General features: G+C 45.4%; 5 protein-coding genes across 9 annotated transcripts; 1 reads left to right on the top strand and 4 right to left on the bottom strand.

Annotated features, from left to right (window-relative positions):
* Positions 1–70,655: 70,655 nt before the first annotated feature.
* LOC120913312 (rho-related GTP-binding protein RhoU-like) lies at positions 70,656–76,034 on the bottom strand. The gene is made up of 3 exons (XM_040323177.1): positions 75,584–76,034; positions 73,906–73,964; positions 70,656–71,880 (listed from the first exon to the last, which is right to left on the bottom strand). The coding sequence occupies exons 1-3, from the start codon at positions 75,801–75,803 to the stop codon at positions 71,428–71,430; spliced, it is 732 nt and encodes a 243-aa protein (XP_040179111.1). The 5' UTR covers positions 75,804–76,034; the 3' UTR covers positions 70,656–71,427.
* Positions 76,035–114,428: 38,394 nt separating this feature from the next.
* MIA (MIA SH3 domain containing) lies at positions 114,429–126,384 on the bottom strand. The gene is made up of 4 exons (XM_040323176.1): positions 126,199–126,384; positions 122,691–122,824; positions 121,125–121,235; positions 114,429–114,596 (listed from the first exon to the last, which is right to left on the bottom strand). Exons 1-4 carry the CDS (start codon positions 126,311–126,313, stop codon positions 114,573–114,575), a joined length of 384 nt encoding a protein of 127 aa, XP_040179110.1. The 5' UTR covers positions 126,314–126,384; the 3' UTR covers positions 114,429–114,572.
* A 12,255-nt stretch (positions 126,385–138,639) lies between these two features.
* Positions 138,640–147,626, bottom strand: SNRPA (small nuclear ribonucleoprotein polypeptide A). Its single transcript, XM_040323175.1, has 7 exons — positions 147,519–147,626; positions 145,042–145,147; positions 142,854–143,026; positions 141,368–141,538; positions 141,105–141,284; positions 140,557–140,645; positions 138,640–139,062 (listed from the first exon to the last, which is right to left on the bottom strand). The coding sequence occupies exons 2-7, from the start codon at positions 145,112–145,114 to the stop codon at positions 138,903–138,905; spliced, it is 846 nt and encodes a 281-aa protein (XP_040179109.1). The 5' UTR covers positions 145,115–145,147; positions 147,519–147,626; the 3' UTR covers positions 138,640–138,902.
* Positions 147,627–147,704: 78 nt separating this feature from the next.
* Positions 147,705–175,973, top strand: C9H19orf54 (chromosome 9 C19orf54 homolog). 3 transcript variants are annotated; one of them, XM_040323172.1, is made up of 7 exons: positions 147,705–147,809; positions 152,080–152,293; positions 155,833–155,901; positions 156,042–156,166; positions 159,832–159,961; positions 167,230–167,300; positions 175,558–175,973. In XM_040323172.1, the coding sequence occupies exons 2-7, from the start codon at positions 152,085–152,087 to the stop codon at positions 175,863–175,865; spliced, it is 912 nt and encodes a 303-aa protein (XP_040179106.1). In that variant the 5' UTR covers positions 147,705–147,809; positions 152,080–152,084; the 3' UTR covers positions 175,866–175,973. The 3 variants fall into 3 exon arrangements, with proteins under 3 accessions (XP_040179106.1, XP_040179107.1, XP_040179108.1); XM_040323173.1 differs by having other exon boundaries at positions 147,706–147,802; XM_040323174.1 differs by having other exon boundaries at positions 147,725–147,836.
* A 13,323-nt stretch (positions 175,974–189,296) lies between these two features.
* Positions 189,297–259,020, bottom strand: ITPKC (inositol-trisphosphate 3-kinase C). Of its 3 annotated transcripts, none has more exons than XM_040323171.1 (8): positions 258,215–259,020; positions 256,674–258,136; positions 200,255–200,354; positions 197,879–198,092; positions 196,803–197,007; positions 195,598–195,699; positions 195,424–195,495; positions 189,297–189,876 (listed from the first exon to the last, which is right to left on the bottom strand). In XM_040323171.1, the coding sequence occupies exons 1-8, from the start codon at positions 258,762–258,764 to the stop codon at positions 189,673–189,675; spliced, it is 2,910 nt and encodes a 969-aa protein (XP_040179105.1). In that variant the 5' UTR covers positions 258,765–259,020; the 3' UTR covers positions 189,297–189,672. The 3 variants fall into 3 exon arrangements, with proteins under 3 accessions (XP_040179105.1, XP_040179103.1, XP_040179102.1); XM_040323169.1 differs by having other exon boundaries at positions 256,674–258,326; positions 258,357–258,825; XM_040323168.1 differs by having other exon boundaries at positions 256,674–258,825.
* Positions 259,021–288,358: the final 29,338 nt, after the last annotated feature.

Here is a 288,358-nt window from a genome sequence, read left to right as displayed (position 1 = left end):
CTTACGCCGGCCAATTTACATTACGCCGGCGCAAGTTTGGGAGCGAGTGCTTTGTGAATACTGCACTTGCCTCTCACAGATCTACGTGAATCTGGGCCAAGGTCAGGAACAAGCAGAGACTGGCAATTCACAAGCAGCAAGTTACATAGTTGATAAGCAAAATCTTGGTGAGAAATTCAGGCCAACGTCGATAACCGGGATGAGCAGCAAACATAGGATTGGATAAGCCAGTCCGATGAAAGCCATGACAATAACAAGGTCAAACATAAGGTTCAGGATCAGGAATTGCAGGAACTCAGACCTTCAGCAATGATCCTAAGCAGAACTCAGGTCCTGCAAGGCACCATTATTTGTGGTGAACTTGCTGTACATTCATGCACACGTTGTGATGAGCACATTCCATGCACACATGTGTGTGTGCAAGGCACATGAGCCTTATGGCTGGCACAGTCTTCCTCATGGCTGGCATGATGTTCCTAACACAGTTGCCGAATAATCAGATAGATACTATTCTGTCACTTTGTGCCCTTTCTTCATTCCAAGCCTACTAACACTTTTCTTTTCTTAATAGGAACCTTCAATTCAGTATTTAGTCTCTATTAATTTGGACCTGCTGGTGCTACGGTTAGTTACTTACCCTTTAGTTGGCTTTCACTTCTATCCCTGCCTTCCTTTAATTGTACTGTATACTGCTGCTGCTATCACCTCTTCTATCTGCTAATCACTTCTCTCCCTGCTTTTCCTAATATCTACTATTCAACAGTGGTAAACGGACATGAGCAGGGAGCGTGCACACCCTAATCTGGGGTCGGCAACCCATCAATCGCTATCTACCCATCGATCATGGGCAGGTAATAGGTAGACCGTGATCCTTCCTTGCCGACCCCAGGAACCTGGACAGAAAAGGCTACAGGGGCTGCAGTTACTGTAACCAATCTGTATTTTCCTCCTGCAGCAGCTGAAAGTTGGCTTCTCCTTTCCTTCCAGGCCACATTCAGCTGATCGGTACCAATTGTATCTCTGTCCTCAGTTCCTGTCTCAAAAGTGAGACATCAAGGGTCTGTTTAGACCCATGATATTTCACTAAAGACCCCCAACAGTGCTCCTAAAAAAAGCTGTAGAAAACAATAAAATTATTGGTAAAAAAAAATTGGAAAAAAAATATGACACCAATCTCTGCCCTCCTGATACCGTCCACTGCTCTACTGACTGACACTGTCCACTGTCCTACTGACACCAACCTCTGCCCTACTCACACGTCCACTGCTCCACTGACTGACACCATCCATCCACTGTCCTACTGACACCGTACACTGCCCTACTGCAAGGGTGTCAAACTCAATTTCATCGCGGGACGCATCAGCATTATGATTGTTCTCAAAAGGGCCGGTTGTATCTGTAAGATTAGATGTCCAGCGCATTCCCTCCCCTTACGTTAAATATCAAGAGCCACCCCACCATCAGACGTTAAGTCCCCACTCTCCCTTACATCACAGTGCACCCCCTTTCCTTATGCTGCTGCTGGGAAGAAGCTGGATGCATTGCTTGAAAGCAGAAAGTAAGGGTCTGGAGTAGGAATAGAGGAGGTCTGGCCGCAGGTGCAGGAGAGGTGCGAGGGCCACATGAAGTTTCCTGGTGGGCCGGATTCAGCCCGCGGGCCTCGTGTTTGACACCTGTGCCCTACTGGAACCGTCCATGTTTTAATACATTTTAAAATGTTTGTTTACAATTATTTATAAGAGTGTATATATATATATATAGTGAGCTTTGGGTGCACACTCTATGACCTATGACGACTACATTTGTTATTGGGCCAGCGCAAGCAAACTGAGAGTCTCCATGTTACAATCTGACTATACAATCTTTTTACAATCAACCATAGATTTACCATTGGTTGCAGGAAAGAAGTCTCACAATTCCCTGATAAACACAGTCAGTGCCGACAGGGGGATCCCTCCTGCTGAGCAATTGTCTGCTCCTGGCAGGAATGGCCAAGCCCCAACAGGGCCTGCCACCCATCCCCGACCCCCACCGAAGAAGACAGTAATTATTGTTATTGGCTATAGCAGCCGCTAGCGATATTTGCAAATTGTTCTGGTAGGTTGGTTGTACCCAAGTTGATCGATTAATCAACTTGGTAGATTCAGCCGGCCCTCACACGGTTCAAATCTCGGCCAATTCAGATTCGAACAGTCTATAGCCAGCCTTATCGTAACTATCCAATCAATCTGCATCCAATCAGGCAGACTTTGCATTACATAGTTGTTGGTAGATCTAAGGAGATTAGTCTGACTTTGAGGCCTCATACACACGATAGGATAGCCAGAGGACAGCAGTCTGAAGGACCGTTTTCATCAGTCCAAACCGATCGTGTGTAGGCCCCATAGGTTATTTAACCTTAGGTTAAAAAAAATGAGAACTTGCTTTAAAATTTAACCTATGGACTGGTAAAAAAACGATTGTTAGTATGCAAAAGCATCGGTTAAAAACCTGTGCATGCTCAGAATCAAGTCGACGCATGCTTGGAAGCATTGAACTTTGTTTTTTTTCAGCACGTCGTTGTGTTTTATGTCACCGCGTTCTGACACTGACGTTTTTTAAACTAATGGTGTGTACGCACGACGGACCATCAGACAGCTTCATAGGTTAACCTAAGACAACGGTCCTTCAGACCGTTGTCCTCTGGCTATCCTATCGTGTGTACGAGGCCTAACATGTGTGGTAAGGCATTTTTACCATTGACCCCCAAAACATTAGTTTTAGTAAAGGTTTTCCCCCGAGACCTATAAATAATTGTAGGGGGTCCACTGTGGTAAAAAGATTGAGAAAGGCAGCTAAACAGCAAAAAGAAGCTCCGTCCATTTAGTGGCTAGGGAGCCTAGTCACAAAGTTGTATGACCAGCCTCTCTTGCATTCATGGAGTGTTGTGAAGAAAAAAGAGAATCTCGCGCCAAAATATTTTAAACTAAATACTTAGGGCCAAATCCACAAAAGAGATACGCAGGCGTAACTGCTGTTCAGCCTGCGTATCTCTGTGCCTAGCTTTGGAAACGATCCTCAAAAGGATTTTTCCAAAGTTAGGCAGAAGATCTGACATCTGTTAGGCCCCGTACACACCATAGGCCCCATACACACCATAGAATCTATCCGCAGATAAATCCCATCAAATGGGTTTCTGCGGATAGATCCTATGGTGTGTACACGCCAACGGATATTTATCCGCAGAGAAATCTCCCCTGGGATGGATTTCCAGCAGATGGATATTTGCTGACATGCACAACAAATCCATCTGCTGGAATCCATTCCAACGGATGGATCCGCTCGTCTGTACAGACTTACCGGATCCATCCGTCTAAAGGGATTCCCCGCACGCGTCGTAATGATTTGACGCATGCGTGGAATTCCTTATATGACAGCGTCGCGCCCGTCGCCGCGTCATAATAGCGGCGACGGCGCGACACGTCATCGGCAGAGGATTTCAGCGCGGATTTCAATGCGATGGTGTGTACACGCCATCGCATAGAAATCCTCTGAAATCCTCGAGAGGATTTATCCGCGGATACGGTCCGCTGGACCGTATCTGCGGATAAATCCTCTCGTGTGTATGGGGCCATAGAATCTATCCGCAGATAAATCCCATCGAATGGGTTTCAGCGGATAGATTCTATGGTGTGTACACTCCAGCAGATAAATATTTGTCGACATGCACAGAATATCTATCCGCTGGAATCGGATCCCACGGATGGATCCGCTCGTCTGTACAGACTCACCGGATCCATCCGTCCAAAGGGATTCCCCGCACGCGTCGTAATGATTTGACGCATGCGTGGAATTCCTTATATGACAGCGTCGCGCCCATCGCCGCGTCATAATCGCGGCGACGGCGCGACGCGTCATCGCCAGAGGATTTCGGCGCGGATTTCAATGCGATGGTGTGTACACGCCATCGCATAGAAATCTGCTGAAATCCTCGAGAGGATTTATCCGCGGATACGGTCCGCTGGGCCGTATCCGCGGATAAATCCTCTCGTGTGTATGGGGCCTAAGACACTTACACTGTCAGATCTTAAGATGCAGTACCGCATCCGCCGCTGGGGGCATTTCGAGTCGAAATGCCGCCTAGCGTATGCAAATGAGTACTTAAGCAGATCCACAAAGCTTTTAAGCTTTGTGTTTTCTGCGTAAGTTACGATTTGCACGCGTAAAATTAGGGCTGGTTTTACAATGTGTAAAGTTAGTACACCATGTAAAACCAGACCTTTTTTTTGATCGCCGCGATTTTTTTTTAAATTTGAATTTTTTTTCCCGGCGCGTAAATTTTTTTTCACCCGTCGCAACTTTATTGTCCCGTCGCAATCCACAAAGCCCGGCGTAAATTATGTTCGCGCGCTGCACGTCGGGAAAAATGACGTCACACGCATGCGCAGTACGTCCGGCGCGGGAGCGCGCCTAATTTAAATGGGAATCGCCCATTTAAACTAGGAACGCCTTACGATGGACGGAGTTAAGTTGCGCTGCCGCAATTTTCCGGGTAAGTGCTTTAAGGATCGGTACTTAACTTCGGAAAATTGCGGCAGTGTAACTTAACTCTGAAAAGTTAAGTTAGGCTGCATGTCTGTGGATTTGGCCCCCAATTCCTTAAGTGGATTACTAAGTGAAGCTGCTCCCTAAAAAAATGCAGAGATCTTAGGGCCAAATCCACAGACATGCAGCCTAACTTAACTTTTCAGAGTTAAGTTACACTGCCGCAATTTTCCGAAGTTAAGTACCGATCCTCAAAGCACTTACCCGGAAAATTGCGGCAGTGCAACTTAACTCCGTCCATCGTAAGGCGTTCCTAGTTTAAATGGGCGATTCCCATTTAAATTAGGCGCGCTCCCGCGCCGGACGTACTGCGCATGCGTGTGACGTAATTTTTCCCGACGTGCAGCGCGCAAACGTAATTTACGCCGGGCTTTGTGGATTGCGACGGGACAATAAAGTTGCGACGGGTGAAAAAAAATTTACGCGCCGGGAAAAAAAATTCAAATTTAAAAAAAAATCGCGGCGATCGAAAAAAAGGTCTGGTTTTACATGGTGTACTAACTTTACACATTGTAAAACCAGCCCTAATTTTTACGCGTGCAAATCGTAACTTACGCAGAAAACACAAAGCTTAAAAGCTTTGTGGATCTGCTTAAGTACTCATTTGCATACGCTAGGCGGCATTTCGACTCAAAATGCCCCCATCGGCGGATGCGGTACTGCATCTTAAGATCTGACAGTGTAAGTGTCTTACAGATGTCAGATCTTCTGCCTAACTTTGGAAAAATCCTTTTGAGGATCGTTTCCAAAGTTAGGCACAGAGATACGCAGGCTGAACAGCAGTTCCACCTGCGTATCTCTTTTGTGGATTTGGCCCTGAATTTTCATAGTATGTGGTAGTGGGTAAGGGGCGCAAAATGGTGAATAAACTATATAATAAAATACACAATAAAAAATTGCAGTGAAATCCAACTTGACTGCATGCGTAGAAACTTGTGATAGTATCCTAGTGTAACAGTCGGATGACCAAATGTTGTCCATGTGTACAGTTGAACCAATAACAAAAAATGAACAATAACAAAATATTATAATACACAGTCAAATGACTGAAAAGAGTCCATGTGCAAATTATTGCAGATAATACAGTCCCAAAGATGGGTAAAGTGCAACGTGCAACGTGCTCATATGTCTTCCAAATCCAAAGTGCAAAAGGGAAGTGATCCACCTTCACCAATAAGTCACCAAAGATAAAGATAGATGGCTCCTTACCAAAAGATGTTGACCTAATTAATTAAAATAAGGTCAATAGTAGCTTAGTGTTAATATGGGTCGGCTGGATGTCATACAGGTTCCGGTGTCAGCAACAGATAGCGGAACGAATGCCAAAAATAATAAAAAAGGCCACCATAGTGTAAAACGTTTATTTTAAAACATAGAGGTAAAAACACAGTGCCGAGTGGCCCCTTACTTTTTCTGGTGCCCGTGTCCCGGCGCTGAGGCTGTATGCTTATAGGAAGTTTTGGAGAGAGATGGTCGTGTCCTGGGAAGCTGGCGTGCGCTCCACCGCTAGCAGCTCGTTGACCAGTGAGACTGGAAGTGCGTGGCTTGTGCGTGCCCAGGTACCGCCTCGACGTACGTTTAGTTTAAAACGTCATCAGGAAGCGTTTTAGACGAAACTTACGTTTTAGACGAAACGTACGTCGAGGCGGTACCTGGGATCGATTGATGGACTATTAACCACTTATCCCACACGGGCATTTACATTTACATTTTTCACCTGTTCACTTGGAATTTTATTTTGCATTTTGCATTTATTCATGTTTTTGTCACCGGAATATTATTTATTTTAGTTTATCTATCAATTAATTATTAATTTATATATTTATTTATTTTTCACATGTTGGATGTTAGTTATAGTGATTTTGTTTTTTAATTTTTCTTATTATAGGCTTACCTGTAGGTAAAAGTCAAAAATGTGACTATACAACCGCTTTAATATATGGCCCATTCACAGTAGGCTTATAGTAGCCGTGAATACCCTTATGGCCATGCTGGGTGGAAATACCAGGCATCATGTATGGAAATGAGATGTATAAATCAAGGTCTGGTTTACTGCTTTGCATCAGAAAACCATTAACCAAACATACCCAATAATACATTCTGGTGTCATGAAAGGTATGCGATCATTTTTCAAACGTCAGTCGTTTTAACACGCAGCTGAAGTGTACAAAGTTTCCATTTGCCTGCTGCTTGTAAAATTCATGAAAGCTCACTGCAAAGCGTAAAGGTGTAATTGTGACCCTGCAGATTATGGGTTATTGTAGGGCTCTGATGTATTTTACCTACTTCTCAGGCCGGGTACACACGGACAAACATGTATGGTGAAAGCGGTCCGTCGGACCGTTTCCACCATACATGTCTGCCAGAGGGCTTCTGTACGATGGTTGTACACACCATCGTACAGAAGTCCGCGCGTAAACAATACGCGGGGCGTGTCCGCGGTGTCGCCGCGTCGATGACGCGGTGTCGCCGCGACAATGACGCGGCGACGTGGGCGGCCCGCCTTTAAAATGCTTCCACGCATGCGTCGAAGTCATTCGACGCATGCGAGGGACGGCGGGCGCCTGGACATGTACGGTAGGTCTGTACTGACGACCGTACATGTCCGAGCGGGCTGAATTCCAGCGGACTGTTTTAAAACAAGTCCAGGAATATTTGTCTGCTGGGAAAAGGCCCGGCGGGCAAATGTTTGCTGGAATTCGGCCCGCTCGCGCCCACACACGACCAAACATGTCTGCTGAAACTGGCCTGCGGGCCAGTTTCAGCAGACATGTTTGCTCGTGAGTATGGGGCCTCACATTTCCATACATATAAAAATGAATCTGTAGAACGTGAAATGTTGCAGAGAATCCCAGAAGTGACCATAGATGAAGAAAGTATGTTGACCTCGCTAGGCTGTGCCATGTGACTGACATTCTGTGGCATCGGCTGACCCCGCCAAGCACTTTACCTAATCACCGGCCTCAGGCTTTGTACTTGAAAGACATCCTACCTGTCTTCCAGATGTGGAAAATTCTGACCTCATCTCATGGGAATTCCTCTCTTTTCTACATTTTCCACATTATTTTTTCCACGACGTGCTATAATTTCCCACCTGTCAAGAAGACAGCAGAACTTTTTATCTCGCTATTATTTCATTAACACTTAATTAAAAGTCTTTGAGGATGTATCTGTATACCAGAGATGCACTTGTCTGCCCTGTGCATTTATGATGCTCACTGGGTATGTGTTTTACACATACACATACACTTCTTCCATGTTTTACACATACACATATGCAATCATACCTGGGAAATCGGGGCTTACTTTCCAAACCTCAGTGCCATCAGATTAAAGTGTAAGTTCACCTTTTCACAATTTTTTTTTAAAGTGAACCAACAACACCGTATACCATCCCCACACACCCGGTCTATGCTGTACTTACCTCCATGGGGGATTAGCATTTACTGCCCATGTCGCTGGTGCAAGGGTCTGGAGATTTAAAAGCTCTTCTTCTCCATCTTTCCTTAGGGCTCCCGGCAGGGATGGACTGGCCATTGGGACTACAGGGAGTTTCCCGGTGGGCCGTCTTCAGTGACAGCAGACCGCCGCCCCCCTCCGCTCTTCTGTCTCTCCCTTCCCGCAGCGCTCACCTCCTCTCCCTCCCCGCAGCCCTCACCGGGGGGGAACAGAGAAGCAGGGGGAGGACCAGAGGAGCAGGGACGACGACAGAGGAGCATGGGGAAGGGGACAGACAGCTGACTCAATAGCTATGGCCTGGGAGTTTCTCACTTCTGCCTAATCTTGTCCCATAAGGGGGGGGCACCAAACTGATTATTTTCCCCGGGTGAAATAATGTCTAGCTTCCCCACTGGTACTGCCTATAAAAGTACCAGTACCAGCCGTTCTACTCTAAAAAAGTAGAACGGCTAGTGGCTAGTGAAGGGGGAGAGAAGGCTTGGGTGGCCGGGGGGGTGCGGGAGTTGTCCGGCCGCCATGGGAGAGACCTGTCAATGTGGGCCAGTCTGGATGAAGTCCAGGGCCAAATTTTTGTTCCAGTCCAGCCCTGGCTCCCGGGATAGATCAAAGTGATTCCTATTGGTCAAAGTGGTACACATGCCAGCATGTGACCAATCAGAATGACTCTGATCATTCCCATTAGCCCTAAGGAACAACAAGGAAGAAGAGCAGGGCTTTTAAATCCCTGGACAGTTGCACCGGCTGCATCGGCAGCAAAAACGAATCACCCATGGAGATAAAAAGAGCAGGGTCTGGGGGTGTGGGGAGGGTGAACGGCAGGGGTAGGCAACCTCGGCCCTCTAGCTGTTTTGAAACTCCACGTCCCATGAGACATTGTAAGACCCTGACAATCACAGGCATGACTCTTATGCCGCGTACACACGGTCGACCCAAATCGATGAGAATGGTCCGACGGACCGTTTTCATCGGTTCACCGCTGAAGTGGTCTGATGTGCGTACACACCATCAGTTCAAAAACCGATCGGGTCAGAACGCGGTGATGTAAAACACACGACGTGCTGAAAAAAACGAAGTTCAATGCTCCCAAGCATGCGTCGACTTGATTCTGAGCATGCGCGGGTTTTGAACTGATGCTTTTGTGTACTAACCATCGGTTCGGACCTATCGGGCAGCGGTCCATCGGTTCGATTTTAACGCAAGTTCTAAATTTTTGGACCGAAGGACAATGGACCGATGGGCCGTACACACGGTCGGTTTGGACCGATGAAACTGGACTTCAGGCTGTTTTCATCGGTTTGGACCGACCGTGTGTATGCCTTAGAGGCAGAGGCATGATGGGATTTGTAGTTTCACTACATCAGGGGGGTAGAGGATGCCTAACCCTGGTGTACGGTGCTGGTTCGCTTTTTCTTTTTTTGGGAAAAGATGAACTTACACTTGAACCTCCTTCTGTAACCTCCATATTTATGTTTTAAATTCGTTAGTTAGGGGCCAGTCCATACCAGAATGTGGAGCGGGAAAGGTGTGTTTCGTGCTGCATTTGCGATTTGCTGCAGATGTCAATGTAATGTTAATGGCACCCAAGCTGCAGATTGCAAAACGCAGTGCGTTTGCGGGCACCATTTTAAAATTTGGGATTTGTAGCTCGCTTAAGTGAATAGACGAGAATGTGCAGGAATCGAACTAGGAACACGCCACGCATTCCTGTGCATATCAGGTGTGAACCAGTCCTGAAAGAAGACACATTTGTCAAATTCAACCAATAAAGCAGTCTTATACCTCAAGAACTCTCTACTCACTGTTGGTCTGAAGGAAGGCTAAAAACCCTTAAAGTAAAGCTGGGGACACACAGCGAATTTTCAACCAGTTTCTGATGAACCGTCTGAAATTTGAGTCATAATTTGCCCTGTTGGCATCTCCTGCCTGACAGTCTTCAATGTGAAAATAGAAGGAGCTGGATGGAAGATAGTTGGCCAAACAATAGTTGCCTCCAACCGCACTGTGTGGGTATTCTGTTAGAACACAATAGCCAGCAGTAGGAGATTTGTCCATCCATGCTGTTTAGCATGTATGGGGAATTGATAGATGCCTCCCGTTCAGCCCATGGAACTGTGTATGACCAGTTAAGGCCAGCTAAAGGTTACATTTTCCCCAAAAGTGAACAAATTTCTTCCTGACTTTCAAAGGCGCAATCAGATAAAAATATGTATCATTGTAGAATGTTAATCTATTTCGTTTTTTTTTTTATTCTAGACCGAATACAACTTTGGAAGTGATGTAATGTGTTGCATGGTATTGTTATGTATTATTTTGTTTCTGAGCATGTCTTGGACTTACGATTTTTTTGGATAAATACCATACTGATAAAACAAAAATTGTACGTTCTGGTATTGTACGAGAAAACTTTTTGTGTCTGTCCTTTCGCATAATTTTGCATGAACTGTCGTGATCGTCTCTTAAAAGCTGTGTACTAACAATCAGATTATCGTACGATCGCTTTGAAAGTAGTATTGTTCTTCCAATTTTGGCATCGCGTGGACTAGGCATTAGAGAGAGCATTGCTCTTTGCTCTTTGCCTGGAAACTTAAAGTGGAGTTCCACCCAGGAAAACAACATTTGCCCAAAAAACTTAAATTTTTTTAAAAAAAAAATGTGAAAAAAACATTTTTTATACTCACCCGAAATACCTGTTGCTATGCGGAAGTTCGTAATCTGCCTCTTCCGTAGCCGCGGTCCGTCTTCTTCTTCATCTTCTCCTAGTGAATGGGGCGCGCTGCTTTCTAGGAACTGTGTGTGTTCTCAGAGAGCAGCCGCCCATTCACAAGTCAGGGCGAGACTTGCGCATGCGCAGTAGGAAATGGGCAGTGAAGCCGTAAGGCTTTACTGCATGTTTCCCCTAGTGTGAATGGCGGCGCGGAACCTGCATCGATCGTGGGATCAGCATTGGGGGGGCCATCAGCGCGGGCAAGTAGGACAGGTAAGTGTCCTTATTAAAAGTCAGCAGCTACACTGTTAGTAGCTGCTGACTTTTAAAAAAAAAAAATTGGCGGGTGGAATCCCGCTTTAAAGCGGATGTCCGCTGAAAAAAAAAATATTAAAAGTCAGCAGCTACAAATACTGCAGCTGCTGACTTTTAATATCGGCACACTTACCTGTCCTGGAGTCCAGCGCTGTCCGCAGCAGAGGACGAGCGAACGCTCGTCACTCTGCTGCCCCCCCGCCATCCTCGGTGAGGGAACCAGGAAGTGAAGCGCTCCGGCTTCACTGCCCGGTTCCCTACGGCGCATGCGCGAGTTGCACTGCACCTGCTGATTGTCTCCCCCTGTGCTCTGGGAGCCGAGTGTTCCCAGAGCACAACGAGGGACGGGGGGGGGGGAGGTGATGTCCTGCCCGCAGTCTGCCTGAGACTGTGGCCGGAAGTGGGTGCAAATACCTGTCTTTAGATAGGTATCTGCACCCCCCTCCCCCTGAAAGGTGTCAAATGTGACACCGGAGGGGGGGAGGGATCTGATCAGCGTGAGTTCCACTTTAGGGTGGAGTTCCGCTTTAAAGTGGTTGTAAACCCTTAACCACTTTAGCCCCGGGCCTGTTTTTCAGAGTCGGTGTTTACGAGACAAAACCATTTTTTTTGCTAGAAAATTACTTAAAACCCCAAAACATTATATATTTTTTTTTTCTAACACCCTAGAGAATAAAATGGAAGTCATTGCAATACTTTTTGTCACACCGTATTTGCGCAGCGGTCTTACAAGCGCACCTTTTTTGGAAAAAATTCACTTTTTTAAATGAAAAAATAAGACAACAATAAATTTGGCCCAATTGTTTTATATATTGTGAAAGATAATGTTACGCCGAGTAAAATGATACCCAACATGTCACGCTTAAAAATTGCGCCCGCTCGTGGCATGGCGTCAAACTTTTACCCTTAAAAATCTTGATAGGCGACGTTTAAAAAATTCTACAGGTTGCATTTTTTGAGTTACAGAGTAGGCCTAGGGCTAAAATTAATGCTCTCGCTCTAACGATCGCGGCGATACCTCACTTGTGTGGTTTGAATACCGTTTTCATATGTCGGCGCTACTCGCGTATACGTTCGCTTCTACGCGCGAGCTCGTCGGGACGGGGCGCTTTAAAAAAAATTTTTTTTGCTTTTCACATTTATTTTTATTTATTTTAGAATTTTTAACACTGAAAAAAAAAAAATGATCACTTTTATTCCTATTACAAGGAATGTAAACATCCCTTGTAATAGAAAAAAGCATGACAGGTCCTCTTAAATATGAGATCTGGGGTCAAAAAGAAATGACAAAAAAAAAAATGTTTCTTTAAGAGGCTGGGCGGGACTGACGTTTTGACGTCACTTCCACCCAGCGGAGCTATGGGGACGGGCGAAGGAGATTTTTCCTTCAGTCTCATCCCCGCTCAGCTGCCGGATGGTCGCGATCTCCTCCGCCGCTACCGACGGCTACGGTAAGCGGCGGAGGGCGCGGAACAGCGGCGGGAGGGGGGGGGGCCCCTCTCCCGCCACCGATAACGGCGATCTCGGAGACCGCCATTATCGTTAACACGGCCGCCCACAGAAGAGATGAATATCTCGATTGTGGCAGCAGCTGCTACCGTTACCGAGATATTCATCTCTAAAGTGATGACGTATAACGACGGTTAAACACCACTTTTACCTACAGGTAATTCTACAATGATGCCGCGTACACACGGTCGTTTTTTGTCTTGTAAAAAAATGTTGTTTTTTCTCATGAAAAAAAACGACGTTTTTCAAACTTAATTTTAAAAAACGACGTTGCCTACACACCATCGTTTTTTCAAAATGCTCTAGCAAAGCGCGGTTGCGTTCAGCACGTACGGCGGCACTCTGTTCCATTCAAGCTCGCGTCATAACTTGCTTCTGAGCATGCGCGGGTTTAAAAACGTTGTTTTAAACGTCGTTTTACCCACACACAATCATTTTAAATGACACAAAAAACGACATTTTGAAAAACGACAATTGAAGCATGTTCGAATTTTTTTTTGGTCGTTTTTCAGAAGACAAAAAACAACGTTTTGCCCACACGCGACCATTTTAAATTACGTTTTTTAAAACGTCGTTTTATTTCATCACCAAAAAAAACGACCGTGTGTACGCGGCATAAGGCTTACCTGTAGGTACTGGAAATATCTCCTAAACCTGCGCAATCACTATACGCTTATTGCGATTTTTTTTTTTATTCTTTTTTTTTACCAAAAATATGTAGAAGAATACGTATTGGCATAAACTGAGAAAAAAAAATTATTAAAGAAAAAAAAAAATGGGATATTTATTATAGCAAAAAGTAAAAAATATTTTTTTCAAAATTGTCACTCTTTTTTTTGTTTATAGCGCAAAAAATAAAAACCGCAGAGATGATCAAATACCACCAAAAGAAAGCTCTATTTGTGGGGAAAAAAGCACGTCAATTTTGTTTGGGAGCCACGTCGCACGACCACGTAATTGTCAGTTAAAGCGACGCACTGCCGAAAGCTTAAATTTCGCCTGGGCAGGAAGGGGGTATATGTGCCCAGTAAGCAAGGGGTTAAACAGTATTATAATATTATATTTCTCAGTTCAAGATAAAAGAGAGAGAAGAATCTGATTGGTTGTTCTAGGCAGCACTTTTCATACCAGAGGGACAGAGTGAGTGAGTCATTAGTCTTCCAAAAGATGACATCACCACTATCTGTTACAATAGACATGAGATGAATTTGGTCGGGTTGATCAGACACTGATGGTCTAATAGAGTTTCAGGGGGAAAATAGAGACCAGACAGATTAGTAGACAGGTCTGCTCCCTCCTCTCTGTATGAGCCTGGGCCATCGTTTATGGTGATTCCTGAACCTGGATTCCAAGACATCTTCAGACAGATGTGTCATGCCTGCTTGTCTGACCGTCGTCTATCTCCCATGGCTGTCAATATGTCTTATAAACTCTAACTGGTGGGGAACACGTACCTTGTGCTTCTATTTTTGTATTGTCATTAAAGTATATGTAAACCCGAATTATAAACTTCTCTTATTTGTTTTCTTTTGTCTGTTAAAGTGGAGTTCCACCCAAAAATTGAACTTTCACTTTTTGAAATTACACCCCCCCCCCCTTTCCGGTGTCACATTTGGCACTTTTCAGGGGGGGGAGGGAGCAGATACCTGTCTAATACAGGTATTTTCTCCCACTTCTGGGCATGGGTCACCTTGGCGATCGAGGTGACCTACGCCACTTCCGCAGCCTATTCTGTCTTCCCTTCACTGTCTTCTGGGAGACACACAGGTCACAGAAGACAGCAGGGACCAGTGAGGACGTGCAGCACGACTCGCACATGCGCAGTAGGGAACCAGGAAGTGAAGCCGCAAGGCTTCCTGATGACCCATGCCCAGAAGTGGGAGAAAATAACTGTATTAGACAGGTATCTGCTCCCTCATCCCCCCTGAAAAGTGCCAAATGTGACACCAGAAGGGGGGGGGGGTGTAATTTCAAAAAGTGGAAGTTCCATTTTTGGGTGGAACTCCACTTTAACAGACAAAAGAAAACAAATAAGAGAAGTTCATAATTCGGGTTTACATATACTTTAATAACAATACACAAATAGAAACACAAGGTACGTGTTCCCCACCAGTAAGGCCCCCTACACACGTCCGAGAAACTCGACGGGCAAAACACATCGTTTTGCTCGTCGAGTGACTTGTGAAGCCGCCGAGGAGCTCGACGAGCCAACTTTTCCCATTGAACAACGAGGAAATAGAGAACATGTTCTCTTTTTGGCCCGACGAGACCCTCGTCAGTTTCCTCGGTGAAAAGTGTACACAGCTCCCATCGAGTTTCTGGCTGAATTCTGCCGAGAAACTCGGTCGTGTGTATGGGGCCTTATTCCGCGTACACACCATCACTTTATGTGATGAAAAAAAATGACGTTTTTAAAAACGTCACTTTAATTGACTGTGTGTGGGGGAAAACGCCGTTTTATGTCTTGTAAAAAAACGACCAAAAAAAATTGAAGCATGCTTCAATTTTATGTGTCGTTTTTCAAAAGTGCACTTTTTACTTCACAGAAATTGACCGTGTGTAGCAAAAAACGTCGTTTTCTAAGACGTTTTTTCATCCACGCATGCCCAGAAGCTAGTTATGAAGCGAGCTTCAATGGTAAAACGTGGTGGAACGTAACCTCACTTTGCAAGAACATTGTGAGAAAAACGATGGTGTGTAGGCAACTTCGTCTTTGAAAATTGAAGTTTTAAAAACGTCATTTTTTACTTCACAGAAAGTGTCGTTTTTTTTCATCACATAAAGTGATGGTGTGTATGCGGCATTAGAGTTTACAAAACATATTGACAGCCATGGGAGATAGACGACGGTCAAACAAGCAGGCATGACACATCTACAAACGCATTAAAAACCATAAAGTTGAGTGACCCCAAGGACTCTCATAACACCTCTAATACATATATATATGCCACATATAACGAGCGCAAAGATTTATATTTATGGTTTTTAATGCGTTTGTATACAATGGTTTTAACTTTATCCATTTTTTTTAAACTTTATTTTTTTTACAAAATATATGCAAGTGCCTACAAAGTCCATGGGCCAGATCCACAGACAGAGTATGCCGGCGTATCTACTGATACGCCGGCGTACTTTCAAATTACCCGCGTCATATCTTTGGTTTGAATCCTCAAACCAAGATACAACGGCATCTGGGTAAGATCCGACAGGTGTACGTCCTCGTACGCCTTTCGGATCTAAGATGCAATACTTCGGCGTCCGCTGGGTGGCGTTCACGTAGTTTTCCGCGTCGGGTATGCAAATTAGCTATTTCCGTCGATCCACGAACGTACGAGCGGCCGGCACATTTTTTTCCGGCGTCGCTAGTCGGCTTTTTCCGGCGTATAGCTAAAGCTGGTATTTTGCGGCGTATAGTTAGACTTGCCATGTTAAGTATGGCCGTCGTTCCCGCGTCGAAATTTGATTTTTTTTTATTTTTGCGTAAGTCTTCCGTGAATCGGGATGGACGTAATTCACGTCTAAGTTAAAAAAATGACGTTGTTGCGACGTCATTTTGCGCAATGCACGGCGGGAAATTTAGAAACCGAGCATGCGCATTCGGCGCGGGGACGCGCTTCATTTAAATGAAACACGCCCCCTAATCGCCGATTTGAATTCCGCCGCCAGAGATACGCTACGCCGCCGTAACTTACGGCGCAAAATCTTCCAGGATTCGAACCGGCCAAAGGTAAGTTACAGCGGCGTAGTGTATCTCTGATACGCTGTGCCGATCTATTTGTATGTGAATCTGCCCCCCTATCTTTATTCCATCTTCTTGTAAACAATGCCGAGAAGTTGGCACACTGTTACTTGTGTATCCACATCATCACCCTGTGATGATACACGTAGTTCACGCTTTATGGTTTATGTTTGATATCCGGTGGGTTGATATCCATTATTTATTTTTACTCTGTATTCCAACGTTTGTTTTTTTCTTTTGTTTTTTAACATATGACCGGCAGGATTAGAAGCTCCTCCTGCTTCTGTTTCCCTGCAGACAGGCTGGGAAAGGTCTGGGTCATGTGAAATCTATATATCGATTAGGAAAAAGGTACTGATTTTTTTTTTTTTATTAAAATAATTAAAGTGCCATCATCCACATACAGAAATAGAAGGTGCAATGTAAATTAACCGGTTCCGACCGGCTCACGCAGATATACTGCGGCAAAATGGCTCTCCTGGACGAAATCCCATACATATACGTCTTTGCCCAAGAGAGCCACCAGGGAACCCGATGCACATGGCCGGCAGGCGCGATCGCAGCCGGCCACATGCGGTTGCGTGCACGAGCGGGATCACGGGGGTTTGTGTGTCTAAACACACATATCCCTGTGCTGTCTGAGGAGACAAGACAGATCGTATCTTTCTACAAAGTAGAAAACACGATCTGTCACATCTCCTAGTTAGTCCCATCCACCCACAGTTAGAACACACAATAGGGTACACATTTAGCCCCTTAATCGCTCCCTAGTGTAAACCCCTTCCCTGCCAGTGACATTTACCTAGTAATCAGTGCATTTTTATAGCACTGATTGCTCTGTAAGTGTCAATAGTCCCGAAAATGTGTCAAAAGTGTCCGACCTGTCCGCCACAACGTCGCAATACCGCAAAAAATCGCAGATCACCACCATTACTAGTAAAAAAAAAAAAAATCCACAAATCTTTCCCATAGTTTGTTGACGCTATAACTTTTGCGCTTTTATACGCTTATTGCGATTTTTTTTTTTTACCAAAAATATGTAGAAGAATACATATCGGGCTAAACTGAGGAAAAAATGTGTTTCGTTTTTTAAAAAATTGTGATATTTATTATAGCAAAAAGTAAAAAATATTGTGTGTTGTTTTTTTTTTTTTCAAACTTATCACTCTTCTTTTGTTTATAGCGCAAAAAAAATAAGAACCTCTGCGGTTCTTATTTTTTTTTTTCGCTATAAACAAAAGAAGAGTGATAAGTTTAAAAAAAAAAAAAAACAACACACAATATTTTTTACTTGATCAAATACCAACAAAAGAAAGCTCTATTTGTGGGAAAAAAAGGACGGATATTTTGTTTGGGTACAGCGTCGCACGACCACGCAATTGTCAGTTAAAGGAAGCAGTGTCAAATTGTAAAAAGTGCTCTGGTCAGGAAGGGGGTAAATTCTTCTGGGGCTTAAGCAGTTAAGAATAAATGTATTTTGCTGCAATTTTAGCGCAATTTGGTATCGCAGGCAGAGCCGCACTGCTTCTGCCCCCGAATCCAAATCGCCAAGTGTGAACAGGGTCTTATGTACATAATAATTGACGTGTGTGTGTTCTTCCTGACCCTGAACTGTGTATAATAAATACACATGCATGCTCCTTTTGTGTACATTACATCCACATACATTATGTGATTTGTTTATATGTACCTACGTTTCTTGTGTATGGATCACCTCCTATTGAAAACTCGCCGCTACCTAAATGGCCCGTCTGTATACACATTGCACTGCGTTCACACAAACAGTGGCACACTCACGATCCCAAAGCTCCCACCGCTCCCCTCCCCGTTCCCAGTCACCTTTCACCTTCCCATAATAACATAAGTAATCAAATCTCTTTTTGGAAGCATTTAGAGGCTTCCTGTATCCTGAGTGTACCTTCGCCAGACCACCCAGTAGTGTGTGTGTGTGTGTCGTCCCCCGTACCCCTCGGGCCACTCTATATACAGCTCAATGCCTTTTACCACCTAACTGCACCCAGCAGGAGTGCTGCACTGACGTCTGCGCCAACGTACGGACGACAAGTCCCTGTGCCAACGTACAAAAGACAAGCCCCCTGCGTCAACGTACGGACGACAAGCCCCTGTGCCAACGTACGGACGTCAAGCCTCTGCGCCAACGTACGGACGACAAGCCCCTGAACCAACATACGGACGACAAGCCCCTGCGCCAACGTACAGACGACAAGCCCCTGAGCCAAAGTACGGACGACAAGCCCCTGCGCCAACGTACGAACGACAAGCCCCTGCGCCAACATACGGACGACAAGCCCCTGCGCCAACGTACGGACGACAAGCCCCTGCGCCAACGTACGGACGACAAGCCCCTGCGCCAACGTACGGACGACAAGCCCATGCGCCAACGTACGGACGACAAGCCCCTGTGCCAACGTATGGACGACAAGCCCCTGTGCCAACGTACGGACGACAAGCCCATGCGCCAACGTACGGACGACAAGCCCCTGTGCCAACGTATGGACGACAAGGCCCTGCGCCAACGTACGGACGACAAGCCCCTGCGCCAACGTACGGTTGACAAGCCCCCTGCACATGACTGGGGTGTCCCCCCGAGCCAACCGCCCACTCCATTCTACAGTATTACATAAACCGAAACCAGTTTCTCCTTGCTGGCCTCCGTCCAATATAAACATAATAAATCTGCAGCCGATCGCTGACCTCCTCGCCCCAGTGCCGAGAAAATCTCAGGACAATCACGTTACAAAATCACCCGCTTCCAGTAAACGACAGTGCGATATTCTATATTCGGCCCTTGTCAGATACTGGAAATTCAAAGGAACACTACTTGCCCTGAAGACAATATTGCTAGAAATGCTATTTAAAACATTTCAATCATATTTCCATTTTCGGGAATTCCTTGAAGCTAAAAATTTAAAACTCAACTCCAGGAATTGCACAAAAAAAAAGACCCTTGAAGTGTAAGCCCCCCCCATACAAGGGTTAAATGCTCGTTCACTCTCGGGGATGAGGAATAAGGTGTAAATTGACCTTACGCCTCACATTAGTAGGCCCCCTCCATCTGCGTAATCAGCCCCCCCTAAGCCGCTTCTATAAGGCATGACATCATCAAGTACAATGTCAATAGTCAGACCACCCACAAGCAGGAGTGGAGGAGAGTGCCGGAGCAAGGAGTATGGTAAATATTACACCTTACATATTCCTGATCCCCAGAGTTAGTGCGCATTTAAATCTTGATGCGGATGGGGCGCTGCTAGGGGCTTTTTTTCTAATTGCTGGTGTTGGGCTTCAAGATGATTATATTTTGCCTTCCCTGGTTCCTACTTTGCCCCCTCATCAACATACTAATAACTTCTTCTTTTTTTTTTTTTTTTAATAAAACCTTTCCGTTTTCATTACATAATTTTAGACCAATATTGTCATCACTGGATCTCTGTGCTTCTATATACAATGCAGGCAGATTGTGGCTGGTGGGAGAGGTCAGCAGGGTGCTTTACATACAGTGCCTTGTAAAAGTATTAATACCCAGGGGCGTCGGGAGGGGGTGGCTAGGGGGGGTTGAAGCCCCGAATGTGACCCCGAAAAGCCCCGAGTCTCATAACGGCAGGGCGCTGGGACCGATCTGATCCCGAGTGCGGCCGAGTCCTGCCGAGTGCCATAGCAGGTCCCGCCTTCTGGAGCCTGCTCAACGCCTAGGATGCACATCCCACTGGTCCAATGCCGCGACCGCGGGACGTGTGACGTCCGTCATATGCGCTGCAGGCTCCAGAAGGCGGGAATTACAATGCGGCCGCCGCGCCACATCCCCACTCGCCTCTTGGGTGGGCGGCTCTCCTCCAGGTCAGCTCCTCGGCTCTCCTCCCCTCCAGGCTCCTCAGCTCTCCTTTCCTCCTCCTCTGATGGAATGACTGACTGCCTGGCCTGCCTGTGCCTGCTGTGACAACGCTGAGCTGAGGTAGTTCAGACAGTGTAATGTGTATGTAAATGTCAGTGTAGGTAAGTCAGTGTATATAGGTCACTACTGTCCATGTATGTAGGTCAGTGTAGGTAGGTCAGTTTAGGTAGAGCACTACCGTCAGTGTATGTAGGTCAGTGTGTGTAGGTCAGGTAGGTGAGTATGTGTAGGTCAGTGTGTGTAGGTCAGGTAGGTGAGTATGTGTAGGTCAGTGTGTGTAGGTCAGGTAGGTGAGTATGTGTAGGTCAGTGTATGTAGGTCAGTGTGTGTAGGTCAGGTAGGTGAGTATGTTTAGGTCAGTGTATGTAGGTCAGGTAGGGCAGTATGTGTAGGTCAGGTAGGTGAGTATGTTTAGGTCAGTGTATGTAGGTCAGTGTGTGTAGGTCAGGTAGGTCAGTGTAGGTAGGTCACTACCGTCAGTGTATGTAGGTTAGGTAGGTGAGTATGTTTAGGTCAGTGTATGTAGGTCAGTGTGTGTAGGTCAGGTAGGTCAGTGTAGGTAGGTCACTACCGTCAGTGTATGTAGGTTAGGTAGGTGAGTATGTTTAGGTCAGTGTATGTAGGTCAGGTAGGGCAGTATGTGTAGGTCAGGTAGGTGAGTATGTTTAGGTCAGTGTATGTAGGTCAGGTAGGGCAGTATGTGTAGGTCAGGTAGGTGAGTATGTTTAGGTCAGTGTATATAGGTCAGGTAGGTGAGTATGTGTAGGTCAGTGTATGTAGGTCAGTGTGTGTAGGTCAGGTAGGTCAGTATGTGTAGGTCAGTGTATGTAGGTCAGTGTGTGTTGGTCAGGTAGGTCAGTGTAGGTAGGTCACTACCGTCAGTGTATGTAGGTTAGGTAGGTCACCGGCCAGCCAAAAAAAAGCCTGAGTCACAAAATGGCACATAATTGTGAAGAGGAAGGAAAATGATAGGTGAATAGTGTGGCTGGCATTTGGATTCATGTCTGAGGTTTTCCACTACTTGAAAGGAAACCAGTGCTGATTTTTCATTGTAAAAATGCTAGTTGCCTGGCTGTCTTGCTGGTTTGCCTCCTTCAGTAATCTGAGTTATTAACTCCGGAAAAGTTTGCAGATTAGGATTTATACATTTTTATACAATGCAGAATAGTTGAGGGTTAGTGACAAAGAGAGTATTGAAGTCAATGAGTCCAAGTTACAATCCTAAAACTCGCATTTTCTGAAGGGAGGTAAGCTATGGCATCCTCCATACTGCTCTTAGGCAAGGTTTGCTTTAAAGTGGTTGTAAGCCCTGTCTGATCACTTGCACCTACAGGTAAGCCTAGATTAAGGATTACCTGTAGGTGGAAGAAATATCTCCTAAACCTACACGGCGCAGGCGCACTGAGAATGGCGGTTTTTAGAATGGATAATGCCAGCTTTGACGGCTCCCGCACGCATGTGCGGAGTGACGTCATCGCCGCTCCGGGCCAATCACATCACCGGAGCGGTGATACCCGGATGTAACCTCTAGGAGAGATGTCTGTGGCCGGAGGGGGACATGAGGACGGCTTCGAGGGCTTCGATCTTAGTCATAGTCATAGTCATACTAGCTCATTATGTCTTGCAGGTTTTTTTTTTTGGGGGGGGGGTTTACAACCACTTTAAAGTGTAACTTTAAGTTAGGATGCTATGCAAATGTAGTTTTTGTCTCCTTCTGGAGTCAAGGGAGCAGTGATTGTTTTTGTCTGTTCAAGGTTTCACAGGCTGGGAGTTTAGTTACTTACCCCTTCCTCTGGAAGAAGTTTCCAGAACATATGGAGGAAGTTTCAAATGACCAGCCGGAATATTTATTATGGCCTGGCCAGTCCCTGGATAGGAGTGTCCAGAAGGTGGCTGGGGAGGTTATAAATAGCTATCTGAAACCCTAGAGAGATTGTTCCTTCTCCCTAGGAGGCAAACAGAAAGGGGAGAACTGCCGCTCCAGGTGAGTGTACTGAGCAATCAGTGTCCTCTCAGAACCAGATGGGTGCCGGCAATGCACGGAGCAAAAACTTGGAAAGAAGATATGGACAGCTGCACACCAAAAAACCCTTAAAAAGGTAGCCTATTAATAGTAAAAGAAAGAAGGCACTACAAAAAACAGCAAGCAGTGGGGTAAATACCTGACGTGTTTCGCACTGGGGTTCAGTGCTGAGTCATAGCTAGAACTAAGCACTGAACCCCAGTGCGAAACGCGTTAGAATATACCCCACTGCTTGCTGTTTTTTGTAGTGCCTTCTTTCTTTTACCATTTTTTCAAGGTTTTTTTGGTGTGCGGCTGTCCATATCTTCTTTCCAAGTTTTTTCTCCCTAGGAGGGTTCCAAAGACTTAAAGGCTGCTGCCTTGAGGCAACCCGTGGACTGTGTAGCTATTTTTGAGGGCCTCAGAAGTGTCAGGAATAAGGGTCTGGATTGATCTCCTGAGGAGCTGTAGAACTTCACCACAAGGAATCTGGTCTGAAGAAGGATTTTTGAAGGACCCAGCCAGAGTTCAGACCTGAATCCAATTGAAAATCTGTGGAGTCATCTGAAGAGGGCTGTGCACAGGAGATGCCCTCACAATCTGACAGATTTGGAGTGTTTTTGCAAAGAAGAGTGAGCAAATATTGCCAAGTCAAGATGTGCCATGCTGATAGACTCATACCCAAAAAGACTTAGGCCTTGTACACACGATAGGATAGCCAGAGGACAACGGTCTGAAGGACCGTTGTCTTAGGCTAACCTATAAAGCTGACTGATGGTTCGTCGTGCGTACACACCATCAGTTAAAAAAACGATTGTGTCAGAACGCGGTGACGTAAAACACAACGACGTGCTAAAAAAAACGAAGTTCAATGCTTCCAAGCATGCGTCGACTTGATTCTGAGCATGCGCGGGTTTTTAACCGATGCTTTTGCATACCAACGATCGGTTTTGACCTATCGGTTAGGCGTCTATCGGTTCAATTTTAAAGCAAGTTCTCATTTGTTTGACCGAAGGTTAAAGAACCTATGGGGCCCACACACGATCGGTTTGGACTGATGAAAACGGTCCTTCAGACCGTTGTCCTCTGGCAAACCTATCGTGTGTACGAGGCCTTAGTGCTGTAATAAAATCAAAAGGTGCTTCAACAAACGTCAGAAATGAAATATGAAGAGCGCATATCCCTCTATAGTATGAATGTGAGAGCACTGAGTGCCACTTTTTTCTTCTGCTTCGTTCTTCTGTTATCAGCACAAATCACTTCTGACATGTTTTCCTGACATCAAGAGATATAAGGTGACAGGGGAGGGACCTCCAGCTGATTGACAGCCTGAGCTCTGTTGCTGTGTATTGTGCGATGGGGGTGTGTCTCTTCCCTCCAATCAGTTCTCAGAGCTCCCGTAACTTAGCTCCGCAGAGTGTAACTTCAGCTCTCTGCCCCCTTTTTTCTGAGCCCTCAGACAAGCTTTAAAATTCAGCTCTTTGAACAGATGTAGAGAAGAAAGCGCTGCAGATAGACGGGTACGACTTACATAGGAGGATTTGTTTCACCTTCGTGGATCACCTGAGGCCAGTCACTTCACTGGGTATATGGAAGGGTTTACAACCACTTTAAGGAAATTTCTTTAAAGCAAGAGACACTCTCCTCTTATGCCGGAATGTTGGCTCAAACTTGTGTTGCATACACACGGTCACACAAATCTTGTCGGAAATTCCGACCGTGAAGAACGCGGTGACGTACAAGACGTGCGACGAGCCGAGATCAATGAAGTTCAATAGGCAGTTCGGCTCTTCTGCTTGATTCTGAGCATGTGTGTTTTTTTGCGCGTCGGAATTGCAAACGAGTGGATTTTCCGATAGGAACTTTTTCCGTCTGAAAAATAGAGAACCTGTTCTTAATCTTTTGTTGGCGGAAAATCTGACAGGTCCAATGGAGCATACACACGGTCAGAATTTCTGACCAAAAGCTCACATTGGACTTTTCTTGTCGGAATTTCCGATCGTGTGTACGCGGGATTAAACAGTTGTCACCAAACAAGGTGTCACCATTGGGGCATTTTTTCCTCCTCTTCTGTTTCAACAAAAAAAATTGAATCCCCATTACTTTCTGTACTAGAGACAACGAGAACGTTCCCAGCAGTGACAGAAACCTGGCAGGAGGTTCGATGTTTCTTCAGTCTATCCTAAACAAAAAACAAAATTGGTTTTGGCTTTTCATACTTTTATTTATTTATTTTATTAAAAGCTAATTGAACACTTACCATGTTTCTGTTATTTTATTTCATATTTACAAAATCTGGGTAATGCCTTTAAACAGATTTATGACTTGTCTTCTGTAATCCATAATTGCGTAGTCATTCAATGCTGTACCCAAACAACATTTATATAATTTTTTCACACAAATAAAAATTTATTTTGGTGGTATTTGATCACCGCTGCGTTTTTTATTTTTTATTACATAAATGAAAAAAAAAAAATATATATATATATATATATATATATAATTTTCTACATTCTGATATAAAATATATCCAATAAAAAGAAAAAAAATGTCTTCGTAGATTTAGGCCAAAACATATTCTGCTACATGTCTTTGGTAAAAAATCTCAATAAGTGTATATTGATTGGTTTATGTAAAAGTTATAGCATCTACAAACTATGAAATATTGTATATACTGGAATTGTTATGTATTTTTATACTAGTAATGACAGTGGTCAGCGACTTATAATGGGACTGTGATAGTGCAGCGGGAAATCTGACACTAACTGAGGCTGGGTGGGAACTGATAAACTGACACTGATCAGTGACACTAATACAGGGATCAGTGCTAATACACTGTACGAATGATACAGGCTTGGAAGGGGTTAACATCTAGGGGCGATCAAAGGGTTAACTGTGTCCTTAACAAGTAGTAAAGGCATTCAAAAAACAAACAAACCCTGCAAGTTAGAGGCATAATGTGCTGGTATGCATCGCATACTAGCACATTATGAAAGACTTACCTTAGAATAAAGCCCACCAGTGGCGCACTGTCACTGCTGCATAGAATTCCATCTTCACCCGGTCTTCCCTCCGGGTTTGGGGACTCCGGCTGCCTGACTGGACAAGCCGCGATGACGTCACTCCCGCACATGCGTGCAGAAGGCTCCGCCACGGCACACAGCTCTGAAGGAACGGCATGGGTAAGCTGTTCCTTCAGAGCACATGCGCCAGTGACATCACCTGCTGCTGCTCCCTAGAATATCTCCTAAACAGTGCACGTTTAGGAGATTCATTTTACCTACAGGTAGGCTTTATTATAATATTTTTTTTTTTACTAACTTTTTAATGTGTGTAATGTGTGTGCTTTGCAGGGATAAGAAACATAGAGATCATTCCCTCTATACAGAGCACTGTGTTGTTTGTCAGCTCTGGGCTGTGATTGGGCACAGCCGATCACAGCAAGTCCCTGCCATGAATGATTGGCTGGGACCTGCTGACATAATCCCACTGTGTCTTTTCACAGCAGGTGTCAGCATGGGGGGGTGTGCGTGTGCTCGCTGTAAACTCAGAAGAGACCAGTGACGTACAGATATGTTGCTATGCCATATGGTACCGCCCTAGGGTTGCCACCTGTCCATCTGAAACCCGGACACAATATTCAGACAGGAATGTGGCTCAGAACAGGGCCTGACAGGAGGGTGAGAGGGCACCATGCGCGCCGCATTACTATTCTTCTTGGAGCGCCCAAAGGTGTCCCAGGTCTGTTAAGCCTCGTACACACGATCGGATATCTGATTGAATCTAATCCGATGGATTTTTTCGTCGGATAACCGATAAAGCTGACTTTCATCAGTCTTGCCTACACACCATCAGTCAAAAATCCGACTGTGCCAAAACGCGGTGACGTAAAACACTACGACGAGCCGAAAAAAAATGAAGTTCAATGCTTCCGAGCATGCGTCGACTTGATTCTGAGCATGCATGGATTTTTATCTGATGGAGTTCCACACAGACGATCGGATTTTTATCCATAGGAAAATTTTAAAACATGTTCTATTTTTTAACACCGATGGAAAAAAGACCGATGGGGCCCACACACGATCGGTTTGTCCGATGAAAACAGTCCATCGGTCTGTTTTCATCAGACAAACTGATCGTGTGTACACGGCTTAACAAACCTATAGGGGCAGATCCACATACATACACTGCGCCCGGCGCGCAGATGTAAGATACGCTACGCAGCTGTAACTTACCTGGCTTTGGTTTGAATCCTCAACGAATTCGCGCCGTAAGTTACGGCAGCGTAGTGTATCTCTCACGGCGGAATTCAAATTGGGCGGGTAGGGGGCAGTTTCATTTAAATGAAGCGCGTCCCCGCGCTGAACGAACTGCGCATTGCGCCGTCCGTTAAAACTTCCAGGGTGCATTGCTCCAAATGACGTCGCAAGGACGTCATTGTTTTCAACGTGAACGTAAATGGCGTCCAGCCCCATTCACGGACGACTTACGCAGACAACGTAAATTTTTTAAAATTAGATGCGGGAACGACGGCCATACTTAACATTGAGCACGCCACCATATAGCAGCTTTAATTATACGCCGGAAAAAGCCGAACGGAAATGACGTAAAAAAATGCGACGGCCGGTCGTACGTTCGTGCATCGTCGGAAATGGCTAATTTGCATACTCAACGTGGATTACGACGTGAACGGCACCTGGCGGACGCCGAAAAATTGCATCTAAGATCCGACGCAGTACGAAGACGTACGCCTGTCGGATCTAACACAGATGCCATCGTATCTTGTTTTGTGGACACCAAAACAAAGATACGACGCGCAAAATTCGAAATTACGCGGCGTATCAAGAGATACGCCACGTAATTTCTTTGAGGATCTGCCCCATAGTGTTTACTAAAAATAAAAAAATAATTACTGGGTGCCGCTAAAGTGTTCGGGTTTGGCTTGAAGAAAAAGTGGCAACCCTATACCGCCCGTCTGCAGTACATTGCGGCTGGGCGGTCTGGAAGAGGTTAAACAGGTTTCTTTTAAGCCAAGAACAATGAATACAAATTTTCCTGGCCAAAAAAAATCAACAAAATATTTCCACCCTGCTCCTTCCAATTTTCTTATTACTACAGTATTATTATTATTATTATACAGGATTTATATAGCGCAGACAGTTTGCGCAGCACTTTACAACATGAGTGCAGACAGTACAGTTACAATACAACTCAATACAGGGGGGATCAGAGGGCGCTGTTCCGTAGAGCTTACAATCTAGTAGCTGGATTCAGGTAGGGCGCGCATCTTTAAGGCGGCATAGCGTATCGTATTTACGCTACGCCGCCTTAAGTCAGAGAGGCAAGTGCTGTATTTACAAAGCACTTGTCTCCTAACTTAGACGTAGAGTAAATGGGGCCGGCGTAAGCGCGCCTAATTCAAATGAGGATGGGGGGGCGTGTTTTATGGAAATGATTGGTGACCCGACGTGATTGACGTATTTTACGAACGGCGCATGCGCCGTCCGTGTACATATCCCAGTGTGCATTGCTCCAAAGTACGCCGCAAGGACGTATTGGTTTTCGACGTGAACGTAAATTACGTCCAGCCCCGTTCACGGACGACTTACGCAAACGACGTAAAATTTTCAAATTTCAACACGGGAACGACGTCCATACTTAACATTGGCTACGCCACCTAGGGGGCAGCTTTATCTTTACGCGGCGTATCTCTTACGGAAACGGCGTATCTTTACTGCAACGGGCGCACGTACGTTTCGTGAATCGGCGTATCTAGTCATTTGCATATTCTACGCCGAACTCAACGGAAGCGCCACCTATCGGCCAGCGTAAATATTGCACCCTAAGATACGACGGCGTAGGAGACTTACGCCGCTCGTATCTTAGCCTAATTTAAGCGTATCTAGTTTCCAGAATACGCTTAACCGCTTAACGACCGCCGCATGTATATGTACGTCCACAGAATGGCACGTACAGGTACGTCCCTGCCTTTCCGCGGGTCGGGGGTCCGATCGGGACCCCCCCCCCCCGCGACATGCGGCGGTCGGATTCCCGCAGGGAGTGATCTGGGACGACGGCGCGGCTATTCGTTTATAGCCGCTCCGTCGCGATCGCTCCCCGGAGCTGAAGAACGGGGAGAGCCGTATGTAAACACGGCTTCCCACGTGCTTCACTGTGGCGGCTGCATCGATCAAGTGATCCCTTTTATAGGGAGACTCGATCGATGACGTCAGTCCTACAGCCACACCCCCCTACAGTTGTAAACACACACTAGGTGAACCCTAACTCCTACAGCGCCCCCTGTGGTTAACTCCCAAACTGCAACTGTCATTTTCACAATAAACAATGCAATTTAAATGCATTTTTTGCTGTGAAAATGACAATGGTCTCCAAAATGTGTCAAAATTGTCCGAAGGGTCCGCCATAATGTCGCAGTCACGAAAAAAATCGCTGATCGCCGCCATTAGTAGTAAAAAAAAAAAAAAATGCAATAAAACTATCCCCTATTTTGTAAACGCTATAAATTTTGCGCAAACCAATCGATAAACGCTTATTGTGATTTTTTTTACCAAAAATATGTAGAAGAATACGTATCGGCCTAAACTGAGGACATTTTTTTTTTTATATATATATATATATGTTTTTGGGGGATATTTATTACAGCAAAAAGTAAAAAATATTGCATTTTTTTCCAAAATTGTCGCTCTATTTTTATTTATAGCGCAAAAAATAAAAACCGCAGAGGTGATCAAATACCAGCAAAAGAAAGCTCTATTTGTGGGGAAAAAAAGGACGCCAATTTTGTTTGGGAGCCACGTCGCACGACCGCGCAATTGTCTGTTAAAGCGACACAGTCCCGAATCGCAAAACCAGGCCTGGGCATTTAGCAACAAAATGGTCCGGGGCTTAAGTGGTTAAATTTACGACGGCGCAGATTCAGAGTTACGTCAGCGTATCTCTCTCTGAATCCAGCTATAGGAGTAGAAAACAAACATCGATTTGACCCCGCTAATCATTACAAAATGTTGCTTTCTAAAAACGTAAATTTTCAAACAAAACTCTACTGTTGTATGGCCAGCTTGTGTCCATTTTGTAGCCACCCAGCAGGGAAGATCTAACATACTATTTATAGACCTGTAGGTTAATTAGGTCATTAAATAGTGATAGCTTCCTGCTGACCCCAAGGCACACATTGATGGTTCCCAAAAATTCTCCGTGCACTCCGGTCTGGAGGAAGTGAATGGCAAGAGGGCACGACCAAGGAAGTCTTCAGAAAACCAACATCCCCTTAGCAAGGCTCACCTTACAATACCCCCTTTTATGATGATGTGATGTGCTCTGAGGACCTGAGCACCTCCGTCCTGTGCCTTCTCCGGGGTCACATCATGGACTGTGACCGTGTTAGAGGATGAGGTCACTCAAGAGTTCCAGTAAAAGTAGATAATACTTTACTTACGTGGAACTTCCAACAATACAAAATGCTCATTACAGTAAACAGATCTGAATGATGTCAGTTGGGATTTTGGCATGCAGCTTTACATTTCACAATCTTCTATCCTCTAATAGTCACATGAGCCGTGTAATGGTCTGTATTTAAAAAAATAAATATGCAGTGGAAACGATTACACTTTAGGGTTATCAGCAGGAACCAACGGCAAACCTTTCACCCAGAGACATTATCTATTCACTAAAATACTGCAGACAATGGAAATGTCCTACAACCCGCTCAGATCCCAGAAGTCGTAATTTTTGTAAAGAATGAACGCAAACAGCTAAAAGTTGGCAACTGTATCTTGTTTTCCTTAAAATTTGACTTTACTCACTCTTGCTTCTAAAGAGACCCTGTCACCAACAAAGTACAGAAAAATCAAGCAAATTTAGTGAAATAGTGTATTTCCTTGCAGCGGTTTTTTTCCCCCATAATGCCCCTTTCACACTGGGGCGGGAGGTGCGGTGGCAGTAAAGCGCCGCTACTTTTAGTGGCGCGTTACTGCAATTTGGCGCCGATATTCGGCCGCTAGCGGGTCAATTTTACCCCCAGCTAGCGGCTGAAAAAGGGTTAAACCCGCCCATAATGCGCCTCTGCAGATATTGCCGGTGGTATAGCCACGGTGTCCCATTAATTTCAATGGGCAGGAGCGATGAAGGAGCAATATACACACCGCTCCAAAGATGCAGCTAGCAGGACTTTTTTTTCCGTCCTACCAGTGCACCACTCCAGTGTGACAGCAGCCACTGTTTCAGGTCGCCTGCAAGCCGCCCCAGTGTGAAAGGGGTCTAAATTATTTTGATTTACTTGCAATGAGCGAGTGAACTTGCCCCGGAGAGCCACAGTCCCTCCCTCCTTGAATGGCATAGCCCTCTCCACTTTTAGAAAATTCTAATTACTCTTTTTGCTGGCCTAGCTCCTCTGTCCCTCCCCTCACATCTCTACGTAACCTTTTATTTAGATGTGGAGGGATTAAAGGGAAGTACCTTAAGCCCATAGATTTACTAAAACTGGAGCAATCAATCGGCGTCTAACTTCAGCTTGTTCAATCAAAGGAAAAGTACAGCCAAAGCTTGTTTGGTTGTACTTCTCCCGTGGATCACAGCAGTGCAGTTTGTTCTCCACTCCTGTGACCCATTTTCAGCAGACAGCAGGCTGAAGCTCGGTATCGGCTGACGTCACAGAGCTGGTGGATGCCGACCATGTGGTTGGGATCCACCCACATGCCTGAACCATCACCTGGCTCAGCCTCTCAGCAAGCCGCTAAGAGCCTGAGTCGGATGCTCCCGCCCCCTCCACAGCCCAGCCCTCCAGTGGCAGAGCAGAGAGCCATTGACTGACAGTCAGGTCTCTAAGAACAGAGCGATCAGCGGTGTTAGGCCTCGTACACACGGCCGCTTTCCTCGACAAAATCCATCAAGAAACTTGGTGGCAGAGCTTTTATGCCGAGGAAAATGGCCGTGTGTATGTTTTTCGTTTAGAAAACTGTCTCTTTTTTCTCGTCGGGAGTCTCAATTTCCTCATCGTGTTTCTCGTCGGGCTGGTTTACAACGAGAAACACGTTTGTGTGTATGCTTAGAAACCCGCGCATGCTCAGAATAAAGTATGAGACGGGAGCGCACCTTCGGTAAAAGTAGCGTTCGTAATAGAGATAGCGTCACGCTGTAACAGACTGAAAAGTGCGAATCGTCTCTTACCAAACTTTTACTTAACACGCAGTAACATGAGATTAGCAAAAGCAGCCCCAAGGGTGGCGCCAATGGAATAGAACTTCCCCTTTATAGTGCCGTCGTATGTGTTGTACGTCACCGCGTTTGAGAACGACGAGATTTTGTCTTGACAGTGTGTACGCAAAGAAAGCTTGACAAGATTCTCGACAAGCCTGACAAGAAACTCGTCGAGGAAAACGATGTTTCATTTACGATGAGATTCTCGGTCGTGTGTACGAGGCCTCAGGCCCCGTACACACGACCGGATCGATCCGCTGAAAACGGTCCGCCGGACCGTTTTCAGCGGATAGATCCGCTGCCGGATTTCTGTCTGATGGTTGTACACACCATCAGACAGAAATCCGCGCGTAAACAATACGCGGGGCGTGGCCGCGCCGTCGCTGCGACGTGGGCGGCCCTGGATGTTCAAAGCTTCCACGCATGCGTCGAGTCAGTACGACGCATGCGTGGCATGGCGGTCGGTCGGACGTGTCCGGTGAGTCTGTACAGACGACCGAATACGTCCGACGGACAGGTTTCCAGCGGACATATTTCTTAGCATGCTAAGAAATTTTTATCCGCTGGAAACTGTCCGATCCGCGGGACAATTGTCTGCTCGGGCCTACACACGACCGGAGGACCAGTTTCAGCGGATCGATCCGGTCGTGTGTACGGGGCCTTAGGCCCCATACACACGATAGAATCCATCCGCTGAAAAATCCCAGCGAATGGGTTTCAGCGGATAGATCCTATGGTGTGTACACTCCAGCGGATCTGTTTCCGCGGATATTTATCCCCTGGGATGGATTTCCAGCGGATAAATATTTGATGACATGCTATCAAATCTATCCGCTGGAATCCATCCCAACGGATGGATCCGCTGGTCTGTACAGACTCACCGGATCCATCCGTCCGAAGGGATCCCCCGCATGCGTCGTAATGATTGGACGCATGCGTGGAATTCCTTATATGACAGCGTCGCGCACGTCGCCGCGTCATAATTGCGGCGACGGCGCGACACGTCATTGCCAGAGGATTTCGGCGCGGATTTCCATGCGATGGTGAGTACACTCCATCGCATGGAAATCCGTGGAAATCCTCGAGAGGATTTATCCGTGGAAACGGTCCGCTGGACCGTATCCGCGGATAAATCCTCCCGTGTGTATGGGGCCTTAGAGTCGGCAGAGGATAGATGCAGCATCCAAAAAGTATGATTAAAAAAAAAAACATAATTCTCTCATTAAAATAACCGTGTGTGGGGAAAACTTTGTTTTATGTCTTCTGAAAAACGACCAAAAAAAAATAATTTTCAAAACGTTGTTTTTTGTGTCACAAAAAATGACCGTGTGTAGCTAAAATGACGTTTTTAAACCCGCGCATGCTCAGAAGCAAGTTAGGACGCGAGTTTGAAAGGAACAGAGTGCCGTCGTACGTGCTGAACGTAACAGCGCTTTGCTAGAGCTTTTGGAAAAAAACATGGTGTGTATGCTACGTCGTTTTTGAAAATGAAGTTTGAAAAACGTCGTTTTTTTTCATCACAAAAAACGACCGTCTGTACGCGGCATAAAACCTAGAAGCTGATTGGTTACTATGCACAGCTGCACCAGATTCTGTGTACACCAGTCTATGTGTCCAAAGTTGCATGTTAGGGTTACGGGTTAAAAGTCAGGGTTAGCGGTAATCATTAGTGTTAGGACTAACCCTTAACCCTAAACTTAACCCCAACATTTAACCCTAGCCCTTAACCCTAACATACAGCTTTGGACACATTCCTGCACTACTTTGATGCTACTTTAGTGCCAGAGAGCGTAAAGTCTCTTCAAAGTCACACTCCATGAACAGAACTGTCAGGCCTCGTACACACGACAGAGAAACTCGACGTGCTTGGCACGTCGAGTTCCTCGTCTCGTTTTGGGATGAAGCCGCCGAAGAGCTCGGCGGGCCGCCTTCTCCTATAGAACAACGCGGCCAACGAGAAAATAGAGAACATGTTCTCTATTTTCTCGTCGAGCTCCTCGGCGGCTCCATCGAGCCAAAACTGTACAGACGACAGAGATTCTCGGCAGAATCCGGGTTTTGACCGAGTTTCTCGGCGAATTCTGCCGAGAATCTCTGTCGTGTGTACGAGGCCTCATACTTTCCTACTAGCCAAACCCTCCCCCCGCAAAACGCATCCATACATGCAACACTTGCGTTTTGGATGTAATAGACTTCAATGGACCCGCACCAAAAATGCGACCTGCTGCGGGGAAAAAAAAGTCTCTGACCCTTTCCAAAATATTCTAAACTACAAAAAACGCATAGGTGTGAATCTAGCCTTTGAGATGCCTTTTCTAATCGGGGTTCAGTGGAGCCCTTTCTCAACCTTTTTGCCCAAGAAGATCCCTTGAAGTACGTTTCTGGTTCGCTAAAATCAACTCAGTGGGGAAAATGCCCTTACTTCGGTGGCAAATGAGTAGCCCCATACAGTGGAGGTCAGACTGTCACCCTAACAGACTGCTAAAATGACCATTGTTGTAATGACGTTGGTTCAATCAAGTGGTGTTGGCCCCAGAAATATATAGGCACCATCAGGTGGGAAGGTAATCAGCCACAGGGCAAGGAATCCCTAACAACCTCTGGAGGAACCCTGGTAAGGATGGCTGAACTAGAGATCCTACTACCACCTTCAAACATTACTTCAGAAGAATTCATTGTCTTGTTCCTGCAGTATTTCGCTTTACAGAGGGTTGCTAAACAGTAGCTTCCAGACGTGCAGGAAATTATCCTGAATGCCTGTGTTTTTTTTTTCTTTTCTTTTTTCGCTGAGCGGCAATTTGCAATAGAACTAGCGTGGCGCAAACTCAAGCAAAGCATTTGTCTTGCAGTTACGGCATGACCCCCCTTGATTTGATTTGGCCAGTTTCACAAGCAATGCTGCCTGTTAAAGCGGATCTTCACTGTACCCCCCCAACTCCTTTTTTTACCCCTGCTATGGGGGGGGGGGGGGGTAGGTTCTGCACATTTCCCATATTTACCCACCCAATGGATCCAGCGTTGTCCTGCTGACATCCTCTTGTCTTCTACTATTCCTCCATCCTGCACCGCCATGCTGATTGTGATGTCATTGAGAGGCCCATGGGCTCTTCCGGGTTCAGCGGGTGTGCCTCCCAATGATGCACTGCTAGGCCCGCCCCCTCCTTCTCTGTGAATTGAACACTAATTCCACTACGCTAAACATATGAATTATTAATATTAAACATATTATTTAAGTTTAGTTTATATTACTAATTTTGTTTCGTTATGGAATTTGTTCCGTTTGGTTTCGGAATTTGTTTTTTTTTTGTTAAAATGAGTTTCATTTATAAATTTTCTAATGAATTCCAACTTTTCAGAAATATTAGAATTCAAAAAAAGATCAACTGATCCAAATTCTGTGTGAAGAAATTGCTGGTTGTTAAGCAGCGGGCCGGCAAGAAGTTTAAAAAAACAACGTAGGGTCCCCCCCCCCCCCCCCAATTCATACCAGGCCCTTCGGGTCTGCATGCTCATATAAGGGCCTGGTATGGACTGGGGGAGAGACACTACACCTTTTTTTAAACATTTTTCTATTGCCGGCATTCTTTTCTTTACATTCATCTGTCAGTGGAGAAGCCCGCTGACAGATGAAGACTCACTGGTTGTTAGGGACGCGGGTGGCCGTCTTCCCGGCCCGTTGCTTAACAACCAGCTATTTCTTCACACAGAATTCAAATTCTATTTGTTCTGAAAAGTTGAAATTCATTAGAAAACAAATGAACAAAACAAATTTTGATGGATTTGAATGAAATTCATTCTCCATTCGGAGATTCATATACATCCGGATCTCCGAACAACCAAAAATGTGTCCGAATTTCTATTCAGACCGAAACTGATTGCACATGTCAAGTGCATATCCCAGGAAGCACATCATTCCCAGAGCACTGTGCACATCATTCGCCTGGCGTAGTGGGATGGACAGCTTGGTTTACAAAAAAAGGTAGATAAAAGGTAAAAAAAACAACGCTATTCACGTACAGGAAGGGAGGAGGGTGGAGAAGAGGGAACTTTATTATGAGGGTGAACATCTACTTTAACTTGATTAGCTATGTTAAATTTGTGACAGCATGTGTACAGCCCCCTCCGACTGTATGTTTAGGTTTTAGGTGGCCAATCGGGTGGCAATAAAACGTGACTCTAGTGCCTGTTTTTACAGCCCCCTGGCTGGCCATGTGACAGAGGACTTACAGCCATGACTTATATAGGCACTTTGTGCTGGGTTACCTCAGGAACTGTAATCCTAGCTAGATGCTTTCTATAAAGTGTTAATATCTGTGATCTGTCTTAAAATGTAACCACTGCTTCAGGCTTTGCTGGGATTCTGTAGCTCCAGCATGCCAGTAAAATGTAGAGCTTTCGGGAACATTCAGAATTGCTAAATTATTTTTACATCTGCTCAGTCTGCACTTGCATATCTCTTCAACAGTACTGTCTTAAGGTGGTAGTAACCCTTCCTGGCTTTTTTCAGGTTTGAAAGTAGTTTTTCATGTTTGTATTGGTTTTATTTTTTCATTATCAGTTTGCTTTTTTGTACATTAATTCATTTTGCGTTTATTCATACACTTAAAGGGGTTGTAAGGTTTTTTTTTTTAAATAAAAATAATAAACATGTCTATACTTACCTGCTATGTGCAATCGTTTTGCACAGAGAAGCCCCGACCCTATTCTTATGGGGTCCCCCTGCCGGCGCTCCAAGTCTCTTCTTTTCATCAGGTGCCCCCACGGAAAGCTGCCTTCCCTGGGGGCACCTGTGTGGGTTCGCTGCTGCATCCATTGACACAGACAGCGGGACTTGGCCCCGCTCTCGCTCCCATGTCACAGGATTTGATTGACAGCAGCGGGAGCCAATGGCTCCAGCTGCTATAAATCTGTCCAATGAGGAGAGAAACAGCGGCTGGAGCCGCTGTGCTCGTGCACATCACTGTATTGGATCGGGCTCTGGTAAAAAAAAAAAATTGGGGTTGGGGTTTCACCTCAATGCATAGGCGTTAGAATCACTTTAAAGCAACACTAAAAAAATATCCTTATTCTCACAAATATGATTCATACACATCCACTACTTAATGGCCTTGTAATCTATTTTGCATAGATTTCTTACCGTGTACAGTAAAACCTTGGTTTGAGAGTAACTTGGTTTATGAGCATTTTGCAAGACAAGCAAAATGTTTTAATACAAGCGATGTCTTGATATAAGAGTAGCGTCATGTCACAACTGAGTATAAAAGAGAAGAGAGGCGCCTCTAAGTGTAGCAATATGGTTACATTTAATGGTACAACATGTAGCAACTTAGAGGTGCCTTTCTTCTCTTTTATACCCTGTAAAAAAATGCTTTGACATACAAGTGCTTTGGATTACAAGCATGTTTCTGGAACGAATTATGTTAGCAAACCAAGGTTTTACTGTATTTCTTCTTCCTTGTAATATCCTTCATGAACCTCTCCCTTTCCCTCGCGCTTACATTTGTTTGGAATGAGCAGTGCATTTAAGGGCGGCCATAGATATTACGATTTTCTTTCCTACAACCGCGACTTGCATACCTCACAACTTTTTGAGATGGGAACGAGGGACAGCTATTAGCAAAAGTATGTAGACGTAGGACACACCCCCTGCCAAGCAAAGGAGAATTATACAAAAAAAAATATGCTTTTTTTTTTACCACTTTGGCTATTGGCTTTTGAAATTTACAAATGCAGCAATTGAGAAATTGGAGGAAAGGTTTAGAGCTGGAAAACACTTTTTGAAAGATAAATAATTCATTTTTTCTACAACAATATAAATCGGACCAAAACTGAGGGACAAATGAGGGACACTTGGGAGCTATGGAGTTGCAGGAAAGATAATGTCTAAATCCCTCCTGCGGAGCTGTCCCTTCCGGGCGAACACACAGTGATTATTGCTTGCGCCTAAAGCCTCTGGCAATAATCATATCCTAAAAATCTGACATGTTGGTTGAACCCAAGTCGATCAATTGATTTTGGTACAATCAGCCTGCCTATACATGGCTTGAATCTCTTCTGGGCCCTGCTGAACCGGCCGAGATTTCAACTGTCTATGGTCGGCTTCAGTTGCAGTCATATGCACTGCTCTGTGCACACTACAAATTCCATAGTCTATAGTCCATTTTGGGAGAAAGCAAAAGAGAGTGACTATGTTCCTACATAAAGTGGGGCCGTGGAAAATAACCGTAGCCAGCAGCAAGAAAAAAAAGAAAGACGGAATTTAGAGATTTGGAGACAGCTGAGAGCAATTGAAGGTACTTTTTTGCAGTTAAAGCGGAGTTCCAGGCTTTTTATGTTTACTTAAAGTCAGCAGCTACAAAAAGTGTAGCTTCTGACTTACCTGTTCCACAGTCCAGCGATGCGGCCGCCCAGAGCGTCGCTCCTCTTCTCCTCCTCTCTGCCGGCACCTCCATTGCCACTCTGGGCTCCCGGCCGTGACAGCTCTCGGCTTCACGGCTGGGCACGCACTGCACATGCGCGAGTCGCGCTATGCTCTAGGAGTGGACAGGCGATCTTCTGGGACCTGTCACGTGATCGCCTAGAGGGAGGGGCTGCCTAGGGCGAGAGGAGGAGTCGATTAGACGGCCTGTAGGCGGAAGGAGGAAGTGCAACAGAAAATCCCACTCCTAACAAACCCCCACTCCCCCCCAACAAAAATTACATGCCAAATGTAATGTAAGGGGGCAAGGAGTGCTTAAAGGGGAGTTCCAGCCAATATTTATGTTTATTAAAAGCCAGCAGCTACAAAAAGTGTAGCTGCTGGCTTTTAATAAACAGACACTTACCTGCTCCAGCGTTCCAGCGACGCCCCGGCCGGGGCTCCGCTCCTCTCCCCCCCTCCCCGGCCGGTGTCTTCATTGTCACTGTGGGCACCCGGCCGTGACAGCTTTCGGCTTCACGGCTGGGCACCCACTGCGCATGCGCGAGCGGCACTGCGCATGCGCGAGCGGCCCGGCGCTGTTTGATTGGACAGGCGATCGCCTAGGACCTGTCACGTGTCCTAGGCGATCGCCTACAGGGAGGGGCTGCCAAAAGGCGATTAAGCTTAATCGCCTTTGCAGCCCCTCGGCGGAAGGAGGAAGTGGGACAGGAAGTGCCCTTCTCCTGAAGCCCCCACTCCCCCCCCCAAAAAAAATTACATGCCAAATGTGGCATGTAAGGGGGTGAGGAGTGGGATAAGCGGAAATTCCATTTTTGGGTGGAACTCCGCTTTAAAGCGGAAGTTCCACTTTTGGGTGGAACTCCTCTTTAAGAATACTGCATATATTTGTATAGAATACATTTTACCACTTCTGGACTGCCCACTGTATATATACGTCGTTACTTTGACATTACCGGTATATACCGTGATTATGGCAGCAGCTAGCTGCCATAACCCTGGTATTTTTTTAAAACAGTTGGCGATCCTCTTTCACATAAAATTGGACCCAGCGGAGAATTTGCCACCTTCATCCGCTTCCCGGTCGTTTCCCCCGCTTACCGGAGCCGTCGGTAGCGGCGGAAACTATGTAATCTTGTGGAGCAATGGGCAGGAAGTCGAGTGAGAGCAAGATGGCCCCCACTCGAATCTATGCCATTGGAGGACCGGAGTGACGTCTGATGTCACTGTCACCTAACGGTCTTAAAGGGCCAATTTGCTTTTATTAGTAAATGTAAAATTACATCTTTGATTTTTTTTTGGTTTTAATTGGAAATGTCAGATCTAAGTTCTTCTTGACCCCAGATCTTGCAATAAAGAGGACCTGTCATGCTTATTTCTATTACAAGGGATGTTTACATTACTTTTAATAGGAATAAAAATGATCACAATTTTTTTTTTTAAAGGGACAGCTTTTAAAATAAAAAGTTAAATAAATAAGAAAAAACACACACATGTGAGGTATCACCATGATTGTTAGAGCGAGAGCAATAATTCTAGCACAATATCTCCTCTGTAACTCTAAACAGGTAACCTGTAAAAAAATGTAAAGCCTTGCCTATGGAGATTTTTAAGTACCATAGTTTGTCACCATTGCATTAGCAAATGCGCAATTTTTAAGCATGACATATTAGGGGTATCTATTTATTCAGCCTAACATCATCTTTCACATTATACAATAAAATTGGGCTAACTTTACTGTTTACTCTTTTTCATCTGCACAAATACAGTGTGACAAAAAAGTATTGCAACGACCATCATTTTATTCTCTAGGGTCTCTGCTAAAAATATCTTTATAATGTTTGGGGGTTCTTAATAATTGTCTAGCAATAAATACTAATTTAAACTTGTCAACAACAAAAAGGCCTGGTTCTTACCAGTATAGTGTCACTTTCATAGAATACGTTAAAAGATTAACTATCACTCTACACTCTCCCCATCCCCCCAGTCCCCTCTGTACTTAAAGAGGAAGTAAACCCTCTAAAACATTTCTTTAAAAAAAAAAAAAACCCTGCAAGAGAAAGGCATAATGAGCTAGTATGCATGCGCGCGGGAGACGTCAGTGACGGTATGATCGCCTTCACTAACGGCACGCTCAGTGCGCCTGCGCCATAGACATCGGTGCAGGCTTTTCTGCAAATATCTCCTAAACCATGTAGGTTTAGGAGATATGTGTTGCACCTACAGGTAAGCCTGATGCCGCGTACACACAACCGTTTTTCCTGTCATGCAAAAAAACTACATTCTTCTCGAACGTGATTCGTCGTAAATTCCTCTCAAGCCTGCCTTGCATACACACTTTCAAAAACACTCGAGCAAAGCGCGGTGACGTACAACGCGTACAACGGCACTATAAAGGGGAAGTTCCATTCGAATGGCGCCACCCTTTGGGACGCTTTTGCTAATTTCTGAGCATGCACGTTTTTTCCCCTCGGAAAAGCATACACGTGATCGGTTTTCGCGACGAGAAAAAGAACGACGGGAAAAACAACGAGAAAAAATAGAGCAGGTTCTAATTATTTTGCGTCATGAAAAACGGTCGTGTGTACGCGGTATAAATCTATCTATCATAAGTGATGAGCTGTCAGTGCCTACACAGCTAGTGCAGTGGTCCAAGGATTTGAAATTCTCGCTCTTCTCTGTGCAGCGATTCCAGGACAGATCAGAGTGATGCTCGGTGCCGGCACTGAGAATTGTTCTGATCCATCCCCTAATCCAACAGCTGGGATTTAAATTCCCTGGATTGCTGCACTGGCTGCATGGGAACTGACAGCTCATCACTCATGGAGGGATAGGTGTGTGCCGGATGTGCCTGGGCACCAGGGCCGCCATCAGGGGGGTACAGGTAGTACACCTGTAAGGGGCCCGGAGGTTCACAGGGCCCCAGATGGCACCCCTCCTTTTTTTTTTATTTTTTTTTTATAAAGAAAAAATATATTTTTTTTTTAATATGTTTTTATTATTAAAAGGCCAATTTTCTTTCTTTTTTTTTCTTTTTTTCTTTTTTTTTAGAGGTCCGGAGGTCCCCAGGGGCCGAATGCCCCCAGGGCCCCGGATGGCAACCCCCCCCCCCTTTTTTTTTTTTAATAAAAAATATATATATATTTTCTAATATATTTTTATTTTTATTTTTTTTTAGGGGTCCGGGGTCCCGGAGATCCCCAGGGCCCCGGATGACAACCCCCCTTTTTTTATATAAAAAAAATATTTTTGCTATATATTTTTTTATTTAATTTATTTATATATATATATATATCTATATATATATATATATATATATATATATATATATATATATATATATATATATATATATATATATATATATATATATTTATTTATTATTATTATTATTATTACTACAGGGCCCCGGATGGCAACCCCCCTTTTTTTATTAAAAAATTTAAAATGTTTATATCGATTTTTTTTATATATATATATATATATATATATATATATATATATATATATATATATATTTATTTTTTATTAAAGGGCTTTTTTTTATTTTTGTTTATATATCATTTTTTTTTTTTCTTAAAGGGCCCACCCTTTAACACACAGCTCCTAAATAAGGACATTTAAAAGCAAAATGGAAGGATGAGGTAAGTGAAGGACTGCACTAAGGTAAAGGAAGCTATTTAGGGGAAAAAAATGTACCTTTACAACCCCTTTCAAGCTGACCATACACTGTACAAATGTCATCCAATTCCTAAGGAACTGGTAGAAATCTGCTCAGTGGGTGGCACTCCTTGTTGCCACCCGCTGGCATCCCTCACTGAAAAATCGGAGGAGACGGATAGAAACTTCTAAGCCAAAACGTGGCTGCATCCAATTAGTTACAACTGGTGGGGCCACCTGTCAAAATACAGTAGGCACGGCAGGAGATTCGTCCATCCGCACTGTATAGCGTGGATGGAGCACTCGTAGCTTTTTTTATTATTAAGCCTGCAAGCCGTCAGTGTACAGCCAGCTTCACAAAGAATATAAATGATCTACAGATACACGTCTACGGAATGTAGTTGCAGAGGGTGGGATTTCATTTTAGGTCTGCTTTAAGAAAAAGAACAAAAAATGGTGAAAGTTGAAGATGCCTTCCTAAAGTCAACACTTGAGGAGCAGATTAGTGATAGTGTCTATTGTTCCCTGGTGTGTTTGCAGCTCTGGTGACAGGCCGTATTGTGGTACAGACAAACAGCTGGCGAGGAGTGATCTCACCCCTGGAGTGGTCAGTGACTGGCGGAGAGAGCCAGGGCCTCATCTGCATTGTATCTCCTGACACTCATCACCCAGCCCCCTCGGCAGCGATGAGCTGGCATATGGGTGCTCGGGAGTATTAGGGATGGTCCAGGACATGCGTCAGAATAATAGATTTTCCAGGTACATTTTGTCAGAATGCCAATCTCAACATACCTTCCATAGAATGCCGGGATGACACGTGATCGATCTTCGCAAACAGCTGCTTGATTTCATTTACGGGGAATAAAACGGAGTATTTCAAATGCCGATTTAACCAGACGTTTTCTATGGATTTTTTTTTTTTTTAACGGCTTGATTCCAATGCAGTTAAAATTATGTACAGTGTTCCCGTGTTTGGAAAAATTATTATATTATAAATGTATATTTCTTGCCTAAACGTTTTTTGCCTTAATGCAAGGAATGCATTCAAGTCACTGTAAAGGCAGAAAGTTTTTTTATCTTAAAGGGGTTGTAAGGCCCCATGCATACGAGAAGCAAATGCAAACACATGTAAACTCAAGTTTTCAAAGGCAAAAACCGGCATTTAAAACGCCCGATTTTGCCACGAATTTCACTGCGTTTTGCCGCGTTTGCGGCTATCAGCGTTCATAACAAAGACATTGTAGACCCTCCCAAAGCTTTGAAACGCAAAAACGTTTGCGTCTGAACCCAAAATTTTGCGTCTGAAAAAACGAGCCTAAACCCAACTGCTTTAAAACCCAAAAAAACGTGAATGTGTGCATGGACACATAGGATAACATTAAATGAGTTCAGGGGCAGTTGAAAAAAATGCCCAAATGCCTCTGAACTCGAGTTTACCAGCGTCTTGTGTGCATGGGGCCTAAAGGTTTGTTTTTTATTTTCTAAATTGGTTCCTTTAAGCTAGTGCATTGTTGGTTCACTTACCTTTTCCTTTGATTTCCCTTCTAAATGTTTTTTATTTTCTTTGTCTTAATTTCTCACTTCCTGTTCCTCCTCAGTAAGCTGTTTTGCCTGACTAACCCCCAGCCAGAACCGCTCGGATGATGGGGGCAAGCTTACTGAGGAGAAACAGGAAGTGAGAAATTCAGACAAAGAAAAAAAACATTTAGAAGGGAAATCGAAGGAAAAGGGGTCCGGAGGTCCCCAGTGACCCGGAAGCCCATAGGGCCCCATATGGCAACTCCCCTTTTTTTTATTTATTTTTTATAAAAAAAAATATTTTTCTTTTATTATATTTTTCTTTTATTTATTATTAAAGGGCCAATTATTATTTTTTTATAGAGGTCAGGAGGTCCCCGGGGGCCCGAAGGCCCCCAGGGCCTCGGATGGAAACCCCCCCTTTTTTTTATAATTTTTTTTTTCTAATATATCTTTATTTTATTTTTTATTAAAGGGCCAATTTTTTTTTTAGGGGTACGGGGGGGCCCGGAGATCCCCAGGGCCCCGGATGACAACCCCCCTTTTTTAATATTTTTTTTATATATATATATATACACACACATATATATGTATATATATTTATTATTATTATCATTATTAAAGGGCCCAGAGGTCCCCAGGGCCCCGGATGGCAAACCATCTTTTTTTATTTGTTATAAATGTTTATTTTTTTATTTTTGTTTATATATATGTTTATTTTTTATGTTTTTATTAAAGGGCACAGAGGTCCCCAGGGCCCCCCCTTTTTATTTTTTTTTATAAATGTTTATTTTTATATATATATATATATATATATATATATATATATATATATATATATATATATATATATATATATATTTTTTTTATTAAAGGGCCCAGAGGTTTCTTTTTTTAATTATTATTATTAAAGGGCCCAGAGGTCCCGGATGGCAACCCCCCTTTTTTGTATTTTTTTTTCCTGATGGCTGCCCTGTGCAGGAGGCATCTATATCCTTATAGATCAGGACTACGGCAGTAGTTTAGAAAGGATGAGAGTGGGTTTACATCCACTTTAATGCATTTTATGCATTAAGATAAAAAAAACTTTTCTAGCATGCCTGTTCAACAGAAGCCGGACATTAGGTCGGCCTTCTGTGGGACAGGCTGCTGTACACACTGGCCAAATGTCAGATGGTTTCTGTTGAACTGGCCGATATTTGACCAATGTGTGCCAGACTATAAAAATAGTTCCATTTTAATACCCTGAACTTTAACCACTTAAGGACCCCTTCACGCCCATATACGTCGGCAGAATGGCACGACTGGGCACAATCATGTACCTGTACGTGTCTCTTTAAGCCCAGCCGTGGGGTCGTGAGCACACCGGCGGCGTAGCGCTCGCGACCCGGTCCTAAGCTCCGTTACCTCGCCTGCGGCACCCGAGGACCCGATCGCCGCCGGTGTCCTGCGATTGGTCACCGGAGCTGAAGAATGGGAAGAGGTGTGTGTAAACACACCTTCCCTGTTCTTCTGTGTGGCATTGTCATTGATCATCTGTTCCCTGATATAGGGAAAGACGTTCAATTACGTCAAACGTCCAGCCCCGCCCCCCTACAGTTAGAAACACATATGAGGTCACACCAAACCCCTACAATGCCCCCTAGTGGTTAACTCCTAAACTGCAATTGTCATTTTCACAGTAATCAGTGCATTTTTATAGCACTTTTTGCTGTGAAAATGACAATGGTCCCAAAAATGTGTCAAAATTGTCCGATGTGTCCGTCATAATGTCGCAGTCACGAAAAAAATCGCTGATCGCCGTCATTAGTAGTAAAAAAAAAAAAATTAATAAAAATGCAATAAAACTATCCCCTATTTTGTAAACGCTATAAATTTTGCGCAAACCAACCGATAAACGCTTATTGCGATTTTTTTTACCAAAAATATGTAGAAGAATACGTATCGGCCTAAACTAAGGAAAACATTTTATTTTATATATATTTTTGGGGGATATTTATTATAGCAAAAAGTAAAAAATATTGCATTTTTTTCAAAATTGTCGCTATATTTTTGTTTATAGCGCAAAAAATGAAAACCGCAGAGTTGATCAAATACCACCAAAAGAAAGCTCTATTTGTGGGGGGAAAAAGGACGCCAATTTTGTTTGGGAGTTAAAGCGACGCAGTGCCGAATCGCAAAAAGGGGCAAGGTCGTTAACCTGCATAATGGTCCGGGTCGTGGTTAATGTCTTAATTAGCATTTTAATTGGTTACTTTGCAAATGTTGAACAGGGTAGGGCTGGTCTTTCTGTGCTGATATCATTTGCTCCCTGGAAATGTTGTGTACAGTAGATTGCAATAGTGAATGTGTTATATCCTCCAGCCAATGCTCAGCAACAAAAAGTTAATGAACTTGCTGGAAACAGCTGAGTGACCTTCGCCCATTCAGTTCTTGGGAAGTACCTGGCTCTGTGTTTTCTCTTATCAAGGCGGTTCTTTATTCATTTTCCTGGTAAAGCTGGAGAAGGGTCAAGTTTCTGTTGTCAAACATCCTCAACTTCGTCATTCTTTTATCTCTCAGGATTATTATATAAAGGGTTGTGTTATCTGCCGAGTACTTTACATTACCTGAGGGTGAAGGCTCAGGAGATAGGAAAAGATCGCGGTCAATAAAATACACAGACATAGGCGATAACTATACTTAGTACCAACACTCGCATGCATTATGAAAATAAATCAAGACTTCTGCCTATCTTTTATTGCACCTTGTTGCTTTCTGTATGCTTGACCAGTGTCATAGTGATGTCGCTAGGTAATGATAATGAGTGTTCTCTGAAGTAACATAATGGCCCCTCAGCTAAAACAGTAGATTCCAGCGCAGAGACCCAGGGTGATAAGCAGGCCCGGTTTCCCACAAGGCCACCGAGGCCAGGCCTCGGGGCGGCAAGGCACCAAGGGGCAGCAGTTGCATGGCGTACCCAGATGCCCGGAACATATAGTTAAGGGCGGTAAGTTGCTTTCTAGCAGGACTAAATGTAGTGTGGGGGAATTTGCTTGCTCGTTAACAAGTGATTGCTGCGATGTCGCCAAAATCACTTTGTGCTGCCATCCATCCCCCCCCACACACACACACACACACACACCTCTATCTGCTGGCTCTGTCTTCGGGAATCCGTCCTCCCCCCCGGCTGCAGAGTCTGTCTTCTGTCCCTGCCGCCCATGTACACAGTAAGAGGGGTGAGCTGCGCTCTTCCCATCTCAGCCGTGACAGCAGTTCTAGCACAGTGCTAGGACTCCTGTTTTGGAGGTAACAGGGTCAATAAAGAGAACATATCACCTCCAATTGCTATCACACAATTGGAGGTGACAGAGCAATAAAGTTAAGTGAAAAAAAAAAAAATTATAAAAAAAAAAGATAAAAAATAAATAATTAAATAAAAAAGTACCGTATTTTCCGGCGTATAAGGCGACCGGGCGTATAAGACGACCCCCTAATTTTACAGTTGTTTTTTAAGATTTTTTGCCTGTACTCATCGTATAAGACAACCCCCCTTCCGAGGCTTCCGACGCTTCATATTTCTTCCTTCTGGAGCCATTTTCTTCTTCCTTCTTGCTGGAGCTGGAGCCAATCACGGCGAGCGATGTATTCTATTAATGAATACAAAGCCTGCTTGGATTGGCAGAGGCTGTAACATCATCAGCCCATGCCTCTCTGACTCTCAAAGCCAATCCAAGCAGGCTACTGTATGTAGCCTGCTCGGATTGGCAGAGGTTGTTACTCCAATCTGAGCAGGCTCTGTATTAATTTGAATACATCGCTCACCGGGATTGGCTAAGAGGAATATACTGTATGTAGCCAAAGCTACATACAGTATTACCGCACATCCAGCAGGCATCCGAGCAGTTGACCCGGCGTATAAGACGACCCCTGCTTTTTGGCCAGTTTTTTTAAGTGTAAAAGGTAGTCTTATACGCCAGAAAATACAGTAATTAAAAAAGTAAAGAATAAGAAAAATAATGTTAAAAATAAGAAAATTATACCAAAAAAAAAAGGAAAACGAGAAGCTATAAATAAAAAAAAAGTGATAAAAAAGTAAAAGATTTTTTTTTAATAATATTTGAACTAACTGTGCCGCCCCTGCCATCCAGTTGCCATTCTCCGTTGATTAGGGGGGGGGGGGGCTGGTTCGGTTGGCGGGGAGGGGGTGCATTGTGGAACCTGGCCTTGGGGCGGCAGGGAGGGCAAATCCGGCCCTGGTGATAAGTCATCGGAGTGGAGGATTGTGTCGAAGGAAAGCCAGCCCCACCAGGAGACCACAGTGATTATTGCTAGCGTCTATATTAGCCTCTTTCGATAATTGGAAGTGAATATGGAAGGCTGGTTGTACCCAAGTTGATCGATTGATCAACCCGGTACATTCAGCCTGCTCATGATTGGTTTGAATCTTGCCGATTCCTACTGATCTGGTCGAGTTTCGAGCCGTGCATGGCCGGCCTATGTCGTTCTATGACAATAGCTACAAGCACCAGAATCTCAGAACTGAAGGAGGAGAACTTTAAACCTAACTTATTGTTAATGGAACAAATTGTCCTATCGAGGCGATTCTTTATTCATTTTCCTATTTAAACTGGAGAAGGGTCAAGTTTCTGCTGTCAAACAACCTCAACTTCGTCATTCTTTTATCTCTCATGATTATTGCATAAAGGGTTGTGTTATCTGCCGAGTGCTATACCTTACCTGAGGGGGAAGGCTCAGAAGATAGGAAAAGATCACGGTCAATAAAACACACAGACATAGGTAATAACTATACTTATCAACAACACTTGCATGCATTATAAAAAAAACATAAGGCAAGATTTCTGCCTATCTTTTATTGCACCTCGTGACTCTTCTAAAGGATCCATTTTATATGCTTGACCAGGTGTTTTTTGTATGCTTGACTAGTGCTACAGTGATGTCATTAGTTTACGCTCGGGAAAAATATTGGCACCTCAACTGAAACAGTAGATTCCATTTCAGGGACCCTGTCACAGAAAGATTGATTATCAGATCGCAAGATTAAGGGAAGGAGAGGTGGGTATGCAAACAAGGACTTAAAGCGGGGGTTCACCCAAAAAATTTTTTTTTAACATTACATCAAGCATACTAAGGACATTTACTTTCGGCAGGTCGTTTTTTTTTTTTCTCCGTACATACCTTTATATTCTGATTTTGTCCAGGGCTTCCGGGTTCCGATGACTGCGGGACTGGGCTGTCAGGGCACTAACTCTTACCTGCCTTCCAGAACGGTGCAATCGCGGCTGTTTGCGCCGCGCGCGTGGTGTTGGCGCGCGCGTGCGTGGTGTTGGCGCGCGCGGGTGCGTGCAGGTGCGCGCGCACGGGCGCGCAAGATCTGTAGCTCCGTCCAGCCAATCAGAGCCCTGAGCGGGCTATTTAAACCTCTCCCTTTCCTGTGGCTAGTTGCTGGTTTGTCACAGCGCTTGTTTGGAGTGTTTCCTGGATCCTGGAAAAACCTTATCTGATCTTGTTCCTGTTTACCTGACCTTGGCTATACTCTACCGGATTGCTGCCTTCTCCTACCTTGACCTCGGCTTGCCTATTGGACTATTCTGATCTCACCTGCCCTTGACCTTTTGGCTTGAACTTTGGACTACCCTGTTTATCTGAACTTCTACCTGATAGTACCTGATATGGGCGTTCCTATCCTTCGGTTAGATGATTGGCGGCTTGTGAAACAGGTCCCCTGTCGCACAACGCGCGTCACCAGATTTCCGGAAATTGCCGAGCTGCGAGTCGGCACTATACGGCGCCTGCAAAGTCAGCTCTACACGGCGGGCGCAGGCGTCGTATAGTGCCGAGTCGCAGCTCGGCTATTTCCAGAAATCTGGTGACACGCGTTGTACGACAGGGGACATGTCGCAAGTTTACAGGTAAGAGCTTTGTGAATCAGGCACTTACGCTGTAAACCTGCGGCAGTGTAACGTAAATGGGATACGTTACGCCGCTGCGGAGTAACGTAATTCTACCTGAATCTGGCCCCAAGTTCCCAGAACTAATAGAAGAATAGAACTCTAAAGCGCCACATACACGAAAATGCCTTATCAGCATCGTTCTTTTTTCATTTACCTGGAGAAGAGTCAAGTTTCTGTTGTCAAACATCTTTAGCGTCGTCATGTGTTTATCTCTCAGGATTATTATATAAAGGGTTGTGTTATCTGCCGAGTACTTTACATTACCTGGGGTTGAAGGCTCAAGAGATAGGAAAAATTGTGGTCAATAAACACAGACATATGTAATCATTTTAATTGCCAACACTTGCATACATTCTAAAAATACAGCAAAGACGAGACATATCTTTCATTGCACCTTGTCACAGGATCCATTTTGTATCTTTTACCAGTGCTACAGTGATTGTATTCGTTATTGATAATGAGTATTCGCTGGGGAAACATATTGGCTCCTCGGCCGAAACGGTATATTCCATTACAATAAGGTGACCAGATTTTTAAAATGAAATCCGGGGACATATTTTTTCTTTACTAGTAATGGCAACAATCAGCGACTCTCTTCCCATGGCTGCCCGCCTCACAGCCTCTCAAGTCTTACTCTTTGGGCCCCCGGCTACTACTGGATGGGGAGCGGAGGAAGATCACTCCACCAGGGAAGGCAAGGAGATAGGCAGGTGGCTGACCAGGATTTGAGCCAATGCAGAAGAACATGCAAGCGAAGCTGAATGGGCATGCACCCGAAACTGAAGAAATATTCCCTTCGCTCCGACCAGCACATGATCATCAGAAAGGGGCACAGATCATGAAAAAAAATAAACCCCCCTTATGCTAGTAGGCACGGCGGAGCGGGGGTGTATAATTTTTTTATTTTAATTCTGCACTGGCTGTCTTTGAAATTGCCCCTGCCCCCTATTAAATCCAATCTGGGGACAAAACCAGGGACAGACTTGGTCCAGGGACAGTGTCCTCAATCAGGGGACTGTCCCCTGAAACTGGGAATTTCTGGTCACCCTACATTACAGGGACCTTGAGCCCCAAATGGTTAGTCATTGGAGCAGAGGATCCTGCTGAAGGTGAGGCGAGTATACAAACAAGGAAGTACATTTACATTAGTAAGGGCTAGGGTGGTAGGGTAGAGTGAGTAGGGCAGTGATGGTGAACCTTGGCACCCCAGATGTTTTGGAACTACATTTCCCATGAGCACAGCTACACTGCAGAGTGCATGAGAACCATGGGAAATGTAGTTCTGGGGTGCCAAGGTTCGCCATCACTGGATTAGGGATTAGGGTATATTGCCCTCAGTGTTGGGAGCTCTGCAGAAAAAGCTACCAGCACTAAGCTTTCAGCACTGAAAGAAGCAAATTCCAAACCCAACTCATAAGCAGGGGCGGACTGACAACTCATGTGGCCCCCGGGCCATAAGAGATTATGGGGCCCCCAGGCAATAGATTATGGAGCCATACAGTATACACACACAGACACACAATATACACACACAGTATACATACACACAGAATACACATACACACACACAGCTATAATCTTGGGATTTTTTTTAAAAAACACAGATTTTTACATACTGTCCCTGGTTTTAATGAGGCTGGCCTACCCTGATGTGGCCCCCTAGTGGCATGGGGCCCTCGGGCAGTGCCCGAATGGTCAGTCCGTCCCTGCTCATAAGTTGCCTGCTGTATGAAAATACCACATAGCAATACAAGTGATTTTTTTTTCCTCAAAAAGCAATAGATGGACCTACTACAGCAGGGAAATTCAAATTAGCCATCTCTTCCCCTAAGTCAGTAAAGTTCCAGGTCCTACTCAGTTTAGTAACGATCAGTGATCCCATTCCTGAAACTTTTTTTTTTAAATTTGAGCCAACAGATTCCTTCCTACCCTACCTCCATTTAAATTGATCATACTGATCAAGTTGGCTTTGTCTCATTACGGGAAGCCAGAAACAACATCAATCTCATTCAGTCCACCCAGTCAAGGACTACCTTATTATTTGCTCATGTCTACGAATGCAAACAAGGCCATTGACAAAGTGAACTGGCAGTTTCTGAAATCCTTTGATATGGGTTCTCACATTTCACATGATTTTGGCCTCTTTGCTTTACTCCCTAGGTAGCAGTCAGGTCAGACTAGTTCACCTTCTCAAATCACATCAGGGATTCCCCCTGTCCCCACTGATTCTTAAAGGGGTTGTAAAGGTTTGTTTTTTACTTTCTAAATAGGTTCCTTTAAGCTAGTGCATTGTTGGTTCACATACCCTTTCCTTCGATTTCCGTTCTAAATGTTTTTTTTCTTTGTCTGAATTTCTCACTTCCTGTTCCGCCTCAGTAAGCTTGCCCCCATCATCCGAGCTGTTCTGGCTGGGGGTTAGTCAGCGTGCTCGCCCCCTCCCTTGGGACTTTATCCCTGCGGGGAGACTAGCGTCTCCCCGCAGGGATGTAGTCTCATGGGAGGGGGCGGGCACGCTGACTAAGCTTACTGAGAAGGAACAGGAAGTGAGAAATTCAGACAAAGAAAAAAAACATTTAGAAGGGAAATCGAAGGAAAGGGTAAGTGAACCAACAATGCACTAGCTTAAGAGCCCATTCACACAGGGGCAACACGACTTTCAGCGTGACTTTGGGAGGCAACTTGGACACGACTTCAGTATGAATCACAGCACGACTTGGGCCGACTTCAGCGCGACTTACAACGCGACTTGAAGTCGCCTCCAGAAGGGGAACTTCATGCCAAATTTTAAATAAAAAACTGGCATGGGGTCCCCCAAAATCCATACCAGACCCTTATCCGAGCACGCAGCACGGCCGGTCAGGAAAGGGGGTGGGGACAAGCGAGCAGCCCCGCCTCCTGAACCGTACCCTGCCCCCTTATGTCGTCACCACCCGGAGCATGCTGGGACTGTGACGTCATAAGAGGCCAATATAAATCGTTGTGCACCGCACATCCGGCATTACAGCGGGAGGGAGCGTCGAGTCAACATCGAAGAAGAGAAGAGGGAAGAAGGCGACGCAGAAGACCGGGCCCCCGCTGGTAAAAGAGCTGGAAGAAGACAGCGGTGGTGCCCGGCAGAAGGGAGAAAGAACTGGAGAGCCGGAGAAGAGAGCGTAGAAATTGGAAGACCCCCCGAACTCTGAAGAAGACCCCCAAAGTCGGAAGAAGACCCCCCCGAAGTCGGAAGGAGGTAGAAGACCGGGCCCCCGCTAGGAAAAGAGCTGGAAGAAGATAGCGGAGGTGCCTGGCAGAAGGGAGAAGTCGGAAGAAAACCCCAGGAGCTGCCTAATAAATTACTTTAAAAAACGTTGTGTTGTGTTTTTATTAACATTTTACTTCCACCAGGTGAATGGGTAGGGGTACGATGTACCCCATACCCATTCACATAGGGTGGGGGGCCGGGATCTGGGGGCCCCCTTATTAAAGGGGGCTCCCAGATTCAGATAAGCCCTCCGCCCGCAGATCCCGACAACCAACGACCAGGGTTTTCGGGAAGAGGCCCTTGACCCCATCAACATAGGGACAGGATGCTTTGGGGTGGGGGGGCCGCAGGGCATGGTTTAGGAGGGGGCGCTCGCCCGTCCCCAACCCCTTTCCTGACCGGCCGGGCCGCGTGCTCGAATAAGGGTCTGGTATGGATTTTGGGGGGACCCAAGGGCCTGGTATGATCCTGGAGGGGAACCCATGCTGTTTTTTTATTTAAAATTTGGTGTGCAGTTCCCCTGTGGGAGGGAGGGGTTTACCTTAGAACAGGTTCACACTGGGGCGACTTCCTGTAAAGTTGCCTCACTGTGAACGGAAATCTGACTTGGAGGCGACTTCCATTGAAATCAATGGGTACAAGTCGGATTGAAGTAGTACAGGAACCTTTTTTCAACTCGGAGCGACTGCAGTAGTGTGCATTAAGACGCTCCATTCACTTACATTGATTTCTTCATGCAGCACGACTTGGGGCGAGCTGAAGTCGGATCCCATGTTCCCATGTCGCCCCTATGTGAACCGGCTCTAAAGGAACCTATTTAGAAAATAAAAAACAAACCTTTACAACCCCTTTAATCTAACTTTCAAACCACTATCATGTAGTATTAGGACAAAACAATGGCCCAGATTCAAGTAGAATCGCGCAATATTTGCGTGGGCAAAGAGCAAATTTTTTTCTCTGCGCCCACGCAAATATTGCGCTTTGCCCGCGATTCACGGAGCAGTTGCTCCGTAAATTGCGCGGGCAATATGCTAAGCAGCCGGGCGCAAGGCTGCCTAATGTAAATGATCCCGCCGGGGGCGGGAATCATTTAAATTAGGCGCGCTCCCGTGCCGAGCGAACAGCGCATGCTCCGTCGGGAAACTTTCCCGACGTGCATTGCGGCAAATGACGTCGCAAGGACGTCATTTGCTTGTAAGTGAACGTGAATGGCGTCCAGCGCCATTCACGGTTCACTTACGTAAACGACGTGAAATTTGAACTTCGCGAGCGGGAGGCGCAGCTATACTTTAGCATTGGCTGCGCCTGCTATTAGCAGGAGCAACCTTATGCTAAAGGCGCCGTACGGAAACTCCGTACCTTGCGTACGCAGGGCCCGCGCAACTTTTGTGAATCGGTGGTAGTATGCAATTTGCATACTACACGCCGATCACAAAGGCCGCGCCCCCTAGCGGCCAACGCAAGAATGCAGCCTGGGATGTGAAGGCATAAGGAGGCTTATGTTTGTCACATCCTAGGCTGCATTCGGTGTAACGAGGTTCCTGAATCAGGAGCACTCGTTACACCGGAGCAAGTAAGCACTTGCGCCGCGCAACTATGGTTGCGCGGGCGCAAGTGCTTCTTGAATCTGGGCCAATGTGTTTAGGCTTGACATCTCGAGCCCACCACAAAGTTGCAGCATATACTGATGACCTGCTCTTTATATCCAGTCTAGAGATCGCTCTTCCAAAACTCCTGACACTTTTTAAATAATATAGTAACCTTTTTAACTTGAAAAATAAATTCTACGAAATCAGCGGCAATATGGCAGAACTGAAGAAAAGACATTGGCCTGGATTCAAAAAGCAATTGCGCCTGTGTAACCATAGTTACACAGCGCAATTGCTTACTTGCCCCGGCGTAACGAATGCTCCTGATTCAGGAACCTCGTTACGCCGACTGCAGCCTAAGATATGCGCGGCATAAGGCTCTTATGCCCGCATATCTTAGGCTGCATTCTTGCGATGGCCGCTAGGTGGCGTTCCCGTTGTGCTCAGCATACAGGATGCAAATTGCATACTAACGCCGATTCACAACGTTACGCGAGCCCTGCGTACGCAGTTTACGTCGTTTCCATACTGCGTCTTTTGCGTAAGGTTGCCCCTGCTATTAGCAGGGGCAGCCAATGTTACGTATACCCGTCGTTCCCGCGCCGCGAAATTTCAAATTTACGTAGTTTGCGTAAGTGATTCGTGAATGGCGCTGGACATCATTCACGTTCACTTTGAAGCAAATGACGTCCTTGCGGCGTCATTTGCCGCAATGCACGTCGGGAAAGTTTCCCGACGGAGCATGCGCTCTATGATCGGCGCGGGAACACGCCTAATTTAAATGATTCCCGCCCCCTACGGGATCAGTTAAATTGCGCGTGCTTACGCCGGCCATTTTGCCGGCGCGCCCACGCAATTTACGGAGCTACTGCTCCGTGAATCAAGGGCAGCGCAGTAAATTTGCGGGGGCGCAGGGCAAAAACGTTGCCCTGCGCCTCCGTAAAAAATGCGCAATTGTACTTGAATCTAGCCCATTCTCTTTTCAATAGGCCCAATCTAGTCTCAAATATCTGGGAACCAAGATCAATCCCCACCCTGCAAATTTTTATGAAATAAATTTGCCCACCCCCTTCTGACTAAAACTTGGACAAACCTGTGCCACAGACAATCTGATGCCGCATACACACCATCACTTTATGTGATGAAAAAAAACGACACTTTCTGTGAAGTAAAAAATGACGTTTTTGAAACTTCAATTTTCAAAGACGAAGTTGCCTACACACCATCGTTTTCTCACAATGTTCTAGCAAAGCGAGGTTACGTTCCACCACGTTTTTCCATTGAAGCTCTCTTCATAAGTAGCTTCTGGGCATGCGTGGATGAAAAAACGTCTTAGAAAACAACGTTTTTTGCTACACACGGTCAATTTCTGTGAAGTAAAAAGTGCACTTTTGAAAAACGACACATAAAATTGAAGCATGCTTCAATTTTTTTTGGTCGTTTTTTACAAGACATAAAACGACGTTTTCCCCCACACACAGTCAATTAAAGTGACGTTTTTAAAAACGTCATTTTTTTTCATCACATAAAGTGATGGTGTGTACGCGGCATGACTCTGACTTTAACGTTCTTTGGGAGAAAAAGAGCCTACAAAATGACCACTCTGCCTCAGACCTTATATCTGATCTAAATGCTTCCCATTCACATATCACAATTGTACGTATCTCTAATATTTAACATAGGTCTCCCAATGTCTCAATACTGCAGGGCACTTCATCTCTCTCAAGTAGTGAATTGGTGGCCAAGCCCTTCTATCAAACAAAGGGCCCAGGTAGTGTACTCCATCCTCTCTTTCATGTCTACCTTGGCTTCCACCATGTCACTTGTCACTCAAATCCTTAAAGACCCATCCAACCATAGGGTCCACTCATATGCAGACCATACACAGTGTGAAAGAAATTTGCTTGATTCCCCCGTCAACACAGACAGTGTTGACGGGGGAATCCCTCCTGCCGAGCCATTGTTTTCTCCCGGCGGGAGGGCAGGGGAAGCCGTTCCTGCCGGGAGCAGACAGTGTTTATTGCCGGCAGCTATACCAGCCATAGAATCATCAATCAAACTTTTCACAGGCCTGTGATCTCTCACCCCCATCCCCCATGACTGATTTTAGGGGACCCTGATTTCTCATCTGGCACAGAAATTTAAAACCCCAGACAGCTTAAGGACTCTTCTATATTTCCTAGATCCAAATGGTTGGTTGAGCCAATGAGAAATCTGATCTCATTACCCCTGGACACATGGGCAGTATACCAAGTGTGACACTTTTGGGGGCTTATTTTAGGTCATGACAAGCCTTTTCTGCCCCCTACCATATTTGAAGTTCTCTGCCAGGACACCTAACCAGCACCCCACCTACTTTCCCAATTATATAAACTCCTCATTTGATCTCTGGAGAGATACGCCTCCCATACATACACAAATTGCCATCTGAACTGCAAACATCACTATCACCTAAGCAAATTGTCCACATAGGTCATCTTTAGCTAACTTATTCCAGGAACCACGCTACAAACTTCGCTGGTACCAAGCCTCAATGCTCCTCCACAAAATCTATCCACAGGTCTCGAATCCCCTGCTAAAGATGTCCATTAGAACCAGAGACTCTGCACCACATTCTCTGGAACTGCTGTTTGATTTGTCAGTTGTGGGCTGAAGCCTGCAAATAAAACCTCCGGCCCACCTCTGATGACTTTAGGTCAGATCCAGTTGTCTACCCATTTCATGTTAATAAGGTTCTACTGAAGTGAAACAAATTGTCCCTCGCTGAAAAAAGTAAAAAAAGGGCGCAAAAAAAAGACATATGTGATATACTGTATATCAAACTAACATGAAATGTACACTGTACCAATATGAGAACTAAGATAGGTGTACCATCACATGAATGGGAAATACAAAACTCATATACTAATATTAAACGATAAGTCCATGTGTACAACAATTAAATAGACGATATTCTTCTTCTGTATAATCCAATCACCGTGACCTCCTAAAGTACAAAAGTGCTTCAATATAAGTGGTAATTTTAAACACTCACCAGATATTTTTGCGCAGTAAAAAAAACGTAAAAAAACGTAAGGTCAAGCGCCATTAACATAAAACACGCCCCCCTCAAACACATTTGAATTAGGCGCCCTTACGCCCGCCGATTTAGGCTACGCCGACGTAACTTAGCAGGCAAGTACATTGTGAATCATGTACTTGCCTCGCTAACTTACGGCGGCGTAGCTTAAATTTCTTAAGCTACGCCGCCACAAAGTTACGCCAACGTACCTGAATCTACCTATTAGTACCTATTCTGCTAAGTTCCCGATGCACCCATTCTTTTATTTTCTTAACTATCCTTTCACCTCCTCATCCTCCCCATTCACCTCATCCTCCCCATATACACTTTCCCTAACCTCCTCCCCCACCTCTCTAGTCCCTTTCCCTCTTCTCCAGTCCCTTTCCCTCCTAGTTTCCCACACTTTTCAGTATCTCTTGTGCAAATAAAGGAAACACTGGACATTTCACACAGTTTTATTGAAACTGTACAGTCTTTCTCACACAAAGGGCATAGAACAATGAGGCAAGACAATGGATATGAACTAGTTCATCTGACTCCTACTGATCGCGGAGAAACCTTTTTATATGGCACATGTCTTTTCCTGGTTCTGAGATATATATACGAATGCTTGTAAACTTTGCCGTCAGGTGTCTGCAATAAAGAAAAAAACGAGAAACTGCTTGCTGTAGGTCAACACACATACCACATATTTCCCTGTAGACACATTTTGATGCAAGAGGCCTCAGGTAGGATTATACAGTATGATCTTTTTCCATTACAAACTATATAATATACAAATTAATGTTGTGGGAGGAAATATTATGGCTGCATTCACACTTTCATGAAGCAGGAACAAGGGTTCCCACTATGCGATTTTGACAGTTGATTGTCACGCAATTTTGCGTGTTGCATAGGACAGCTCATTTACTTGAATGGGCTGCCCTATGCGCATTTGTTGCCTGTGTTTTCGTCAAATATGGCGACCCGTCAGAGTTGGTAATGAAAGTGACGTTCCGTCGCGGCCATCTTGCTACTCCTCCACAGTAATGATAGACAGAGAAGGGGGCAAGTCAACATCTTGTTACACCCAATGGAGTTTTGCAATTCAGGCCTTGTAAACACGACTGTTTTCCTCGACAGAAGGAAAACGGTCGTGTGTATGTTTTTCATCGAGAAAACTGTCGAGTAACTCGATGAGAAAAAAAGAGAACAACTTCTCTTTTTCCTCGTCGGGAGTCTCAATTTCCTCGTTGTGTTCCTCGTCGGGCTGGTTTTCGACGAGAAACACGTTCCTGTGTATGCTTAGAAACCCGCGCATGCTCAGAATAAAGTATGAGACAGGAGCGCACCTTCGGTAAAAGTAGCGTTTGTAATGGAGATAGCACATTGGTCACGCTGTAACAGACTGAAAAGTGCAAATCGTCTCTCACCAAACTTTTACTTAAAGCGGGAGTTCACCCATGTATTATATTTTTTTTTTTCTCCCCTTAGATTCCTGCTCGTTCGGTCTAGGGGAATCGGCTATTTGTATTAAAATATGAGCAGTACTTACCCGTTTTCGAGCTGCATCTTCTCCGTCGCTTCCGGGTATGGGTCTTCGGGAGCGGGCGTTCCTTCTTGATTGACAGTCTTCCGAGAGGCTTCCGACGGTCGCATCCATCGCGTCACTCGTAGCCGAAAGAAGCCGAACGTCGGTGCGGCTCTATACTGCGCCTGCGCACCGACGTTCGGCTTCTTCCGGAAAATCGTGACGCGATGGATGCGACCGTCGGAAGCCTCTCGGAAGACTGTCAATCAAGAAGGAACGCCCATTCCCGCAGCCCATACCCGGAAGCGACGGAGAGGATGCATCTCGTAAACGGGTAAGTACTGCACATATTTTAAAACAAATAGCCGATTCCCCTAGAGAAAACAAGCAGGAATCTAAGGGGAAAAAGTGCCCTCTAAGGGTGAACCCCCGCTTTAACACGCAGTAACATGAGATTAGAAAAAGCAGCCCCAAGGGTTGTTCCAGTGGAATCGAACTTTCCCTGCCGTCTTACGTGTTGAACGTCACCGCGTTTGGGAACGACGAGATCTGGTCTTGACAGTGTGTACGCAAAGAAAGCTTGTCAAGATTCTCGACAAGCCTGACAAGGAACTCGTCGAGGAAAACGATGTTTCATTTACGACGAGTTCCTCGGTCGTGTGTACGAGGCCTCACAGTTATTCTTAACACAAAACAGAGCTTATATGCTTAAATACAGTATTTGGAATATCCAACGGACTGTTTACATGTTGAATTTTAAAATCAGAGGTGTTCTGTCACATTAGCAAACCTGTGAGGTCAGCAGGTTTGCCGCTGCTTTTAAAATGTAACATCTAAACAGTCCTTCGGATTTCCGAATTCTGTATTTAAGCATATATACTCCGTTTCCTGTTAAAAATAACTGTGGAATGCAAAACTCCGGTCGGTGTAACAAGAGTGGACTGGCCTGCACAGAGTCCTGACCTCAACCTGATAGAACACATTTGGGGTGAATTGGAGCAGAGACTGCAAGCCAGGCCTTGAGTTGAGAGGTTTTTTAATATAGTGCGGTCTTACCCCGAAGGGTCCCGACGCGCATAGCAGAGTTCCTGGGAAAAGAGGACCCAGGAACCAAAAGCAGCACAGAGCGACAGAAAGGGTGGAAGAGAGAGGCTACGCAGGGAAGGCTTGCGTGAAAAGCCAAGTCTTCATTAACTTGCAGAAGACCGGAATAGTAGGGGCCTCCTGGATCTCGACAGGGAGGCTATTCCATAGAACGGCACCCTGGTGGGAGAAGGCCCGGCCACCACACCTTATCTTCTTGGCACCGAGATGTAAAGGAGATCTCTGCCGGAGATCTTCTTGTCCACATCGGTGCCTGACCTCACAATTCCCATAGACACACCCCTAAACCTTGTGGACATCCTTCCCAGAAAAGTTGAAGCTGTTAAAGCTGCAATGGGTGGGCCAACTCAATAGTGAACCCTACAGACTAAGACTAGGATGCCATAAAAGTTCATGGGTGTGTAAAGGAAGGTGTCCCAATACTTTTGGTAATATGTACATTACACAGACGTGGTCCACTGTGGTAACCCTTAAGAAACCTGCCCTGAGACATTCCATGAAGTCATCTCTGAAGTAAGTGGTTGTAAGGAGGTTGCAGATGATCAGTAGTATTGAGGTGCTACAAAGGATGAAAAAAGTGAAATACTTGAATAAAAAGAAAAAAAAAAAGCTGTCTATCATAAGCAGCACATTAGCAAATAACATATCATATCTTTTAAATTTAGCCTGTACTAGAAAATTATGTAGTCTGCCATTGCTGAACTTACATACTGAAAATGCTAGTTGTCGGGCTGTCATGCTACGAATATTGGCCCAGATTCACAAAAGAGATACGACGGCGTTTCTCTGAAACGCCGTCGTATCTCTCAGAGTATCTATGCGACTGATTCATAGAATCAGTTATGCATAGATAGCCCTTATGCCGCGTACACACCATCACTTTATGTGATGAAAAAAAACGACACTTTCTGTGAAGTAAAAAACGACGTTTTTGAAACTTCAATTTTCAAAGACGAAGTTGCCTACACACCATCGTTTTCTCACAATGATCTTGCAAAGTGAGGTTACGTTCCACCACGTTTTACCATTGAAGCTTGCTTCATAAGTAGCTTCTGGGCATGCGTGGATGAAAAAACGTCTTAGAAAACAACGTTTTTTGCTACACACGGTCAATTTCTGTGAAGTAAAAAGTGCACTTTTGAAAAACGACACATAAAATTGAAGCATGCTTCAATTTTTTTTGGTCGTTTTTTACAAGACATAAAACGACGTTTTCCCCCACACACAGTCAATTAAAGTGACGTTTTTAAAAACGTCATTTTTTTTCATCACATAAAGTGATGGTGTGTACGCGGCATTAGATTAGTCAGGTGTAATTGTTTTACACTGTCGGATCTTAGGATGCAGTACCGCGGTTGCCGCTGGGTGGAGTTCGTGTCGTATTCCAGCGTCGGGTATGCAAATAAGGTTTTACGGCAATCTACGATGGTTTTTAGCGTTCGGTACGTCGTCGCTAGTCTAGTTTCCCGTCGCAATTTTAGTCGTCGTTTTACCTGCCCTAACTTTACACAGCCCACGTATGTGCTGTTTAAAGTATGGCCGTCGTTCCCGCGTCGAAATGTAAAAAAAAAAATTCCTTGCGTAAGACGTCCGGGAATACGAAAGTACGCTACGCACGTCACCGGTCGAAAAAATTCCGGCACTTCGCGCAAAGCACGGCGGGAATTTCAAAACGGAGCATGCGCAATAGGTCCGGCGCGGGAGCGCGCCTAATTTAAATGGCACACGCCCCTTTGAATTACGCAGGCTTACGCCGTAAGATTTCATGCAAGTGCTTGGTGAATCAGGCACTTGCGATGAAAACTTGCGGCAGTATAACGTATCTACGATACGTTACGCCGCCGCAGTTCTATGTGAATCTGGCCCATTATTATTAAAGTTTTTTTCTATAACTCTTTTATCTAGTGCGAGTTTTCCCCACTCCCTGTGTGGTGACGTGGTGGTATTGGCGGTTCTTTGAATTCAGGAAAAACTTGTTTTTGTATTTAAGTCTTTGGGTCTTTTAGGATTAGTGTCCCTTTTTAAGGTCAGGGAGTGAGATAGCGCCATAGATTAAAGGCGGCTTTCCTTTTTGTGTGATGAGGAGATCTCTCAAGATGAAGTGTTCATTTACTTTGTGGAACGAGGACAATTAAAAGCAACTTGAACGTCAACATTCATCTTATCCATTTCCTGTGCGTCCCCTTGTTTTCTTTCTATAAATAGATCTCCTAATTAAGAAATAGAGGAATACATTAGCCCTCAGGCCTTTTTTATTAGTGATGTCACCGTCCGTCGCCATGGTGAGGTCTCTAATCCCTGCAAAAAATAGGTCCTTACAGTGACTATGTCTATATATAGATGGCAAAACTTGTGACTGGCATCCATCATTTATTTTTACGGAAAAACATTTTATTAAAGGTGTATTAAAGTCAGTACAACCCATGACTGTATTCAGCCCGACTGGAAGGTATGATGTACACACCGCTCTACCTATACTGTATAAACACTTCATTCTGTTACCAATACATGCAAAGATTTAACCACTTAACCCCTGGACCATATTGCTTGTCAAAGACCAGAGCACTTTTTGCGATTCGGCGCTGCGTCTCTTTAACTGACAATTGCACGGTCGTGCGACGTGGCTCCCAAACAAAATTGGTGTCCTTTTTTCCCCACAAATAGAGCTTTCTTTCGGTGGTATTTGATCACCTCTGCGGTTTTTAGTTTTTGCGCTATAAACAAAAATAGAGCGACAATTTAAAAAAAAAAATAATATTTTTTACTTTTTGCTATAATAAATATCCCCCAAAAATATATATAAAATAAATGTTTTTCCTCAGTTTAGGCCGATACGTATTCTTTTACATATTTTTCGTAAAAAAAAAATCGCAATAAGCGTTTATTGATTGGTTTGCGCAAAAGTTATAGTGTTTACAAAATAGGGGGTATTTTTATGGCATTTTTATTAATATTTTTTCTTTTTTACTAGTAATGGCGGCGATCAGCGATTTTTTTTCGGTACTGCGACATTATGGCGGACACTTCGGACACATTTTTGGAACATTGGCATTTTTATAGCGATCAGTGCTATAAAAATGCATTGATTACTATAAAAATGCCACTGGCAGTGAAGGGTTAACACTAGGAGGCGGGGAAGGGGTTAAGTATGTTCCCTGGGTATGTTCTAACTGTAGTGGGGGGTGGACTGACATGGGGAAATTACTGATCTTCTGTTCATACATTGTATGAACAGAAGATCAGCATTTCTCTCCCTGACAGGACCAGGAGCTGTGTGTTTACACACACAGCTCCTGGTCCTCGCTCTGTAACGTGCGATCGCGGGTGCCCGGCGGCGATCGCGCCCGCCAAGCACGCGCACGGGAGTCGGGGCGCGCGCGGGCCCCTATTGGCTGCTGGGCGAGGTGACGTATAGCTACGTGCTCTCGCCCAGCAGAGCCGACCTGCCGCCGTATAACTGCGGCGGCTGGTCGGCAAGCAGTTAAAGTAGAGCTAAAGGCAATTTTATTTATTTTGGATAGAGTAATTGGTGGGGTTTTTTTTTTGTTGATATCTGTGTCCCATTGGGGAGATTTACCTTCACTTCCTGTCTCATAGCCCAAACAGGAAGTGATGGGAAATCCCTCTTAAGTGAAGAAATCCCTAATTGTCACGGGACTAGTGTCCCCATTGGAAGATTTACCCTCTATTGCTGTTATGACAACCCAAAATGTGTGATTTTCCTTCACTTTCACCCTGGGTGATAACAGTAAACAGGATAAATCAAGGATGGATCTCCCTAATGGCGGCACAGACAGCAATAAAAACCTCACAGGGGTTATAATCCCTCCCCACGCTAACTCTTCACGCACTTTATCTAAAACAAAAACATTTGGCCTTTGTTATATTTTAAAGTGGAAGTAAACCCTTCAATTTGATAGTTACAAAAACAGTTAACATTCCCGGCATGCCGGAAATGCTAGCTGTCACATTTGTTTGTGCTCTCAACCAAACTGCCAAACCATCCAATGGCTGGTTTCATAACAGGTCACATGTACAGCATCATGGCAGTTGCAGATTAAACAGAGGTCAAGATGGCCGCTTCCTTGGCTGAAAACGATAGGAGGGTTTACTTCCACTTTAAGTGTTTAGAACTCGTGTCAATTTTTTATTGCTGTTCCTGTTGCCATTCCTTTGTGTGCTGCCAGCCGTCACTGAACCTTGTGTGTGTGGTCCCTACTTGATGCGTTTCGCCCCTCCCACTGGGCAGATCCTGAAGATGCCCAGTGGGAGGGACGAAACGTGTCAAGCAGGGATTTCACACACAAGGTTCAGTGACGGCTGGCATCGCACCAAGGCAGCAATTTTTACCCATATGGCTTTCTTTGCTGTAAGTGCATTTCTTATGTGCATCTCTCTCTTCATTGGCACATGATATACCCATATCATTACAAAGGAGACCTTACCATAGATGTGGATTAAAGACCTTGGCATCCTTTAAAGCTTGCTGTTGGAGGGAGATACCTCAACTATTGATGTAGAATAAAGACCTTGCATATCCAAAGCGTACTGCAGGCGAGTGGGGACCCAGGAGGGGCGCACGGAGTGGCACTTATATGTTTGCATAGCAATTTAATATATTATTGTTTACATATTTATTTATTTACTTGCATATTTAGGAGCAGCGCTGAGTATAATTATGTTGTATCATTTTTAAATTTGTATTGATAAAGAATTTGGATACATTTTAAATGGTATTTTGTATGCATTAGTTGCCAGGAACCTTCAAAATCCTTTTTTCCAATTGTTTCTCCTTGTGAGGACTGAATAATGGGGACTTTCTCTCTCTATAAATGTTTTCTATAGAAGGGATGGTGCCATGGGTTTTTCTGATATAAGGTCCCCCCTACCCGATTACCTAAATAAAAGCTGATCATTTTAAACACCCCTGCCAGTGTTAAAGTGGAGGTTCACCCGAAAACTCAATTTTTAACATTAGATTGAGGCTCATTTTGTAAAGGGAAATCGGGTGTTTTTTTTAAATCGAAGCAGTACTTACCGTTTTAGAAATAGATCTCCGCCGCTTTCGGGTATGGGCTGCGGGACTGGGCGTTCCTATTTGATTGACAGGCTTCCGACAGACTTCCGACGGTCGCATACAGTGCGTCACGATTTTCCGAAAGAAGTCGAACGTCGGTGCGCAGGCGCCGTATAGAGCCGCACCAACGTTCGGCTTCTTTCGGCAACTCGTGACGCGCTGTATGCGACCGTCGGAAGCCTGTCAATTAAATAGGAACGCCCAGTCCCGAAGACCCTACCCGGAAGCGGCGGAGAACATCTATCTCTAAAACGGTAAGTACTGCTTCGATTTTTAAAAAAACACCCGATTCCCCTAGACAAAATGAGCCTCAATCTAATGTTAAAAATTGTTTTTCGGGTGAACTCCCGCTTTAAGTGGTTTGTCTCATCCACTTAAACTGATACATTCTGCTGGAGAGCTTGTGAAAAACAGACTTACTGGCCAGATCACCAGATAAAAAATAGAAGAAAGAAAGATTAAAAATGGAAACGAATACAGCCATCACTTCTAATGCCCCGCATACACACGATTGGAATTTCTGACAAGAAAAGTTTGATGTGACCTTTTGGTCAGAAATTCTGACCGTGTGTAGGCCCCATCGGACATTTTCTGTCGGAATTTCCGACAGCAAAAATTTGAGAGCTGGTTCTCAAATTTTCCGACGGGAAAAGTTCTTGACGGAAATTCTGATCGTCTGTATGCAAATCCGCTCATCGTAGTGTTGTACATCACTGCGTTCTTGGCGGTCGGGATTTCTTCCAATTTTTTTTTGCTATACGGCACTGCATCGTTTTAACTGGCAATTGCACGGTTGTGCGACGTTGTCCCCATACAAAATGTATGTCCTTTTTTCCCACAAATAGAGATTTCATCTGGTGGTATTTGATCACCTCTGAGTTTTTTTTATTTTTTGCGCTATAAACAAAAAAAAGCTGACAATTTTGAAAAAGAAAACTATATTTTTTACATTTTGCTATAATAAATATCCTCCCCCAAAAATGTCTTCATCAGTTTAGGCCAATATGTATTCTTATACATTTTTTTGGTAAAAAATAAAACACAATAGGCGTATATTGCTTGGTTTGCGCAAAGGGTTATAGCGTCTACAAAATAGGGCATTTTTTTTTTTTGTACTAGTTATCCCGGTGATCAACGATTTTTAGCAGGATTGCGGTAGACAGATCAGACTTTTTTTGGGACCAGTGACATTATTATAGTGATCAGAGTTAAAAATAGCCACTGATTACTGTATAAATTACACTGGCAGGAAAGGAGTTAACACTCCCTAGGGACGATCTCTCTCTACTCCCCTGTCAGAACGGGGATCTGTTTTGTGTACATTGGCAGATTATCGTTCTGTCTCTCTGTGGAACAATTGCGGGTGGTCTTAATGAACTGAACAAAATTCAAGCCGAGGATGGTCCTGTGGGCATCCTTCTGCCTGACATTGGTTGATCTAAGATAAGTTGGGCAGAAAATTGTTTGGCCGAATGGCGGCTATATCCTATCAGATGTAATCCCTGTTTGGATAGTCTGACAGCCACTGTGATTGGCTCTTACATTGGTCACATGGTTGGGAGCCTGTCCTGATCAGAAGCTTTGACAGCTCCATCAGTGTGCTGGGAGCACGCTCTTAGCACACAATCTCCTGTCGCCAGGGGTCAAGTCCTGGGAAAAAAAGTGTGGGAACTCCCACCAAAGATCCACTCCCCCACCAAACAAAAAAAAAATAAAAATTATACGCTCATATGCATAATTACTAAACCGCATGTTTTTTTTTTTCGATCCACTGTACCATAGTAATCCAAGTTCTTTCTAAATCCCACGATAACTCGCGACAGACCTCTGCAATGTCTCCCGGGAACAATGACAAAAGCTCCCAGGAGACATTGCGGCATCGAGGAAGTGACGGAATACCCGATGAATCCATATACGGGAAGCGGCCAGTAACAAAGGATTACTAAGGTTCGCCTGCCCCTGCAGTGACTCGAGCTGGGCATCGCCGCTTAGTGAAAGATTAGCTCGGGCGTCACGGCTGCTCTCGGCTGCTCTAGTCCTGCAAAGGGAACGGAGTTCCTGCTGTGAAAAAAGTGCAGGAACTCCGTTCCCACGCGTTCCCGCAGGACTTGAGCCCTGCCTGTCGCCATGAATGCATACGTGCGGTGGCTGGGCGTTAAAGCCCATCTTTCATCATTAGCTCTTTACTATGTACATGAACAGTGTGACACAAGTGTGAATGGTGGAATATTGCAGAATAAAAATATAGGAGCTGCTATTTCTGACTTGTTTTTTGAAGGTGTGAGCCCCAAGGCTTGCATCCTGCTCCCTACTTAGTAAGTCACTTACATGGACCAAGCGTGTTCCTAGAATATGCATCGGCATCTCCGATATGTACAAGCTTGTTCCAAGGCAGTGACTTAGCCGGCAGGAAGTGAAAGATAAAAGGCGCTTGCCATCAAATGTCCCCAAGACTTGTTCATACAAGCGTAAAGAACAGACTTTTTCTGCACGTAATGAATGTTTTGTAAAGCAAATGCCTGTTCTTTACATCAATAGTGAATGGTCTCTAGTACACGCAACACGTTTGCATCACATTGCCTGAATTTTGCCTGCAACATTTGTCAGGTTTTATAACTTGCAAAGCTTGCCAAATGCCTCCATTCAAGTCAATGAAAGCATGCCACAAGTGCTTTTTAAATATTCCCAAGGCTTTTGGCATGCATTTGTGGTGCGCTACAGCAAGGATCTCTCCCAGCTTTCCTTCCCAACGCTAAAACACATAAAAACTAAATGCCTCATACACACGAGCGGAATCTGATGTGAGCTTTTCATTGGAAATTCCGACCGTGTGTATGCTCCATCAGACTTTTGCTGTCGGAATTTCCGCCAGCAAAAGTTTGAGAGCAGGTTCTCAATTTTTCCGACGGTAAAAATTCCTATCGGAAAATCCGTTTGTCTGTATGGAACGGGGAAAAAAACACGCATGCTGGGAAACAATTAGACGCATGCTCTGAAGCATTGAACTTCTTTTTCTCGGCTCGTCGTAGTGTTGTACGTCACTGCTTTCTTAAAGCGGTGGTTCACCCTAAAAAACTTCCACCATGAAATCCAGCATACTAGCGTGAGCTACAGTATGCCTTTATTTTTATTTTTTTGCGCCGTACTCAGTTTAATCCCGTAGTTACGTTTCAGACTCCCCGCGGGGAGTAGGCGTTCCTATGCAGAGGGGAACATGATTGACGGCCGTCTATGGCGCGTCACGCTTTCCGAAAATAGCCGGAGTAGGACTCGGCTCTTCACAGCGCTATACGGCGCCTGCGCACAGACTAGGAGCTGACTGTGCAGACGCCGTGAAGAGCCAAGTCCTATTTCGGCTATTTTCGGGAAGCGTGACGCGCCATAGCCGGCCGTCAATCATGTTCCCCTCTGCATAGGAACGCCTACTCCCCGCTGAAACGTAACTATGGGATTAAACTGTGAGTATGGCGCAAAAAAAAATTAAATAAAGGCATACTGTAGCTCGCGCTAGTATGCTGGATGGCATGGTAGAAATGTTTTTCTTTTAGGGTGAACCCCCGCTTTAACGCTCGACAGTTCTGAGAACTTTTGTGTGACCGTGTGTATGCAAGCCAAGCTTGAGCAGAATTCTGTCAGAAAAAACATCCAACTTTTTTCCCGACAGAAATTCCACTTGTGTGTACAGATTTCTATCTTTGCTTAAACGGATTTTAGATCTACAACTATGAGATGTGGTAAGGTGGGTAAGTGATGACCTATAATTGCCACCACATCCATTGAAGAACACTCACTTATAGTACAGCTGAAAAATTAAGATCATTTCCCGCCTTTTTTTTTTTATGAAAATTTTAATGTTTTCATTTAATAAATTGTCATTCTTTTATATACTGTATGTAGTGTAATTGTCTATTTCAAGCACCCCTAATGTCCCATCAACCTTTTTGTATAACTATGAGACATTTTATATCTCCCAACTTTCCCAACTTGTTTTACTTGTGGTGTAAAAATCTGTCAATAAATGTTATATTTAATTGCCATAGTCTTTAAAGTGGTAAACCTCTCATATATATCTCAGGTTATTCTATTGATTGCTTTAAAACTCTAATATGAATTAGATAAAATCTAAAGGTAAAGTTGAGGTGGGTGGAAAGTACTCAAGAACAATAATGTAATCAGCTCTTGCCCCATAGATATTACCTTTTGTATCACTTGAACCCTCTCTTTCAGATTGTAAGCTCTTTACGGTAAGAATGTATTGAATTGTAATGCAACTGTACTGTATGCCCTCACTATGTAAAGTGCTACGCAAACTCTTGGCACTATACAAATCCTGCATAATAATACAATAATAATAATACAGTATATTGTAGCTTACCAGACTTTAGATGTGGTGGCTGCATTTATTGTTTTTTTTTTTTAGTTCTTTACGTCATTAGCACCTGGTGATCCCTCCACTAAACTCACTTCCTTCCCTAGTTTGACAGAGGTTACTTACTGTACTGTATCTATTGAGAAGCAGTGATCTCACCCAAGGAGAGAACTACAGAAACCTCTCCCTTTCCACATCTCTATAAAATAGATGGGAGGGGCTCTGTAGTTCTCAAGAGATGACTGGTAAGACTGTAGCACAGGAAGCTATTAGTTCATTAGATTTCTAGCAAGGTCAACTGGTATTTTTTTTTTGCGCTTATTGAACAGATATAACAAAATACTTTCGGTGGTTTTCTAACGGACCAAAATAGACAAAGTATTAGGCCCCGTACACACGACCGAGTTTCTCAGCAGAATTCAGCCAGAAACTCAATCAGAGCCGAATTCTGCCGAGAAACCCGGTCGTGTGTACACTTTTGGCCGAGGAAGCCGACGAGGAACTCGTCGAGCCAAATAGAGAACATGTTCTCTATTTTCTCGTTAGTCAATGGGGAAACTTGGCTCGCCGAGATCCTCGGCGGCTTCACAAGGAACTCGACGAGCAAAACGATGTGTTTTGCTCGTCGAGTTTCTCGGACATGTGTACGGGGCCTAAGAAATTAATTGTTAGGGTTTCCATACCCTTTAACCTTTTTGCGCCGGCACCTCCCGGGCCCCTTTAAGGGGTTTTAGATGCCAGGAGGCGGGGCGGGGTTTATGATCATGTAACTACCATGATTGGCTGTCACAGTGATCACATGATCAGATAGCTCCTGATCGCAAGAAGAAATGGGAGCTTTCCATTAGCCACCAGTAACTGTGCCAGGAGCGCGCAGGGCTCGCGCTCGGCACAGCTGTGTCTGCTTATTGGTACGCAAATACACGGCCGCTCTGCGCCAAGGCCAACCGCCGAGAGTTTGCATATTTTCCTAGGGTTTAAGTGATCATTCTACAGCTTTAAATTGGAAGTCCCGGCAAATTCTAATTATATTTAAACCTGCTCCCACCCCTATTCTAAGTCTATTTAACTACCCTGTAATGAAAAGATGTCAATACTTACCTATGACGAGGGCACTCCGGTCACATGATCGGCTTCCAGCGCCAGCTTCAATGTAGAAGAGGGACAGCAAGCAATGGATTCCCCATACTAAGTCTATGGGCAGTTGTTGTCGGCGATCTCTCCTCTTCACTAAAACTGGCCTTTGGAGAGATCGTGTGACCGGACCAGAGCAACCTCAGTATAGGTAAGTATAGATATCTTTCCTTTCACAGGGTAGTTAGAATAGGCTTCGAAAGGGAGCAGATTTAAGTATAGTTAGGATTTGAACTTCTACTATACGTGGCCTACTTAATTGTGGGGTGTAGGAGGGTTATGGCTATTGCCTATATATTACGTATTTAAAGGTGTTCCTTTTTTCCCCATATCTGAAGCCTGGGAGAATTGGTTATGTTTGTGGAAGGAAATCTGCGCAACTGGAGAACACACACACAGAAAAAGCACATACAAGCAGCTTTCACATGGTGTCCTTGGTGGACATCAAGACCCAGGTCCCCAACGCTATAAGAGCACATAGCTGACCACTTTTCAATTGCACTAAGCCTGTTTATTAATTTGCTAAGAATTTTTCTAGCCAGTATGTATTAGTTCACCGTGACAGCAAAGACCAGACAGTACTTTCATTTACAAAAAGTGATTTTATTTGAAAACAGAATCACATGAAATGAGATAATTTTTGTCCCAAACAAATGCTTTTAAAGCTTCATTAAAGAGACGGATAGAAACAGGAATCGGATGTGTTATGGCAAAGGATGACCGCACACTTATATCTATGGAAGAAGCGACTGAAAAAGATTTGAGTAAGCCTAGCCTCCTTCACTGCTACAGAACAACAAGTCCCAGCAGGTCATGATTTGCAGTTTCACAGCAGCTGCAGAGTCTTAGGTTGGCCAAGCAGTCTACTTGGTTTAAACAGTACAAGTGGTCAAGTCATCCTTTAGCTCACAGACACAGGTGTCAATGCTAATACATAGTATTAGAAGCCAATTTTTTGCACGCTCCTTAAAACAGAAGCTATTTAAGAAATTCAGCCACCATCAGAAGGCAGCTTATCAAAATAATCATTATATTAGTCCTGTATAGGCACCATCCTGGTCACCAAGCTTCTTTCTGACCTATTTCATCTCGGAATCTTATCCAGTGTAAACATAGGTGCAATTTGGATATATCCCTCAAAGAATGAATGTCAGAAGGTCGTTATGTAGGTTAGTGTAGTGCCCAGGTACAGTCTCTCCCAAGGGCTTTGTGATTTGTTCAGTCCGTGCCCCACCTCATTTTAATGCACCTGGGAATTTGAGAACATTAGTCCAGGAATGGCCTCTTGTTTGGTCTTGAGTGCTAGCTCTTGTCATAAGGCACTTGGCTGCGAGTCAAGAAAATGGCTCAGAGTCTATACACACACATACTTTTTCCACCAAGCTTTGGATAGCGTTTTCATTTTGCTGGCAGTAGCGGCCACTTTTCTCTCCCTCTGGTTTTGAAGGTCAGAAAAACGGAGGGCAGAAAAGATGGCCATGTCAAACACCTCTTTCAGATTCTTTTGAGTAAGAGCGGAGCATTCAACATAACCCACAGCCCCGATTTTCTCAGCAAGGGCTTTGGCAGAGGATAGGGGTACAGGTTTTTCCCGGTACCGTGCCAGCTGGATCATGATTTTGACGTCCTCCCGAAGGTCACACTGAGTACCCACTAAAACGACTGGCACATTGGGGCAGTGACACTGGATCTCAGAAATCCACTTTTCTGATATATTCTGAAAGGACGATGGGCTGACCACGCTGAAGCACAGGATGACGACGTCGGTTTTTGGGTAACAAAAGTGGCGCAGCTTGTCAAATTCATCCTGGAAAAGTAGAAAAGATTACATTTATTTCTGTTCTTTGAAACCGTAGAGAAAAGTGGACGCTAGAAAGAAACAAATGGGTTTTGTTCCTATTAGTGCAGAATATTACAGACAGAAGAAAGCTATGAGATATAGAACTGACCATCCATTACAGGGTAACACAGACAGAAGGGAGCTATGCAAAATGGAATCTGTTGCTTTCACTACAGGGCCACGTGACTGAGGGGTGTAGAGAATCTGTTCCTTCCACTACTGGGTGACGCAGACAGAAAAGAGCTATGAGGCATGGAACCTGACTCGCTAACTACAGGGTGACACAGTCAGAAGTGGACTATGAGACAGGGAGACTGTCCCTTCCTCTACAGGGTGACACTGACAGAAGGGAGCTATGAGACATGGAGTCTGATGCTTCCACTGCAGGGTGAAACAGAAAAAAGGGAGCTATGAGACATGGAACCTGACCCTCCCACTACAGGGTGACAGACACTACTTGGGTGCTTTGAAACTTGGAACCTGACCCTCCCACTACAGGGTGACACAGATAGTTGAGTGCTTTGAGACTTGGAACCTGACCCTCCCGCTACAGGGTGGTACAGACAGTTGGGTGCTTAGAGACTTGGAACCTGACCCTCCCGCTACAGGGTGATACAGATAGTTGGGTGCTTTGAGACTTGGAACCTGACCCTCCCGCTACAGGGTGGTACAGACAGTTGGGCGCTTAGAGACTTGAAACCTGACCCTCCCGCTACAGGGTGACTCAGATAGTTGAGTGCTTTGAGACTTGGAACCTGACCCTCCTGCTACAGGGTGGTACAGACAGTTGGGCGCTTAGAGACTTGGAACCTGACCCTCCCACTACAGGGTGATACAGATAGTTGGGTGCTTTGAGACTTGGAACCTGACCATTCTACTACAGGGTGACACAAACAGTTGGTTGCTTTGAGACATGGAACCCGGACCGTCCCACCACAGGGTGACACAAAAAGAAGGGAGCTATGAGAAATGTGTTTTTTCCCCTTCCACTATAATGTGACGTAGACAGGGTGCATTGGGACTGCACTGAGCAGCCTTGTCTAGTCCCAATGCAGGACAAGACAGAAAGCCTTGTTCCCTATGAGGCCAGTTCACAAAGTGGGCTGAAAAAACAATACTTGCAGCACTTTTTTCAGTACAATGTGGTGCAATGCAATCGATTTATTCCCACAATTCTTTCGCTAACAGATCTGTACCATAACAGTCTAACAAAAAAGTAAACGATGTGCGATGTGCTGGTATTAGCACAGTGGCATTGTTTCCTCCCAGCAAACCCTTCGATATGGACCCTACCACCCAGAGTGACAGTGGCAGCAGGGAACAATAAAATGTAAATTATACGCCAGGATTTATTGTTTATATTTTAATCTAGGACAGCATGTCACTTTGAAGGGTAACATGAAATACAAGAGAGCTATGAGATAGGCAGTCTGTCCCTCCCACTGCAGGGTGACAGACGGAAGGGATCTATACAACATGGAGTCTGTCATTTCCATTACAGGGGGGACATAGATGGGAGGATCTATGTGACATGGAGTATGCGCCTCCCTCTGCAGGGGGACACAGATGAGAAGATCTATGTGACATGGAGTATGCACCTCCCTTTGCAGGGGGACACAGATGGAAGGGCTCTATGTGGTATGGAGTGTGCACCTCTGCAGGGTGGTTTAGATATAAGAGAATTAGGAGATGTGGAATCTGTCCCTCCTACTGCAGGGAGATACAAACAAAAGAAAGCTATGAGGCCTGGAGTCTACTTGTCCCACTGCAGGGTGACAGCAATAGAAGGGAACCATGAAACATGGAGTCTGCTTGCTCCGTACCTGCACTGCTAAACCACACCGTACCTGACATACCCAAGCTTAGAAGAACTGTGTCAAGTTTGGCGTGCCCCTCCCTCCTCTGCAGGGTGACGCACTAACACAGAACTATGAGCCGTAGAACCGAGCTATCCCCATATACATGACATTCCTAGCTTGACTGAACTCTTACCTGGCCTGCGGTATCACACAGCTGCAGCTTCACTGGGGTGTTGTCAACTTGCACCAGAGCTGCAAGAAAGAAAAAAGAAAACATTAACATACATAGGATTAGTGCCCCCTGTGTAGCGGGGGCCCCATCACCCTGGGCTGTTGTATACTGCTGATTGGAAAATGATGTCATTCTGTTTGCCCTGGGGAGGAGTTGGCAGGACATGACCTTTCATTGTGGACCCTGGATCTGCATACAGACAGAGTGCTGCATTGTGCATGAATTACTCTTTACTTCCTCCATGGACAAACCAGTAAAACCAAGCAATATAATAAAGTGATGGGGTTATAAAACCATTATGTAACACTATATTGCTGAGACAATGAAGTAAAATGACACCACGCCATGTTATAAATGTAATAACACAGAAACTATAGTAAAATTGTTATTACGGGCACATGAATATTATCTAGATAAGGGCTAAAAAAAATACAGCATTTGCATGGGCAGAGCTGTGATGTGCGACGCTATGGCAAGTTACATAAGATCTAGTCCGAACCAGTTACAAAAAATATTAGCCTTAAAGATACATTCTTGGTTAGCAGAATCGTAGAAACAAGAATTCCCCCCAGGGGCGACTTACAATAACCCCAATATCGGATCACTTTCTCAAGTATCCAGAAAATTGAGTACTGTCCGTGATACTTTTTTTATTTGCACTAAAAATTTATTTTTCAGGACATTTTGCCCTGAAAAATTGTATGTTAGTGCAAATAAAAAAAGTATCACTGACAGTACTCAATTTTCTCTATCACAATTGCACTAATACGGCTACAATCACAAGTATCCAGAACAGGTAACTTAGCCTGACCTAGTAATCAGAATATAGCAAAGCCAGCAAACAGGTTAAATGCAAATAAATAATCTTTGGGACCCAAATATATTGCATACACAATGGGTCACCAGACGTGAATCGAGCGACCAGATTGTTTCAGTATACGTGCATATGTATTTACAGATGGTTTGAAGGATCTAACACAACAACCTGGCCATGTATGGAGCGTGAGCATTCGTAAAAGATCACTGACAAACTTGGGAAACTTGACTTGTGTCCAGTTGTCAATGTGGTTAAGATGCAGATTAAATCTAATACTTTAAACCCAATGGAAAGCTTACCCAACTGGGATATGCCGGACTATACACAGGGCCTATTTTTCAAACAAAATGAACACACTTTTCACTTTTTCACAATTCTCGGAATTTGGGAGTGAACAAATAAAGGTAGCATTTTGGGTCACTGGTTTGATTAATCCGGTATTGTTCCCGAATCCCGATCATTTGAACATGAAACAGGAGAAGATATTCCTTAGATTGCAAGTTGCTCTCCCATATTACAAATCTTTCTCAGAAGCTACCACCTGGAGAGAATGATTTACCAACAAACTAAAAAATGTAACTGAAATTTTCAATTTTTACTCTGTAGCAGTGTTTTTTGTTACTGAATCATTACGTTTGCATTCAAGAAATCAAACACTAAATATTAAAATGTATTTAACCCCAGTTTTGCGCTTGTTGGTGAAAACCAGTACCTCCAAGGGAGAGATCATTTAAATCGGATACAAGGATAGGAAACACCTAATTTTTACCTATTAAGTCAACTTGATCATTTCCACCACAATACAGTCAAGAGTGAACCTACCTGAGAAGTCATCGAACGCCGTAGGAATGTATCGAGTCGGGTAGCCATTGGTGGTGTAGCTGACCAGAAGGCTGGTCTTGCCCACCGCACCATCTCCCAGAAGCACGCATTTCAGGTTCCTCTCTTGACACCCATCTGTAGGTAGAGGCTTAGGATTGTGTGGTGGCACAGGGGGTGCAAAGTGTGACGTGTACTCCATGGACAGGTCTTGAGGGGGCATGGTCCTCTGGTTAAAGGGTGTCCACCTTGCCAGGTCTGCACAGGTATTCTGACCAGGAAGGCAGAGAAGACTTTTTAAAAAGGGCTTTTTTTTTTTCTATCCCCCTCCCTCTTTGTGAAAAAGACACCCCTGCACTCCTGGGAACTCAGCAGGCTGAGAGCTGGGATCAGGAGAGGGAGGAGCTGTAGACAGGCTTGGATAATCAATGTGGAGAGATGAAGAGGACTAAAGGATTTGAAGCGGTTGGGGGAGGTGAAAGCAAAGGGAGGAGGGGAGCTCTGGGGGGTGGGATAGAGAGCTGTGCCTCTCACAGGACGCTTTTGCATAGAAATGGAAAAAAGGGATTGTGCTCTGTAAAGTTGGCTCACACAAACACTGCTCCCTCTAAGCTAGGACAGGGTAATGGAGGAGTTAAAGCTTGCAGCTCTGCTCCACCCTGAAGGCTGCATTGAGGATCTGCTGTTTCTGTCCTGCACAATGGACTCTGAACTTTAACTCTCTCCTTCCCTTCTGTCAGCTTTTAGAGAAGGGACAACATCCTGCTTTAGTGCTTTGTCAGTGTTATCGTATTATTTTCTACTTTAAACAGCTGGTAACCTCTACTGCGTGTGTCAGAAGCCCAAAAAGTGCGTAGACTTATTCCCCATACTTGTTAAAAGTGTATGAAGGTTCTAAACATTTGATTGACAAGAAACTTTCTTAGTGCCGGTTCACACAGGGGTGGCACGACTTCCGGGGTGACTCGACCAGGCGACCTGAAGACCACTTCCAAGGCGACTTGCAAAATAACTTCTGTATAGAAGTCAATGCAAATCGCCCCGAGTCGCCCCCTAAGTCGTACAAGAACCTTTTTCTAAGTCGGAGCGACTTGCGTCGTTCCTATTAGAACGGTTCTATTGACTACAATGGGACGCGACTTGTCAGGCGGCTGTGACGAGTCGCCCCAGTGTGAACTGGGTCTTACTTTCTATAAGATATCTTGTTGGCTGAAATGTTCACCTAAACTAACGTGAAGACGGTATCCCAAATCAAATATGTCAAAGTACCTGTAGAGTATTTATAAGTTAAACAAAATTGCTACATTTTAAAATACTAAAGTAAAAAGTTTTGCACGTGCACATGGGAATCAAAAAGTTGTTTGCTGCAGTATGAAGCATTTACATTCACACATGAGCACTTTGTCATGCAATTCCAAAGCGCAACAATGCTCAAAATGAAGAATCCCAACATTCCCAAGTTCACACCTAAGCATTGTATTGCCTATCACCTCTTGCGTGAAGTTTGAAAAAGTGCATGAGCTTCTTAGGGGCTGAATTGCGCGCTTTGGCTTTTTAGGATTTACTCACAGCAACTGAAAATTAAGGGCCAGATCCACATAGATAGGCACCGGCGCAGCGTATCAGAGATACGCTACGCCGCCGTAACTTACTTGGCTTTGTTTCAAATCCACAACGAATTTGCGCCGTAAGTTACGGCGGCATAGTGTATCTCTGGCGGCGGAATTCAAATCCGCGATTAGGGGGCGTGATTCATTTAAATAAAGCGCGTCCCCGCACCGAATGAACTGCGCATGCTCCGTTTCTAAATTTCCTGCCGTGCATTGCGCGAAATGATGTCGCAAGGATTTTTTAAACTTAGACGTGACTTACGTCCATCCCGATTTACGGACGACTTACGCAAAAAAAAGAAAAAATTCAAATTTCGACGGCCATACTTAACATGGCAAATATAACTATACGCCGCAAAAAAGCAGCTTTAACTATACGGCGGAAAAAGCCGACTAGAGACGACGTAAGAGAATGCGACGGCCGCGCGTACGTTCGTGGATCGTCGGAAATAGCTAATTTGCATATCCGACGCAGAAAACTACGCAAACTCCACCCAGCGGACACCGAAGTATTGCATCTACGATCCGAAGGCGTACAAAGCTGTACGCCTGTCGGATCAAACCCAGATGCCGCCGTATCTTGGTTTGAGGATTCAAACTAAAGATACGACGCGGGAAATTTGAAAGTACGCCGGCGTATCAGTAGATACGCCGTCGTACTCTCACTGTGGATCTGGCCCTAAGCGTTTTTACGCATTTTTATCAGGTGCTTCCGTGCGACCAAAAACATGCGAATCTGCTCCTGTACTGTATGTCACACATACAAAAGCACCCACAAATGGCTCCAGGTCACCTGGTTAAGGTGAATGGGGGCTCAATGTTCTATTCCTCTAGTGCGGAAAAGAGAATAAAATTAAATATTGGTTTCTATGCCAGCAGCACTCATTTTTATTTGCTCAATTTTTTATGAATCTGCCCAAAAGAAGTAAAGTACTCACTAGACAGTGGTTGTTCTTCTCAAAGCAATCCAACTGCCAGCAGCTTGAAGTGATCTCGTCTACGGCTTAAAAAAAAGTAGAGGTTCCTTGAAACAGAAGAGGTTTTATGAGCCTTTCCCAACCAGGGTTCCGTGGAACGCTAGAGTTCCTCAAGAAGTTGCTAGGGGTTCTTTCAGCAATGAGCATCTTCTGCCTCTCCGATAAGTAACCACTGACACCAATGATCCTTTTAGCTATCTGTAAGGAGGACATTCTTCCCACTGACCACCAGTGTATGGAGAATTCTTCCCATTGACCATCATGATAATGTACCATTAGTTAGAGATATAATAATTAGCAGGTGTTCCCTAAGCCCCCAATGGTTTATATATTCATCTTGTTATTGACTCATGTCTATTATGTTTTTTTGCGTTCCAGCATTGCCTACTTTATCAGACTCTACAACACTAAACGCTTCCAGGAAAATCAGATCCTGTGTACCTTGCTTTGCGCTGTGATTCCATCCTACTACCCATATGTCAATGCGTCAGAGGATGGAACCACAACACGAGACAAGGGCACACAGGTATCCGACACTACCAGAAGTGTTGAGTGCTGAAGAGTTTCACAGAAGTTTCATCTGTAGAATGGAGCAAGGGTAGGGGACACTGGCTGCCAACGAGGTGAATATAATACCGTATTTATCGGCGTATACTGCGCACTTTTTTGCCCTGAAAATCAGGGCAAAATCGTGGGTGCGCGGTATACGCCGATACCCGCTTTCCCGCACCGAGTTTTGAATACTACGCCGACATATACCGAGCGCAGTACACTCGGGTATAGTCGGGCAGTCTCGGCTCCTTCCGCGCTCACGTCCTGGACGTACAGGACGTCAGCGCGGGTAGCCGAGCATTGCGACAATACACGAGTGTACTGCGCTCTGTATATGTCGGCGCAGTATTCAAACTCGGCGCGGGAAACGAGCGGGGAGGACGCGAGGATGCCGAAGAGGACACCCGACCCGCCGAAGAGGACACCCGACCCGCCGAAGACGGACGCCGGACCCGCCGAAGAGGACACCCGAAGCCGCAGAAGGACGCCGGACCCGACGAGGCCGCCGATGGACGCCGCGCAAGACACCAAAACTGTAAGTACAAAAAAAAACAAAAAAACTTTTTTTCCACAGGATTGGGGGCCACTTTAGGTGTGCGCGGTATACGCGGGAGCGCGTTATACCGCGATAAATATGTTACTTCTAATGCAGGGGATATTTATTTGGAATTTTGTAATGGGTATGGTCACTTATGCCCGATACACACGATCCGATTATCAGACGAATGATCGTCCGTTTTGTTTTGTATGCTAATCTTACGTCGAATCTGATGAGTTTACTAGTCATGAAAATTCTTGTACGGCAGAATAAAAAATCGGAAGTGATGTCATGTGTTGTAATGCATTTGTATTGCATTTTCGAACGACAGCTGTACTGATTAAACAAAGTTCGTACGATCTGTCATTGTACGAAAAAAAAATGTGTGCATGTCCGATAGAATAAAATCGGAATGAACTGTTCTGATCGGCTCTCGGAAGCTCTGTACTAACGATCCGATTATCGTACGATCGTTTTGAAAGCGGCATTTTTCGTACGATTTTCGGATCGTGTGTGTACGGGTCATAACTCTCACTTTTCTTATGTCCGTGCACACAAACTTACACGATCTGCAGATGGCTTGTGCAAACACTGAAGAACTGTCCAAACTTCATGAAATCACAGGTACCAAACAACATGCACCCATTGGTTACAGGTACATTAAACATGGGCCTCAATTCAATCAGCTAAAACTATCGACATTTGTTGTAACAATCTTTATTTTTATCAGTGAAAGAGTAAAATGATTATCACATGGGTACAAATGACATGCAGTATCTTATGGTCATGGTAAGTACTATATGATTTTAACTTACAGTGTGTTTATAATCCCTAAGTGCTTCTTCTATTCATGAGTACATTACTGTATGTGCATACTTGGTGTGGACTCCACCTTAGTGTTAATGGCTCCCTGTGGTTCTGTATCCATTTGTGTGAGTGATGACAGAAGAAAACAGATCTTCTGGTTGAGTTTTTTAACTAGGTTTTCATGAGAACCCTTTTGGGAACCATTTAGTCTATTACGAATAGAGTATGAGCTGAGCCTTAGTACAAACTATCAATGTTGACAATTTTCCCTTGCTCTTGGACTTTTTTAGAGTTACTAATTATTTTTCCCTTGTAGCATGTAGAACTTGAAGAGACAGGCACTTTGTTGAATGGTCTAGATGTAATACCAGGATTCACCATCAGGTGGTGCTACAGCTCAAATGTTAAACTGTTGGGACAGGCTGTAGTGAAATTGAGTAGGTGTAGCAGTGAGGACCCTTGTGTTTCTACGCAAAGGAGTCAAAAGCAAAGAAGTTTTTGGTAATGAACCAATTTTTTTTTATTTGTAATTAAGCACCTGCATTCTATTTCACCTCTTTGTATTGAAATACAACTGCAGCTTCATGCAAATGTTTTGAGGCCAGCAGCTGAAATGATTACGTCATATTGACATCCTGCCTGCAATTACATGCAAACTAATAGTAACACAAATCTCTTTCCCATGGAAGTCAATATGCTCTTCCAATCAATTGGCCAGCCTTCTAAAAAAAAAGGCAAAGAATATGCGGAATTTTATGGTTATTGAGTGTTTAGTCATGGTATTCTTGTGCCACGCATGTAAGGAACAGCTGGTGCCACACTCATATCCCACAGGCCTACATTGTGTGAAAAGATTGTTCATGGAGCCAGTGGTGTGTAGAACGGATCAGTAACATTGCAGAGAAATCCTCACATGCCCAGCTGTCAATCAACTTTCCGAAGTCACTGCAAGAGATGTTTAGCTTTAGATGAGGTAATGGTGGTGCACCTTCGTAAGGCAGTGCTCAACAGCAGTGGTCTCCAAACTGCGGCCCGAGGGCCGGATGCGGCCCTTTGCTTGCCTTTATCCGGCCCTTGGGGCACTATTCCTCCCACTGATACATGGCACTATTCTGTCATCTGACACCGACAATGGAGCACCATTTCTCCCACTGACACAATTAATAGAGCACTATTACTCCCTATTAAACCAGCAATGGGGCACTATTCCTCCCCCTAATACCAGATGTTCACCAACAATGATGCCAGGAAAATTTCTACTCACGCTGGCCAAAGTCCGGCCCTCCAAGAGTCTGAAGGACAATAAACCGGCCCTTTGTTTAGAATGTTTGGAGACCCCTGCTCAACAGTAATGTTAAAAAATACTTATGTAACAGCTCCTGATACAATCAAAAATGATGGTCCTAGATGCAGCAAATGTCTATTGTGTATAACCATTTGATTTTTCAAAGAAAAATAGACATGCCAGAAGATTGTCCATCCTGTGGAAAAGGACTTAAAAATTCGAGATTTGCATTGAGTATTATCTTTGAGTTTTAGATTTTATTGAAGATAAAAAATAATTGGAACAGAACAGGTAGTAAAGCTGTTGACAAATTACAATAGGGTGTTGACGGTACAGGGCAACCAGGGTTCTGTGGAATCTTAGGGTTCATCCAGAAATTGCTAGGGGTTCTTTCAGCAATGGGCAAATTCTGTTTCTCGAGTAGGTAACCATTGCCACCAATGATCTTTTTAGCTATCTGTAAGGGGGGGATTCTTCCCAACGGGCACAAATATATTCTTCCCAGTGACCATTATACTAATGTACGGAGGAGCCCTAAGGCCATCCTAAAAAAATTAAACACAATTCTGAATTTTAAAGTCAGAATTCTGAGATTGAAAGTCAGAATTCAGATTTTCAACGTCAGAATTCAGATTTTCAATGTCAGAATTCTGAGATAATTCTGACATTTAGTCTCAGAATTCTCATTTTGAAACTCGTAATACTCACTTTGACACTCAGAATTCTGACTTTGAAACTCAGAATTGTGATTAATAAATTTTAGGATGGCCCAAATTTATAATCTCAAAATTCTGATTTTGAAACTCAAACTCTTCCATACATATGTATGTATATATAATATGTATGTATATATAGTATGTATGTATAATAATTATTAGTAGGTGGTCCATGAAACCAGAGAGTTATTTCAAGGGCTCCTCAATGTTACAAAGATTGAGGATATCTGGTATGAAGTACACTTACTGAAGTAAGCATATATTGTAGATTAGGGTTTTAATTTGTAGTTCGGGACAATCATGATTGATGTTCTCTAAACATAACACTGATTTTCCACCTGTCGGGGTGTGCTACAAGGCAAAATACCACAGTGTGGTCTTTATACAAATTGTGTGAGAAGTAGTGTTTGAGGGTCATAATATTTAAGACCCTGATTACACAGCAATTTTTTCAGCAAGGTTCTGCTAAAGATCTTCTGTGTTTCTCGGATGAACAGATGTTCCATTGTAAATATTCAATTTCCATAAACTGCTCTTGTGAGCCTGTAGTCAGGCATACACCAAAAGAATCAAACGTTCATGCAGAAATTCAGAATATTCTCTGAATACATTCAATAGTACTATTATGGAATTTCCAATTTCATAAAAAACTCAGAAAATTTCTTGTTTAACATGCCAATGTTTTGAATTCTAAATTCAATTTCAGTACAATTATTCCTGAATGAAAATCACAATCACTGTTAGAATTTTATTTGTTTGTTCGCCTTCAATTTTTCTCGTCTCTATGGTCGAAAAGTTTGTAATTTGTTTTCCTTAATCTGAAAATTCTTCCAAAAACAAAATTATTTCCAAAAAAAGGACAGATCCCTAAGGCCCCGTACACACGTCCGAGAAACTCGACGGGCAAAACACATCGTTTTGCTCGTCGAGTTCCTTGTGAAGCCGCCGAGGTTCTCGGCGAGCCGAAATTTCCCATTGAACAACGAGGAAATAGAGAACATGTTCTCTATTTGGCCCGACGAGATCCTCGTCGGCTTCCTCGGCCAAAAGTGTACAGACGACCGGGTTTCTCGGCAGAATACGGCTCCGATCGAGTTTCTGGTTGAATTCTGCTGAGAAACTCGGTCGTGTGTACGGGGCCTTACTCAACAATTGGCAAGAGCTGTGTGGAACTCAAAACATGGCGTCCTGCCTTGTCCTCCCTGCAAAGATAACGACAAAAGACACATGATCAAAATATCATACAAAAAATTCCGCTTTTGAAGCTATTGTACGATAATCTGATCGTTAGTACACAGCTGTCTTCCAAAATGTTCCTGAAGGGACAACATTTTTTCTCATACGATACCACATCGTACGATTTTCGTTTAAACAGTACAGATACAATACAAACACACTACAGCACATTACATCACTTCCACATTTTTATTCCGTCATACGAAAATTTTCGTACTTTAGTAACCTATTCGTTTTCGATATGGAAATTAGCATCCAAAAAAAACAGAAGATCATTCGTCCGATAATTTAATTGTGTGTACTAGGCTTTACGGTAAAGGATTTACCTTTATCTTAGAAAAATGGATGTATTTTGGTGAGCCCACTTTGCACCAGTGCAGTGCTTTCATATGCGTATAAAAAGAAAATACAGCATGCTGCATTTTTTATTTTATTTTTTGCAGGTAAGCGTATTGAAAAGTATGTAAATGCACCGAAAATGCATATAAATACAACCAGTAACAAAAAAATAGCAAATAATGCCTAAAAAAGCACTGCAGATGCACCGCAAATGCATGTAAACGTACATGCAAAACCGCAAAATAAAGTGGGGATTGTGGTGTACTGGAAAGAAGCCCTGATTGTAGTGGCAGATATAGTCGCGTATACATGCATTTAGAGTTTCCAATCGCATTCTTGACGCTCAGAAATCTTCTCTTGCCATTCACACACAGTGTGAATGGCACCTTTTGAAAAACCTTCACATGCATTTACACGTGTTTGTAAATGTCCTCTAAATGCATTAAAAAAAACAAAAAAAACAGGTTTGACAATGCCAGGGCGAACGAGGCCTTAGCCAGCAAGGTTAGAAGGCTGTAGGCTCTGTGTCCTTTGTAAAGAATCTGCTCGGACTTGTCCGGCGTGTATATTGATCATGTGATTGTCACAGGGTAATGCGCTCTATTTAACATGTGGCAAATCCATCACAAGTCACACGGATATCCCCTCCACTCAGAATTATCACCCGAGGTGTGAATTGCGACACTTTGCCAGGCGTGCCCTCAGCATCTGTCCACCCCTGCCCCCCCCCCCCCCCCGGCTCCACACACACAACAGCTGTGTACTGAGGTAAAAGCCCACCCAGTATGTGCTTATCCAAACACAACTACTAAAACTAGATGGACATGGCATGGGCCATCCCTGTCCTGAGTCATACAGTATATTCCATATTGTGTCACTGGAGATTTCGTTTGTTTTGTGGAAAAAGTTGGCGCGGTTGTATTTCACACAAAACAGGCAAGTTGTCGTGTGCCAGTGTGTTCATTTGGTATTCGTGCAAGTTGTCTGACAGAAAGCATAAAAGCCTGTATCACATTTTCGCCTCATGTAACCCAAAGGAACTGCATGTGGTACAAAAGATTTCTGTGTTACTTCAAAACAGCGGCCAGTGCATGCTGTGCGATCTGAGTCAAAGGTGGACCCCCCCATTGGAATCAAAAGACATTCAAGAAAACGTTATTTTCAGTGCAGGCGTATGTGTGGCTTACATTTAGGCCTTGTTAGCACTAGGCAAACTACAGCATACACCAAGGGTGTTTTTTTTTTTGTTTTTTTTTTCGATTGTAATATATTTATTGAGTTACATATCATTTTCTGGTGCTGTGTGATGCCTTTTAATGTAGCTTTCTCAGGTTGTAATTGCCCAGCGCTTTGTTGTCCTTCGATAAGGCATGCTTGGTCAGGGCTCTGGGCATCAGAACGCTTATGGCACTCTTGATATCCTTTGATAATATTGTCTTTCTGTGTTCTCGTAGCATTCGTTTTCCTGCTTCAATTATCATCTTGTCACACAGGTTTTTAACAAATGAGGACATGGCACTCCGAGCTTTGGTGGACATTCTAAACTTGGGGCGAAGACCTGTGCGGACCTTCCTAAAGCGGAAGATGTAGGAGACAGGTCTGCGTTGCTTAGAAGGTGTTTGTATAGGAGCTCTGCTTGTCATCCGTCGGCCATGAGTCTGACGCTTGACAGGCGTCCGATTCTTTCTAGGTTGAGCCATCTTTAAATGAGCTTGAGTGATTCTTGTATCCTCAATGGCCACAGAGATGGTCTCCTTGGACAAAGGAATGGTAGTTGTGGAAGTTTAGCTAAGAAACCTCTTCCTCAAGGCAGCTTGGTCCAACGCGTCTCGATTCCTCCAAAGCCAACTCCAACTGTTCACCAAGGGTGTTTTTACCATCCACAGGTGTTCTGTGCATCTCTGTGCCAGCAGTTCCATTTATGTCATTTGGGATGCAGCGGATGCACAGCAACTGTTTAAAAAGAAAAAAAAAACAGAATGTGCTAGTATTTCATCACATACTACCACTTACCTTGGAACGAAGCCATCCAGCACTGTGCTGTCCCTGCTGAGAGGGCAGACATCTTCCCCCGGTGATTCATCCTGCGCATGCACACAGGATCCCTTGGTTCCGGCACAAAGCTCTGAGGCTGGGTTCATACCTCTCTATGGAGCCGGTTGACATATCTCTGTTGCGGCTGCAGATCGGCTTGCACATGAAAGCTGTGCGTCTTTGTCTCCGTTTTAGGGCCGAATTCAGGTAAAAATTTGTCCCTGATTCGTCCCTGAAAGGGAGAACAGGGACGCACCGGACCCCTGCTGCGAGCCGCATCGGTATTAGGTGGGAACCCAGCCTGAAGGTCCGACAAGGTATGATGGACCTTCTTCAGAGCTCATGCCCTGGTGATGTCACCAGCTGCATCCTGATTGAATATCCAGGGCCGATCCTAGGGTCACAGGCGCCTGGGTGCAGAAATATTTCTTGCGCCCCCACATGGGAGTCGTCATTTTACTAACTTCTCCCTTTTACAAATGTTTCTATGGCAATGACTCAACCACAGAGATGCTCCCCCATGAAGTCTTCATTAACCTGGGATCCTTACATGATCTCTTAACAATAATCAAAATACAGGAAGAGAAGCAGAGTACTTTATTGGGACCTGGAGAAGGGCCTCTGTGATGGACACAGAGAGGGCTTCTGTTAGAGAGTCTGTTAGATGTTCGGCGCCCCCACCTCTGCAGGCGCCTAGGTGCAATGCACCCTGTCTAGGATCGGCCCTGTGAATATCTCCTAAACGGTGCCGATTTAGGAGATGATCATCTTACCTACATGTAAGCTTTATTATAGGCTTTCCTGTAGGTAAAAATAACAAAGTAGGGTTTACTACTGCTTTAAGCAACTTGGTAACCAGTTGTGGGCCATAATGAGTGGAGCGGGCGGATCGCAGGTAGGTGTGCACTCTGATTATGCAGAGCGGACATGGACACAGCCCATTCTACTCTATAGAATCCACTCTACTCTTTTTTTTTTTGTGGATCGCATTGGAGGTAGGTGGTGGTGTATACAGACACAAGTCTGTTTACATCCGCCGCACCTTAGAGGTGAATGGAGGGTCTGATTTGGTCAGACTGATCGTGCGAAAGGGGCCAACGGCTGCTTTCATACTCATGCGCTGCGGTTTACCCACAATGCAGGTGCAGTGCAGTGCACCTCTGGCTTTCCTGCAGGTTAGCTTTATTTAGCCAAAGAATTGTGCTATATTCTGCAGGTGTGGTGCACTTTTAGAAAGCTCACCAAACTCACAGGTAATAACAGAGGTCTATGGCTCAGTGCAGGTAACCCTCAGATGCAATTCTCTACACCTGCGGATCAGTTTGAAAGCAACCCAGTACCCACTGCAGAACAGATATGCCCAAATATACACTGTGGTTTTAGTAATAAACATACCTTTAATAACAGTCTTCTATTCGGGTATCGCTGGCTGATGCTGTCCCAGGCATAGTGCACTTGGTATCACTCTGCCTGTGACAGTATCTGGCGCTATACAGGAATCAGCGGCTTATGCGGCTCTGCTCCGCAGCCGATTGCTTCCTCTACCACCAGCTTCAGTCACAACACTGATGCTCTGGTATGGCAGGTCCGAAACCCACATTCTAGGCTTGCCAACCCACCATCCTAGAGCAGGAGGTCATGGGCCACATCAGAGGGCTCAGCGGGCCACTGGTTGGGCACCCCTGGCCTGCATAGAGATACATGGAACACCAGATCATCCCTGTGTGGGTAAACACAGCTCTCACATGGGTGTACACGGTAGTAGTCTAAAGCCTGGTACAAACGATCAGATTATTGGACAAATGTTCGTAAATTTTTTGTTGGATGCTAGTCTCAAACTGAAAGTGAAGAGGGTACTCACCATCAGAATTTTTTTTCGACGACAGAATTCAATGTCAGAAGTGATGTAATGTGTTGAATTGTTTTGTACGTGTTCTTTCATTTCTGAGCATGCCTAGTCTTGCTCTTCAGTTTGTTTGTTTTTTTGGCAGAATATTGTACTAATGAAAAGAAAATCGGACGTTGTGGTCACATCAGACAGAAATTTTGGAGCCTGCACATCCAGTTTTTGTCTGACGAAAATTCGTAATCGGCTGTCAAAAGCAGCATACTAACGATCAGACAATTGGCAGATCATTTATCGGATGAAATTTTACTTTAGATTTTCTGACTGTGTGTACGGGCCAAAGGCTTAGGTCACCTTTGCCACAATGTTTTATGTTACAACCATATTTAGGGTGTAAAATAAAAAATCCTGCAACCTCAAAGTCCCCCAAACATTGGAGCTGAAGGAGAGAAATCCGTAGATTCCCCCATCCATGCAAAGCAGCATGAATAGGGGAACCTCCTGCTGCCAGCTATTGTATTCTGACAGCCAGTTGATTGGCTGCAGTCATTGTTTGCTGACTTTTTTCCACCCGACTCTTTTAATACTTAATTTAATGCTGGGTGGTGTCAACCAGGCCAACCACAGCTCAAATTTCGTCCTATTCTCAGGAATCAGCTGAAATGTAAAGGGTTACTTCACCTTTACCAAAAAACTGCCTATGCAGATAAGGGGCGTCTGTAGATGAAAACAAACCTGTGTAGCTCTGACTTAAGTTGAATAAAGAAAGGCACGGAGCAACGCAGTTGGGGGAGGGGCCGCATGACAGGGAGGGACCGGCAGTGATGATTGGCCGGTTTGAGGTAGGGGAGGGGCTGGCTTGGTAGAGGGGCGGAGGCGGCAGAAGGTCCTGGCGTGGAGGAAGTGACGTGGGTCACTCCTCCATTTTACAGCCAGGGAGAAGCTTCCCACCCACCCTCCCCGGTTTTAGGCAGGCTAGCGGGCGTGTTTTTGGGTCTCTGTAAGACTAAAAAGTCTGGTAGTTGGGGTAAGGAAAAGTTTGTACCCATACGTGGTATGGGAGGTTAGGGTGTACCTTTTGGTTGGCGGGTGTTAACCAGGAAGGGGTTAAAGGGTTAAGGTCACTGAGGACGGTTATACTGCCTCCAAGTCGGTGTCTTGCGGCTGAGGCCTAGGTTAGAAGTATTGTCCCAGTGTCCAAGTTCGAGAGGGATGGTCCTTTTGACCACCAAGGGTTTAGATAGGGTATATATAGTTATTTAAAAGCTATTTAAAAAGGTTATTTATGTTAATGTTATTGGTTAAATAAAGAAGGCAGGAAGGCCAATTTTACTCCACAACGTGGTCCTTGGTATTATTGGGGTTAGTGGGGTAGTACATAAAGGGGGTGGTAGCATAAGGGGTTAAGGGGTCACTAGGATCGGTCCTTAACATGTCATGCCCTTGCTATAGGTGTAGGTCATTTACAAACCTTTCTAAGCCTGACTGGAATACTCCCAGGACATTGCTAGGAAGTTGCTAAGTGAGGTCTAGTCATTACTACTCACCTCCTCCATCACAGGAGTGAGCTCTCAAAGGCTCGCTCCAAAGTCCAGGCAAAGCCCAATAGCACATCTGCTATGGTTGCCACCTGTCCAGGATTCACCCGGACAGTTCGGGTTTGAAATCATGCGTCCGGGTTTCAGACTGCCTGAAATCCAGACACATTATTTAGACTGAACTATGGCTTCCCAGCAGGGTTGCTGGCTGCAGTTGTCTAAGCTGAGAGTGTCTGTTCTTTCACAGCGCTTAAAGCCAATATTAACCCCCCCCCCCCAACACACAGACAGGAGAGGAGAGAGGGCTCAATCTGCATCTCTTCCCCCCACCCCTTCTCTCTCCTGCCTCTGAGTAAGTACAATAAGGCAAATCGGGGTTCTCGTAGCACCCCTTACATCAGAGTTCCCAATTACACCAGAGGCTACAGTGTTTCCCCTTACATCAGAGTCTTCTACGTACATCAGAGTTCTCAGTGTTCCCCCTTAGATCAGGGTTCCCAGAGCATCCCTTATATTAGAGGCCCCAGAGTTCTCCCTTTCATCAGAGTATGCATAGTCCCCCCCTTACAGTGAAAGGGAACTCAGCGAGTTCAGATGTAAAAGGGGAACTCTGTGGACTTTGATGTAAAAGGGGAACTCTGTGGATCCAGATGTAGCGCCCCTTTACTTTCAGAAAAGACGATATGTTAAATTTAGTGTGGAATGAGAAAGTTATGTTGCTCTCATTCTTAATTTTGTCAAATTTGTCTGTCGCCAAATCTGGATTGTTCTGTGGGTCAGTCTGTGCGTCCAGAGATACGGTTTCATCTCTGGACGGCAGATGGCGCCAGAGGGATCCAGGCGGAGCCACTTCTTCCCAGCAGCCTATGAGAGGAGTTGGACCTCGCTGTGCATGCTGGGGAGGGGTATTTCTGTGGCGGAGGCCGTTGTTCTGAGTTCTTCACGGGTTCCTGGTTCCAGGTGCAGCACCCACCTTTAGGGTGTGCGCACATCGCGGTGATCCAAAAGGGCTTGAACGAACCATCGGGCAATCTGGTGACTGGACATTGACAGGTACGCTCATTCTGTCAACCGGTGACCCTGACAAGATTTATTAGGAGGATTCGCTCAACTTAATCCTGTGCTAGGCCTGTGGCAGAGGCCCCAAACATCCAATCAGAGCCAAGTCTGTGGCAGAGACGTGTTCCTCCCAGCAACCTAAAGTGACGCTCTGGCTGCCAGGCCTGTGGCAGGGGTCTGTCCAGGGGCACTTCACCCACTCCGACTAGAGTGGCGACATACTGATGCAACTACAGAAGGCAGGACTGCTTTCTTCATCCAGAGCCTGATACTGCAAAGTTATTCTATTCTCATCAACCTGTATGTGTTGGTCGTGTTGGACCAAGAAATAAAGCATTCAGAAAACCTTTATCTACAGATTGGACATTCGATTACTGCTCTACTCACTAGCTTCACCCTAGACATCACATAGAGGTAACTTAATACGCCGATTCCAAATCAACCAGCGGCTCCTGAGGGGGTAGCGCTACACAGATGTAAAGAGGGACTCTTGTTATGAAATTCATATGATTAGAAATGTTATTTAATAGCAACATAAATGTATAGTTTACACTGTAAAAAAAATGTGGTGCGCCGCTAAAGTGTTTGGGTTTGACTTGAAAAGGTGGCCACCCTAACACCTGCGCATGCGTGAATTTTGCTGCGCATGCGCAAAGAAAGCTGTTATGGAAGTTCCAAAACGTTGCAGTGTTTGAACGTGCGCAGAACATTTCCAGGGCTTGTGCAGATGTCACATGGCTTAGGATTATAAATAATAAAAGACTTACTATGGTATACAGTATTTATAGTATTTAAGGGAGCATATAAGAGAATTTTATTCTTGGAGATTACATACACTTTAATTGGGGTTGCATTGAACGACCACAGCTGACGTTTAGGTGCAGTCAGCCTCAATATAAAAACATATGTGTGTGCAGACTATTGTACATTACCTGTCTGAACTGGTCTCCCATCCCCCCTTCAAGCGCTTTCATTATTTTATTAATATCCATTTCTTTCTGGAGGCCATGCTGCATATTGTGCAATGTATTTTATTTACCATTTTACGTGTACTGACTAGGTGGAGGAAATTCAAGTCCCGTTTTGCCTTGCCCGGCATGCTGGGACTTGTAGTTCCATAGCCGCCAGAAACTCTGCACTGCCTTTATAGAGCTATATTATTGCTTATTACAACAAAGACTGACAACTTAATTTTCTATTGCAGTTCAGGACACAAAAGGGATCTGCTGCCATCTAGTGGCTGATATGGTGTATTACCTCCCAATTCACCCTGGCCCGGATTCAAGTAGATTTGCCCCTTATTTGCAGAGGCGCAGGGCAGCGTTTTTGCCCTGCGCCCCCGCAAATTTACTGTGCTACCCGCGATTCACGGAGCAGTAGCTCCGTAAATTGCGCGTGCGCTGTGTAAACTTGCCCTGCGTAAGGGCGCCTAATGTAAATGATCCCGTAGGGGGCGGGAATCATTTAAATTAGGCGCGCTCCCGCGCCGAGCGTAGAGCGCATGCTCCGTCGGGAAACTTTCCCGACGTGCATTGCGGCAAATGACGTCGCAAGGACGTCATTTGCTTCAAAGTGAACGTGAATGGCGTCCAGCGCCATTCACGAATCACTTACGCGAATTACGTAAAATTCGAACGTTGCGACGCGTGAACGACGGGTATACTTTAGCATTGGCTGCCCCTGCTATTAGAAGGGGCAGCCTTACGCTAAACACGACGTACGGAAATGACGTAAATTGAGTACGCAGGGCTCGCGCAACATTGTGAATCGGTGTTAGTATGCAATTTGCATACTATACACTGAGCACAATGGGAGCGCCCCCCTAGTGGTCATCGCTAGAATGCAGCCTAAGATATGCGTGGCATAAGAGCCTTATGCCACGCAGATTTTAGGCTGCAGTCGGCGTTACGATGTTCCTGAATCAGGAGCATTCGTAACGCCGGGGCAAGTAAGCAATTGCGCTGTGTAACCTATGGTTACACAGGCGCAATTGCTACTTGAATCCGAGGCCCTTGTGTTGTTTTTCGGTAAAAAGATTTGTTATAGGAATACCTTTTAGTGGCTGTGAATCTGTTTAAACTCTGAGGCCCCGTACACACGACAGAGTTTCTCGGCAGAATTCACCGAGAAACTCGGTCAAAACCCGGATTCTGCCGAGAAACTCTGTCGTCTGTACAGTTTTGGCTCGATGGAGCCGCCGAGGAACTCGACGAGAAAATAGAGAACATGTTCTCTATTTTCTCGTTGTTCTATGGGAGAAGGCGGCCTGCCGAGCTCCTCGGCGGCTTCATCCCAAAACTCGACGAGGAACTCGACGTGCCAAGCACGTCGAGTTCCTCTGTCGTGTGTACGGGGCCTGAGACCCCTTCATCATACTTAAAGGGTAGCTCCCTTCCCTGGGGAAAAAAAATAGCAAATAAAACAAAAATAATATAGCATATACAATTGCTACACAAGTCATATTTTAATTGAATGTTATTAAAAATGACCTTTTATTTTCAATCTGCAGTGCTGTCATTTTCTGTAAAATGCAATATTGCAACTTGGAGGTGTTCTGTACAGAGATGGTGTAATGAATGCCCCCCAGAAATGTAATTTGCTGCTTGTGTGATTGGCTCACTGATTTTTTCAGAAGATTCAAGTCACGGTGGCTAAGTGATTAGCACTTCCGCCTAGCAGTACTACAGTTGTCCATTCGAATACCAACCACGCCACTACCTACTTGGAGTTTGCATGTTCTCCCTGTGCCTGCATGGGTATCCTCTGGTTACTCGTTTCTTCTCATACTCCAAAGACATTCTGGTAGGCTAATTGGCTCCTGTCTGAATTGCCCTACTATATTTATGTATGAATGTGAGTTAGGGACCTTCGATTGTAAGCTCCTTGAGGGCAGGGACTGATGTGAATGTAAAGTGCTGCGTAAACTGACAGCACTGTCTACAGTAAGTACTAGTAATAAATGAATGAAAATACAAGTCACATTTTGGGCATCCCTTGCAACAAAAATTTGATTTTTGGAGCAATACCTCTAAAGGGAAGTCACGTCCAGAGGGACACAGACCCTGCCACTTTCCTCATTAGAACTCTACAAGTGCAGCAGCTGATTGATAATTATAAAATCACTCCCATTTCACATTCCATGAGCACACGGACACAGAAAAACAAACAGCTATTTTTTGAGAAAACAAACAAACAAAAGGTAGGAATCTGCAACAAAGTTTGTGAAAATCCTTGCAATGTACAGAGATCACCCAGAGGGGAATGTTTGTTCTCTACAAAAGTGGAGTTACTCTTTAACCACTTTCTGACTGTGCTAAAGCCACGCTATATGGGAGAGTGTCATATGATGTCCTTCCATGATCCGGACACTGCTGATCACAGACTGAGCCAATTGGCAGCTCTTTACCACGTGATCAGCTGTGTCCAATCACAGCTGATCACGATGTAAACAGAAGCCAGTTATCGGCATTCCTTTCCTCACGCTGAGAGAATGAGGAGAGCCAATAATTGGCTTCTCTAAAAGAGACATGTACACTGATAATCGGGGCACTGATTATCAGTGCAGTCTTAACAGTGCTGCCAATCAGTGCCCATTAGTGTCGCCCATCAGTGCCACCTTCCAGAGGCCATTAGTGCCGCCTATCAGTTCCACCTATCTGTGCCCATCAGTGTTGCCTATCAGTGCAGCCTCATCAGTGTCCGCCCCAGGACGACGTCAGCTTGTGACGAAACGCACATTGGGAGGAGTGACGTGCTGATGTCATTGCGTTGTGATCCAGAAAGGACAGGTGTTCGGTAGTCGGACAGCTTTTTTAAACAATCGATGCCTACTTTCTTGCTCTTTGTGTACTGTAAGTACAATTTTATACTCTTCATTAAACCATTTAGTCGATTTACACTATGGTGAGTTTCTTCCTTTTTGGGTACACTGCCTGATCCCTTGTCCATGATTATTGGATCACTGAGTCTTTCAGCTTATGAGTGGTTGGTGTCCTGCCCCCTTGATGCAAGGATTCTACCTGTGAACTGGTACCTCAGTGTCCCCTGGATAAAGGCCCTGGCTGGGTTAATGGCCACAAGCTATTCTTAGCTTGCCTTCCGATAAGCACACACTCTATGAGGTGAAGGTTCACAAGTTGGTAGCTGTGTTTTGTGATCTGTTTCAAGTCACTTGAACAATTCGAGATCTGCACATTCACTTGTGGTTGATGGATACTTATGAACTTTATCATCATATTTGTTAGATATTGGCCCGGATTCAGAGAGAATTTACGCCGGCGTATCCATAGATACGCCGCGTAAATTCAAATCTGCGCCCGCGTATCTACTTTCTGTATTCAGAAAGCTAGATACGCCGACATTAGCCTAAGATACGACTGGCATAAGTCTCTTACGCCGTCGTATCTTAGGGTGCATTCTGACGCTGGCCGCTAGGGGCGCTTCCGTTGTTGTCGGCGTAGAATATGCTAATTACCTACATACGCCGATTCACAAACGTACGTACGCCTGGCGCAATTTATTTACATCGTTTACGTTAGGCTTTTTTGGCGTAAGGTTGTTCCTGCTATTAGGAGGCGCAGCCAATGTTAAGTATGGCGTTCCCGCTTCGAAATTTGAATTTTTTACGTTGTTTGCGTAAGTCGTTCGCGAATAGGGCTGGACGTAATTTACGTTCACGTCATAACCAATACATCGTTGCGCCGTACTTGGAAGCAATGCACACTGGGATATGTACACGGACGGCGCATCACGTCAGGTCATCATACATTTACATAAAACACGCCCCCCCTTCCACATTTGAATTACGCGCGCTTACGCCGGCCCCATTTACGCTACGCCACCGCAACAGTGCTTTGTGAATACTGCACTTGCTCCTGTAAGTTACGCAGGCGTAGCATAAAGACGATACGCTGCGCCGCCGTAAGAGGAAGCGCAGCTACGTGAATCCACCCCATTGAGTTCACCTTCAACGTTGTTAAAGCGGAGTTCCACCCAAAAATTTAACTTTCGCAACCTGTACGCATGATTCCAAACTCGAACTCTCCGGGTGAATCTCGGACAGGTGGCAACCCTTGTTACAGGTAGCAAGGTGATATTTTCACCCATACCTGGAAGCACCACGTAAGGTTGCTGGCAAAGGGAGCAATAGCAAAATGAGGGGGTCAGGGGTGTGTTTTAGTATGTGCAATGTCAGGCGCTCCAAGCTGGTTTCCAGAAATGGTGGCCCCCCCGCCGCGTCACTGCTGTGTTGATTTTTGACTCGTGATGACTCATTCTTGTGTGCGGTTCCTGTTTTGCTTCCCCAATTTATAGATCCTTCTGGAAGAATGCTTTGTGCATAGCGTCATGTAAACTGCATTTAACAAGGCACAAGAGAAGGTTGGGTTATACAATACTGTTGTGTGTGCGGTGTTTGTGTTTTGTCTGTGCTCCATGTCCTTCATCTTCTTTTTATAATATGCATCATCGCATCATAAAGAATTTTTATACCTTACAAATTCAAAGCAAACCTGTGCTTTGTTCATGAAAGGCAAAGCAACAGGATCAACTCAATACAAAGATGTACCAGCACATGGATGAGCTTAGGTTTGACCCTGGGTTTGATCCATGTTCTGCCGAGTCAATGAGCTGTGGGCAAGGGATTACCCACCCCACAACTGAACATACACAGAGGTACAGTCCTTAATAAGGGGTACTGTCTGCCCTCCTGTACAGGGCCCGGGCCCCATAAGTTCAACAGAGGGGCCTTGGGGAAGGGGATCCTGGACAAAAGGGGGTGACCAGTGCAGCCATGGGGGGAGGCCATTTACTGGAACTGTTCCCCCCTGCTTCAATCACCCCCTCCTGTCCAGAATCCCCTTTCCTCTGCTGCCTGGGCCCCCCTGTGTGCCTTTCCCCTGCAGCACTGCCAGCTTCCCCTCTGCATTTCAGGATGGATGGGGGTAAAATGACATATTTACTGGCCCCTTCATTATCTGAATGAACTTGGTAAGTAATCAATACTGATCACTTACTGTGTTCATTCATAACTGAAGCATAATAAACTGTGTTTACAATGCTTCAGTTTGCAAATGAACAGGAAGCATCTGTACAGAGTGCCTCCTGTGCAATATAACTGAGGCTTGCGAGAAGGGATTGGGGTTCTATGTTCTCAGTTCCTTTCTCTGTAAAAAAAAATTCTAACATTACATTGAGCCGAGTTGTTAGAATGACATTAGGCTGTTTTTTTTTTATTTCCTTGCCGTACATACCGTTTTATCTATATTTTCACCGCGGCTTCCGGGTATGTAATCTGCGGGACTGGGTGTTCCTATTCACATGTTAATTGATTGACATGCTTCCGACTGGCGCATACAGCGAGTCACGAGTTGCCGAAAGGAGCCGAACGTCGGTGCGCAGGCGCCGTATAGAGCCGACTCGCAGTCCGGCTTCTTACGGCAACTCGTGACGCGCTGTATGCGCCGGTCGGAAGCATGTCAATCAATTAACATGTGAATAGGAACGCCCAGTCCCGCAGATTACATACCCGGAAGCTGCAGTGAAAATATAGATAAAACGGTATGTACGGCAAGGAAATAAATAAAACAGCCTAATGTCATTCAAACAACTCGGCCCAATGTAATGTTAGAATATTTTTTTGGGGTGAACCCCTGTTTTAAGGTTAGGCACATTCGACCACAGGTTTAACCAGTTGCTGACGGCCGTACGACTTTGTACGGCCTCAGCGCGGCTCTGAAATCCTAACAGGCCGTCTTTTTACGGCCTCCCCTTTGCTCGTTCCCCGCGCGCGCTCACGAGCACGCAGCGGTGAACTACTGTGCTGGCCGTGTCCCCTGGATACAGCCGCACACAGATCGCGGTAAATAGCCAATCACAGCGGCTATTTACAGCGCGATCTGGACAGCCAATGACGGATGATCTCAAATGTAAACATATGAGATCATCTCTCATTGCCGTCTCTCTCTCCACACACAGACGCCGCGTGTGTGGAGAGAGAGTGAGTGAGTTGCTACAGTGAGTTGCTACAGTTAAATAATTACAGTAATTACAGTATAAAAGTGCCCATCAGCGCCCGATCAGTGCCCAATCAGTGCCCACCTGGTTCCACCTGTACCCACCTGGTACCACCTGTACCCACCTGGTACCACCAGTGCCCACCTGGTGCCCACCAGTACCACCTGTGCCCACCTGTGCCACAAGTACAGCCCGTGCCACAGTACAGCCCGTGCCACAGTACAGCCCGTGCCACAGTACAGCCCGTGCCACAGTACCGCCCGTACCACCGTACCACCTGTGCCCGCCTGTGCCATCAGTACCGCCTGTGCCATCAGTACCGCCCGTGCCATCAGTAGCGCCCGTGCCATCAGTAGCGCCCGTGCCATCAGTACCGCCTGTGCCATCAGTACCGCCTGTGCCCGCCTGTGATCAGGGCCCATCTGTGCCCGCCTGTGCCATCAGTACCGCCCGTGCCATCAGTACCGCCCGTGCCATCAGTACCGCCCGTGCCACAGTACCACCTGTGCCCGCCTGTGCCATCAGTACCACCTGTGCCATCAGTACTGCCTGTGCCATCAGTACCACCTGTGCCATCAGTACCGCCTGTGCCATCAGTACCGCCTGTGCCATCAGTACCGCCTGTGCCCGCCTGTGATCAGGGCCCATCTGTAACACCTCAGTGCCCATCTGTGCCGCCTCAGCGCACATCTGTGCCGCCTCATCCGTGCACATCTGTGCAATCAGTACACATCTGTGCCGCCTCATCCGTGCACATCTGTGCAATCAGTACACATCTGTGCTGCCTCATCAGTGTACATCTGTTCCACCACCTCAGTCCCCATCTCTGCCACCTCAGTCCCCATCTCTGCCACCTCAGTCCCCATCTCTGCCACCTCAGTGTACATCTGTGCCACACACACCGCCAGCAATGTCAAAACGTCGCTATTCCTTACAGGAGGCATTTCAGATTATTTCTGCACCTGATGAGAGCAATGTGGAGCTCCCTGTTTCTGATTCCCAATCGGATTCGGACGTAGACTATGAGCCAGTCTACACCAGTGGAACAGCGACAGGCTCAGAGGGGGAAGATGGTCAGCCCGCCAAAAGAAGGCGCTCTGGTGAGGAGGCAGTGGCATCCACCAGCACCGACATGCCATCCACCAGCACCGACATGCCATCCACCAGCACCGACATGCCATCCACCAGTACCGACGTGCCATCCACCTCTACCGAATTGCCATCCACCAGCACCGCAGTACCCCAGCAACAAAGGCCAAGGACCCATGCCAGCCTTCCCTATGTCCTTCAGTACCCCCTGTGGCGTCCTCCAAATTCCGGAGAAGCCAACATTCCCCCTTTCACTGCCCAGCCAGGAGTCCAGGTAAACACGGACAATTTTTCCCCAATTCAATTTTTCGATTTATTTTTCCCTGAGGAACTGCTTTCTAGCATTGTGGCCCAGTGCAACCTTTATGCCCAACAATTTATCACCAAGAACCCCACATCGTCCTATGCCCGTCCCTTCCAATGGAGAGACCTTACAGTGGATGAGTTCAGGATTTTTTTAGGCCTCACTTTTTGCATGGGACTCAACCCAAAAAATGAAAAACATTCCTTTTGGTCAAAACGCCCCATTTACCACATGCCAATTTTCTCCGCAACAATGCCCAGATCCCGATATTTTATAATCATGAGGTTCCTCCACTTCAATGATAATACACAGTGCCTTCCCCGAAATGACCCAAATTTTGACAGGCTTTTCAAAATTCGCCCCTTATTAGATTATTTTTCGCAATTATTCCCCCAAATATATACCCCGGAACAAAACGTATGTGTCGACGAGTCCCTAGTAAAATTTTGTGGCCGACTTAAAATCAAACAATTTATACCAAGCAAAAGGGCACGCTATGGGGTGAAGGTCTACAAACTTTGCGAACGAGCCACAGGGTACCTTTATTCCTTTTTGGTGTACGAAGGGAAGGACACCCAGCTGAATCCCCCCGATTGCCCAGACTACTTGGGATCAAGTGGGAAAGTTGTCTGGCAACTCATCAACCCCCTCCTTGATAAAGGATACCACCTGTACGTGGACAACTTCTATACGTCTCTTCCTCTGTTCCACAACCTGCACCGAAAGAAGACGCCAGCATGTGGCACCGCCAGAAAGAACCGGAAAGGCTTTCCGCAAAGCCTTGTGAATACAAAGCTGAAGAAAGGGGAATCGGCGAGTCTGCGCAACAAGGAGGTTCTGGCAGTGAAGTGGAGGGACAGAAGAGACGTATATATGTTGTCCTCCATCCACAACGATTCTTTTGTTGAAACCCGCAGAAGGCGTGGCACCACCATCCAAAAACCCACCTGCATTCAGGACTACAATTCGTTCATGGGGGGAGTCGACTTAAACGACCAAATGTTGGAACCATACCTTGCCACAAGACGCACGTACCATTGGTACAAAAAGGTAGCAATTTATTTTTTTCATTTGGCCGTCTACAACTCCCATATTGTTTACCGCAAATCAACCCAAAACCCCCTACCCTTCCTTGGCTACCTGGAGGAAATTACCACTTCCCTGATATTCCCAACCAACCTACCCCAAAACATCCGATCAGATGTTCTAAGTCGGCTCTCCGAACGGCACTTCCCGGATAAGATCCCTCCCACAGCATCAGGCCGACGAGCTCAAAAAAAATGTAAAGTGTGTACCAGTGGAGGAGTCAGACGGGACACAGTTTATTATTGTGCAGAGTGTCCTTCACAACCAGGCCTCTGTGTAACTGACTGTTTCAAACGTTACCATACTAAACTAAAGTATTAGTTTAGTATGGTAAACGCAATCCTCCGTTCCTGCCTTCTCACCCCTTATGCCACTGCCTGCTTTTGTAACTGACCCCGGCTTGTTATTGGACCACCCTTCTGCCTAATGATTTTGTAATACCGCTGCCTGATTTGGAATTGACCCTGGACTGTTTTTTGACCATTCTTCTGCCCAACGATTTTGTAATACCTCTGCCCGATTTGGAATTGACCCTGGACTGTTTTTCGACCATTCTTCTGCCTCACGATTCTGTACTGCCTCTGCCTGATATGGAACTGACCTCGGACTGTTTGACCATGCCTTTTGCCTGCCTCTTGGACTGATCTTGTACCCTGCTACTGGACTAGTGGGAACACAGGGGTCTCACATATGTGAGGGGCTCCAGAAAAGTTTTTCTAGATGAAGAAAACAATTTTTTTGTTTTTTCATCCTAGATTAGGGTCTGGTTGCCCGGAGGCTTCAAAGAGATTTGGGTGGGAGAAGCCTCTACCCCTGTCCCCTTTCTGTCCTGAACGAGGCCCTCCTTCTGCCTGCTGCCTGTAGGACCTATGCCATCATGCCTCTGCCTGTTGCATGAACTGACCACCTGCAGTATCCCTGCCTGGACGTTGCTGACCAAGTCCCTGCCTGCTGCCTGGACCAGTGCTATCCTGCTGTGTAGAACTGCGCTACTATTACCAAGGTAATCTTTTGTTTACGCTTTGCTCAGCATAATGTATTTTGGGGTGTAATTCTTGGTATGTGCATGCTATGTGTCTCTGGAACACCTGACGGTGTTCCTTGCATGTTGGATCTCTATATGTGGTCAGGCTGTGTAGAAGTCTCACACATGGGGTATCGTTTTACTCAGGAGGAGTAGCAGAATGTATTTTGGGGTGTCATTTTTGCTATGTACATGCTATGTGTTGGAAATATCTTATCAATGGACAACTTTGTGTAAAAAATATGCGATTTCATATTTTTTTCCACATATTCCAAAAAATTCTGGAAAAAAATGAACCGTTCAAAAGACTCATTATGCCTCATAGATTATACGTTGGGGTGTTAGCTTTCCAAAATGGGGTCATTTTGTGGGTAATTCCATTGTCCTGGTGTTCCAGGGCCTTCAAACGTGTTATAGGTTGTCAACTAGTTAGATGTGCAATTTATGCTCCTAAAACCCCTGATGGCGCTCCCTGCATGTTGGGCATCTGTATGTGGCCAGGCAGTGAAAAAGTCTCACACATGGGGTATCGTTTTACTCAGGAGGAATAGCAGAATGTATTTTGGGGTGTCATTTTTGCTATGTACATGCTATGTGTTGGAAATATCTTATCAATGGACAACTTTGTGTAAAAAAAATGCGTTTTCATTTTTTTTCCACATATTCCAAAAACTTCTGGAAAAAAATGAACCGTTCAAAAGACTCATTATGCCTCATAGATTATACGTTGGGGTGTTAGCTTTCCAAAATGGGGTCATTTTGTGGGTAATTCCATTGTCCTGGTGTTCCAGGGCCTTCTAAATTGTAATAGGTTGTCAACTAGTTAGATGTGCAATTTATGCTCCTAAAACCCCTGATGGCGCTCCCTGCATGTTGGGCATCTGTATGTGGCCAGGCAGTGAAAAAGTCTCACACATGGGGTATCGTTTTACTCAGGAGGAATAGCAGAATGTATTTTGGGGTGTCATTTTTGCTATGTACATGCTATGTGTTGGAAATATCTTATCAATGGACAACTTTGTGTAAAAAAAATGCGTTTTCATTTTTTTTCCACATATTCCAAAAACTTCTGGAAAAAAATGAACCGTTCAAAAGACTCATTATGCCTCATAGATTATACGTTAGGGTGTTAGCTTTCCAAAATGGGGTCATTTTGTGGGTAATTCCATTGTCCTGGTGTTCCAGGGCCTTCTAAATTGTAATAGGTTGTCAACTAGTTAGATGTGCAATTTATGCTCCTAAAACCCCTGATGGCGCTCCCTGCAGGTTGGGCATCGGTATGTGGCCAGGCAGTGGAAAAGTCTCACACATGGGGTATCGTTTTACTCAGGAGGAGTAGCAGAATGTATTTTGGGGTGTCATTTGTGGTATGCACATGCCATGTGAGAGAAATAAGCTATTACAATGACACTTTTGAGAATTTTTTTAAATAAAAAATAAAAATCTTAATTTTGCAAAGTGTTTTGGGAAAAAATTACAACTTCAAATAACTCACAATGCCTCTTACTAAATACCTTGGGATGTCTACTTTCCAAAAAGGGGTTATTTGGGGGGCATTTGTACTTTCCTGGCTTGTTAGGGTCTCAAGAAATGAGATAGGCCTTCAAAACATCAGGTGTGATCAGATGTGATAATTTATTATGATTTGCACTATAGCTTGTAGACTCTAAAACTTTCACACAGACCAAATAATTTCCAAAACATGTAGCAGTATAAATTGTGGCCAAAATTTATGAAGAAAAATTTATATTTTGCAAAATTTTATCACAGAAACTAAGAAAAAAACATTTTTTTTCTAAATTTTCGGTCTTTTTTCATTAATAGCGCAAAAAATAAAAAACCCAGAGGTGATCAAATACCACCAAAAGAAAGCTCTATTTGTGGGAAAAAAAGGACAAAAAAATCATTTGGGTACAGTGTTGCATGACTGAGTAATTGTCATTCAAAGTGTGAGAGCCCTGAAAGCTGAAAATTGGTCTGGTCAGGAGAGTGTTTAAGTGCCCAGTATGGAAGTGGTTAATAGACACAGATTGCTATTGTCAGCATCATGTCGAATCTCCTATCTATATCGAACTGTTGTAGCAGCGAAAACAAAAATAAAGCATTTTTTTATGTCGGATCTTTCTGATTTCGGATTCTGCGCGTTCGTTTTAGTTTGTTAAAACGATAACGAAAATACCCAAAATTCGGACGAAAACGAATGCACATGTTTAGATCACCAAGGTGGACCAATGTAACAATGCAAAAATATCCATACCTGGAACACCGCTTTTAAGAATTTTTGGCCGCTGTGTATTTTTTAAACGTATTGATTGTTGTATTTTGTTAGACATTACAAATCTATTTGATTCTTATCATTTGTAAACTGAATTGAATTGTATAGAAGAATTTACCATTAGGAGTTTTTGAGTTCAGTCGATAGTATTTTTGAGTCACACAAAAGAGATATTGTGGAATATTTTCATTATTGATTAGGTTGCAATAAGTGTGACCATTTTGTGTGGTCATATTTAAATTGCCCACATGTGTGCATTATCTTGGCATGTTTCATATACTGAGTATGTAAAAATTACCTTTTTTTTATGCTTATTGGGGAATAAAAATATGTCAAGGTATGTATGCAGTCCTATTAAAAGATTTAAGAAAATGAGCATAATAGAAAATAATTGAGTAAAGTAATGTTCTTCTTAACTCCCTAATGCTCTTAAGTCAAAATTGATGGTCCTTTAGTCATAGTTCTGCGTAGTTCTATTGTTCTTTTACCCTCATGTTAGATTTAGGAAAGCTTAGTGCATAACACTGTGATATACAGCAATTTGTGTTTCGCACTCGTAATGTTTGATTGTATGTGTCACAAATATTTGACGTTTCATTGTGGTGTGTCACCAGAGGAGGACTGGGAACCTTTGGCCTGGGAAGCAAACACAACCAACCAGTGCCCTTTCATGGCAAGAGTACATTTCCGTGGGCTACAGAAAGTGCCATGCAAAGTGTTCCATGGTGCTTCATCAGTGGACATGGTGATAGATGGATATTCCTAATGAACTTGGTTTATTTTCTCTAGGCCTAGACAGTCTTCCAACAGAAGGTTTGGCGTTTCATAATACCCTATATTGGCTAACTTGAGTTATTAAAGATTTAAGCATTCAGGAACAGATCTGAGTTCTCCCGAAAGCTTGCATCTTTAATAACTCACATTAGACAACAAATGTATTACTTAAACTCCAACTTTTCTGCAATAATCAATGGCTAACACGGTACAACACTCTACCACACCTTCCAGTATTAGCTTGTAGGCAAATTGAAGCATGTATGGTTTAGTGAGCCAGTGGCCAGCCCAGGCTGGGGAAAGGGTTAAGTGTTTTTTGCTTGGTTCCTGGGCTTTTGGTCCTAGCCAGCCCAAAAGGGGATGACTGAGGTCCGAAAAGGTGGGTTGGGTGGGCGCAATGAGTTCCAGCATCACCTGTGGGGGCAGTTGACCACTACTGAAGATACCAGGGTTTTCAGAGGACATCCAAGCCATGGACAATGTCGTTGTGGACTCTCACTTCATGGAAGTATGCCTGGGCCACTACATTATTCTAGTCAAGATTAAGGAAAGGCCGTTGTTTATATTGAACTGTTATGCTGTATCTCTCCAGTAAAGTTACATTAACTGTTCCGAGCCTGGTCTGAAGTTATTTAAAGGGGTACATGTTGGTTTTGACGTATCAGAAGAACCAAGGTCTGCAAAGCATTACAGGGTATTAAGTAACACTGTTACATAAGAGTTAACTCAGAAAGTCCAGAGGAGGGAAGCTGTCGCCACGAATGGACCAACCACCTTATTACCAGGGTCCACAGTAAGTAACTGAATCAAGTACCAGAGCAGAATTCTCACCAAATGGGCATGATGGAGAATCTGGAAACTTCAGGCGGTGATCAAGTCAGGGATCCAACCAGCGGAAAAGTTCTCATTAGACTGAACAAGGCCAGAGACCTTGCTACATTTCTTTTGTTGGCAAACCTCCTGTGTTCAACCTTCTCAGCATAGGACCAAGAAGCAAGTAGAGTTCACTGGAGTAGTTGTGCCTACATCAGTGTTTTGCAGCTTTCAGGGGCATTGGCCAGGTGTGGTATATACTGTACTTGGTTACATTGGTCTCTACATTGTAGTTAGACCAGTTCTCAAAAAGGATATCGGGGAACTGGAGAAAGTGCAGAGAAGAGCAACCAAACTGATAAAAGGCATGGAGGAGCTCAGCTGTGGGGAAAGATTAGAGCAGTGGTTCTTAACCTTGTTGGAGGTACTGAACCCCACCAGTTTCATATGCGCATTCACCGAACCCTTCTTAATTGGAAAAATAAAATATGATTTTTCGTGTAATGGGCACAGTGGCTGCGTGTGATGGGCACATCGGCTGCGTTTGATGGGCATAGTGGCTGCGTTTGATAGGCACAGTGGCTGCGTGTGATGGGCACAGTGGCTGCGTGTGATGGGCACAGTGGCTGCATGTGATGGGCACAGTGGCGACAATTGATAGCACAGAGGCTGCATGTGATGGCATAGTGAGGCTGCAATTTATATATATATTTTTGCTTGTCAGAGAAGGCTCATTTAAAATAACACAAAAACATTTTTTTTATCTGCCATTTTATATTAATAAAGTGCTGGTCACCTCAGTCAGCCTCCTCCCCTCCCCCCAATCCAGCCATTTAATTATATGCTCTTAACAGGTTCTACTTACTTTTAAACAAGTTCAGTAGTCTTTTTAGCACACTGTCTGCTAGGTTCAAATTCCACTAGTCAGGCAGGCTCCTTGAGACTAGTCCTTGCCTCTCTAGCTCATCACAGGCAGCGCCGACACACAGCTCTCTGCGCTGCACTTCGAGCCCCCCCCTTCCGGCCGTGAGTGGAGTGACATCACGCCGCTGGAAGGGACCAAGAGACTCCTTCATAGGGGGAGTAAACGGGCTGCAGCAGACAGGAAAGGGAGCCGGGAGGTGACGGTTCCGAATGCAGGAGTGCACTCGGCACACAATTTGTACAGTTCCGCTAGCGGCCATGGCAGAGCTTCACCTGCGCCCCCCCTCCTATACGATATGGTATCGCCCAGGGCACCCGTCCGCCCCTGCCTTGTACCGGCGGCCCTGTGTGACCTCCGCCAAACCCCCGAGACTCATTCACCGAACCCCTGGGGTTCGATCGAACCCAGGTTAAGAACCACTGGATTAGAGGAACTGAATTTATTCTCACTCACTCTCAAAATGAGATTAAAGGGGGATATGATCAACATGTACAAACACATAAGTGGTTCACATATAGTGAACTTGGTGTTGAGTTATTCACTTTAAGGTCATCACAGAGAACAAAGGGCCACTCTTTACATCTAGAGGAAAAAAGATTTCATCTCCAAGTACGGAAAGGTTCCTGTATGAACGCAGCCTACAAACAGTAGATCTGACCCTTTGTTGCGCTGTTTCTACTGCTTACGTTTTTAAGATTTGTTTCACAGATAGACTGGGGGCTTTAACAATGATGAGTAACCTTGTTGGCATTAGAGTGTCAAGGGCCTAGATTATACCTTTGTAATGACCTTATAATGAAGGAGCACATTAGCACCTTTGTATAAATGAGCCTACCATTTCCTTTATAGCGAAGGCTTGGAACTCTCCCGCAATCACAGTGATTATGACCATTGTGTTCCTATGATCTAGTACTGCCACTAAAACTGCCATCATCAAAAGGCAACAAGTGGTCCATTGCAGCTCATTCAAGCAAGTGACTAGTGATGTACAAAGTTACTGTATGTGTGGTCACCTAAAACTGAGCGGGTCAGGGATTACAGCATCTGCTGTGCGTTCACACGGCCATTTGCAGGTTATCCCACTTTCACACACTCTTGTAGATACTATGGGGGCCATTACAGTCAGTCTTTGTGATGAGAGCTTGTAGTTACTACAGGGATCATTAATTACTTAATACTCCTACCCATGCAGCTTTCCCCATCAGATAAAAAGTAAAAGGGTCTTTGAGTGTGTTAATCATTGCAGATATCCTCCTCGGATTTCTTAATTGACAGAGAACATTCCACCAGGGCACAGAGAGATGTGACACAGGAAATGTGAAACTGTGGAACTGACCTCAAAGAGTGAAGCTTGTGTTTATGTTCTAGTTATTAAGTTGAAAATGGTAATTTGCCTAATTTGTACTCTGAAAATGTACCTTTTGAAATTCCTCCTGAAAAAAGCAGTGCATTTCCTGGTATATACCGTATTTATCGCGGTATAACGCGCTCCCGCCTATACCGCGCACCCCTAAAGTGACCCCCAATCCTGTGGAAAAAAGTTATTTTTGTACTTACAGTTTTGGTGTCTTGCGCGGCGTCCATCGGCGGCCTCGTCGGGTCTGGCGTCCTTCTGCGGCTTCGGGTGTCCTTCTGCGGCTTCGGTGTCCTTCTGCGGCGGGTCCGGTGTCCTCTTCGGCGGGTCCGGCGTCCTTCTGCGGCATCCTCGCGGCGTCCTCGCGTCCTCCACGCTCGTTTCACGCGCCGAGTTTTGAATACTGCGCCAGCATATACCGAGCACAGTACACTCGGGCAGGCTCGGCAACTGTCGCGGAAGAAGCCGAGACTGGCTGAATATACCCGAGTGTACTGCGCTCGGTATATGTCGGCGCAGTATTCAAAACTCGGCGCGGGTATCGGCGTATATCGTGCACCCACGATTTTGCCCTGATTTTCAGGGCAAAAAAGTGCGCGATATACGCCGATAAATACGGTAATAGAAATATAGGATGCGGCGCCAATAACATAAATGCTATTTACAACAAGTGCAGCTCCAAAAATGTGTGAAAACTAATATAAAGTGAAAGCGATGAAAGAGGGCGCAACAAGTGTAAAATTAATGTCCATAATTAAGCATTATTATTAAATTAAAAAAGTTCAAATGAATGCAGATATGGGATTCGCAGTGTAAGGTGCTGTAATCCAAATCTATGTTCTCCAACCACCGTGCTTTCGAAAGTGCAACTTGCATACATAATGTGCTTCACCCGATGTGACAATCAAATGCGCTCACCGAATGTCTACGGCCATAAATGACCATCAGGCATGTACAGGGTTCTTTAACAGGATCCTCTCTCTTGCGGCCTCTCTCTGAACAGGATCAATCCCCAGTATAATTCAACAGACACTGCTCTCCATTAATGTCTGTATATTCCAAATACAGGTTCAGCAGATCATCTCCGTTTTAGCTGCGAATTTGGAGACCTGGGAGAGGGGAGGGGGGAAGTGTATTGAGGTGAATGAGAGAAATCCTGAAGAGAAAGGAACACATGTGCGAATCAGATGCGTGCCCATAGAAGATAATGGGCCTGAATTCGCACCTGAGCCGCACCGCAATGCCTAGAAAATGCACAAGTTTTTTCGGCAATATGCAGTGCGAATGCATCGCACATATGTGAACCAGCCTCATTGAAATCAATGTATTTTATAATGTTATGCGAATTGGATGCAACCAATTCGCATAGGTGTGAACCCGGCCTCACAGAGCACTGTTTAATCCATCATCCGAAAATGGAAAGAGTATGGCAGAAGTGAAAACCTACCAAGACATGGCCGTCCACCTAAACAGACAGGTGGGGCAAGGAGAGCATTAATCAGAGAAGCAGCCAAGAGGCCCATGGTAACTCTGGAGGAGCTGCAGGGATCCACAGCTCAGGTGGGACAATCTGTCCACAGGACAACTGTTAGGCGTGCACTCCACAAATCTGCCCTTTATAGAAGAGTGGCAAGAAGAAAGCCATTGCTGAAAGAAAGCCATAAGAAGTCCCATTTGCAGTTTAAGAGAAGCCATGTGGGGGAAGCAACGTGAGACCAAAATGTTACTTTTTGGCCTAAAAGCAAAATGCTATGTGTGGCGGAAAATGAACACTGCACATCACCCTGAACACACCATCCCCACCGTGAAACATGGTGGTGAGTTTTTCTCAGCAGGGACAGGGAAGCTGGTCAGAGTTGATGGGAAGATGGATGGAACCAAATACCGGGCAATCTTAGAAGAAAACCTGTTAGTCTTCAAAAGACTTGAGACTGGGACAGAGGTTCACCTTCCAGCAGGACAGCGACCCTAAACATACAGCCAGAGCTACAATGGAATGGTTTAGATCAAAGCATATTCATGTGTTAGAATGGCCCAGTCAATGTCCAAACCTAAATCCAATCTGTGGCAGGACTTGAAAAGACTTGACGCTCTCCATCCAATCTCAGGCCCCGTACACACGACAGAGGAACTCGACGTGCTTGGCACGTCGAGTTCCTCGTCGAGTTTTGGGATGAAGCCGCCGAGGAGCTCGGCGGGCCGCCTTCTCCCATAGAACAACGAGGACAACGAGAAAATAGAGAACATGTTCTCTATTTTCTCGTCGAGTTCCTCGGCGGCTCCATCGAGCCAAAACTGTACAGACGACAGAGTTTCTCGGCAGAATCCGGGTTTTGACCGAGTTTCTCTGTGAATTCTGCCGAGAAACTCTGTCGTGTGTACGAGGCCTGACAGAACTTGAGCTGTTTTGCAAAGAATGGGCAAAAATGTCTCTCTCTAGATGTGCAAAGCTGGTAGAGACATCCCCAAAAAGACTTGCAGCTGTAATTGCAGGGAAAGGAGATTCTACAAAGTATTGACTCCGGGGGGCGCTATACAAATGCACTCCACACTTTTCACATATTTATTTGTAAAAAAAAAATGAAAACCATTTATCATTTTCCTTCCACTTCATAATGATGTGCCACTTTGTGTTGGCCTATCACATAAAATAGATTTCCGTTTTTGGTTGTAACATGACAAAATGGCAAGGGGTATGAATACTTTTTCATGGCGCTGTATAACATTTTTGCTTCAACAACACATATACTGGTGTAAACTAATGTAAAATAATTACGTTTTTACGCATTTGTCATCCATTTTTGTGACGGTGAGGACGCTCGTGTGAAATGACCCTTATTGTGAATGCTGATTAATACTTTAAACGATATGTAAGCAGGCCCGTCGCTACAGGACAGGCAAAACGAACAATTGCTTGGGGCCCCGAGCTGGCCTGGGGCCCCCAACTTCCCCCTCCCAGGCTGTAGCGTGGCTTCCTTCCACCAGGAGTCCTGTCAGTCTGACCAGGTACCGCGCGTGGTACAGGAGATTCAGTTTCCTGTTCCCGGCCAGACTGACAGGAAGTGCACACTTAGTGCTAACTTCCTTTCAGTCCAGCCGGGAAGACAGGAAACTGAATCTCATGTACCACGCGCGGTACCCGGCACTATCTGATAGGGGACTGTGGAAGAGGCAGGAGGAGCTCGGCCACGCTACAGCGGCAGCCTACAGGGAAGAACGGGAGGTAACAATAGAAAAAGAAATTAGTGTAGCGTTAACAATGGCTTTGCATGCGGGGAGGGGGGGGGGTGCTTGGGGGCCCCCATTTTTCTTGGGGCCCCCAAATTCCTTCAAACGGCCCTGTATGTAAGCTACCCAAATAACATATGGTGGCATCTAGTCTTCAACGATCACACAGTGTTTTAGTTGTGTGCATGTGATCGTTACTATATGTTCTTGTGTAGCTCATACCATAAGGGGGCTTTTGTTACTTTTGTTCAGTGAACAGCTATCCCTCATAGCATTTCAGTTGAGCTAATAATTAGCCATGTAGCTTTAGCCTTATTCACAACTGACCTATATGTCTATAGCAGTGGTCGCCAAACTGCGGCCCTCGGCCAGATGCAGCCCTTTGCTTGCATTTATCTAGCCCTTTGGGCACTATTCCTCCCATTGACATCAACAATGCAGCATCATTTATTTCACTGACACCACAATGGGAGATAATTCCTCAGAATAACACCAATGCTGTCACTGATACCAACAGTGTGGTCTTATTCCTCCAGCTGATAACAATGATGGGGCATTAATCCTGATCTTACCACAGTCGCTATATATTTTTATTTTTTTATATCCAAGAGTCACAGTCCAGCCCACCTAAAGGGACAATAACCGCTTGCCGACCATCGCACGACGATATACGTCGGCAGAATGGCACGGGCAGGCAGATGGACGTATATATATATATATATATATATATATATATATATATATATATATATATATCCCCTTTAAGAAGCGGCATTGTGGACGCTCGCGAGCTCCGTGACTTCGACCATGGGTCCTGCGGACTCGACGTCCGTGTGGGTTTCCCGTGATCGTCTCAAGGTGGGGAAGAACAGGGAAATTCTGATGTAAACAAGCATTTTCCCAGCCTTCCTAGTGACAGGACACTGATCACAGCTTCCTGTAATCGGAAGCGGTGATCAGTGTCATGTCACACACAGCCCGTCCCCCCTACAGTTAGAAGCACTCCCTGGGACACACTTAACCCCTTCAGTGCTACCTAGTGGTTAACCCCTTCACTGCCAGTGTCATTTTCACAGTAATCCGTGCATTTGTATAGCACTGATCACTGTAAAAATGACAATGGTCCCAAAAATGTGTCCGCCATAAAGTCGCAGTCACAATAAAAATTGCAGATCGCCGCCATTACTAATAAAAAAAAAATAATAAAAATGCCACAAAACTATCCCCTATTCTGTAGATGCTATAACTTTTGCGCAAACTAGTCAATATACGCTTATTGTATGTATCGGCCTGAACTGTGGAAAAAAATTTTTTTTTATAGATTTTTGGGGGATATTTATTATAGCAAAAAGTAAAAAATATTGCATTTTTTTTTTTCAAAATTGTCGCTCTATTTTTGTTTGTAGCGCAAAAAATAAAAACCGCAGAGGTGATCAAATACCACCAAAAGGAAGCTCTATTTGTGGGGGGAAAAGGACGTAAATTTAGTTTGGGAGCCACGTCGCACGACAGCGCAATAGTCAGTTAAAGCGGCGCAGTGCCGAATCGCAAAAAGTGCTCTGGTCTTTGGCCCTTCGAAATAGTCCAGGGCTTAAGTGGTTAAACCTTTGTTTAGAAAGTTTGGAGACCCCTGATCTATAGGGTCAACTATTTACCACCTATGGATCAGCCCAGCAGGCAAAGCTTTATATTCCTTCTAATTTATATGAATAATATTGGTGCCATCTGGTGGTGAAAGTTAGCCATTACAATGACCAGAAGGAAATGGCAAAACGTTGTCTTGGATTGATGACAAGGACGTTTTTTTCTCTCCTCCTACAGTATTTTGCATTAGCAAATTACCTGACATCCTAAGAACCAGTCAATGGATGAAAAACATCCACACAAATTATTATATTAGTAATGCAATAGCGGCTAAGTGATTAGTACTCCAGCCTTGCTGCAGCCTGGGTTTAATTCCCACCAAGGACACGGTGTGGAGTTGTTGAGGTTGATTTATTAAAGGTCAAAGGCTCCTCCGTCTCATAGCAAAGTACATTTTTGCTTTGCAAAATGTTTGGCTTAGTAAATAAGGTGAAGCGCAGAAGCAGTGCTCACTTTAACCACTTCCATACCAGGCACTTACGCACCTTCCTGCCCAAGCCAATTTTCAGCTTTCAGCACTGTCGCACTTTGAATGACAATTGCGCGGTCGTGCTACACTGGACCCAAACAATTTTTTTATCATTTTGTTCCCACAAATAGAGATTTCTTTTGGTGGTATTTGATTATCTCTGCGGTTTTTATTTTTTGCGCTATAAACAAAAGAAGAGCGACAATTAAAAAAAAAAAACACAATATTTAGTTTAGGCCGATACGTATTCTTCTACATATTTTTGGTAAAAAAAAAATCGCAGTAATCATATATTGATTGGTTTGCGCAAAAGTTATAGCGTCTACAAAATAGGTGATAGATTTATGGCATTTTTATTTTATTAATTTTTTTTACTAGTATTGGCGGCGATTTGCGATTTTTTTACTGTCACCGTGACATTGCGGCAAACACATCGGACACTTTTGACACATTTTTGGGACCATTCACATTTATACAGCGATTAATGCTATAAATATGCATTGATTACTGTGTAAATGTGACTGGCAGGGAAGGGGTTAACCACTAGGGGATGTTGAAGGGGTTAATATGTTCCCTAAGATGTGTTATAACTGTAGGGGGGAGGGGACTCTCAAGGGGAGGAGACCGATGTGTGTTCCTCTGTACTGGGAACACACATTGGTCTCCTCACCGCTGACAGGAGGTGGATCTGTGTGTTTACACACACAGATCCACACTCTTGCCGTGATTTACGACAATCGCGGGCAATCGCGGCCACCGGGCACCCGCGCCGGGTCACGAGCGTCGCCGCGGGGGCGCGCGCCCTAGATCGCCGGGAACGCAGGACGTCACATGACGTTCACCCAGATCGAGGAGGGGTTCCTGCCGCCGTCATTTCACAATGTGGTTAAATACCATGTGCAATGGAAATACCAGAAAAAGGATAATTCCCAGCATGATTAGATGATTAAATTGAAGACAGTTTCACCGTATTCACAAAACTAAGTTAAAGTGGAGTTTCCATAAAAAAAAAAAAAAAATATTGCATTAATGTGCATATAATACCCTAAAAAAAAAAAAAAAACATTTGAATATTTTTACTCACCTGGAAATACCTGTTGCTGTGCGGTCTTCTGAATCACCTTGGTTTGTGTCGTCATCTCCCTCGGCTCCTCAGCGCGCTAATGCTCCTGGGATAATATACTACAACTACTAGTTGAGGTCCACACAAAAAGTGAACCTCCGCTTTTCAAAACCCTCCCCCCCTCCGGTGTCACATTCGGCACCTTTCAGGGGGGAGTGCGGTGCGGATACTTGTATAATACAGGAATTTGCACCCACTTCCGGGCATAGATAGCCGCAGAATCTGCGGGTATCTACCCCACTTCCCGTCCCCCTTCCGCTGTGTTCTGGGAAGTGCACAGTTCCCAGAACACAGCAGGGACCGGTGAAAGACATTCAGCGTGACTCGCGCATGCGCCGTAGGGAGCCGGGCAGTGACGTCGCAACGCTTCACTTCCTGATTCCTTCACTGAGGATGGCGGCGGGGGCAGCCGAGAGATTGCTCCCAGCATCGCGGGCACCCTGGACAGGTAAATACCCATTTATTAAAAGTCAGCAGCTGCAGTATTTGTAGCTGCTGGCTGCTAATATTTTTATTTTAGGTGGACCTCCGCTTTAAGTTTAGTAATTCAACTCCAAAGAGTCAGAGCTGTATAAATGAGTAAAAAATAATAAATACGAACCCCCCCCCCCCCTCTGTGACCTTTATTAGGTTTTGAAGCATTATGCCGCATACACACCATCATTTTATGTGATGAAAAAAAACGACATTTTCTGTGAAGTAAAAAACGACGTTTTTGAAACTTCAATTTTCAAAGACGAAGTTGCCTACACACCATCGTTTTTCGCACAATGTTCTAGCAAAGCGAGGTTACGTTCACCACGTTTTTCCATTGAAGCTCGCTTCATAACTAGCTTCTGGGCATGCGCGGGTGTAAAAACGTTGTTTTAAACGACGTTTTTTGCTACACACGGTCAATTTCTGTGAAGTAAAAAACGACGTTTTGTAAAACGACACATAAAATTGAAGCATGCTTAAATTTTTTTTTTGTCGTTTTTCAGAAGACATAAAACGACGTTTTCCCCCACACACGGTCATTTAAAGTGACGTTTTTCAAAACGTAGTTTTTTTTCATCACATAAAGTGATGGTGTGTACGCGGCATTAGGAATTATTCCCATATTATCTCCCTACATTTCCCCCCCAGAACAAAGCATCAGCAATATTCCTCCAGCAAGTGTTTTCTATACCAAATACAAAGTGACAAGATATGAATACAGCATACATAGCATTCTTTATTGAAGGGAAGAAGAAGCAGCACATGTGCAGATAGAAGGTCCTCTCCTCCGCACTCGGCCCAGCCTATCACACAGCACACGGTGTACAGGACGGGTCACAGGTCACAGGAAGTCCGATCACTGGCACAGGAAATCCCATTGCTGGAAGAAATAACACATGAGATACAAAGCATGCACCACAGATCATTTCCTGAGGTCGAAGATCAGAGCTATTTTCTGATGTTACAACTCCTATGGCTCATGGTCCCCAACAGACCTTAAAGAATATCAGGGGCCGGATTCAGATACATTGGAGTATCTTTCGGCGTGGCGTAACGTATCTCAGATACGTTACGCCGCCGTAAATTAGGGCGCAAGTTCCGTATGCAGAAAAAACTTGCGCCCTTAGTTACGGCGGCGTAACGTCTGTGGTCCAGCGTAAGCCCGCCTAATTCAAATGGGGATGATGTGGGCGTGTTTTATCTAAATGAATGGTGACCCTGCGTATTTTACAATTTTTACGAACGGCGCATGCGCCGTTCGTGAAAGAAACCCAGTGCGCATGCACAAAATTACGCCGCAAATCGTCATTGCTTTAGACGTGAACGTAACTTACGTACAGCCCTATTCGCGAACGACTTACGCAAACGACGTAAAATTTTCAAAACATGGCGCGGGAACGACGTCCATACTTAACATTAGCTACGCCTCATATAGCAGGGGTAACTTTACGCCGGAAAAAGCCTAACGCAAACGACGTAACAAAATGCGCCGGGCGGACTTACGTTTCTGAATCGGCGTATCTACCCAATTAGCATTTTCATTGCGTAAATATACGGAAGCGCCACCTAGCGGCCAGCGTAAATATGCAGTCTAAGATACGACGGTGTAAGACACTTACGCCGGTTGGATCTCAGGGAAATTCTGGCGTATCTAGCTTTCTGAATACAGAAAGAAGATACGCAGGCGCTTCGTAGCACTTACGCGGCGTATCAATCGATATGCCGGCGTAAAAGCTATCTGAATCCGGGCCCTACTTTTTTTTTTTTTCATTTTGGATAGAGTAGGGAGGGTTAAAATTGCAGTCAGTTTACAAAAGTACATTTTTTTTGCCATCTGTGTCTCATTAGGGAGGTTTGCTTCACTTCCTGTCCTGTAGGCTCAGCTGGAAGTGATATATTTCCAATGTGAGGGCAATCTCTTCTTCGCACTATTGTAGTTTTGCGGCCCGTGTTTGCGTGGGCACGGCAGCCCAATCATCTGAATGGGCTGATGTGCCTGCGTTTCCCGCAGAAAAAAAAAACGGTTCATGCACTATTTTTGAAATGCAGCAGCTGAGAAATCGCATTGGTGCAAAAATGTCCCTCCATTTCCAGCGCCCAAAAATGCGTTGTGGTTTGAGATGCGTGGGGTGCCATTAGGAATGAATGCCAGCTCTGCACTTTTTAAACATCAGTGCGTTTTGACTGCAAGCAGTTGCTGGTGCGGGCGTTGCTTCAAATCCCACACCCGCAATAGTGTGAACTAGGCCTTAGACCAGGTATTCTGGTCCGTGTTCGTGTCCGTGTTCTGGTTTAATACAGCCCCTGGTAATTTGGATATACTGGGCCAGATTCTCATAGAATCAGCGGCGGCGTAGTGTAAGCCATTTACACCACACCACCGCAATTTACTGGAGCAAGTGCCATATTCGCAAAGCACTTGCTCCGTAATTTGCGGCGGCGTAGTGTAAATGGCCCGGCATATGGCCGCGTATTTCAAAGGGGGCGGCTTGTATTCAAATTAAGCGCGCCCCGCGCTGATCGAACTGCGCATGCGCCGGCCGTAAAAATAGCCCAGTGCGCATGCTCCAGCTCACGAAGGAAAACGTCAACGACGCCGACGTGAGCGTCATTGACGTAAAGTCGTATTCGCGAACGACTTAGTAAAACTACGTAACCAACGGAAAAAGACGACGCTGACCCAACGCCATACTTAACATGGCATACGGTGAACTGGCGTAAGGTTTACCCCTCATATAGCAGGGGTAACCTTACTCTTACGAAAACGACATAAACGACGACGAGGCGGAGCAAATTCGTTCGGGAATCGGCGTATCAGGCTCATTTGCATAGTAAAATGAGAAATGAATGTAAACGCCACCTAGCGGCCAGCGTCGAATTACATCTAAGATCCGACGGTGTAAGTGACTTACACCTGTCGGATCTACGCTGTATCTATGCGTAAATGATTCTAGGAATCATACGCATAGACACCCGGGGCCAAAAACAGAGATACGACGATGTATCTTGAGATACACCGTCGTATCTCTTCTGAGAATCTGGCCCACTGTATATATCTTTTGTGGCCCCCAACGAATCCCCGAGCGACGCACGGCACTCTGGGATTTGTTGGGGGGCCACAAAAGATATATACTGTATTTATAGTTTAGTTCAGAGGGGGCGGAATGAGTGAAGTCAGAATTCATGCAGGAGAATCTCCTATTTACTGGGCGGCCTCTGTAATAGAAAGTCCCGTCTCCTGGGCTGTCATTGGATGACTTCTGTTTATCATAGGAGGCGGGACTTTGTATTAAAGAGGCCAACGAGTAAACAGGAGATTCTCCTGTATGTAATCTGGTGTCGCTCGTCCCGCCCCCCTTCCTGTCCCCTTTCAAGGCTGCAGATGGGCATGGATCAGGCTGCACTGATGGCAATGGTGAGGCTGCATTCATGGCACATGTGAGGCTGCATTGATGTCAATGGTGAGGCTGCATTTATGCCAATGGTGAGGCTGCATTTATGCCAATGGTGGGGCTGCATTCATGGCAATGGTGAGGCTGCATTGATGTCAATGGTGAGGCCGCATTGATGTCAATGGTGAGGCTGCATTGATGTCAATGGTGAGGCTGCATTGATGTCAATGGTGAGGCCGCATTGATGTCAATGGTGAGGCTGCATTCATGGCAATGATGAGGCTACAGATGGGCACTGATTAGGCTGCATTCATGGGCACTGACCCTTATTTTGCTTCATATTCTTTATTTAAAATGTATGTTTTTTCCCATCTTAAATTAAAGGTGCGTGTTATACGCCTGAAAAACTGACAGGCGGACTTGATCTGACAGCCCGTGTGAAAGAGGCCTAATTTTCAAAGCTTAAAGCGGAGCTCCACCCATATAAAAGTCAGCAGCTACAAAAAGTGTAGCTGCTGACTTTTAATAATAGAACCCTCGCCTGCCCCACGGTCCAGCGATGCGGGCGAACAAAGCCCTGCTTCTCTCCCCCTCCTCTCCATGATGCCGACATTCTGACTGTGGGCGCTCAGCTGGGGCTTCACAGCCGGGCACGCACTGCCTATGTGTGAGCCGCGAGCTGTGATTGGTCTGGCAATCTTCTGAGACCTGTGACGTGTCCCAGAAGATTGCACAGAGGGAGGGGGAGAGGTGAACTTCCTTCTAGCGCCGCAGACCCCCGGGAGGAAGTGGGAGCTGGATGCCTCTCAAAAGAGGGTATCCGCTCCCCCCCCCCCCAAAAAAAAATGACATGCCAAATGTCAGGGGGTCACCTTCACTTAAAGCGGATGTGCCACTAAAACAATATATTAAAAGCTAGCAGCTACAAATACTGCAGCTGCTGACTTTTAATATAAGGACACTTACCTGTCCTGGAGTCCAGCGGTGATCGCAGCAGAGGATGAGCCGATCGCTCGTCTCCCTGCTGCTCCCCCCTCCATCCACGGTGAGGGAACCAGGAAGTGAAGCGCTGCGGCTTCACTGCCCGGTTCCCTACGGCGCATGCGCGAGTCGCGCTGCGCCCGCCGATTGGCTCACACGCTGTGTGCTGGGAGCCGAGTGTTCCCAGCACACAACGGGCGACAGACGGGATGTGACGGAATGCCCGTCTTTCGCCCGTAGCGTGTGGCCGGAAGTGGGTGCAAATACCTGTCTTTAGACAGGTGTCTGCACCCCCCTCCCCCCTGAAAGGTGTCAAATGTGACACCGGAGGGGGGGAGGGTTCCGATCAGCGGGACTCCACTTTAGGGTGGAGGACCGCTTTAAAACGGAAGTTCCATTTTAGGGTGGAACTCCACTTTAAGGCCCCGTCTTGCGGATTCCGCTTCCGAGGGCGCCTTTTCCCTCTGGGTATTGTGTTTCTGCTTTCAGTTCCAGTGACGCCATCCACACATGCCAGCGGGTCCGGCATGGAACACACTGTAGTCTTCGATTTACGGCAATGATGGTCTGCGTCCTTTCCTGGATTTCCCTAATTCGATCATAGTGATCTATCAGTGCCAGAGCCATCCCCACAGCCAGCGTGGTAACGTTGCGACCATACAATTTATGAATTATGTACTGTTTTTAATTATTTCTTTGACTAAAATTGTCAGCAAGCTTATCTGAGAGTACAGTATATGTGGTTTATTGTAGCCACCATTCACCATTTCTCAGTTCAGCTTCTGAGCGATGTCCTCAGTATTTGTCCTCAGTATAACTCAATATACGCTTATTGGGATTTTTTTACCAAAAATATGCAGCAGAATATATATTGGCCTAAACTTATGAAATGTTTTTTTTTTTTTGTAATCACTTAAGACCTGGACCTTTATGCAGGTAAAGGACCCGGCCAGTTTTTGTGATTCGGCACTGCGTCGCTTTAACTGACAATTGCGCGGTCGTGCAATGTGGCTCCCAAACAAAATTGGCGTCCTTTTTTTCCCACAAATAGAGCTTTCTTTTGGTGGTATTTGATCACCTCTGCGGTTTTTATTTTTTGCGCTATAAACAAAAATAGAGCAACAATTTTGAAAAAAAAACAATACTTTTTACTTTTTGCTATAATAAATATCCCCAAAAAAGATATAAAAAAAACATTTTTTTTCCTCAGTTTAGGCCGATACGTATTCTTCTACCTATTTTTGGTAAAAAAAATCGCAATAAGCCTTTATCGATTGGTTTGCGCAAAATTTATAGCGTTTACAAAATAGGAGATAGTTTTATTGCATTTTTATTAATATTTTTTTTTTTTACTACTAATGGTCGGCGATCAACTATTTTTTTGTGACCGCGACATTATGTCGGACACATCGGACAATTTTGACACATTTTTGGGACCATTGTCATTTTCACAGCAAAAAATGCTATAAAAATGCATTGTTTACTGTGAAAATGACAATTGCAGTTTGGGAGTTAACCACTAGGGGGCGCCTTTAGGGGTTAAGTGTAACCTCATATGTATTTCTAACTGTAGGGGGGCGGGGCTGGACATGTGATGTCATTGATCGTGTTTCCCTATAACAGGGAACAGACGATCAATGACACTGCCACAACAAAGAACAGGGAAGGTGTGTTTACACACACCTCTCCCCGTTCTTCAGCTCCGGAGGGCCGATCGCGGGACACCGGCGGCGATCGGGTCTCGCAGCCACGGAGCTTCGGACCGGGTCGCGTGCACGCGCCGACGCGAACACACGGCTGGGCTTAAAGGGCCACGTACAGGTACGTGGATGTGCCCAGCCGTGCCATTCTGCCGACGTATATCTGCGTGAAGGGGTCCTTAAGTGGTTAATTGAATGTGTTTTATAGAAGAGGGGTGGACATCTATTGACGGCCTCCAGGAAAAGTAGATCCGCGTTGTAGCTGTCATTCGGCTATAGCGCGGATCGGCAGTGGTTAATGAACATCTTAACCACTTGCTTACTGGGCACATATACCCCCCTCCTGCCCAGGTGAAATTTCAGCTTCTGGCACTGCATCGTTTTAACTGACAATTGCGTGGCCGTGCGACGTGGCTCCCAAACAAAATTGACGTCCTTTTTTCCCCACATATAGAGCTTTCTTTTGGTGGTATTTGATCGCCTGTGCGGTTTTTATTTTTTGCGCTGTAAACCAAAAAGTGCGACAATTTAAAAAAAAAAATACAATATTTTTTACTTGTTGCTATAATAAATAGCCCAATTTAAAAAAAAAAAACACATTTTTTTTCTCAGTTTAGGCCGATACGTATTCTTCTACATATTTTTGGTAAAAAAAAACAAAAAACGCAATAAGCGCAAAAGTTATAGCGCCTACAAAATAGGGGACAGAATTATTATTTTTTATTATTTTTTTTTACTAGAAATGGCGGCCATCTGCGATTTTTATTGGGACTGCAACGTTAATGGCGGACACATTGGACACTTTTGACACATTTTTGGCGCCATTCACATTTATACAGCGATCAGTGCTATAAATATTCACTAATTACTGTATAAATGTGACTGGCATTGAAGGGGTGAGGAAGGGGTTAAATATGTTCCCTGCATAGTGTTCTAACTGTAGGTGGGGGGGTTGACTGGAGGGGGGGTGACCGATCTGTGTCCCTATGTACAAGGGACACAGATCGGTCTCCTCTCCAGAGACAGGACGCTGTCTCTGTGTGAGCCGGCAATGAGAGATGAGATCAAATGTTTACATATGAGATCATCTCTCATTGGCCGCACAGATCGCATCGCAAACGGCCACTCTGGCCAACGCAGAAGTTCCCTGCTGCGCGCTCTGGAGCGCGCGCGGGGAACGCCCAAAGGGGCGGACGTCAATTGACGTCTAGTTGGATTTTGAGATCCGCGCTGTAGCCGTCATTTGACTATAGCGCGGGTCTCAGGAGGTTAACAATAGTTTGGACAGTCTTGTCGTTTTTGGCATTGCACAGTTTCAGAACAAATATAACTCACATTGGTTTTGACTTCCACTTTTCCAGGCATCAGATAATGTTCTTCTTGTACGATAGAGCTTGGGAAATAACCCAGTCTTGCTGTATACTCCCCGTATTCATCTCCTTGTACCTGTAGAATACAGCACAGGTTAAGCTCCTCTCTGCTTTTCTGTATTTATCAACCATTCTCAACCAGGGTTCCTCCAGAGGTTGCTAGGGCTTCCTTGAGCTGTGGCTGATTGACCTCCCATATGAGGATCAACACCACCTAGCAAAGCCCGAGGGCCAGATGGGGCCCTTTGCTTGCCTTTATCCGGCCCTTAGGGCACTACACCTCCCACTGACACCAAAGATGGAGCAATATTCATACCATTTACAATATTCTTCTCACTGACACTAACGATAAGGATTATTATTCTTCTCACCAATACCAAAACTCTTCATTTAGGCTGCATTCACACCTGAGCGTTTTGTCGCCTGAAGCGCGACGCTAAAAAACGCTAGAGGGGAAAAAATACATTATTCCCTATGGAGATGGTTCACATCTCCACTCCAAATCGCCTGATGCCGAAGTTCCGGACCCTTTTTTGTCGCGCGAATCGGGCGGGTTTGGGCTTTTTTGAGCGTTTCTATTTCCCATAGAAAGTAATGGAAACGCTCGATTCAAGCGACTAGCGCCACAACGAGCGTTTGCTACGGGCCTTTTGTCGCTTTAATCAATAGAACATTTCACCCAGGCAGAAGATAAAAGAAATCTACCAACATAGCAACAAGTGATGAAAAGATGATCATTTTTCCTATTGGCTAAAATAAAAAACGTCGGACGACGCTGTATGCAAACGCGCAAATAAGCATGACAAAACGCGCAAAAAAGCATGACAAAACGCTGGAAAAAACGACCGAACGACCTACGCTCAGGTGTGAATGCAGCCTAATACTTTCACTACTAATCCCGCTAATACCAATGATAGGGCACTATTCCTCCCACGGATACCAACAATGGGGTACTATACCCCCCACTAATACCAAAGATGGGGCACCATTTCTCCCACTGACACAGGTGGGGTTATGTCATTTTTATTACCCTCTCCCTCACCAAGTCTGAGGCATTTTGTACACCCAGTGGTCCCAATCTGCCCCTCCTAAAGTCTGAAGGACAATAAACTATCCCTTTGCTTAGGCCCCTTTCACATCGGCACGTTTTTCAGGCGGTTTAGCGCTAAAAATAGCGCTGCTATACCGCCTGAAAAAATCGTGCCCTGCAGTCTTCAGTGTGAAAGCCCGAAGGCTTTCACACTGGAGCGTTGCGCTAGCAGGACCACTCCAAAAGTCCTGCTAGCCGCATCTTTGGAGCGGTCTAGGAGCGGGGTGTATACCGTTCCTTCCCATTGAAATCACTGGGAAACCGTGGTAATACCAGAGGTGCATTGCTGGCGGTATTAACCCTTTTTCGGCCGAATATCCCGGTAAATACGACGGTACAGCGGCACTAAAAATCGCTATACCGCCAGCGGACCTCCCCTTCCCCGTGTGAAAGGGGCCTTAGAAAGTTTGGAGACACCTTTATTAGAGCAGTGATACTCACACTGCCCAGCCAGAAGAGGCGCCCTCTGCCCTTTAGCTTGGAGTAGATATACAGCGTTTGTCCACGTCTAATTGGGATAAAACGGCAGTCTTGGGGGGTGTAGTCAGACAGAGCTACCCCAATAGAAATGGGATCTATCAAAGGGATAAAAAAAAGTCATGAGCTGAAATACAGTACAAGCCGTAAACAATGCCTGCTAATAGAACTTACAGTGGTAGGTACGTGCTAAGCATGGATCGCAGAGCTCTAATGCCCCGTACACACGATCGGAAATTCCGCCAGCAAAAATCCGATGTGAGCTTTTGAACGGAAATTCCGTTTTGCTGTCGGAATTTCCACCAGCAAAAGATTGAGAGCTGGTTGTGAAATTTTCAGACGGGAAAAAATTCCTATCGGAAAATCTGATCGTCAGTAGCAATTTGACGCATGCTCGGAAGCATTGAACTTCAGTCGTGTTGCTCGGAAGCATTGAACTTCAGTAGTGTTGTACGTCACCGCATTCTTGACGGACGGAACTTTTGTGTGACCGTGTGTATGCAAGCCAAGCCTGAGCGTAATTCTGTCGGGAAAACAAGGTTTTTTCTACCACTGTCAGTTTGGGAGTTAACCACAGGGGGCGCTGATCGGGTTATGTGTGACCTCGTGTGTGTTTACAACTGTAGGGGGGTGTGGCTGTAAGTGTGACATCATCGATTATGTATCCCTATAAAAGGGATCACACGATCGATGACGCCGCCACAAAGTGGATGTAAACCCTCACATGTATCCCGTGAAGTGATTGGGCTCAGGTAATACACAGAGATGAAACAAATCCTTCTACATAATTTGTATCTGTCTATATGCAGTCTTCACCTCTCTACATTCTTTCAAAGTGTTGAATTTATAAAGCTCATTTAAGATTTCAGAAAAAAGGGACGGAGAGCTGAAATTACAATCTGCAAAGCTCAATTCTGAGTTCTGAGAGCTGATTGGAGGGCAGAGACATACCTCCCTGCACACAGCACACGGGAACAGAGGCTGTTAAATCCACAGAAAATTTTAAAGCCTGCCATCCAACATTTTTCAGGGGAAAATCCGACACCAATTGTCCCATGGAGTGTACAAACGATCGGATTTTTCGCCAACAGCCTGTCATCACACACTTTCCGTCTGAAAATCCAATCGTGTGTACGAGGCTTGAGGGATTGGTCACCAATATTACCTGTGATCTCCCTTAACCACTTGAGACCCGCGCTATTGACAAAAGACGTCAACAGCGCGGTTCTCAGGTGCCAAGTGGACGTCTTTGGACGTCATTGCCGCCGCATAGCTGGGGAGCCGATGCGTGTACCTGGCGGCCGCGATGCACGCGATCGTCGGTAACACAACAGGGACGTGGAGCTCTGTGTGTAAACACAGAGCTCCACGTGCTGTCAGAGGAGAGGAGACCGATCTGTGTCTCTTGTACATAGGGACACAGCATCGGTCACCTCTGCCAGTCACCCCCCTCCCCCCACACAGTTAGAACACACCCAGGCTACACATTTAACCCCTTCCTCACCCCCTAGTGTTAACCCCTTCACTGCCAGTCACATTTATACAGTAATTAGTGCATTTTTATAGCACTGATCGCTGTATAAATGTGAATGGGTTTATGTGCCCAGTAAGCAAGTGGTTAAAGCAATATTGAAGGCTATTTTTAGGCCATTCATTTTTAGGCTATTCATGGCCAAATATATTGGCACCCCTGCATTGTTCAGACAATGCACCACTTTGCCCAGAAAATTACAATCACAAATGTTTAGGTATTCTCATGTTTATTTTCTTTGTTTGTATTGGTATGACACAAAAAAAGTGGAGAAACAAAAAGCCAAATCTGACACATTTCACGCAAAACTTCAAATGGACTGGACAAAATTATTGGCACCCTCAATTTATTATCTGGTAGCACACCCCTTGGAAAAAATAACTGAAATCAATGGCTTCCTGTAACAATTAATGAGTTTCTTACACCTCTCTACTGAAATTTTGGACCACTATTCTTTCGCCAACTGTTCCAGATCTCTCGGATTGGAAGGGTTCCCTTTCCCTTGAGATCTCCCCACAGGTGCTCTATGGGATTTAGATCTGGACTCATTGCTGGCCAGTTCAGTACTCTAGCGCTTTGTCTTAGGCCCCGTACACACGAGGAGACATGTCCGATAAAAACGGTCCGCGGACCGTTTTCATCGGACATGTCTCCTGGGAGCTTTTGGTCTGATGTGTGTACACACCATCAGACCAAAATCCCCGCGGACAGAGAACGCGGTGACGTAGAAGACACCGACGTTCTCAAACATGGAAGTGCAATGCTTCCACGCATGCGTCGAATCAATTCAACGCATGCGCAGGATTTCGGGACGCTGGTTACACGTCATAACCAGCGGACATGTCCGATTAGGTGTACTAACCAATCGGACATGTCCGACGGACATGTTTCCAGCGGACAAGTTTCTTAGATTGCTAAGAAACTTTTGTCCGCTGGAAACCTGTCCTGCTAGGCTGTACACACGATCGGACATGTCCACAGAAACTGGTCCGCGGACCAGTTTCAGCGGACATGTTCGACCGTGTGTACGCGGCCTTAAACCATTTCCGGGTGTTTTTTGACCTGTGGTTTGGGTCATTGTCCTGCTGTAAGACCCACGATCTCTGATGGAGACCCAACTTTCTGACACACGGCCCTACATTGCACCCCAGAAATCTACAAGCCGACACCTACAAAGGCTGCTGGACCTTGTAGTTTTTCATTCACATGACACTGTGAATGAGTGACATGGGTGGACAGAGCCCCGCTCAGCCACGTTTTTTTTTTTTTAATTGAGACAGTTAGCCGGGAGAGGGGAGTTGTGAGATCCCTGCTAGCTGTCAGATCAGGGATGTGCAGGGACTGGTCCTTTCGTAACATGCTGAATGTCACCTGAATATAGGTATAACATGTAATATGCTTCCTCCCCAGCAAGTTGTTGAGTGGCACAGTAGTGACATGCCCAAATCTCATTAGACTAGCAGGCAAGGCAGCTGTGCCTTAGATGATCTAATGCTGCAGATAAGTTCTTCTGTCTGTAACTACACACCGTAATGCGAGGCTTTCTTCCTGGTGTGGAGAAAGCCTCTTGAGGGGGGAGGGGGCGAGCAGGCAAGTCAGGACACTCTCTACTTTGCAGATAGAGAAAGGAGCTGTGTGTTAGTGGGTGTCCTGACACTCCTGCTCGCACCCTCAAGAGGATTTCTCCACACCAGGGAGAAAGCCTCGCATTACGGTGTGTAGTTAAAGACAGAAGAACAGGAAGTGAGGATTTCTCAGAAGAAATAAGGACATTTAAAAGCAAAATGGAAGGATGAGGTAAGTGAAGGAGGTTATTTAGGGAAACAAATGTTTTCCTTTACAACCCCTTTAAGGGGTGGGACAAGCATTCAAATTTGACAGGTATACGGGCATATATATGAAAATGTAATACCCAGATAATTGCATAAGCCCAGTACTTACGACTGCACTCCTCATCCGCACACAACTTCCGGTCAGCCAGCTTTGGCATTTTTCTGCTTCCTCCAGTAAGTCCGAACAGGACGCAAAGCAAAAGACATGGCAGCCTCCGATCCATGGTTCTCTCTTACCTCTGCATACTGCAAGCCTAGTCTCTGTACCAAACACTAGCACTAAAGAGAGCAGAATAACTGCTTCAAGTCGCCTCCCCACTGGATTTTTTATTATTTTTTAACATTCCAACCATACAACTTGGAAGAGTAGACACAGCTGGGCTTGTAGGGGGGGTAGAGTTCCGGTGTTAGGTGAAAAACAAACATAGTATAATAACCCTTTCCTGTGCAAATAATAAGGTTTATTCATCGAGGTACCACTAACGGCAATAGTGGTGTACAAAGCGCAGTAACACATGGCATCCACTTAGCTTTCAGGTCTCTATAGTCAGTAGAGTTAAAAGTTGGCTCCTGATTGGTAGCTGTGGGTTACAGCACTTTGCCAGTCACCAACGCTATTTGCACTTACTAAATAAGCATAATGCCGCGTACACACAACGGTTTTTCATGACGAGAAAAGTGCAATTGTTTTAATTGGTTGTGAGAAACGGTCGTGTGTACGCTTTAACGAGGGGGGAAAAACGTGCATGCTCAGAAGCAAGTTATGAGACAGGAAAATTAGCAAAAGCAGCCCAAAGGGTGGCGCCATTCGAATGGAACTTCCCCTTTATAGTGCCATCGTACATCACCTCGCTTTTTTTTTCACGAACGTGTGTATGCAAGGCAGGCTTGAGAGGAATCACGACAAATCACGTCGAGGAAAAACGTTGTTATGAAAGCTGAGTGTATGTAATGTACTTAACCACTTGCCGCCCGCCAATGACAAATTGACGTCGGCAAAGTGGTTGTAGAATCCTGACCGGACGTCATATGACGTCCTCAGGATTCTCAGCCGCTGCGCGCCCCCGGGGGCGCGCATCGCGGCGATCGTTGTTGCGGGGTGTCAGTCTGACACCCCGCAACACCGATCTCGGTAAAGAGTCTCTCACGGAGACTCTTTACCACGTGATCAGCCGTGTCCAACCACGGCTGATCACGATGTAAACAGGAAGAGCCGCCGACGGCTCTTCCTCACTCGCGTCTGACAGACGCGAGTAGAGGAGAGCAGATCGGCGGCTCTCCTGACAGGGGGGGTTCGCGCTGATTGTTTATCAGCGCAGCCCCCCCTCGGATCGCCACATGGACCACCAGGGAAGCCCACCCTGGACCACCAGGGAAGCGGGCAAAAAAAAAAAAAAAGTCTTAAAAAAAAAAAAAAAAAAGTCTTGAAAAAAAAAAAAAAAAGTCTGAAAAAAAAGCAATAAAAAAAGATGCCAATCAGTGCCCACAAATGGGCACTGATTGGCAACATGTGTAAATCAGTGCCGCCCCACAGTGTCCATCAGTGCCACACCACAGTGTCCATCAGTGCCACCCCACAGTGTCCATCAGTGCCACCCCACAGTGCCCATCCATGCCCAGTGCCCACCTATCAGTGCCCATCTGTGCCACCCATAATTATCCATCAGTGCCGCCCATGAGTGCCCATCTGTGCCACCTACGAGTGCCCAGTGCCGCCCATGAGTGCCCATCAGTGCCGCCCATGTGTGCCCATGAGTGCCACCCATGTGTGCCCATCAGTGCCGCCCATGTGTGCCCATCAGTGCCGCCCATGTGTGCCCATCAGTGCCGCCTATGTGTGCCCATCAGTGCCGCCTATGTGTGCCCATCAGTGCCGCATACCAGCGCCGCCAATCAGTGCCACCTCATCTGTGCCCGTCAGTACTACCTCATCGGTGCCCATCAGTGCCGCCATATCAGTGCCCGTAATTGAAAGAGAAATCTTACTTATTTACAAAAAAATTAACAGAAAAAAATAAAAATGTATTTTTTTTTCAAAATTTTCAGTCTTTTTTTAGTTGTTGCGCAAAAAAAAAAAATCGCAGAGGTGATCAAATACCACCAAAAGAAAGCTCTATTTGTGGGGAAAAAATGACGCCAATTTTGTTTGGGTACAGTGTAGCACGACCGCGCAATTGCCATTCAAAGTGCGACAGTGCTGAAAGCTGAAAATTGGCTTGGGCAGGAAGGTGCGTAGGTGCCCTGTATGGAAGTGGTTAAAGCGGGAGTTCACCCGAAAAAAAAACTTTAAGGCCCCGTACACACCACCGGATCTATCCGCTGGAATTGATCCACGGATCAGTTCCAGCGGATAAATCCGGTCGTCTGTACGGCCTAGCGGATATTTATCCGCGGACATTTCTCGGCCCGATCGATTTCAAGCGGATATAAATTTCTTAGCATGCTAAGAAATTTATCCGCTTGAATCGGGTCCAGCGGATTGATCCGGTGGTCTGTACAGACTCACCGGATCAATCCGTCCGCTCCCCTCACTCGCATGCGTCGTAATGATTCGACGCATGCGTGGAAGTACTTACCTTCCAGCGTCGCGCACGTCGCCGCGTCATCATCGCGGCGACGGCGCGACACGTCACCGCGGATGAATTCCGTGCGGATTTTGATCCGATGGTGAGTACAAGCCATCGGATCCAAATCTGGAGGAGGAATCTCCGCTGGAAACGGTCCGGCGGACTGTTTCCAGCGGAGATCCCCTCGTGTGTACGGGGCCTAACATTAGATTGGGCCTAATTACGGGAAGCAGAATCGGGTGTTTTGATTAAAATCAATGCAGTACTTGCCTTTTTTGAGATAGATGTTCTCCGCCGCTTCCGGGTATGGTCTTCGGGACTGGGCGTTCCTATTTGATTGACAGCCTTCCGACGGTCGCATACAGCGCGTCACGAGTTGCCGAACGTCGGTGCGGCGCTATATGGCGCCTGCGCACCGACGTTCGGCTACTTTCGGAAACTGATGACACGCTGTATGCGACGGTCGGAAGCCTGTCAATCAAATAGGAACGCCCAGTCCCGCAGCCCATACCCGGAAGCGGCGGAGAACATCTATCTCAAAAAAGGTAAGTACTGCATTGATTTTAATCAAAATACCCGATTCTACTTCCCGTAATTAGACCCAATCTAATGTTAAAAATTTATTTTTTTGGGTGAACCTCCACTTTAACAGACCAAAGCTGGTGATACACTGCTAAATTTCAGGCACTTGCTGAGCTAGGGGTGGTCCTTTCAGTCCCTACACTACCCCCAAGTCAATGTTTGTCTAAGGAGGCAATCCAAAAACTAAACGGTGCTTGTTTTCATTCGGATGCAAGCACTGTTCAGCGGCTGCTGAATACAATAGCTAGTTAACATTCCCCTATCCACACTGCTTAGCATGGATGAGAACAAAAAAATCAATGGCTGAACCTTTTCGGGTCACTAAAAAGCTCTACTTCCTCTGTACCTTGCCAAGGCACATCATTTGCAGCCAACTATTGGCTCCTGGGATATGGAGTCAGTGGGCAACCTGCAGTACGCAGAGTGCGCCGCACTTTGTTCACAAGATCGGAAAGTGTACGCTGGGTAGCCTGCTGCACCATTTCTCGGAGGAAACTCAGATGCCCACACTAAGGATGTAAGATCGCTGGATCCAGAGGGTACAGTTAGACAGTTAGTACAAATAAACAAATTTAAAAAAGAAACCGTCTTCATATGCAAATTTAGATTGCATGAGCTGCAACTATCAGAGGGGTCATTTAAAAAAAAAAGAAAAAAAAGGCCGGAGCTCCACTTTAAGAATTTGGACGAAGGGGGTAGGATGCTACCACTATGTGACTCTCATGGTCTACCTGGTCATCAGTGGCGGCTGGTGCTCAATTTTTTTTGGGGGGGGGGGCGCAAACAAACTAAAAAATACTGAAAAAAAAACATCAATTGCAGCCATTGTGCCCATCAAATGTAGCAATTGTACCCCATCAGAAGCAGCCACTTTTGCCCCAGAGGTCCCCAGGGCCCCGGATGGCAACCCCCCCTTTTTATTTATATTAAAAAAATTATATATTTTTTTTATTTTTTATTAAAGGGCCCGGAGGTCCACAGGATGGCTACCCCCCACTTCTGAATTCACTGCTCCCCCGCTTCTCAGTTCGCGGCAGCCCCCCCACTTCTCAATTTGAGGCGGCAGCACCCCCCCCCCCCCAGTTCTCTGCTCCAGGGGGCCCATGCCTGAAGCTGTGTAAGGAGCCCTATAATTCCTGATGGCGGCCCTGCTGCTAGGCGTCCAAAATTGGTGCCTGTGCCTTCAGCCAATCAGGTGACGGGTATTAGACCCGCGCTTCCTGACTGGCGAAGAGGCAGTTCAGTTTTAGAAAAGCAAATACTAATTTGCTTTTTTAACACATCTGGGTGGACTGCGAATGCAATGCTCTGCGCTCCGAGTCCACCTTTTTTGAAGCCTATTAGAGCCTATGGGGCAGATCCACAGAGAGAGTACGCCGGCGTATCTACTGATACGCCGGCGTACTTTCAAATTTCCCGTGTCGTATCGTTGTTTTGAATCCTCAAAACAAGATACGACGGCATCTGGGTTAGATCCGACGCGCGTACGGCTTCATACGCCTTCGGATCTAAGATTCAATTCTTCGGCGTCCGCTGGGTGTAGTTCTTGTTGTTTTCCGCGTCAAGTATGCAAATTTGCTATTTCCGACGATCCACGAACGTACGCGTGGCCGTCGCATTCTCTTACGTCGTCTCTAGTCGGCTTTTTCCGGCGTATAGTTAAAGCTGCTGTTTTGCGGAGTATAGTTAGACTTGCCATGTTAAGTATGGCCGTCGTTCCCGCGTTTCATTTGAATTTTTTATTTTTTTTGCGTAAGTCGTTCATGAATCGGGATGGACGTAATTTACGTCCAGGTCAAAACCAATGACGTCCTTGTGACGTAATTTTTAGCTCAATGCACAGCGGGAAATTTAGGGACGGCGCATGCGCAGTTCGTTCGGCGCAGGGACGCGCTTCATTTAAATTAAACACGCCCCCTACCCGCCCAACTTGAATTCCGCGCCATTACACCGCTTGAGATACACTACGCCGCCGTAACTTACGGCGCGGAATCTTTATGGATTCGAACCAAAGCCAGGTAAGGTAGCGTATCTCAGATACGATGCGCCGGGCAGATCTTTGTGAATCTGCCCCTAAGGCTCTAATCAGGTGCTTTAATTCAGGCGCCCAGCATCAGAAAAGGGGCCAGACGCCTGAATAGGGGGCGGCGGCCGTGGATAGATACATGCAATGCATGAACCTATCCATTAGTCATAGAGGGGGGTGGCGTGACAGAGTGGGTGGCACCACGGCTGGTCATACTAAAAATCCCTCCACATTGAGTACAACCTGCTGTTAAATACTATCCTTCATCCCAAATCCTGCGATATTCACTGTGCGCTCCTGCAAGGCTATTCTTTCAAGAAATTCCCTATGAAATCTTAGTGCCCATGCAGGCTGCAAAGAGAGGGGTGGAGTTTTTTTTGTTTTTTATTTTCCCCTTAAAAAGGATAACTAGCGTATTTCAGAGTTTGTTAGAATTATAAAGTTTACCTAGAAGTAATGTTTGCTGTTTTCATGAGGGTCTATCAAACATATTGGTGGGTTCTCCCTCTAGCGGCCTCCATGTATACACAGTGAGTAGTGTACCTCTGCATATTTACAGCCAGCCTGACAACAAAGAAGGGCTTGTGTGGTCTGCAAATGAACCTCCATAAATGTACATGTTGTGCCACATCTGAATCTCTTCTTAAAGTTGTGTGGTAGGGCATATACTGGTTATTAAGATATTTATATATTATAATAAAAAAAGCCTTTTAATTCTCTGGGTCACACTATCTGGAGGTAGCAGGGTTAATGTACAAATGATGGTATGGCAACAAGCTGGGCAAAGTCTTGTACCAAGTACCACATTCTACTGTATGGAGCAGAATACTGCAAAATAACACTACCATTTTTCTCTATACAGAGCACCTGGAGACTTCTCTGAAAATCGCTGTATGGCGAATGTTTGGAATGCCCCTCCCCAATGCTGGGACACTTCTTCCCAGATCAGGCACCTACAGCAATATGCATTATTACAAGTTTTACCTTTGCTTTCTAAACCGGTAGTGACATATTATTTAGGGACAAGTACAAGAAGGTAGGCATGTTACATAGTACAATTTGTTTGTACTTTAACTCCAAAAGGACATTAAAGCGCCCAAAAGAGCAAGTTCCGCTTTAAAGTGTTTGTTAACCTAAAAAAAAAAAACGGATCCTGTCCCTTTAAAGCATTTTATACTGTACAGTGCTTGTGCTGTGTAATTTGGCCCCATCCATCGCCTGAAATACCTGGCTGATCCTGCCAGTTTCTACCCTCCCCTCTGTAAACTGACCACTGTATATCATGGCTGCTGAGCCCTGACACCATGGTCAGTTTACATGCCTCCCTCATCCAGTGCTATCTGCAGCTCTCCTCCCCCCTCCCTGCCTGTCAGCTCCTGTGTCAGTGCCCGCCCCCTCCCTTCCTGCTGCTGTAATAACAATAATAATCTTATATAATCCTGCTTGTTTCTTAAATGGGTTGTAAAGGTTCATTTTTTATTTTCTAAATAGGTTCCTTTAAAGCGGGGGTTCACCCAAAAATAAACTATTTTACATTAGCTACATCCCTCCAGCACACTGCTAACATCTGCAGTATGCTGGGTCTGCTGTGGGCGGGCTGAGGCTCCCCTGTAGCTTCCTGCTCTGGTGTCGGCTCCAGTCCCTCCCAGGTCTGTTGGACTGAGGGGGGACGGGCTCCATTGAGTGGAGAGCCAAAAGCTCCAGAGCGCATGGAGCCGTCCGTAATCTCGCGGCGCCGGGTGATCCCATCATTCTTCTGCGGGATCGAGCGCAAACGGGGCAGACATATTGCAGCGGTATATGTGGTGAATATACGCTTGAACTGACTCTCCACACATGCTACATATGTTGTATCTGCCATATACTGACAGCCAGACAACCAGGTAGCCAGCCAGGGAAGGAAAGAGGAGAGAAGAGATCGTGGAGCCTATAGGGAATTTATTTCATTGCTGTGTGGTGGGTGCCTCTTGGAGTCCCATAACCTCCTCTACTTTGAGGGGATTGAAGGGAAGTCACTGGACATTTTTATATCATGTTTACCATGACTAAAAAGTGTGGGGCCGAGGATCAGCTACACTTAGAAGGAGCTCCTACCGGAGCCTAGAGCCCATGTTCAGCAATCACGCCACCGTCCCAGCATGCAGGAAGCTTTTGTGATCTCTTCGCACAGACAACTACTGCAGCTGCTCGGGCTTGTGACATCTTTGCTTTCTGACACAGCCCGCCGAGGTAGGGGGCGGGGCCGGCGCGCAGGCTACAAGCAGCGTTGCTGAAGGATTCATTTCTCGTGCTGCTGGAGACTGGCAGCCTGCTACTGGGCTAATGTATTCATATTATCTGTGATGGGTGCCTCGGCTCTCTAGTGATTGTACATAGTACTCAACTCATGTGGGAGCTCACAGGTGTCATCCAATGGGCAGTGCTGGAGGGAACAGTGTGTACATGTCAGAGCACGCCCCTCTCCTGTATACACACTCATATACATACTTCTGTATACACACACACACATTGTATATATATCTGCATCCCCCACCAATGGCCAGCTCCATCCATCCACCCCCCTCTACAAAGCATCTCCCACCCACGGCCAGCTCCATCCATCCACCCCCCCTCTACAAAGCATCTCCCACCCACGGCCAGCTCCATCCATCCACCCCCTCTACAAAGCATCTCCCACCCACGGCCAGCTCCATCCATCCACCCCCCCTCTACAAAGCATCTCCCACCCACGGCCAGCTCCATCCATCCACCCCCTCTACAATGCATCCTCCACCCACGGCCAGCTCCATCCATCCATCCCCCTCCACAATGCATCCTCCACCCACGGCTAGCTCCATCCATCCACCCCCCTACAACGCATCACCCACGGCTCAGCTACCACCCGGAGCCAACCAGTTAAAAGTTGTTACAAAACTAAAATATTTGGGGGTTTGGATTACGAATGACATCAAGAAGTATGTGGACAAAAATATAGCTCCTCTACTCCTCAAGATGAGGGGAGAAAAAAAAAAGTGACATCTGGAACCGCCTCCCCCTGTCTGTATAGCTGGGCGGTGTAACTTAATAAAAATGATATGGCTACCTCAGATACTATACCTGTTCCATAACTCACCGGTCTGGATAGGCCAGACATGGTTTAAGAGAATAGAATCACTTTTTAGGGAGCGAATGTGGAAGGGGGGACAAGCCAGGATTAGTTTGCAGACCATGCAACTGCCAATAAAAGAGGGGGGTATGGCAGTTCCACACCTGAGAATATGTTTCTTGGCATCCCAGCTACAACACCTAGTGGGGTGTGGAACCCAAATTCTAGCAGTAGATTAATGGTAGCAGGGGCTCCTCATGATAAACTGGTAGAGGCCGACTCTTTTATCTATACTGACCAATTTTATGGTTGGGGATCTAAAGTATGGCAGACATCGAAGGGTATATCGGGGTAATAGAGTTTGCCCCCTGTTTGGGATAATAAGAACTTATCAGAAGTAACGGGCATAAAGAAATCCCTAGAATGGGAGAGGCAGGGAATCAATCGGAAAATCCATTTGTATGAAGGTAACCTCATGAAAACGTTCTCAGATTTGAGCTACGAATTCAATATATCCAATAAGACGTTTTATAAATACTTGCAGATCAGGCATGCCATCCAAGCACATTTCAGATCACAAATGATTGAATGGATTCAGATCCCCTCCCTTCTAAAAATAATCCAGACTAACATATCCAAAGGCCTAATTTCAGAGATGTATAATAAATTGGTGGCTAGAGCAATAAATAAAACAAGAATCTCTAAGAGTCGAGAAGGCTGGGAGAGAGATCTGGGGACAGTAACCTTGGAACAATGGAATAAGATTCTAGAAAGAGGAGCACTGGTTTCAATTGCTCCAGCACAGCGATTGTCTCATTTGTTCCTAATACATCGAGTCTATCTACCACACTCCTTAAAAAAAAAAAAAAAATTAAACTTGGGTGGAGACAGAGCGACGAATGTCCTAGATGTAAGGCGACAGGTGATTTTATACATATGATCTGGAAATGTCCCAAGTTATTTGAATACTGGATGGAGATTATTGACAGGGTAAACAAAATCTTTGGGACTTCACTAGAACCAGTGGCTATAACCTGTCTCCTAGGGAGTATGGAGGATCATAGAGTTCCAGCAGGTACCTTGGAAGGTGTATTAAGGTGCCTATTCCAAGCACGAAAGCTAATTGCACAGAAGTGGCAGGCACATAGTCCCCCATCAGTGGAAAATTGGGTGGAAACTATTAATGCAATGATCTGGAGTGAGAGTGACTTTTATTAGACAAGGCAACTATAAAAAGTTTGAGACGATGCGTGTGTAGGGGGGGGGGGGACGACTGGTTAGGGGCAATGGGATACCCATTTTAAGGGGTTACAATCCTCCCGCCTTAGGTTTTCCCACTGGGACACCACAATCCATTAACAAGGGCGTTTTGAAGTTCCCCCCTTTTCTTCTTTTCCTTTTCGTCTCTGGCCTTGCTAATCTGACTCCTCTATACTTTCTAGCAAATATATATATATATTCCTCTTGCCTTAATTGGAGCACAGGCACTCTCACATGATAATTTACCTAAGAAGAGCTAGATATGCCGAAGTTTACACCAAGCAACAATGACTGCGGGGGGAGGGGTTTAGCTTAGGGTGGGCTAGGGTAAATTAAAGTGGAGGTTTACCCCAAAAACTAAATTAACATTAGATTGAGGCTCATTTTGTCTAGGGGAAATCGGGTGTTTTTTTTTTTAAATCGAAGCAGTACTTACCGTTTTAGAGATAGGTCTTCTCTGCCGCTTCCGGGTATGGGCTGCGGGACTGGGCGTTCCTATTTGATTGACAGGCTTCCGACGGTCGCATACAGCGCATCACGATTTTCCAAAAGTAGCCGAACGTCGGTGCGCAGGCGCCGTATAGAGCCGCACCGACGTTCGGCTTCTTTCGGCTACTTGTGACGCAATGTATGCGACCGTCGGAAGGCTGTCAATCAAATAGGAACGCCCAGTCCCGAAGACCATACCTGGAAGCGGCAGGGAAGAGCCATCTCTAAAAAAAAACACCCGATTCCCCTTCACTAAATGAGCCTCAATCTAAAGTTAAAAATTGTTTTTCATGTGAACTCCCGCTTTAATGATGGCACGCTTATAACACACTGTATGAATTTGAATATTTCATAATTCCTTTGTATATTATGACAGACAGATCACCCGTCTAATCCTGGGATGGGCGATCTATCAATCAAAGTGCCCGGACAAGGGGAGGGGCTGTATATGGCGGTGGGGAACACAGCTATTGAATTGAAAGCTGTTATGGTCCCCGCTCTTTGAACAACCAGGCGGCGGCTCCTCTCCTTGCCCCTCTGCTCCCAGGCAGCCCTCAAAATGTATTCACAAAATGTGAGCGTAAATTTTGAGGGCTGATAATTATACATACCGTATTTATCGGGGTATAGCGCGCACCCCTAAAGTAGACCCGCAATTCCTGTAAAAAAAACATTTTAGTACTTACAGTTTTGGTGTCTTGCGCGGCGGCCTCGTCGGGTCCGTCTGGGGCTTCAGATGTCCTCTTCGTCTGTCTGCGGCTTCGGGTGTCCCTCCCGCTCGATCCCCTCGCCGAGTTTGAACACTGCACCGGCATATACCGAGCGCAGTACACTCGTGTATAGTCAGGCAGGCTCGGCTACTCTCGCGCTCACATTCTGTACGTCCAGGACGTGAGCGCGAGAGGAGCCGAGCCTGCCCGACTATACACGAGCGTACTGCGCTCGGTATATGCCGGAGCAGTGTTCAAACTCTGCGCGGGTATCGGTGTATATCGCACACCCACGATTTTGCCCTGGGCAAAAAAGTGCGCGGTATACGCCGATAAATACGAATATATAAAAATTATATATATATATATATATATATATATATATATATATATATATATATATATATATATATATATATATATATATATATATATATATATATATATATATATATATATATATATATATATATATATATATTACACATACATACACCTTTTCTTTCATTGTACCCCAGCCCATATTACCACTGAACCAGTTCAGGTAATGTATACACATATTTACCTTGTATTACATACCGATTTACATTTATGCTGCTATGGCAGTACTGTTATGCATTATGTTACAGTTGATATTCTCTATGGCACAGGTGTCAAACACAAGGCCCTGGGCCGAATCCGGCCCTCCAGGCCAGTTCATGTGGCCCTCGCACCTCTCCTCTGATCCTCCTCAAGACCCTTACTTTCTTCTTTCAAGCAATGCATCCAGCTTCTTCCCAGCAGCAGCATAAGAAAAGGGAAGGGAGAGTGGGGGGGACTCAACTTCTGATGGTGGGGTGGCTCTTGACATCTAATGTAAGGGGGATGCACTAGACATCTAATCTTACAGATACAACTGACCCTTTTAAGGGCAATCGTAATGCTGATGCGGCCCACGATGAAATTGAGTTCGACACCCCTGCTCTATGGATATTGTGAGATCCTTGGTGACCCAAATCCTAGCCATGCCTACAACACTACGTGTAATGATACGGTTTTACACTGCATCCCCTGACCAGCTTGGCAATTTGGTATGTATGACAATAAACTGATACTGTATTTACTTGTGTCATTTGACTGGCTAATCTCATTTAAAGACACAGGGCGACTGTTCCTGTGCCAGCAATGGGGCGTGACTTGTCATGCAATTTTGACCTGTCAAGTGTGAACCAGGGCTTAAGGCACATTTTGAACACGAGGCAGCCCCTTCCACCATCTAAAAAGCAACTTGCTTTTTGGAAGCGATTTGGACAGACGATGGTCATTGCCTCGCCACCCATTTTAATCCTAAAAAGGCTGAACCAGAATGTGCATTGCACGCAATACCATAGACAAATGGGTCACATAATGCCTCAGGGGGTTTTAAAGATAAGTTCACCTTTTTAAAATAAAAACCATGCATCATTTCTAATGAGAACTGCATGTCCTTTAGTTGGGTGGAGGTGGCTTTAAAACCATGGCTCAGCATGCTGAGCAACGCCAGAACGGCTCGGATGATGGTAAGCTTACTGGAGGAGGAACAGGAAGTGAGAAATTCAGACAAAAAATAAATAAAGTGTAAGTGAACCAACAATGCACTAGCTTAAAAGGAACTTATTTAGGGGGGGGGGGCTTTACAACCCCCCCCCCTTTAGGCAGCAGTAAATGGAGTCCTAAACAGATGTTTGTTTGGTTGGCAAGTCTCCAATTGTGTGCTAGGGGGTCTCAAACCCTTTGTTTGAGCCACATCAGCCCTCGCATTTCTCGAATTCTCCCCTCCTCCCCAAATGTACAATAATCAAGGCAGAAACACAAGTAGAAAATGCTTTATTCACAAGCTCCAGGTACAATGTCTGCCAAGCAGACTCTGGGTGCAATGCTTTAAAAAAGTCCATAAAAAAATAAAATAAATGAATCCATACTCACCAACATGGTACGCTGGATGAGAGGTCACAGACAAAAAAATAAAACAAAAATTGCCTGAATAGTTGGCTTCAGTTGTTTGCACAAGCCAACCAGTTTCATGAAAACCCAGAACACAATCTAAAGCTTGAGATCTTCCCGTCCTCCAGCAGGCTACTTTTTGGCAAATGAAATCTTCATTGAATTGCTCTGTGTGATTTTGAATCCCTGTAGAGATTCTCGAGCAGCTCCAGCTTGAACTTCATTCTCAAACTCCACAAACGCGATATCGTGCCGTCCGGGAACTAAACGGACTTCCTTGAAGCCAGGGAACCTGAAAAGAAGAAAAGGCTGAAGTCAGTCTCAAAATCTCATGTTTTATGAAGCGTATTCAACTTGGACAACTACAAACAGGAGGTAATATATTTGGATTAAAGCAAGCCGACCATTGCATTCTACCCAACAGCCCAGTAGCAGGTACACAATAGAAAGATTTTTTTAACACAAACACCCCCCTTTAACATCCAATAGCAAAAGACAAAAGTTATGTTTACAGCCCAATGCCCACAGAGGTACAGGCTTTGTCTGCCTCGCACAAGTAGAGCGGACCAGCCATCCACCTGTTCAGCAAGGATCAGCTGACAGATTCCCCACCGAGCAGGCTCCAGCAGAGCCCACCCCATGTGTAAGGGGCCCAGAAACCGATTGGGTCATTTTACAATCCACTTTCAACTGGGACTGGGACAAAAACATGGGAATCAATCTCCCCTTCACTGAGAAGCCTTCACTGGCTACCAGTGAAAGACAATCACTTTCAAAGCACTCTAACGCATAAATGTATTTGGGGAAATGCCCCCCCAATACCTATGCGACAAAATAAAAGCCTACAACCCCAATCGCGCTCTGCGATCCTCCAACCAAAATGTACTCCAAATCCCCAAAACCAGATACAAGTCCAAAGGAGAAAGAAGATTTGCTGTCCAATGCCCTCGACTTTGAAACACTTTGCCAACCTCCATTTGTTTGGAGGAGAACCACTTGGCCTTTGGGAGAAAGATCAAAACCCACCTCTTCTGAGCTCAAGGGAGAAGTGCTCAAACAAGCGCCCAGAGGCGATTCAGTTCGCATGTGTAGCGCTATATAAATTTTTCACTCACTAACTCTACAAGGCATTGCAAATAAAAACAGAAAAAGGCAATATCGCATGGGCCATTTAGAAAGTTGTGAATTGGAACTCTAGATACAGATGTCACCAGCCGGAGGGGGGTAGGAGGACCACTGCAGGGCCTTTGATGTGAGGCAAGTAATTCATGATGAGCTAGTAGGCTACTAGCTCATTATGCCTTTGTCTTGCAGGTGTTTTTTTAAACAGGGTTTACAACCACTTTAAGGCCAACAAATGTTAACATGTTAAAACACTAATGAGCATTTCTCCTCATGAATTGGTAATACCCAAGTGAACAGTGGGCTGTAGTTGCACGTTCTTTGTGGTGGGAATGTGTGAGCAGCAGATCAGAGGGCACTACATTTGGAATGCTGCAGGACTGTGGATTGGAGGGGGGGGGCAGCATTTTGGGGAACAGTGTTGATGGATTGGGAAGCAGTATTGTACAGTAGAGGTGGTAAATGAAACACAAGACATGGAGGGTGCTGACTAGAGGGCAGTGAATGAGGAGGGACAATCAAGGTGGCAGGTATACGAGAAGCTCAGGGGGAAAAAGTTTGTGGACTGGATAACAGTCAGTTGGGTGCAGTTGAGGTTACAAGTGCTATCTTTCACATCTGGGAGGGTTTCTATTAACAGAACTCAGGAGTTTACAATACTTACTGGTTGAAGAGCATAGAAAGCATCAACTCGTTTGTCTCTTCTGGGAGGTTGGTCAAGAACAGAATGTGGTTTGGTGGGTTTTCCGATATCTGTGGAAGATGGATTTAGAGGTATTAGCCTTTTTTTAAAGCTGCAGCTGAAAGTTACAATTCCCACATCACAAGTAAAACTGCTCCATCGTAAAAAAACACCCACAACGTATAAAAGTGTTTTTGGCACGCTACCTTGGAACATCCAAAATAAGACAGTCACTGGCAGATGGAAAGCATGCAGATAACCATATTTGCATGGACGTATGCATCATAAAAGTCACTTGTGAGCCAGCTCACAGGGCAGTTAAGGGGCCCAGCAGCAGGCCACAAATTCTGATACATTTTCCCTTTGTGTCTCCCTGAGACAACATACTGCTTCATACAACACATTCTCACACAAGGGATGGAGCTGGTACAAAAGGGCATCAAACATTCAGCTATGTCTACATACCACAACTTCCAAAACATTGCTTTTAGGCGATTGATGGGATTTCTCCAATTAGGATTAGCACTTACCGGCTGCATTGGTGCCATCTGTCCTGGCATCATTTGACCATGAGGCATGCCACCAGGTGGGATCTGTCCAGGATTCATTCCTGGTGGTGGCATCATTCCAGGATGGTGCATGTATGGTGTCTGTCCAGGCATGTGCATCATACGAGGTGCCTGGTTCATTCCAGGAATGTTTGCCATACCCTAAAATCAGAACAGAGAACATTTATAAGCGATTGCCACTTTGTAGCCTGGCATAGACTACGTAATTTACTAGTCACACTTACTGGTATCTGCCCTGGCATGCCTTGAACAGGTGCCCCTGGAATGGCTTTTTTAACAGCAGGAACTTCTGGTACCTTTCCTTTCCTCTTCTCCTGTCTCTTGCGGTCTCTCTCCACAAAAGTGCCTTTCATTTTAGCGATTATGTCAGAGTCAGACTTTGAATACTGTATTCTCTATGGTTAGATACAAAAAATAAAGTGATCAGAAGATACACATGCTAGTTTCACGCCAATCCAAGCTCATGCTGCCTTGTAACCATGTAAAAATTATAGGGTTCTTATGTCCGATACTGCGATCTAAGAAACAATAAAATTGCCCAACATGTCTATTAGTACAACTGATTAGAGGATCCGGTTAACTGCTTGCCAACCGCCCACCGTAGTTTTACGGCGGCAGGTCGGCTGCGCAAAATCACCTAGGGAACATAATTAACCCCTTCTTGCCCCCTAGTGTTAACCCCTTCCCTGCCAGTGACATTTTTACAGTAATAAATGCATTTTTATAGCACCGATCGCTATAAAAATGCCAATGGTCCCAAAAATGTGTCAAAAGTGTCCGCCATAAGGTCGCAGTACCAATATATATAAAAAAAAAAAAGGCCATAAAACTATTTTATTTTGTAGACGATATAAAACTTTTACGCAAATTATATATATAAACTTTGTAATTAAGATCATAAATTTGTCAGCCATTATTGGCGCCTTTAACGCAAAAAAAAAAAACACATCCTTTAAATTCTATGTATGTCTTCACAGTGGTTCGTTGTACTTCCATTGTGGAATGCTTGTTGGGGGGGGGGGGGGGGGGGGGGGGGGTGGGGGAAAGCACACCTCCCCAGTGAAAAAACGCAGTAAAAACACTTCAATGCACCCGTGTTACTTTTGCCACCTTTTTCCTCTTATCGCCAAAATGCAGATACCCTATTCAGCTGCCTAAATTTCAATGAAATCGCAAAATGCCAAATTCTTCATTCAATTACACAAATATTTGCTTCGTGTTTAACATATATTACAATATATAGAAATGGAAAGGCATTCCCCAAAACTTTTGGTCCATTAGGTCCCATTCACACCTAGTATAGCAGGAACCCACATTCCCACGCTATACATAGGGCAGCTTATTCACGTGAATGAGTTGCCCTATGCACGACTAAGAAGCTTCAGAACCTAATCAGGCATAGAGCATCCTGCGTTCTCAATGTGCGTTTGATGCTGAGAAACTGTTTGGGGGTACCATAAATTAATGGCAACTCAAGCATGACAGGTATGAAGTAAATTTTTCACATGCTTGCAAAAACGCTCATTCCTGCGTGTTTGGCACAGTCACAACTAGGCCAAGTTAATACATTTAAGTAATTGGGAACCCAGTTATATCAGAGCGGTATGGCCTCAGTTACACTTTGACCAAAAAGAAGACCAACCCTATCGCCAACATGCCAATTTGTCACACAGAAGCCACATAACAGGAAAATAAATACAAAATACTAACCATTGGCTTATCATAAAAAGGGAATCCTTGCATTGACCTCAGGGCATTGGTTCCGCTGCTTACTTCTTTAAAGATCACAAAAGCCTGTCCTCTCATCTTCAAGTTGCGGGACACCAGGATGTCAAGAATCTGACCAAACTGGGAGAAGATGGCGTACAGAGACTTCTTCAGCTCTAATGAAAAAAAAAATGATATATAGTAATACCAACATATGATCAGCAATTAGATTTTGTTGCATCTGTCACCAAACTAAAGATGGCCATAGAGGGTTCGAAATTCATCTGGTTTGGTAGGGACTGGACGAATTTCGATCTACATGCGGCCTTTCCTCGTTTGACAGAAGTCGATTGTTAGATTGACTTATGTCACATGGGCTTGTTGGAAAATGTCTCCCCATCAGATGGCTACAGCTGACAATCAGTAGAAGAAATCACGTCACAGGTCCCAAAAGACTGGGGCCTGCACTGGAGCTCCCCTTTAAAGTTTCCCAAATAATCTGTACCTATAAATAATACCACTCCCACCACCCTTGTGCCCTTCAATCCAGAGAGATCAACAGCTTTAGTTCTGTACAGGAACACTTTTGGGAGTATTGATCTCCTGGTCCAAGCAGGATGAAACAGCAAGTTCTACAGAGCAGTGGTCACCAACCCTGTCCTCGGGGGCCCACCAACAGGCCAGGTTTTATGCATTACCTTGCAGACTAGAATACTGCAATCACCTGTGATGTATTTCAGTTATCTTGCAAACCTGGCCTGTTAGTGGGTCCTGAGGACAGGGTTGGTGACCACTGCTAGAGGACATGGGACAAACGTTGGTTCCTGCAGCAGATTTCATCTACAGATGTCTGTTTGGCAGCAGGAGAGGCGAGTATGCCATTGCTTCAACGGTACAGCATTTTTTCAAAAATTTGATTGGCAACAAGGTCACTTTAACCTCCCTGGCGGCATCATTATGTCAGGTTTTTGATGCTGAAAGCGGTACCATTATTTTGCATGGGAATTTGGCGTTTTATATTGTAGGCCTGTAATTCTTAGGAATAACTCACTTAAATCTGTCCAAAACAGAGTCTAGTAGACATCCCGGGTATGAAAGTTTGAAACACAAAATCATAAATAATATAACAAATAATGTAATTATAATAAAAATTATTCAATAATGTAATCAAAAACACTGAAATTTGCTTAGTTGCAGATTTGTCGCAGTCATTACTTTCAGTGTCTGAAGACGAATTTCCCCACCAATCACTTTCGCTCAATTCTGCAAGTAAATTCCAATTTATTATCGCTGTTTTTTAGTTGGTCTAAAACCACTTGACATAAAGGGACACTTTGTGGTTGCTATGGATAATCTCCAGTTTCCAGGCAGAAAAAAACAAAACAGTCTATTATATAAAAGTGCATGCAGGGCACTTGACAGACCACTAAGGACAAAGGGGATGTGTAATTATTTTGTACAGTACTGTAATCTTACAGTATACTGTATGTATTGCGTTTTGACTTCTTTGAATTTGGCGCCGATCTCCACCCCCCGTGCGTCGCAACATCGCAGGGAACGGAGCTCGGCGGCACTCGGGCACTGTGTGAATCGAGCGGAGGAGACAGCTGGCTCACACAGCGGGGAGACATGGTAAGTAACTACGCCTGGATACTGCAATGCGTCCCCGAGTCTGGCTCAGGAATACCGCTAATGGTACTGAAATTTCACCCCGAGCCTGACCCGGGAATACCGCCAGGCAGGTTAAATGATCAGTGCATCCAGAAGTGACTGTTCGGTTTTTAGTAGATGCCGGAGAGAAGCCACCTAACCATTTCATGGATTCTGTTGACTAGACATCTACATTTCAGTTTCTGTAGACTCGGCACAGCCACTCAGAGAAGTCTTTTTCTCTGTTGCAATCACCATAATGAGATAAAATTAAGTATCCAATAGCAGGAAAGGAATTCCCGAATCTCCAAAGCCAAGCAGAAGAGTTCAGATGGATAGCAGGGAAACGCGAACATTGCCTAGCAGGGAAACGCGAACATTGCCTAGCAGGGAAACGCGAACATTGCCTAGCAGGGAAACGCGAACATTGGAGTAGCCAAATGACTTGACCTAGAACTGAACTTTCAGGTCAGCCAACACAATAAAAGGAAATTTTTAGCAAGAGAACCATTTACCAAAACACTGAGCTACAAAGGCTTACCATCCTTCTTTATCTTTTCATTGAGATTGTTGATGTAGATTGTGTTGTTTGGTCTGCTCTCCTGGACAGCCATTTTTCACTAGTCTAGAGGAAGACAAATAGATATCTAATGGAAAAAAATAAAAATAAAATACATTAGACATTGTATGTTGCTTCAAGCTTTACCAGTAACTATGCATACAACTCCATACCTGGAATTCAGCTTTAGGATAAATTGGCACATTTTTTGTAAAGATTTCTGTAATACAATTAACACATTTTTCTGCTATTCTTCCTGGACGCTTGCGGGGCGTGTTTAGTAAACTGAAGGGCAGGTTTTTGCATCAGAAAAATATGTTTTGCAGCACTGGGCATAATTTAAAAATCTGCCACCACTTTAGCAGCACTGCCCATCATTTAATAATCCAGCATCATGTAAAAATCCGCCCCTCACCGACATGAACGTGCCTCAACAGCGCGCTGTGTTTTCGACAAGTGGCCGCTATTGTGCGCAGGCGCCGCCTTGCCGACACAACAGCTGACCATAAACTCAGCTGTTAAGCGCATGCGCATATCGAGCCCCATCATGTAAAAATCCGCCCCTCACCCGACATGGACGTGCCTCTGCAGCGCACAGTGTTATCGACAAGTAGCCACTATTGTGCGCAGGCTTGCCGACACAACAGCTGACTGTAAACCGAGCCGTTGTGATGCGCAGTTCGAGCCAGGCACTTCTTGATAGAAAACGGGAGTATACACGCTTGCTGTTATTGTGTCCAAACAGCAAGTCGTCAAAATCTTCCATTACTGATGGTTTACAGCAGGGGTCTCCAAACTTTCTTAGCAAAGGGCCAGTTCACTGTCTTTCAGACTTTAGGGGGGCCGGACTGTGCCCAGTGGGAGAAAGCAACGCCCCATCTTTGGTATTACGGGGAGAAATAGCTGGTGTCAGTGGGAGGAATACAGTAGTGCCCTATTGTTGGTGTCAGTGAAAGGAATTACGCCCATTGTTGGTGTCAGTGGGAGGATCTAGGCCCCATTGTTGACATCAGTGGGAAGAGCATCAAGGGCCAGATACTATAAGCAAAGGGCCGCATCTGGCCCCCAGGCCACAGTTTGGAGACTACTGGTTTACAGTAACAGGAAGTGACTTGATTGGAGAGTATTGATGACTTGGCCATTTTGACAGAGCCCTGGCACAGCCTCTCAGTGTGCCGCTTCCACCCCCTCTATAGCCCAGCATTGGGGGGGGGGTTGCGGAGTGACAGCCACCAGCTCTCTGCTCAGTGAGCAGCGTTGTTTGATCGCTCAGTTCTCAGTGTTAGAGGTCCCGGGGGACCAATATTGCATCCAGCAAGGGAAGTATGATCCTGGAAAACAAACCCCCATACTTTTTTTTAAAATGGCTTATTTTTGAGAAGAGTGTGGGATGATCTCTCCGAAATAGCATATACGCCATTTAAGGCCCATTCACACCAGAAACTGTTTCATGCGTATTCAGGCTTGGTTCACACCCATACATTCAGTGCAGCCTATTCACTTGAATTGGTTGCTGTAGCTTCAACGTGAGGTGCTTTTTCCACCATGCAATTTCCTGCACCCGCAAACACACTGGGGGGGGGGGGGGCATTCAGAATGAACGACAGCCCCACACATCTGTAAAAGAGCAGCACGTTTTGGCTGCAGGAATTGGTGCGATCAGAACCGCCTGCACAACTGCGATTCTAGACTTACATGCAGCTGATGAAGGTTTCCCCATTTAGTTTTCTCCTGGAGATCACTTCTTTGTGTCTTTTGTGTGCACTGTGGAGGAGCCTGCCCCCTGCACACGCCATTGCGAGGAGCCTGCCCTGCACACACATTGTGAGGAGCCTGCCCGCATTGTGAGGAGCCTGCCCTGCACACACACCATTGCGAGGAGCCTGCCCTGCACACGCCATTGCGAGGAGCCCTGCACGCATTGTGGAGGAGCCCTGCACGCATTGTGGAGGAGCCCTGCACGCATTGTGGAGGAGCCCTGCACGCATTGTGGAGGAGCCCTGCACGCATTGTGGAGGAGCCCTGCACGCATTGTGGAGGAGCCCTGCACGCATTGTGGAGGAGCCCTGCACGCATTGTGGAGGAGCCCTGCACGCATTGCGAGGAGCCTATGTTCCGTCACAGTGCAGGAAAATGAAGCTTGCTGTACTTGTCATGGTGAGAGCTCTGCCCATAGGAGAGAGAGCCTGGAATGTGGACCGTATACGTACTGGGAATGCAGCGAAAATTCGTATCCTAATACATGCGGTATGAATGGGCCTTACACTAAGGAGAGGACAGCAGACGTGTCAGAGGAACATATAAAACACCTAATTATATATATATATATATATATATATATATATATATATACATACATACATATACACACACATAGAAGAGAGCATTACACTTCATATATATACATACACAGGAGAGAGCATTACACCTCATATATACATACAAACAAAACTCCTTACCAGAGGGGACAATGGCGGACTCCGGGCGGAAGGATACGACGCGTGTTCGGCTCACAAAACCTCCTTCAATAATCCAGGCCGCGGCCGTCAATCTCGCGATACTCCGCCGCGGCACCGCCCCACGTGCTTACAAAGAACTATGATTGGTTTAGAGAAGGCCCGCCTTATGATAGGCGTCTTCTGTAGCCAATGAGGTTTAGCGAACCGCCAATCACCTGCCAGCCAATGCCGGAAACTGTAGCAGCGAATTCCTTCCCCTCGGAAACGAGATTCCGCGTTCTGGTGTAAAACGTGACTATCATTCATTCATTGTTACTGGTATTGTGTGTGGGGTAGAGAGGCGCGGCTGCGGTGTAATTCCCGCCTTCTCCGTGAGGGGCCGCCATGATAGGGCGGGGTGCTTTCCTGCTGAGTGTTCTCTGTCTGTTGGGGGTGGAGGAAGAGGGTGTTACCTATAGCAACCGTGTGTTACCCATAGCAACAGAGTGCCGTGTTTACACACATTGGGGTGTGTGTGATATAGGAGGAGAAGGGGGTCCTGAGGTACATGTAGTGTGTGAAGAGGTCTGTACATGTCTGGGCTGTACATTCTCTGATGTCATCAGGAGGAGAGGGCCATTCATCACCCAACACCTTCTACATCCACTTTTAATCATCATGAGATTTATATTCATACAAAACATGAAATCTCTGCATTGTGAGATCAGTGATGAGAGAGATGACTTACCTGAACTACCTACCCATCACCGTGACCCCTCCGTCACCCTGACCTGTGACCCCCTCCATCACCCCTGACCTGTGACCCCCTCCGTCACCCTGACCTGTGACCCTCTCCATCACTCCTAATCTGACCTGTGACCCCTCCATCACCCCTGACCTGTGACCCCTCCATCACCCTGATCCGTGACCCCTCCATCACTCCTACCCTGACCTTTGACCCCTCCATCACCATAACCTGTGACCCTTCCATCACCCCGACACTGTGACACGCCTCCATCACCCCTGACCTGTGACCCCTCCATCACCCCTACCCTGACCTGTGACCCCTCCATCACCCTGACCCTGTGACCCCTCCATCACCCCTGACCTGTGACCCCTCCATCACCCTGACCTGTGACTCCTCTATCACCCGTATCCTAATCTGCACCCCCATCTATCTCCTTAACCTGTACCCACTATCCTTTCTGTAACCCAAATCACCCCGTAATGGACTTGCCAAGCATGTCTCCAGACCTAAACCCTATTGAGCATCTGTGGGACATCCTGAAACGGAAGATGGAGGAGCGCAAGGTCTCTAACATCCAACAGATTTGTGATGTCATCATGGAGGACTCCAGTGGCAACCTGTGAAGCTCTGGTGAACTCCATTCTCAAAAGTGTTAAAGGCCAGTGGCGGCCCATCCATCAGGGGGGCCTGGGCTCCGCCCCCTCTCTCCACACCAACCCTATATGCATAGCATGAATCTATTTATGGCCGCCGCAGCCACCCCCTATTCATGCATCCGCCCCTTTCAGGGCACATGAATTACAGCGGCAGTGGATTTTTTTGAAGCACCTGATTAGAGCCAGAGTCTCTTATAGGCTTCAAAATAGGGTGGGTTCAAAGCATTGCGACTGGAGCGCACCTAGGTGTGTTACAACAGCTGATGTACATGCATGTATGCCAGCTATATGGAGGCAAACTGGAACCCCATACCTAATCCTCGGGTTTGCTAAAATTAAGGCAAAAATTGAACTTCCACTTTTCGGATCCCCCCCTTTAGTGTCACATTTGCCACCTTTCAGGGGGAGGGGGGAGCAGATACCTGTCTAATACAGGTAATTGCTTTCACTTCCAACATAGATCGCTGCAGTACCCGCTGCAATCTATGCCATGTCCGGCCCCTCCTCTGGCCCTCCCGCTTCCTTTAGTGAGAGCGCGCAGCGTGATTCGCACATGCGCAGTAGAGAACCAGGAAGTGAAGCCGCAATGCTTCACTTCCTGATTCCCTTACCGAAGATGGCGGCGCCTCCACATGAGAGCCAAGGGACAGATTGGCTTCCGGTGCCGACATCGCGGGCGCCCAGAACAGTCAAGTGTCCATATATTTAAAATTCAGCAGCTGTTGTATTTGTAGCTGCTGACTTTTATTTTTGTTCGGCGGAACTCCACTTTAATAAAATGAAGACAATGGAAGATTTTAGACCCCCGGGGCCCAAAGGCTGCATTCGGCCCTTAGGTATATTTTTGTGTGGCCCTCAGACCTCAGCAGTCTGTAGTGAGAACATTGATTAGGATAATATCATTGATCTCTACTAACCTCATGTAACACAGGGCTCGACAAATCCCAGTCGCCAGGTCGCCATGGCGACTAGAAATAGGGTCCTGGCGACTTGGCTTGGAAGCTGGCGCCATCTGGTGGTGAGCCGTTGGTATTACAAGTTATTACCACCAGATGTGTGAGCTGGCTCCATCTGGTGGTGAGCCGTTGGTATTACAAGTTATTACTACCAGATGTGTAAGCTGGCGCCATCTGGTGGTGGCCGTTGGTATTACAAGTTAAGCATTACAAGTTAAACAGCAATTCTAATGTAATTTTTCACTATTTTCACTGCCATCTTCTTCCCTCTAATTAGAACCCCCAAACATTATATGTATTTTTTATCCTAACACCCTAGAGAATAAAATGGCGATCGTTGCAATACTTTCCGTCACGCGGTATTTGCGCAGCGGTCTTACAAGCGCACTTTTTTGGGAAAAAATTACACTTTTTTTTATTAAAAAATAAGACAACAGTAAAGTTATCCCCATTTTTTTTAATATTATGAAAGATGATGTTACGCCGAGTAAATTCATACCCAACATGTCACGCTTCAAAATTGCGTCCGCCCGTGGAATGCCGACAAACTTTTACCCTTTAAAATCTTCATAGGCGACGTTTAAAAAAATCTACAGGTTGCATGTTTTGAGTTACAGAGGAGGTCTATGGCTAGAATTATTGCTCTCGCTCTACCAATCGCAAGGATACCTAACATGTGTGGTTTGAACACCGTTTACATATGCGGGCGCTGCTCACGTATGTGTTCGCTTCTGCGCGCAAGCTCGTCGGTACGGGGCGCGTTTTCTGGCTCCTAACTTTTTTAGCTGGCTCCTAGATTCCAAGCAAATTTGTCAAACCCTGATGTAACATGTTCCCAGTTTAGTATTGTCTTCTTCAGCATATCCCCACCAACAATGTATCCTGTCCTCACTCTCTGACCCTCATTCCCTTTATTAGGTCTGCAGTGAAAGTCCTCTCAAGCATTACATATTATGTGTGGCCCTCTGGTGATGTCGGGCCACATCTGAGGCCCCCTTTAGCTCATAAGTTGGCAATCAATGCCTTACTTGTATCATCTTAATTTCCTCACCTGTGTACTAACAAATTCTGACTTCCGCCGGCCCCCGACCGTGGCATTAAAGCGGAGGTCCCACAAAAAAAAAAATATTAAAAGCCAGCAGCTACAAATACTGCAGCTGCTGGCTTTTAATAAATGGACACCTGTCCAGCGCGCCCGCGATGTCGGCAGCAGAAGACGAGCAATTGCTCATCTCTCTGCTGCCCCCGCCACCATCCTCGTGAGGGAATCAGGAAGTGAAGCCTTGTGGCCTTGTGGCTTCACTGCCCGGTTCCCTACTGTGACTCCCGTGGGAGTCTCTTCCCGGAAGTGGGTGCAAATGCCTGTATTTCACAGGTATAATTTTTTTTTATCACACTGTACGGAGAGAGGAACCGGACATAACGCTGGTTTGTTTTCAAGTGATCGCTCCGTCATTTGACATAGCGATCACGTGGTAAATGGCCGCTGTCAGCAGGCATTTGCCGTGATGCGCTGGGCCGTGTGCGCGCCATACTGGGAGGACGTCAATGTACACCCTCCTTCAGCTATGGCACGGTCGGTAAGTGGTTAAAATATGCTTGCATGGCTACGCTCGTAAATGCATCTCCCAGCCTTTGTTTCTCTTTTTCAATTTCTCCATTCCCCAACCATTTCCACTACAAGGGCAAAGTGCACTTGAAATTGCACTGGAAGTGCAGTCGCTGTTAATCTGAGGGGTAGATCTGAAATGAGGGGAAGCTCTGCTGAATTTATTATCCAATCATGTGCAAGCTAAAATGCTGTTTTTTATATTCCTTGCATGTCCCGCTCTGATCTACAGCGACTGCGCTTGTAGTGCAAAGTGTCCTTCCTTCCACACACCCCCGTTTCCTGCTTTCTTTTTTTCTCCCAGCTACTGCCCCCCCATTGTTATGTACCCCTTGATTTTTGCTGGCTTTGAGTTGTATGTAAACATTTTTCCTTTACTGGGAATTTGAAATAAAGAATAAAAAATAAAAATAAACTTTGATTAGTATTACTAGTACAGTACTTATTTGTACCATGTGCAAGGAAGCTGGAACAGATGTTGCATATGTTTAATGGAAAGAGATGACGGGAGGTGGTTAATAAATGAATGTGCATCATAAATAAGAGATGTAAATGTAAGTTTCCAAAAGTATTGGAATGATAATAAATGTATTCAATGTATAACATCCCATAGGACCCATGCCTGAGGAGGATGGAGAATGTGCTGCTGCTAGTGCCATCCCAGTACCTCCACCACCACCACCACCATTGCTACCACCACCAGCCCATGGCCTTCCACTTCCAATGCTTGAGAAGAGCAAGTTCTATAAGAAGGTGGCAGAGCACAGCGACCCCTCGGTTGGAGGATGCGAAGAGTTAAAGAAGATGATTAAGAATCAGCAAGATAGGTGAGTCCATCTAGCTGTTGGCAGAAAATACTCAGTTTATTGAAGCATACCAGTATTTAACCAATTCCCACCTGGCTAATGTATGTATATACACAAGGGCAGGTAGGTGTCCCCTGGTTCTAGTAGAACCTCAATGGACATGTTCCCGCACGTGCCCCCTGGGGGCATACAGTGGAGCAGTCTGTGCCTACCGGACACAGCAGATCACTGATTGTGGTGCCAAGCTTAAGGCTGGGTTCACACTACTACACTACTTTCATCCTACTTTGCTCTGCTACATTGGTCCTACATGTATCCTACATTGGTCCTACATCCATCCTACTTTCATGAACAGGATACTACTTTGGTCCGACTTCAATGATATTCAATGGGCCTGAAGTAGGATCAATGTAGGACCAAAAGTAGTACAGGGAGCATTTTCAAAGTCGGACCGACTTGTGTAGGACGCTACAAGACGCTCTCATAGGGAAACATTGAACACAGAGCAAAGTAGGATGAAAGTAGTGTAGTAGTGTGAACCCAGCCTTAGGCTGGGTTCACACTACTACACTACTTTGATCCTACTTTGCTCTGCTACATTGGTCCTACACTGATCCTACATTGGTCCTACATTGGTCCTACATTGATCCTACATTGGTCCTACATCCACCCTTCTTTCATGAACAGGATACTACTTTGATCCGACTTTGTGATAGTCTGACTTGTTCTTTGACCAATCAAAACAATCCCAGAGTGAGATAAATTCCTTTTACTGCTGCTGTAATCACAAGTCGGATGTCAAAAGTCGGATGGTTAGGACAAGGCTCCTACTTTGATCCTACTTTAATGATATTCAATGGGCTGATGTAGGATCAAAGTAGGACCAAAGTAGTACAGGGAGTAGTTTCAAAGTCGGACCGACTTGTGTCGGACCAGTTAAGACAGCTCTCATAGGGAAACATTGATTTTCACACGTCATGCTACATGAGCTCCCAATGTAGGACCGTTGTAGGACAAGTGTGAACCCAGCCTGAAGCTTTGGCAAAAAACCCGGAAGCTGATTGGCTACCATGCACAGCTGCACCAGATTTTGCACTCTCCAGTTTTAGTAAATCAACCCTTTTGCATAGGTGTGGACAAGCCCCATAAACAGTATTAGGATTCCTCTTGTTATGCATCGTTACACAAGAGCCAAAGTACAACAAATTAAACAGGGGTGTGTGGGGACTAAAGGCACCGATCACTTGAAATTATCACATAGTAAAGTAGCTTTTCTTTAATTATTCATTACCTCTGTTTGTAAATTTAACATTGTGTTAAGATAATTGTTATAAAATGAAACAACGAACACATTTAAATGAACTTTTGTATCTTAGACCCCTTTCACACTGGGGCAGTTTTCAGGTGCTTTGGCACTGGAAATAGCCTCTGCTAAGTGCCTGAAAACCGCCTCCCATTCATTCATGTGTGACTTTTCACACTGGGGCGGTGCGCTTACGGGACGTTCTGAAAAGTCCCATAAGCAGCGTCTTTGGGGCGGTTTGGAAGCGCTGTGTTTAGAATGGGCAGTGGTTTGGAAGCGCCGCAACACAGGAGCTTTTAACCCCTTCTTTGGGGTTAAAAGCGCCGCTTAAACAGCTCTAAAGCGCTGCTAAAATGAGCAGCACTTTAGCGCTAACAGCGGCCCCAGTGTGAAAGGGGTCTTAAAGTGGTTGTTCATATATCACGTTAAGGGACTATCCTCAGGTTATACACAGAGATTAAACAAATCCTCCTACATAACTTGTACCTGTCTATCTGCAGTCTTCTCGTCTCTACATCTTTTCAAAGTCTAGAATTTATAACCTTGTTTGAGGGTTCAGAAAAAAGGCGTGGAGAGCTGAAGTTACACTCTGCAGAGCTCAGTGAGGAGAGTTCTGAGAGCTGATTGTAGGGAAGGGACACACACCCCTCCACACAGGAACAGACCTGAGGCTGTCACTTTGTTGAAGGTCACCCTTTTTCTCTTGGTGTCAGTAAAAATTGTCAGGAGAGACTCATGCTGATAGCAGAGGAACGAAGCAGCAGACACTTAGTGCTCTGGAGTGAGGCAAGTACACACTATAGAGGGTTATGCTTTGTTCTTATTTCATGTCTGAGATTTTCAACAACTTTGACCAATTGACAGTACCAGGCCTAGTGCACACTTATGGTCAGGGTTTTACTGCCCCCTCTAAGGGCTAGTTCACCTAGCAGGTAAGTGGCACCTGTAAATAAGAAAAAACTGTGCAGCTTTGACCAGAGTTAAATAATGCCCTCGCTTTAAGTGTAGGCCATTTACGTACCTCCCTAAGCCTGGCCGAATAACTCCCGGAGATGACATCATCCTGTCCTGCCTTGTTGCTAGGATGTTGCTAAGAGACTCCCAGACGATTCAAACCCCTTCACGTGCACTCTTTCTCCCTTGTTGCAGCAACAGTTTTGTGTTAAGCGATGCTGTGACAGAGGAGAGAGTGGACCACACGTGTGAGGGGGATCCAGAGCTCATTCCTGTGATGATGGGGTAAGCTGTAATGGCTGGGAGTGTCTTAGCAACGTCCTAGCAACAAGGCAGGATCGGATGATGGGTTATAATGACTAAAGCCTCGTACACACGATAGGTTAACCAGAGGACAATGGTCTGAAGGACCGTTGTCCTAGGTTAACCTAGGAAGCTGACTGATGGTCTGTCGTGCGTACACACCATCAGTTAAAAAAACAATCGTTTCAGAACGCGGTGACGTAAAACACAACGACGTGCTGAAAAAAACGAAGTTCAATGCTTCCAAGCATGCGTCGACTTGATTCTGAGCATGCGTGGATTTTTAACCGATGGTTGTGCCTACTAACGATGGGTTTTGACCTATCGGTTAGCAATCCATTGGTTAATTTTTAAAGCAAGTTGACATTTTTTTATCCGAAGGTTAACTAACCTATGGGGCCCACACGATCGGTTTGGACCGATGAAAACGGTCCTCTGGTTAACCTATCGTGTGTACGAAATTTTAAATTTTAAGAGCAACAACTGGAGTGCGGATGATTTTTTCCACAGGGCCGGATGATGCCATCTCTGGGAATTTTTCGGCCTGGCTTTGGGAGTTATGTAAATGACCTACACCAGGAATCCTCAAACTACGGCCCCCCAGCTGTTGCGGAACTACACATCCCATGAGGCATTGTAAAACTCTGAAATTCACAGACATGACTAGGCATGATGGGAATTGTAGTTCATGAACAACTGGAGGGTCGTAGTTTGAAGACCCCTGGCCTACACGTATAGCAAGGTAATTATCCAACTTTAGTCAAAGCTGCACAGTTTGTTTTTATCTACAGGGATCCCTTATCTGCATAGGCAGTTTTTTTTTTGGTAAAGGTGAACTAAATCTGCAAAGGCAGCAGGACGGGGGTGTAAATGTGCTGCAAAATTTATACTCTAGTCTTCGGCAGTCCCGCCGCCAAATGCGACACCCTCTGTCGCAAGTGCAAACATGCTCTTGTGGTGTTTTTTTTTCCATGCAATTCATGTGTCTTTCTTTCTCTAGATTCAGCGGAATATTGAAATGGCTTTTGTATAACAACCACATACCATCCTTGATACAGGAGGGGCCACAGTAAGTGTAAGCATATCGTTTACGTGACTTACACAGACAATGACAGAAGAAAATCACCTTTCCTATATGGAAATAAACACTGACAGCGTTTTATGTAGTTAGATTGCGTTGTACATTTCTGCTTTGTCCTCCTCCTTTAGGTGTGGTCTGGTTGCCCTCTGGATGGCAGGGGGTCTGTTAGACAATACCAAAGAAGTCACATTGGGAGCAATAGTAGACACCGCCATCTCTAAAGGATATACCACCCTTGGGGAAATGTTCTCAGGTAGGTGATTGCTCCAGAGAAGTTTTACTCTACAATCTGCTGCTACTGTTTGATAATTCTCTGCCATGAGCACATCATGTTGTCCATACATTTCCCATCTAAGCTGCAGTCAGGCAGATCTGTGGAAGATTTTTCCATGCATAGTGATGGCCAAAGCCAACTGTGTGGTGGGTCAGGGACAATAGATCCTGCCTTACAAGATTCTCATATGTACTCACAATGTATGGTTATATCCTCCATCCCATATATTGTAAGATGTGGTGTTAAAGGGTAACTCCACTTTTGTGGGAAAATAAAATGGCAAATAAAAAAATAATAATATAGCGAATACAATTGTTACACACGTCGTATTGTAATTGAATGTTATTAAAAAATAGCTTTCCTTTTCAATCTGCAGCCAATGTAATTTTCTATAAAATGCAATATGGCTACCTGGAGGTGTTCTTACCCCCAAAAATGTGATTACCTGCTTGTGTGATTGGCTGACTGATTTTTCCAGAAGTCTTCACTAAGATACAAATCAGATTTTGGACATCCCCTGCAACAAAAGGTCAATTTTTGGTGAAATTCTCCCAAAGGTAAATCACGTCTAAAGGGATGCAGACCCTGCCACTTTCCTCAATCAAGCCCTGCAGGTGCTGCAGCTGATTGATAATTCTAAAATCACTCTCATTCACATACATTTTTCACACAGCTATTTCTTCAGAATAACAAAAGGTAGGAATCTGCAACAAAGTTTATTAATGTCCCTGCAATGTACACGGGTCACCAGAGGGGAATGTGTTTTTTTTTTTCAACAAAAGTGGAGTTACTCTTTAGGTTATCGGCAGTCCATATCACTAGATATTGTGATCACATGCACCTCAGATCTTTAACCACTTCCTGTCCTTGCTATAGCTGAAAGACGGCTACAGTGTGGGCTCACATTGCTGGGAGGGCATCTATGGACATCCTCCTGTGATCACTTTCCCTGCACGCCCCTTGAGGAGCGCATCGGCATGGATCTGCGATTGCTGTGTTCTACGGATCGGGGTAAAGAGCCAATCACAGCAGCTCTTTGCCATGTGACCAGCTGTGTCCAATCAGAGCTGACCACAGTGTAAACAGTATTTTACGGGTATTGGCATTCTTCTCCTCATGCTACCAGAGTTTGAAGAGCGGAGAGACGATAACCGGCAAATCCACACAGGGGACATCTACACTGATAATCAGGGCACTGATAAACAGGGCATCAGGTGATCATCAGTGTCCTGATTATCAGTGCAGCCTCAACAGTGTCCTCAAGTGCTGCCAATCAGTACCCATCAGTGATGCCTATCAGTGCCACATATCAGTGCAGTCTACTATGAGTGCCCTTTAGTGCAGCCCCATCAGCGCACATCAGTGAAGGATAACAATTACTTATTTTGAAAATGTTATAACATAAAAAGTAATTTTTATTAATTCTCTGCCTTTTTCGTTTGTTTAGCAAAAAATATAAACCCAGAGGTGATTTAATAGCACCAAAAGAAAGCTCTATTGGTCTCAAAAAATTATAAAAATGTAGTTTGTGTAAAGCGTTGATGACTACGTAATTGTCATTCTAAAGCCTTGTACACGCGATCCTAAAGGCCCATACACGCGATTGGATTTTCTGACAACAGTGATCCGACGGACGTGTTTTATCGGACAATCCGACCAACTGTATGCTCCATCGGACAATTGTCGGAATTTCCGACAACAAATGTTGGTTGTGCATACTCTCAAATGTGTTCCGTCGGATTATCCGATCGTGTGTACACAAGTCCAAAGGACAAACACGCATGCTCAGAACCAATGATAACCATCAGACAACAAAAGCAGAAGTTGTCCAAAGGGTGGCGGTAAAGCGCTGAAAAACCACGTGGTTTGGTGTTTGTTGGCTGAAAATGTTCTGCCATGTGTATGCAGAACAAGTTCACGAACAACGCCCCTTTGGACAAAAATCGACGGAAAAGTCCGATGGAAGTCCGATCGTGTGTACGAGACTGAAGTGTGACAGCGCTGAAATCTAAAAATGTAACTGGGCAGGAAGGGGGTGAAAGTGCCCGGTAGACAAGTGGTTGAGAAAAATCAAATTATTTTTTTCTTTTTGTGGGCTGCAGCACTGATTTGGATGGCAGACATGATGATGCCTGCTGGTGGGCAGCTATATTGCCGATTATTTGATCTTCTGATGAAACATGTGCTTTAAATTTAGAAAACCAGAATAAAGAAATCATAAAGATACACCTGCAGAGCCACACAACCAGAGTGCAACAATAATGCCGCGTACACACGATCGGAATTTCCAGCAAGAAAAGTCGATGTGAGCTTTTTGTTGGAAATTCCGACCGTGTGTAGGCACCGTCTGTATGCTATTCCGACACGCAAAAAAACACACGCATGCTTGGAATGAATTCGACGCATGCTCGTAAGCATTGAACTTCATTTTTCTTGGCTCGTTGTAGTCACCACGTTCTTGACGGTTGGAATTTTGTGTGACCGTGTGTATGCAACTCAAGTTTGAGGCAATTTCTTGGCGGAATTTCCGATCGTGTGTACGCGGCATTCGTGACACATTTATATAAAGTGCAAAAATCAACTTATATTTCAAATTTAAATGAACTTTAGGATTGATGGGCCAGATTCACGTAGAAGTGCGGCGGCGTAACGTATCGTAGATACGTTACACCGCAGCAAGTTTTTATCGCAAGTGCCTGATTCACAAAGCACTTGCAATGAAAACCTACGCTGGCGGCCTCCGGCGTAAGCCCACGTAATTTAAATGGGCGTGTGCCATTTAAATTAGGCGCACTCCCGCGCCGGACTTACTGCGCATGCTCCGTTTCGAAATTCCCGCCGTGCTTTGCGCGAAGTGACGTAATTTTTTCAAAACGGCGACGTGCGTAGCGTATTTCCGTATTCCCGGACGTCTTATGCAAACGACGTGAATTTTTAAATTTCGACGCGGGAACGACGGCCATACTTTATACAGCACATACGTGTGCTGTGTAAAGTTAGGGCACCCAAAACGACGACTAAATTTGCGACGGGAAACTAGACTAGCAGCGACGTAGTGAATGCGAAAAACCGTCGTGGATCGCCGTGACTCCTAATTTGCATACCCGACGCTGGTTTACGACGCAAACTCCCCCCAGCGGTGGCCGCGGTACTGCATCCTAAGAGCCGACAGTGTAAAACAATTACACCTGTCGGATCATAGGGATATCAATGCGTAACTGATTCTATGAATCAGTCGCATAGATACTCTGAGAGATACGAGATACGTCGTATCTCCGCTGTGAATCTGGCCCGATATATTTACATTTATGTTGATTTTTGCACTTTATATAGATGTGTGACTAATTGTTGCGCTCTGATTGTGTGGCGCTGCAGGTGATTCTCTTTACGATTCTATAGGGGTTTTTGTATATTAATCTTTCTGCTAGCAGCCTTCTTTATCAAAGTACGGACCTTATATTGGATATTAGAATAAAGAAACCATTATTGTGTCATTAACAATTCTCCTTTCCAACCCACATTGCAATGGAAAAATGCTGCTTGCAGTAATCAACACCTTCACTTTCCTATATGACGTCTAAAACAATGAAAAGCTCACATTCCTGGCTGTTTATTTGACGTGTGAATAAAACTTGTTATTGCAGCTGTGAATATGGCCTTTCTGGCAGAGCAGATGTTTGGCTGTCAATGTGAGCTGCTCAGTGGTGGGATGGATGGAGAAAACAGAGACCGAATCCTCCATCACCTAATGGCTGGACTGCCGCTACTCGTCCCGTATCCTTTGCCAACGTTCACATTGGTCTCCGCATCTTATAAACAACTCTACAGGACGTTTGTTTCGTTTTTTCAATCGTTTTTTTACAGACTTGTGATTTGGGGACCATTTTTTCCTCTCTCATACATAAAGGGCTACATTCAGCAACAACATACGGCGGCGTATCTCCAGATACGCCGCCGTAATTTCAAATCTGTGCCGTCGTATCTTTACGTCGATTCTCAAAGGCAGATACGTTTAAAAAATAGGCTTCCTCCGCCGACGTAACTTGAATACGCCGGCGTATAATTGTGTGCAATTTTACGCTGGCCGCTAGGGGCGCTTCCGTAGATTTCAGCTTAGAATATGCAAATGACCTAGATACGCCGATTCACAAACGTACGTGCGCCCGGCAGAATTTTTTAACGTCGTTTGCGTAAGGCTTTTCCGGCGTAACGTTGCTCCTGGTTCTATGAGGCGTACGCAATGTTAAGTATGGACATCGTTCCCGCGTTGAATTTTGAATTTTTTACGTCGTTTGCGTAAGTCGTTCGCGAATAGGGCTGGACGTAATTTATGTTCACGTCGAAACCAATACGTCCTTGCGGCGTACTTTGGAGCAATGCACACTGGGATATGTACACGGACGGCGCATGCGCCGTTTGTAAAAAACTTCAATCACGTCGGGTCACCACCCATTTACATAAAACACGCCCCCCTCATACTCATTTGAATTAAGCGCGCTTACGCAGGCCCCATTTACGATACGCCGCCGTAACTTAGGAGGCAAGTGCTTTGTGAATACAGCACTTGCCTCTCTGATTTACGGCGGCGTAGCGTAAATACGATACGCTACGCCGCCGTAACATTGCGCGCCCCTACCTGAATCTAGCCCCATGTCTTCTTCAGGAAAGCATCAGGACTGGACTGGAGATGTCATGACAGACCCAATTATATTGAAGTATAGAGTTTGGTTACAATTTCCATCAACCTTTTTTTTTTTTTTTTATATCAAAGAAAAGTGTAGAACTGTAAGGCCCCTTTCACATGGGTTGTCTGATCAGATCCGCCTGTCAGTTTTTAAGGCGGACCTGATCGGGCCTTGCAGTCTCCTCTATGGAGCGGCAGATATCAGCGCTGACATGTCCGCAAACATCTGCCGCTATTCAATCCGATCCTGTCCACCAAATCCAGATGGATGGTGGTCCTATTTTGCATCTGTCTGGTGGTTAAGATTAGATAGGATTGGATGGAAACTGACAGGCGGTCCATTTCCATCCGATTTCCCCATAGAGGAGAGCAGGACTGTGTCCATGTCCGCTCTGCACAGCGGAGGTGACAGGACCTGTAATCTGCCTACTCAGCATGAATCGGGGGAGCGATCCCCCACTGAGTACACGGAATCCATTCCATTGAGGCGCCCATGTGAAAGGGTCCTTAGAGTCGTTTCAATAAAAATAAAAAGGGAGTAATTAAAGTAATAAAATTCACAAAAAGTGAACCTCTGCTTTTCGGAACTCTCCCACCCCTCCGGTGTCACATTTGGCACCTTTCCGGGGGGAGGGGGGTGCAGATACCTGTATAATATTATTTGCACCTACTTCTGGGCATAGACTCGCACGCACCCCCCACCCCCCCGCTGTCTTCTGGGAAACACAGATCCCAGAAGACATCGGGGACCAGTGAGGACGCGCAGCGCGACTCGTGCATGCGCAGTAGGGAACCAGAAAGTGAAGCCGCAATGCATCACTTCCTGATTCCCTCACCGAGTATGGCGTCAAGGGCAGCCTAGAGATGAGCAATTGCTCAGCTCTCGGCTGCCGACATCGCGAGCACCCTGGTCAGGTAAGTGTCCATTTATTAAAAGTCACCAGCTGCAGTATTTGTAGCTACTGGGTTTTAATATGTTTTTTTTAGGCGGACCTCTGCTTTAAAAAGCTTTCTTCTCTAGAAATAAAGGGCCATATCCACAAAAGAGATACTCCGGCGTAAGCCGTCGTATCTCTGGTTCTAACTTTGGAACTGATCCTCAGAAGCAGTTTTCCTAAGTTAGGCAGAAGATCCGACATCTGTAAGGGACTTACACTGCCGGATCTTAGGATGCAGTACCGCATCCGCCACTGGGGGCATTTCGAGTCGAAATGCCTCTGTTAGTATGCAAATTAGCACTTAGGGCGATCCTCAAAGCTTTTGTACCTAGTTTTTACGCCGTAAGTGTTAGTTTGCCTGGTGTAAAACTAGGGCTGCTTTTACAAGGTGTAAAGTTAGTCACACCTTGTAAAGGCCCATTCAAGCGACGGCATTTGGTATGCATTCCCGAGGGAGAACTCCATGCCAATTTTCAATGAAAAAAACGGCATGGGTTCCCCCTCAGGAGCATACCAGGCCCTTAGGTCTGTTATGGGTTGTAAGGAGACCCCCCTCCGCCGCAAAATTGACGTAGGGGGTCCCCCTACAATCCATACCAGACCCGTATCCAAAGCACGCTACCCGGCCAGCCAGGAAGGGAGTGGGGACGAGCGAGCGCCCCCCCCCCTCCTGAGCCGTGCCAGGCCGCATGCCCTCAACATGGGGGGGTTGGGTGCTCTGGGGCAGGGGGGCGCACTGCGGGCCCCCCCACCCCAGAGCACCCTGTCCCCATGTTGATGAGGACAGGACCTCTTCCCGACAACCCTTGCCATTGGTTGTCGGGGTCTGCGGGCGGAGGCTTATCGGAATCTGGGAGTCCCCTTTAATAAGGGGGCCCCCAGATACCGGCCCCCCACCCTAAGTGAATGGATATGGGGTACATCGTACCCCTATCCATTCACCTGTAGGCAAAAAGTAAAAGTTAATAAACACACAACACAAGGCTTTTTAAAATATTTTATTATTCTGCTCCGGACGCCCCCCCTGTCTTCGTTATTAGCTCAATTACCAGGGGGGGCTTCTTCTTCCACTCTCCGGGGGTCTTCTCCGCTCTCCGGGGGGGGCTTCTCCGGACTCCGGGGGGCTTCTTCCATCTTCTCCCCTCTTCCGCTCTTGACTCGGCGAACCCCGGTTCTTCTGCAGCTCTCCGGTGCCTTCTTCTTCAGCGCTGGCTGCCTGCTATGTTTGTGTGTTAGCTCGATTTCAAACAGGCAGCCAGCGCGGTCTTCTGTGACGTCAGGGTCTTCTCTTCCTTTCTTCCGATGTTGCCTCGTCGCCTGTTGTCGCTGTAATGATGGAAGCGCGCCTTGCATCCCATTTATATAGGCATCACCGTCCCATCATGCTCCGGTAGGTACCCACGTGGTGGGTGCACGTGGGTAGGCACCCACCACGTGGGTACCTACCGGAGCATGATGGGACGGTGATGCCTATATAAATGTGATGCAAGGCGCGCTTCCATCATTACAGCGACAAGAGGCGACGAGGCAACATCGGAAGAAAGGAAGAGAAGACCCTGACGTCACAGAAGACCGCGCCGGCTGCCTGTTTGAAATCGAGCTAACACACAAACATAGCAGGCAGCCAGCGCTGAAGAAGAAGGCACCGGAGAGCTGCAGAAGAACCGGGGTTCGCCGAGTCAAGAGCGGAAGAGGGGAGAAGATGGAAGAAGCCCCCCGGAGTCCGGAGAAGCCCCCCCCGGAGAGCGGAACACCCCCGGAGAGCGGAGAAGACCCCCGGAGAGTGGAAGAAGAAGCCCCCCCTGGTAATTGAGCTAATAACGAAGACAGGGGGGGCGTCCGGAGCAGAATAATAAAATATTTTAAAAAGCCTTGTGTTGTGTGTTTACTACATTTTACTTTTTGCCTACAGGTGAATGGATAGGGGTACGATGTACCCCATATCCATTCACTTAGGGTGGGGGGCCGGTATCTGGGGGCCCCCTTATTAAAGGGGACTCCCAGATTCCGATAAGCCTCCGCCCGCAGACCCCGACAACCAATGGCAAGGGTTGTCGGGAAGAGGTCCTGTCCTCATCAACATGGGGACAGGGTGCTCTGGGGTGGGGGGGCCCGCAGTGCGCCCCCCTGCCCCAGAGCACCCAACCCCCCCATGTTGAGGGCATGCGGCCTGGCACGGCTCAGGAGGGGGGGGGGCGCTCGCTCGTCCCCACTCCCTTCCTGGCTGGCCGGGTAGCGTGCTTTGGATACGGGTCTGGTATGGATTGTAGGGGGACCCCCTACGTCAATTTTGCGGCGGAGGGGGGTCTCCTTACAACCCATAACAGACCTAAGGGCCTGGTATGCTCCTGAGGGGGAACCCATGCCGTTTTTTTCATTGAAAATTGGCATGGAGTTCTCCCTCAGGAATGCATGCCGAGCGACGCTGTCATTTTTTTTTAAAATTATTTGTTTTCCCGGCGCGTCTTTTTTTCACCCGTCGTAACTTTAGTGTCCCGTCGCAATCCACAAAGCCGCCCGGCGTCAATTACGTTCGCGCGATGCACGTCGGGAAAATGACGTCACGCGCATGCGCAGTACGGCCGGCGCGGGAGCGCGCCTCATTTAAATTGTAAACGCCCCCCGGAGAGGAGGAACGCCTTACGACGGCGGCACTTAACTTACACTGCTTGAAATTTTTACGTAAGTGCTTTGAGGATCAGGCACTTAGGTAAAAACTTTAAGTCAGTGTAACTTAACTGCTGAAAGTTAAGTTACGCCGCCTGGCTGAGGATTTGGCCCAAACTGCTTATAATATATTATATAAAAAAAAGATAAAGAGAAAGATTTACTAAAACTGGAGCACTAAGTCCGACACTCTACCTCCTGATTGGATGAGACACAGCAGCGGCGCTATTGGCTTCCGCTGCTGTCTATCAAAGTTGGCTAGCCAATCAGGAGAGAGAGGGGGTGGGCAGGGGCTCCATGTCTGAATGGACACAGGAAGCTGTGACTCGGCTCGGGTGTCCCCATAAGAAGCTGCTTGCTGTGGGGGCACTCAACAGGAGGGAGAGACCAGGAGCACAGAAGAGGGACCTGAGAAGAGGAGGATCCGGGCTGCTCTGTGCAAATCCACTGCAACAGGGCAGGTAAGTATAACATGTTTGTTATTTTTATAGGAAAAAAACAGACTTTGCAATCACTTTCAGCTTGTTCAATTAAGCTTTGACAAAAAAACTTGGTTTCTATGCAGAGCTGCACCATATTTTGCACTCTCTAGTTCTAGTAAATATCTCCCTCCGTGTCAAACTCTCAATAGTTTGACTAAGGTATGCATTCTGCAAAATGACCGCCAGGTGGCAGCAGAACATAAAAACTTTTAAATCTATGAAGTTGTAGACCTTGCATTTTAGGCATAGTCTGCTTATTTATTTTACCCCCACCCACCCTGCTGCATTAATACTAGTGATAGCCTGCATCATAAGTGTAATTTACTTTCTTTGGAGCTTATCCATGGCAGCATATATGTGGTTGGTGCTCTGTCACCATCCAACCTCAGGGCAATCATAACTCTATAAAAAAAGGAACTAAAGCCCAGTACTCCATTTTCCTTTACGTATATTGTTCATAGTTATACATTATTATTTTTTTTTTTTTTATTATTTATTGGACATATAGGGCGTTATTTACAAAGGCAAATCCACTTTGCACTACAAGTGCAAAGTGCCCTTTAAATTGCACTGAAAGTGCACTTGGAAATGCAGTCGCTGTAAATCTGAGGGGTAGATCTAAAATTAGATTTTATTATCCAATCATGTGCAAGCTAAAATGCTGTTTTTTATTTTCCTTGCATGTCCCCCTCGGATCTACAGAGACATATAGGTAGATTCAGGTAGATAGGATTAAACTTGCGGCGGCGTAGCCTAGCCTGTTTAGGCTACACCGCCGTAAATTAACTAGGCTAGTAATGATTCTAAATCAACTTACCTGCTAATCTACGGCGGCGTAGCCTAAAACGAGCGGGCGTAAGGGCGCCTAATTCAAATTGGTTGGAGGGGGGCGTGTTGTATGGAAATGAGGCTTGACCTCACGTTTTTTGACGTTCTTTGCTACTGCGCATGCGCCGGGCGCCTACATTTCCCAGTGCGCATTGCAGCTAAGTACGCCGTACGGGCCTATTGATTTAGACGTGGACGTAAACGAAGTAACTCCCGATTCGCGGACGACTTACGCAAACGACGTAAAAAATTTGAACCTCGCGGCGGGAACGGCGGCCATACTTTAACATTGTAATTCCACCTCATAGCTTTAGGCCGCCTAAGGCCTTACGGAAACAACGTAATTCGACTGTGGCGGGCTGGCGTACGTTCGGGAATCGGCGTACAAGCTCATTTACATAATCTACGCCGGCCGCAATGGAAGCGCCACCTAGCGGCCATCCGAAAAATTGCAAGCTAAGATAGAACGGCGCAGCGTACGTTCGGGAATCAGCGTACAAGCTCATTTACATAATCTACGCCGGCCGCAATGGAAGCGCCACCTAGCGGCCATCCGAAAAATTGCAAGCTAAGATAGAACGGCGCAAGCCGTCCTATCTTAGCTTTGTTTAAGCGTATCTCTGTTTGAGCATACGCTTAAACATACGGCGGTGTAGATTCGGAGTTAGGTCGGCTTATCTACTGATAAACCGGCCTAACTCTTTGTGAATCTACCTATTTCAGTGCAATTTCAAGTGCACTTTGCACTTGTAGTTTGCACTTGTAGTGCAAAGTGGAGTTGCCTTTAGTAAATAACCCCCATAGTGTACATATTTGATCTATTTTAGAAAGAGGGTTATACCAACAAATCACATTTCCTAACAGTGAGGTTCCTTCACATATGCTGCTAACTTAAAATATAATTCCAGCTAGAGCCTAACTAGTCTTAAAAATGCTCCCTGCCCCCTCCTAACACCTATACCAACTAACCTGTGTAAAAAAAAAAAAGATGTATATACATAATGTTGGGGCTATATGAATCCAGTATACAAAAAATAATAATATACTTACCTATTTTCAGCCTGCTCTGACCCAGTCGGGATCTAGCTCCCCAGTGTGAGAGAGTGGCGGCTGCAGGGGAGAGGAGGGAGCGCAGACAATGGCTACACCATGGAGCCTATGGGTGACGTCATTGGTCGTGGCATTCACAGCCCTTATCAGGCGCTCATTCTATTTCCCTTCAGCCACCACTGGCTGACACAGGGGATCACGTGACTGGACCGAGCTACAGTGATCTATTTACCTTTTTACAAAGTCACTCAGGAAACCCTGGTGCTAATTTTGATTAGATTTTTTTAGAATGAGTAGTTCTCCTTTAACTTTGAAAATAAATACATGTGGATTCCCAACACAGCTCAGTCACATTATGTACATAGTAGGTCTGTTCACTTAACGACTTTGCAGATATGATGAAGATTTTAATCATGAGCCATGCCAGAGGGATGGACACCGGGCACACTGGGCAGTGATCTCAGGTACGAGTGAACATAACATTATCAGAGGCTGGCACATTATCAGAGGCTGGCACAGTATCAGAGGCTGGCACAAACCGTAACCACAATAGCTCCATGCTAATGACAGACAGATTCATGTGTAATGTAGGTGGTGAAGATTGACATTTTTTATTTTTCTGCAGCAGTTTCCATCCTTGGGACACTTCTGGGGAGGAAAGCAAATGAGACACATGCTCAGTGGAAATGTTTCCTGTGACTAAACTCTTCCTCGAATCTTAGCATACTTTGTGTATTTATTCCAGCTCTCTGCAGTAATCCAGTGCAAAACTACTTTACAAAGTAATATCTGGATTTATAAAAGCATTTGGTGCTCACAAAGTGGATTTATGATTATACCAAAGTCTTCTACTGTTCCACATCCAAGAATATATAAAAACAATCTTAAAGGGGTTGTAAAGGTTTGTTTTTTTATTTCCTAAATAGGTTCCTTTAAGCTAGTGCATTGTTGGTTCACTTACCTATTCCTTCATTTTCCCTTCTATATGTTTTTTTTTCTTTGTCTGAATTTCTCACTTCCTGTTCCTCCTCAGTAAGCTTGCCCCCATCATCCGAGGCGTTCTGGCTGGGGGTTAGTCAGCGTGCTCGCCCCCTCCCTTGGGACTACATCCCTAAGGGGAGACGCTATGAACACAGGGATGTAGTCCCAAGGGAGGGGGCGAGCACGCTGACTAACCCCCAGCCAGAACGCCTCGGATGATGGGGGCAAGCTTACTGAGGAGAAACAGGAAGTGAGAAATTCAGACAAAGAAAAAAAACATTTAGAAGGGAAATTGAAGAAAAAGGTAAGTGAACCAACAATGCACTAGCTTAACCACTTCATTACTGGGCACTTAAACCCCCTTCGTGCCCAGATCAATTTTCAGCTTTCAGCTCTGACGTATTTTGAATGACAATTGCGCGGTCATACAACACTGTACCCAAATTATATTTTTATAATTTTTTTACCACAAAGAGAGCTTTCTTTTGGTGGTATTTGATCATCTCTGCGATTTCAATTTTTTGCGATATAAACATAAAAAGACAGAAAATTTTGAAAAAAAAACACAATATTTTTTACTTTTTGTTATAATATCCCACTTTTTTAAAAAAAAAAAAAATTTCCCTCGGTTTAGGCCGATACGTATTCTTCTACATATTTTTGTTAAAAAAATCGCAATAAGCGTTTATTGATTGGTTTGCGCAAAAGTTATAGCGCCTACAAAATAGGGAATAGATTTATGATTTTTTTTTTTTTTTTACTAGTAATGGCGGTGATCTGCGATTTTTTTTTTTTCGTCAGACCAGAGATATTGCGGCGGACGTATCAGACACTTTTGACACAATTTTGGGACCATTCACATTTATACAGTGATCAGTGCTATAAAAATGCATTGATTACTGTATAAATGTGACTGGCAGTGAAGGGGTTAACACTAGGGGGTGAGGAAGGGGTTAAATGTGTATCCTGAGTGTGTTCTAACTGTGTGGAGGGAGGTGACTGATGCTGTGTCCCTATGTACAAGGGACACAGATCGGTCTCCTCTCTCCCTGACAGGACGTGGAGCTCTGTGTTTACACACAGAGCTCCACGTCCCTGCTGTCACCGCCGATCGCGTGTACCTGGTGGGCATCACGGCCGCCAGGCACACGCATCGGCTTCCCAGCGATGCGCCGGGCACGTTGTTTCCCCGCTGCACGCCCCCAGCGGCGCGCACAGGGAATGGCAACAAGAGGACGTCCAAAGACGTTCACTCGGCACTTGAGAGCCACGCTGTGGACGTCTTTCGTCCATAGCACGGATCCCAAGTGGTTAAAGGAACCTATTTAGAAAATAAAAAGCAAACCTTTACAACCCCTTTAAGCCGACAGGATTTCTCCTGACGCTAAAAGAAATGTTGGCACACATGAGACAAAGTATATGATAAAAATGACATTTATTACAAAAACAATAAAAACACATATACAATGTAGCTATAATCCATAAGGCCATAAGTCTAGTTGGAAGGGCCTGGTATATACCCCATAAAAAGATAAGCAACAGAGACACCTTAATCAATTTGAATTTAACCATACAGTATTATCATACACGTGTGCTTGTCCAAATCCAAGAGGTCAACGCATTTCACTCGAAACATAGCTTCTTCAGGACCCTGGAGCATGGGGCATTAATTAACATGGCTGAAATATCATGGGCCGTGCAAAAAGTTAGTCTTGGGGGTGGACGTAGGGGCCTCAGATCTACCACATCCATCCAGTAAGGTGAAGCTATTTATTGGATAGCCCCAAAGGTTTCAATTGGTTCTCCATTATATATACACAAAAGTAACGCCACACCTGGAAATTAGTGTGTTCCCGTTTATTTACCTTTCGTTACTTCTGGCATTGTATACCACCATTTTCTGTGTTATCATTATTTTTTGGTGAGACACGGGAGGCAAAGTCTGATTGTGTTTGTAGCCAGTTTATTGTTTTCTTGTATAACACTTGAAATCTCTCAATTATCATATCTTTAAAAAATATATATATTCACAAAAGTGCTTAGTGTTTGTATCAGTTGGCTTTTCATTAATGCAGTTCCAAAAAATGCTAGATAACCACAAGGGTTCCTTCTGGGTGTAACCTACACAAGAGGAGGGGGAGGAGGAAGAACACGTGCTCTATGTATAGCAAGGACCCCTTAATGGTAGCCAGATATGTATAGCCCACTTGTGGAGACACCCCAAAAATCAAAGTGAAAAATTATGCACAGCCTAGTCCATTTTGCTGAAATTTCATTGCAGCAACTCAAAATAGTACTAGTAGTTTTTATGGCCCTCTTGTGCTTGTATACATGCCTGACAACATCAGGGCATGCTCCTAATGAGACAACGGATGGTGTCTTGGGGTATTTGCTCCCATATCTGGACCAGAGCATCACTGAGCTCTTGAAAAGACTGAGGTGCAACCTGGCGGCACCGGATGGACCGAAACATAATGTCCCAGAGGTGTTCTATTGGATTTGGGTCAGGTGAGCGTGGAGGCCATTCAATGGTATCAATTTCATTATCCTCCAGGAACTGACTGCATGGTCTCGCCACATGAGGCCGGGCATTGTCGTGCACCAAGAGGAACCCAGGACCCACTGCACCAGCGTAGGGTCTGACAATGGGTCCAAGGATTTCATCCCGATACCTAAATGGCAGTCAGTGTGCCATTGTGTAGCCTGTAGAGGTCTGTGTGTCCCTCCATGGATATGCCTCCCCAGACCATCACTGACCCACCACCAAACCAGTCATGCTGAACGATGTTACAGGCAGCATAAGGTTCTCCGCGGCTTCTCCAGACCCTTTCACGCCTGTCACATATGCTCAGGGTGAACCTGCTCTCATCTGTGAAAAGTACAGGGTGCCAGTGGTGAACCTGCCAATTCTGGTGTTCACTGACAAATGCCAATCAAGCTTCATGGTGCCGGGCAGTGAGAACAGGGCCCTTTAGAGAATGCCCTAAGGCCACCCCCATGAAGTCTGTTTCTGATTGTTTGGTCAGAGACATTCTCACCAATGGCCTACTGGAAGTAATTTTGTAGGGCTCTGACAGTGCTCATCCTGTTCCTCCTTGCACAAAGGAGCAGATATCGGTCCTGCTGATGGGTTAAGGACCTTCTACGGCTCTGTCCAGCTCTCCTAGAGTAACTGCCTGTCTCCTGGAATCTCCTCCATGCTCTTGAGACTTCTGGCAATAGCACATATTGACGTGCCATCCTAGAGGAGTAGGACTGCCTGTGCAGCCTCTATAGGATCCAGGTATCCCCTCATGCTGCCAGTGGTGACACTGACCCTAGCCAAATGCAAAACTAGGGGAAAAAAATGTCAGTGGCCTCCACCTGTAAAACCATTCCTGTTTTGGAGGTCATCTCATTGTTGCCCATCTATTTCACCTGTTGTTAATTTCATATTTCATGTTGATTGATGCTCCATTCACCAGGGTCCTGAAGAAGCTATGTTTTGAGCGATACACGTTGATCTTATGGATTTTGGCAAGCACACTTGTATTATGATACTGTACGTTTAAATTCACGCAATTGATTTAAGGTGTCTCTCTTCCTTATCCTTTTATGGGGTATATGCCAGACCCTCCTGACTAGGTTTATGGCCTTATGGATTTTAGCTCCAATTTGGGGTTGATTTACTGAAGGCAAATAGTGGTTTATTTACTAAAGCTGGAGAGTGCCAAATCAGTCTCACTTCTGCATAGAAACTAGTCAGCTTCCAGGTTTTATTGCCAAAGCTTAATTGAACAAGCTGAGGTTGGAAGCTGGTTGGTTTCTCTGCAGAAGTGAGACACATTTTGCACTCTCCAGCGATAGTAAATAAACCCCATAGACTCTGCAAGTGCAGTTGCTCGAGAGCTTCACTTTACACGGAACACGCAATCACATGCAAGGAATTTTTTTTTAAAAATGCATTTTTGCTTGCACACAATTGGATGATTACAGTGGGGGAGATGTCTGTGGATATTACAGTGGGGGGAGATGTCTGTGGATTACAGTGGGGGAGATGTCTGTGGATTACAGTGGGGGAGATGTCTGTGGATATTACAGTGGGGGAGATGTCTGTGGATATTACAGTGGGGAGATGTCTGTGGATATTACAGTGGGGAGATGTCTGTGGATATTACAGTGGGGGAGATGTCTGTGGATATTACAGTGGGGGAGATGTATGTGGATATTACAGTGGGGAGATGTCTGTGGATATTACAGTGGGGGAGGTGTCTGTGGATATTACAGTGGGGAGATGTCTGTGGATATTACAGTGGGGAGATGTCTGTGGATATTACAGTGGGGGAGATGCCTGTGGATATTACAGTGGGGGAGATGTCTGTGGATATTACAGTGGGGAGATGTCTGTGGATATTACAGTGGGGGAGATGTCTGTGGATATTACAGTGGGGGGGAGATGTCTGTGGATATTACAGTGGGGAGATGTCTGTGGATATTACAGTGGGGGAGATGTCTGTGGATATTACAGTGGGGAGATGTCTGTGGATTACAGTGGGGGAGATGTCTGTGGATATTACAGTGGGGGAGATGTCTGTGGATATTACAGTGGGGGAGATGTTTGGATATTACAGTGGGGAGATGTCTGTGGATATTACAGTGGGGGAGATGTCTGTGGATATTACAGTGGGGGAGGTGTCTGTGGATATTACAGTGGGGGAGATGTATGTGGATATTACAGTGGGGAGATGTATGTGGATATTACAGTGGGGAGATGTCTGTGGATATTACAGTGGGGGAGATGCCTGTGGATATTACAGTGGGGGAGATGTCTGTGGATATTACAGTGGGGGAGATGTCTGTGGATATTACAGTGGGGAGATGTCTGTGGATATTACAGTGGGGGAGATGTCTGTGGATATTACAGTGGGGGGGAGATGTCTGTGGATATTACAGTGGGGGGGAGATGTCTGTGGATATTACAGTGGGGAGATGTCTGTGGATATTACAGTGGGGGAGATGTCTGTGGATTACAGTGGGGGAGATGTCTGTGGATATTACAGTGGGGAGATGTCTGTGGATATTACAGTGGGGGGGAGATGTCTGTGGATATTACAGTGGGGGGGAGATGTCTGTGGATATTACAGTGGGGAGATGTCTGTGGATATTACAGTGGGGGAGATGTCTGTGGATTACAGTGGGGGAGATGTCTGTGGATATTACAGTGGGGGAGATGTCTGGATATTACAGTGGGGGAGATGTCTGTGGATATTACAGTGGGGGCGATGTCTGTGGATATTACAGTGGGGGAGATGTCTGTGGATATTACAGTGGGGGAGATGTCTGTGGATATTACAGTGGGGGAGATGTCTGTGGATATTACAGTGGGGGAGATGTCTGTGGATATTACAGTGGGGGAGATGTCTGTGGATATTACAGTGGGGGAGATGTCTGTGGATATTACAGTGGGGAGATGTCTGTGGATATTACAGTGGGGGAGATGTCTGTGGATATTACAGCGGGGGAGATGTCTGTGGATATTACAGCGGGGGAGATGTCTGTGGATATTACAGCGGGGGAGATGTCTGTGGATATTACAGTGGGGGAGATGTCTGTGGATATTACAGTGGGGGAGATGTCTGTGGATATTACAGTGGGGGAGATGTCTGTGGATATTACAGTGGGTGAGATGTCTATGGATTACAGTGGGGGAGATGTCTGTGGATATTACAGTGGGGGAGATGTCTGTGGATATTACAGCGGGGGAGATGTCTGTGGATATTACAGCGGGGGAGATGTCTGTGGATCTTACAGTGGGGGAGATGTCTGTGGATATTACAGTGGGGGAGATGTCTGTGGATATTACAGTGGGGGAGATGTCTGTGGATATTACAGTGGGGGAGATGTCTGTGGATATTACAGTGGGGAGATGTCTGTGGATATTACAGTGGGGGCGATGTCTGTGGATATTAGTGGGGGGAGAGGTCTGTGGATATTACAGTGGGGGAGATGTCTGTGGATATTACAGTGGGGGAGATGTCTGTGGATATTACAGTGGGTGAGATGTCTATGGATTACAGTGGGGGAGATGTCTGTGGATATTGCAGTGGGGGAGATGTCTGTGGATATTACAGTGGGGGCGATGTCTGTGGATATTACAGTGGGGGAGATGTCTGTGGATATTACAGTGGGGGAGATGTCTGTGGATATTACAGTGGGGGAGATGTCTGTGGATATTGCAGTGGGGGAGATGTCTGTGGATATTACAGTGGGGGCGATGTCTGTGGATATTACAGTGGGGGAGATGTCTGTGGATATTACAGTGGGGGAGATGTCTGTGGATATTACAGTGGGGGAGATGTCTGTGGATATTACAGTGGGGAGATGTCTGTGGATATTACAGTGGGGGAGATGTCTGTGGATATTACAGTGGGGGAAGATGTCTGTGGATATTACAGTGGGTGAGATGTCTATGGATTACAGTGGGGGAGATGTCTGTGGATATTACAGTGGGGGAGATGTCTGTGGATTACAGTGGGGGAGATGTCTATGGATTACAGTGGGGGAGATGTCTGTGGATATTACAGTGGGGGAGATGTCTGTGGATATTACAGTGGGGGAGATGTCTGTGGATATTACAGTGGGGGAGGTGTCTGTGGATATTACAGTGGGGGAGATGTCTGTGGATTACAGTGGGGGAGATGTCTGTGGATATTACAGTGGGGGAAGATGTCTGTGGATATTACAGTGGGTGAGATGTCTATGGATTACAGTGGGGGAGATGTCTGTGGATATTACAGTGGGGGAGATGTCTGTGGATATTACAGTGGGGGAGATGTCTGTGGATATTACAGTGGGGGAGGTGTCTGTGGATATTACAGTGGGGGAGATGTCTGTGGATTACAGTGGGGGAGGTGTCTGTGGATATTACAGTGGGGGAGATGTCTGTGGATATTACAGTGGGGGAGATGTCTGTGGATATTACAGTGGGGGAGGTGTCTGTGGATATTACAGTGGGGGAGATGTCTGTGGATTACAGTGGGGGAGGTGTCTGTGGATATTACAGTGGGGAGATGTCTGTGGATTACAGTGGGGGAGGTGTCTGTGGATATTACAGTGGGGGAGATGTCTGTGGATATTACAGTGGGGGAGATGTCTGTGGATATTACAGTGGGGAGATGTCTGTGGATATTACAGTGGGGAGATGTCTGTGGATATTACAGTGGGGAGATGTCTGTGGATATTACAGTGGGGGAGATGTCTGTGGATATTACAGTGGGGGAGATGTCTGTGGATATTACAGTGGGGAGATGTCTGTGGATATTACAGTGGGGGAGATGTCTGTGGATATTACAGTGGGGAGATGTCTGTGGATATTACAGTGGGGATTATATATGGTGGTGATCCGAAAAATGTATGTGCGTTATAATTAATCAAAATTAGTCGATTAATAAAAAAATAGTTTAATCGAACATGAACATTGTAATCAGTAACAGCCCTAGTATTTATATCCTTTAGACTACTAAGGTAACATTTTCAATGAAAGGCCGGAGTTGCGCTTTACCAGTCTCTGTGATGCACTACCCCCTGCGCTTCATGTGCTTTGGGAGCTTGGTAAATTATATTTTCTGCATGGCATAAATGTACCATCCGTGCCACAACATTACACAGGACACATGAGATGTGACAAGCACGTGTCAAACATGCTCATCAGATAAATGTTGGTTCAGCATCATTGACTGACCCCTGTGACTTTCCTTTCAGGTGTTCTTCTTGGGATGCGGAGTGGTTCTTTTGAGCCGGATGTGGACACCCCTGGACTGTACCACCCGCCCCCCAGTTTTATGGCTCCATCCCCAGGTGACGCAGATGAAATCTACCTGATTGCAAAACAAGGCAAGAGCCTCCGATATCAGCTGTGGGAATACAGTTCTGTAAGTCGCAGCAACGGGCAGCTTCTCCAGCTGGACCCAAAGAGAGCCATTGATGGCAATGCCTATGTACTACCTGAAGGGGGCGTACAAGCTGGGCTGTGCGGAAAAATTGTGCTGCTCAAACGCACAGAGAACTGAAAGAGTATAAAACTTGAAGCGTTGCTTGAGACTTATTTTAAAAAGCCATAAATTATTAGAATATTTAAATACATATACATTGCAAATAAAACTGTATATTTCTCATCATGGGGCTTTATTGACTTCTTAAAAAGGGAGAATTCCTTTCAGGACAAAATATATATACCGTATATACTCGAGTATAAGCCGACCCGAGTATAAGCCGAGGCACTTAATTTTACCACAAAGAAATGGGAAAACGTATTGACTTGAGTATAAGCCTAGGGTGTCCATCTGCATGCCTCACTGTGCCCATGTGCATGCCTCACTGTGCCCATGTGCATGCCTCACTGTGCCCATGCCTCACTGTGCCCATGTGCATGTCTCACTGTGCCCATGTGCATGCCTCGCTGTGCCCATGTGCATGCCTCGCTGTGCCCATGCCTCACTGTGCCCATGTGCATGCCTCACTGTGTCCATGCCTCACTGTGCCCATGCCTCACTGTGCCCATGCCTCACTGTGCCCATGTGCATGCCTCACTGTGCCCATGTGCATGCCTCACTGTGCCTTACTGTGTCCATGTGCATGCCTCACTGTGCCCATGCCTCACTGCCCATTTGCATGCCTCACTGTGTTCATGCCTCACTGTGTCCATGCCTCACTGTGTCCATGCCTCACTGTGCCCATGCCTCACTGCCCATTTGCATGCCTCACTGTGTTCATGCCTCACTGTGTCCATGCCTCACTGTGCCCATGCCTCACTGCCCATTTGCATGCCTCACTGAGTCTATGCCTCACTGTGTCCATGCCTCACTGCCCATTTGCATGCCTCACTGAGTCTATGCCTCTCTGTGTCCATGCCTCTCTGTGTCCATGCCTCACTGTGTCCATGCCTCACTGTGCCCATGACTATACTTACGTTTAACATGGGAGTCTATGGAAGGGGTGCCCGGCCTTAGGTCACCCAGATAGTAAACTTTTCACACTTGTAGAGGAAGAGTGGGGCTATATGTGTGCCATGTTTGGGATCCAGGGGACCTACGGCCGGCCAGTACCGGGTCCCCAAATTCCAGGAGGTCAGGCGCAAAAAGGTGACTCGAGTATAAGCTGAGGGGGGCATTTTCAGCACAAAAAAATGTGCTGAAAAACTCGGCTTATACTGGAGTATATACGGTAATTATCCCTATCCATAGTTTAATATCAGTTTGCAGAAGTATCATTGACTTGACCCATATACACCTGGTGCAGAAAGATTTGGGGTTGATTTACAAATACACCATTCACTTTGAACGCGATCTTACACCCTGCGGGGGAATTCCCCAGAGCTTAGGGAAGGAATGAGGTGAAGCTTCACTTTGCAAAAAAATACTCAATCAGATGCAGAGGGAAATAATAAAAAACAAACAAAAAAAATAAAACTGTATTTTTGCTTGTACATGATTGGAGGATTAGAAGTCTGTAGGGCTTCATCCAATTCACTAAGCTTTGGAGGGACAATTCCCTTGCAACTGCATTGACAAAGTGAACAGTCTATTTGCCTTTAGTAAATCAACCCCTTTGTATCATAAAAAGGCTTTTGCAGTTATTGTCCCTTGTGCACTGTTGCAGACGTGATGCTGTGCAGAAATAATTCCCACTGAATGGGAGTTCTTCACAACCGCAGGGTCCACAGGAATTAAAGCAGGCAGTGAGGAGGCAATACAACACCTCGTCGCCACAATACTAGTGTAAAAATAATGATGGCTGAATATGGAAAGTATATAAAACAGACAGAGTGTGTCCAAATCTGATGTGAACAAACTCTCAATAGATTGACTAGGGCATGCATTCTGTATAATAGCCACCAGGTGGCAGCACAACACCAAATCAATTTTACCATTTGATGTACACATGGTTGGTACTCTGCCACCATCCAACCCCCAGGACAGACAGACAGATAGACAGATAGATAGATAGATCACCACTAAAGCCCTGTGCCCTATTCTTTCGTAATTTACTTATTTTGCCCATAGTTAAATTTTTATTACCAATGGGCCACATTCATAAAGGACATACGACGGCGTATCTCCAGATACGCCGTCGTATGTCCGAATGAGCGTGGTCGTATCTATGCGCCTGATTCATAGAATCAGTTACGCATAGATTTGGCCTAGATACGAGCGGCGTAAGTCTCCTACTCCGTCGTATCTTAGGGTGCATATTTACGCTGGCCGCTAGGGGCGCTTCCGTAGATTTACACGTAGAATATGCAAATGAGCTAGATACGCCGATTCAGAAATGTACGTCCGCCCGGCGCATTGATTTACGTCGTTTACGTAAGGCTTTTTTTGGCGTAAAGTTACCCCTGCTATATGAGGCGTAGCCAATGTTAAGTATGGACGTCGGGACAGCGTCGATTTTTACGTCGTTTGCGCAAGTCGTACGCGAATAGAGCTGTGCGTAAGTTACGTTAACACGTCGAAAGCATTGACTATTTACGACGTGATTTCGAGCATGCGCACTGGGATACGTTCACGGACGGAGCATGCGCCGTTCGTTAGGAGCGTCAATTACGTGGGGTCAAGGCTCATTATAATACAACACGCCCACTGCCTGGACAATTTGAATTAGACGGGCTTACGGCGGCCCATTGACACTACGCCGCCGTAACTTAGGACGCAAGTTCGTGGTGAATACGGTACCTGCCTCACTAAGTTACGGCGGCGTAGTGTATCTGAGATACGCTACGCCCGCCTAAAGATAGGTAATTCTATCTGAATCTGGCCCAATAACTTTTACCCACATTTTTGTATTATTTATTGCAGAGGTAGGCAACATTAACCACATCCATACCGGGCCTATTTTGGCACTTCTCTCCTACATGCAAAAATCATAATTTAAATCAAATAAATGTTGCTAGACAATTACTCAGAACCCCCAAACACTATGCATGTTTTTTTTAGCAGACACCCTAGGGAATAAAATGACGGTCATTGCAACTTTTTATCTCGCACGCTATTTGCGCAATAATTTTTCAAACGCCTTTTTTTGGGGAAAAAAAGGGTTTCGTGAATTAAAAAATAATAAAACAGTAAAGTTAGCCCAATTTTTTGTGATGACGTTACGCCGAGTAAATAGATACCTAACTTGTCACGCTTTAAAATTGCGCACACTCATGGAATGGCGCCAAACTTCAGTACTTAAAAATCTCCATAGGCGTCGCTTATTTTTTTTTTTACAGGTTACCAGTTTAGAGTTACAGAGGAGGTCAAGTGCTAGAATTGTTGCTGGCGCTCTAATGCACGTGACAATACCTCACATGTGTGGTTTGAATGGCGTTTACATATGAGGGCGGGACTTACGTGTGTGCTCGCTTCTGAGCACGAGCTACTGGGGATAGTGGCGTTTAAAAAAAATGTTTTTATTATTTTCTTTTTTATTTTACTTAAAAAAAAAAATATGTAAAAATTTTATAAATTATCACTTTTATTCCTATTACAAGGAATGTAAACATCCCTCGTATTAGGAATGGTTTGTGACAGGTCCTCTTTATGGAGAGATGCGGGATCAATAAGACCCCACATCTCTCCTCCAGGCTGGAAAGCATAAGAAATCGTGAAAAAAAAATCACGGATCTCATGCTTTTAGCCGCGATTGCGGCCTTGTTTACATTCCGGTACCCGGGCATGACGTCATAACATCGCGCCTGGGCCTCCGACGATCATAGAGATGACTGGTGACCATCTGGTCACCAGTCATCTCTATGCCTCTATTTCAGCGCCGGCAGATCGTTTCTCCGGGCCCCCGATGGCACGGGAGAGCCCAGAGAAGCACCGGATGGCGGCGGGAGGGGGGGACGTCCCCTCCTGTCGCCTATAAGAACGATCAAGCAGCGGAACTGCCACTATGATCGTTCTTATGGTGCACAGGATCGCCGGCTGAAGAGATGGATATCTGAATGATGCCTGTAGCTGCACCCATCATTCAGATATCCCCACTGAAAGTCCAGGACGTCATATGGGCGGGAAGTGGTTAAAGAGGTAGAGATCTACCCAAACAACATGGAAGAAGTCAAAGATCAGCGGGTGCAGTGTTGCAGTGTTGCCTGCTTTAACCCCTTGTTTGCTGTATTGCACAGGTTGCAGATCGGCCTCGTTCACTTGAATAGGTCATGCTTGGCAGGTGCTACACCCACTAACCATGACAGGGCGTACAACTCCTGCAGCTGCGACATGTATACACCCCAGGCAAATGCAGCTAAAGAAGGTGCGGTTGGGGCAGGGGTGGTAAAAACATGTCTTAACTATGGGGTTTTACCACCCACCAAACTGAAAATGTAAATGAACCCATTACTGTTCTGAGCCCCCTATAAGGCTGCTTTCACACTGATGTGCTGCATTTTACCTGCATCATGGGCGCAGTGCAGTACATCTGCGACCTTTCCAGGTTAGCTGTGCTTTGCCATAGACTTCTATCATATCCTGCAGGTGTGGTGCTTATTCTGAAGATGCCCCAAAACTCCTGCTTTTAGAAACTGCACAAATCCCACAGGATATAATGGAGGTCTATGGCTATGCACAGCAAAGCTGCAGGTACACTGCACATGGCGTAGATCGCCGGAAGTGGGTGCAAATACCTGTATTAGATAGGTATCTAAATCACACATCCAATCCAAAAATAAGATCCGTCACACTTGTAGTGTCCTTTTTTTAAAGGTCTTGTTTATTATAAAAAAAACATATATTCCAAGTTCTTTACAGGAATAGTGTAAAAATATGTTTTACTAACAAGGAACAAAAATAGCCAACCGTGGGAGGAAAAAAAACTTGCTTTTTATAAAACTGCAATATTGAGAAGGCTTGTTCAGCATGATGAATGACGACAAATCTGCACACAAAGGGCCACACAGACCAGGATTTGTAGTTGTACTGAATAGAGTGCGTGGGCTTCCACTATTGTCCATCCTGAAAATAATAGTTGTCTGTCTGTCATACTTATCCAATTTGCTATCAAAGTTCTTAGGATGAAACAAGTATGCAAATTATGGTTTTTGGATTTTGCTGGCAGCATGCTTGTCGTAGGTCACTGACCTCAGAAATATTAAAGACCAGTGACAAGCAACTGGAATTTTTAGAATGAGATCAGCAATGGCAGCCAACATACTCGTTCCATGAACTTACCACTGGACAGGACTGGGGCTCCATCAGCAGAAGATCACTTAACCCCTTAACCCCCGGACCTTTAGGCAGCTAAAGGATTCGGCACTGCGTCGCTTTAACTGACAATTGCGCGGTCATGCGACGTGGCTTCCAAACAAAATTGGCGTCCTTTTTTCCCCACAAATAGAGCTTTCTTTTGGTGGTATTTGATCACCTCTGCGGTTTTTATTTTTTGCGCTATAAAACAAAAATATAGCGACAATTTTTTTTAAAAAAATCAATATTTTTTACTTTTTTCTATAATAAATATCCCCCAAAAATATAAAACATTATTTTTTTTCCTCAGTTTAGGCCGATACGTATTCTTCTACCTATTTTTGGTAAAAAAAAAAAAAAAATCGCAATAAGCGTTTATCGATTGGTTTGCGCAAAATTTATAGCGTTTACAAAAAAGGGGATAGTTTTATTGCATTTTTAATATATTTTTTTTTTACTACTAATGGCGGCGATCAGCGATTTTTTTTCGTGACTGCGACATTATGGCGGACACTTCGGACAATTTTGACAAATTTTTGGGACCATTGTCATTTTCACAGCAAAAAATGCATTTAAAATGCATCGTTTACTGTGAAAATGACAGTTGCAGTTTGGGAGTTAACCACAAGGGGGCGCTGATGGGGTTATGTATGACCTCATTTGTGTTTCTAACTGTAGGGGGGCGGGGCTGGACGTGTGACGTCATTGACCGTGTTTCCCTATATTAGGAAACACACGATCGATGACATCGCCACGGTGAAGAACGGTGAAGCTGGGTTTACACACAGCTCTCCCCGTTCTTCAGCCCTGGGGACCGATCGCGGGACTCCAGCGGCGATCGGGTCCGCGAGTCCCACGGTCACGGAGCTTCGGACCAGGTCGCGTGCACGCGGCACGCGACCCCACGGCTGGGCTTAAAGAGCCACGTACATGTACGTGGATGTGCCCAGCTGTGCCATTCTGCCGACGTATATCGGCGTGAAGGGGTCCTTAAGTGGTTATTTTCATTGTTCTGGAGCTTTCCACTGTTCATCAACCCATAAAGACAACGACCCGATTCCTATGAGAACACAACACTCACTGCATCTTAAAGACAAATCCCACTTTTTGGGAACACCTGACAATGGACGGCAGGACAGGAAATCGATCTTCTTCCATTGTGCTCATAAGGCCTCTTTAGGAATCAAATTTATTGGGAAAATTGCCACTTGCCATGCCTGTACTGTTTAGAAAGCGCTGACCCACCCATGGTATGTGCCGTATCTACATAGACATTGTGTGTACAGTGGGACCATGGTTGGTTAACGAGCATTTTGAAAGACAAGCAACTTTTTTTTTTAAAAACCCAGACTCTTGTGAGACAACACTCGCAAACAAACAAGTAGCATTCAAGCTAATAGGGTGTGTAGTACCGCATTTGGCCAGAGGTGCGGGGGCGCCGGAGACAGTGGGAACGGTTCAGAGCCGTCCGGAAATACTCAAACATTTGGAATTACTCAGTTTCCTAGATCAGCTGAGCTGTCTCCAAGTATTTCAGAGGCTCCCTAGCACCCCATACACCTCTGGCCACATGCGGTATTGCATTGCAATAGAAGTCAATGCAGAACAAATGATCTTCGTTTCCATTGACTTCTGTGGGGAAACTCGCTTTGATATGCGAGTGCTTTGGATTACGAGAATTCTCCTGGAACGGATTATGCTCGTAATCCGAGGTTCCACTGTACTTAGGCACTTGGATGTATGCAGTCTTACAAGCACATAGTAGTAAAATTGACACCGAGACCTATTACAGCAGTGGTCATCAACCCTGTCCTCAGGGCCCACTAACAGGCCAGGTTTTATGGATTACCTTGGGGAGATGCAGACTAGAATACTGCAACCACTGAGGAGCAAATGAGATCACCTGTCATGTATTTCAGTTATCTTGCAAACCTGGCCTGTTAGTGGGCCCTGAGGACGGGGCTGATGCCCACTGCATTACAGCTTCTGAACAATTCAGCATTGGACCAGTGTCTATAAAGAGACGAGGGGTGTACAGAACATTTCTAATGACGGATTGAAGTTTAAAGACTAATTGATCAAAGTCTCCAAGACAAAACACGTTGCTCATTACAACCCAATTCTAAGTATCCTTCCTGTGAGGCAAGTTAGAGGAGGAAAGGAGACGTCAAGCTGGCTGGGCTCAAAGTAGAACTGAAGGCAAAATTTGTTTTTAAGTTTTGAACAGAGGGGAGGAGGATTAGAACCCGTCAGGTTCGAATGTTCTGAGAATTTTCCAACACATTTTCTTAAAGTTGAACTTTAGTCACAAAATGAACTCCTGATAGATCAGGCTGCCCCCTTTTGCAGGTATAGCAATATAAAAACATACACAAATAAATGTCTATACTGTTTAAAATGCAGTAATACACCGTCTCACCCCGCTCTGCACATGCTCAGTTGCTCTCCATTTTTGGCACTGTGCCCAAAATCAGAACCAGCAGAGGCTGAAAGACTTACTGCTGCTCAGGTGCTCTGGGCTTCAACAAAATGGCAGCCTCCAGAAAGAAGAAACAGGAGCAATGCTGGAGGAAATTTACAGCACACACCAAGTTTGATCTAGAGGACCGCCCACCCACAATGTAATGTGGCTGCCCATGCAGGCAAAGCAACGCACTGCCTGCTTCCAGGTTTAGGACGCGCACATGCTCTCTGCATGCCCCCCCAACAACTCCCGCTGTGATTGTACAAAGCGGGAGCCTGTCAGCAAGTCCTGGCTAATGATTCATGGCTGGGACCTGCTGATTGGCTGTGTGCAATCATAGCCCAGAGCAATGTGTTGGCAATCAACACAGGGCTCTGTACAGAGGGAACAATCTCTGTTTCTTAGGGATAGGAAACAGAGATTTTGTCTAAATCAGTACACATTACACATTGTTAGGCACACAATTAACCCCTTGATTGCCCCTAGATGTTAACCCCTTCCCAGCCAGTGTCATTAGTACAGTGACAGTGTATTCGTGTCACTGGTGATGTCAGTCCCTCCCCCACCCTAGTTATTGTCATATTGCCCGCCCCATTATAAGGTCACTGATCACTGTTATTACTAGTATAAAAAAATAAATAGAAATTCATATATATTTTACACACCATAGTTTGCAGACGCTATGACTTTCACGCAAACCAATCAATGTACACTTATTGGGATTTTTGTGGGAGTTGTAAAGGAAAACATTTTTTTTTAGCTGAAATGACTGTTTACAGGGTATAGAGACATAATAGTTAACTAATTCCTTAAAAATAGATAAAAATCAATCATATACCGTATTTATCGGCGTATACCGCGCACTTTTTTGCCCTGAAAATCAGGGCAAAATCATGGGTGCGCGGTATACGCCGATACCCGCGCCAAGTTTGAATACTGCGCCTACATATACCGAGCGCAGTACACTCGGGCAGTCTCGGCTCCTTCCGCGCTCACGTCCTGGACGTCAGCGCGAGAGTTGCCGAGCCTGCCCGACAATACACAAGTGTACTGCGCTCTGTATATGTCGGCGCAGTATTCAAACTCGGCGCGGGAAACGAGCGGGGAGGATGCCGCAGAAGGACGCCGGACCCGATGAAGAGGAAACCCGAAGCCGCAGACAGACCCTACGAAGAGGACACCCGAAGCCGCAGACGGACGCCGGACCCGACGAGGCCGCCGATGGATGCCACGCAAGACACCAAAACCAAGTACAAAAAAAAACTTTTTTCCCACAGGATTCGGGGCAACTTTCGGGGTGCGCGGTATACGCGGGAGCACGTTATACCGCGATAAATACGGTAATGTGCCTCTACTTTCGTTTTTGCATGTTATCCTGCCTGTGTGAATGTACAGAGCCATAGAGCAGTGATGGTTTGGAAAATGAAACGAGAATCTCCCAGTACTGTGGTCCTCAGGAAACAGACAACCAGGAAGTGTCCAGAACAGAGGAGAATTACAGCAACATCAGAGCAAAAACGAACAATGAGGACATGAAACCAGGACTGCAGTAAGGTAAAGGAAGCTATTTAGCTAAAAAATTCATTTAGGTTTATGAAGAACATTTTTTGGTATTTTTCCATTTATATCAAACACAATAAAAAACACAGTGGTGATCAAATACCACCCAAAGAAAGCACTATTGGTGTGAAAACAATTATATAAAATGTTGTTTGGGTACAGTGTCGCATGACCGCACAATTACCAGTTCAAGTAGAACAGTGCTAAATTGCAAAAACTGGCCTGGTCATGAAGGGGGTAAAAATCTTCCGGAGCTCAAGTGGTGATTGTGGAACGTATGTTCCTTGCTAAAGAACATTATTTTCTTATGAAGTTGTTATGGTCAAAGTTCTGCTTTAAGACTTTTTCTAAGAATCGATCTATGAATAGCTCCAAACGGAAGGAAAAAACATTTTGCTTTCTGTTCTGTTTTACACTCACAAATTATATTTGCAGTGTTTTTTTGTGACAGGTACCTGTTCCCACTTCCTCAATACTCACATTAGGTGAGAATGACATCCACATGGCCCAACACCCACCCTCCTCCCGCAGCCTTCCGAGAAACATCACATATCCCAAAGAGGTTGCAGGATAAGTCTCGCAGCACTGCCGTGCCTCGCTCATGGACAGCCAGGTGCCGACTGCAAGGTATTAGGATGTCGCAGACGGTTTTCAAATCCCAGATGGTGGTGCTGGAGAACGAAAGCACAGTAAGGACAGCCTTAAAGCCTTTGGATGTGATGTCACAATGTACAGTATAAGATTTCCTATCATCTGTGCCCAGTCTTGCCACACAGAGTAAATCCAGCTCTGAGCAATCCTCTTTTATTGTTCAGTGAAATAAAACGGACTTACAGAGAAAAACCTTAGTCCATTCCACCCCCTTGCTGTGAGTGACAGGTTATTTACATATCTCATGCACTAGCCTGGAGACAGGCATTCTTTTTTTAATTCCCACCCCCACTCCTTTTCTGAAGTCATGTGGTTACTTTTCTGGATTTTGACTGGATGTTAAGTGATCATAGCAGAATGTAGTGTAAGGAATACAAAGTAAAAAAAAAATGCATGTTGACAAGGGGAGTGTAGAGGTGGGCGGGGAGTCTGACATCACAACTCCACCCACCGAGCTCCAGACAACAGATCCACCCACAGAATCTGCAGTTTTCAGTTCTCATAACAGACAGAGGGGAGACATTTGACAGGTGAGGATACATGCAGGAGGCATCTATATCCTTATAGATCAGCACTATGGCAGAAGTTTAGTAAGGATGAGAGTGGCTTTACATCCACTTTAATACTCCAAACAATGGTATCTGTTGCTTAAAAAGTCAAGGTGGTGGTTGAGTGGGGGGGGGGGGGTGAGATGGAGTCACAGCCCGCTGTCCTCTATGGGCTGTCAGATGCAGATGGAAATGGACTGACTGTCATCCAATCCGATCTGCCAGACAGATGGGGAACGGATCCATATCTGTCTGTTTTTAGTGCATAGGACGGGATCAAATATCGGCGGTTTCAACAGACACATGTACATTCGCCGCTCCATAGAGGGTAGAATTAAGTCCACCTAAAACTACTGACAGGTGGACCCAATTGGTTAATTAGTGTGAAAGGGGCCTTATTGTCAAAGCTTCATTGAACAAGCTCAATTTAGAAGCCGATTGGCTACCATGCACAAGATTCTCTGGGCTCCAGTTTTAGTAAATCCTCCTCAGTACTGCACTTCTTCAGGTACAGTAGAATGTCATTTAGCACAGACAGGTCACATTAGCTGGGATAACAACGAACATGTTGTGCTCACAAAGAGCAGGGCGACAAACCAGCCCACCCATGATGTCCTCCTATTAAAGCTCATAGGGAAAGGTCGGGATAAAGCACCAGTGCAGACCACGTGGCATTCACAAGGAACAGTGTTACTGTATGAGAGGGTCAGGAACAGGCGTGCTTTACTGGGATGTACAGCTTCCCTTCACCTCTGAATTCTCAGATCTGCTCCTTGGTACTCCAGCATTCTTTGCTCTCCGAATTGCACATCACAGGCCTGACTACAGTCTTGGGCCAAGTAAGATTTGTAGAAATGAAAATGAGCACAAAATTTGAACCGTTACACAAATCAACCAATAAGAATTCTTGTTTTAATTTTGGTTGGTTGCTTTTGAGTACAAATATACAGCGTTGTGGTCATTTTCTGTGATTCATAAACTCTTTGTACTTCTAGACTCTTGTTTTGGAGCACATGGCACTCTTCTATTTCCCATACACAGGAACACAGAGATACGGAGGTGCCATTACACTAGTGATGGTAGTGCTGGGACTGCTGAGGACATTGAAGGGTTGCATGCATGATTGGACTTATCCAATGGGAATGGCTCCTTGATACCATTTAAAGTGGGAGTTCACCCGGAAAAAAATTTTTAACATTAGATTGAGACTTATTTTGTGAAGGGGAATCGGGTGTTTTTTTTTTAATCAAAGCAGTACTTACCGTTTTAGAGATAGATCTTCTCTGCCGCTTCCGGGTATGGGCTGCGGGACTGGGCGTTCCTATTTGACAGGCTTCCGACGGTCGCATACATCGCGTCACGAGTAGCCGAAAGAAGCCGAACGTCGGTGCGACATTTGGCTACTTTCAGAAAATCGTGACGCGATGTATGCGACCGTCGGAAACCTGTCAAATAGGAACGCCCAGTCCCGCAGCTCATACCCGGAAGCGGCGGAGAAGATCGCTCTTAAAAACGGTAAGTACTGCTTCGATTTTAAAAAAAACTACCCGATTCCCCTAGACAAAATGAGCCTCAATCTAATGTTAAAAATTACGTTTTCGGGTGAACCTCCACTTTAAGGGAATGTAACACTGTTCTGCACCCACCTTGGATGTACTGTTGGCATAGGCAGGTAGGTGCCTATTCTTTGCATTGGTGCATTGCACAAAATAAAATAAAATAAATCAGTTATAGGTTCCTATGCCTTTTTTTTGTCCCTTTACAATGCACCAATCAGTCTCAGACAGAGAAGCATCTATTCCAATCAATGTCACTGGTGCCCATGGAGCCAATCACCTTCATCCTTTCATGCAATAGGAATACAAAATGGAGATTCAGTTTGCTATGGGAAACACAGATAACAGTTCCTGCAGACACTTCGATACATAGGACTTCATTGTAAGGCAGGGATCCTCAAACTACGGCCCTCCAGCTGTTGCAGAACTACACATCCCATGAAGCATTGTAAAACTCTGACATTCACAGACATGACTAGGCATGATGGGAATTGTAGTTCCTGAACAACTGGAGGGCCGTAGTTTGAAGACCCCTGCTGTAAGGGAATGGGGTACAGGTTATTATAGTGTGAGAAACCCACAACAAATCATACATTGGATTGTATTAGCTTGGCTACACCTTGGGCCAGATCCACGAAGCGCGGCACTTCTTTACTTCCGCGTAGTGTATCTCAGATACACTACGCGATCGGGTAACTTTGGCGTCGTAAGGGCGCGCAATTCAAATGGATGAGATGGGGGCGTGTTTTATGCTAATACGTCTTGACCCGACGTAAATGACGTTTTTTCTGAACGGCGCATGCGCCGTCCGTGGGGGTATCCCAGTGCGCATGCTCGAAATTAACCCACAACAAGCCAATTCTACGCAAAGCCCTATTCGCGAACGACTTACGCAAACGACGTAAAATGTTCAAAATTCGATGCGGGAACGACGTCCATACTTAACATTGGCCAAGCCTCATATAGCAGGGGTAACTATACGCCGAAAAAAGCCTTACCGAAACGACGTAAAAAAATGCGCCGGACGTACGTTTGTGGATTGCCGTATCAAGCTAATTTGCATACTCAACGCGGAAATCGACGGAAACGCCACCTAGCGGCCAGCGTAAATATGCACCTTAGATCCGACGGTGTACTAAGACGTATGCCAGTCGGATCTAGCCCAGCTTCAGGCGTACGCAAACTAGCCGTTACGCGGCGTATCAATAGATACGCCATCAATAGATACTGCTTCGTGGATCTGGCCCCAAGTGTCTACTTTGATTGTCTGCCATGGTTTACTGCATTGCTCTTTTCACTCGTAATAAATATAACCTAACGTGTATAAAAAAGTCCATATTAAAGTATGTCAACTATGGTCCGAAACCAATCACAGCACAGCAAAACATCCAACCAATCACCAGCTTTTCAATTGCTGTGTCTTGTGTGGTTGAATGCTGCATGCCTCTATATATCTTTGGTTAATAAAAAGAATGAAAAACAATATTTTCAGTCTAAACCAGGTAAAAATTATTCTCCGTCTTATTGAACAGTTTAAAAATATAAAATACAAAATAAAAATCAGTTTGTAAAATTGTAATAAAATATATATATATACAAATTATAAAAGAACGGAGAGGTACACTTCCCTCAGCATTAAACTGTACAGTTTCCAGTGTTGTGTTTCTATGAGGCTACAAAAAGCATAAATAAAATTATAATACAATTTACAAGACAGACGTGGCACTGCAGCCCAAACATGAGCCGGAGAGTTCAGTATCCACAAGGGTTTTTTGTTTTTTTTATGCCAGTTTTTTCGTTGCCATTGGGCAGAGTGCTGGTGTCATTTTGTGCTCACACCAAAGCCAGTCTCTAGTCTGTACAGCTGAATTATTTCAGTCCTGAACCATCTCAGAGAAGATGTGTATGAGGTGGTCGAGGCCCCACAGGTACCCATCTTCCCGGTTCCCTTCCATCCAAGGCACCCGGTGATTTAGTGTCTCCTTGTTCGGTAGTCGAGAGGTTTTCCCAAAGTCAATCATCCAAACCTTGGCCCGTTCTGAGGAATCGTGGACGAAGAGCAGAGAACTGCCGACAATCTGCGCAGAGGAGAGATCAACAAGATTGGTTTTTATGATGAGACACTTTGTATCCTTATTTACCTTTACATGCCATTCGTCAGTAATAAAACCACGCCAACAATTGTGGTCTGTTATTGTTTTATGGTAATCCTGAGGTTAGATGTGTTCCACAGGAAGAGGAGCTGTGACGGCTAAACAATCGTTGTGCGCAATCACAAGAAGCATTCTAATAAACATACTACATGTTTACAATCTAGAGTTTCAAATGTGCCATACATACATACATACATACATACATACATACATACATACATACATACATACATAAATACTTACATACATACAAAAATGTACTGCAAACTGCCAAAACAATAGAGGTTTGCGAACAGAAATAAAAATGCTAAAAACTGTCTGTAATCTACACTTTTCAGCTCATCAAATAAGAAATGTACTTTTAACCACTTTCATACCAGGCACTTATACATCTTCCTGCCCAAGCCAATTTTCAGCGCTGTCACAATTTGAATGACAATTGTGCGGTCATACTACACTGTATCCAAACAAATTTGTTATCATTTTGTTCCCACAAATAGAGCTTTCTTTTGGTGGAATTTGATCACCTCTGCGATTTTTATTTTTTGCGCAACAAATAAAAAAAATAAAAAAAAAGAGAGAATGTTTGGAAAAAAATAACTATGTTTTTCTTTGTTTCTGTTAATTTATTTTGTAAATAAGTACCTTTTCTTCTTCAATGACGGGCACTGATAAGGCGGCATTGAGGGGCACTGACGGGCACTGATAAGGCGGCATTGAGGGGCACTGACGGGCACTGATAAGGCGGCATTGAGGGGCACTGATAAGGCGGCATTGAGGGGCACTGACGGGCACTGATAAGGCGGCATTGAGGGGCACTGATAAGGCGGCATTGAGGGGCACTGACGGGCACTGATAAGGCGGCATTGAGGGGCACTGACGGGCACTGATAAGGCGGCATTGAGGGGCACTGACAGGCACTGATAAGGCGGCATTGAGGGGCACTGACGGGCACTGATAAGGCGGCATTGAGGGGCACTGATAAGGTGGCATTGAGGGGCACTGACGGGCACTGATAAGGCGGCATTGACAGGCACTGATAAGGCGGCATTGAGGGGCACTGACGGGCACCGATAAGGCGGCATTGAGGGGCACTGACGGGCACCGATAAGGCAGCATTGAGGGGCACTGACGGGCACCGATAAGGTGGCACTTATAGGCGGCACTGACGGGCACCAATAAGGTGGCACTTATAGGCGGCACTGACGGGCACGATAGGTGGCACTGACGGGCACTCATAGGCGGCACTGATGGGCACTCATAGGCGGCACTGATGGGCACTCATAGGCGGCACTGATGGGCACTCATAGGCGGCACTGGTGGATGGCACTGACACTGGTGGGTGGCATTCCTGGGCATCACAATTTTTGTTTGTGCCATGATGGTGCCAGTCAATGCCAATTTGTGGGCACTGATTGGCATAGGTCATGTATACATTTTTACATGTGGATGGCCATGGGGACTTACCTGGTCATCCACATGTTGGGTGCTTCCCTGGTGGTCCTGGGCGGCATCCTGGTCGTCCAGTGTGGGCATCCGAGGGGGGGCTGCGCTGATAAACAATTAGAACAAACCCCCCCGTCAGGAGAGCCACCGATCGGCTCTCCTCTACTCGCGTCTGTCAGACGCAAGTGAGGAATAGCCGATCAATGGCTCTTCCTGTTTACATTGTGATCAGCCGTGATTGGACACGGCTGATCACGTGGTAAAGAGCCTCCGCCGGAGGCTCTTTATCAATAGACGTCCAGTCAGGATAATACAACCACTTCCCGGGCGTCAATATGCTATTGACCGGGCGGGAAGTGGTTAATGATGACCCTGGAATTATTCCACTTACTCTGGAGTGCACTGGGATACCCAATATGCATTGCACAACTAACTGGTGTTTACATGTGCATCTTAGGTGCAATCAGAGGCGAGAAGGGGAGCGGCAGTCCTTTAAAACAAATCAGGTTTGTTGTACTCACTAGAAAATCATTTTCATGAACTCCACTAAGAGAAACAGGAAGTCGTAAACCTTTGGGTTAAACTTACGCATTAAGGAACCTTAGACATCGACAAACAAACTTTAGGCCAGCCAAGGACAACCTTTTCAACTACAAACATGCCTCAGTTCTGTAGCAAAGCAGTACAAAGCACACGATCATAAACACAGAGGGCCGGGGCTTGCATTTCTTGATGGACTCCAAGATAAATATATTACTATTGACCACATCGCTTAAAACCTCCAAAAGTAGTCGAGCAACACCACAAACAACCACCGACAGGCCCAAGAAAACTGGAGACTCCAATAAGGTCCTTCAGGCACAGACTGCCTCTGGACCTTACCCCTGGCACTGGCTTTCGAAGGGCCGCAAGGCCTACCTAGTAAAACTTGGAGAACATGTGGACAAAAGACCAGGTTGTGGCATTAAAACGTGGGAAACAATTGCTGGATGCTAAAAAGTCCTAAAAGCACTCATAGAGCTAGCAGCGTGCGCCTTAATGTGAAAGTGGAACCTGATCCATCCATAAGATCATAAACTGGGATGATGGTCTGTCTGAGCCACCTGGAAATGGGGGGACAAGAAGCCTCTGAACCATTACAAGGTCCATACTTGAGATTGCAAGAGGGAATTGATCTTTCTGAAATAAAAAGTAGCTGAGAGTTTCAGAGCCTAAACCACATCCAGACAATGAAGGGAAATGTCCTTGTAGTAAACTGGGGTCAGACAGAGTCCAAAAAGCATGTCCTGGCTGAAGTGAAAGACGGAAACTACCTTAGACATAGACAGTTCTGGGTCCCAACACCACCTTGCTTCTATGCAGAACCAGACACTCATCTCACAGAGGTGATGGCTACAAGAAACGCCACCTTGTGGGTGAACGTAGGGATCACACAGAGTCAGAGGGGAACAAATGGGCAGGATTTATATTTAAAATCCCCTGTACCAAGGTAAGAATCAAAGAGGCCGACAGTCTCTTCAATAGAATAAAAAATGCTGGTCCAGAACCAGTTGCAGGAAGGAGACAATTTGTACCAACAAAGAACGGAGTTGGAAACACAGTTACTCAGACCCCAGAGTGAAGCATGCCTTTCATGCCCAACGATGGACATGTGAAGAAGGGGATTTCCTAGCTTTTGGCAGCGCAGAAGTTCTGAATAACCCAAGCTGGAAGAAGAATTGATGTAAGTGGCTCTTTTCAAGCAGGAGCAGCAATGGGGAGATGCTTACTTAAAGGGGTTGTAAAGGTTCATTTTTTATTTTCTAAATAGGTTCCTTTAAGCTAGTGCATTGTTGGTTCACTTACCTTTTCCTTCCATTTCCCTTCTAAATGTTTTTTTTCTTTGTCTGAATCTCCAACTTCCTGTTCCTCCTCAGTAAGCTTGCCCCCCCATCATCCGAGCCATTCTGGCTGGGGGTTAGTCAGAGTGCTCGCCCCCTACCTTGGGACTATATCCCTGCGGGGAGACGCTGACTAACCCCCAGCCAGAGCGGCTCGGATGATGGGGGCAAGCTTACTGAGGAGGAACAGGAAGTGAGAAATTCAGAGTAGCTTCCAATATTCAGCTCGACCCCCTACTCACTTGGTCGCTGCACAACTAGTTTTTCTCAGAATTCCTGTTGCCCACGGGTCACTTGTAGGGTATCCCTACAACGTCTATTCCATTGGGGTCTGGACAAGGTTCTCCAAAAGAAAGACTGAAGAAAGCCATGTCAAATGTAAAAAAACTGCTTAAGAAGTTATCCCACATTTATTTGTTCTTGTAATACAGCCTCTTTTTTCTTTAGGGATTATTCCAGCACAGAACTTTAGCTGGACATATTGGCCCGGATTCAGAGAGCAATAGCGCCTGCGTAACCATAGCTACGCAGCGCAATTGCTTACTTGCAGTCGTTACGCCGACTGCAGCCTAAGATATGCGTGGGATAAGGCTCTTATGCCCGCATATCTTAGGCTGCATTCTTGCGATGGCCGCTAGGTGGCGTTCCCGTTGTGCTCAGCGTATAGTATGCAAATTGCATACTAACGCCGATTCACAACGTTACACGAGCCCTGCGTACGCAGTTTACGTCGTTTGCGTACGGCGGTTTTCGCGCAAGGCTGCCCCTGCTATTAGCAGGGGCAGCCAATGTTACGTATACCCGTCGTTCCCGCGTCGCAAAATTTGAACTTTACGTAATTTGCGTAAGTGAATCGCAAATGGCGCTGGACGCCATTCACGTTCACTTTGAAGCAAATGACGTCCTTGTGACGTCATTTGCCGCAATGCACGTCAGGAAAGTTTCCCAACGGGGCATGCGCTCTACGATCGGCGCGGGAACGCGCCCAATTTAAATGATTTCCGCCCCCTACGGGAATCATTTAAATTGCGCGTGTTTACGCCGGGCATTTTGCCGGAGCGCCCACGCAATTTACGGAGCTACTTCTCAGTGAATCGCGGGTAGCGCAGAAAATTTGCGGGGGCGCAGGGCAAAAACGTTGCCCTGCGCCTCCGTAAAAACTGCGCAAAGGTACCTGAATCTGCCCTATTGAATAGTGGCAGGATTACTCTGCACTGCTTATGGGTGAGACGTATCCAATCAAAATAACTCTCCTTCCCAAGATACTTCACCTTTTCTACTGCGTAATAATCAGGGTACATCAGTAACTAGTTCAATACGTACACAACAAGCCATCAAAGATAATTGGCATGGATATCCTTCCTTGCATATGCACTAAAAGTGTTTGCAAGGCCAGTGTTAAATAGAACCCCTATCAAGTTTTTATCAGTGTGTCCCCCCTGGGGAGATTCATCCTCTCTATATCCTGGTGACCACTAAAGTGAATATTATCTCACTTCCTGTTGTGCCTCAAGACAGAAAGCGAAGGAAAAATATCCTCAATGGAACACATATAAAAAAAAAAAAAAAAACGCTGTTTTAGCCCTTTCCTTTTTCAGTTCAAGCTTTAAAACAAACCTTTTGGCTGTAAATATACTCTAAGCCTCAGTTCACACTATTGCAATGCAGGAACCAGCGAAATTCCGGTGCAGGTTCCAGCATCCCATCTCCCTCTCTCAGGCGGTTCACACTGCCCTCTGCAAACCACTGCGGGTGTCAATACAAAGTTAAGGAAACCCCCAGATCGGTTCACAGATCGCAGTGAATTCCGACAGGAATGCGATTGCGGAGGTGAGAACACCCATGTGATCCGATTCCAGTGCAAGGAAAAAAAAAGGTTCCTGCAGCATTATCATGCAAATTCAATGCGAGTTCAGCCATACAAACCGTATAGCAGAATTCGCATCACACAGACATCGCATGTGATCTGCACAGCAATGTAGTGCGAATCACATGCAATGTCTGGGTTTGCAATAGTGTGAACCTAGGTTAAAACCAGAAGAAATACACCGGGTTCTACTACTACAGCACTGCCTGACTGCATGAAATGGTGCCATACAAAGTCTGCATACACTAGAGAAATAGAAATTGTGACATAGGCAATTACCTCATGTTGCTTGAAAAACTCTGATCTTTCCAGCTCTGTACGCAGTTCTTTCAATCTTGTCAGATAGTTCCTCTGCAAATAAACAAACCAGGTTCTCACAATGTCCACATTACAGAGAAGACACAAAGCATAGCTATAATGAGGGGGGGGGGGGGAAGGGGACCATCTACTCACCAAAATATTTTTATTGCCATCTACAAAGTCTTCCATAGCTCTCATCACCTGCTCTCTGTGTTTGGTCTTCTTAAAGTTTGTGTCACACGTTCCGTCAGCTCTCTGCAATCAGAAATATTTGCATGCGACTTTTACCCACTTTGTCACCATTTGTAATTTTTACATTCTTGACCTAGGAGGGACCGATCTATTATGTCACTATTCTGGTCCTACAAGATACTGAACCATCCATTTTTACATTACTGTCATGATTACACTCCAATCCTTGAAGTGTCCTCGCATGCAAGGCTATTAGTATTATCTGATCCCAGCGGAGTCTAAAGCCAAATACACAATGCGGGTTCAATGAAAAGAAGAATGACAGCTCGGGTTGGAGCCGCAGTACTAACTGAGCTATTGTGTTCTGATAGGACGCCCTGCCCCCCAGACAGAACACTTTGGTCAGCGCTCTGAGCCATTGGCTGAGAGTAAAAATTGGGAGCAGATCAGGAGACCCTTTTCAGTCATCGGCCTTCAACAGGCCGGCTTCTGACGTCACCCAAGCCGAATGTCCGCCGGTTTCTATTGAACCAGCCAATGCAGCCAACATTCGACCCATGTGTACTACTAGGCTTAACTCATTAAAGCACTGTTAATAGTACATTCTAGTCCTGGGGGTAATTGATCCATTATCATTATTAGTTACATGCACTCGAAATTGGGTTAACATGCACACACTTTGACCACGCGGTCTCTAAAAAGAGAGGCGAAGGACTAACGGGGCTGGTTGAGCGGGCAAATCCTCTCACTCCCTTTAGAGGGAGTCCCTCTGCCCCGTTGGGCTTCAAAGCGGAGCAGCTAGGGCGGGCTGTGTGGGAGGACCCCCTCACACAACTGACATTGCCACCCGGGGCATGAAGAAAGGTGGCAGATTGCCTCTGGGGGAGGCCTGCCTACTCCCAACTCCTGCAGTCCGGCTCCTCTCTCGAGTACACGCACAAAATACACTTTAAAAAAATAAATAAAATTAAAGCACTGTTAATAGTACATTCTAGTCCTGGGGGTAATTAATCCATTATCCTTATTAGTTTGTGTGTCCCATTGTATGGTGCTAATAGTTTCTACTGAACTCATGAAATAGACATTGGCTTGGTGCACAAACTGTCCACATGTGTGTATAATATGTTAGAAACACGGGGCAGCATGACCCTCTCTCTCCGGCTTACCTTGATGCCCTCTATCCTAAAGCCCAGTGTCGCGGTGGAGCTCAGCGTCTCTCGCCACTGCATATATCTGGGTTTTAGGACGCCCCTCTGCTGGTGCTCCTCTTCCGTCGGTGCACTTGGGTCTACCGCAACCATCTTTTCATACATGTCCTTCCTGAGCTTGGGCTTCTCCCGGGCTTTGACCAGCTCCTCCTCCAAATAGGTTCTGCAATAACAATACAGACAAAACAATTAAAACTGCCCCGTTTCCTTGAACCATCCATTGTGTTCTCTTCACAGCACCAAATCAGACTGCAGCTGTCATTTTCTAATCTATACTTTGCCAGATATTACTCTGTTGGATAGCAGAGGAGTTTAGTATAAAAAAACAACAACATAGTACCAAAAGATATAAAAATGACTTGTATAACAGATAACTATTAATCATTATCTAATGGTAATGGTGGTTACAGCAGGAAAGTACAAAGGGCAGTAATGTAAACATTCTCCTCACACTATTAGAAAGGACAGTCAGCAAGAATGCACAGTTTTGGCCCACAGCTCTAAAGTGGTGGTAGGAGTGAAGTTAGGAGGCAGCTGTAATGCACATACAAGACCCAAGGAGTGAACTGAGCATGCACGTGGTGCTTACTGAGCAGGAAATAAAAGTAAATCAGCAGTCAAATCTTAAAAAAAAAAAAGAAGAGGTCGGTCAACGCCACCTAAAATTACTACTACTACGATTGTTGGGATTAATCACTCAATCGCTTCTTATTTCGTTTAAAAACTCCAATCTGTTTGGATTATAGCGACATCCCCGCCCCCTGCGTAGAAGGTCAAAAAAAAGGATGTGGCTCCCACAAGGAAGATTTCCCGAGGACAGAATGGCAACCCAATTGGTTTTGTAATGGCTGCCGGACAGAACTCTGGATTCTGGTGGAGATATCTGACCAATGCAGCCCCCAAGAGACAGAAGAAAACGAAAAGCAGACAACACTGAAATGTCACTTTTGGGGTAAAAGGTCCTAAAATAAACATCTAAAACGTCTCAAATGTATGTCTAGATATAATTAGAAGTGTTCTCCTTCAGCACTCACCTGACACCCATTTTGCAGTCCATGATGGACGGGGAGTCAAACTCAGACAATAGGTCTTCCATCTGGTTGTAGGTTTCACCCTCCTTCTCCACCACTCCGTAGTATCCAGGGACAAAGGGCCGCAGGGTGTCCCGGTTCAGCCATTCTAGGCACTGTTGTTCACACTGGCAAAACTTCTTCAGGATCTTCCCGTATTCTCCGGCCTTGAAGTTGCCTGCAGGGTGTCAGTCATATAGTGTCAATAGTGAACCCAAACATTGACCCCCATCCTCCATTCCACCATATTCTTCCCTGATGTGTTTTATTTCTCTACGTCAGCTGTCGCCCTTTGGATTGCTTTTACCTGGATCTTTAGTTGCTATTCCTCCCACTGACACCAATGATGAGGCACTATTCCTTCCATGGACACCAGCAATGGGGCACTATTGCCCCTACTGATACCAACCATGAGGCACTAATCCTCTTACTGACACCAAAGATGGGACACTATTCTCCCAAAGCAACCAACAATGGACACTATTTCTCCCAATCACACCAACGATGGGGCACTATACCTTACAATTACATCAACATTGGGGCACTGAAATAAACAATGGAATGCTATTCCTCCCACAGACACCAAACATGGGGCACAATTCCTCCCACCAATATAAACAGACCATTATTCCTCCTGCCGACACCAACAGAACACTATTCCTCCCACTGACACCAATAATGGGGCACTATTCCTCCCACTGATACCAAGGATGGGGCACTATTCCTCCCAATGACCCCAACGATGGGACACTATTCCTCCCAATGACCCCAACGATGGGACACTATTCCTCCCAATGACCCCAACGATGGGACACTATTCCTCCCAATGACCCCAACGATGGGACACTATTCCTCCCAATGACCCCAACGATGGGACACTATTCCTCCCAATGACCCCAACGATGGGACACTATTCCTCCCAATGACCCCAACGATGGGACACTATTCCTCCCAATGACCCCAACGATGGGACACTATTCCTCCCAATGACCCCAACGATGGGACACTATTCCTCCCAATGACCCCAACGATGGGACACTATTCCTCCCAATGACCCCAACGATGGGACACTATTCCTCCCAATGACCCCAACGATGGGACACTATTCCTCCCAATGACCCCAACGATGGGACACTATTCCTCCCAATGACCCCAACGATGGGACACTATTCCTCCCAATGACCCCAACGATGGGACACTATTCCTCCCAGGGACAACAAAGATGGGACACTATTCCTCCCAGGGACAACAAAGATGGGACACTATTCCTCCCAGGGACAACAAAGATGGGACACTATTCCTCCCAGGGACAACAAAGATGGGACACTATTCCTCCCAGGGACAACAAAGATGGGACACCATTCCTCGCACGGATATAAATAAAAGAACACTATTCCTCCAGCTGACACCAACAATAGAGCACTATTCCTGCCCCCTGATACCAATGATGGGACATCTATCCCTTCCACTGACAGAAATGATGAGGCACCAACACAAAAAATGGGGCATTGTTTATTACTACTGTTGCCAGGACATTTTATACTCCCACAGTCCAGCCCCCCTAAAGTCTGAAGAACCATTAACGGGTCCTTTGTTTAGAAAGTTTGGAGACCCCTGTTCTAGGGCAATGATTCCCAAAGCAGAGTAGGCATTAACACTGAGCAGTAAAAAAAAACAAGTCTCAGGATATACCACCCTGCACTGGGAGTGCCATCAATCATAAAACCCAGTGAATTACAGATGGCTGGAGCGTTGGAAATGCTGCACTAGGTGGATTCTATAACCCAACCTCTATGTATGCGTCCCTGGGAAAAGGGAAATATTCCTGTATAGAAACAATAATTCCTATTTTCAATAACTTTGTCAATTTGAATCACACCGCTTATGATAGGATGGTTTCCTAAACCCTCCCTCTACCTTGCCTTCCCCTACCCCTTCCTTTCCCCCCTAAATACTCTAATTTTATCTTGAATGCTTTGTTGTGACTATGATGGATCACTAACTTTAAATATTGATCCTTGTTTTATGTTCTTGAATGTAATGTCACTTATTCGACTTATTGCATACATTGTAACAAGATCGCTTTGTATACTCTTACATGTTTTAAAAACCCAATAAACATATTTGAAAAAAAAAAAAAAAAAAAAAAAAAAAAAAAAGAAACAATACCTCCTATTTTTAAAAATCGCCACAAATATCTGAAACACCCTGTGATAAAATACTATGAACTCTGGGTGCTTCATCCTACCTACTAGGATAAATAGCAGGAAGACCTAAAACTCTCATGTCCTTTGACAGAGGAAATGACATGTGACAGATTTATGGGACATTTCCTGTTACCTGCATGTCCAGCCAGCTGGACCCATGGATAATGCTTCTTGAAGGACACCACGAAGGGCGACCAGTGGACCATGTTCTTCAACTTCCTCCAGGATGTGTTCTACAAGATAAGAAGTCCAGAGATTACAGAGATGAAAATCAATAATCACGCTATGCTTTATCAGTCAATAGAAAACATTGAGAAATATATCCATCCATGGGACTATCCGTGGGACTAGTTCTATATGAAGAATTATGGAAGTCTCGTGGATGGTCCTTATAACACCAAAGCCTTGCGTTTATTTCTCAGCACACACACACACACACAACTGGTAGAGGGTTGGGATTTTTATTGATGGTAGACGCAGAGTTAGGAGCCTTCATAGTTTTGTTAACTGCAACAAAATAACATTGCAACAAAATAACATTGCAACATCAATGAACATACTGCTGATAGAACTCCATTAGGAAAGAGAGATGTTGTTTTATAATGGGGCGTAAAATATCACAGACAGTACTGCTTGCACAATGGTCAGGTCCAGGAAATGGACCCAATCAGAGGAATTTATTTTACAATGTTTTACAAGAAAGATACCTGCAATGCCCTCAGTGACTCAGCCAAGGAAGTAAGCCTAGAAAAATCTTGTACTGGGAGAGGCTTGGAAAACTTTACTCTGTGCAAATCCTGGGATGTACTGTGAGGAGTAACGCCGCGTACACACCACCGTTTTTCGGGTTGTAAAAAATTAAGGGCCAGATTCACAAAGAGTTACGCCGGCGTATCAGTAGATACGCCGACGTAACTCCGAATCTAAGCCCGTCGTATGTCTAAATGTATTCTCAAACTGAGATACACTTAAACATGCCTAAGATACGACGGCCTGCAACGTCGTATCTTAGGGTGCAATATTTACGTTGGCCGCTAGGTGGCGCTTCCATTGAGGTCGGCGTAGAATATGCCAATGAGTAGTTACGCCGATTCACGAACGTACACTTGCCCGTCGCAGTAAAGATACGCCGTTTCCGTAAGCGATACGCGGCGTAAAGATAAACATGCCCCCTAGGTGGCGTAAATTATGTTAAGTACGGCCGTCGTTCCCGCGTCGAAATTTAACGTCGTTTGCGTAACTCGTCCGTGAATAGGGCTGGACGTCAATTACGTTCAGGTCGAAACCAATGACGTCCTTGCGACGTCATTTAGCGCAATGCACGTCGGGAAATTTTAAAGGGACGGCGCATGCGCATTCGGTTCGGCGCGGGAACGCGCCTAATTTAAATGCTCTACGCCCCCTACCCGGCTGATTTGAATTACGCGGGCTTGCGCCGGGGGATTTACGCTACGCCGCCGCAACTTTACAGGCAAGTGCTTTGTAAATCAAGCACTTGCCCGTAAAACTTGCGGCGGCGTAACGTAAATGATACGTTACGCCGCCGCAGATCTACGTGAATCTGGCCCTAAGTTTTTAAGGGTCTAGAAAAAAACGACGTTTTTTTCAACCTGATCATTAAACCGGCGTTGCCTACACACGATCGTGAAAAAAAAAAGCTCTAGCAAAGTGCGGTGACGTACAACACGTACGCCGTCACTATAAAAGGGGAAGTTCCATGCGGATGACGCCACCCTTTGGGCTGCTTTAGCCGATTTGCGCTATTCTGTCTGTTACAGCGTGATGAATGTGCTTACTCCATTACGAACGCAAGTTTTACCAGAACGAGCGCTCCCGTCTCATAACTTGCTTCTGAGCATGTGCGTTTTTTTCACGTCGTTAAAGCCCACACATGACCATTTTTTACAACGTTAAAAACATTGTGAAAAATTACAGCATGTTCGAAATTTTTAATGCCCATTTTTTACCTTGTGAAAAATGCTCTGGAGCCCACACACACAATCGTTTTTAATGACATTTAAAAAAAAAAAAAAAAAAGGCATTTTTTACAACCCGAAAAACGTTTGTGTGTACGCGGCATAAGAGGGTCATGTTTGATTTGACTCTTATTGTCTACAGCCCAGCCAGTCTTATTTTTAAGAATAAATCCTATATTGGGCAACCTCTCCTGATGAATGCCCACCTTCACATCCGTTGTCCCTTTTTGTACATTGGTATTCTATAATGTTATTGTACTTTATAGAAAGATTTGTAGATCACTCACTAGAGGGGCCTCCACATTTCTATGCAATCTCTTCCCTACTTTCCAACTGAGCGGCCACACGCAGTAAAGCACAATCACCGTGTAGCACCACAAAGCAGCAAAGTGAGACTGTGTATGTAAACCTCATATTGCTTTTAGCATGTACATCAGGGATATGCAATTAGTGGACCTCCAGCTGTTGCAAAACTACAAGTCCCATCATACCCCGGCCTCTGGGTGTCATGCTTGTGGCTGTCAGAGTCTTGCTATGCCTCATGGAACTTGTAGTTCTGCAACAGCTGGAGGTCCGCTAATTGCATATCCCTGATGTACATCATATTATTATTAAACAGGATTTCTACAGCGCCAACAGTCTGTGCAGCGCTTTACAATACAAAGGGAGACAGTACAGAAAAAATACAAAATCGATAGAAGAGGGCTCTGCTCTAGAGAGCTTACAATCTAATAGGGAGGAGCAAGTGGAACAAAAAAGGTAATAACTGTGAGGGAAGAACGGATTGGAGAAATAAACGGATTCAGTTGTTAGATGATGGCAGGATAGGTCTCCCTGATGAGTTTTCAGGGATCACCTAAAAGTGCAAAGAGTAGGATATAGCCAAACAGATTGGGGTAGCGAGTTCCAGAGGATAGGAGCGGCTCTGGAAAAGTCCTGTAGATGAACTTGGGATGAGGAGACACATCTAACCACATACATGCTTCCATTAAATTTTTTACTATGGGAAGTAGAGCTGCACAATTATTCGTTCAAAAATCGTGATCTCGATTCAACCCCCCCTGACGATCTCCAATGTGGAATGGAGAGACAAGTGGAGAGACTTTATCTGCTCACTCAGCGGTCAAAAGAAAAATATCTGGGCAGTCTGCCAAGTTTAGATCAAAGGGATAAACCTCTGTGTGTAAAGAAAAAATTCAGGCAGTCTGCCAAGTTTTTAACAACATGAAACATTGTAACTAACTTCTTTCTTAGATCAAACTTCTGTGTGTAAATGCAGGAAGTTTAACCACTTAAAGTCCAAATCTTTTTCTGACACTTGTTTAAGTTACAATCCATATTTTTGTTAGAAAATTACTTGGAATCCCCAAACATATATATATTTAGCAGAGACCCGAGGGAATAAAATGACAATTTCTGCAATATTTTAAGTCACACTGTATTTGCCCAGCGGTCTTTCAAATGCAATTTTTGGGGAAAAAATACACTTCAATGAATTAAAAATAAATAAAAAAAAACGGAAAAAACAGTAAAGTTAGCCTAATTTTGGGGGTTTTAATGTAAAAGATGATGTTACGCCACAAGAATCGTGATCCATCTTCTAAGCAAAAAAACTACTCCCCACAGAGAGGACTCCCGGAAGTGGGTGCAAATACCTGTATTTGACAGGTATCCGCACCCCCCTCCCCCCTGAAAGGTGTCAAATGTGACACCGGAGGGGGGGGGGGTTCCGATGAGTGGAAGTTCCACTTTAGGGTGAAGCTCCGCTTTAAAGGTCTTGCCAACACTACTCTCATTTTGATGAATAACTTGCATAATATCTCACAAGTTATTCTTAGGTAAAATGTATAGAAAAAGGCAAAACTTTTTTTTAAATAAAGATGTAGGGAAGGGTTGTGAGAAAAGAAAACCATCATAGTACTTTAGAGACGTGGCACCTTGTTATTTTTCAGACATGGATGGAATATAATTATTTAGTAGGGAAGGGTTGGACCCTCTTCCAAGTTATTATTTCTTCCTGTGCCCCCGCCAGGGAAATTCACCCCCTTCCCTCTCTATTTGTCTCTGTCACCAAAACAAAGTGAGGGGAAACCCTCAAATATTAGAAGGGTAAGTGGTGAGAGGTAAATTATCCAATGGGACACCTGTTCCAATGACAACTACCCGGGGACACCCATTCCAATGACAACTACCCGGGGACACCCGTTCCAATGACAACTACCCGGGGACACCCGTTCCAATGACAACTACCCGGGGACACCCATTCCAATGACAACTACCCGGGGACACCCGTTCCAATGACAACTACCCGGGGACACCCGTTCCAATGACAACTATCTGGGGACACTCGTTCCAATGACAACTATCTGGGGGACACCCGTTCCAATGACAACTACCCGGGGACACCCATTCCACTGACAACTACCCGGGGACACCCATTCTACTGACAACTACCCGGGGACACCCGTTCCAATGACAACTACCCGGGGACACCCATTCCAATGACAACTACCCAGGGACACCCGTTCCAATGACAACTATCTGGGGACACCCGTTCCAATGACAACTATCTGGGGACACTCGTTCCAATGACAACTATCTGGGGACACCCGTTCCAATGACAACTATCTGGGGACACCCGTTCCAATGACAACTATCTGGGGACACTCGTTCCAATGACAACTACCTGGGGACACCCGTTCCAATGACAACTATCTGGGGACACTCGTTCCAATGACAACTACCTGGGGACACCCGTTCCAATGACAACTACCTGGGGACACCCGTTCCAATGACAACTATCTGGGGACACCCGTTCCAATAACAACTATCTGGGGACACTAGTTCCAATGACAACTACCTGGGGACACCCGTTCCAATGACAACTACCTGGGGACACCCGTTCCAATGACAACTACCTGGGGACACCCGTTCCAATGACAACTACCTGGGGACACCCGTTCCAATGACAACCATTTGGGCACACCCATTCCAATGATAACTATCTTACTATGGGAAGCTTTCCTTTTATTTCCTTTTGCGTGTCCAGGACAGAAAGTGAAGGAAAGTCTCCCCAGCAGGTCACAGTGGTGTTTAAGGAGCACCTCCTCCTGACATAGCATTCCCATTATCAACTACTTTATTGTGAAAGGCAATAGATGTTCTCACTGAAACTGGAAGGGTCTGGAAAGGGTTGTAAGCATTTGAGAGCCATTTAGCAACAATTTCCCCCACAACTCCCACTGGGAGACAAAAGTATAAGAAAATATACTGTCTATTAGCTATATTCCCCCATCACAGAGGTGCAAAGGGTTCTAATTGACATAATCTGTTAGGCCCCGTACACACGTCCGAGGAACTGGACGTGCCAAACACATCGAGTTCCTCATCGAGTTCTGTGTGAAGCCGCAGAGGATCTCGGCGGGCCAACTTTCCTCATTGAACAACGAGGAAATAGAGAACATGTTCTCTATTTGGCCCGACGAGTTCCTCATCGGCTTCCTCGGTGAAAACTGTACACACGACCGAGTTTCTCGACAGAATCCAGCTCCGATCGAGTTTCTGGCTGAATTCTGCCGAGAAACTCGGTCGTGTGTACGGGGCCTGAGTGTTCGTGGTTAGGCAAAGCTTGCTGAACACGACTTTGGTCATCCAACAAGCATTTGGCAGAACTTGAATGTCCATGAGCACCCAACGTAATGCAGAACACGAGGAAGATGAAATTCCTAGCCGAAGGTTGTGGTAAGTATACAGCAGAAGTGGTTTCAGCAACATGAATAACTTTAACAAGCGCTGTCTGCTCTTCCTACACCGAGGCATAAACAAGAAGACATGTCTGTTCTGGACGGTGTTGTGGCCGACAGCTTGAAGTCCTCCAATTCATTAGTAACCCGGGGGCTCTGCAATGTTTGGCAGCAGGGGACGGCTAAAACTTCCTATTATACATATCAGCAAATACATTAAACTGCTGGACGGGTTCCAATGTGAACAAACAATGGTGTGTTTGGCCGGTCCCCAAACGCTAGGCGGAGGCATGTACAAGCTGGGCCAGGCATCTGTGGCTTGTTGATGCTTGGAGCGAAGAAACACATCAATATTCCTAGTATGTCTCTAGGAAAGTTCATCCACTAGAATCAATTTACACAATACCCCCCCACACAGATGAATGATCTCCATAGCAGAAGGTGGGGGATGGAGTCCCAGGTAACCCAAACAGTTTTCTAGTGTTCTCCTTGCAGGCAGGAACCTGTGCACATGACAGATAGGTATGCACTGTGCCAAGACTTAAATACCTATTACTTGCTCTAGGATTGTGCCGACGGGTTTAGGAATTACCAACAAAAAGGATTGAAAGCAAAGACAGGCAAGTGAAAATCAATGTAGTTCCCCAAGGCGCTAGGTGAACATACACCGACCAACCAACCTGCCGGTAAGTTTTTTTATTTTACAGCAGCCTCCATACCATCCAATTCTCTTGGAGGACAAAGTCTTCTGAAACTGTATGCTTACAGTTCAAACAGACAGATATCTCACCGCTCCAGGTGAGCCCCGTGAGCAATCAAGGGTTGTTGAACCACCAAGGTGCTGGCAATGCTAATGATAGCAAATAAATGGACGAGAACTGGACAGCCGCACTCCAAAATCACTTAAAAAAGTTGTCTTTATTTTTCAACTGCACAAACAGTCACTGCAAACCAACAAGATACAGTATGGCCGACGCGTTTCGCACTTACAGTCAGTGCTTAGTCATGGCTAAGCACTGACTAAGTGCGAAACGCGTCGGCCATACTGTATCTTGTTGGTTTGCAGTGACTGTTTGTGCAGTTGAAAAATAAAAAGACAACTTTAAGTGATTTTGGAGTGCGGCTGTCCAGTTCTCGTCCATTTATTTGCTATGCTTACAGTTCCTTTTCATTTCTATCGTAACAATCATCTGCTTGGAGAATGGATAGATAGAGGCCATGGCAAATACAGAAACCCAATGGAAAGTCTGAACAATTCGATAAAAAGGATTGAAAGTTTCACTTAAAGTGTTACTAAACCCACAGCAGTAAAATCAGTCTGTATATGCAGCAAAGCACGCTTGTTATACTCACTGTGGAACCCAAGTGCAAAAAGGCTGTTTGATCCTCCCCCTCCTACACCGGACAAGTCTGGATAAGACGGAGGATTTGGAGTCGGGCTGCACATGCTCAGTTTGGTGTGTATTGCTTTTCTTGGGAGAGTGCATGTGATCATGTCGGACCAGCTGCCGTATACACGGCTGAATGATAAACCATTTCTATTGAACCAGCCAATGCCACCTGACAATTGGCCATGTGGCTTAACTCACATTCATACATACACATACTAGGGCCAATTTAGAAAGGAGCCAATTAACCTACCAGTATGTCTTTAAAGTGTGGGAGGAAACCAAAATACTCTGAGAAATCTATGCAGGCACAGGGAGAAGAACATGCACACTCCAGGCAGGTAGTGCTGTGGTTGGGATTCGAACCGCCATCTCTAGTACTGCCCAGGAGGAATCACTAACCACTTAGCCACTGTGCTGCCTCTACTTAAAAAAAAAAAAAGGTTTACATAATGCTTACAAAAATTAAAGTGGAGGTCCACCTAAAAAAAAAGAAAATATTAAAAAGCCAGCAGCTACAAACACTGTAGCTGCTGACTTTTAATAAATGGGCACTTACCTGTCCAGGGTGCCCGCGATGTCGGCAGCCGAAGTCGAGCAATCGCTCAACTCTTGGCTGCCCCCGCCACCATCCTCTATGAGGGATTCAGGAAGTGAAACGTTGCGGCTTTACTGCCCGGTTCGCTACTGCGCATGTGTGAGTCGTGCTGTGCGTCCTCACCGGTTCACCGCTGTGTTCTGGGACCTGTGCGTTTCCCAGAAGGCAGCGGGGAGGACAGGAAGGGGCGTGACTCTCGCGGGGGTCAATGCCTGAAAGTGGGTGCAAATACCTGTATTATACAGGTATCTGCACCCCCTCTCCCCTGAAAGGTGCCAAATGTGACACCGGAGGGGGGGAGGGTTCCAGAAAAGCGGAGGTTTACCTTTTGTGTGGACCTCCGCTTTAAGTTTTAGAGGGGGGGGTGGGGACTACCAGAGAGAAAACTCTTCCCTATTAGATTGTAAGCTCCCAGAGGCAGGACCATTCTACCCCTCTTGTATGGAATTGCATTGTTGCTGTATTGTCTCCCTTTATATTGTAAAGTGCTGCGCAAACTGTTTTGCGCTATATAAATCCTGTATAAGAATGATAACAACCTGTCATTCCAACAGTTGCTGACAGCAGAATACATTTCAGTTCTGTCACGCATGTTCTGTCACACACAACTTTGTAAAAGGTTTCTATATGTAAAGACAATGAGGGTGGCTGTGGACAGACTACAGGATGTGATGGAGAGAAGACAGATAAATGATGGGTCATTAACATTCCCAACGTTCTGACAAAACCAGCATTGTCGGGCTATAGGGGGGGCTGGCCAGTGTGGTGTCACACATCTGACCACATGGCAATCACACAGTGACAAAGCTATAGCCAGAGAGTGCAAAACCAAGCCGACTTTCTGTATGGAGCAACAACATGGATTCTCTGTGTCCATTTGGATCGTTTTCAAATTTCCTGTTCCAAAGATGCAACAGTAGAGGAAATCCCATCTCAGACAGTTTACTGGAATAGTAGTCTTCATTATAAGGTTTTAACTCTGATCTGTGGTTTCCCATCACACTCTGGCAGTGCCAATGGTTCCCAGAATAAAGAGATGACATGCTCTAGTAAAAAGACCCATGACAAGGTGGAAAACACTTCCTTACTCTGTCCAAAGAGAAGAGATACACACAATAATGTCAAAAATATTGTGACGCCTGCCTGAACATAAACTTTAATGGCATCCCAGTCTTAGTCCGTAGGGTTCAATATTGAATTGGCCCACCCTTTGCAGCTATAACAGCTTCAACTCTTCTGGAAAGGCTGTCCACAAGGTTTAGGAGTGTGTCTATGGGAATGTGTGACCATTCTTCCAGAAGAGCATTTGTGAGGTCAGGTACCGATGTGGACGAGAAAGAAGGCCTGGCTCGCAGTCTCAGCTCCAATTCATTCCAAAGGTGTTCTATCAGGTTGGATCAGAACTTTGTGCAGGCCAGTCAAGTTCCTCCACCCCAAACTGTGGGGGCGGCGAGCGGGAGGAGCGACATAGCTCAGCGCTGGCTCCCGCGACGGGGATCGCAGGTGGTCAATCTCGCCGCTAGCAGAGGCGAGATTGACACAAATTCGGCGGCACCTACTGTAGTGCAAATGTCTTGAAAGAAATTTGCACCGTGTATGACCGGCCTTAGTATGACCATTGGACATCAGAGTCGGCTCATCTCTGCGCTAATAGGCAGCAACAGAAAGGGAGGAAAAAAAAAACCTGCACAGCCCACCCAGTCATATGTTTATCAGATATAAAGTTATTTGTATCATTAGGCAAGCCATCTTTATAAATGCCCACCGTCACACACCAGTTGTCCTTTTGGGCCAATTAATCCTTTTTCTATTAAATTTCTCACCTGCTATTATATTATCAATGTCTCTAAAATCTATTGTAGAAAATAGGCATTACCTCATGGCTGGAAACATCCATCAGCACCCCCCCTCACCCACATGAGCTTCCAGTCTGGGGGGAGTCGCAGGACCACCTCGTAACGTAGCTCACGAAGAGCCCGAGACAGCACGAGGGTGAAAACCTTTGTTCTGAAAACATGAATGTTCCAAGAGATACACTGTGTGCCTAGGAAGGACAAAGTCCTAACTCCACTGCCGGGCTGCTCGAGAGCAAGGGGCAGATCTCCAGCTACTGATGCCATGGTAGGAAGCACTCATGCAATCAGTATTCACACAAAGCATTGCAACATGAAAACCTCACTAATGCATTGTTCAGCCTTCAGCTTCAACATATACATTTCTTCTTCAAGTACATCAAAACTGCTTTCAGTTCTTGGCCTCTACAGGAGGACTGCAATAGCCGGACCTCCTCAGTTCCTTTTCTTGCAGACAGACCATGTGACTCGTACGCAATTGTGACTCGCATCAATGTCTCCAAGCTCAGCCGTAAACACACCAACATAAACCACAAGCAAGGTTATTGTACAACCATGAAACATTGCGCTTAAAGTGGAACTCCAGTCATCAATCCCAAGGGTTCCCCCTGTTCCATCTTGTCCCCAGTCAATGCAGACATATTAAATAAATTAAAAAAAAAAACAACACACAAAACTACTTTTTTTTTTTAAAGTAGATTCTAAAGTTGCATACATGTGTCAGTTATCAGTATCGGTGCATCGCGAATGATTGCTAGCGGCTTTGGTCACTGGCAATAATCGCATGCTAGAAATATGACATGCTGGTTGTACCCAAGTGGAGTCTGTAACGGTCAGGGGTTAACACCGTTTACGATATTCCATTCCACCCAAGACAGCTTATCGACACTCCAAAATCCAGCAGACAGGACCCATTGGATTTCCCCCAGAAGAACGAGACACACAGCTCTGTTCTCTGGTTCCAAACAGAATGAATACTTGAATGGTAAACTCTCAGGTTTTTATACACAGTTAGAAGCCAAATATGGACAATGACTCAACTCCACCCACAACATGACACAAAGGGGTGCTCAATACACATTCCGTTAGATGATGACATTCATATGAGCCAATTACTAATCATTCCCCAGACGTTCTGACTCTGCAATAAGTTATTCTCACCTGCTACATAAAACACATTCCTTTAGTAAACATAATTGACATGCCAATCCACTACACCTGAAAGGTCAGACATCTGACCTTTCAGACTGCCAACACACATCTATCATCGATAGAACTTTCACACAATACAGGGTCATTAGCATACACAATGAAAGGTTCTTGAGAGGCAGACTAATTAGCACAATAGAATGCAAACACAGCAAGCTTTTATCACTACAGCCAGGTAGACTTAATTAGCACCTCAACAGTCTATGTAGAAAGTGGAGAGATTGACAGCCGCACTCAGAAGGAACTTCAAAAAGTTGTCTTTATTAAATAAAAGTCAGCATGCAAAACAAGACACAGCCACAGAGGAGGACAGCCGACATGTTTTGCACTGTATTAGCCATGACTAAGCACTAATACAGTGCGAAACATGTCGGCTGTCCTCCTCTGTGGCTGTGTCTTGTTTTGCATGCCGACTTTTATTTAATAAAGACCACTTTTTGAAGTTTCTTCTGAGTGCGGCTGTCCATCATCTCTCCACTTTCTACATTTGCCTTGTGCATTGCCAGCACCTGGGTTTCCTGAGAGGTTCCTCAAACTGCTTACAAGACTCACCTGGAGCGGTGACTCCTCTTCTCTGTTCATTTTGGATTCAACAGTCTATGTGTCCCCACATGAATGAGTCACTCTGCTATTGACCTGTTGGGGTCAGAATTAACCGCCTGTAATATTTCAAGATATCCTGCGATACACGAATTATCGTTACTGTCCCATCTCATGTAATCTGAGATATCATTTCTCAGTCATCCTATGCCCCTATTGGACATAGGATGACCCTAGACCCAAGAGTCATTGGTGAAGCTGGCACAGGGGTACCCCGCATCCTTCAAAAGACTCTGGGTATCATGGGCCATTCCGTTACAGAGTCGATGGATCACAATTTCAGAGACCGAACAAAAACCTAAAAATGTCATATATTGCAGCTCACCAGCCCTTCAATATGGTGGCTACATTAGTTTTTCCATCACCTCATGACCCTGCCATACCTCACTTCGTGCCTTAGGGTGACAACACTCACTCATGACTACTGTACATCTATGGAGCAGCAACATTGTCACCCCAGGACAAGACTACAGAATACTGCTCTGTAGTCTACAGAAAAAAAAAAAAGTAACTGATAATAGTCAGCAAAGGCATAGACAATTTTCAGCTCCCTAGGTTTCTGGCATTATCAACTGTATTTTAAAGGTTGAACAGGTATAACAAAGCACTTTTAATATAGTAAGGAAAATAAACCCCGGATGTCATTCACCAGCAAGACCCAATGGAGAGTAAAAGCAGCCTTAGTCCAGCTCCATCCAGGCCTCAACACGTTTCGCCCCACCAATGGGGCTTCGTCATGGAGAACCTCCATAACTAATCCCTGTAGACGTAGCCTGAACGAAGCTGGGCTGAAGATGCTTTTACTTTATGGCTGTCGGTTGTTGGGGGGGTGCAGCGTCTGGGGGTTTCTTCCTTCCTATACTGTATGCATCAGGCTCTTCCCAGGCCAGCATCCACAGTGGCAGTTACAGGGTTTGGACAGAGGAACTCAGGGAGGCATCCATAGCTCTTTTGATGCGATAACACTTTCATTGTTATATTTAATAGACCAAAAGGGAGGAAATAAGGGCCATTCATTGTTTGGGTTTACATACACAACACCTACACCAGCAATGTACTGCAAGCATTGTCCAAGTCTGTGGCACAACCTGCCAATCTTGACCCGTCTTGGGCTGCTTTTACCATCGCTTGTATTCACACTCCATAACCCCACTGTAACAATGCTGTACATCAGAACGGCAACCTTGCTGTGAATTTTTAAACTTTGTATATAAAACTCTGTGGACATCTGAAGGCAGAGGACTTTGGCCAAGTTAATTTCCAACTTCCTCAGTGTATCCGGTACACAGAATCCAGTAACGTGACGACTCCCTGCTTACTAAATGCTTTGGCTTTCCATGATTGTATTTTTCCTGTTAGGATGGTTAAATTTGTCATCAGAGAAGTGCTTTTTCAACAGCAGTGTTTACATGAGGCTCAGCATTCAGTAACATACGCAGCTGCTGTAGAACAGCATCCAGATAAACACTGCAGACAGTGAATGTGAAAATAAATGTAAAATGAATGGTCCATCTGTGATACAAACACAGCCAGGCCAAGAACAGACCGTGGAATAACGTATGTAGCCATTCCGTTCAAATCTTTCATAAGTTGTTATAAACATTGGAACAGCTTGAGCACTGCTTGCACAATTGGACTATGTGTGGGGCAAGGAACGGCCATTCCCAAGCTCAAGGATGGTCAAAGTCTGCCAAGGAAAGAGACTCTTTCCGCTGTACACACAGTGAAGTATGAAAATACAGCCACACTGCCAGGTGATCAGTTTAAGGAGAAACAGAGCTTGCAATTTCCACCAAGTTCTGGCCATCTAGGAGGCCACCCACCCAGACTCAGAAGGCAGTCTGCTGTAAAATAAAACATGGCCAACATCTGGAGGTCCAAACAGTCAGCATCTGGCAACAGGAGCAAGGAACCGACAGTCATATGAATGAGGACCACTTACATAAGAAGCTGGGGTCATCACAAAGATTCCCCAAACCAAGTGTTTGATATGCAAATGCATTTTAGTCAAGCGGGATGATAGCTTTTGGCCTATAGATAAGCTATCAGAAGGCTAAAAGGGTATTTGTAGACATGAGATGAATGTTGCCTCATCTTATCTTATCTGTGGGCCACAATGGATGCCTCCAGGTACTGTTGTCTGCCATTGAACCAGCCTTGGTCAAACACCATTTCCTTCTGGAGATGGTGCATGGAGACTCTGGATGTTCTTCCCCTCCCTCCTAACACATCGGTCAAAACTTTCAGTTTTAAGAATGTTTCATTTGATTTCCTAATCATAAGCGGGTTCAAATCGTCACTTGATTTTGACCTCATTGATGAGAAAATTCGAAAGAGCATGATGAAAAGTTTTTCTCAAGTGAACCAATGTATTACAGTGTATGAGATTTTCATTCAGTAAAGTCCATTTATTCCAAAATAAAAATGTTAAAAACAAAATTTCTAAGTACTTTTAAAAGTTATTCGTCAAGCCGTCAAATGTACCGATAATATTCATATGAATGTTCATTTGAAAATCTAGTGTGTGGCCAGCTTAAAGCGGTGTTTCACCCTGCAGAACAACTTTTTAGCATAAAATTCGGCATAGTAGCGCGAGCTACAGTATGCCTGTCTTAATTTCTTTATCCCCGTACTCACTGTGTAATCGTACATAGAAGATTCCGACTGCCCGCGGAGAATGGGCGTTCCTTTCAAGAGGGAGGGTGATTGACGGCCGGCTCTGGCACGTCACGCTCCCCGAAGACAGCCGGAGTAGGTCTCGGCTCTTCACGGCGCCTGCGCACAGACTATTCGCAGGCGCCGTGAAGAGCCAAGCCTATTTCGGCTATTTCCGGAGAAGCGTGACGCGCCAGAGCCGGCCGTCAATCACCTTCCGTCTGGATTGGAACGCCCATTCCCCGTGGGCAGTCGGAATCTTCTATGTACGATATAACAGTGAGTACGGGGATAAAAAAATTAAGACAGGCATACTGTAGCTCGCGCTACTATGCCTAATTTTATTTTATTATTTTTTTTTATAGGGTGAACCCCCGCTTTAAGTTGCATGCTTGGCCTATCTGAGCATATATGTAACTGGAACAATTGCTTCTCCAATGACGGTTAATTGAGCAGGCTCTAAAAGGCAGAAGTTTTATTTTTTTACCTTAATGCATTCTGTGCATTACAAGTAAAAAACCTTCTCTGTGCAGCTCCCGCCCCTCCCCCTCCACATTCTTACCCAAGCCTGATCTCGAAACAATCGCTGTGCCATTGGCTCCATATGTGGCTAATCCACTCAACAGAAGTTGATCTAAAGATCAACTTCTGTCGATTGGGAATGTTCGAATTTTTTTATCCGATCATCAGCTTCCACCTCTGATCTGTGTATTCCGACAGTGGAGAGTCCCCGCTATCAGACTACAATGTCTTAGCGGGGAGGATTCCTCTATCTACCTCTCTTGCAAGGATGCCGGAATCTGTTTCTTTCAAGCCCAATGGCCAATTCCAAAAAAAAAAAAATTAATAACCTATGGCCAGCTTTACGATTGGGATAAACTAACCAGTAACAGATTTGTTGGCCATTGGAAGGGCAGTCCACTAAAATGTTTTGTTGTAAGCTGCATCACACTCTGGCTTCACTAGAATTAGGAATCGATCTCAGCTCCACCTCCGGCAGCAGCCAGGGATGCTATTGTTCCAGGGGGCATGCTACAAAACGTTGGAGGTACAGAGCCATAGCTCAGATGATGTCACTACTGAAGTGTTCTGCAGTTATAAGACATGGGATGTTAGGCCCAATAGTATCCACTCATAACTGAAATACCTTACCTGGTGAGGTGATCCTTTAAATTAATTCAAATTATTATCCTTTCCCATACTCACTTTATGGACAGAGAACACAAACATTTCCAGAAGACTGCGTTCTCCAAAGAGAAAGTGATTTCTGGCACATCCAAGCAATGACTTGACGATTCAATCATGCACGATCATAAAAACTGGTCCCAATGATTGCATCATTTGGGCATGCTCAGCACAATCCTTACATACAAGATTACCTTCTCACTTACTTACCCTAAGCAGGCAAGGTAAGTTTAACAAATGCTTGAGGCCAAATCCAAAATTTTGGAGCCAATTTCGAAGCAGAGGTGCGAAGCATTGTGGCAGGTGAAAAGCCCACCACATGTCAATCTCCATGCCAACTCTCACCCATGAGACGCGGAGCCTGGCGTGACACCAGTGTCTTCCGATATTGTGCTACAGGTATGCAGAAACCTGAGAAGAGAAGCTTCAAAAAACAAGAAATTCTTTTCAGCCCAGTCAGCCGAGACTAGTTTACCGCAAGCTACGACACGTCACTGCACCCAGCTGTTGGCCCCTATTTACTTTTGGTTGCTCGGAAAAACCATGGCCTTAAAATGCTAGTAATTGTGTGGAAATGACTGGATTCCCTGCATATCTGGTCACTACTGTACTTTCCCGTAAACAGACAAAATGAATAGAACATTTCATTGCAAAACCCATAAAAGAAACGCATACAGGAAGACGGAATGATCCAGAATTCCTGACAATTTTGCAAGAAGTCTTGATTCAGCACATTGCAGTTCTCTTTGGAAATTATGATTTTTCAGAAACCAAATTTTTTTGGAGGGTGGAAAGTTGGTGGCTTACTGGCAAATGAGGCCTACAAACTCAAGCAAAGAAATCAGTTTCATCAGAAGAGCAAGAGAAACCTGGCAAAGGTTCCAAATTTTCCCTGGTCTACGAAAACCATGTGTTGCTCTAAATCTATTGGAGAGTTATTTTTTCTCTCACTATTGAGGGGGAAAATCTGCCTAGGGGGGAGACACAGAGCAGACCAAGCAAGCGCAATGTGTTAATTGCAGTTGCCATTAGTGACCACACACTTAATTTTTCTTCATGAAAAAGCATCTCATCACTGTACTGTGCTTGAAGTCTTCTGTAGATGTCCGCGGGTTTTACGCCTTCGTTCACAAGAAACGTCAATTACCACACTCTGTTCCATGCACGCACTAACACTATTGTCTGCCATCCAAACGGTCTCTGGACTGGCACCCCACATATGCGTCGTCTATCAGTAATAGGACACACTTGGCACTTGTGTGCAGCACCGCCATGCTCGCATCCCTTTTTATACCTATAAAATGAAAAGTCCCAGTTTGACTTGAACGCCCCTCATATTTAACAGTATGGTATTTCTTCACTCATATATTTTTTTGTTAACACGAATACTCTTATGTGCAGCTGGTCAAGCCACCCATAAACCTGAAACAAGACTGACAGGTGACACCAAGACTGTGCTCCAGAACACTGTGCTGATGTTAATAGAATCCTACTTCGATGGGAGGGTTTAGCCACTGAGAAGTGCTCCCTCACTGCCCATAATCCTTGTCAACCAACATGAACACGAGGGCCCGGATTCAGATAGAATTGTCTATCAGCGAGCGTAACGTATTGCAGATACGGTACGCCGTCGTAACTTAGGGCGCAAGTTCCGTATGCAGAAAAAACTTGCGCCCTTAGTTATGGCGGCGTAACGTATGTGTGTCGGCGTAAGCCCGCCTAATTCAAATGGGGATGATGTGGGCGTGTTTTATTTAAATTCACTGTGACCCCACGTATGACGTATTTTAGGCATGCGCCGTTCGTGAAAAAATCCCAGTGCGCATGCTCGAAAATTACGCCGCAAGTCGTCATTGCTTTAGACGTGAACGTAACTTACGTACAGCCCTATTCGCGAACGACTTACGCAAACAACGTAAAATTTTCAAAACTCGATGCGGGAACGACGTCCATACTTAACATTGGCTAGGCTTCATATAGCAGGGGTAACTTTACGCCGAAAAAAGCCTAACGTAAACGACGTAAAAAAATGCGCCGCCGGACGTACGTTTCTGAATCGGCGTATCTGCCCAATTAGCACATTCATCGCGTTACTATACGGAAGCGCCACCTAGCGGCCAGCGTAAATATGCAGCCTAAGATACGACGGTGTAAGACACTTAGACCCCATTCACACCTCCGCGACAAAACGCCCGACGCCGGACGCTCGTGCTGCTGGAGGGGAGAATTCCCATTGCTGTCTATGAGATGGTTCACATCTCATAGACGCCGTATGCCTGCCGCCTGAAAAAAAGTCCCGGACCCTTTTTTTCAGGCGGCATTGGCGTTCGCCCATACAAAGCAATGGGAAGGCTTTGTTAAAAAAATAAATAAAAAAAAAAAAAAAAGTTAGACACTCGCGGCAAAATACGCCGCGTACGCGGCGTATCTTGTCACGGAGGTGTGAATGCAGCCTAACGCCGGGCGGATCTTAGGGAAATCTATGCGTAACTGATTCTCTGAATCAGTCGCATAGTTACGACCACGCACACTCAGAGATACGACGGCGTATCTCTTTTCTGAATCTGGCCCGGGGACTGCAACTCAGAAATCAATTGGCTTCCTGAAAACATCACACCAGTGTCATTGTGCGTCCAAGGAACTTGATCTATTACAAAATGAATCATGGGCACCAACTTTACAAAGCCAAAAAGAAAAAGGTAAGTTGGTTCTAAAACGTCATAGGATAGGTCTACAAATATATGAACATACCCCTGTAAAAAGTCAACCTGATGTAAAATAAATAGATTTTTATGTGCAATTTTCAATTTTTTTAAATTGGTCACAGGGTCGCCAACAAACATTTTTATCCCAAGACAAACAACCTTTGTATGTTGGGTTGCAGTGGGCTCCTCACCTTTTTTCAACCTAGTTTAATTAATGTAAGCACGTTACTCTGCAGCCTTGAAAGATCCTGCAAGCTCTCAAATTCTAATTTGTTCTCCAATTACAGTTCGTCTAAGCACAGAGGAGACAAATGGGTGAACCAGACCAGGCTCTCGGTTTACCTAGAATGAACCCACTTATTTTAATCAACACCTCAAACTAAATTTAACACCATAAAAGAAACAATTCCATCCCAACTCAAACTTGACCCTGCAGAGAACATCCATCTGACTCATCCACTTGAAACACATCCAAACACCATGTCTTTGCCCTGCTCGGGTCAGCACACGATTGTCACATATTTACTGAAGCGTAGCCCTTGTTGGAAAGGAAAAATACACAAAAGTATAACTTTTGAAAATCCGCAAGTAAACACCACTACAGAAATAGGCACTTGGTGTTTGCTCTTCGGAGGGAAGTGTTTACCCTGATATTCATGCAAAGAGAAGCAGCATCCTAGGAATAGACCTCAGTCAAAGGTGACCATTTATCACCAAGGTCACTAAGTTTCATGTAATGGTCCAGGAGGAATACTGAAGACCTGTGCCCTTTGCTTAATCTACTGCCAGGTTCCTTCGTGGCCAATGTGTTCCCGCACAACCCCTCAGAGAGGCCTGAAATAACCGTGCACAGAAGTTCTTTGAAGAAAATGATTTATTTAACCACTTAAGACCCGGACCTTTATGCAGGTAAAAGGACCTGGCCAGTTTTTGCGATTCGGCACTGCGCCGCTTTAACTGACAATTGCGCGGGCGTGCGATGTGGCCCCCAAACAAAATTGGCGTCCTTTTTTTCCCCACAAATAGAGCTTTGTTTTGGTGGTATTTGATCACCTCTGCGGTTTTTATTTTTTACGCTATAAACAAAAATAGAGCTATAATAAATTTCCCTCAAAAAGATATAAAAAAAACGTTTTTTTCCTCAGTTTAGGCCAATACGTATTCTTCTACATATTTTTGGTATAATAATAAAAAAAAAAAAAAAAAAAAATCGCAATAAGCGTTTATCGATTGGTTTGCGCAAAATTTATAGCGTTTACAAAATAGGAGACAGTTTTATTGCATTTATATTCATTTTTTTTACTACTAATAGCGGCGATCAGTGATTTTTTCCATGACTGTGACATTATGGCGGACACATCGGACAATTCTGACACATTTTTGGGACCATTGTCATTTTCAGAGCAAAAAAATGCTATAAAAATGCATTGTTTACTGTGAAAATGACGGTGCAGTTTAGGAGTTACCCACTAGGGGGCGCTGTAGGGGTTATATGTGACCTCATATGTTTTTCTAACTGTAGGGGCTGGACGTGTGACGTCATTGATCGTGTTTCCCGATATTAGGGAACACACGATCAATGAAGCTGCCACTGTGAAGAACGGGGAAGCTGTGTTTACAGACAACTCTCCTCGTTCTTCAGCTCCGGGGACCGATCGCGGGACTCCGGCGGCGATCGGATCCACGGGTCCCGCAGTCACGGAGCTTCGGACCGGGTCACTGGCGCGCGCCCGCAACCCATGGCTGGGCACTTAAAGAGGACGTACAGGTACATGCTTGTGCCCAGCCGTGCCATTCTGCCGACGTATATCTGCAGGTGCCGGTCCTTAAGTGGTTAAGCCACAGAAAAAAACATTCAGGCGAGTTTAGGCCAAGCATGGGGAGGGAACTCTGACTGTGAAGGATGCTGTTGTAAACCTAGGGCATGAAAAATAAACAACGCATATGCCTCTATAGTGTGTACCTAATTCTATCCAGGGCACCAAGAGTAATTTCTGTCTGCTGCCTCATTCCTCTGCCATCAGCATGAATCCCTTCTAATGCCGCGTACACACGATCGGAAATTCCGACAAGAAAACCGTGGATTTTTTTCCGACTGAATTTTGGCTCAAACTTGTCAAGAACGCGGTGACGTACAACACTACAACGAGCCGGGAAAAATTAAGTTCAATGATTCCGAGCATGCGTGTTTTTCTGCGCGTCGGAATTGCATACAGACAATCAGAATTTCCGACAAGAACTTTTCCCATCTGAAAATGTTTGCTGTCGGAAATTCCGACAAAGTCTGATGGGGTCTACACACGGTCCGACCAAAAGCTCACATCAAACTTTTCTTGTCGGAAATTCCGATCGTGTGTACGAGGCTTACAAGTCAGGGGCTGATGACTATGGTCTATTATGTAATTGGATGCAAGCAAGCCGATCATAGATACAGAAAAGTCACAGAGCCCCTCCCCCCCCCCCCCATTCTAAAACGCAACAGGAAAAACGAACACAAAGCATTCCAGAATCTGAACTTAAACCCATCAGTGATACTTTGCCCTGGCTTGTATAATTATACATCTACCTCAAAAGCCCCTATCTACTTTAATTTCATCAATTATCAAATGGCACAGCGACTTAAGCGTTCACACATGTGACTCATTAACCAGCCCGTCTGAACTTCCAGCAAACTATTTATAGCCATTGGTTAATGGGTTTAATTGATGCTGAACATGACGCCTAAACAAACAGCCTCTCAGTCTCGGGCTATTTCTCGAATAAAGAGTGCATTGTATGAGCCAGAGGGGGAGAGTCAATTGTATTCTATCACAGTGGAGTGGTCTGTAGGAACACCTTTTATTCCATCTCCGGGGGGGTCCTTAACATTTCATTTACATGCTGGCCTTACACAAGGAAACCGCTATGTTTTTTTCATCGGATTCACTGACTTGAAGACAATAAGTGTCTCAGACTACATATTTTGCAATAAAAAAAAACAAAAAAAAAAAAATTTGCATCAGAATACCCCAGCAAGCAAAAAACACCATCATACATAAATGGTAGGGTTGTCCCGATACCGGTATCGGGACCGATACTGAGCAATGCTCCCGAAGCTTTACCGATACTTTTTTCTTTTCACCCTCAGAGGGGACTGAGAGGAGGCGGAGAGCAGAGCAGTTTTCGGGTATGTAAAACATGCCACTGGAGGAGAGGAGAGCTGCTGCCGCCATCTAGTTGATCGGCGGCAGCGCTCGGGCAACATAACAGCTTTCATTTGAATAGCTGTGTGTTCCCCGCCGCGCTACATCATATATAGCCCCTCCCCCTTGTCCGGGCGCACTTTGATAGACAGATCACCCGTCCAATCCTGGGATGGGTGATCTGTCTATCAAAGTGCCTGGACAAGGGGGAGGGGCTATATATGACGACGCGCGGCGGGGAACACACAGCTATTCAAATGAAAGCTGTTATGTTTCCTGAGCGCCGATCAACTAGACGGCGGCAGCAGCTCTCCTCTCCTCCAGTGGCATGTTTTACATACCCGAAAACTGGTCTGCTCTCCGCCTCCTCTCCACCTCCTCTCAGTCCCCTCTGAGGGTGAAAAAAAAAGTATCGGTAAAGCTTCAGGAGCTCTGCTCTCCGCCTCCTCTGCGCCCCCTCTCTGAGGGTAAAAAAAAAAAAAAAGTATGGGTAAAGCATTGGGAGCATTGCTCAGTATCGGTCCTGATGCCGGTATCGGGACAACCCTACCATTTATGTATGGTGTTTTTTGCTTGCTGTGGTATTCTGATGCAAATCAGGACTCAGGTTCCTGTCTGTTTTTTTTTTCTTTTATTGCAAAATATGTAGTCTGAGACACTTATTGTCTTCAAGTCAGTGAATCAGATGAAAAAAACATAGCGGTTTCCTTGAAGGTTTGCTTAAAGTTAAATACTTGGTCAAAGCTTGCTGTACACACTGTCCTTATGCAAGCCCTTGGACATAGTGGCTACCTAGGTCCTGGAAGATGTCTAAACCTAAAAACACAACATGATGACATCCAGGGAACAGAATGCGGTGTAAGCCCCCCACAGAGTGTAATGTGTACTGCCGCTTCGTGTCTACTTTGTCAAGATGCTGACATTTGCCACTGATCAATCTCTGTTCTACTTTTTCTGCCGCAAACGATCGGAATTTCCGACAAGAAAAGTCTGATGTGAGCTTTGTGTAGGCCCCATTGGACTTTTTCTGTCGGAATTTCCGACAGCAAAAATTTGAGCGCTGGTTCTTAAATTTTCCAACAGGGAAAGTTCTTGTCGGAAATTCAATATGCAATTCCGACGCACAAAAAAACATGCATGCTCGGAATTCAACGCATGCTCGGAATCATTGAACATACATTTTTCTCGGCTCGTTGTACGTCACCGCGTTCTTGACGGTCGGAATTTTGTGTGATCGTGTGTATGCAACACAAGTTTGAGCCAAAATGCAGTCGGAAAAAAAATCCATGGTTTTTCTTGTCGGAAATTCCGATCGTGTGTATGCGGCATTAGCGTGCTTTCATTGCATACACAAACTATTTCACTGAAATTATACACATGCTGCAATAGTTAAACCAGGAAAATCTGGAACTTTAAAATGGTGATGCCCCAGATACATGCAGATCATTAACTGGAAGACGCCGGGGACATGAATGGAACGTGTTCTTACCTAGAGGCGCTGATCCATATTACAAGGTATAATGTCAGGACTTATCTCTCTGCTTGCATCGTTTAGCAAATGTTGACAAACAGACTGCGATGTTTGCAGACTGATAGAAGCAAAAGAGAAATCTGAGGAGTAAGTGTCAATGATTGTCCAGATACAAATCCAATATTTGCAGGCTATGTAGATAAGAGACGGGCACAGAAAGGGGTATAATAATAAAGATGCATAGCCAGAGGGGGACATTTAAATCAGGAGGTAGGAGACACTTTGAACTTGTAGGTTCTGCCATCTTCATGAATTAGAGTGCTTTCACATTGGGGATAGAGCCGCTGTGACGGTATAGTCGCGCTATTTGTAGCGCGGCTATACCGTCGTATTTACCGCAATATTCGGGCACTAGCGGTGAGGTTTTAACCCCCGCTAGCGGCCAAAAAAGGGTTAATACCGCCCGCAACGGTTTCCCATTGATTTCAATGGGAAGGCGCGGTATAGGAGTGGTGAACACACCACTCCTATACTGCAGTAAAGATGCGGCTAGCAGGACTTTTGGAACGCTCCTGCTAGCGCACTGCTTCAGTGTGAAAGCCTTCGGGCTTTCACATTGAACACTACAGGGCAGGTTTTTTTTCATGCGGTATAGCAGCGCTATTTTTAGCACTGTACCGCATGAAAAACGCCTCAATGTGAAAGGGGCCTTACAGTACAAATAGGTTTAAAGTAGGGTTGGCCCGATACCGAGCATTTTCGCGAGTACTTGTACTCGCGCAAATGCTCCCGATGCTCACCGATCCTTTTTTTTTTTCTAGAGAGCGGGCGAAGAGGGGGCGGAGAGCAGAGCAGTCCTAAAAGAGAAAGCCAAGCCCTCCCCCCGCCGCCGTTGCCTAGTTGATCAGCGCGGGGAACATTACAGCTTTCATTTGAATAGCTGTGTGTTCCCCGCCGCGCCTCGTCATATATAGCCCCTCCCCTTGTCCGGGCACTTTGATAGACAGATCACCCATCCATTGGCGGGGGGAGGGCTTGGCATGGCTTTCTCTGTGGGGACACATGGCTGCATTTGGGGACACATTTAAAAAAGTATCGGTAATCGATATCGGCGAGTACATGAAAAAAAGTATCGGTACTTGTACTCGGTCCTAAAAAAGTGGTATCGGGACAACCCTAGTTTAAAGCAGAGGTTCCGCAATGCATGGTACCATAGCTAGCACGATACTACTCACCTGCTAGCCGCTCGCCCGTCCGTCTCTTCCGTTTGCGTCCAAAAGAAGAAGTTATAAAAAATCGTCCCAGGCATTTCCATCTTGATTGTGGGCATTGTGAAACCCACAAGCAAACACTTCCTGGATTCCTTGACACATGACGCGCTTTGCGAGTCATGTGACCCGCTTCCCGCGTCACTCGAACTAGCGCGAGAATACACGCCTAGCTATTCCGAATGGTCTCCTGCGAGTGTTGAAACGTCACTCCCAGGAGACCTTGCGACCATTACGCCTCGAGTTGTCGGGGGAAAAAGGAGCGTCACGCCCACTCCCAGCAAGGAAGAAGACCCAGAAGTCATGCCAAATACACGTAAGGGTACAGATTTAGAAAAAAATAACAACGCTACAAGCATTCATTGAAGCTTCAGAAAAGATAGATATAAAGTTCAGTTTGAGGGTGAACCTCCGCTTTAAGTGGCAAAGCAGCCTGGTGGTTAACTACAAGTTCCAATCCGCAGGGTATTTGTTGTTACATTTGGCAAAAATATTAAAATAAACACAAGACTACAATGAACACCAAAAGACATTAAACACTAGCTGCAAAGACAAGTGGATTTGGTCTCCTCCCATTACATTATTATGAGCGTGCTCTGACTGATTCTTTCCACTGTAGCCTGGTTGTGGTTAGAGGTTGGTGAGATGCTAACATAAGTGTTTAAACTTCTAAACCTGAAAGTTAAAGCAACAATGTAGATCTCCAACACCTTCATTTTTGACCTCGATAGACAACACTACACTGAAACTTCCATGAGACAAGTGTTTGTAGGCTGCCGCCCTCCAATACATAACATGTGCATCCACACCAGACACCGTGAGCATCCTCCGCACAACCTCAGTGCCACCAATAGCGTCAGTCCCTTGGGTCTTGTGGTTGAAGCACTGCTCCAGGAACCCAGTACTTGCACAATAGAGAAAATACGCTTGAATGAGCCCACCGCAAATCCCATGTGCACACATGAGCGCCCTGCAATAAGTGAAAAAAGCCATCACTAATGGGTTAGAACAAGAAATCCCGGAGCTGACCCTTTAGAAAAACAAGACATGACGTAGCAGTGACATGATTAAAATCAGCCCCATTTAGGAACCACAGTAGTGTTTATGGGTCTCATTCTGAGACATTTAACCACTTAAGCCCCGGACCATTTTGTAGCTAAAGGACCAGGCCCCTTTTTGCGATTCGGCACCGTGTTGCTTTAACTGACAATTGCGCGGTCGTGTGACGTGGCTCCCAAACAAAATTGATGTCCTTTTTTTCCCACAAACAGAGCTTTATTTTGGTGGTATTTGATCACCTCGGCGGTTTTTATTTTTTGCGCTATAAACAAAAATAGAGCGACAATTTTGATTTTTTTTTTTTTTTTACTATAATAAATATCCCCCAAAAATATATATATAAAAAAAAACATTTTTTTTCCTTTAGTTAAGGCCGATACGTATTCTTCGGATCCGTTTTCACACTGGGGAGTTGCTCTGGAGGGGCGGTGAAAAAAGACCCGCAAGCGGCAATAAAAGAAAGCGCCTCAAAAACCAACCTGTCTATTGAAATGAATGGGAAGCGCTTCAAAAGTGCCTAAAATAAGCGCTTCAAAAGCGTCGCCCAATTTGTTTTTGGAGTCACGTGACCAGAAGAAAAGGGCACCGCTAACGCCACAAAAAGCCTGACATTTTATGGGCACTTCACGGAGTCCTTGGTGGTGATAACAAGCTCCTTCAGAAATAAAAGGGGCTCACTATTGCATAGGGAGAATTTCCCCATTTGTTGCAAAATCTCTTGTGAGCTCACTCAATCTTTGGAAGTTTCTTCTGTAACAAATTCACTGGGTAGGTGTAATGGTGGTTCTCAGACCAGGTGATTTCCTTGAGAACAGGAAGATATCTTCCTCACCTTTCTTTCTCAGGGAGGTACCAGCTCATCCATGGTCACCCTACAGCAGTCTCTCCCTATGGTCTATATCTACAACTCATACATTAGTGTGATGGTCAGTGGAAGAATGCTCCTTACACTTGTGGTTATTGGGAAGAATTGTCCCCTTACAGATAGCTAAAAAAGATCAATAGTGTCAATGAGAACTTATTCGAGAGGCAGAATTTGCTCAAGGAACCCCTAGCAACCTCTGAAGAACCCCTAGGGTTCCATGAAACCCTAGGTTAAAAACCCTGCCCTACAGGATATTCTGGAACCTTCAGCACTGAGATCCACGTCATAACTCATGACCCTGTTGAACTTGAAGGTTAGGCTTTGTATATCCTACCATGGGAGTGATGATCCGGATGCTCTGGTTAATTAAAATTTAATGATAGCAATAAAACCTCCCTTCTTTTGGCTATGGCCATCAGGATAAATAAGAATTAGTAGCAATTTTCCAGCATCTTCCAAAAACGCAAATGCGTATCAGGGTTTTCATGGCCTGTTGTGGTCTACTTTAGATGACACAAATTGATTAGAGTTGAACGTCATGCTAACAGCTAAATACAGGAATGAAAAACATAAGGAAGCAATTGCCAAAGGATTTCTGTCCTCCATTCCTGAGAGCTGTGCCACACAACACAGACCTATCTGGCATGCCAGGAGACCCGATTTTTTTTTCTCCTGTAGTTTAATACTTACAGGTCTTGTCCTTACCCTATCCTGTGACTGTGCAGGTAGAGGATAAGCAGCACCCTTATCCTATTGGATGAAACGCATTGGGGCGGAGTTTCTGGTGCTGACATCACGTCGCTGGGCTGTCACGGAATCCAGTGATGTCGGCACCCCAGCTGATGTTTCCATCGGCTCTCAAATGCTGCTGCCATTGCCCGGTTCACTACTGCACATTACGCTTTGTCAATGGCCCGGCGGTGGGAGAAGGAGGAGGTGGGCCAAACTTCTTGGGGTCCTCGCTGCAGCCAGGTACCCATTCCCCTCTCCTCCGAAAGGTGCCAGAGCAGATAGACTACACTATTAGAAATTATTCTTTGCTCCTGGTGAACTTTATTTATCCCAGCAACATGCCATCCAGTGGTGCCATTAATTGCAGACACAGAGAGTTTACATACACACTGTGGATTTTTTACCCAAGTCACAGGCACACACGATGTTATAATGGCCGCGATCTGTTCTGGTGAGTGTTGACTCCACAGGGAGGTGGTGACTGGCCATTTAAAAAAAACACCAGCCAACTGGCTCCAGATCAGCACTGACTGGAGTGTTCTGGTGCGGGGGCCGTCACCACAGCAGGGGAGATCGCTGTACTAACATCGGATTGTGAGCTGTGAGTTTTTTTCAGGGTTTTTTTTTCCAGGTCGAACGGAAAAAAAACAAAACGAACGGTGTGTACCAGGCTTTACCCCTTTGTGTGGGCTCTCCTCCGCTACTGCGTATAACAGGCCGGGATTATAATTAGACACAGAGATTAGCAATAGAGATCAAACAAGGTTAGGATTGTACCATGAAATCAAATTTTTTATCCGACACTGCCGAGAGTCAACAATCCACACAAGATCTACAATTGCAAAAATGTGTTTGAACCCAAAGATTATGCATGCATTGAATTTTTTTCTATTGACGAAACGTGGAGGTTCAGATCATGTGCCACAAAACCTAACTCCCAGGTCTGGGGAAGACTTGGGGAAATAAATGAGCGGGAGTTCATAGGGCCCATTTCACACTGATGCAGCGCAGTTTGCCCACACCATGGGTGCAGCGCGGGGTACCTACAGGTTTGGTGTGGGTTAGATGGACTTTTCCATTGACTCATTATGTTCTGCGGTTTTGGTGTGCTTTCTAAAAGTGCACCAAAACTGCGGAACATAACAGGAGCCAATAGGAAAGCCCAGCTAACCCGCATCAAGCCCATGGAAGCACTGCACTGGACCTGTGATGCAGTCAAACCGCACTGCATCAGTGTGAAAGGGACCCAAGTGTTACGCCAACACCCCCTCCTTTCTCTGCAAATTCATCCATCCTGGCCTAGTAGGTTCAACAGTCTCTATAGATCCAAATAATCAGAATAGCAAAGGGGCCCTGGCTACAGACATGGAGGCATTAAATGCAACGTGAAAGGAATCCATATGTGTCAACTGCTGCCAGAGGAAACACAAGAACCAAGGCGGAGTAGGCTTAAGGCTGGGTTCACACTACTACACTACTTTCATCCTACTTTGCTCTGTGTTCAATGTTTCCCTATGAGAGCGTCTTGTAGCGTCCTACACAAGTCGGTCCGACTTTGAAAATGCTCCCTGTACTACTTTTGGTCCTACATTGATCCTACTTCAGGCCCATTGAATATCATTGAAGTCGGACCAAAGTAGTATCCTGTTCATGAAAGTAGGATGGATGTAGGACCAATGTAGGATAAATGTAGGACCAATGTAGCAGAGCAAAGTAGGATGAAAGTAGTGTAGTAGTGTGAACCCAGCCTTAAGCAGTAGTAAAGTCCACCGTTTCTTCATTTTGGGGTCCTCCTGGTGGGTTTTGCCATAATGTACTAGTGTGCACAGCATATTATGGCACACCTACCAGTCAAAACGAGCTTAAGCGGCGCTGTGATCAATCCGGCTGCTTCCATTTTCACCCAGGCTTTCTTCTTCTAAAAACCAAAACTGAAATATGTTGCAGCTTATCAATCATTAAATGTGGTGGCTGCATTTGTTTTATTTTTTATTTAGGATTTTCTCTCTGTTTTTTTCTCAACAAAAGTGGAGTTAGTCTTTAAATCCATGGTGGCAAGATATTTCCACCATGCTCACCTCAAGCGACGTAATAAATCTCTAGTAGCAGCTTATCCCAAAGGAAGACCATACTAGCAATCATTTAAACTATCTACCACACCGGATCCTGATCTCCCCCCTCCACAGATTGATCAGCCATCTGGCAGGGTTTGAAGATGGCCACAAATATGATAAGTTTTTCATCTTATCCAGCAACAGCCCTCTTGTCTAGGATCACCACAAGCGATAAAACTAGATGGTAGATTTTAATATCACATTATGAAGCAACATATTCCGGACAAGCGCCATGTTTGCAATATACTGACACTCACACAACAGGCGATCACCCACAAGAAGTTTAATCACTCGCAAGATTAAAATCGCCCTGTAGTTTAACCCTAAATTATGATTTTATTTTGAAAAAAAAAATATCCTCACATTACCATGAATGCAGCAGAGGAGTATTATTTCTGCTCGAGTGGAATCCAAGCAAACCCGTATTTCCTGGTATGGGGAAAGCATGAAAATGAATGCTAAGCTTTAGATTGTCCTCACTATGTGTATCCACGTGCATGTATGTATGGGACCAGTGGTGGCTGGTGCTCCAAATTTTATGGGGGCGCAAACCAACTGAAGAATTCTGGGGGGGGGGGGGGGGGGGATTGCAGCCACTGTACCAAACGCAGCCACTGTGCCCCCCCCCCCCCCGTCATCTGCCCGGCACTTACCTTGTCTCGGGTGGGCAGCAGGTGAAAGCGGCAGGCGGTGTGCGTGTCCTCCATATTCCCCGACCCCGATTGCTTCTCCTGCCCGCTCCTCCTCTAGTCCTGTGCTGCGATTGGATGCCTGATAAGCGTCCAATCACAGCCCTGTGCACCCGATTGGCTGAGAGGCAGTTCAATGTTAGGAAAGTGGATTCCTTCACTTTCCTAACATACAGTGTGTGAGAAGCGAACACACAGTGTTGCGCCTGCTTCTCACTTTTTTGGACGCCTATTAGGCCACGTACACACGATCAGTCCAAACCAATGAAAACGGACTGAAGGACCGTTTCATCAGTCCAAACCGATCGTGTGTGGGCCCCATCGGACAGTTGTCCTTCGGTCCAAAAAAAAGAGAACTTGCTTAAAAATTGGACCGATGGACGCCTGACCGATAGGTCAAAACCGATGGTTAGTACGCAAAAGCATCGGTTCCAAACCCGGGCATGCTCAGAATCAAGTCGACGCATGCTTGGAAGCATTGAACTTCATTTTTCTCTGCACGTCGTTGTGTATTAAGTCACTGCGTTGGACTCGATTGGTTTTTGAACTGATGGTGTGTAGGCACATCAGACCATCAGTCAGCTTCATCGGTTAACCGATGAAACGGACCTTCAGTCCGTTTTCATCAGTTTTGACCGATCGTGTGTACAGGGCCTTAGAGCCTTAGAGCCTATGGCTCTAATCAGATGCATCCAAAAAAACACCCCCACTGCTGTAATTTAGGTGCCCGGTGACCGAAAAGGGGCCGGGTATGAATAGGGGGTGTCCGCAGCGACCATGCAATGCATGAATCTATCTATGGTAATAAGAGAGTGACAGGAGGGGTGGGGGGGCGCTCCTGCACCCTTTATGGACGCACCGCTTCTGTATGGGACTATACCCCCAGTAATGCAATGCATAACATGCGAGTGATATACACAAAGCGGTAAATAAAAATCTGCTCACCATACAGACGCAGCTTCACAACAGGTAGGAAAAGAGAGAATACAAGTGGAAGAAGGATGCCAGGTGTACTTACGAATGAACGCATGACATCCCTCAGACAATGCCCATTATTGAAAAAACAGCAAGCAAGTCTTGCAAACCATATCCCAGATGTCACATTCAAATACGGTTTAGAAAGAAGAACCTGACCAGTTGTCCAACATACAACAGCACTAGTCGTACTCGGCTTTACTATTCAAGATGCCGCCTGCCCCTTAGTTCCAATGAAGCCTGGCTAACAGATGTCCCGGCTTACAAGGTAGCAGGTTCAAACTGCAAGAATATAAATATATTAAAAGAAAGCAGCAGACCTGAGCTGTACCTAACACTTGGCGTGAAGCATGCAGGCGGGTGTGTAGAATCTAGGCTGCCAGGACATGCTGCTCTTCCACCATTCAGCCCGGCCTCAGCTGCAGCGTGCTCTCTGAAAACACAATTATCGGTGGCAGAGGGGAGGGTTTGGTGCTGACGTGATAAAGTTGCTCAGTAACTGCAACCCCCAGGAGAATTTTTCCATGACAGAGGAGAAAAATGGTGTGTTTGTGCGATCGGTTAACCCCTGACCTCCTGCAGGTTTGCTTGGCCAGGTAATTGAACTGTGGCACTGCAGGCAGGGGGGCAAGGGTCACTTAAAGTGGGAGAGTTGAAAAACAACTCAATGTAGGTTCACTGGAGACAGAATCCAGGTAATGAGGAAAAGGTGATGACCCCCCCCAGGATTAGCTGGCCCCAAATCCCACACACTGCAAGGTAATGGCCTACATAGTTCCCTTCCTCTAAGCTGCATATAATAGGCCCTTGAGATGTAAAAAAAAAAAAAAAAAAAACGGACCAAAGCTCCTTACAAAGTGGCAAGCAGTCACACAGGGGCCAACAATGCATCTCTAATACAACTTGGTTTTGAGTACCCATGCAAGGTGTCCATATTTGACCAGCACTGCGATTGGCCAAATGTATTGCCAATTCAGTTGTTCTACAGCAGGGGTCTCCGGAAAGGGTCAGTTTACTGTCCTTCAGGGGAGCTGAACTGTGCCCAGAAGGGAGTAAACAATGCCCAATCTTGGGTATTAGGGGGAGAAATAGTTGTGTCAGAGGCATAGTGCACCGTTGTTTAGGGGTGGAACAGTGCCCACGCTGCCGGCGCCAGTGGAAGGAACAGTGCCCACGCCGTCGGCGGAAGGAACAGTGCCCACGCCGTCGGCGGAAGGAACAGTGCCCACGCCGTCGGCGGAAGGAACAGTGCCCACGCCGTCGGCGGAAGGAACAGTGCCCACGCCGTCGGCGTCAGTGGAAGGTACAGTGCCCACGCCGTTGGCGTCAAGGGTCTGGATAGAGGCAAGCAAAGGGCCGCATTTTGGAGACCCCAGTTCTAACTTTTATTATGTTTCCATCAGCTCTCAGGTGCTGCCGTCACCATTCATAGCTAGGGAACCCAGCAGTGAAGCCTTGCGGGTTCACCGCTGGTTCCCTACTGCGCATGTACAAAATCCTTGCTTCTAAAAGCAGATGGATGGGGGGGATCCCCTGCCGGCACTCCTGGCTCCTCCTCCGCAACGAGTGCCCCCATAAGAAGTTGCTTCCTATGAAGGCACCCATGCAAGCTCGCTCCTGAGCCTCGCTGTCTGGGCATATAAGGCCAGTTGCCCAAAACAGATTATCGTTTTTCCTTTTCATCAGGTAGTTTATAAACACAAATTCAATAGAATAAAAATGGGCTGGGAAAGGCTCACATGAAACTATTAGCTAGGTCACCGCCATCCCCAGGAGCTGTGAAATTAAATCCTCTCAGTGAGACAGATAATACGCATAAATACTTAGCGTGAGGCAGCTTAACATCTACATCTGACCTCAGACAATCTCAGTTCACATGCCGACTACCCAAGGTGGATTCCCGAATACAGGAGCAAAGAAAGTCAGACAAGAAAGGAGCCATTGCCGATGGCAACCAGATTTGTTTATCTTATGATGGAAGCAGACGGTTCCTGGGCCAAATCCACACACTTTAGTTTATAGTCTGTATCCAAGTCCTGCCCCTCTTTTGGCCATGCAAAATGTTATGCAAAATAGTATAGCTGTATACAAATATGCATTTAGGAAAAATAAATGAGAGATTATATATATATATATATATATATATATATATATATATATATATATATATATATATATATATATATATATATATATATATATATATATATATATATATATATATATATATATATATATAAATACATCCATCTACAAAAAAAAAAAAAAAAAAAAAAAAAAGAAGAAGATGAACGAAAGTACGTTTATTTAACCACTTAAGACCCGGACCTTTAGGCAGGTAAAGGACCTGGCCAGTTTTTGCGATTCGGCACTGCGTAGGCTTGAGAGGAATCGCGTCTAGAAAAACATAGTTTTTTTCCATGACATGAATAACGGTCGTTTGTACGCGGCATAATCTCAATTTCATGCTGAATAAACGAAATTATTAATGCATCTTAAATAGAAAACTATCTTTAGATAGATTTTTTTACTCCAAAAGCATTTTATTAAAATAAATGAGATTAAAAAAGAAAAAAAAAAAAAATCATTGATTTTGATTCACTCTGAGTTATACCCCCCCCCCCCTTTTGGCAAAGACCATATAATGGAGAATGTCTGGGGCACTAGTTGTGATCAGAGATCAACGAGGATTTAGAATATTCTTGACTGAAGGCACATGACCTCTCACCACCAATAATCAGCTTCTAAGTGAGTCACATGACCAGCCCATGCATGTGCCCTTGCTCTAGCTCCTAGATCCAGCAAAGAGTTAACATGAACATCAAGCAGAGCCAAGCTCTTGGTGCAGGACCTGGTGAACCAGCTGGAGTTCCTCCCCTGGAAGGTGGAGAGATCACACCCTGCTGTTTGTTCAACAAGACAGGAATTTCTTACATAGAATGAAGGAATTTCTGCCAAGTCCACTGAACGGGTGCAGAGAAGAGAGGCGAAAATCCCCGGATCTATACATTACCTCCATACCATTCCCTGTGTTACACGAGGACTACGCCCAGCTACCCTGCATGACACCTTTCATTTTATATCAACGACTACTCAATACACCCGCACAAGCACCCAAGCGCCCCTATTAAATGGCAGAATTTTTTATTTATACTCCCTTTCCTCAGTTCCCAAACATTCAAGAAGGCTCAATTTATGTAACAGGCTTTGAAATTAAATAATTAAAAGCGAAACTTCACCCCAAGGGGGAATTTCCGCTTTATGCCCTCCTCTACTCTTTAATTTTTTTTTTTTTGGAGGGGGTACCTGGTTTTGACAGTTACACAAGCCCACTTCTGGTCAAATCCCTAGAGAGTCTCCCCCATCCCGCCCACAACCTTCAGGGACAGGTCATAGGTCCCCAGAAGGCTGCGGGACCATTTGCACAAGGCGTCACAGTTAACCGGCTTCCCACAGTCAACATGACGGCTCCAGGGACCCGAAAGACCAGCGAAGAACCTGCCTGAGTGAGCTCCGCCCCGGATCCCAGGTTAGTTTCCTTTTATTTTAACCCCGTTACAACCACTTTTACCTACAGGTAAGCCTAGATTAAGGCTTAGGCTGCATTCACACCTGAGCGTTTTGTCGCCTGAAGCGCGACACTCATAAACGCTAGAGGGGAAAAAAATACATTATTCCCCTATGGAGATGGTTCACATCTCCACTCCAAAACGCCCGACGCCGAACGCCTGAAGCTCAAACAAGTTCCGGACCCTTTTTTGTCACGCGTATCGGGCGGTTTTGAGCGTTTCCATTTCTCATAGAAAGTAATGGAAACGCTCGATTCAAGCGACTAGCGCGACAACGAGCGTTTGCTACGGGCGTTTTGTCGCTTTAATCAATAGAACATTTCACCCAGGCAGAAGATAAAAAATCTACCAACATAACAACAAGTGATGAAAAAATGATAATTTTTCCTATTGGCTAAAATAAAAAACGTCGAAGTACAAAAACGTCGGACGACGCTGTATGCAAACAAGCATGAATACGCGCGACCAAACGCCGGAAAAACGCCCGAACGACCTACGCTCAGGTGTGAATGCAGCCTAACCTGTAGGTGCTCAAAATATTTCCCAAACCTCCACGGTTTAGGAGATATTCGCCTTAGAAGCCGGCACCGACATGATCGGCGCATGCGCACTAAAGAAAGGGTACGATCCGTGCCGTTTCTATAGTGCCCGTCGGCTCTCGCGCGCATGCACAGGAGCGACGTCACGCGACTCCGGCCAATAGCAGAGCCGGAGTCCACACCCCCGGAAGGAAGAGAGGTTGAAGATGGACGCGATGAGCGGGAGGGGACATCGCTGGCTTTTTCCTGTAGGTAAGTGGCACATAATGGGCTACTATGCGATGTATGCCCATTATGCCTCTACTTTGCAGGAAACAAAGAGTAGGTAAAACCCACCAGGGTTTACTTCTTCCTTAAAAGTCAGCAGCTACAGTAATTGTAGCTTCCAACTTCATTTCATATGTGTTGCAATAAATACGATTTTTCCTGAATGAAAATAACATTCGGTTGTTTAAACCAGAAACAAGGGCCCAGATTCAGAGAGCAGTTACGACGGCGTATCTCCCGATACGCCGTCGTATCTCTGAGTGTGCGGCGTCGTATCTATTCGACTGATTCATAGAATCAGTTACGCATAGATTTCCCTAAGATCCGACCGGCGTAAGGGTCTTACACTGTCGTATCTTAGGCTGCATATTTACGCTGGCCGCTAGGTGGCGCTTCCGTAGATTTACGCAAGGAATATGCAAATTAGGTAGATACGCCGATTCAAAAACGTACGTCCGCCAGGTGCATTTTTTAACGTCGTTTACGTTAGGCTTTTTCCGGCGTAAAGTTACCCCTGCTATATGAGGCGTATCCTATGTTAAGTATGGACGTCGTTCACACGTCGAATTTTGAAAATTTTACGGCGTTTGTGTAAGTCGGTCGCGAATAGGGCTGTACGTAAGTTACGTTCACGTCTAAAGCATTGATTATTTGCGGCGTAATTTTGAGCATGCGCACTGGGATTCTTTCATGAACGGCGCATGCGCCGTTCGTAAAAAACTTCAAATACGTGGGGTCACAATGAATTTGAATAAAACACACCCACATCATCCACATTTGAATTAGGCGGGCTTACGCCGGACCACATACGTTACGCCGCCGTAACTTAGGGCGCAAGTTCTTTCTGAATACGGAACTTGCGCCCTAATTTACGGCGGCGTAACGTATCTGAGATACGTTACGCCCGCCGAGAGATACACCATTGTATCTGAATCCGGGCCAAGATTTTTTTCTTTCAAATTTCTCATGGTTGACCCCACCAACCATTAGAAAAATCAAAATGCACATTCTGAAAATATAAAAAGCCTAATACGAAGTGGTGTTCACACGTATACACAACTCTCCAAAGACACGTTTTTCCATACAACAGCAACAGAGCAGCTGAATGATTTGTACCCCAATCGCCGAGGATAGTCAAGTAGCATCATTTATGTCCTTTATTTATATACTGCCGACCTACTATACTGTGCCTTACTGGGCACACAGAACCATTCGCATCAGTGCTTGCCCAATCTACTGTCACCAACAGACATACGCAGACATGTGGTAGAACCAGTTACTCTAGCAGTAGGTTTTTGGATCGTAGGAGGAAAACCATCTTAAAAAAAACATACTACTGCCCTAGTGGGAATCATATCCATTATTCCAGTGCTGCAAGGCAGCAGTGCCAACCACAAACCACTGTGCTGCCCGATCCTCTCTATACACCCCTTCATGACACATTTCCTTGTACTTTAAATAGCACCTAAATTATGATCTCACTAGAAGTCCTCACTTGACTCTAAAAACTCCCTGGATCTCCAGTTCCCTTGCCAAGCATGCCGCCTTAACTTTACCATTGCTTAAAAGATCTAAAGGAGGGGTCTACAGGAATGCTATCAAGAGATGATCCGGTCACAGCATACAAATTTTTATCACTGTAATAAATGGAACCAACTAAGCAAATAAACGTAGTGGCTGTAAAGCAGACACAGTAAGCCCATGTGACAAAGCCACATTTCTGTGTATGATGGTCAGGGGGGGGGGGGGGGGGGGGGTGTCGGCTGAATGGGTATTGGGCATGCCAAGGCCTATGCAAAGACTGACGAAAATCCAGTATAAGAATACGACTTTCAGGGGACCGGTCCTGATTAAAGTGGATCTGAACAAGGCAAACCAACAAGTCCTCTTGACAACATGCCAAAGACATGAAGTTTCCCCATGCAGTTGGGGCCATGTCCCCATTGCACAGTTTAGGGGACTAGAGAACAGAGATATACTTACCTAATCCTCCCTACACAAGACTAGCCCCTGTGGCTCCTGCTTGCTTGTGGTCTAGCAGTTTTGAGACCCCCAACAGGGTGTTCCCCCCTGGTTCTAGTATTTTTGCGTGTGAGGCGGAGGGACCTTAAAGTGTAAGCTCTTTGAGAAAATAGACCAATGTGAATGTAAAATATGTAAAGCACAAGACAATGGGGGTTATTTACAAAAGGCAAATCCACTTTGCACTAAAAGTGCACTGGAAGTGCAAATGGAAGTGCAATCACTATAGATCTGAGGGGAAGATCTGAATCGAGGGGAAGCTCAGCTGATTTTATTATCCAGTCATGTGCAAGCTAAAATTATGTTTATTATTTTACTTGCATGTCCCCCTCGGATCTACAGCGACTGCACTTCCAAGTGCACTTACAGGTGCACTTGTAGTGCAAAATGGATTTGCCTTTCGTAAATAACCCCCAACGTGATAATGAGCAGCTCGGACTGCCTGAAGTACACATGATCACAATACACATACAATTGCAAGTGATGCTCAAAATGGTGAGTACTGCTTGATTTTAGAGAGAGTCGGAAAGCGTCTCAGAACAAGGGAGCTACGTCACCAGCACATCTAGGATCTACAGAGACCCTTGGTGTGCTGGCAACAAATCTCTTATTCTTTGCGGTTTCCAGCCGGAGGTTGCGGCAGCACCCACTTTGTTTACAGCCATTTCCAGGAACGTGCGAGTTGGGAAAATTTCTCTGGAAATAAGCGGCCAATTCCAGGACTAACTGGCTCTCAAGATCTTCCTTGCAATAACTCCATCTCACAAATGTTCCCATTTAAAGGTGACAGAACAAAGCAAACGTTTCTCCCATATAACACACACACGATCTCACAATTGGTAGCACTGATTGATTTTAGTGAGCTGGATGCAAGCGGTCTACTCCAAGACTAGCCGGCTCCTGAGATCTTCTCCGCAATAACCCCTTCTAAAATGTTCCTATTAAAAAGGTGACAAAATGAACTAAACAAATCATTTCTTCTATATAAGTAGATACCATCAGCTGAATCAATATTTGTTTTTGTTTTTTTCCACAGGGAAGAGACTCCTTCAGCTAGTTTAATACTGTATGCACACATTAAAAGACAAAAACAAATATTCACAAGTAAAGCATACAGTACAATAGTCACACACGGACTTGTTAGCATTCTGCACATAGATTAAATGGCACATGACAGGACACAGACACTGCAGTGCGCTCAGCATGTCCAGCTCAGCAATACTCGCCATGGCCACAGACCTACATCTAAAGAGGACACTGTGGTCAGCAATACTCTTTAAAGCAGAGTTCTGCCTGGGAATTTTTTATTTTAATATTTTTTAACTCAGCAGTTACAAATACTGCAGCTGTTGACTTTTAATATAAGGACACTTATCTGTCCAGGGAGCCCGAAATGCCGGTGATCTGACGATATGGTTCCGGCTATCGAGATGGTTCCTGTAAGGACTGCGCAGGCGCAATCCTTGCCGATGGAAATCTCCGAACCTCGGCCAGCATCCAGTGCGACGTGAAATTTGAGGAAAGTGGCCAGTCGGCCTCACTTCGCTCGGACTGCTCGCTCGGCCTCCTGGCTCTTTTTTTTTTTTTTTTTTTTAACATCCTCCAATCCACGGGGATGTTAAAGCGGGAGTTCACCCGAAATTTTTTTTTTAACATTAGATTGGGCCTAATTACGGGAAGCAGGATCAGGTGTTTTGTTTAAAATCAATGCAGTACTTACCGTTTTAGAGATAGATGTTCTCCCGCCGCTTCCGGGTATGGTCTTCGGGACTGGGCGTTCCTATTTGATTGACAGCCTTCCGACGGTCACAGCGCGTCACGAGTTGCCGAACGTCGGTGCGGCGCTATACGGCGCCTGCTCACCGACGTTCGGCTACTTTCGGAAACTGGTGATGCGATGTATGCGACGGTCGGAAGGCTGTCAATCAAATAGGAGCGCCCAGTCCCGCAGCCCATACCCGGAAGCCACGGAAGAACATCTATCTTAAAAAAGGTAAGTACTGCATTGATTTTAATCAAAACCCCCGATTCTGCTTCCCGTAATTAGGCCCAATCTAATGTTAAAAATTGATTTTTTGGGTGAACCTCCACTTTAAGGAATGAGCCTGGATGCCGGCCGAGGTTCGGAGATTTCCGTCGGCAAGGATTGCGCTTGCGTCGATAGGGGAACCTTAACGACAAGTCACCGGCACCTGAAGGCGACCCATCCCTCGGCTCCAGGTGCAGAGTCCAGCATCCTTACTAAGGGAAACAGGAAGTGAAGCTTTGCAGCTTCACAACCCGTTACCTACTGCGCATGTGCGAGAGTCGCGCTGCTCTTTTTAAGTGGGCCCTGCTGTCTTCTGGGACCTGTGTGTCTCCCGTAAAGCAGCGGGGGGGGGGGGGGGGCAGGGTAGAGGAGGGTATCGGACATTGTGTAGTTCGCCACACAGAGGCTGTGGCTGATCTCTCCACTGGAAGTGGGAGCAGATTCCCCCGAAAGGTACCAATATGTGGCACCGGGGGAGGGGGGGGGGGTATCCGATCTGCAGAAGTTCAATTTCTGGGTGGAACTCCGCTTTAATAAAAGGAAATTCCAGCATATAGCACTCCATGTTCTAACAATATACTGTATATTAAAAGGAATATGAAAAAAAAAAAAAAAAGCAAACATCTAGAAATGCAAATTGTGCCAACACTATACCCCAAAAACATTTTTGCCTTGAATTTCTTCTAAAAAAAAAAAATAAATAAAAAAAAAAAAATAAATAAATAAAAAAAAAAAAAAAAATAGCATGCAACTGTGTTTAGATACTCCTGTATCTTCATCTCTGTAGCTGTGCATCAGCAGTGCGAGATCTAAGGCAATGCTACCTCTAACTGCTGGGTCTCACAAGATTTGGATTGAGGGTTGGTGATGTAATATCTGTGCTGCTCACGGTTCTCCTTGCTGGAGAGAAAGCTATACCTGGGCACTTGCAGCGCAAGACCCTCTCTGCTTCTGTCACCATTGAAAAAAAATCACAGATTTTTGCACCTCTCGCTTTTAATATCCCCCCCTGCGATTCAATAGGGAGGCAACTCAGAAGTAAAGCCCTGTGCCTCTACCAAGATGGCCGCCTCCACACAAAAAATGTAGAACAAGGAATGGTAAGTCAATAATGGGAAAAAGAGCTGTACGGAGACTACAGGCAAAACTAGGGACTTGTCCTTTGCTTCTTTTTTTTTGGCGGATGGGAATGAGGAGCAGTTCGGGGGCTTCGATTTAAGGTAAGTGCCACATAATGAGCTAGTATGCTATGCCGGTTTCATGAAATAATTCAAGAGTATCTAAAAGAGGATATTCAAAGTGCTCACAAACAAAGCTTCCTGAAAACACACACAGTCACCAAATGACATGTAAAAACAACCGTGTGCGTAAAGGGGGGGAGCAAGTTGGCAGGAAGCAGGAGAAAGTGACAAAGATAGTTAGAGATGATGTAAATTTCAGGTTTAGTACAAAATGCAAACTTTCCCGGACATCTGGAAACTGTGCGAAGACCAAACTTTTCATATCTGAAAAAGGGACTCAAACCCATTTTCTGCTCTATATCAGTCTGTCTATTGTTTGTAAGTAGAAACTAACATCTTTTCCATCCTCACTGGTAAAAGTGTGCCCACAGCTACTGTTGACAACTGCTAGTGACTTTACAGCGGTGGTAGTAGGCAAAGAGTGCACTTATGCCGCGTACACACGACTGTTTTTAATGTCATGGAAAAAACAACGTTTTTCTCGACGTCATTCTTGTCAAGCCTGCCTTGCATACACACGATCGTGGAAAAAAAAATGCTTGAGCAAAGTGCGGTGACGTACAACACGTATGACGGCGTTATAAAGGGGAAGTTCCATTCGGATGGCGCCACCCTTGGGGCTGCTTTTGCCGATTTTGTGTTAGTAAAAGTTTGGTGAGAGACGATTCGCGCTTTTCAGTCTTCGTGCTTTTCAGTCCGTTACAGCGTAAGGAATGTGCCATCTCCATTACAAACGCTAGTTTTACCAGAACGAGCGCTCCCGTCTCATAACTTGCTTCTGAGCATGCGCGTTTTTTCACATCGTTAAAGCCTACACACGACCGTTTTTCACGACGTGAAAAAAAAATAGAGCATGTTCTAAATTTTTAATGCCCATTTTTCACGTCGCGAAAAATGCTCTGGAGCCCACACACAATCGTTTTTAATGACCAATTTAAAAAATTGCATTTTTCTCGTCATGAAAAACGGTCGTGTGTACGCGGCATTAGAGAGTTTTACTGCTACAGGGCGGCTCTCCTGTGCAGAATCATGTATGTATGTATGTATGTATGTATGTATGTATGTATGTATGTATGTATGTATGTATGTATGTATGTATATATATATATATATATATATTTTTTTTTTTTTTTTAACACACACACAGGATCCCACACTTGTGCTTAGGGGCTGTGCCTTATCTGCTGTGATTACTCACAGCAAAAGCCGATCAGTGGATGCCGGGCACTAATGAACAAAACACAGTACGCACAAACACTTGCTAGACACACAGTTAACCCTGTGATCGATGCTAGATGTTTAACCCCTTTCCCAGCCAGTGTCAATAGTACAGTGACCGCGCATATGTTTAGCACTGATCACTGTATTTGTGTCCCTGCAAAGTGTCAGTTAGTGTCAGATTTTCCGCCACAATATCACAGTCCCATTAGAAGTTGCTGATCACCACCATTACTAGTATAAAAAGTTTTTTTTTTTTATCCATAAATATATCCCATAGTTTGTAGACGCTATAACATTTGCGTGAACCAATATACGCTCATTGGGATTTTATTTTTTTACCAAAAACATGTAACAGTATACATATTGGCCTAAATTTATAAAGAAATGTGATGTGATCCCCGCAGGGATGTAGTCCCAAAGGAGGGTGGAGCACGCAGACTAACCCCCAGCCAGAACGGCTCGGATGATGGGGACAAGCTTACTGAGGAGGAACAGGAAGTGAGAAATTCAGACAAAGAAAAAAAACATTTAGAAGGGAAATGGAAGGAAAAAGTGAACCAACAATGCACTAGCTTAAGGGAACCCATTTCGAAAATAAAAAACGAACCTTTACAACCCCTTTAACAATATAAGGTCCCTTTCACACCAGGGGTCTGATCGTGTCTGTGGTGTTTTTCAGCTGACCTGATGGGATCGTCCATTCACCCCTATGGACTGGCAAGTGTAAACAGACTTGTCTGTGCACACCCGCCTAACTCTGATTCGATCCAGTCCGTTAAAAAAAAAAAAAATGGAATGGAACGGGATCCGTGCTCCTTCTCTTATGCTCCATGCACACTATAAGCTAGAAAAAAAAAAAAAAAACGCCAGAAAAACGCTGGATCAAATACGCTCAGAATTAAATTTTTGTCTTGGCTTTTAGCAGTGTTAAAGGGGTTGTAAAGGTAAATGTTTTTTCACCTTAATGCATCCTATGCATTAAGGTGAAAAAACATCCAACGGTACCGCCCCCCCGAACCCCCGTTTTACTTACCTGACCCCTCAAAAGTCCCACGTGATCCTCTTCGGGTTCCCAGCCTGGCCGTTGATTGGCCATACTGGATGGATTGATAGCAGCACAGCGCCGAGTAATACAGTCGGCGGCCATGCCCGCCACTGTATCACGGGAGCGCGCTCGTAAAAGCTTTCCACCATGCGAGCTTGCATGAAGATGGAAAGCTTTTGCGAGGAGGAGCCGAGACAGCCGCCGAGGGACCCCAGAAGACAAGGTTAGGGGACACTGTGCAAAACGAGCTGCACAGTGGTGGTAAGTATAACATGTTTGTTGTTTAAAAAAAAAAAAAAAAAAAGTTCGCCTTTAGTGTTCCTTTAAGGAGCGTTGGCATTTATTGGCATTTCTGGTGACTCCTCCCCCTTTTTTGTGCAGTTTCTCCTAAGGAAAAAAATAAAACGCTGAATGACCAGCGCTTAGGAGCATTTACAGTTTTTTTTTCTGCTGGCAAATCGCTCCCAAAAATGCAAAAAAAAAAAAAAAAAAAATAGTTCTGCACCTAGAAGCTGAAGCTTTAAAAACGCTTCTAGACTAGAATAGTGTGCAGAGACACATAGGTTAACATTGATTTCTAGAGGCAGAAAAAAAAAAGCTCAAAAGCTGCTGCTGGGAGCGTATTTTGAAGCTAGTCTGAATGGAACCTAAGTGGTCATCCACCTCCTCTGCTCCAAGTAGCAGGGGATTAGCGGACAGAACTCCTGCTGATCAAAACAGAGTCTAACCCGTGTAAAAAGGGGCTTAAGGGCTTGTTTACATAGGCGGCCAGGGGATGGTAATAGCAGGTGGCTAAGCCGTGGTTTTACAGCCCCGCCCTCATGCCACTCACCTAAAGAAGGGCATGCAGCCTCAGCAAAATATGAAACCACATGTTGCATTTGTCTGGCAGTAGCACTGCCAAACGCAACCCATTTAAGTGTATGAGGTCATGCAGCACCTGTGCGCAATGCATGCGGGTTCAGCGCTCTGGTTCAGCCTTTTTTAGTGTTGAAACAGGTGATGAGGATGACACATCACCTCCTTGCCCCCTTGTCAAATGCCCTCTGAAAAGCTATTCACTGCGGATCGATTTTCAAGGGATGGCAAGAGATGCTGTCCATAAAGTGGAGGTTCACCCGGAAATGTTAATTTTTAACCTTAGATTGAGGCTCATTTTGTCTAGGGGAATCGGGTGTTTTTTTTAAATCGAAGCAGTACTTACCGTTTTAGAGAGGGATCTTCTCTGCCGCTTCCGGGTATGGTATTCGGGACTGGGCGTTCCTATTTGATTGACAGCCTTCCGACGGTCGCATCTATCGCGTCACGATTTTCCGAAAGTAGCCGAACGTCGGTGCGCAGGCGCCGTATAGAGCCGCACCGACATTCGGCTTCTTTCGGCTACTCGTGATGCGATGTATGCGACCGTCGGAAGCCTGTCAATCAAATAGGAACGCCCAGTCCCGAATACCATACCCGGAAGCGGCGGAGAAGATCGCTCTCTAAAACGGTAAGTACAGCTTCGATTTTAAAAAAACACCCGATTCCCCTAGACAAAATGAGCCTCAATCTAAGGGTAAACATTTTTTTTAGGGTGAACTCCCGCTATAAGAATGTGCCTTTATTAAATCATTTTAAATAGATTAAATAATTATGATATAAATAAATATAAAATAAAAGGGGCGTGTTTGTTTTTGCACCTCTGTGTGTCATTTTTCTACAGGAGCCTGGAAAGTGGAGTCCTTCACTTTACAAGGTTGGTGATTTTACCGACTTATCCGACACACATCTCCACTCGGTTACTAGAACTGGTTTTCCAAGTAGCTCTGAAAATAGAGTCCAAGGTAAGGGATGTGTACATTTCCGGCGCTTATTTTTAGAAGCATGTAAATAACGTCTTCTCTACACAAACAATAAAACCAAAGGCCACGGATATCTATTCTTACCAGACAAAAGATACTGCGCTCGGCCCATACTGCATGGAAACTGACCCAGCCCAGCTTTTAGCCACTGTGAATAAAGGTTCCAGAACAGAAGGCTGCCGACTAAAAAAAGAAAATCGATTTGAACATTTGCGTCATTGCTGCCATTTTTGATTTGATGTGGGCGTGGTCCGGGAAATCAAAGATTACGTTTCCCCAACATTTCGTATTCCGGATATGTGTCTGCTGTGCCACGAACTTGTATGAAAAAGCATCCAGTTCTTTTTGTATTGCTTCCTTCATGTGAAATCCCTGGTGATCCTGCCATTCCCTCTGCTTTTCTATTAAAAACTGACCGTACTAAGCATGACAACACAGTGGGCTTTATTTACTAAAACTGGAGAGTGTAAAATCTGGTGCAGCTGTGCATGGTAGCCAATCAGCTTCTAACTTCAGCTTGTTCAATTATGCTTTGACAATAAAACCTGGAAGCCGATTGAAAATCTGATACAGCTCTGCAAAGAAACCACTCTTCGGTTTTAGTAAATCAACCCCTGTTTCGTCAGTTCTCTAGTGGTGCTGAAAACTTGACCTGCTCTCCTCCAATGATCAGACTGGTGCTGACGTACCACCTCTGCACAGCCATTTACTGGAAATACCAGTGTGCTGCGGTTTCTCCTCCCCCGGCTATCTGAGCTCCATATGCAGCTGAGAACAGAGGGTATGTGATAACATATATACTTTTCCTTTTTTTTTGTATATGTAAATCCTTACTTTGTAAAACAACCCGTTTAAATTTAAAATATAAATAAATTAAAGGCAAAACATTTGTGTGTACATATAAAAAAAAAAAAAAAAAGGGGGGGGGGGGGGGGACACAAACCAGGAATGCTGAAATTTTAAAGCACCACACCTAAACTTGGGAACATTATATGAAGATTACACTACTATAATCCTATTTACCTAAAACAGATCCTCAGTTGGCAAGGGCAAGTCGTCAATCAACGCTGCCAAAATACAACAAACATTGGCAGACTGGGAAGAAACATGCTGTATCATGATGAACTGTAACAGTCAGATCAACTTCTGAAAGTCTTCCTGAAATATCATTCATCAGACACATACAGGTCAAAAATGAAGGGACCCACATACCAGAGATGACATTTGGCATAATTGGGGGCAACTGTCAAAGCTAGGAGATGCAGTAGACATTGCAGGGAAACCTTGGCATGTGTACACCCCCCCCCCCCCCGTTCACTGCCATTGCAGCTTAAATTGGAGTTCCACTCAAAATTGGAACTTCCGCTTATCCGACCCCCTCCCCCTTCTTTGGTGCCGCATTTGCCAGCTTTCGGGGGGGGGGGGGGGGCCCGTCGTTGACAGGTACCGTTCCCCCCTCCTTCAGCGCAGAGCACTTTGCGTATGCACAGTAGGGATTGGCGCCCGACAGTCGATCCGAAGATCAGCTGGGGTGCCGATGTAGTGGGCTCCCTGGACAGGTAAATGTCCATATATTAAAAGTCAACAGCTGCAGCATTTGTAGCTGCTGACTAATTTTTTCGTGGGGGGGGCTGGACCTCCTCTTTAAAAAGGAGTTGTAACCCCCCCCCCCCCTCTGTTTACATACATCTATCTATACTTGCCTGCTCTTGTTTTGCACAGAGCAGTCCCGATCTTGTTCTGGGCTTACCCACAGCACCTCAGACCCCTCCTCCAGAAAACCGCTTTTCCTGGGGGCACCCATGCGGACTCACTCCCGAGTCCCGCTGCTGCGTCCATTAAAACAGGAAGCAGGACTCACCCCCGCGTCACTGGATTCGATTGACAGCAGCGGGAGCCAATGGGTCCCGCTGCCATCAATCTGTTCAATGAGGAGAGAGGCATCGCTGGATTGGATTGGGCTCAGGTAAGAAAAATGTGGGGGGGGGGGGTGGGTCTGCAGCACAGAAGGTTTTTCACCTTGAGGCTTTACAAACACTTTAAGATGAGGGGGGGGGGATGTAAAAAAAAAAAAAAAAAAAAAAAAGACTTAAAGAGGGAGTTCACCCATAAAACAATTTCACCCCTTAGATTCCTGCTCGTTGTGTCTAGGGGAATTGGCTTGTTGTTTTAAAATATGAGCTGTACTTACCGTTTTCGAGATGCATCTTCTCCGTCGCTTCCGGGTATGGGTCTTCGGGAGCGGGCGTTCCTTCTTGATTGACAGTCTTCCGACGGTCGCATCCATCGCGTCACTAGTAGCCGAAAGTCGGTGCGGCTCTATACTGCGCCTGCGCACCGACGTTCGGCTTCTTTCGGAAAATCGTGACGCGATGGATGCGACCGTCGGAAGACTGTCAATCAAAATAGGAACGCCCAGTCCCGCAGCCCATACCCGAAAGCGGCGGAGAAGATGCATCTCGTAAACGGTAAGTACGCCTCCTATTTTAAAACAACTAGCCGATTCCCCTAGACAAAACGAGCATCCATCTAAAAGGTAAAAAGTGTTATGTACGGGTGAAACCCCGCTTTAAATGCACGTTATTATGGCCCTGACCTCCCCCCAACGCAAGTGTAAACAAACCCCTCAAACAGTTGGGGAGTAAACTGGATTGCATGTATGACCAGTATAAGTATCATTCACGCGGTTTCGGCATGCCCGACTTCCTTCCAATGTTTATGGCCAACCTGAGATAATGACAGGTACAGTATATAAATAACTCAATAGTTGAGTCACACATACACCTGGGAATGGGTGTCAAAGCCCAAAGTATATATCCTCCCAGGTGTGTCTGAATATATTCCAGTTCACCCAACACAAAAATTAGATTAGATTTATGAATGCGAAATAATCTGAAGAAATCAGCTTTAAATCCTCAGTCACAATGTCCAGCAAAGCCCTTATTGGATTATATGAATGTGATGAGTATTATCTGTCAGCGATCACTGAAATTGCATTTTCTGTGAGACGTTTCCAATACACAAAAGTAAATCACTGCCTCATCTAAATGCCAGACACGCAACACCAAATTAGTGCACTTATGCCTTCATTAAAATCTAAGCAGATTTAAAAGTGACAAATCAATGCAGCTCTGTAATCTTTTACACATCATTAAAATGTATGTTTTAAATGTAAGCAGTGCAAGTATCTAAAAGGTGATATTGTGGTATGACAAATGTGGTATGATCGGTATTAGGCTTTTGCAATCAGTCTCTGTACAGCAGGGCGGAAGTGTGAAAGGAAGAAGTGGCACAAGCAGCCAATCAGATCATGTGCTGACAAGAACCAACACAGAACCGATAACAGGAGAGAGCAGCATTGGCTCCCTCTGCTGTCAAAGTCAGCTAGCCAATCAGAGAAGAGAGGGGGCAGCCAGGGGTTCCTAAATGGACAAAAGGAGCTGTAACTCGACTTGGGTGTCCCCATAGCAAGCGGTTTGTTGTGGGGGCACTGAACAGGAACAGGCGGGAGGGGTCAGGAGCACAGAAGAGGGACCCGAGAAGAGGAGGATCCGGGCTGCTCTGTGCAAACCCACTGCAACAGAGCAGTTAAGTATAGCATGTTTTTTTTTCCTATAAAAATAACAAACAACTCTACAATTACCTTTAGAGTCGGTTCACACAGCAGCGCCACGACTTCGGGGGCGACTCTGCAAGTCGTCCTGAGGATGACTTCAGAGCCAATTTTCAAAATGACTTCTGTATAGAAGTCAATGCAGGTCGCCCCGAGCCGCCCCCGAAGTCGTACAGGAACCTTGCGTCGCTCCTATTAGAACAGTTCCATTGCATTGAATGGGAAGCGAGGCGGCTGAGCCGCCTGTCGTGTCGCCCCAGTGTGAACCGGGTCTCAAAGGCTGAACTCCAGGAACAAAAAAAACACCACTTATAGTGGGGCTTCTCCAGAACTGCGAAGGTTAAATGCTAATTTAGGCCTAAGGTGGCAGTAAAATTACCTTTCAATGACTCAATCCCTTGCTCCCACATGTTCCCTCCATGCTATTGGACTGAAATCTCAGTCCCTTCTCTTAGGCACGCCGTAGGGTTGTACCGTAAAATTATGAAGTACAATGCAGAACCAACAGCCCTTGAGGAAAACAACAAGGGACCGCCCACAACCTGGAGCATCAGGAAGAAGAGCGGCGTGCTGGAGGCAAGACGAGCGAGGAATAGGGCAAGTAAAAGTCCTTGGTTTTGGTACCCTAGACCAGCCTTATTCAACCACGGTTCCCAGGCACCCTGGAATGCCTTAATGTTTCTTCAGGGGTGCCTTGGCAAAATGCTTAAAAATTGATCAAAAATGGTATACAAGCCAGCAGGTAGCTCAAGCCTGCCTTTTAACTACACAAAGCCACAGGTTTTCATTATGCGCCATTACAACTTTCTAGACACTGGCATCCTAACAACCAATGATGTCATCAATTAATAAGAAGGAGGAGGTCTGTTGCCTCCCCAGCATCTTTGTTTGACCCTCCTGTGCCCCTCTCCCTCTGCATTGGGGTCACAATAGCTGAGAGAATTGAGGGAGAAAAGAAAAACATAGGAATACTAGTCAGTACCAGTGTGCAAAAGTGTATTTGCTTTGAAAGAATAAATCACCTCTAACGTTGGGTGTCCTACGCGTGGATGTTGCTGCATTGTGTAAACCAATTAGAATATACTTTTTTACATTTTATAATGGGGTGCCTTGAGATTGTCCATAATTATAAAAGGGTGCCATGGCTGGAAAAAGGTTGAGAAACACTGCCCTGCCCTAGATATAAATAAACGGGTAGGTTTTCAACATATTCTTTTACAGGGTGCAGCTAGTTGGACTTCTTCCAACTACTCACAGGTTTGCTTTAAAATCAAGCAGAGCAACAGTTTCACTTACCTTCCTCCATTCACAGCTGCACATGCTCGCCTTCCTTTGACTCCCCAACCACTGTGTGGCAACTTGAAGTCAACACAGGGCTAAAGACTTTCACCCCACCCCGATATGAGAGGTGCCTGAGCATCCAATCACCAAACACCAGCGTAGTCACGTTGGAGAGTAAGTTGTATAACTCCTATACCGGAAGTAGAGCCGTACGTTTCCTATACCTGAATGTAGAGGCGTTTATCTAAGCTCCTGGTGGCAGAACAGAGCCATGGACTGTCTGTAAATACATCAGATTTGAACTTCTAGGACCCCCAAAGAGCACCCCCAGTCAAGGAGACTTCAAACCCCTCATGCCCACTTAATGAAAGTCCCAACTTTGTTCAAACTCCATATTTCTGGCATCTTCCCAGCTTGCAGGAGCCAAAAAGAGATCCCACCTTGCATTGTGGGAAGGCAGGGGGCAGAACCAGAGATCCGAGCTGTGGCAAAATCAAGATATTAATGAAATGTGCACCTGGGTTCAGCGTCTCATTGGAAACATGACAACTTTTTTGATGAGCTGCCTTCACATAATCCAATTTTGGGGGGGGTGCCACATTTACGTTAAACCAGGGCTGAAAAGATCACAGGAGCTCGCTAGCCAACGCTGCATAAAATTTTAAGCGTGAGCCTAATGCTGGCCATACACTCCATGAAAAATCGTCTGAACGAACTTTCGAAAAACGAACGTTCGGTCATGAGCGCAAACGATAGTGCCATCATGTAATGACCGATAAATCGTTCAGTGGACATTACTTAAAAAAAAAAAAATTGGTTTGTTTTTTTACATATACCTAGTGCAGAAAGTTCAGACGGGAAACACATTAACCGGTTAACGCCCGCCGCATGTACATATACGTCCACAGAATGGCTCGTTAAGGCATATGGGCGTACATATACGTCCCCTCCTTGCCGCGGGTCGGGGGTCTGATCGGGGACCCCCCCCCCGGTACATGCAGCGGGCGCTAACCCGCGGGGAGCGATCCGGGACGACGGCGCGGCTATTCGTTAATAGCCGCCCCGTCGCGATCGCTCCCCGGAGCTGAAGAACGGGGAGAGCCGTATGTAAACACGGCTTCCCCGTGCTTCACTGTGGCGGCTGCATCGATCGAGTGATCCCTTTTATTAGGGAGACTCGATCGATGACGTCAGTCCTACAGCCATACCCCCCTACAGTTGTAAACACACACTAGGGGAACCCTAACTCCTACAGCACCCCCTGTGGTTAACTCCCAAACTGCAACTGTCATTTTCACAATAAACAATGCAATTTAAATGCATTTTTTGCTGTGAAAATGACAATGGTCCCAAAAATGTGCCAAAATTGTCCGAAGTGTCCGCCATAATGCCGCAGTCACGGCTCTATTTTTGGTTATAGCGCAAAAAATAAAAACCGCAGAGGTGATCAAATACCACCAAAAGAAAGCTCTATTTGTGGGGGAAAAAGGACGCCAATTTTGTTTGGGAGCCACGTCGCACGACCGCGCAATTGTCTGTTAAAGCGACGCAGTGCCGAATCGCAAAACCTGGCCTGGGCATTTAGCTGCAAAATGGTCCGGGGCTTAAGTGGTTAACCTTCCGATTTATCATTCGTTTCGGCAGAAAATTTCCAAATGTGTCCTTGTTTTTTCGGCTCAAAAACGTCCCAACGATTAGCGATTTTGTGCCCATTAACTGTTCGAATAACGAAAGAACTGTCTGAACGACCGAATTTCGGCCGAATTTCCGTCTAGTGTATGGCCAGCATAACTTATTTTTGTCATCAATGAAACAGGCTCCTTGGATATACAGGTTCTTGAATTCCATATTCATGTGTTCACCCTAGCTTTAAACCACAAAATTAACCTCCTAGAAACCTTGGGAAAGCAGAGATTATCCTCTACGGACCTCCAACAGATAGGTGTTCACAAATGTTTAGAGAGGTGGTGTTGGTAGAACATCGGAGGAGAAAGGCAGCACAATTGTGGCATCCAAACTATACACATTGGTCAGCTGGACTGCATGGCATACACTGTGGAATAAAAACTATTCATGTTATGACTCTTGTGGACGTTATAAGATAACAAGCATAGATATTCGAGTACTGAGAACTTCCCTACAGACAATAAGATCTGTCTGAATGAAGCCTAGACCAGAAATCGGCAAGGGGAACATGTGTCCTCACCAATGCAGCACTGCTGAGGAGGGCATCAGAACACGATAAACATCTTAATGACGTGTCTCCATCCACTCAAATACACGTAACGGTTACAGAAATGTAAAACAGGGGCTATGTATCAGACACTAAAGCTGGCAGTACACCGATCGAAATTTGGCCAGTACAGCAGAGACCAGACAAATTTCGATCAGTGTGTATGACTCCCCCACTCGGCGGGAGTCAATTGGTCAACCAACTTCTGTGGAAGGGACATGCTGGAACATTTTCTATCAATCTGCATCTGATACGGCGGGCAGCTTATATCCTGGCGCGCAGCTAATATTCCTCCCTCCACTTTGTTTGTGTGAATGGAGGAATTATCTGCTGGCTGAACTAAAAAAGGGAAGATAACCGTGTATGGGCCTTTAAACATACCATCCAGATACACATTCACCTGTGTGAATGAGTCTATAATACAGCTGTGCTCAAATACATAAAAAACTTAGGTCACCATAGTGACTAACACGGGGATGACCTACTTACAACCCTAAATAAGACACGAGATACTTGACCAGTTTTTTCTTGAAACCAAGAATTAGAAGCAGTTAAGATTTTCTGCAAGTCCCGACAAGACGCAAGGTGTGAGACACTCGAGAAGCCAGCGAACAGGGCAAGTTTGTTATTTAACCATTTCTATACCTACAGATGCAGCAGAGGAGAGGAGGATATGTTATGGAAAACAAGTCATCTGTCAAATTGTGTTTGGCTTCAGGGGCTTGGTTACTTTCTACATCAGCAGCTTTGTGGAAGAGCTAGGAGAACTTAGTAACCTTTAATTGGACTCATTCTGAAATGTTGAAGACGTTTCGTAACTTATCCAAATCACGTCTTCATTTCCTTGAAGTAGCCAAATTAATCTACAAAACATCTTCAACATTACAGACCAAGTTCAGCTGAATGTGACCAATACTACTAGATACACCAGGACCTGGATAAATGAGAACCTTCACCAACATTTTGTGGAAGAGCTAGGAAAAGATAGTAACCTTCCACTGGACTGATTCTGTAATGCTGAAGACGTTTCGTAGCCTAAACAAATCACATATTAAAGTGATACTAAAGGTTCGAATTAAAAAAAAAATATATATATATATATAACAAATATGTCATACTTGCCTCCGTTGTGCAGCTCATTTTGCACAGAGTGGCCCTGAACATCCTCTTCTGGGGTCCCTCGGCGGCTGTCTCAGCTCCTCCCCACATCAGATGACCCCCTCTGAGAAGCGCTTTCCCAAGGGGGTTACCTTGGAGGCACGCTCCCCAGTCCAGCATTTGCCTCCATAGACGCAAATGCCGGACTCGGCCGACCATCATTAGATATAATTGACAGCAGCGGGAGCCAATGGCTGCGCTGCTATCAATCTATCCAATGAAGAGCCGAGAAGACCGGGCCAAGAAGAGCCAAGAAGCCAGCACTTTCTCGACGAGGGACTTTCAAGGGCTCATGCAAGTAAACCGGGGGGCCAGTAATTATCGGATGCATTAAAGGGGTTGTGAGTGAATAACTTGTATTGCGCTAAAAATGCGAACTTAATCGTCTCAAGGTTTGTTTTTTATTTTCTAAATAGGTTACTTTAAGCTAGTGCATTGTTGGGTCACTTACCTTTTCCTTCAATTTGCCTTCTAAATGTTTTTTTTTTCCTTTGTCTGAATTTCTCACTTCCTGTTCCTCCTCAGTAAGCTGTTCTGGCTGACTAACCCCCAGCCAGATGATGGGGGCAAGCTTACAGGAAGTGAGAAATTTAGACTAAGAAAACATTTAGAAGGGAAAAATGAAGGAAAAAAAAGGTAAGTGACCCAACAATGCACTAGCTTAAAGGAACCCATTTAGAAAATAAAAAACAAACCTTTACCACCCCTTTAAAGGTGAAAAAACAGGAAGCTTTACAACCCCTTTAAATTCCTTGAAGTGGCTTGGATTATCTACGAATTGTCCTCAAGACTACAGAACAAGTTCAGCTGAATGTGACCAACTATTACTAGATACACCAGGACCTGGATAAATGAGAACCTTCATGAACATTTTGTGGAAGAACTAGAAAAAGTTTGTAACCTTCAACTGGACTCATTCTGTAAAGCTAAAGAAGCTTCGTAGCCTAAACAAATCACGTCTTCATTGCCTTGCATAATCTACTAAGTGTCTTCAACATTACAGAACAAGTCCGGCTGAATGTGATCAACTACTATTGGATATACCATGTCCTGGAGAAATGAGAACCTTCACAACAATTTGTGGAAGAGCATGTTGCGTATTACAGATACTACAGATATAGAGAAGAGCTCTAGGGATGTCACTTTGAATGATCACTGAGGGTTCCAGTGTACGGTGACTTCTGGTGCATCAGACATTCATATCCTCTTTACACTATGCCAAATTTGAAGCAAGCACTACATGGGTAGCAGGAACCAAGGAATAATGGCAAATAGGAACCACCAATCACTCCGACTTTACTTTACACACACAAGATTTTTTGTGTTAACTGTATAGGTTCCATAAAACTCTACACACAGTTGGGTTTGCATGGTTCTCAGTGGTTTGCTCGAAGGCAGACTTTGGATTATCCCGGATCAATTTAGTTGTCAATAATGGCAAGGATACTGTAATTCTAGCTAGTCTCAATTTTTTTGGTCAATCTCAACCAACTTTCAATAAAAAAAAAAAAGAATTGCCAAATGAAACAAAGCAACCTACCACCAAATTATATTGACAGAACCTATTGGCAAAAAGGTTGCACTGACCCGTTCAGTTATTTCTATGACTTAAGGGGTTGTAAACCTTTGTGTTTTTTCACCTTAATGCATCCTATGCATTAAGGTGAAAAAACACCTTGTACTCTCTCCCCCCCCCCCCCCCCCCCCCCCCGTGCCCCCGTTTTACTTACCTGAGCCCCGAACTTAAAGGGGATGTTGTAAAGGAAAATGTTTTTTCACCTTAATGCATACTATCCCCCCCCCGAACCCCCGTTTTACTTACCTCACCCCTCGAAAGTCCCGCGCGTGTCCTCGTGATCCTCTTCGGGTTCCCAGCCTGGCCGTTGATTGGCTAGGCTGGACGGATTAATAGCAGCGTAGCCATTGGCTGGCGCTGCTGTCAATTACATCCGATGACGCGGCGCGCCGGGGGGCGGGGCCGAGTGATACAGTCGGCGGCTATGCCCGCCGCTGTATCACGGGAGCGCGCCCGCAAAAACTTTCCACCATGCGAGCTCGCTCGCATGAAGGTGGAAAGCTTTTGCGAGGAGGAGCTGAGACAGCAGCCGAGGGACCCCAGAAGACCGGATTCGGGGCCACTCTGTGCAAAACGAGCTGCACAGTGGAGGTAAGTATAACATGTTTGTTATTTAAAAAAAAAAAAATTTTGCCTTTAGTGTTCCTTTGAGTGGGCTCGTTGCCGCGTCGCTTTCCAAACGGCTCGTCGGCTGTTCATTGGTTAGATTGATAGCAGTGCAGCCATTGGCTCCCGCTGCTGTCAACCAAATCAATGACGCGGTGCCGAGTCATACACTTGGCGGCTATGACCGCCAAGTGTATCGCACGGGAGCACGCCTGCAAGGTAACCCCCTCGGGAGAATGCTTCCCAGAGGGGGTTAGCTCTTGCCGCCGTGGGACCCCAGAAGAGGGCGATCGGGGCCACTCTGTGCAAAACGAACTGTACAGTGGAGGTACTTAGGACATTTTTTTTTTTTAACTGAACCTATACAACCCCTTTTAAAGATGGTCTAGGTAAGCCTTCTCCAGCCTTTTCAACACATAGGAACCCTTTAAATAAATTTCCGGTCTCAGGGAACCCCTGCTAAAACCTAAAGGGGTTGTAAAGGTACTATTTTTATTTCCTAAATAGCTTCCTTTACCTTAGTGCATTCCTCCTTCACTTACCTCATCCTTCCATTTTGCTTTTAAATGTCCTTATTTCTTCTGAGAAATCCTCACTTCCTGTTCTTCTGTCTGTAACTACACACCGTAATGCAAGGCTTTCTCCCTGGTGTGGAGTGACGTGCTCGCCCCCTCCCTTGGATTACAGGAGAGTCAGGACGCTCTCTACATTGCAGATAGAGAAAAGAGCTGTGTGTTCGTGGACGTCCTGACTCTCCTGTAGTCCAAGGGAAGGGGGCGAGCACGACACTCCACACCAGGGAGAAATCCTTGCATTACTGTGTGGAGTTACAGACAGAAGAAGAACAGGAAGTGAGGATTTCTCAGAAGAAATAAGGACATTTAAAAGCAAAATGGAAGGATGAGGTAAGTGAAGGAGGACTGCACTAAGGTAAAGGAAGCTATTTAGGGAAAAAAAAAATTGTACCTTTACAACCCCTTTAATATACCCACAACTCCTGATACATTAGTGTGATGGTCAGCAAGAAGAAGGCTCCTTACACTTGGTCATTTGGAAAAATACCCGCTTACAGTTAGCTAAAAAGATCAATGTCAGTGGAAACTTATCCGAGAGCCAGAAATTGCTCAAGCAACTTCTGGAGGAACCCTGGTTGAGAAATGCTGCTTTAGAGTCTCACATTAACAGAAGATCGCACGTCTATGGCCAGTACAACGGAACAAAGTCACAACAGTCCATGCCTTCAGTACCCTGTTTCCCCGAAAATAAGTCCTACCCCGAAAATAAGACCTAGCGTTATTTGTGGGGATGGCTGCAATATAAGCCCTACCCCGAAAATAAACCCTAGTTAAAGTCGTCGTAAAAACGTAATCAGTTTTGTAAAAAGATTATATAATGTGCAGTGTGTCTCCTTTTTGTAACTTTGTTTTGGAAAATACCTTACTTACAGTGCCGCTGGGCGCTCACGTGACCGGCTGGAGATCTTCTCCTCTCCAACGTCAGTGGTCCCTTCCTCTGCAGTGCTCAGAGTGGAGAAGAGCTACGGCGGGTCACTGTGCTGGCTATCATGCTTTAAAGGATCAGGATATTTTTTCTTTCTTTTTGGGGTTACAACCACTCTAAGATCGTCATGATGACTGTATTTGAATAAATGTAGATTATTGTACATACTGTAAAGAAATAAGACATCCTCTGAAAATAAGCCCTAGTGTGATTTTTGTAGCCAAAATTAATATAAGACCCGGTCTTATTTTCGGGGAAACACGGTACCTTCACTGGTGAAATAACGACTAGGTCTAAAAAATGTGAGAAGCTTGGAAAGGAGATATTAACAACTTTACATAACTAAAAGTAGAATGTTTTCATTGTCTTAGGGATTGGTTGCTTCTGGAAACAGACCCATAGGCTGCGTGGTCCTTGAGGATCGCAGTTTACAAACTATTTATAAGAAACAATCAGAAGCAGATAATATTGGTACAATGCGTGCCCATACCAAGACTAAACAGACGCAAGCCACGGCCACATATTATTAGTTGTATATACTCACAGCTGCTCCTTGCTCATCAGGGTTGCAGATAAGTAGTTGTAACCCATTGGGCTCCACATCACTGCCAATGAAGTCATCTTCAGACTCTTCAAACGATGAGGCAGAAGACAGACCAGAGGAACTGGACAGCTTTCGTAGGAAGAGGGAAGGTACAGGAGATCCACCACAGCCACTGTCTGAGGCAGGGGATTCCGCTTCCCCTGTAAAGGGAACATCCAGAGCAAAGCCGCTTTCATGTAGTTGGGGGGACAAGGAAGGGGAGAAACCCCTCTTGGGGCTGGCATCTCGAGTGACAATAAGTCGAGGAATAGAATAACTGTGAGTGTCGGAGGCCATAAGCAAAGGAGGCCCCCTTCTGTAAAACAATGAGTCTCTGGCTAGCCCTTCTCTTGGCGTTGCCTCGTTGGTGTTCTCCGAGTCCGGTGGGGTTACAGTTAGCTTCAAGCCAGGTATTCCAGAGTCACGGTTCCACAAATCCTCAATGGGACTATGACGGGGTTGGAAGTTTGATCCAAGTCTTTTATTGGTCACAGAGTTGTTGTGTGTGTGGGAGAAGACCTCAGTGCAGTATAATCCAGTTGTTGTTTCCTTGGAAGCTCGGTCAAGCTGTCCATCATGCATGTCTACTTCAGTCCCAGATTTCTTTGACCTTTGGTCTCCAGCACTCATACCCACAACTGAATGGGTTACCATCGTCTCTACATTCTTGGTAAAAATGTATTCCACAGTCTTGGTCTCCAAAGTTACCTTTCTGCCGGTCACCTCCACCCTCCTGCAGTCTCGGTTGTCCATGTGCCCAGTGTCCCCCGACACACTTTTAAGAGTATCCTTGGAAGACCCCAAGATAGTCTTCCCATCGTCTTCACCCCACGCTCTCTCTTTGCCGGTCATAGCGGACTTGGCATCACACGAGGACATATCCAGTCTGTGCCGCGTTTCCTGCCCATCCAGTCTCATGTCAGGATCTGCAGCAGCTTGTGTGCTGGCTGCTGTACCTTGGCACAGTGTCAGGGCACCAGCTAGATCTGATGGGTGAAGAGCAGCAAAGAATGCCTTTCCCTTCGTCTTCCCAGGTATATAGTGTGAGGCGGCCCCTGAGTCACCGGATTGTGAAACTTGAGTGGATGACAAGTCCCTGGCACTACACGTAGGGGAGATATACTGTAGGGTGCCTTGTGATGGCTCCGCTTGTCCTCTGCCCGCTAGTGACCCACCACTTAACCCTGGATGAGGGAAACCCTGCTCTGTGCTCACTGGTGACCCTGGATGGTTGGCACCCTGCTCTGTGCCCCCTGGATGGGGGATACCCTGCTCTGTGCCCCCTGGAGACCCCAGATGGTGAATACACTGCTCTGTGCCCCCTGGTGACCCCAGATGGAAAATACCCTGCTCTGTGCCCCCTGGTGACCCCTTATGGGGGATACCCTGCTCTGTGCCCCCTGGTGACCCCTTATGGGGGATACCCTGCTCTGTGCCCCCTGGTGACCCTTTATGGGGGATACCCTGCTCTGTCCCCCCTGGTGACCCCTTATGGGGGATACTCTGCAGTGTGCCCCCTGTAGATCCACCACGAGACACTTGATGGGATATACCCTGCACTGTGCCGCCTGTTGACCCACCACAAGAACCTAGATTGGTGATACCCTGTACTGTTGTCCCTAGATGGGGGATATCTTGTACTGTGGCTCCTGGTGACCCTAGATGGGGGATACCCTGCTCTGTGCCCACTAGGGGCTCACCACGTGACCCTGTGTGGGGGACACCCTGCCCTGTGGCTGGGGGTAGGTTGCTGGCACTCTCCAGATGTTGTGGGCCCAGTGATGACCCTCCCCCTGGCTGCTCTCTCCTCGTTGCTTTGCTCTCAGGATGCTCCCTGTCCTGAGCTGCCCTCTCTGACTTGCCCCTGCTGTAGCAGCCAGCCCCGGGATGTTCTATACTGTGCCCCGCACTGCCTTCCCTTCTCTGGGGGCCGGGGGGCTCCTTAGCCGGGCTCTTTCCTTCTCTCCTCCGCCTCCTGCGGACTCTGAGCCTCTTCTTCCACTCTCCAGCCGCGGCAGCCTCCGCTGCGCTATTGGAATAGCTTTGCCCCATTACAGCTCCCGTTGCTCGGAGACTCCCCTCCTAGGGGCGATGACGGCGCAACGAAGCTGACCAATCGCACGTCCCGGGGGGCGGAACTAAGTGTACGGAGCAATGCCCTTAATGCTTAGATATCAATGCGCGCTCAGAAAGGGGTTTTTCCTTTCTTTACAATAATATGTATCCATCCGCTGTGTATAGTATTATAGTCCTCCGGGATCGATCACTTCACTCATAACGGGATGGCGCCTCTCAGTGCTGTGACCTGTATAAGTGGGCGAGGTTTATCTGTGGAGACACGAACACAGTGATAGTCAATGAAGTTCAATAAAGAGAAAGCATGCAGGCATACAACAGAGAAAGTCTTGGGAGGGGGATACATAAAAATATTAGTGCCCATAGCAATCAATCAGCTTCTGCCTTTCATTTTTTCCTCACAGCTTAGAAAATGAAAATGTAAAAGCTGATTGGCTGAGGAAAAGTTTCTTGGGGGGGGGGGGGGTAAATTAAAGTTCCTGAGACAAGTTTTGCCTCGGCTAGTGCTCATATCAACCAATCAGCTTCTGCCTTTCATTTTTTCCTCACAGTTTAGACCCCTTTCACAATGAGGCGGTTTTCAGGTGTTTTGGCGCTAGAAATAGTGCCTGAAAACTGCCTTCCATTCATTTCAGTGTGACTTTTCACACTGGGGCGGTGCGCTTGCAGGACGTTAGGAAAAGTTCTGCAAGTAGCATCTTTGGGGTGGTTTGGGAGCACTGTAATTAGCCCTCCCAAAACACCCTGCCCATTGAAATGAATTCCAAAGCGCCTGGAAATTGCTTAAATTGAAATGAATGGGCAGCGCTTCCAAAGTGCCTGAGAATCACTTCGGAAGCACGCAACATGGGCACGTTTAACCCCTTCTTTAGGGTTAAAAGCACCCCGCTAGCGGCAGAAAATCGCTGCTTAAACAGCGCTAAAGTGGCGCTAAAACGCGCATCGCTTTAGTGCCAACGCGCCTGCGGCCCCAGTGTGAAAGGGGTCTTAAGAAATGAAAATGTAAAAGCTGATTGGCTGTGCTCTGGCTGAGGCAAAGTTTCTTGGGGGGATAAAAAAAAGTTCCTGAGACAAGTTTTGCCTCCGCTAGTGCCCATAGCAACCAATCAGCTTCTGCCTTTCATTTTTTCCTCACAGCTTAGACCCCTTTCACAATGAGGCGGTTTTTAGGTGTTTTGGCGCTAGAAATAGCGCCTGAAAACTGCCTTCCATTCATTTCAGTGTGACTTTTCACACTGGGGCGGTGTGCTTGCAGGACGTTAGGAAAAGTTCTGCAAGTAGCATCTTTGGGGTAGTTTGGGAGCACTGTAATTAGCGCTCCCAAAACGCCCTGCCCATTGAAATGAATTCCAAAGCGCCTGGAAATTGCTTCCATTGAAATGAATGGGCAGCGCTTCCAAAGTGCCTGAGAATCACTTCGGAAGCACGCAACATGGGCACTTTTAACCCCTTCTTTAGGGTTAAAAGCACCCCGCTAGCGGCCGAAAATGCAGCCGACGTTTCGCACAAAATCAGTGCTTATTCATGGCTGAATAAGCACTGATTTTGTGCGAAATGTCGGCATGTTCCCCTGTTTCTGTTGCTGTGATTTGGTGATGTATTTGCTGTTCATTTAATAAAAGACAACCTGTACGGTTTTTGGAGTGCGGCCATCCATCATTCGATAAATAAAAGTTCCTGAGACAAGTTTTGCCTCTGCTAGTGCCCATAGCAACCAATCAGCTTCTGCCTTTCCTTTTTTCCTCACAGCTTAGACTCCTTTCACAATGAGGCAGTTTTCAGGTGTTTTGGCGCTAGAAATAGCGCCTGAAAACAGCCTTCCATTCATTTCAGTGTGACTTTTCACACTAGGGCGGTGTGCTTGCAGGACGTTAGGAAAAGTTCTGCAAGTAGCATCTTTGGGGTGGTTTGGGAGCACTGTAATTAGCGCTCCCAAAACGCCCTGCCCATTGAAATGAATTCCAAAGCGCCTGGAAATTGCTTCCATTGAAATGAATGGGCAGCGCTTCCAAAGTGCCTGAGAATCACTTCGGAAGCACGCAACATGGGCACGTTTAACCCCTTCTTTAGGGTTAAAAGCACCCCGCTAGCGGCCGAAAATCGCTGCTTAAAAAACGCTAAAGTGGCGCTAAAACGCGCATCGCTTTAGTGCCAACGCGCCTGCGGCCCCAGTGTGAAAGGGGTCTTAAGAAATGAAAATGTAAAAGCTGATTGGCTGTGCTCTGGCTGAGGCAAAGTTTCTTGGGGGGATAAATAAAAGTTCCTGAGCCAAGTTTTGCCTCCGCTAGTGCCCATAGCAACCAATGCTGCCTTTCATTTTTTCCTCACAGCTTAGACCCCTTTCACAATGAGGCGGTTTTCAGGTGTTTTGGCGCTAGAAATAGCGCCTGAAAACTGCCTTCCATTCATTTCAGTGTGACTTTCCATTGAAATGAATTCCAAAGCGCCTGGAAATTGCTTCCATCGAAATGAATGGGCAGCGCTTCCAAAGTGCCTGAGAATCACTTCGAAAGCGCACAACATGGGCACATTTAACCCCTTCTTTTGAGTTAAAAGCACCCCGCTAGCGGCCGGAAAGCGCCGCTTAAACATCGCTAAAGTGGCACTAAAACGCCAAGCGTTTTAGTGCCAACACGCCTGTGGCCCCAGTGTGAAAGGGGTCTTAGGAAATGAAAATGTAAAAGCTGATTGGCTGTGCTGTGGCAAAGTTTCTTCGGGGGAATAAATAAAAGCGTCTGAGACAAGTTTTATCTCAACCATAGCAACCAATCAGCTTCTGCCTTTCATTTTTTATCTCACAGCTTAGAAAATTAAAATGTAAAAGCTGATTGGCTGTGCTTTAGCTGAGGCAAAGTTTGTCTCAGACATGTTTTAATAATTCCCGCTTTGAATTGGTCCACACCTACAAGCGCGACCAAACGCGGGTAGCCGGGCACGTTTCCGCATGTCCCCAAAGGTCAGACAGCCTATTAATTTCAGTAGTTGAGAAATTTAAAAAAAAAATAGTGCGTGTGTTTGCAGATGTGTGGTGGTGCCATTAAAGCAGAGCTAAAGGGAGGACGCTCTCCTTTCCAGCACTCCCTCACACTGCTTCATGGCCATGACTAATTTAACGTGGCTAGTTGAGTTTGATGGGTGGCAATGGGACCAGGCTATACGGGGCGAACGCTCAGCTCACAGTTGTGGTGCAGTATTCTCATTCAAAATCCAGCAATTAAAAAAAACAAAAAAAAACAGGTCTTCAGCAAGTGACAGTAGTGAACCAGAATACAATGTCCCACAGGGGATGGAGGGATTCCTCCAACTTGTTTGTGTGGATGGAGGAACCTGTTTGTTTTGAACAAAATAAATGAACTATGGCCAGCTTTAGTCCAAGCCAGAGGCGTAACTAGAACCTTCAGGGCCTCAGTGCAAGAAATCACAAAGAGCCCTCCTGGCCCCCCAACTGGGGCCCTTTACCCCCATAGTGGGACCCTTTATTACGGTTCCGCAGCAGGCCAACAATAAAAGCCTTTAATCCAGTAAAAAAACACTGCACAAACAGAGATCCCCCACAGCAGTTGGCGGGAGGTGGAAACCCGGCAGCGCTGTGGGTGGACTAGGGGGGCCGGTAAAGGACACAGGAGCCCTGGGGCAGAAGGGTAGACATAGGGAGGTGGCATGTGGCCAATGCCCTCCATTTCCCTCCTGCAGCCACTGGACAGAAAGGAGGATTCAGGGGCTGCATGGAGGGATCAGTTCCTTAACATGCCGCCGCCCCCGCCACCCTCCTATCCAGGCATACAGGAGGGCCGGGTTGCAATAGCGACCCCTGCAACCCCTGTATGTACGCCCCTTGTCCAAGCTCTGATGAGAGAGCGCTCTCTTTCTGGCCCTGAAACATGTTTGCTAACACTTCTCTATTTAAGGTCACTAAACGATATTCTTATTCTCCAAAAATAAGCCATACACATCCACTGAACTTCCATACCGGGCCTTTTCTGGCACTTTTTGTTTACATGCAACAATCAATATTTTTTTGCTAGAAGATTTCTAGAATCCCCAAACATTGTATATTTTTAAAATGTATTAAATAAACATTTTTTAAATGCAATTTTTGGGGGAAAATTGTAATGCAATAAAACACAATACATAAACATTTTGGGCCAGATTCATGTAGAAATCCGGCGGCGTAACGTATCCCATTTACGTTACACCGCCGCAAGTTTTCAGCGTAAGTGCTTGATTCACAAAGCACTTGCCTGTAAACTTGCGGCGGCGTAGCGTAAAGCCGTCCGGCGCAAGCCCGCCTAATTCAAATGGGGCGTGTATCATTTAAATTAGGCGCGTTCCCGCGCCAAACGTACTGCGCATGCTCTGTTTTGAAATTTCCCGCTGTGCTTTGCGCGAAATTACGTCGCCCCGACGTAATTTTTTGAACGGCGATGTGCGTTACGTCCTTTCGTATTCCCGGACGTCTTACGCAAACAAAAAAAAATAATTAAAATTCGACGCGTTAACGACGGCCATACTTTAACATGGGCTGTCTAATTTTACACCACCTAAATAGCAATCGCAACTTTACGACGGGAAAAGCCGACTAGCGACGACGTAAGAGAATGCGACGAACGCACGTACCTTCGTGGATCGCCGTAAACAGCTAATTAGCGTACTCGACGCGGAAAACGACGCAAACTCCACCCAGCGGGCGCCGAAGTATTGCATCCTAAGATCCGAAGGCGTACGCCTGTCGGATCTTAGCCAAATGCCGTCGTATCTTTGTTTGAGAATTCCAAATAAAGATACGACGCGGCAAATTTGAAAGTACACCAGAGTATCAGCAGATACTTCGGCGTACTTTTTCTGTGAATCTGGCCCTTTGTTTGGAAAATTTTAAAGATGATGTTAAGCCGAGTAAATAGATATAAAACATGTCTAGTTTAAAATTGCACACGCTCCTGCAAAGTCGCCAAACAATGTAAAATTTAGGCAACATAGGCAACGTTTTAAAAGCCTTTACAGGTTACCACTTTAGATTTACACATGATGTTCACAGTGACACCTCACATGTGTGGGACGATCGATGTTTGCAGTTTTAGAAAATTTGTTTTAAACCCTAGATGCTGACAGTACACCAATATGTGGCCTCTCGGCAAGTGGGCCTTGGCGCAGAGCAGCCACATATTTGCATACCAATTAGCAGACACAGCTTTCCCGAGAGCGCGCGCCCTTCGCGTTTCCGACACAGTGACCACCAGCTAACGAAAAATCGTTCTTTTGAATGGCAAGAATACGGTGACGTCGTCGACTACGACGAGGCAGTGTCTCGTCACATTCGATGCCGTCGCCGCCATCTTGCTACACCCCACACTAACCTTGTATGCTACCGCGCATGCGTCAAAGTGTTATCACCCATATAGATGACCGGTTTTCTCGGCAGGAAACACTCTACCGTGAAACCCGACGAGAAAATAGAGAGCAGGGCTATTTTCCCGTCGGGAATCCCGTCTGTTTTCCTGATGGGAAAACTGCTAGGGAGCATACACACGGCCGAGATTCCCGGCCAAACGCTCTCCCGGCAGTTTTCCTGCCGGGAAAACCGGTCGTGTGTACAAGGCTTAAGAGCGGCAAGGATGTGGAATTCCAGGCGCACTGAGCGTACCGTTAGTGAAGGCAATCGTGCCTAGTGACGTCATTGCTGCTCTGGCCAGTTACAGCGCTGGAGCAGCGATACCCGGAACTCACTCCGGGAGAGATGACGACGGTGGAGGAAGTGATCGAGGACCGCTTCGGGGGCTTTGATCTCAGGTAAGTAATTTATAATGAGCTAGTATGCTATGCATACTAGCTCATTATGCCTTTCTCTTGCAGGTTTTTTTTAAGAGGGTTTACTTCCTTTTTAATAAGAGCTTCTATAAATTGGTATGCTAGAAAAAAACAAGTTTGAGTCCAGCGCATTAAATGCAAAGTTCCTGATTTCTTTTTTTTTTTTTTTTTTAAGAATCATACTTACCTAGGTGGATGCAGCATCGGTATCCCACTGGCTCTAAGACTGCGAACCGAGTGATCAAAGACGCCAATTGCTCGGTTCTCAGAGGGCCATGAGCAGAGAGCTGAATGCTCAGTCACCAGCTCCCTGCTCTGCCCCAAACCTGCCAGCGCTCTTACTGGAGCACTGGGCTGTGGAGGGGGCGGGAGTGGCTGGCTCAGGCTCTCGGCAGCTCCATGACAGGCTGAGCCAGGGGGCAGGGTTGTGAGCGGATCCCAACCATATTGTCACAATCATTTCCCAGCCTGGATTGGCTCTGTGACATCAGCCAACAGCGGGCTTCAGCCCACTATCTGCTGAAAACGGGTCACAGGAGTGCAGAACGAACTGCACTCCTGTGATCCACAGGAGAAGTACAGCCTAATGAGTTTTGGCTGTATTTGTCTTTTAATCTTATTATTAAAGGGCTTGTAAACCCTCATGTTATTTCACCTTAACCACTTACCCCCCGGACCATATTGCTGCCCAAAGACCAGAGTACTTTTTGCGATTCGGGACTGCGTCGCTTTAACAGACAATTGCGCGGTCGTGCGATGTGGCTCCCAAACAAAATTGGCGTCCTTTTTTTCCCACAAATAGAGCTTTCTTTTGGTGGTATTTGATCACCTCTGCGTTTTTTATTTTTTGCACTATAAACAAAAATAGAATGACAATTTTGAAAAAAATGAATATTTTTTACTTTTTGCTGTAATAAATATCCCCCAAAAATATATAAAAAAACATTTTTTTTCCTCAGTTTAGGCCGATACGTATTCTTCTACATATTTTTCGTAAAAAAAAATCGCAATAAGCGTTTATTGATTGGTTTGCGCAAAAGTTATAGCGTTTACAAAATAGGGGGTATTTTTATGGCATTTTTATTAATATTTTTTTTTACTAGTAATGGCGGCGATCAGCGATTTTTTTTTTCGGTATTGCGACATTATGGCGGACACTTCGGACATTTTTGACACATTTTTGGGACCATTGGCATTTTTATAGCGATCAGTGCTATAAAAATGCATTAGATTACTATAAAAATGCCACTGGCAGTGAAGGGGTTAACACTAGGGGGCGGGGAAGGGGTTAAGTATGCCTGGGTGTGTTCTTACTGTGGGGGGGGGGTGGCCTCACTAGGGGAAACACTGATCCTCTGTTCATACATTGTATGAACAGAAAATCAGCATTTCCCCTGCTGACAGGAACGAGAGCTGTGTGTTTACACACACAGCTCCCGTTCCCCGCTCTGTACCGAGCGATCGCGTGTGCCCGGCGGCGATCGCGCCCGCCGGGCACACGCACGGGAGTCGGGGGCGAGCGGGGGGCGCGCGCGCGCGCCTCCGGCGGCGCGCCTGCGCCCCTAGTGGCGGCTAATAGGCAGGACGTCATATTACATGGTCTCGCCTAGGAGAGCCACCTTGTGGACGTATTTCGACGGTGCGGCGACGGCAAGTGGTTAAAGTGGTTGTAAACCCACTGTTACAACTTGCACCTACAGGTAAGCCTAGATTAAGGCTTACCTGTAGGTGCAAGAAATATCTCCGTTAAGTACACAGTAGACAACAGCGCAGGCGCACCTAGCGTGCCATTTTTGTGAATGGCATTAACGGGGTTAATGCTGTGTTTTCGCGCATGCGCAGGGATCTGCCGGTCCCGCGCGCATGTGGCCAATCACATCGCTGGAGTGGCGAAAACAGGAAGAAGCTCCAGGGGACATGCCGGCGGTGGACGGGACCGAGGCGGACTTTGGGGGCTTCGTTCTCAGGTAAGTAACACATAATGAGCTAGTATGCTGTGCATACTAGCTCATTATGCCTTTCTCTTGCAGGTGTATTTGTAAAAAAAAAAAATATTACCGAGGGTTTACTTGCTCTTTAATGCATCCTATGCATTAAGGTGAAAAAACTTCTGGCAGTCACCGCCCCCCCCCATTTTACTTACCTGAGCCGTGGAATTAACTCGGCGGTGACGCTCTGTCCCTCTCTCCAGGGGGTCCCAGCTCTTGATTGGATAAATTGATAGTAGCGCAGCCATTGGCTCCCGCTGCTGTCAATCAAATCTAATGATGCAGGGGCTGGGCCAGGTCATACATTTGGCGGCTAAGGACGCCGAATGAATGACTCGGGAGCGCGCCTGCAAGGTAACCCCCCAGGAAAGCGCTTCTTGTAGGGGGTTATCTGATGTGGGGAGGAGCCGCGAGAGCCACAGAGAGACTCCAGAAGTCGTGGATCGGGGCCACTCTGTGCAAAACGAGCTGTACAGTGGAGGTAAGTATGACATGTTTGTTATTTTAAAAGAAAAAGCGTTGTGCTGCGTATACACGACCGTTTTTCATGACGTGAAAAATGCAATTTTTTAAATTGGTCATTAAAAACGATCGTGTGTGGGCTCTAGAGCTTTTTTCTCGACGTGAAAAATGGGCATTAAAAATTTAGAACATGCTCTAATTTTTTGCGTCTTTTTTCACGTGGTGGTTTTTCTCTTTGTGAAAAACGGTCGTGTGTAGGCTTTAACGACGGTAAAAAAACGCACATTCTCAGAAGCGAGTTATGAGACGGGAGCACTCGTTCTGGTAAAACTAGCGTTCGTAATGGAGATAGCACATTCATCACTCTGTAACAGACTGAAAAGCACGAAGACTGAAAAGTGCGAATCGTCTTTCACCAAACTTTTACTACCACGAAATCAGCAAAAACAGCCCAAAGGGTGGCGCCATCCGAATGGAACTTCCCCTTTATAGTGCTGTCGTGCATGTTTTACGTCACCGCGCTTTGCTCGAGCATTTTTTCTCACGATTGTGTGTAGGCAAGGCAGGCTTGATAAGAATCACGTAGAGAAAAACATTTAGGTAGATTCAGAAAGAGTTAGGCCGGCTTATCAGTAGATAAGCCGACCTAACTCCGAATCTACGCCGCTGTATGTTTAAGCGTATGCTCAAACAGAGATACGCTTAAACAAAGCTAAGATAGGACGGCTTGCGCCGTTCTATCTGAGCTTGCAATTTTTCAGATGGCCGCTAGGTGGCGCTTCCATTGTGGCCGGCGTAGATTATGTAAATGAGCTTGTACGCCAATTCCCGAACGTACGCCAGCCCGCCGCAGTCGAATTACGTTGTTTCCGTAAGGCCTTAGGCGGCCTAAAGTTATTCCACCTATGAGGTGGAATAACAATGTTAAAGTATGGCCGCCGTTCCCGCCGCGAGGTTCGAATTTTTCACGTCGTTTGCGTAAGTCGTCCGAGAATCGGGAGTTACGTCGTTTACGTCCACGTCGAAATCAATAGGCCCGTACGGCGTACTTAGCCGCAATGCGCACTGGGAAATGTAGGCGCCCGGCGCATGCGCAGTAGCAAAAAGCGTAAAAAAACGTGAGGTCAAGCCTCATTTCCATACAACACGCCCCCTCCAACCAATTTGAATTAGGCGCCCTTACGCCCGCCGTGTTTACACTACGCCGCCCTAAGTAAGGAGGTAAGTGCTTTCAGAATCATGTACTTTCCTCTCTTACTTAAGGCGGCGCAGTGTAAACACGCTAGGCTACGCCGACCTAATTTTACGCGCCCCTACCTGAATCTACCCAATTGTTTTTTCCATGACATTAGAAACGGTCGCGTGTACGCGCCATTACACTCACTTTAAAATAATTTGATAGATGACATTACAGATTTATTTATCTGCACTGCACTCTGTGGATGGAGGGCTCTGTTAGAAAAATAAAAATCAATCAATCAATGTATGGCCAGCTCGAGCCATGAGTTTAGATTGTAAGCTCTTGCAGGTAAAGTTCTATTATCTTTTGTTTCATTGACACATTTTAGTCACGTTTGCAAGTTTATTTAGTGTTTTCCCAGAGTCTATGTTGGTGATAATAGGAGTAGCTCACACCTTACAAAACCGGTTAATCTTTCTTGTCATTTCAGAAGGAATTCACAAGATCGGGTATTAAAGGAGCGGACACACCCAGGAGCAGGACTGTCAAACTCTGTAAGTGAAATCAAAGGACATACGGTACATACGATGTCAGATCTTCACTAAAATAGAGAGGATTATGTGTGATGATTTTTCCCGGTGACACAGTCCCAGCTGGGAATCTATTGTTGGTGCACAGATGTGACTGATGTATGACGCTGCCGTGACTTACATGCTGGTCTGCAGATACTTTGTGACTCACTAATGTACAACTGCCAGGAATAGGACCGGCTGACACACTGAATTCAAGGTCGATACTATAAAACTAGTCAGTAAACCGATGATACGTAATCATTCTGCCAGTTGCCCAAATTGTACGTGTACGGGATCAGCACACGCTGCCGGAGATTTACCTAGGGATCTGTGTGCCAGTGGTGACAGTGAACTGTACAATAATAAATGGTAGAACAAAAGACGATCATAAACTATACACTACCTTGGACTGAGAGCATAATTACTGTATTTATCGGCGTATACCGCACACTTTTTCCCCCTTAAAATAAGGGGAAAATCGTGGGTGCGCGATATATGCCGATACCCGCTTTCCGCGCTGAGTTTGAACTGCGCCGCCGACATATACCGAGCGCAGTACACTTGGGTACATTCGGCCAGGCTCGGCTTCGCTCGCGGTCACGCTCTGTGACGCCTCCTAGATCGTGGCCGAGTGTGCCCGAGTGTGCTGCGCTCGGTATATGTCGGCGGCGGCATTCAAACACAGCGCGGGAAGCGTGGATTAGACTCAGAGACAGCGCGGGAGGACACCACCGAGGCCGCCGACGGACGCCAGACAAGGCCGCCGATGGACGCCGGGCAAAACTCCGACGAGGGGCAATCAAACTGTAAGTATTTTTTTTTTTTCTGAAATTTCCCTTCCAGGTTGGAGGTGTGCACTATACGCGGGTACGCGCAATACCCCGATAAATACGGTAGTTCCGGAAGCATGCTTGGAATACAAAGCACTTGTATATCAAAGCAAATTTCCTTATAAGAAATAATGGAAACTCAAATGATTAGTTCCACAACCATTTATTCATTTATAGTCCATATAAAAATATTATAACAATGTCATAAGTTGTGTGACCATAAAATTTCCATCCACAAATGGAAGCCTCCACAAGGGGATTAGAAGCAAAATCCAGCAGGAGCCACAGAGTATAAAAGAGAAGAGAGGTGCCTCTAAGTGTAGCAATATGGTTACATTAAATGAAGGTACAACATTTAGCAACTCACATGGTTGACAATTAACCACTTAAGCCCCGGACCATTATGCAGCTTAAAGGGGTTATAAAGGAAAAAAAATGTTTTCATAATAAGCATCCTTTACTTGCAGACATTCCTCTTTTCACTTCCTCATTGTTCGCTTTTGCTCAGAAGTTGCTCTATTTCTTCTCTGTTCTGTTCACTTCCTGCTTGTCTGATTTAACTGACCACCGTGAAGGGAGGCTTTACTGCAGTGGTCAGTAACGTGCTCACCCCCTCCTGGGAACTACATCTGTGTGGCAGGACGCTCTCTACGTGTTAGGCCCTGTACACACGGTCGGACAAAACCGATGAGAATGGACCGAGGTTCAGTTTCATCGGTCCAAACCGACGGTGTGTATAGCCCATCGGTCTGTTTTCCTTCGGTCCAAAATTTTAAAACATGCTTCAAAACCGAACCGATGGACCGCTGCCCGATCGGTCCAAACCGATGGTTAGTACAGAAAAGCATCGGTTCAAAACCCGCGCATGCTCAGAATCAAGTCGACACATGCTTGGAAGCATTGAAATTTGTTTTATTCAGCACGTCGTGTGTTTGACGTCACCGCGTTCTGACCCGATCGGTTTTTGGAACGATGGTGTGTACGCACATCAGGCCACCTCCGAGGTGAACCGATGAAAACGGTCCGTCGGACCATTCTCATTGGTTTTGTCCGACCGTGTGTACGGGGCCTCAGAGACTTCAAGGAGGTGTGAATTAATGGGCGTGCCGCAATGCATACTGGGAAATGTAGTTCTTACATGAATGAGCGATGCAAACCAGGAAGTGAATGAGAGAACAGAAACTAGAATGCCGGAGGTGATATAGATGAAGGAATTTAATAGGTATTTACTCGTTTTTTAACAGAATCATTACACTATTATGTCTGTCTACCTTGCAGACATTAATTTTAGGCAAAACATTTTTTTTCTTTACAACTCCTTTAAAGACCTGGCCACTTTTTGCGATTTGGCACTGCGTCGCTTTAACTGACAATTGCGCGGTCGTGCGATGTGGCTTCCAAACAAAATTGGCGTCCTTTTTTTCCCACAAATAGAGCTTTCTTTTGGTGGTATTTGATCACCTTTGCGGTTTTTCGTTTTTGCGCTATAAACAAAAATAGAGCAACAATTTTGAAAAAAATGCAATAAAGTTATAGCGTCTACCAAATAGGGGATAGTTTTATTGCATTTTTATTAATATTTTTTTTTTACTAGTAATGGCGGCGATCAGCGATTTTAATCATGACTGCGACATTATGGCGGACACATCGGACACTTTTGACACTATTTTAGGACCATTGTCATTTATACAACGAACAGTGCTATAAAAATGCACTGTTTACTGTAAAAAATGAGACTGGCAGTGAAGGGGTTAACCTGTAGGTGGCGCTGTAGGGGTTAAGTGTGCCCTGATTTGTGTTTCTTACTTGGGGGGGGGGGGTGTGGCTTAGCGTGTGACGTCACTGATCGTCGTTCCCTATGACAGGGAACAGACGATCAGTGTCAGTCTCACTAGGAAGCACAGGGAGAGGTTTGTTTACACTTACCTCTCCCTGTTCTTCCTCTCTGTGACCCGATCGCGGAACACCGGCAGCGATTGTGTCCGCGGTTCCCGCGGGGATGGTCACGGAGCTTCGGACCGGGACGCGGGCATGCTGCCGTCAGCTGGGCTCTTAAAGGGGACGTATATGTACGCCCTTGTGCCCAGCCGTGCCATTCTGCAGACGCATATATGCGTGCAGCGGTCCTTAAAGGGGAGTTCCACCCACAATTTCACTTTTTAAATATAAATACCCCTGTAATACACAAGCTTAATGTATTCTAGTAAAGTTAGTCTGTAAACTAAGGTCCGTTTTGTTAGGTTGTTACAGCATTTAGATAGTTTATAATCTAGAAATAGACCGTGGCCATCTTAAGTGTGGACATTATGAAGCCAGACTGTATGACTTCCTGGATTTCAGCTTTGCATATCTCGCACATGCTCAGTGCACAAGCAATGTAATAGGTTTCAGTCAGGTTTGCAAGGACTACTGGGAAACATGATGCCTATCCCAGAAACCCTTGCAAATAGCCTAGGCTAATAAGGAGGAGGAAGTAATGAAGGACTACAAAATAAAGGTATTTACAAGCAACAAAATTAAATAAAAATTGTCCATTCTGAACACTATGAGATTAGAGCATGCAGCACAGACAAACATAAAAAAATGGGTGGAACTCCACTTTAAGCAGTTAAAAGAGGCACATCTAAGTATGCAGGCATCCGGGGTAAAGCGATCCACATAGACCATCCTCTGCACCGCCACCTCTTACCGCTGTCAGTCTACGATCTGAAAGCGAGGCTTGAAATACTTTTGGAGCGCAGTGTGCAAGGGATGACGTCAATGGTGGTGAGGAGGACGGTCTATGTGGATCGCTTTACCCCGGATACCTGCATACTTAGATGTGCCTGTTTTAATCATCAACTATGTGAGTTCTAAATGCTGTACCTTCATTAAATGTAACTATATTGCTACACTTAGAGGCGTCTCTCTTCTCTTTTATACTCGGTTGTGACATGACGCTACTTGTATATCAAGTCAAAATTTATAAAAAAATTAGCATATCTTGCAAAACACTCATAAACCAAGTTACTCTTAAACCAAGGTTTTACTGTACTAGGAATTCAATTCAAGGCTATCATTATAAGCTATATTTGTCTGTTCTAAGTAATTCACAAATCTATATATATAAATAAAACTCAACGTGTGTGTGTATGTATGTATGTTCCAGCATCACGTCCAAACGGCTAAAGATATTAACATGAAACTTGGCACACATGTTACTTATATGTCAGCAACAAACATAGGATAGGTGGTTTAACCCTTACCCACCCCCATTTGCCATGGCCGGGGTTTTCCTTTAAAGTCCCATTCAACTCTATGGCCCCATACACACGAGAGGATTTATCCGCAGATACGGTCCAGCGGACCGTATCCGCGGATAAATCCTCTCGAGGATTTCAGAAGATTTCTATGCGATGGCGTGTACACACCATCGCATTGAAATCCGCGCTGAAATCCTCTGGCGATGACGTGTCGCGCCGTCGCCGCTATTATGACGCGGCGACGGGCGCGACGCTGTCATATAAGGAATTCCACGCATGCGTCAAATCATTACGACGCGTGCGGGGAATCCCTTTGGACGGATGGATCCGGTAAGTCTGTACAGACGAGCGGATCCATCCGTTGGAATGGATTCCAGCAGATGGATTTGTTGTGCATGTCAGCAAATATCCGATCTGCTGGAATCCATCCCAGAGGAGATTTATCCTCGGATAAATATCCGACGGAGTGTACACACCATAGAATCTATCCGCAGAAACCCATTTGCTGGGATTTATCTGCGGATGGATTCTATCGTGTATGGGGCCTATGGGAAATACATGTTACTTCATAACTTCCAAACGGCTGTAGATATTTCGATAACACTTGGTCACATGTTACTTATATGTCCACTTAAACTATAGGATAGTTAATTTATCCCTTAACTACCCCCATTTGTGAGGGTCGGGGTTTTTGTTTAAAGTCCCATGCAAATCAATGGGAAATGTATGTTCCCACATAACTTCTGTATGCCTGGAGATATTTCAATAATACCTGGTACACATATTACTTATATGCCAAATAAAAATATATGACAGTTAAATTAACCCTTACCTACACCCTTATATAAAAGATGGGTATATTTATATTACTATGATTTTCCTCCCCAAAAGGTTAAGATAGGAAGACCGGGCAACGCCGGGTATTCAGCTAGTTAATAATAAACATACCAAAGAATATTTGGTGATTGTGGAATTTCTAATTTTAGAATGGAGCATGCAATTGCCTTGAATATAAAAGAGGAACTACGCCATATCTAGCTCAAAATACATTTAAAATTCCAATAGTTGTCCCTGTAAGAAAAAACAAAACAAAACATAATTACTCGTCTGTGGAGACCAGCGTTGTCTTCCTTGCACCCAAAGTTCTCCTTCGCTGCTCTCATGCCGCGTACACACGATCATTTTTCGATGACTTTTTTCGGCATGTAGCCAAAAAACATTGGCCCAGATTCAAGAAGCAATTGCGCCTGTGTAACCATAAGTTACACGGCGCAATTGCTTACTTGCTCCGGTGTAACGAGTGCTCCTGATTCAGGAACCTCGTTACACCGACTGCAGGCTAAAATCTGCGCGGCAGAAGGCTCTTATGCCACGCAGATTTTAGGCTGCATTCTTGCGTGGGCCGCTAGGGGGCGCTCCCATTGTGATCAGCGTGTAGTATGCAAATTGCATACTACCACTGATTCACAAACTTCTAATAGTAGGGGCAGCCAATGCTAAAGTATAGCCGCCGTTCCCGCGCCGTGAAATTAGAATTTCATGGCGTTTGCGTAAGTGATTCGTGAATGGCGCTGGACGCCATTCACGTTGACTTTGAAGCAAATGACGTCCTTGCGACGTCATTTGCCGCAATGCACGTTGGGAAAGTTTCCCGACGGAGCATGCGCTCTACGCTCGGCGCGGGAGCGCGCCTAATTTAAATGATTCCCGCCCCCGGCGGGATCATTTAAATTGCGAGCGCTTACGCCGGGCAATTTTGCCGGCGCGCCCTCGCAAGTTACGGAGCTACTGCTCCGTGAATCGAGGGCAGCGGCGCAAATTTGCGGGGGCGCAGGGCAAAATCGTTGCCCTGTGCCTCCGTAAGTTTAGCGCAAAACTATGCTGAATCTGGGCCAAAGTTTTTCCAACCTTATCATTAAAACAACGTTGCCCACACACCATCGTTTTAAAAAAAATGCTCTAGCAAAGTGCGGGGACGTACAACACGTACTATGGCACTATAAAGGGGAAGTTCCATGCGGATGACACCACCCTTGGGGCTGCTTTAGCTGATTCTGTGTTAGTAAATGACGATTCACTGTGATTACTCTATTATGAACGGTAGTTTTACCAGAACGAGCGCTCCCGTTTTATAACTTGCTTCTGAGCATGCGCAGGTTTTTAACGTCGTTTTAGTCCACACACGATAATTTTTTACAACCCGAAAAACGACAGTTTAAAACGTCGTTAAAAAATGCAGCATGTTCGGAAAAAAAATTGTCGTTTTTTCAGAACCCGAAAAATGATGTGAAGCCCACACACAATCATTTTAAATGACATTTTTTTAAAAACAACGTTTTTTTCATGCCTAAAAATGATTGTGTGTACGCGGCATTACGCCACCATCCTAATATGAGATGTGCAGACACACTGTAGGTCTCTGCCAAGTTCTATAAACTGTCCGAGACCTACTGTCTTCTGGGAATACAAGGGCGATGTTGCGCATATACAGACATACCATGCTCTCTGCCATGTTCCATAGACTGGCGGAGACCTATGGTGGTCTGGAAATGCATTGGGGATCCTGCGCATGTGCAGACTCACTCAGCCAGGTTCCATAGACTTGTAGAGACCTACTGTTTTCTGGGAATGCAAGGGGGATGTTGCGCATGTGCCAACATGCCGGTGGTCTCTGCCAGGTCCATAGACTGGTGGAGACCTATGGTAGTCTGGGAATGCATGGGGGATCTTGTACATGTGCAGACGTGCTGCGTGTCTCTGCCAGGTTCCATAGACTGCCAGAGATCTACGGTTGTCAAGGGAATGCAAGGGGGATGTTGCGCATGTGCCGGTGGTCTCTGCCAGGTTCCATCGACTGGTGGAGACCTTTGGTAGACTGAGAATGTATGGGGGATTTTGGGCATGTGCAGACATGCCGTGGGTGGGTCTCTGCCAGGTTCAATAAACTGGCAGAGACTTATAGCTAGATTCAGGTAGGCAGGCGTATCGTTGCGGCGGCGTAGTCTATCGTGTTTACACTACGCCGCCGTAAGTTAGCGAGGAAAGTCAATGATTCACAAAGTACTTGCCTGCTAAGTTACGGCGGCGTAGCGTAAATCGGGCGAGCGTAATGGCGCCTAATTCAAATTCGGCTGAGGGGGCGTGTTTTATGTTAATAGGGGGTGACCTGACGTGATTGACGTATTTTACGAATGGCGCATGCGCCGTCCGTGTACATATCCCAGTGTGCATTGCGCCAAAGTATGCCGCACGGTCCTATTGGTTTCGACGTGGACGTAAATGACGTAAATCCCTATTCACAGACGACTTACGCAAACGACGTAAAATTTTCAAATTTCGATGCGGGAATGACAGCCATACATTACTATTCCAGCTATTTGATGGAATAACTTTAGGCCTGAAAGTGCGTTACGTAAACGGCATATCTTTACTGCGTCGGGCAAGCGTACGTTCGTGAATCGACGTATCTACTCATTTACATATTCTAGGCCGACCGCAATGGAAGCACCACCTAGCGGTCAGTCTAAAAATTACACTTTAGGATACGATGGTGTAAGACACTTACGCCGCTCGTATCTGAGCCTAATTTAAGCGTATCTGGCTTCCAGAATACACTTAAATTTGCATCGGCGTAGATTCCGAGTTAGGTGGGCGTATCTACTGATACGCCGGCCTAACTCTCTGTGAATCACCCCCTTACTGTGGTTTGGAAATACTTGGGTTATCTTGAGCATGTAAAGACATGCTGAGGGCCTCTGCCAGGTTCCATATACTGGAAGAGACCTATGGTGATCTGGGAATGCAAAGGGCATGTTGCACATGTGCCAACATGCCCATGGTCTCTGCCAGGTTCTATAGACTGGTGGGGAACTATGGTGGTCTGGAAATGTATGGGGAATATTGCGCAAGTACAGACATGCCGGTGGTCTCTGCCAGATCCCATAGACCTGGTAGGATCCCACGGCGTGTCTGCAAGTGCGCAGGAGCTTGCACTGATCCCTTTTATAGGGAGACTCGATCGATGACGTCAGTCCTACAGCCACACCCCCCTACAGTTGTAAACACACACTAGGTGAACCCTAACTCCTAGAGCGCCCCCTGTGGTTAACTCCCAAACTGCAACTGTCATTTTCACAATAAACAATGCAATTTAAATGCATTTTTTGCTGTGAAAATGACAATGGTCCCAAAAATATGTCAAAATTGTCCGAAGTGTCCGCCATAATGTCGCAGTCACAAAAAAAATCGCTGATCACGGCCATTAGTAGTAAAAAAAAAAAAGTAATAAAAATGCAATAAAAATATTCCCTATTGTGTAAACGCTATAAATTTAGCGCAAACCAACCGATAAACGCTTATTGCGATTTTTTTTTTACCAAAAATATGTAGAAGAATAAGTATCAGCCTAAACTGAGGAAAAAAAATTTTTATATATATTTTTGGGGGATATTTATTATAGCAAAAAGTAAAAAATATTATTTTTTTTTCAAAATTGTCGCTCTATTTTTGTTTATAGCGCAAAAAATAAAAACCACAGAGGTGATCAAATACCACCAAAAGAAAGCTCTATTTGTGGGGAAAAAAGGACGCCAATTTTGTTTGGGAGCCACGTCGGACGACCGCGCAATGGTCTGTTAAATCGACGCAGTGCCGAATTGTAAAAACCCCTTGGGTCATTTAGCAGCATATTGGTCCGGTCCTTAAGTGGTTAAGGTTCAGTTAACTAAACTAAAAGAAAAAATGTAGGCGATTAAAAAAAAAAGTAATATTCACTCACCAACCATTTAACATTGAAATGACTCCTAAACCCGACCATAACCCAAAAGCTAGACCCACAAATTAACCCTTCACCTTAAATTAACTCCTAACAATAACCTTTAACTCAAACCTTATTCCTAATAAAAGCCTTAACCTTGTTAAAGTAAACCTGTGATAGACTGTTGGTGAACTTGTCCTTTAAACGTTTCTGTTCACCCTTCAGTATAGCCTTCATACCTAAATACTTACCTTGAGCCCGCTCCAAAGGTCGTCACTATTGGCCTTGCCTGGCATTGTACAGCCTATATGCATCACGCTCATTCATTGCAATGGCTGGGGCAGAGGGGCACCGACTCAGCCATAGGAATAAATAGTCACCCATTTCCTCAGTTGCTTCCTGTTTTTTGGCCTAGGCCAAAATGATGTCATGCATCACAAGAGTCTTCATGTGCATATGTTTTTCTTTCATCTGGAGGAGGGTAGGAGTTTTTTTTTCCATCTAAGCACACTCTCCTGTCTGCATGCCTAAGCTAAGGGCAGATAGATTCCAGGAAGTAAATGCTACACTAATCATTTGCCCTTACTTAAGATGGCCATGGCCAGAAAATAAATGCTGGGGGGGTTCAAGGTAGGGTGACGAGACATCCCCGGTTTTAGGGGACAGTCCCCAGATTGAGGACACTGTCCCCGGATCAAGTCTGTCCCCGGTTTTGTCGCCGGATCGGATTTGAACAGGGGCAGGGGCAATTTCATGTCATGTCGGTAAATATCAATCTGGTAGGTTGGCAACACTGAGCTCAGCCTGGGACTGGACCATAGTGGCTGCAAAATCAGTATAGCAATCTTTTCTTTACAGGGCTAGATAGCGGAGGCTTTACTTCCACTTACTTTAGGGTGACCAGACATCCCCAGTTTCAGGGGACAGTCCCCTGATTGGGGACACTGTCCCCAGACCAAGACTGACCCTGGTTTTGTCCCCAGATTGGATTTATTGGGGGCAGGGGCAATTTCAAAGACAATCAGTGCAGAATTCAAATTAAAAAATTTGAATTACACCCCCCCCCCCCCCCGCTGTGCCGTGCCTACTAGCATAGGGGGGTGTAGTTTTTCCATTATCTGTGCCCCTTTCTGATGATCATGTGCTGGTCGGAGCGGAGGGAATATTTCTTCAGTTTCGGGGCGCATGCCCATTCAGCTCCGCTCGCATGTTCTTCTGCCTTGGCTCAAATCCTGGCCAGCCACCTGCCTATCTCCTTTCCTTCCCTGGCAGAGTAAGACTTGAGAGGCTGTGAGGCGGGCGGTGACGGGCAGAGAGTCGCTGATTGTTGCCATTACTAGTAAACAAAAAATATGTCCCCGGATTTCATTTTTAAAATCTGGTCACCTTAACTTACTTGCCACCCTCCCACAGATTTACTGTGGACAGGCAGCACAGGCAGGCCAGACAACATACCTGTCTTCCTGTTTGGACACAACACAAGTTTGGCAGTAGATTTCAGCCAATTATTTTGGCTGGAACCTGCTGATCAGCTGTGTCCAATCACATACAGAGCTCCGTTTTTACAAACACACACAACTCTGTGTGCATAGGAACAGCGATCTGGCTGTTTCTTCTCCCTAAAAAGCAGGAAGGAAAAAAATAGCCAGATCAGAAAGTCTAGGTTCAAACCTGTGTGGGTGGTGCCACTGCGGAACCCACACATATCCCCACAGCAGCAACCACCCACATGCAGGCGAGTGCCATTAATCCTAATGGTATATCGCCCGCACTGAAAATCGCACCCGCACTGTGTTTAGAGTTAGGTTTTGCCTTTACTTCCACTGTAAGAGGAATTAAAAGTGATTAATGCTGGAACAAATAAATATTTAAACTGTGGTAAAATAATTTAACGTTTCTTTCAGATTCTATTCATGGTTTTTGGGGAAGGAATTTGAACTCCCACACACATACAACTCTGATGTTCGGTAAACAAACTGTAGATACAATTCTGTACGGTAGTAAGGATAGCAGTGCACATAGAAGAGCACAGTGTAAAAAAAAACATTACACGTTATTTAAAGGAAATGGCGTTCAGCTTTTTGCGTCATTTACTCTTCCCTTTAATTGCCTACCATGGATTAAAGGTGTTTTCCTTCCATGCATTAACACAGAGACCACCCATCAACTCCCCCAGGACTCAACACGCTGCGTAGCAAAGACACAGTGTTCTTTATTACCTGAATTAACCACTTCCATACCAGGCACTTACGCACCTTCCCGCCCAAGCCAATTTTCAGCTTTCAGCACTGTCGCACTTTGAATGGCAATTGCGCGGTCATGCTACACTGTACCCAAACAAAATTGACGTCCTTTTTTCCCCACAAATATAGCTTTCTTTTGGTGGTATTTGATCACCTCTGCGATTTTTTTTTTTGCGCAACAACTAAAAACAGACTGAAATTTTTTTTATTTTTTTATTTTTTATTTTTTTCTGTAAATTTTTTTGTAAATAAGTAAGTTTTCTCTTTAAATTACGGGCACAGATGAGATGGTACTGATGGACATCGATGAGGTAGTACTGACGGGCACAGATGAGGTGGCACTGATTGGCGGCGCTGGTATGCGGCACTGATGGGCACACATAGGCGACACTGATGGGCACACATAGGCGGCACTGATGGGCACACATAGGCAGCACTGGGCACTCATAGGCGGCACAGATGGGCACTCATGGGCGGCACTTATGGGTGGCACTGATGGATACTTATGGGTGGCACAAATGGGCACTGATAGGTGGGCACTGGGCATGGATGGGCACTGTGGGGTGGCACTGATGGACACTGTGGGGTGGCACTGATGGACACTGTGGGGTGGCACTGATGGACACTGTGGGGCGGCACTGATTTCCCCATGTTGCCAGTCAGTGCCCATTTGTGGGCACTGATTGGCATCTTTTTTTTTTTTTTTTGCCCTTCCCTAGTGGTCCAGGGTGGGCTTCCCTGGTGGTCCAGTGTGGCGATCCGAGGGGGGGCTGCACTAATAAACAATCAGCACCACCCCCCCCCTGTCAGGAGAGCCGCCGATCGGCTCTCCTCTACTCGCGTCTGTCAGACGCAAGTGAGGAAGAGCCATCAACGACTCTTCCTGTTTACATCGTGATCAGCCGTGGTTGGACACGGCTGATCACATGGTAAAGAGCCTCCGTGAGAGACTCTTTACCGAGATCGGTGTTGCGGGTGTCAGACTGACACCCTGCAACAACGATCGCCGCCATGAGCGCCCCCGGGGGCGCGCAGCGGCTCAGAATCCTGAGGACGTCATATGACGTCCAGTCAGGATTCTACAACCACTTTGCTGACGTCAATATGTCATTGGCGGGTGGCAAGTGGTTAAGGAACTTTTTAGATAACTAACACAAATGCAAATACAGTAAAACCTTGGACTGCGAGCATAATTCATTCCGGAAGCATGCTTGTAATCCAAAGCACTTGTGTATCAAAGCAAATTTTCCCATAAGAAATAATGGAAACTCAAATGATTCGTTCCACAACCATTTATTATAACAATGTGATAGGTTTGCATAACCATAAAATGTCCGTTTACAAATGGAAGCCTCCGCAAGGGGATTTGAAGCAAAATCCAGCAGGAGCTACAGAGTATAAAAGAGAAGAGAGGCGCCTCTTAGGCCCCTTTCACACAAGTTTTGACAGCAGACCTGAACGGTCACTCCATGCAGTCCTATGGAGCGTCGGATGTCAGCAGAGACATGTCCGCTGACATCCGATCCGCCAAAATCGGATGGATGCCGATACGTCCCCATCCGTCCATGGCAGATCGGATCGGGCAAGATCTGATGAAAACGGACATGCTGTCCGTTTTCATCAGATTTTCCCAAAGGAGACAGCGGCGCTGCACAAGCCCCTCCCTGCTCAGTGAGCAGAGAGGGACTTGTCATCCGCCGGCTCAGCGGAGATCATCAGAGAGATCTCCCGCTGAGCCAACGAGAGCTGGCGGACTCCATAGCGACGGAGTCCGCCTGTGTGGAAGAAGCCTAATGCCGCGTCCACACGATCATTTTTCGGCATTAAAAAAAAACGAAATTTTTAAAAACGTCATTTAAAATGATCGCGTGTGGGCTTCACATCGTTTTTCGGCTTCTGAAAAACGACAAAAAAAAAATTCGAACATGCTGCATTTTTTCACGTCGTTTTTTAAAATGTCGTTTTTTGTGTTGTTAAAAATGATCGTGTGTAGGCAAAAACGAAGTTTTATACCCGCGCATGCCCAGAAGCAAGTTATGAGACGGGAGCGCTCGTTCAGGTAAAACTACCGTTCATAATGGAGTAAGCACATTCATCACGCTGTAACAGACAGAAAAGCGCGAATCGTCTTTTACTAACACGGAATCAGCTAAAGCAGCTCAAAAGCAAATAGAACTTCCCCTTTAGAGTGCCATCATACGTGTTGTACGTCACCGCGCTTTGTTCATCATTTTTCAAAAACGATGGTGTGTGGGCAACATCGTTTTTAATGATGAAGTTGGAAAAACATCGTTTTTTTTTCATGATGAAAAATGTCATTTTTTTTCATGCCGAAAAACGAACCGTGTGCATAAGTATAGCAATATGGTTACATTTTTTTTTTTTTTATTGTTTATTTATAGATTTTCAAATCAGACAAAGTAATTACATAATCCAGACATTTGAATGATTAAGAGTGCAAGAAATAAATAGTCACACTTTTAGCAGGAAACAGACAAGTCTGGTTGTATACAAGTTAGTAATACCAAAAAAAATACGTGGTGGGTTCAACATGAACAACTTATCATGGCTCTGCTGAGCAGAAGCATATATCAACAATCCATTACCTGTATATAAAAAAGGGAGGAAGAAAGAGAGAGAAAAAAAAAGGGTCATCATCCTATACAGAACTGTATATGGTTACATTTAAAGCGGGGGTTCACCCGAAAAAATTTTTTTAACATTAGATTGAGGCTAATTACGGGAAGCAGAATCGGGTGTTTTTTTAAAAATCAATGCAGTACTTACCGTTTCAGAGATAGATGTTCTCCCGCCGCTTCCGGGTATGGTCTTCGGGACTGGGCGTTCCTATTTGATTGACAGCCTTCCGACGGTCGCATACAGCGCGTCACGAGTTGCGGAACGTCGGTGCTGCTCTATACGGCGCCTGCGCACTGACGTTCGGCTACTTTCAGAAACTCGTGACGCGCTGTATGCGACGGTCGGAAGGCTGTCAATCAAATAGGAATGCCCAGTCCCGCAGCCCATACCCGGAAGCCACGGAGAACATATATCTCTAAAACGGTAAGTACTGCATTGATTTAAAAAAAAACACCCGATTCTGCTTCCCGTTATTAGCCTCAATCTATTTTTTTTTTTTTGGGTGAACCTCCACTTTAATGAAGGTACAACATTTAGCAACTCACATGGTTGATGATTAAAAGTGGCACATCTAAGTATGCAGGCGTCCGGGGTAAAGCTGTCCACATAGACCATCCTCTGCACCGTTGACTCTCACCGCTGTCAGTCTCCAATCGTGACTGGGAAGACTACCCTGCAGTAGAGCGATCTGAAAGTGAGGCTTGAACACTGGAGCGCAGCGTGGAAGGGACGACATCAATGGTGGTGAAGAGAATGGTCTATATTGTCATCTTTACCCCAGATGCCTGCATACTTAGATGTGCCTCTTTTAATCATCAACCATGCGAGTTTCTAAATGTTGTACCTTCATTAAATGTAACCATATTTCTACACTTACAGGCACCTTTCTTCTGTTTTAAATTCTGTTGTAACATGATGCTTCTCTTATGTAGCGGCCTGCTACTTTCATAGCTGGCGCTGCCTTAAATTTAGAGGGTGGTCAGAGATTTAACTACCTCTGACTATTGTTTTACCAAATTTGGGCCTCTGTTCTAGCCGTGGCTGTACTGTGAGTGACCACTATTGTTGTCTGGGGTGTTGGTACCACCCCAGGCCAAGGGTGGCAGCAGTCGAGTCAGCCAATCAGTGGGGGTTGATCGCCTCGCTGTGCATGCTGGGGGAGAGAACTTAAGGGACGGACGCCATTAGTTCTGTGTCGTCGTCGCCGGTTGCCGATGCTGGCTGTCGTCCCACCACCCCCCCGTGTGTGGCCCTCATGGCCGGGGGTGCGTGTTCAAGTGTTCCTGGCTCCGGGACCATGTTGGTCCGGGGTTGTGATCTACTATGTAGGCCTGGTAGTCAGACTGGGTCTACATTCGCAGAGTGGTTCTGTGCTGTCCGTCCTGAGGGAGAAAGCCAACCGATAAAGAACCTGTCTTGGAGAGCACCGAGCTTGAGGCTGGTATCTCAGGAGAGGCCTTGAACTTCATCGAAGGACGCACGATTGCTGAGAGGCGCAGTGATGGTCGCCTGTCAGTTCTGAGTTCATAAGAGTTTATTCAAGAGAGATCCGGGTGCTTAATCCTGTGTTGAGGAGGATTCTGGACCGAATACATCTCCACCTTTGGGAAGGTCTGTGGCAGAGACTTTGCTAAAGTTTACGTGTGACACCCTGGCTGCTAGGCTGGTGAGAGAGGCCTATCCAGGTGCACTATACCCACTCTGGCTAAAGTGGCGATGAAAGCTATGTTGCTGATAGCAGGAGTGTTTCCGAACAGAAGTCTTTTACACCTGAACCTGTTACCCTTCCACCTCTTCAACTATTACTTTTATTCTTTTACCACGTTGGGTAAATAAAGCAAAGAAAAAGAAGCTTAAAGTGGTTGTAAACCCACTTGTTTTACTTTTACCTACAGGTAAGCCTATAATAAGGCTTACCTGTAGGTAAGGAGAATATCTCCTAAACCTGCACGGTTTAGGAGATATTCCCCTCGCAATGCGCCGCGGCGCATGTGCAGGGGGGATCTGCGGCGAAAGGACCGGCAGCCGCCGGACCTTGCCGAATTTAAATCTCCCGCTCCAGCCAATCACAGCGCTGGAGCGGCGATACCCGGAAGACACGCCGAGGAAAGATGATATCTGGCTCGGCGTGAACCAGGTAAGTTCTACACACCTCGTTCCAAGGTAAGTATTTCATAATGAGCTAATATGCGGTGTATATTAGCTCATTATGACTTTTGCCTTGCAGGAGAAAAAAAAAAAATTTTTAATGCGGGTTTACAACCGCTTTAAAGTGTGGACATTGAAGTTTTCTCAACTCTCATTGTATACCCTAGACGGCGAGGAAATAGAGGTAACATGAAGCCCAAAACAAACCAGCAGCTCCTTCGGGGGTAGTGCTACACTTATATCAAGACATCGCTTGTATATCAAGTCAAAATTTGTTTACAAATTTTGCTTGTCTTGCAAAATGCTCTCAAACCAAGTTACTCTCAAACCAAGGTTTTACTGTAGTGCAGAAATGCTTCATATGCAAAAGTCTCCATCTACGGAAGAGTATGAGCCGGGACAAGAGATTTGAATACACAGATGTCATATACATGTCATACAGACATAGTATTATACATATGACTTCCTGAGAAGTGAGATCAAACTCTTACACAAGAAATTGAGACTTACAGCACGCCGCGGGTCTGTGACGCGTGTCTCTGACAAAGGAAGGAAGTGCGATCTCACAGATAAACACAGCAGACGCAGAATACATAGTGTACTGAGTGAAACATCTGGATTTGCAAATATTGTGCAATTCAAACTATTCTAAGGCTGGTTATGGCCAGTTTATTTATTTTTCTGATCAGCTGATTGAATAAAAATGATGGATTTCCCCATCCGCAACATGCAAGGTGGATGGAGGAATCCTCCCTGCTGTGCCATTGTGTTCTGACAGTGGGGCACCTATGCGGTCAGAATACATTGATCAGCATCTGTAGCTGATTGGATGCAAGCCGCTGATCGAAAAAAGTCTTCCGACCGCCAAGTCTGGCAGAAGTTGATCATTAGACCATCCAGCCCCTGCTGAACCGGCCAAATTTCAACCCATCTATGAGCAGCTTAACCTCCTGAGCGGTATTCCTGAGTGTGGCTCGGGGTGAATTTTCAGTACCAAATTTTCAGTACCAAAAGCGGTAACCCCGAGCCACACTCAGGATTGCATCGCAGGATCCATGTACAGGTTACTTACCTAGTCCCCAGGATCCTGCAATGTCCCCCCTGATGTGTGTGTGTGTGTGTGCCGTATCTTCGCTCGATTCACAGTGCCGAGCTCCGTTCCCTGCGAGCATTACGTTATGATTTTCATACGAGAAGTATCAGATATGAAAGACTGCGCATGATCAGAAACAACAAATAACAACAAAAGAAAAAAAACGTTGTCATACCAGACTTTTCAGACATTATTTCCTTCCTTGGTTCCAACTTGCTGTGAAACATCAAGAAAAAACGGTCGATCGTTCACCCAATTTTCTTATTGTATGTACCCCACTTTAGATGGACTAGCAGATTTAAATACACTTATCAAATTAAAGCCAAATTCCAGCTAACATGTTATAAGCTGTTACAGCAACAGCTTTTTTCCTTTTGGGATAAAGGTTTTAGGTTTCCCCGACTTGTTCATTCCCCGACTTAGTTGGGGTAGGCGGTACACTTTGGTGGGGGTGGGTCAGCCACGCCCTGTGACCTTTGACCTCTGGGAACCCGCCTTCTGACCTTTGGTGGAGGTCCCTGTTCCAATTCCTGAGTCCTAGCCATATTCTTCAATGGGAAACCCTAACCCCTACCCCTAACCCTAACCCTAATAATCGTTTTCAGCTCATAAAACGCTCGTAACACCCGAAAAAACGCCTAAAATAAAAAATGCCCAACAAGCAAAATCCCATTCCTTTCAATGGCACCTGTTCACATCTGAAAGTTTTATCACCTAAAGCAAAACGCCTGAAAAACGCCTAATACTGCGTACACACGATCGAAAATGATGTTCGATGTTCGATGTGAGCTTTTTGTTGGAATTCCGACCGTGTGTAGGCCCCATCAGACATTTGCTGTCGGAATTTCCGATTGTGTACGTGGCATTAGGCGTACATTGAACTTAATTTTTCACGGCTCATCGTAGTGTTGTACGTCACCACGTTCTTGACGTCCTTGACAAAAAAAATCCACAATTTTGTTGTTGGAATTTCCGATCGTGTGTACGCGGCATTAGGCTGCATTCACACCTCAGCGTTTCAAAGTCGCAAGTTTTTTTGCTTGTTGGACGTTTTTCAGACGTTTTTTTCGGGTGTTATATAAGCTGAAAACGCTCAGGTGTGAATGGAGCCTAAAGCTCAAGAAAGAACATGAGCTTCTTTGGGGCAGCAGATTACAGAAGTTTTTCTGCTTTTTACATTGATGATCTGTACAAAATTGCTGGAAAATCGTGGCAAAAACGCGGTAAAAATTGTGGTAGAAATTGACTTCAAAACGCTCAGGTGTGAATGGAGCCTTACATAAATAAAGCTGACCATTGTAAGCACCCCTGTGGAAAACAGTTTGTCTCAACCCTCCAAACTGCTGCATCTACAGGATAGCCTGTTCTGTTGAAAAAACAACAGATTTACTGGCTAGATCAGTGGTCTCCAAACTGTGGCCCAGGGGTCTTTGCTTGCTTGTATGTGGCCCTTGGGGCACTATTTCATCCACTTATACCAACAATGGGGCATAATTCCCCTCACTGACATCAATAAAGTGGCACAATGCCTCCCAATGACACCAACGAAGGGGCACAATGCCTCGCAATGACACCAACTAGGGGGAACAATGCCTCGCAATGACACCAACTAGGGGGAACAATGCCTCGCAATGACACCAACTAGGGGGAACAATGCCTCGCAATGACACCAACTAGGGGGAACAATGCCTCGCAATGAAACCAATGATTGTACACAATTTCTTCCAATGACACTAACAATGGTGCCCAATGATGGGACACAATTCTCCAATGACACCAACAATGGTGTCAACAACACCAATGATGGGGCACAATTTTTCCCAATGACAGTAACAATGGGACATTGTCGTCTGGACCTTTTCTACTCCCAACGGCCACAACCCGCCCCCCCCCCCCCCCCACACCTAAAGTCTGAAGGACAGTAAACTGGCCCTTTGTTTAGAAAGTTTGGAGACCCCTGGGCTAGATCACCAGATGAAAATAAAGTAAACAAGTGCTAAAAAAAGAAAACAAATGCAGCCATCACATCTAAGATGTGGTAAGCCGCAATATACTAAATGTTTGCTTTTGGGTTTAAATCTAGATTTTAGCACTGGTGCATGAAATGTGATTTGTGTTTATTTTGGGCACTTTAGCTGTAGTATGTGGACGGCTCCTATTATTTTTCACCTATTAAGCTGTTTGCATAATTTATTCTTATTTAGGGAACACAAAGGGCAGGAAATGAGTGTTGAGGTAAGGCAGATCTGAATTATGCTGATTGCTTGCGGAAGAGAATCAGTCACAAGTTCATTGTGTTTTGTTTTTTAGGGCACGAATGACTCAAAAGTCGCCAATGCCTACATGACTAGCGCTTGTCATTAATTCCCGTTGTGCAATCATTTTAACCCTTCCTGTAACTGTGGGAAAATCTACAATGGTGTACAGCCTACTGTGCAGTGGGATGAAAGAAAGACTTGTGAACAGCTAACCGCTGGGGAAAATACAGATTTTCACTTTAGTAATAAATAAAAATCATAGATACGGTGTAATGACCATTAATTTTTATTATATATATGATATCAGTGTTGCCAACCTACCAGATTGAAATTTACTGGCACGACCCCGAAAT

The sequence above is a fragment of the Rana temporaria genome, chromosome 9 (assembly GCF_905171775.1).
Source record: "Rana temporaria chromosome 9, aRanTem1.1, whole genome shotgun sequence".
NCBI classification, from domain to species: domain Eukaryota; kingdom Metazoa; phylum Chordata; class Amphibia; order Anura; family Ranidae; genus Rana; species Rana temporaria.
Note: the sequence above shows the minus strand (reverse complement) of the source record. Positions and strands in the feature narration are given on the sequence as shown.

Excerpts from the sequence above, each read along its gene's own strand:
- SNRPA (XM_040323175.1), bottom strand. The coding sequence starts at position 145,114 with ATGGCTGTCCAGGAGAGCAGACCAAACAACACAATCTACATCAACAAT. Across the intron at positions 143,027-145,041 it reads TGAAAAGATAAAGAAGGATG|AGCTGAAGAAGTCTCTGTAC; the intron begins GTAAGCCTTTGT and ends TTTTTTCATTAG. Across the intron at positions 141,285-141,367 it reads GCATGCCAGGGCAGATACCA|GGTATGGCAAACATTCCTGG; the intron begins GTAAGTGTGACT and ends TTCTGATTTTAG.
- LOC120913312 (XM_040323177.1), bottom strand. The coding sequence starts at position 75,803 with ATGCCCCCTCAAGACCTGTCCATGGAGTACACGTCACACTTTGCACCC. Across the intron at positions 73,965-75,583 it reads GGCGTTCGATGACTTCTCAG|CTCTGGTGCAAGTTGACAAC; the intron begins GTAGGTTCACTC and ends TCTTTCTTGCAG. Across the intron at positions 71,881-73,905 it reads TGTGTGATACCGCAGGCCAG|GATGAATTTGACAAGCTGCG; the intron begins GTAAGAGTTCAG and ends CTACTTTTCCAG.
- ITPKC (XM_040323168.1), bottom strand. The coding sequence starts at position 258,764 with ATGGGGCAAAGCTATTCCAATAGCGCAGCGGAGGCTGCCGCGGCTGGA. Across the intron at positions 197,008-197,878 it reads GACTGCAAAATGGGTGTCAG|AACCTATTTGGAGGAGGAGC; the intron begins GTGAGTGCTGAA and ends TTGTTATTGCAG. Across the intron at positions 195,496-195,597 it reads ATGGCAATAAAAATATTTTG|AGGAACTATCTGACAAGATT; the intron begins GTGAGTAGATGG and ends GTTTATTTGCAG.
- C9H19orf54 (XM_040323172.1), top strand. The coding sequence starts at position 152,085 with ATGCCTGAGGAGGATGGAGAATGTGCTGCTGCTAGTGCCATCCCAGTA. Across the intron at positions 152,294-155,832 it reads ATTAAGAATCAGCAAGATAG|ATTCAGCGGAATATTGAAAT; the intron begins GTGAGTCCATCT and ends TTCTTTCTCTAG. Across the intron at positions 155,902-156,041 it reads TTGATACAGGAGGGGCCACA|GTGTGGTCTGGTTGCCCTCT; the intron begins GTAAGTGTAAGC and ends CTCCTCCTTTAG.
- MIA (XM_040323176.1), bottom strand. The coding sequence starts at position 126,313 with ATGGATCGGAGGCTGCCATGTCTTTTGCTTTGCGTCCTGTTCGGACTT. Across the intron at positions 122,825-126,198 it reads TGCGGATGAGGAGTGCAGTC|ATCCCATTTCTATTGGGGTA; the intron begins GTAAGTACTGGG and ends TCCCTTTGATAG. Across the intron at positions 121,236-122,690 it reads GCCTCTTCTGGCTGGGCAGT|GTACAAGGAGATGAATACGG; the intron begins GTGAGTATCACT and ends TGTATTCTACAG.